Consider the following 227239-nt stretch of genomic DNA (forward strand, 5'->3'; position numbering starts at 1 on the left):
TATTTCCTTAAAATATTATTCATACGTAAAGTAAGATATCAACACAGTTCAGAAGATTATGGGAAGATTCAAAAGAATATTTTCAGATGTGAATGATATCACTGAAATGCTTTATTACTGTCAAAACACTATTATATAGCACTTGTAATACTTGGTTATAAGGGTTGCCATGCTCCAAAATATATTCCACTTTGATATATAGATCCAAAAGAAGAAATACATTATTAGCTATGCTTATTAAATCATGGTACTACATTTTATCCTCCAATTAAGTAAGGTTTTTTTTTTTTAATTTTATTTTATCCTTTAAATTCCTACCATACTGATGTCCATCGTCTATTGTTGCCTGATAATTGGAATATTTTGCCAATATTTGCAGTTGTACAGTTTGAAAAGTGACTTCAAATCCTGCAAAAATTGTACGTGAAAAAAAATTTTTTTTTGAGTATATATAGAGAGACTTACTTCGAGGAAATGGCTCATGCAATTGTGGGGGCTTGCAAGTCCCAAATCCATGGGTCTGGCAGCAGGCCGAAGATCTCTGCTGGCTCATGGAGTTGCAGGGGCTGGAGAATCCAAGATCTGCAGGCCAAGCAGCAGGGTGGAGGCTTCAGCAGGCTTATATCCCAAGAACCAGAGGTCGGGCATCAAGAAGAGAGCAGGGTCAAAAGAGAGTGAGCTTGCCAGTGCCTCCTTTAATATGCTGGAGACAGGCCATATCCTCAACAAAACTCCTTTTTCAACTGATTGGTTGCTCATATCAGACCACAAAATGGAAGGTGATTACATTATAGAAACACACATGACAAACCACTGAGAATCATAGCCTAGTCAAATTGACACATAATATTAATTATTACAATACCAATTCAAAGACAGAGATTATCAGAGTGGATTCAAAAGAACCAAAACAACAAACCCAACTACATACTGACTGCAAGAAGCCCATCCCAGACACAAAGACACTGATAGATTAAAAGTAAAGAGACGGAAAAAGATATACTATTCCAATGCTAATCAAAAGAAAGCTGGAATTGCTTATCAATTTCAGACAAATCAGATTTCAGAGCAAGGAAAATTATCAAAAATAAAGAAGGGCATGACGTAGCAACCAAGCCAGTCAATTCTCCAGGAAGATGTAACAATCCTGAATGTGCGTGCCCCCAACAACACAGCATCAGAACACATGAGGTGAAACTCCTATCTGATAAAGGATTTGTGGCCAAGTATACTCTGCAACACACAGGATCGCCATGAGTCGACATCAACTGGATGGCAGCTGCTGGTGGTGGTGGATCCAAGACATACAAAGAACTCCTAAAACTCAACAAAATCACAAGCAGTCCAGCCCAAAAGTGGGTGAATATCTGAACAGACATCTCAGCAATGAAGATACACAGACGATGTGTCTTAAAACAAAACAAAACAAAAATAACAATCACCAGTTGCTGTATGAGTAGAATGTGTTCATAGAGTTTATAACGGAAATAGGTCGCCAGTCCTTTCCTCTGAGGCACCTCTGAGTGGACCCAAACCACCAATCTTTCAGTTAGTAGCCAAACACTTAACCATTTGCACCTCCCAGGGAAGATAATTCTTGTTTTAAATTTAGAAAATGATGCTGACAGGTGCCAATTTACTTATGACATGACAAAACACAAAAACTGGAAACAGTTTCATTCGTCTATGTCAATAGTACAGAAAATGAATATATGCATTTCTCTGCTAGCTATTCTGTATTGTGTAACTGACCCAGATCCTTTAGGATTCTTTCATTTCCTGAAAGACAGAGGGAGCCAGGCTCAATCCCTCTATTACCTATTAGCAAAGCACTTCTTTCTTTTTTATGAGATTGAATGCTTTCATTTTTTTCCCTCCTTCACCTCAGTGGACTGCAATGAGTATCTTTCATGGTGGACACACTTCACTTTGTTGGCCACTAGTGTAGATGCAATTTGAGTCCTTTTGGTTTGGTAGTGGGATGCTGATAAAATGTATTGCATTTGGGTGTATAGTTGACGTTTAGGCTCAATTAACTGATTTCTTCTATTCAATCAATACCTCACTTCCCTCAATTCTACTCTGCAGCCTTGGTACATGGAAGTGCTAAAGTGGAAATGGTAAAAATATGTCTGTCGTTGTTGTTGTTAGGTGCCGTCAAGTCAGTTCTGGCTCATAGCCACCCTGTGTACCACAGAACAAAACACTCCCTGGTCCTTGCACCATCTTTACAATAGTTGTTATGCTTGAGCCCATTGTTGCAGCCACTGTGTCAATCCATCTTGTTGAGGGTCTTCCTCTTTTCTTCTGACCCTGTACTTTACCAAGCATGACGTCCTTCTCCAGAGACTGATCCCTCCTGACAACATGTCCAAAGTATGTAAGACGCAGCCTCGCCATTCCTTGCTTCTAAGGAGCATTCTAGATTGAGAATTTCTGGGCTAGCAGAGACTTCAGAAGACATTCGGCTTGGTTTCTCACCCAGTATACACATCGAGCTCCCTAACTTAGTCAATAAAAATACAGGACACCAGTTCAATTTGAATTTCAAATAAACCAGACATTAGTTTTAGTCTAAATATGATTCAAATACTTGCAAATACTTGGTGTCCTGTATTTTATCCAGAAACCCTATGAAGTGGCCTGTATGCAGGAATTCTAGGATGTTGGTAGCCAGTGTCTCCTGCCTCTGAATAGAAAGGAATATTTCTTGTTACACAGAGAAGTAACTGATTGCAGGTGGGCTATATGTACATGTAAACACTGCAATGGGCTAAGACAGCATTTTTACTTATTTTTGCTTGCTCTTTGTTATGGTATGTAAATTATCCAGTATCCTTACATGGTAAGTCCTCAGAAGCTTTGTGTGATGGGAACAAAAGTAATAAAACACACACACACACACACACACACACACACACACACAAACTGAATTTTAGATCTGGAAGATCCAGGCCTCATGTGTCACCAATGAGAAAGATACACTAAGCAACATTAAGTGAGTTGATTAACCAAAAAACCATATCCGTTGCCGTGGTGTTGATTCTAATTGCTAGTGACCCCATAGGACAGGAGAGAATTGCCTCATAGGGTTTTCAAGGCTGTAATCTTTATGGAAGCAGACTGCCACATCTTTCTTCCTCTTGATTAATAGCTGAGTGCCATGAGGGATCCTTTAGTGAGTTGTTTAAGGGCACAAAACAATGGTGGCCAAATAGGGGCAAAGAGCGTGTGTTTCTGGTCAGAGAAGGTCTTCTTTGAAGCAACTGACCACAGAATGTTCTCTAAGCTTCCTCCAAGGCAGGTACAGGCTCCTAAGGAAACACTAGCCTTGGAACACAGCTGCTTGCTTTCTAGGACTTTGGAGCCTATACTCATTTTCAAAGCAGCTCCCAAAATGCATTTGTCAGACTTGATGCACAGAGAAAACCTCACCTTTGAAAGGTGTTTTCAACCAGTCACAGAGAATATAGACTACCATTCTGCCCTAAACTTAAATATGAGTTGGGGGAAAGGAGAGGGGCTCCTTTAAACATAAATCCTCATTGAAGTACAGCTGTTTATTGCATTTGCCAGATTTGAAGACTAACACAAATGGGATGTGGATGCATGTTAAGAGTTATGACCCCAGTAAAAAGGTCCCTTAGTTATTGGCATAGTAAAGCTAGTACATGTAGGAAAACATTGTGGAAATCTGCTAGTCAAAAGAAACAAGACTACAGGTTAATTTTTATGAAGACTATATGTAGCATGCTCCAGGAATTACAGTAGCTACTCTCCCCTTGAAAGATGCCAGGCTGGGGCTGGGGGCAGGGCCAGATTCATGGTCTTAGTACATGGAAGTTGTAACAAGGCTTATGCTTAGAAGTTGAACAAGGCTTAGAGCTTAGAAGGAGTCCTTGCTTGATTTAATGCTCTGTTGTTATTGTCTTGAAATGCTCAATAATTTTGCACGAGGGGTCCCACATGTTCATTTTGCACTGGGTTCTGGAAATTATGTAGCTGTTCCTGGGTGGAGATAAGAATTTGGGTCAGGGCTGTGGTTTGTGGCCAAGGAGTAGAGCTTTCCCACACACTATATTGTCTTCAATGAGAGCTCTGTGCCCACAGGGTTTCACATCATTCACTGAGGAGTACCACATGCGTCCTGTCAGCCAAGTCAAAAGCAAGCTTTGAGTCTTCATTATCACTTCCTCCTATATCCAACTGGTCACCAAGATCTGTTGCTTTTACCTAGTAAACCAATTGCTGTAAAGTTGATTCCTACTCATGATGGTATCATGTGTGTCAGAGTAGACCTGTGCTCCATAAGGCTTGAGTGGCTGGTTTTTTTGGAAGTACATTGCTGGGCCTTTCTTCCAAGGTGCTTCTGAGTGGACTCAAATCTCCAGCTTTTCAGTTAGCAGCCAAGTGCAGTAACCATTTGCACTACCCAGGAACTCCTAACTCCTAGAAAACTATTTTCTCTTCTCAGTCTCCTCTGCTAATGGCTTCTTTCAAGTCTTCATTCTTCCCTGTGAATTATGCTAACTACCTAATTGGAATACATGACCCTGGTTCATTCTTATCCTCTACAGTTCATTCTCTGTAGCACGTATGGTTAGCAAACTATGGCTCACTGGTCAAATTCCGCCCATTACCGTTATCTGTTTTTATAGTTAAAATTTTATGGGAACACAGTCACACCCATTCATTTACATATCATCTATGCTTGCCTTTGCACTATAGCAACAGAGTTGAGTAGTTGCAACAGAGACCACATGACCTACAAAGGCTACAATACTACCTTCTGGCTCTTTACTGAAAAGGTGTGTTGACCCCTATTCTATATTGGGTTTATTCTATATCGATGCCAAAATCATCTTCTAAAATGCACGTTTAATCTTTTTACTTCCCTGTTTAATTCTGCAATGGCACACTTTTGTTGGCAACATGAATTCTAAGCTGTTCAGCACGGCATACTAGGTTCTTTATAGGCCTCCTGCCCACTTCTCCAGACTCTAATGCTTTTCCACATGAACCAATGTCTATGCCATTTGTTCCCATCAGAGTGGAGAGCGATGGACGGGCAAGAGAAAGGGGAAAAAATAAGGGGATATATGTAATTTGGGAAAATTCCTCCTGGTCTCTGTTTCCTTCTCCTAGTCCCCATCCCCTTGAGAATCACCTCTCTGGACATACCAAAATACTTCTGTTTCTCCACACAGGTCATGTTTTCTCTGGCCTCTGTAGCTTTCTGCTTGCTGCTCCTCACTTTGGAATACCCTTCTCTCAAGCTAATTTTTAGTTACCTTGCAAGACACCATTCAAACCCCCTTGAACTGGCCCCAGACCCTCAGACTGAGTTAGGTATCTCTTCTCTGCATTCTATCAGAACTGATTTTTACTGATTTCAGCACTTAATCACAGCATTTTAATTTTCTCTCTCTATTATCTATCTCTTTATTAGTCATCTTTGTACCATTAATTCTAAAGAAATTGCTGTTGTTGTTGCTGTCAAGTTGATTCCAACTCATAGCAACCCTATATGACATAGTACAACTGTCCCATAGCGCTTCCAAGGCTGTAATCTTTACGGAAGCAGACTGCTACATCTTTCCCTTGTAGAGGGGCTGGTGGGTTTGCACTGCCCTTTTGGTTAGCATCTGAGCGCTTAATCACTGTACCACCAGGGCTCCTTGTGCCCCATGATTAGCGCATAATAAACATTCAATAAATGCTTGTTGAATTGATTGATACAAGTGTCTGCCACTAGGCCAGTAAATGGCTGTTTGTGTATATAAACCACATCCAGGATACTGGATATTTTCATTCGGCTACTTCTTAATAAGCTGAGAAGTTTATTTTCCGATGAAGATTTTCCTTCAGCAGGAGAAGTCAAACTAACAGTCAAAATGAAGTTTCTCGTTAAAAATAACCTCTCTCATCATTTTATAAAGCTGAATCTATCCTCTGACCCTCTTCTTTTTTGTGATTATTTCTTATTTAAATATTCAGATGGTAGGAGGACAGTCTTTAACAATCGTTTATAAATAACAGTGAATTATCATAGCCCAAAGCCACACAGGCTGGGCTGAGATGTAAAGGTCAATAGCCACCCCATTAGCTTCTAGAACATCATGGAAGATGTACAGAAATCTTTTTGTCTGCTTCAAGTTTGGAAAACATATTTCATAGGATGGTTAAAACTAATTTATATTCAGGCTGTGAATATAACTTACCCAACTGAAATGATCAGAAAGGCAGAGGTATGAATTGATAAAAACGTGTTTTTCCCAAAATGCAGTTAGTTCCTATTAAGAATAACTGGCATTTATTGTTTTCTATGTCAGAGGTTATCCTAAGCATATTCATACATTGTTGTTGTTAGCTCCTGTCAAATGGATTCTGACTTATGGCGACCCCATATGTGCAGAGTAGAACTGTTTCATTGAGTTTTCAAAGCTGTGACCTTTTGGAAGCACATCTCCAGGCCTGTCTACAGTCATTCAATTAACAGCACTATCTTACAGACTGGAAAAAGGGGACTAAGAATGGTTAAACTGTGGTTAGTAGGCAGTGTCGCAGAATTCAAACTCAAGTAATCTGATTTCAGAACCTTCATACTCAACCAGTACACTGTGCTCTTCCTGAAGTAAAGCATTCTTTCTCTTGATGTGGAGTCAGATTTTCTGGAAAATATTATGGAATTAAATAGCTTTGGAATTTTATCCTTAAAATAAAACTGAGTTTTGTTTAAAGTGGCCTACATGAATCAGAAAGGGCCATGGTTGCTGCTGTGACTGAAGAGGCCTGATTAGCCAGTCCAGTGAACTATTTTAGCTATATGTGTTGGAAATTAAGGATGTCTGCAGGATTTTACACCCTGGTGGCTTAGTGGTTAAGAGCTACGGCTGCTAACCAAAAGGTCGGCAGTTCGAATCCACTAGGTGCTCCTTGGAAACCCTGTGGGGCAGTTCTACTCTGTCCCTTAGGGTCGCTATGAGTTGGAGTCAACTCGAAGGCACCGGGTTTGGTTTGGCTTTTGGTTTTTGAGCCCCCAAGGTACAGGTGGCTTGCCAGTTGACTCTGGGTTTTCTTGTTTACATATTTTCATCTACTGATGGGAACAGGAGATTTTGTTTTGGATTAAAAACATAACAACAAAAACAACTTGTCAAGCAGACTGCAGAGAGCTCCCCTTAAACCAAGGATGATATCTTCTCTGGAAGTGAAGATGCCAATCATTCAACCCACAAGAAAATCAGGTATATCATAAAAACATTTAATTTACACCACATTAGACCTGGATGCAACTTTACAATGGACACTGAAGCTCAGCAAAGCAAAGCACCTTATTCAAGGTCACATGACAGAACCTGAATTAGAACCGAAGGCCAGCTCTTTTTGTACTAGTTTTTTTTTTTTTTTTATACTTAATGACTAGGTCCCTCATTACATGGTTGTACATTCTGCTTGTCATTGCTTGTGGTTCTTGGCACCAAGATAATTACTGATTATAAGCTAACTACAACTTTGATGCTGTGTAGAATCTGTTGTCAGGTACATGAGGTTGCAATATTCTTTTCTTATCACTTTAAAGTCTGTGACAAATATGCATATAGCACATTCACCTATGTGGTAATATCAAACTGCTGATAATTCAAGTTGGTTCTCCTTACTGTTGTCATGTCGGCAATCTCAGACCAGTTATCTTCTCATTTTGTTCGTGACCTTGGTGATTATTTTAATGAAGAAACTGTAGCCATATGACATCAAAGTCCTCAACTTTTCTTCCTTTCAGCTCAAAATGCCTCTAGACTTCACTCTTTCTTTCTTCTTTCCAGCTCCCATAAAATATTTGGTATTTGGTCTTATCTAAGATCCATGCACTCTTCCTTGTTCTCTTTTACCTCTTTCAAAACGTGACTTTGAAAAAGTTCATTTTGTCTTTTTCATTTCCAATCATCTGCTCTTTACTAATTCCTTCCCTTTGTCCTGAAAACATGCTCAGATTGTCCCTAGCCTTGGAAATGCCCTCTTTGCCCTGCCACCACCTAGCATTACAGCCTTCTCATTCTTTTTCCATTTATACCTAAATTTCTTGAAAAAAATTGCCAAATTAATTATCTATACTTCCTTACCATTCATTCTTAGCCCCATATCACATGCTCTGTCTCCCCATCTCTCTGGTGAAATTGCTTGCTCAAAGGTAAACACAAGCTCAAATCTAATGGATCTTTCTTATATTGGAGCTTCTTTCACATGGCTGCAGTGTTCCATAATCTATATGTATATCTATCTATCTATATATTTTTTTCTTCAAAATATTTCCTCTTTTAGTTTGTGTGACCTGCCATTTCCTGGTTTCCTTCCACCTCTGTGTTACTTCTCAATTTTTTTTATCTGGTTCCTCTTCCATCTCTTGCCTCTTAAGCTCAAATATTCTCCTTAAGTTCTGTGCTGCTCTGTACTCATTTTTCTCCTCTGCTTCTGCTCTCTATCTTTGAATCATCTCATCCTCTCCCACAGCTTCTATTAACACAGAAATTCTTGACTTTCTGGTTCATGAAACTTTTTGAGCATCTGACCAAATCTATGACCCCCAAAATATTCACATAATAGTATAACAGGTAACATTTGTTGAGCACTCACTATGTGATCAATTAAATCCTCACAACAACCCTATGAAGTCAGATAAGGAAATTTGCCAAAGATCTACATCTTCTAAGTCCACGTGGCTGGAATTCAAACTCCAACAGTCTGACTACAAATATATTATGACATTCAAATTCTGCACGTATTGTTAGGGGAATCATGGCCCCCCAAGTTCCTTTTAAACTATCACCACGTAGACAATGGCTACAAAACCTCTCTCTCTGGGTTATGTAAGTCCCCCTTTTTAAAACAGATTTTATTGAGGTATAATTGACATACAATGAATTGCATATACTTAGTGTACAACTTAATAACTTTTGACACTCTCTCACACACGCACACGCATATACACCTATGAAATCATCACTGCAATCAAGGCAATAAACATATCCATTATCTCCAAATTTTCTTGGTTGCCTTTTAAAGAACTCCTCCTTCCTGTTCCTCCCCATCTCACTCTGCCCACAGGCAACCACTGATCTGACTTCTGTCACTATAAATGAGCTTGCATCTTCCAGAACTTTATATTAATGAAATTTTATAGAATTCATTCACTCAGCATTATTATTTTGAGATTTATTCATGCTATTTAGTGTCAGAGAAGTTCATTCCTATTTATGGTTGAGTAGTATTCCGTTGTAAAAATATACCCACAATTAATTTACTCATTCATTTAATAGACCTTGGATCATTTCCAGTTTGGAGCTATTACAAAAAAAAAGTTGCTAAGAACACTTTTTGTGTAAGTCTTTGTATGAACATAAGCTTTCATTTATCTTGGGTAAATACCTGGGAATGGAGTGGCTGGAACATTTAATATGTATACCTCTAATTTTTTAAAAATTAAGATACCTGACTGCTTTACGAAGTGGATGCACCATTTGGTATTCTAACCAGCAGTTTATGAGAATTCCAGTTGCTCCATATCCTTGCCAACACTTGATATGGCCAGTCTTTTTAGTTTTAGCAATTCTAATAGGAGTGTAGTGGTATCTTGGGGTTTTAAATTGCATTCCCTATTAACTAATGAAGCATCTGTTCATGTACTTCTTTGTCATCCACATATATACTTTAGTAAAGTGTCTCATGAAACATTTTGCCTATTTATAAAACTGGGTTGTTTTGTTATTATTGTATTTTGACAATTCTTAAAAAAAAATACTGCATATAAGTCCCTTATTATATAAATCATTTACAAATATTTTCTCCCAGTACGTAGCTTGTCTTGTCAGTTCTTATGTTGTTTTTATTATTTTCTCTTTATCACTGGTTTTGAGCAATTTGATTATGGTGTGTCTTGCTATAGTCTTGTTTATGTTTCTAGTACTTAGATTTCATTGTTTTTTTTTTTCTTCAACTTTTTTTTTTTTTTAAAACTTTATTGTGCTTTAGGTGAAAATTTACAGCTGAAGTTAGTCTCTCATTCAAAAATTTATACACATGTTGTTTCATGACATTTGGTTGCAATCCCTGCAATGTGACAGCACTCTATCCCTTTCCACCCCTGGTTCCCTGTGTCCATTCATTCAGTTCCTGTCCCTTCCTACTTTGCGTGTTGCTTTTGGACAAAAGTTGCCCATTTGGTCTTGTATATTTGATTGAACTAAGAAGCACATTCCTCATGTGTATTATTTACTGTCTAATATTTGTCTGAAAAGTGAGCTTTGGGAGTGGTCTCAGTTCTGAGTTAGCATACTGCCTGGGGGCCATAGTCTCGGGGGTTCCTCTAGTCTCTGTCAGACTAGTAAGTCTGGTGAATTTGAATTTTATTCTATACTTTTATCCCATTCTGTCCGAGATTCTCTGTTGTGATTCGGACGAAATGGGACCAATAGATGTATTTTAGATGGCTTCTCTCAAGTTTTTAAGACCCCAGATGCTACTCACCAAAGTAGAATGTACATAGAACATTTTCTTCATGAACTATGCCAGTTGACCAAGACATTCCCCAAGACAGTGGTCCCTAGTCCCCCGCCTCAACAATTCAGTCCCTCAGGGTGTATGGATGTGTCTAGAAATCTTCTATGCCTTTGCTTTGGTCAAATCATGCTGATTTCTCCTATATTGTGTCTTGCCTTTCCCTTTACCAAAGTTTACACTTGTTTACTATCTAGTTAGTGATTTCTCCATACCCTTCCCAGTCTCATAACCATCCAAGAATGTTTTTTTTCTGTGTGTATCTTTTCTTGAGTTCCTATAATAGTGATTCATACAATATTTGTCCTTTTGTGACTGATATATTTCACTCAGCATAATGCCCTCCAGATTCATCCATGTTGTGAGATGTTTTTCAGATTCATTGATAAAGATCACTGATCTTTATTGTTGCACAGTATTTCATTGTGTGTAATACCGTAATTTGTTTATCCATTCTTCTGTTGATGGGCATTTAGGTTATTTCCATCTTTTTGCTATTTTGAATACTGCTGCAGTGAACATGGTTGTGCATGTGTCTATTCGTGTGAAGGCTCTTATTTCTCTAGAGTATATTCCCAGGAGAGGGATTGATGGATAGTACGATATTCCTATTTCTAGCTTTTTAAGGAAGCGCCACATCATTTTCCAAAGTGGGTATACCATTTTAAATTCCTACCAGCAGTGAATAGGAGTTCCAATCTCCCTGCAACCCCTCCAACATTTGTTGTTTTCTATTATTTTTATTTTCTTTATTAGTGCCAGTGTTGTCAGGGCGAGATGGTATTTCATTGTAGTTTTGATTTGCACTTCTCTAATAGCTAATGATCACGAGCATTTCCTCATATGTCTATTAGCCCTCTGAATATCTTCTTTGGTGAAGTGTACGTTCATACCTTTTGCCCATTTTTAATTGTTTTATTTCTCTTTTTGTTGTTGAGATTTGAAGTATTTTGTAGATTTTAGAGATTGGACCCTCGCCAGATATGCAGAAGCCAGAAATTTCTTCCCAATGTGTAGGCTCTCTGATTACTCTTTTGGTGAAGTCTTTTGATAAGCAAAGTGTTTAATTTTTAGGAGCTCCCAGTTATCTAGTTTCTCCTCTGGTGTTTGTGCATTGTTAGTTATGGTTTGTATACTATTTATGCCATGTCTTAGGGCCCCTGGTATTGTCCTTATTTTTTCTCCCATGATCTTTATTGTTTTAGGTTTTATATTTAGGTCTTTGATCCATGTTGTTATTTTTTGTGTGTGGTGTGAGGTATGGTTCTTGTTTCATTTTTTTTATAGATAGATATCCAGTTATGCCAGCACCAATTGTTAAAGAGACTGTCTTTTCCCCATTAGATGGATTTTGGCCCTTTGTCAAATATCAGCTGTCTATAGATGTGTCCAGGTTCTCAATTCTGTTTGATTGGTCTATGTGTCATTGTACCAGTACCAGGTTGTTTTGACTACTGTCGCTGTATAATAGGTTCTAAGATCAGGCAACGTGAGGCCTCCCACTTTGTTCTTCTTCAACAATACTTTACTTATCTGGGAATTCTTCTTTTTCCATGTAAATTTGGTGATTTTTTTTTCTCTGTCTCATTAAAGAATGCTGTTGGAATTTGGATCGTGATTGCATTGTATCTTAGATCACTTTGAGTAGTATTGACATTTTCCATGTGTCTGGTATGTTTTTCCACTTACGTAGCTCTCTTTTGGTTTCTTGCGCTGTGTCTTGTAGTTTTCTTTGAATAGGTCTTTTATGTCTCTGGTTAGATTTATTCCTAAGTAAATAAAAAAATTTTTTTTTCTTTTTATTTTATCTTCTTAGGGGCTATAAATAGTATTGAATTGGTGATTTCCTCTTTGATGTTTCCTTTGTTGGTGTAGAGGAACCCAACTGATTTATGTATGTTTATCTTGTATCCTGATACTTTGCTGAAATCTATTAGTTCCAGTAGCTTTCTTGTGGATTCTTTGGGTTTTTCTGTTTATAAGATCATATCATCTGCAAAAGGGATAATTTTATGTCTTTCTTACCAATTTGGATGCCCTTTATTTCTTTTTCTTGCCTTACTGCTCTAGCTAGGACCTTCAGTACAATGTTGAATGAGAGTGGTGATAAAGGGCATCCCTTTCTGGTTCCTACTCTCAAATAGAATTCTTTCAGTCTCTCTCTGTTTAGAATGATGTTGACTGTTGGTTTTGTATGAATGCCCTTTATTACGTTGAGGAATTTCCTTTCTATTCCTATTTTGTTGAGAGTTTTTATCAGGACTTTGTCAAATGCCTTTTCTGTGTCAATTTATATGATCATGTGATTCTTTTGTTTTATTTACATGTTGGACTACGTCGATTGATTTTTTAATGTTGAACCATCCCTGTATATCTGGTATGAATCTTATTTGGTCATGATGTATTATTTTTTGATATGTTTTGAATTCTATTGGCTAGAATTTTGTTGACAATTTTTGCTTCTATGTTCATGAGGGATATTGGTCTGTAGTTTTCTTTTTTTTGTGGTATCTCTGCCTGGCTTTGGTATCAGGGTTATGCTGGCTTCATAGAATGAATTCTGAAGAATTCCTTTCTTTTCTATGTTCTGAAATAGTTTGAGTAGTATTGGTGTGAGCTCTTTTCTGAAAATTTTGTAGAATTCTCCAGTGAAGTTGTCTGAACCAGGGCTTTTTTCAGTTGGGAGTTTTTTTTTTTTTTTTAACCCTTCAATCTCGTCTTTTGTCTGTTTAGGTTTTCTACCTCAGTTTGTGTTAGCTTATGTAGGTAGTGTGTTTCTAGAAATTTGCCCATTTCCTCTAGGTGTTCAAATTTGTTGGAGTACAATTTTCCATAGCATTGTGTTATGAGTCTTTTTATTTTAGGTTTGTTTGTTGTGGTATCACCCATCTCATTTCTTTTTCAGGTTATTTGCATCCTCGCCTTTTTTTCTTTTGTCAGTTTGGCCAATGGTTTGTCGATTTTGTTGATCTTTTTGAAGAGCCAACTTTTGGTCTTATTGATACTTTGTCTTGTTTTTGTGTTCTCTATTTCATTTATTTCTGCTGTAATCTATTATTTCCTTTCTTCTGGTGCCTGTGGGCTTCTTTTGTTCCCTATTTCTTCAAGTTGTAGGGTGAGTGTTTTGATTTTGGCCCTTTCTTCTTTTCTGATGGGTGCATTTACTGCTATAAATAGACTCTTAAGCATTGCTTTTGCTGTGTCCCAAAGGTTTTGGTACACTGTGTTTTCATTCTCATTTGATTTTATGAATTTCTTATTTCATTCTTGATTTCTTCTATTACCCAGTAGTTTTTAAGCAAGATGTTCAGTTTCCACGTATTTGATTTTTTTTTCCCTTGCTATTTCTATTATTGATTTCTACCTTTATGGCATTGTGATCAGAGAACATGCTTTGTAGCATTTTGATGTTTTAGATTTTATTGAGACTTGCTTTGTGGCCTAAAGTGTGTTCTATTCTGGAGAATGTTCCATGTATATTGAAAGGAATATATACTTTGCTCCTGTTGGGTGGAGTTTTCTTTATATGTCTATAAAGTCAAGTTGGTTGGTTGTAACACTTAGATCTTCTGTATCTTTATTGAGTTTCTTTCTAGCTGTTCTGTCCTTCACCAAAAGTGGTGTGTGGAAATCTCCTACTATTTTCATGGAACTGTCTATTTCTCTTTTCAATGCCGTTAGTGTTTGTCGTATGTATTTTGGAGCCCTGTCATTTGCTGAGCATATATTTATTATGGTTACGTCCTCCTGGTGTATTGACTCTTTAATCATTGTGTAGTGTCCTTCTTTATCCTTTATGGTGGGTTTTGCATTAAAGTCTATTTTATCAGAGATTAATACTGCCACTCCTGCACTTTTTTGGTTATTGTTTGCTTGATGTATATTTTTTCCATCTTTTGAGTTCTAGTTTTTTGATGTCTTTATGTCTAAGGTGTGTTTTTTTATAGATGGTATATAGATGGATTGTGTTTTTTAATCCAATCTGCCACTCTCTGTCTCTTTACTGGTGTTTTTAGGTCATTTACCTTCAGTGTAATTATAGGTATGAGTTTACTGCTGTCATTTTGTTGTTGGTGCTGTTTTTTTGTGGTGTTGATAGTTTATTCTGCTTAATTTTCTATGCTGAGTTCTTTGTGTCTATGGACTTCCTTTTCATTTCTTTCTTTATTGTTGATTTTGTGTTTGCCGAGTCATATTTTTCTTTTTTATTTTGATGAGTGAGTTTGTTAGCTTCCTTTGTTGTTACCTTGAAATTTACCTTTAATTTTCAAAGTTTCAACCAGTCTTTTATTTCTTGATATCGCCTTGACTTCTCCATATGGAAGTTCTATGACTACACCATTTATTCCCTGTTTTTGTTTTGATGTTGTGTTCATTTATTTATTGCTGTCTCTGCTTCCCTATTTTCAGTTTTTTATTTTTGTTTTATTTTTGAGAATTTCTTATCTGGGTTGCTATCTGATTGATCTGTCCTGAGTCCTAGTCTTGGATTGTTGTTTGATGTTGTTGATTCTTTAATTGGAGGACTCTTGGATATTTTTTGTAATTTTGGTCTTGTTTTTACATAATCCCTTAGTTTCTATTTATCTGGGAATGACCTAATTTTGCCATAGTATTTGAAAGAAAATTTTGCTGGATATTTAGTTCTTGGCTGACATTTTTTTTCCTTCAAGGTTTTATGTATGGCGTCCCATTGCCTTCTTGTCTGCATGGTTTCTTCTGAGTAATCAGAGCTTAGTCTCATTGGTCCTCCTTTGTTGGTGACTTTGCATTTATCCCTTGCTGCTCTCCAGGATTTCTCATTGTCTTTAGTTTGGGCAAGTTTGATTATGATATGTCTCAGTGACTTCCTTTTGGAGTGTATCTTGTATAGGGTTCATTGAGCTTCTTGGGTAGACACCTTCTTGTCTTTCGTGGTATTAGGGAAGTTTTCTGCTAGCAAATATTCAACAATTCTCTCTGTGTTTTCCATTATCACATATCCCCTCCTCCCTTCTGGAACTCTGTTCACTCCCAGTTTTTCCTTTTGATAGTATCCCACATAATTCTTAGGCATTATTCATTTTTCTTCAATTTTTTAATTTTTTTCCTCAAACAAATTAGTGCCAAGGGATTTATCTTCAATCTCACTAATTTTGACTTCCATTGTCTCAATTCTGCTCTTATGACCTTCCATTTAAAAAAAAAAAAAACCCATTGCCGTCAGACGATTCCAACTCATGGCGACCCTATAGGTCAGAGTAGAACCGCCCCAAAGAGTTTCCAAGGAGCGCCTGGTGGATTTGAGCTGCCGACCTTTTGGTTAGTAGCTGTAGCACTTAACCACTACGTCACCAGGGTTTCCTGACCTTCTATAGAGTTGTCTAATCCTGAAATTTTATTTTTAATCTTTCAGATTTCTAGTTGCTGTTTTTTGTATGGTTTCTAGTAGCCTATTTATTCTGTCATTTTATTCTTATGTTGTTTTCCTGAATTTTTCAATTGCTTTGTCTGTGTGTTCCTTGGTTTTGTCTTCTTTGCTTTTGTTTTCCCTGATCACTTTCTTGATATCTTGGAGAGCTGTGTACATTAGTCTTTTGAATTCTTTCTCAGGTAGTTCCATTGCCTTATCTTTCTCTGGAAAGTTTTCTGGTTCTTTATTTTGGTTGTTTGTTGGAGGCCATCTTATCCTGCTTCTTTATATGGTTTGATATTGACCATTGTCTCTGGCATCAAGAAGTTACTACATTTATTTATTTATTTTATGTTTGTTTACTGCATCATGAATTTTTGTTTTGTTTTGATATATCCAAGTAGGCTGGGCCTGTGTGCTACCCTGGTTTTTAATCTGGCCATGCTGAAGCTCTCACTTCCTGTCTCCACGTGGATGGAGCAGCTACTAGGTGTATGAGCCTAGGACTCTGTTCACTGCTCTTGCAAGGCTGCTGAGGATGTAGGTGGCATTTCTGATGAGGTGATGTATCTCTTCTGCTTGTGACCTGGCCATGGGTGTATGGGATATTCTCCCTGTTGGGCTGAGTGTTGTGTGTATGCTCTGCTGCTTATCTGATATTTGGGACAAAGGTGCCTGGGTCACTGGTCACCAGGTGTGTGGTGCAGAGACTCTTGTTTACAGTCCTGGGCAGGCAGGGCTGCATGGTGGTGTTTGGAGCAGGCACAAGTCTCTGGTTGCAGTGGAGGACGATGCAGGGGGCAAGGCAAGGGGCTGTCGGCTGCCTACAGGTGTCCGGATGGAGCATGTGCCCCTGTCCACTACAGCACAGAGTGGGGGATGGGATAGTACAGCTGGTCCTTGGGTACCCATTGGATGGAGGGATTGGGGGGTGCCACTGGTTCTCAGACCCCTGTCCTGGGTAGCTACATGGAGTGGTATGTACCGCTGACCCAGGCCCCCAGTGTGGGTGGTTGACAACTCTTAAGGGGCAGGGCAGTGTTGAATGCCACAGATCTGCAGCTCCCACTCAGCTGCTGCAGGTGAAAATGGGCTTCAGCTGGGAGCCCTGCCAGCTTTGTCCTAATGAGGGCATGTTCTGCTGGGTCAGCCAGCAAGGCACAGATGTGGGTGACTAGCGGGGGTGAAGGGTGCTATAAGTCCATGGACTCCCTGAGCCAGAGGCTGGGTTAAGGGGCAGGCACCTGGGACCAGCCGAAAGCTACAGGCTTAGGGGGTGGGGCAATGTCAAATGTCACAGATCTGAAGCTACCACTTGGTTGCTGCCAGTGAAAGTGGGCTTCAGCTGGGAACTCCGTCTACCTTATCCCAATGTGTGCATGCTGTGCCGACTCAGCCAGCAAGGCACTGGTTCAGGTATTTGGAGGCAGTGGAGGGTGCTGCAATCCTATGGACCCCCTGTGCCAGTGGCTTGGCTAAGGGGACGGTGCCTCCTGGCTGGGCAGTGAGTTCCTGGCTTAGGGGTCATGGTGGTGTTGAATGCCACCACACAGGTGTTGGAATGGGGAGGTGAATAGCTGAGGGGGAGGGAGCGCTCCTTGGCCTGTGGAGCTCTTGTAGGGGGGCTGGGCTGTGGTAAATGTGGTGGGTTGGGAGCATTCACTTAGCTTTTGCAGGTCTGTTATCACTCCTGTTTGATTTTGGAGATGTGTGCAGAGCCATTCCTGCTTAGCTGCCCAGATGGAGTGGGTTTTGGCTTGCAATTCTGCACTTGCATCTGTATGTCTGCACTGTGCAGGTTTGGCTAGCAGGACACCGGCAGTCTGGTGATCCATAATTCCCTGTTTCTGCTGTTTTTGAGTTGCCTCTCCATCTACCTGTCACTCAATCCAGTTCTTCAGCTTTGTCTCTGATGATTTGGGTTCCTAGATTGTCATATATACCTGATTCACTTGTTTTTTTTTTGGTCTTTCTTGTAAGAAGGACGACAAGAAGCGTCTGACCATTCTGCCCTCTCGGCCTTCCCTCTCACTGAATTTCTTTAATCTGTGGGTTTATGGTTTCATCAAATTTGAACATTTTCCATCCATTATTTCTTCAAATATATCCCTCCCCTTCAGGGACTTCAATTAAATGTATATTAGCCACTTGAAATTGTTCCACAGATCTTTGATGCCACGCTTATATTTCAAAATGATTTTTCAATCAGTGTTTCATTTTGGACAGATTTTATTGCTATGTATTCAAGTTCACTAATGCTTAATATACTCTTAACCCCATTCAGTGTATTTTTTATCTCACACATTATAGTTTTCATCTCTAAACATTTGATTTGGGATTTATTTTATATTTTCCAGGTCTCTACTTAAATTTTTGAGCATATGAAATGCAGTTACAATAATTGTTTCTATGTCGGTGTTTGCTAATTCTATCATCTGCATAGGATCAGTTTCAATTGATTGACTTTTATTCTCAGTATGAGTCACATTTTTCCTGCTTTTCTTTTCTTTTTTTTTTTTTTTTTTTAACATTCCTGGTAATCTTTGATTGAATGAAAGACATTTTAAATTTTGCCTTGTTGGGTTCTGGATGGTTTTCATTTTTTTAATTTTTGCAACTGTTTTTGAGCTTTGCTCTGGAGTACTTAGAAAGTGTTTGATAACTTTGAGTCTTGCTTTTAAGATTTGTTAGTTGGGAGGAGAGCAGTGTTTAGCCTAGGGCTAATTTTTCTTCACTACTAAGCGAAGACCCATTTGAGTATTCCACTAATACCTTGTGAATTATAAGGTTATGCATTCTGGTTGGTGGGAGTGCCCACTGTTTCTTTCTTTGAGTGGGCACCAGATACTGCTCCCTCTAATCCTCTTGAATGTTCTTTTCCTGACCTTGGATAGTTGCCTTATATGCAAGTACTGATCTGCATTCTGATAAATACTCCAAGTGGCACTCTCCAGCTCTCCTGAGTTCTCTTCCTGTAGATCTTCCTTGTCTCTTACACCCTGTCCTGTACACTCTAGCCATGCTAGTCACTCTGAACTCTTGGTTTCATCTCCTTAACTCAATTCAGGTGGAATTCTCTATGCTTTACCTGGGTTTCTCCCCCTTGCTCCATGACTTGTAGTCTCTCTCAAGGCAGTGAGTCAGGGAAATTGTAGAGCTTACCTTGTTTATCTTCCATCTTTTAGGGATTATTGTTCTCTAAGGCCTAATGTCCAATATCTTGAAAACCATTGCTTTATATATGTTGTCCTTTGTTGTTGATTCAGGTAGGAGAGTAAATCTCATTTTTGTTTCTCCATCTTGGCCAGTACTGGAGGTCCCATATACTTTTAATTCTAAACTTATTACAGATAAATCTAACTCATCATTACTCTTATTGTACCTGTTTCTTTTTCTATGTATCTTGCCTCTGTTAGAGTAATTCAGATCCTGAAAATCATCATTGAATCCTCCTTCCCTATATACAACTATTGGAAAATTTAAGCCATTTATTCATTCAACAAACAGACACTGAGCGCCTAATATGTGCCAGGCACTTTTCTGGATGCTAAAGATACAGAAGGGACAGGACAGATGTACTATCTACCCTTATAGGACTTATGTTTTAATGCTAGGAGGAACAGACAATGAGTAAATAAATCTTTTAAAAAAAAGATATTTTACATTGTTATATCTGCTAAGAAACAAAGTGGATGATATGGTAGTGATTTGAGGACTACAGGGGGTTTCTTTTGGCATGAGATTTTGCAAAGACTTTTCTGATGATGGGTCCTTTGGGCTGTTGCTTGAAAGAATAGAGGAAGCCAGACACAGAAAACTGATGGTAGAAGTCATTCTTGGTGTAGGAAACAGAAAGTTAACTTGATTTGTGGGAAGAATAGGATATTTTCCAGGGTGCCAGGAGAGTATTGAGGGAGTGAGATCATGATTCCATAGACAGCCTGACAAGTTGGAAGGCATCAAACCTCGGGCTCTTATGGAGCTTACATTTTAAGGGGGAAGAAACAGACAACAAAAATTAGACAATATAATGTCTGATCGAGACAAATGATATGAAGAAAAAGAGAGCAGGGTAGGGGATAGAAAACAGTGTGGAATAGAGTAGCTATTTGGATAGGCTGCTCCAGGTGCTCTATGAGTAATTCATTTGAGGAGGCACTTGACAATACAGGGAGCAAGCTGTGAGCCTACTGTGGAGAACAGCATTTAAAGTAGAGAAAACATAAAATGTAAGAACAGTGGTGGGACCATACCTGGCTTTCCAAAAAACCCTGTGAAGATCAGTGTGCCTTGAGACAGTTGATGAGACTGAGAAGATGAGACTGAAGAGAGATTCAGATGCTCAAACGATACGACCCTTATAGGAAGAAAAGACTGGATTTCATTCTACATGTGATGAGACGCTATCGGAGGATTTTTAACAAGGGTATATGTGTGAAAGAAGTGATGTAATATTTTAAAGGATAATGCTAGATGCTGTGTAGAAATCGATGAATTAAGGAGTCAAGACTGGTAGCTGGCTTGGTCAAGGGTGGTATATTAGCAGTGATAATAAATGATCCAGTTCTATAATATTTAAAAAAAAGTGCTTGGTAATATTTGCTGAATTAGATATGGGATCTGAGAGAGAGGAATAAAGATTTATTCCAAGTTTTTAGCCTAAATAGTGGTATAATATGTTAACACGGGTAACAATGGAGAAGAGAGTTTTGGTGGGGGTAACTAAATTATATTAAGTTTGAGATGCCTATTAAATATGCAAGTGAGGATGTCAAGTGGGCAGTTAGATATTCAATTGTGTAGTTCAGACATGAGATTGGAATAGAAAGCAAATATTTCAGAGTTATTATTTCGTTTTTGTTAGCACACACATGCTGTTGCACAGAGACATGAAGTAAAATCAGCCATAAATCCTATTGTCGCGCTTGCGTTTTTACCTGAGATTATTTTTTTAATTTAAACACTAAAAAGAAATTTTAAAAGAAATATCTATTACGAAGTTAATGAATTTAGTCAATATTTTCTATGCATGATTTGAAATGTTGGTTTAATTTTAACTAGACAAATGCAGTTGCCTCACCCTGGCCTTTATATTCTTGTATCTGAGTTGACTAGCTTGCACATCACATCTGTGTCTACTTATCTACCTAGTTATCCAGCCATTTAGGGAGACTTAAACAATCTGTGAGTAATACAGTGTCTAAAAGAAGCAAAGCCTTTATTTATAAAGACTTGATGGTAGCCTAGGAGAAATGGTATTATGGAAGTTTGCAGGATTAGGAAGGGAATGGAAATAAGTGCTTGGTATAAGTGTATCACTCACCCCCAAGTGTCTAGGGTCCTTCTTGTGAAGCTCTTCACACACAAAAGCAGCTTGTGGGGGCAGGGCCAAGATGGAGAACTAGCCAGTGGCTTCTGCCGATCCATTTTACAATGAAGATCCCCAAAAATAAGTGAATCAATTATATACATGACAAGCTAGAATCCCTGAGCATCAAAGGCAAAATTAAGTAATCAATCTGAGTGACTGGGGAGGAAGAGATGGTACAGAAGCAGCAATGAATTGCTGAGCCTGCTCAGTGCCTCAGCTCCCATTCCTTGGTGCTGTTCTTTGGTGAGAGTGCTGTGGGGCTGATGATAGTCCCCTTAGACATGGCAGCTTCAGCAAAAGAAGGCAAGCAGAGTGGTGCACTCCTGACTCTGTGGTGGGTCTACAAGGGGGCTGGCTGCATTTAGGAAGTGGCTGCTTCAGTGAAAGAAGGCAAGCACAGGATGCACCCCTAACCCCCTCGGGCAATCTCAGCGGGGACCCAGCCAGGGCACACAGGCGCCACACGCCTCTGGAATCTGAGATAAAAAAGCATTCTCCACACAAGATAAGTGATTTTATCTAATTTACAGAGCAAATCTAACAGCTCCCTCTTTTGAAAGAACTCTCTCCTATCTATCAGATCCCTCCCCCCTCTGCACCAGCTAACTTCATTAACAGTTGATTTCCCTGGGCCTGAAATAGAACCGAATGTGTTCTCTGAGCCATATTCCTGGCCTGGGAGAAGGAATAAATTAACAAACGAGGGGAAAAATACTCTGCAGACTCCCCTAATCTGGAAGCTCAGAGCAGAAGTGGCTCCAATTCAGGCATAAGAGATCCACAGACTTTGTCTCTAACCCCTATGTGGATTTAGGTGGCTATTGTATTGCAAGGGCAAATCTGCCTGAAGTCTGACTGTATCTGTTTCAGCTGAGTGGGGAGAGGCAGGTTTTGGAGGTCTGATACCACTCTGCCTAGTAAACAGGGCCTTCACCTACCCACAGTAGGGGCCTGAGGACTGGAGGCTCTATCCACGCCACCTAGCCACCTGTGAAAGGATAGTGGTGCCTACCAGTCCTTACAGACATAAGCATTGGGTGCCAAAGGTAAAGCTGCAGAGACTATCCACCAGAGTGCTCTAAAGAACAGAGACACTCCTTCCTTACTGACACTTGGGGGAAGACTGTCAGCCCCTGCCTCCTCAGAGTGTGACCCACTGCCATTACCAGAAACCACTGCATACACCCATCACCATTGCTCCTCTAAGATACTGGGTGAGAGCCTACACCACACACTAGGTGACCAACTATCAGGACACCTGAGCTGAATCTATACAAGAATACTGAATGGACTCCTAGACTCATATACCTGGTAACAGCTCTAGCCATCTGGTAACAGGACATTAGTGCTTCAAGGCTCCAATAACCAAGTCAGCTCACTCTAGTAGCATATTTGCCTATATTGAAGCAAAACAAAGCAAGAAACTAGGACACAGTGAGCAAACATAAAATAAATTAATACAATAACTTATAGATGGCTCAGAGACAACAGTCGATATCGAATCACATAAAGAAGCAGACCGTGATTGCTTCAACAAACTCCCAAAACAGAGAATCGACTCTCCCAGGTGAAGATGTATTCCTAGAATTACCAGATGTAGAATACAAAAGATTAATATACAGAACTCTTCAAGACATCAGGAATGACATCAGGAATAACATCATGAAAGAGATCAGACAACAAACAGAAAAAGCCAAGGAACACACAGATAAAGCAGCTGAAGACATTAAAAAGATTATTCAAGAACATAATGAAAAATTTAACAAACTGCAAGAATCCATAGAGAGACAGCATTCAGAAATTCAGAAGATTAACAATAAAATTACAGAATTAGACAACCTAATAGAGAGTCAGAGGAGTAGAATTGAGGAAAAGGAATGCAGAATTTGTGAAATTGAAGATAAATCACTTGGCACCAATATATTTGAAGAAAAATCAGATAAAAGAATTCTAAAAAAATGAAGAAACCCTAAGAATCATGTGGGACTCTGTCAAGAAGAATAACTTGTGAGTGATTGGAATACCAGAACAGAGAGGGATAACAGAAAATACAGAGAGAATTGTTAAAGATTTGTTGGCAGAAAAGTTCCCTGATATTGTGAAAGATGCAAGGATATCTATCCAAGATGTTCACTGAACCCCATACAAGGTAGATCTCGAAAAAAAGTCACCAAGACATATTACCATCAAACTTGCCAAAACCAAAAATAAAGAGAAAATTCTAAGAGCAGCTAGGGATAAGCAAAAAGTTATCTACAAAGGGTAATCAATAAGAATAAGTTTGGACTACTCAGCAGAAGCCATGCAGGCAAGAAGGCAATGGGATGACATATATAAAGCACTGAAGGAGAAAAATTGCCAGCCAAAAATCATAGAGCCAGCAAAACTCTCAGATATGAAGGTGAAATTAAGACATTTACAGACAAACAGAAGCTTAGGGAATTTGCAAAAACCAAACCAAAACTACAAGAAATATTAAAGGGAATTCTCTGGATAGAAAGTCAATAATATCAGATATCAACCCCACACTAGGACACAGAACAGAGCAACCAGATATTGACTCAGATAGGGAAATCATAAAAATAAATCAAGATTAAAAACAAACAAAAAAATGCTCAAAACAGGGAATCAGTGATGTCCTTATGTAAAAGATGACAATAATCAATAAAGAGGGACTAAATAAAGCGGCATAGATCTTCCATATAGAGAGGAAATTAAGGCAATACAGGGAGATACAAGTTAGGTTTAAACTTAGCAAAATAGGAATAAATATCAAGGTAACCACAAAGACCAACAATCCTACACTTCAAAAGAAAAAACAAGATACTCAGCAAAACAAATTCAACCACAATGAAAAAGAGGAACACAATTTCACAAAGAAAAACTTCTCAACACAAAAAAGTAAGTGGAAAAATGAAACTCAACACACAAAAAAGGGCACCAAAACGGCAGCACTAAACTCATACCTATCGATAATCACACTGAATGTAAATAGACTCAATGCACCAATAAAGAGACAGAGAGTTGCAGAATGGATAAAAAACACGATCTGGCTATATGCTGCCCACAAGAGACACACCTTAGACTTAAAGACAAACTAAAATTCAAAGAATGGAAATAAATATATCAAGGAAACAACAAGAAAAAAAAAAGCAGAAGTGGCTATACTAATTTCTGACAAAACAGACTGCAAACTTAAATCTATCACAAAGGATAATAAAGGGCACTATATAACAATTAAAGGGACAACATACCAGGAGGATATTACCATTTAAAATATTTATGCACCCAACGAGGGGCTTCAAGATACATAAAACAAACTAGATAACTGGGAGCTCCTAAAAGTCAAACACCTATGCTCATCCAAAGACTTCACCAAAAGAGTAAAAAGATTACCCACAGATTGGGAAAAATTTTTAGCTATGACATCTCTGATCAGCGGCTCATCTCTAAAATCTACATTACTGCAAAAACTCAACTACAAAAAGATAAATAACCCAATTAAAAAATGGGCAAAGGATATTAACAGGCACTTCGGTAAAGAAGACATTTAGGTAGCTAACAGATACATGAGGCAATGCTCATGTCTATTAGCCATTAAAGAAATGCAAATCAAAACTACAATGAGATTCCATCTCACTCCAATGAGGCTGGCACTAATCCAAAAAACACAGAATAAATGTTGGAAAGGTTGTGGAGAGACTGGAACACTTATACACTGCTGATGGGAATGTAAAATGGTACAACCACTTTGGAAATCGATTTGGCGCTTCCTTAAAAAGCTAGAAGTAGAACTACCTTATGATCCAGCAATCCCATTCCTTGGAATACATCCTAGAGAAGTAAGAGCCGTCACACGAACAGATATATGCACACCCACGTTCATTGCAGCACTGTTTACAATAGCAAAAAGATGGAAGCAACCAAGGTGCCCATCAATGGATGAATGGATAAATAAATTATGGTATAGTCACACAATAGAATACTATGCATCAATAAAGAACTACAGTGAATCTGTGAAACATTTCATAACACGGAGGAACCTGGAAGGCACTATGCTGAGTGAAATTAGTCAGATGCAAAAAGACAAATATTATATAAGACTACTATCATAGGAACTCAAGAAATAGTCTGAACAGAGAAGAAAATATTCTTTGAAGGTTATGAGAGGGAAGAGGGAGAGAGAGGGGGAGACAAGAACTAATTTGGGTGAAGGGATGGTCAACACACAATACAGGAGAAGTCAGCACAACTGGACTCTACCAAAAGTAAAGAAGTTTCCTGAATAAACCAAATGCTTCGAAGGCCAGAGTACCAGAGGCCGGGGTTTGGGGACAATTTTCAGGGGACCTCTAGGTCAATTGGCATAATAGAAACTATTAAGAAAAAATTCTGCATCCCGTTCTTGAGAATGGTGTCTGGGGTCTTAAATGCTAGCAAGGGGCCATCTAAGATGCAACAATTGGTCTCAACCCACCTGGAGCAAAGGAGAATGAAGAACACCAAAGACACAAGGTAAGTATGAGCCCAAGAGTCAGAATGGGCCACATAAATCAAAGATTACATCAGCCTGAGACCAGAAGAACTAGCTGGTGCCGAGCTACAGCTGATGACTGGCATGACAGGGGGCACATCAGAAAATCCCTGAAGGAGCAGGAGAGCAGTGGGATGCAGATCCCAAATTCTAGTAAAAAGATCAAACTTAATGGTCTGACTGAGACCAGAGGGACCTCAGAGGCCATGGTCCCCAGATCTTCTGTTAGCCCAAGACAGGAACAATTCTTGAAGCCAACTCCAACAGACAGGGAATGGACTAGACTACAAGACAGAAAATGATACTGGTGAGGAGTGGGCTTCTTGGATAAAACAGACACAGTAGATGATGTGTGCAGCTCCTGTCTGGAGGGGAGATGTGAAGGCAAAGAGGGACAGAAGCTGGCTGAATGGACACAGAAACACAGGGTGGAGGGAGGGAATGTGCTGTCTCATAAGGAGAAGAGCAATTAGGAGTATATTGCAAGGTGTATGTAAGGTTTTGTATGAGAGACTGACTTGATGTATAAACTTTCACTTAAAAAAAAGAAAAGCAGCTAGTAAGGATCTAGCAGGCCCCCTTGATGGTCCTTTCTCCCAGTCTTACAAAGGAAACACTCTAATTATCTGACTGGCAAGTAGGTAAAGGAAGAAAATGGAGAAAAAAATTATGTTGCCTTTCCACCATATAACTTCCCATTAATGATGTCATGAGTACTGATGCACAATCTGAGGCAGCATTTTAATGGATAGGTAGCTATGTAGCTCCTCTCTGCCAAGAGTGAAGTGAATCAGTCAAGTAAGACTCTCCTACTCTGTTAGCACTCCGATTCTTAGCATCTTCTTACGCTACCTTCCATTTTGTCCTTGAACTTAATAAATTGAGCAGTGAGGCTAAACCATAATGCCTGCTGCTGGGTCTTAAAAAATTTGTTTTGTTTTTGGACATCTTGAATTTAATCAGGGACTCTTTACTGGGTACCTCTAGGACAGCTAGTTCTGATCTGGAGGCTTGAGTTTTTTAGTTTGGGCAGATGAGTTCCTTAAATGACAGTTTTTATTGGACAGACTAGGTAAGTTTAACCAAGTAGTAGAAGCCAACAACCCCAACACCTCAGAAACTTAACAGGACAAAAATTAATTTCTTGCAAATACTGCATGTCCAACATAGATTGGCAGAGATTCTTTCTCTCTCAGCCCATTGTAGTCACTCAGAGACCAGCTACTGGAGGCCCCAGCTGCCTCCAGGATCACTTGGCAGGGGGACAGTAATTTGGTGAATCATGCACTGGCTCTCAATGCCACTACCTAGAAGTAATGCATCCTTTGCACTTATATTTTATTGGTCTAAGCAACTAGGAAAATTGAAAATGGTCAAAAATGAAATGGAATGTGTAAACATCGATATCCTAGGCATTAGTGAGCTGAAATGGACTGGTATTGGCCAATTTGAATCAGACAATTATATAGTCTACTATGCTGGTAATGACAACTTGAAGAGGAATGGTGTTGCATTCATCGTCAAAAACAACGTTTCAAGATTTATCCTGAAGTACAATGCTGTCAGTGATATGATAATATCCATATGTCTACAAGGAAGACCAGTTTATACGACTATTATTTAAATTTACGCACCAAACACTAGGGCCAAAGATGAAGAAATAGAAGATTCTTATCAGCTGCTGCAGCCTGAAATTGATCAAACATGCAATCAAGATGCATTGATAATTACTGGCGATTGGAATGTGAAAGTTGGAAACAAAGAAGGATCAGTAGTTGGAAAATATGGCCTTGGTGATGGAAATAATGCCAAAGATCGAATGATAGAATTTTGCAAGACCAACGACTTCTTCATTGCAAATACCTTCTTTCAACAACATAAACGGTGACTATACACATGGACCTCACCAGATAGAACACAGAAATCAAATTGACTACATCTGTGGAAAGAGACAGTGGAAGAGCTCAAATCATCAGTCAGAACAAGGCCAGGGGCCGACTGTGGAACAGACCATCAATTGCTCATATGCAACTTCAAGCTGAAACTGAAGAAAATCAGAGCAAGTCCACGAGAGCCAAAATATGACCTTGAGTATATACCACCTGAATTTATAGACCATCTCAAGAATAGATTTGACGCATTGAACACTACTGACTGAAGACCAGATGAGTTGTGGAATGACATCAAGGACATCATCCATGAAGAAAGCAAGAGGTCACTGAAAAGGCAGGAAAGAAAGAAAAGATGTCAGAGGAGACTCTGAAACTTGCTCTTGAGTGTCAAGCAGCTAAAGCAAAAGGAAGAATTAATGAAGTAAAAGAACTGAACAGAAGATTTCAAAGGGTGGCTGGAGAAGACAAAGTAAAGTATTATAATGACATGTGCAAAGAGCTGGAGATGGAAAACCAAAAGGGATGAACACGCTCGGCTTTTCTCAAGCTGAAAGAATTGATAAAAAAATTCAAGCCTCGAGTTGCAATAGTGAAGGATTCCATGGGGTATACATTAAACGATGCAGGAAGCATCAAAAGAAGATGGAAGAAATACACAGAGTCATTATACCAAAAAGAATTAGTTGATGTTCAACCATTTCAAGAGGTGGCATATGATCAGGAACTGATGGTACTGAAGGAAGAAGTCCAAGCTGCTCTGAAGGCATTGGCAAAAAACAAGGCTCCAGGAATTGATGGACTATCAATTGAGATGTTTCAACAAACAGGTGCAGCGCTGGAGGTGCTCGCTCGTCTGCGCCAAGAAATATGGAAGAGAGCTTCCTGGCCAACTGACTGGAAAAGGTCCATATTTATGCCTATTCCCAAGAAAGGTGATCCAGCCGAATGTGGAAATTATAGAACAATATCATTAATATCACATGCAAGCAAAATTTTGCTGAAGATCATTCAAAAATGGCTGCAGCAGTATATCGACAGGGAATTGCCAGAAATTCAGGCCGGTTTCAGAAGAGGTCGTGGAACCAGGGATATCATTGCTGATGTCAGATGGATCCTGGCTGAAAGCAGAGAATACCAGAAGGATGTTTACCTGTGTTTTATTGACTATTCAAAGGCATTTGACTGTGTGGATCATAACAAACTATGGATAACATTGAGAAGAATGGGAATTCCAGAACACTTAATTGTGCTCATGAGGAACCTTTACACAGATCAAGAGGAGGTTGTTCAGACGGAACAAGGGGATACTGATTGGTTTAAAGTCAGGAAAGGTGTGCGTCAGGGTTGTATTCTTTCACCATACGTATTAAATCTGTATGCTGAGCAAATAATCCGAGAAGCTGGACTATATGAAGATAAATGGGGCATCAGTTTTGGAGGAAGACTCATTAACAACCTGCATTATGCAGATGACACAACCTTGCTTGCTGAAAGTGAAGAGGAGTTGAAGCACTTACTAATGAAGATCAAAGACCACAGCCTTAAGTATGGATTGCACCTCAACATAAAGAAAACAAAAATCCTCACAACTGGACCAATGAGCAACACCATGATAAATGAAGAAAAGATTGAAGTTGTCAAGGATTTCATTTTACTTTGATCCACAATCAACAGCCATGGAAGCAGCAGTCAAGAAATCAAAGGACGCATTGCACTGGGTAAATCTGCTGCAAAGGAACTCTTCAAAGTGTTAAAGAGCAAAGATGTCACCCTGAACACTAGGGTGTGCCTGGCCCAAGTCATTGTATTTTCAATGGCATCATATGCATGTGAAAGCTGGACAATGAATAAGGAAGACTGAAGAAGAGTTGACGCCTTTGAATTGTGGTGTTGGCGAAGAATATTGAGTATACCATAGACTGCTAAAAGGACCGACAAATCTGTCTTGGAAGAAGTGCGGCCAGAATGCTCCTTACAGGCAAGGATGGCGAGACTGCGTCTTACATACTTTGGACATGTTGTGAGGAGGGATCAGTCTCCGGGGAAGGAAATCATGCTTGGCAGAGTACGGGGTCAGCGGAAAAGAGGAAGGCCCTCAACGAGGTGGACTGACACAGTGGCTGCAACAATGAGCTCAAGCATAACAACGATTGTAAGGATGATGCAGGACTGGGCAGTGTTTCGTTCTGTTGTGCATGGGGTCGCTATGAGTCCAAACCGACTAGATGGCACCTAACAACAACAACAACAAGCAAGTACGATGGCAGGACTATTCAGTTTTGAGCAGAGAATAACCAAGCCACATTGTTAAACCAGATGTTGGGTCTTGGAGTTGTGGCTGCGTTATTAGGTCAAAATTAAAGCCACACCAGCCATTATCTGGGGTTATAGGAGCTGTGGGTCTCATGATACGAAGCCAGGAACACAGGTCAGGAAAGTATTCTAAGAATGGGAGAACCCAAGGAGAGACTTAGCTGAGCTAAGTTTAAACTTCTGGGCTGCAACAGAAGACTAGAGAGGCAGATAACAGAGCAAAGGATACATGTTGTCATTGTTGTCAGATGCTGTTGAATCACCCCAACCTCCGAAGACCTCAGGTGCAACAGGAGGAAACACTGCCCAAGCCTGCAGCACCCCAAGCCTGCAGCACCCCAAGCCTGCAGCACCCCAAGCCTGCAGCACCCCGTGGTAGGTCGCAGGTCTGACCACTGTGATTCATAAGGTTTTCACTGGATGATTTTCAGGAGTAGATCACCAGGCCCTTCTTCCCAGTCCCTCTTAGTCTGGAAGCTCCACTGAAACCTATTGAGCATCACAGTAACGCACATAGTGACACACCCCTGACAGGTGAGTGGTGGCATCACAGTAACGCACATAGTGACACACCCCTGACAGGTGAGTGGTGGCATCACAGTAACGCACATAGTGACACACCCCTGACAGGTGAGTGGTGGCATCACAGTAACGCACATAGTGACACACCCCTGACAGGTGAGTGGCGGCTGTGTGTAAGGTGCTTTGGCTGAGAGTCAAACCCAGCTCTCCTCCATGGAAGGTGATAATCTACTACAGAACCACCACTGTCCACTGAGAATATCTAGAAGCTTTCTATATTCATCTCCTGTTCCACCCAGTATTTATTCAAGTGTTAATTCTGAAGGACACAGAATATCTAGTTCTTTCTAGCCTCCTATGTTTAGGTGAAACTCTTGACCTCAAAGAACTTAAAATTAAGTAGATTCTGACGCTTTTCACATGATTTTAGAAAATTGTAATAATGGACATTTTAGTTAACTATATGCTTTATCTCTACCACATACTATGTATGAGAAGAATTAATTAAACATCTATTAACCTTTAATCCCATAATAAGTTATCCATGGTTATTGTTCTAGAAGTAGAACGATTAACATTTATTGAGAGCTAGGCATTTGATATATATCATATCATTTGATTTTCACATCAAGCCTTTGAATTCAACATGAGGAATTTGATGCTCAGAGACTGTTTTCCAATTTGCCATGGGAAGTGCTTACTATATTCCATGTCCTGTTTTCCATGCATTACGCATTTTACAGAGATTATCTCATTTATTTCTCACAAAAACCTTATGAGGTATCTAGATAATTATTTCACAAGCAAGGAAACAAAAGGTTAGATAACTTTACCAAAGTTCACAAAGTTAAATATGGAAGAGTGGATTTATAATTACATCCATCTGTTTGGCAAATCTGATTCCCTTACCCCAAGCTATCCCTGTTTATTGAGAAAAAATCTTAAACTAACAGTAATAAACCACCTATTTCCACAGCTCCATCTTCATCCATGACTTACTTTCTCTCCACTTATTTTCCTGCCTATATTGCCACTTGGATGTTCTGCCCTTTGTCAATAACAATGAATTTATAATAGAAAACCCTAACTGTATTTTCAAGCATGAAAGACGTTTATTGCTTTCTTAACAAGAAGTCTGGAGTTGGTGATTTCAGGGTTGATTCATCAAAATCCTGGGTCAATTTTTGTGTGTGTGTGTGTGTGATTCTCTGGGGCTTCTCCTCATGTTGGCAAGGTGGCTGCCACCGCTCAAGGCATCATGTCCTCACATATCAGAGCCCATGGACAGGAAGTAAGGAGGCACCAAGGTAGAAGGAGGGAAAGAGAAGAAAGAGAGAGAGGTGGAGAGGAAGAAGGAAAAGCAGAGGGAGAGGAAAAGGGGGGAGAGAGATCTTGGCTGCCTCTTTTCTTTATCAGATAAGAAATCTCTTTTCTAGAAGCCCATGCAATGGAAGCCATCACTCGCCTTTTACTGCTCATAACTGGTTCACATAACAATCTCTAGCTGCAAAGCAGTGTGAGAAAGAAGTATCTGACTTTTTCAAAATGTACTGTGGGTGGTGAAAAGGGAGGAGCAGTTAGGGAACTAAGGTTAGACAGCTTAACCCACTGTGTCTGCCACATGCCTCTCACGCAATATTAAGTGAGTCAAAAATAGTTCATAAGTTTAGCTCTAGAATTTACCCATTGCCCCGTTCCAATATCACAACCATTCTTCAATACAAAATTCAAAAAATTATGTCATCCAGTTTACCAACAAGTCCTAGTTTTCATGTTTTCTTTTGGTTCCTCTATGAAAGTGCCATAAAATTAACTTTCAATTTCAATACAAAAAGCCTTCCTACATTGAGCCTTTCCATCTTCAAATCTCATACTGCAGGAAGTATTCTCCCATGAATACAAATGATTATGTAAACACACATACTAACCTACATCATTAGAAGAATAATTCCTTTCATAACGATGAGCGCAGAACTGGGTCCTATGAGGTGGAGGTTAAAAATTTCCCAAATGTCCAACCTTTCCAAGCCTCTGTACCACTCCATCATCTCTAACATCAACTACTCCTTCTCCCGTAACATCACCTACTTTCCCTCTTGTCTTTGGGTTCCCTTATTAGCTGCAATGTCTCACAGAACTCAAACCATATAAAAGAAATGGCTCACACAGTCGTGGAGACTGGCAAGTCCCAAATTCGTGGGTCAGGCGTAGGCTTCTCCCTGGCCCTCAGTCTCAGTCCAAAGGCACGCAGCTTTCTCGCTCTGTGGGCTGAGAAAGTCCACTGTGCCTTCTCCTGGAGTCTCTCTAGCTGGTCTCTTGTTCCTTTGTGGTGGTGGGCTGTATTTCTGCTCTGGCCCTCTTTTAAGGCAAAACTGACCAATCCCCTTGGTGGGCCACAATTATCTTATTTTCACAGCCCCGCCCAGTCATCTGGGTGGGAGTTACAAGACCGTGGCAAGAAAGGCCATACTAAATAATTTATCACACCACGGTCGCCCACTTTCTTCCCGTTTATCATCAGTCTCACCAAATTATTTCTCTTTTTTGTCAAAATTAAGGACTGAGATCATCTATGAAGTCTTCTTAAAGGAGTGTGACCTAACTAAACACCTCGAGCACTCCAGGAATTCCTTTATCTGGTCTTTTTTTTTTGCCTCATTGTACTTTACTGAGAGCATTTAAGCTCTGTATCATATTTTTATGCAAATGACACACATATTCTACATTTGTTTGCCAACTGCGCCCTCTCCCCCATGAAGTATTTTTATAAGCACACCATGCTAATTTTTTTTTCTCAGCAACATGTAAAAAAAAAAAAGGCATAGTGGAACTTAAGAAAATATTTAATGGGGGGAGGGTGTGGTTGGCAAAAAAATGTAAAAGGTGAGCATTATTTTCATAAAAATATGATCCATTGTAATTGGGTTTATATTGTACAGTTAGTCCCTGGGTGACAAATGTTAGACTTATGGACAACTCGTACTTAAAAATGGACTGCCATAAAGCCTATTATATTAAAAAATTGAGTTAAATACAGTGATTGCTAACAGCTAATACAGGTACTACTTTGTGATGCTTATGAAAATATTGCACTGCTTGGAAGTGTTTCTTAAGTGTTTATATGCATAAAAAGGTAAAATATATACCATATACTAAGACAAATATTTGACTGAAGCTAGAGAAGAACCAAGTGTACTTGTTTTGACTTAGCTACAAATTTGACTTAAAGACAGACTTAGGAATCTCGTTGGAAGCCTGGGGACTGCCTGTAGTTCTGAACTTTTTTCCTATTAGTAGTTCATTCAACAAATATTTACTGAGTGCTCACTATATGTCAGCCATTCTCCCATGTGCTTGGGTGAATCATAGAATAAAATAGAGCAAATCCATATCCTTGTCAACATTTGTTGTTGTTGTTTTTTTTTAACCTTATTTATACTGATGGGGGTGAAGTGGCATCTTGTTATGGCTTTGATTTGCATCTCCTCAATGGCTAATGATGCTGAACATATTTGCATGTGCTTGTCAGTGATTCGTATATCTTCTTTAGTGAAATGTCTGTCATGGATTGAATTGTGTCCCCCCGAAATATGTGTCAACTTGGTTAGGCCACGATTTCCATTATTGTGTGGTTGTCCTCCATTTTGTGATTTTCCTTGGTGTTATAAATTATAATCTCTGCCTGTGGTTAAAGAGGATTAGGGTAGGATGTAACACCCTTGCTCAGGCCACATCCCTGATCCAATTTAAAGGGAGTTTCCCTGAGGAGTGCCCTGCACCACCTTTTAACTTACAAGAGATAAAAAGGAAATGGAAGCAAGCAAAGATTTGGGGACCTCATACCACCAAGACAGAAGCACCAGGAGCAGGTCGTGTCCTTTGGACCCAAGGTTCCTGCATGTAGAAGCTCCTAGACCAAGGGAAGATTGATAACAAGACCTTCCTCCAGAGCAGACAGAGAGAGAAAGCCTTCCGCTGGGTCTGAAGCCCTGAATTTGGACTTGTAGCCTACTGGACTGTGAGAGAATAAATTTCTCTTTGTTAAAGCCATCCACTTGTGGTATTTCTGTTATGGCAGCACTAGATGCCTAAGACCATGTCTATTTAAATCTATTGCCATTTTTTGGTTGAGTTACTTGTTCAGTTGTAGAAATTCTTTATTATATTCTGTATATTAATCCATTATCCCATATATGAAATTATAATACAATAGACAATTTTCAAGAAGTACTTAATTCTTTAATTTTGCTGAATCCTCCTATTTAGGCATCAAAATTTTGTCTGAAAATATTAATTGGATCCACAGGTTTCAGACAGATTTTAAAATGATATTTAACAGCTATTCTTTTAACATTCAACACATAAAGGTAATAAAAACAACTAGCTGGAAAGAAAGAAATCCCTACTCTGAAATATGTCTAGTTTACCAAATAGTTAACCTATGAAAAAGTACATATCTACTTATAAAAAATGGACTGCCACATTAAACACATATGAAATTTTAATGACAGTGTTTTCTATGTTAATTTCTATTTATTTTCACTCGATTATTAGTGGGAATCTTAGTCAGAAACAATTGGCAGTTTTTTCTTGTTCCTGGCCCTGTAAGATCTTCTTCTTTTTTGACATCTATTTGTTCATCTTTTGTGTCTCACTCTGATCTATTTCCCACGCTAAGCGAAAACAACTCACACAGATGGTAACTTAGGTCAGAATTGGTGCACTAATTGGGGACGATTCTATGTCTCTCCACACTTATTCTGAGGTCAGTCATTTAAAGCACAGCCTCCTAACTAACCTTGAACTCTACTGTTATAGTTCTGCTATTTCTGTTCGTGTTTGGAACCTCACAGATCCAGGCAATAAGATCCTTTCAATTGCACTTGCCAGTTACATCATGCCTGCAAGTCTGCTTTCCTGTTTAATCTGTGCAACGGGAAAGGTTTAAAAAAAACAGAGGCAAACATGTATTTCTGATGCTACCTAGAAGAATTTCCCCAGTATTACTCACAAGCCCTTCATCCTACCAAAAAACTATGCTCTATGTACCATCCCAGCTTCTAATAATAGCAATAATAATTGAAAACTGTTTGCTTATTGTTTACTAGAATCATACTATCCAATTTTTTATACTCCTTTGTAATAACAAAAGTGTCCTCTAAACTGCAAAGCTATTAGATACAAAATATCACTGTGTTTTTAAGTGTCTTTATTTCTTTTGCTTCTTCATTTCTCTAGTTTTCATAATTATTCCACTTGTTACACGTCAACATCTATGCCCTCCACCAGAGTTTTAATTATGGATTATGTAGCAAATGACCTTTATTTAAAGTTTGCATGTCAAAGATAATGCTTGTAAAGTGATATAACCAAAACCAAACCCACTGCCGTCCAGTCAATTTTGACTCACAGTGACCCTATAAGACAGTAGAACTGCCCATAGAGTTTCCAAGGCTGTAATCTAATGGAGGCAGACTGCCACATCTTTCTCCCATGGAGCAGCAGGTGAGTTCGAACTGCTGATCTTTCAGTTAGTGACCAAGTGCTTTAATCACTGCACCACCAGGGCTCTTGTAAAGTGACATAGTTAACCTTTGTTCAAGTTCCTTCACTTGAGTTAAATCACAAATTTCTCAGTTGCTTTGACACCTATGGGAACCCTGGTGGCATAGCAGTTAGGAGCTATGGCTGCTAACCAAAAGGTCAACAGTTCAAATCCACCAGGCGCTCTTTGGAAACTCTGTGGGGGCAGTTCTGTCCTTTAGGGTTGCTTTGAGTCGGAATTGACTTGATGGCAATGGGTTAAGTTTTGGTTGACACCTATACTATTTTATGAAATTAAAATGCATTTAGTTAAACATTAAAAATGAATGTGTTTCATGTACTAGTGATGTAAAGACCAAATCAGTCAGTTTAATTTTGAAGATTCTATTTGGTATCATTCATCAGTTTTTGTGTTGGTAATACTTCCTTACTGAAAAATTTCAAGACAGTTTGTTTCTTATTATTCAGTCACAAACAAATGAGCACCTATCTCATAGCCCAGCTTTCCCTCCGAGCACTCTGCCACACTGGCATCCTGGACCTGAACAGAGAAAAATGGGAGTGCCAAATGAAATGTGTGTGAGAATTGTCATATTTCTCCGGTATATGAAAAAAATCCACTTTCACTTAAACTACTCACACAATAAAATAAAATACTATGGCTTCCTACTGGAACAACTTCTTTGCATTTCATAGCTATCAAGTTTTTAGTCAAAACTAAAAAAAAAAAAAATTTAAGTCTACAGGGGGTTTCCTTTTGGGGAAAAAAAAAGCCATTTCTATTTAATTATGCATTCAATTGAATACGGCCAGCGTATTTATACTAGTTTTGAGCTCTGGTTTTGTGGCTATTATTTCTAGAAGAAGCCCTCGTGGTGCAAGTGGCTACATGGACGGCTGCTAACCAGGAGGTTGGCTGTTCGCACCCACCAGCCGTTCTGTGAGAGAAAGATGTGGCAGTCTGCTTCCATAAAGATTAACAGCCTTGGAGACCCCATGGAGCAGTTTTACTCTGTCCTGTAGGGTGGCTATGAGTCTGAGTTGACTGGACAAGCAATGGGTTTGATTTGGGTTTTGAATTTTTAGAGGTGTCCCTGAGTGGTGAAAATAGTTAAGTGCTTGACTACTGTTGGAAAAGTCGGCAGTTCAAATCCACCCAGAGGTCTCTTGGGAGATGGGCCTGGCGATCTGCTTCTGAAATGTCACAGCCTTGAAAAGCCTACGGAGCACAGTTCTACTCTGACACACGTGGGGTCGTCACGAGTCGGAATCCATTCAATGGCAACTAACAACAACATTGTTTTCAGTAGTAAATGTATAATAACCCTAAAGTATCAGCACATAAATCAAACGACAGGAATTTATTCTCATTAGATCAGTGAGCCTTAAGCAAGAGCAATTTCATCCCCAGGGAACATTTGGCGATGCCTGGAGACATTTTTGACTGTCAAAACTGGGGGAGGAGAGTGTTAGTGGCATCCTGTGGGGTGAGGCCAGAGATGCTACCAAACATCTTACAATGTGCACGACAGAATCCACAACAAAGACTTATCTACCCAAAAATGTCAATAATGAGAAGTGTTAGACTGAACAGAAGCTGCCATTCTAAGTTAGCAGAATGTGAAATTTCCAGGCCAAAAAGTTAACTCTATAAGTAATTATTTTCTTTTTCAAAAAAGGTATCTAAAATGTCCATTGTCAAAATCCATATTAAAAGGCACCCAGAGTAGCCAACTCTGATAAATAGAAAATCATTTGGTGGAGTGGGCGGGGTGGGCGGTGATTTGTGGTGACTTTGCTAGCACACCAACACAAAGCACCCCTGTGAGCTGCCTTTTGAAGAGGAGAAAAAAACCTTTATGAAGCCGAGAGCATGTAGCTCATTAGTTACCTAACTGGACTCTATGTTCTTTACAAGGTAAACTTGCTCTGGGGTTGGGGACAGGGGAAGGGGGGCGCTCAGGGAGAGAGAAGGGGGGTAGGCAGTTTGCAAGTCTGAGAAATACAAATCTTTGAGGTGACTAAATTAAAAACATGCTATGAAGCTATAAACTCACTACTGAATCTGTGGCCTCAGGTCAGAATCCCTGCAGGAGAGCACTTTCCTTAATGCTGGCGCTTGTTAACATTTTCTGTAAGGAGCAGAGCAGAGGAAAGTCAGCTCTGAGCAGGACTGTCCAAGCCCCACATCAAAAATGACAACAGGTGGGCCAGTGTGATCAGGCACCATGGGAGGCCCACCTGTGAGAGGGTTCTGTCACGGCACACCGGGACAGTAGGAAGGACAAATGAATATCGTTTTGGATTATAAAAGCCCGTTCTCTTTTACTCCAAAAGCTACCAGGTTCCGCATTCATATGCGTAAGAGATGGAGATTTCCTGTGGACTCCAGAACTACTCAGGGACAATTTTTGTGTGTGTTTTTTACACACATTTCGGACGGTGTGACAGACATAGCAGCACCCCCCCACCCCCCCACCCCCGCCACACACACACACACAACGCCCATCATCCTCCTTATGGCTACCCCTCCTAGCTATGAGAAAAGGGAAAAAATGCCATAAATATCCTACACGAATCAAAGCAGCACCTGGCAATGTTCTGTCTCTATTGTGTTTTGTTTATTTTTAAAAATTCCTATGTCCAATCCTGTGGTTTCAACTGGGGGCAATTTTAACCCTCCCACCAAGGGACAACTGGCAATATCTGGAGACATTTTGGGGGATTGCAACTGAGGCAATGCTACTGGCATTCAGTGGGTAGAGGCCAGAAAACCAAAAAATCAAACCCAGTGCCGTCGAGTCGATTCCGACTCATAGCGACCCTATAGCGGCCCTATAGGACAGAGTAGAACTGCCTCATAGAGTTTCCAAGGAGTGCCTGGTGGATTCGAACTGCCGACCCTTTGGTTAGCAGCCGTAGCTCCTAACTGCTACCCACCAGGGTTTCGGTAGAGGCCAGGGATGCTGCTAAATGTCTTACAATGCACGGAACAGATGCCCACAACAAAGACTTATGCAACCCAAAATGTCCAGAGGGCCCAGGGTGAGAATGAGAAACCCTGGCCTAATCCAACGTCAGCAACACAAGCAGTACTCAATGCTTATTATCTATCGAACTATTAATACGTCAAGTCAACATGGTACTGTTTATTTTTCAAAATCCTGTATTCTCTCTGTCCACTTAAGGAAACTCAGTAATAAGATTCAGAGGCAAAAGATTTTGCTTGAAGCTTTCTGGGCCTTTTCAGGATAATTATCTTGAATTTGTTGAGGGCATATTTTCAACACACAGGTACTATACACAGTCCTTCAAGAATACTTCTCTGTCCAAATCAAAAATTTAGTTTGATTATAATGAAGTTATTAGTCATAAACAAAGCCCTAGACTATCAACCTCAATTTGCAAACAAAATAATCACCCAACCCAAAACCCAGTGCCGTCGATTCCAACTCATAGCGACCCTATAGGACAGAATAGAGCTGCCCCGTAGAGTTTCCAAGGAGCGCCTGGTGGATTCGAACTGCTGACCCTTTGGTTAGCAGCCGTAGCACTTAACCACTATGCCACCAGGGTTTCCAAAATAATCACAGGGACTCGTAAATTAATAGATTATCTTATGTTAGCCAGATATGGAAACATTAGCAATGCTACATTTTAATTCCTTTATTTCATTAATTATTGGGTTAAACCTAGGAAACCCCTGGTGGCGTAGTGGTTAAGTGCTACGGCTGCTATCCAAAGGGTTGGCAGTTCATATCTGCCAGGCGCTTCTTGGAAACTCTATGGGACAGTTCTACTCTCTCCTATAGGGTCGCTATGAGTTGGAATCAACTGGACGGCACTGGGTTAGGTTTTTGGTTTTGGCTTGGGTTAAACTTAAAAGTCTCAAATGCTTCAATTAGAACCTACACTATTAAAATTTCAAGACACTTTGTTGGACCCCAAGAAAATGAATGCTGACCTAAAAATATAAGTGAATGACACCACAATACTTTTCTAGTTGTTTTGTTTTTTAAATATTGGAATGCATTTTCATACTGCCAAGATTCAGTGTAGAAAAGCAAAGGACTTAAGATGAATACAGCTTAGGAAAGTACTTATTCTAGATCATTTTGAGTCAAAGTTCCATTTTCAGACTTGAGTTACACTGAGACTCTTGAGCCTATAAAACATAAAACTCAGGCTGCACGAGTGAATTCATTATGAATCATGTAAGCGCCGTGTTGTTGCCATTGCTGAGGTGGTGAGCACTGGTTACATTACACACTGTTCAAAATATGTAGAGCATTGGAGAGAATTGTTTTAAATTTGGTAGAGCTACTGTCATTGTTGCTCTCATTATATATGTACAGGTCCCTGGGTGATGTAAGTGGTTTGTCATCAGCTGCTAACAGAAAGGTTGGAGATCAGAGCCTACCCAGCTGCTCTGCAGAAGGAAGTCCTGGTGACCTGCTTCTGTAAGGACGACAGCCAAGGACCCTTACAGGGAGTCGTAATCTGTCACACGCGGGGTGGCCATGAGCTGGAGTCAACGGGACAGCAATGGGTTTGGGTTGTGAACTTCCTGCCCTTCTTGCGTTTGTTATATATCTATGCACAAGCGAGGCATAAAAACTAATCCCAGCACTTAGACTCTTATAATGGCTAGATTTAAAAAATATTATTACTTTTTAAAATTTTAGGCTTCTGTCATAATCTTTAGAGATCAAGAAAATATTTTATATGCACCATGTAAACATTATTTGTGCTCATTTCTAAAAAGGAAAATTATGTTGATTTCTTTACTCATAAAATGAAAGCAATTAACTCATCAGTCTGGCATTTAAGCTTGAGTTGCCAAAAATAACTTAATAATAGAACGTGAATAAGTCAAACATCTCCTCTCATCTCTTGTGTTTTTAAACAAGAATAAGAATTCTTGTGATTATTATTTTATAACGTTGTTGTTATTGTTACGTGCCGCCTCATCAGTTCCAACTCGTAGTGACCCTATGAACAACAGAACAGAACTCTGCCCAGCCATGTGCCAACCTCACAGTTTTTGTTATGCTGGAGCCCGTTGTTGCAGCCACTGTGTCAATCCATCTCCTTGAGGGTCTTCCACTTTTTCACTACCCCTCTACTTTACCTAGCATGATGTCCTTCTCCAGAGACTGATCCTTCCTGATAACATGTCCAAAGTATGTGAGATGTAGTCTCACCATCCTTGCTTCTAAAGAGCATTCTGGTTATACTTCTTACAAGACAGATTTGTTCGTTCTTCTGGCAGTCCATGGTATACTCAATATTCTTCACCAACTCCACAATTCAAAGGCGTCAATTCTTCTTCGGTCTTCCTTATTCATTATCCAGCTTTCATATGCATATGAAGAAATTGAAAACACCATGGCTTGGGTCAGACACGACTTAGTCCTTAAGTGACATCTTTGCTTTTTAACACTTTAAAGAGGTCTTTTGTAGCAGATTTGCCCAATGCAATGCATCTTTTGATTTCTTGACTACTGCTTTCATGGGTGTTCATTGTGGATCCAAGTAAAATGAATCTCTTGACAACTCCCATCTTTTCTCCCTTTATCATGATGTTGCTTATTGTTCTAGTTGTAAGAATTTTTGCTTTCTTTATGTTGAGGAGTAATGCATACTGAACGCTGTGGTCTATAATTTTCATCAGTAAGTGCTTCAAGACCTCTTCACTTTCAGTAAACAAGGTTGTGTCATCTGCATAATGCAGGTTGTTAATGAATCTCCCTTCAATCCTGATACCGTGTTCTTCTTCTTCTTCATATAGTCCATCTTCTCATATTATTTACTCAGCATACAGATTATTTTATAGTAGTATTAATTAATGAACGAAGACTATCATTACCGATGTCAGATGTATCTTGGCTGAAAGCAGAGAAAACCAGAAGGGTGTTTACTTGTGTTCTATTGACTATGCAAAGGAATTCAACTGTGTGGATCAAAACAAATTACAGATAGCATGGTGAAAAATGGGAATTTCAGAACACTTAACCATGCCCATGTGGAGCCTGTACATAGACCAAGAGGTAGTCATTCAAACAGAACAAGGGGACAGTGTGGTTTAAAATAAGGCAAACGTCAGGGGTGTATCCTTTCACCATACTTATTCAATCTGTATGCTGAGCAAATAATCTGAGAAAATGGATTCTGTGAAGAAGAATAGGGCATCAGGATTAAAAAAAAAAAAAAAGATTAGAGGAAGACTAATTAACAACCTGCTATATGCAGAGGGGAGTCCTAGTGGAGCAGTGGTTAAGAGTTCAGGCTGCTAACCAAAAAGTCAGCAGCTCCCCAGTTCCTCCTTTGAAACCCTATGGACCGATTCTACCCTGCCCTGTAGGGTCGCTATGAGTCAGAATTAACTTTACAGCAACTTTTTTTTAAAATTCAGATGACACAACCTTGCTTGTTGAAAATGAAGAGGGCTTGAAGCACTTACTGATGAAGATCATAGACCACAGCCTTCAGTATGGATTACTCCTCAACATAAAATAAACAAAAATTCTTACAACTAGAACAATAAGCAACATCATGACAAAAAGAGAAAAAAAATTGAAGTTGTCAAGGATTTCTTTTTACTTGGATCCACAATCAATGTACATGGAAGCAACAGTCAAGAAATCAAGTGATGCATTGCACTGGGCAAATCTGCTGCAAAAGTTCTCTTTAAAGTGTTAAAAAGCAAAAAACGTCACTTTGAGGACTAAAGTGTGCCTGACCGAAGCCATGGTATTTTTTAATAGCCTCATATGCATGGGAAAACTGGACAATGAATAAAAAAGACCAAAGATTTGATGCCTTTGAATTATGACTTTGATGAAGAATATTGAGTATACCATGGACTGCCAGAAGAATGAACAAATTTGTCTTAGAAGAAGCATAGCCAGAATGCTCCTTAGAAGCGAGGATGGGGAGACTTCATTTCACATACTTGGGACATGTTATCAGGAGGGATCAGTCCCTGGAGAAGGATATCATGCTCGGTAAAGTAGAGGGTCAACAAAAAAGAGGAAGGCCCTAAAGGAGATGGATTGACACAGTGGCTGTACCAGTGGCTCAAATATAGCAATGATTGTGAGGAAGGCGCAAGGCCGGGCAGTGTTTTGTTCTGTTGTACATAAGGTTGCTATGAGTTGGAACTGACTTGACAGGACCTAACAACAACAACAATTAATAAAGAATTACCTGGCATCACTAAACAGCAATGTTTCTTGAGAATAACTATCACTGTATATTATTGTAGTGTAAAGATAGAGTCAAAAACCAAAACCAATAAAACAAAAAACATAGGGAGAGACCTTCAGAAGCTTTCAGTCTGGTTGGAAAGAGCTCTTATTCTTTTTATTTACAGGCAAAACCAAGCCCACCGCCGTCAACTCCATTCCGACTCATAGCAACCCTATAGGACAGAGTAGAAACTCCCCATTGGATTTCCAAAGCTATAAATCTTTACAATAGCAGACTACCACATCTTTCTCCAGAGGAGGGGTTGGTGGGTTCAAACTGCAAACCTTTCAGTTAGCAGCCTATCACTTAACTACTGTGCTACCAGGGCTCTTTTTTTTTTTTTTTTTACAAAAGGGCATATCAAATGAGAATACGTGTATAATGCATTTTTGCTCAGGCCCCTTTCCTCCTTTCCATAGCTACCCATCCCCTCCCCACTATACTTACCTAAAGGCATTATTAAGCTAACCTGAATTGGCCTCACTCTCTCTCTTGAACACATCATGTTCAGATGATGTCCTTGCTCCAGGAGACCAAACTGCCATCTTTTTTTGTGGGGTGCTAACTGTTATTACCACTCATTTCCTGACATTCCAGTTGGTGGACATGTGAGTGGGCCAAACTTCCTTCTCAGCTGGAGCCTGAAAAATAACAGAGTGGAAGAGAATTTCCTTCTACTTGTTACCTGGTCCTGTCAGCTTCTACATGGCATTTATTTATTTTATGAAGAGTAAGGGGAAATCTTGGAACCTTGGTGGCAGGCACAGTGGTTAAGAGTTCAGCTGATAACCAAAAGATCAGCAGTTTAAATCTACCAGCCGCTCCTTGGAAATCCTTGGGGCAGTTCTACTTTATCCTATAGGGTCACTATGAGCCAGATTCGGCTCAACTGCAATGGGTTTGGTTTTTTTGGTTTTAAGGGAATGGAGTTACAAAGAAGGACAAAGGTTGAACTTCTAGCCATCTTTGACAACCATGTAGGTCTCTTAAGGTAAGTCTTCTAAATAAGGCCTCCAGGAGGGGAGTAGACAGCTAGCCCGGATATACCCTCTCATTCATGTCGGTGCACTTGTTTTCCAGTGTGAGACTCCTACCTTGTAAAACCTTAGCCCTTTTCAAAGGAAGAGGTCTCCTTCCCAGTATCCTTCATGATTCTAACAGTCTTTAGGATTTCCTTTACGTTCCTTTTAATATTGGAGGTTTATGGGCATCATACACATTCTGAATTAGCTTTAAGTGACTTACTAACTGCTCTCTCTTTATATCCCCCAGCCTCAGACCCACTTCAGATGTACTTAATAAATGTTGGTGTTATTCAATTCAGTGTCTTTCAGAAATAAGGATACTTCTTGGAAGGGCTGCCATTTCCTTCTGCTACGTAGCCTAATATATTTATAATAACATGAACAAATTGCATGTGACTAGTGATTTGTGCATGTGTGCTGAAAATATCTGTACTGTGCTTTAATAATTTAAATAGTAAATTTCCCAAATTTGTCATTTTCAAAACCATTTCTTTTTCAAAAGTTCACCCACATGATTGTAATGATCACACTTTTTCTTTCAGCTCACATTATTTAAATGTATGAAATAAATTATGTGGAAGAAAAGGAGATATATTGGTGAAATATTTTCTAACAGGTTTTTTTGAGTTGGACGTCAAGAATTTAGGTCGTTTGAGCAACTGACTTCCCTATCACTTGGCAGGAATTTTAAAAAGTATTTTTTTCTTCAGAAATTGTAGTAACTATTTTTGGAAATTTTTTACTTACTTTCTTATAACAATCCTGTCTTTCAACCATGCATAAATTCAGTGTTATCCTCCCACCCTCTCTTGTTTCCTTGCTATTCGTCTTCTTCCTTTTATAGCAGGAGCCCAAAGCTTTTATGATTTGGTGAGCCAATTTTTTTTTATCTTTTAAGAAAGATCTTACTTTTTCAAGTTTTACTAAAACATAAGACCATGTAAATATCTTCCTATAGGTCTCTGCCTCAGTCCTTTGAATGGGCCTATATAAGCAGGGGCCTTCAAACTTCTGATTCAGTAGCTTCATGGTAACTTCACCTCTCCTTCATTTCTGGACTCTTGAATAGTGGAATTCAATACCTGCCTTTATTTCTTCATGTGAAGGAGTGCTCATGTACGGAATCCTTAGCTGGCTCCACACCAATGTTGTAGGAAGATAGAAAAAGAACAGGATTCTGATGTTAAGGAACTCTCTTCCTAGTGTCCAGGTTGGAGGATTGACTCTCCCCTTCTCCCATTTCCCCTTCCCAGCACAATCCAAGTTTTGCCAAGTGACTTTCTTATTTTGCTGGGGACAGACATTAAAGGAGTCTAACTGGGTAAGAAGGCTCTTTATCTTGGAATATGCTCTTGAGTCTCAGTGATTCAGTTATGGATTTGACCCTGATAGGTCAGAGATGAAAAATTTAGGTCAATGAGAAGATGTCATAACTCTCTTATGGATCAACTATATGTGAAGATCTGTCCTTGTCTAGATAGGATGTTGTTTATCTTAGATGTGTTTACACCAATTCTTGCCAAGTTAATTTATCTATTTCCCTATTTCTGATAATCTTTGTTTTTTCTTCATCCAGTGGCCAAACCAGAACAGCTCTGTAGCTATGAAAGAGAGGAATTAGAAAAATAAGGGTTACTGTCTGGCTGATGAAGATTTATATTTGTTTCTTACCCTTGCCAAAATTTGTGCCAACTGGAAAAGTCACTACTGTTACAGATGTCTTTCCCTACCTATCCCTATCCACTTGAGAAAAATATAAAACCCATTTTATTTTTGCAATGGTTGTAATTGGGCTCTCACTTTCAGTAATACAATGATCACTTGATCACCAAATTCATTGTTCTTTTCTTAAACCATGCTTTTAAATCTCTCTACAGCATTTAATATTACTGCTCATCATTTCATTTTTGAAGCTTTGCTGTTCAAGCAGAGACGAACTTTGGAAATAGTCTATGTTTTTTGGTTTACATGAGGAAACAGTGGCCTTGGAAGACAGAAGACTTGTCCAAGTTTACGTAGCTAGGAAGTATCTAGATACAATTCTCCTTGTTCTCCTCTCACTTCTCTGTCTTCTTGTCTTCTGCAGAAGCTTCCCTTTACTTGGCAAGAAATATGTGTCAGTCAAAGTCTATGTATTTTACTTTCACTTTGCTATTTTGTCTTTCTTGGGTATATCATCTACCACATGACTTATATGATCAACCCTAATTTTTTTTTATTGTATATGAGTAGGAAAGATCATAGACTTGGGAGTCAGGTAGATCTTGATTTAAATGTTTGATCCATTATCTCTTATTAACTTATAAATCCATCACTGGTATAGCCAATTTAATGGCTATCTAAACAATTTTTAAACCTAAATGCCTTCAGGGAAAAGATGGTAACATAAACAAGTTAAGCTGGTAGTATAAGATGATATTGAACACTGAAAATCATTGATCTGAACTTTCAACTCGAGAAACTAGAAAAAGAATAGCAAACCAAACCTAATTAAAGTACAAGAAAAGAAATAATATAGGCAAGATTAAAAAAAAAATCAATACAATAGAGTATATGTGAAAAAATTAACAGAAGATGAATAAATCTCTAGAAACATATATGAAGAAAAAGAGACAGAAAATATAAAATACCAGCATTCAGTTAAAAAGGAGTATCACTATGAGTATTATAAACTTTAAGAAGAAAGTAAAAGAATCTTATAAACAATTTTGTGCCAATAAAGTTAATTTAGATCAAATAAACTTCTTGAAAATACAATTTATCGAAACAATGCAAAAATATTAAATAAAATATTAGCAAATGAAACCAGTGAAATATAAAAATATACACCCTGACCAAATAGATTTTCTTCCGCGAATGCAAGGGAAAACTAGTGTTCAAAAAGGCAATCAATGTATTTTACCACATAATCAGAAAAAGAAAAAAAAATCTGCATCTTCTCAGGTGAAGAAAAAATACATTTGTAATACAAAAACAACTCTTTGCAAACTGGGAATAGAAAGGTACTTCTTTAACCTAATAAAAAGTTTCTATAAAAAAAAAATCTACAGCATAAAAAAAAAAAAACTTGTTAATGGTATATTATTAAAAGTTTTCCCCCTGAGAGTAAAACTGTTGTTTTTCAACAAAATTCAACTGGATGTCTAACCCCCAAGGGAAGAAAATAAGTAAAATAAGGATAAGAAGGGAGTAAGTAAATCTAAAATTATTTTTATATCATAAAACCCTGGTGGTGTAGTGGTTAAGAGTTCAGCTGCTAATCAAAAGGTCAGCAGTTAGAATCCACCAGGTGCTCCTTGGAAACCCTATAGGTCAGTTCTACACTGTCCTGTAGGGTTGCCATAAGTAGGAATCGACTGGACAGCAATGGGTTTTTTTGTTTTATAGTTATATATGTAGAAAATCTAAATGAATCTGCAAGTTACTAGAATTGTAAATGAATTTAGCAACACTGTAATTATATACCTTGAGCTGTAGACTTTCATCTAAAGCCCAATGAAAAAAAAAAAAAAAGATTACAGCCTAGAAAACCCTATAGGGCAGTTCTACTCTGTCACATGGGTCACTATGAGTCAGAATCAAGTAAATAGCCCCTAACAACACCACCTCCCAAAACAAAACAAAACAAATTATATTTGCTGGGCTTGAGGTAATTATGCTAAAGTCAATTGAATTTATGTATTCAGGAATAAACAGAAAATGAAAGTAAAAACACAATACAGTTTACTATAGTATCCATACCATCAAATATTTAGGAATAAATCTAATAAAACATGCCAGACGACTATAATAAAACCAACAAAAAATTGCTGATCAAAGTTATGGAGAACTTAAATAAATGGAGGCATATACCATATTCAGGGCTTGGGAGACAAATATTGTAAAAATATAAATTATTCCCAAACTGATCTATTAGCTAATGCAGTCTCAACCAAAATCCCAGCAGATATTTTGAGAAAATTGTCAAGGTGATTCTAAAGTTTATATGGAATGCAAAGGGGATTTTGAAGAAGAATAAAGTGGGAGGCCTTACAGTTTTTATTTATCAGCCCTTTTTATAAAGGCACAAGAAGGTGTAAGGAAGATGAACTGACCAAAGAACTAAATAGAGATTGAAATAGACCCAAACATAAATTGTTACACAGTTCATGGAGAAGGTCTCACTGCAGTTCTTTGGAGGACATTTGATCTTTTCAATAAACAGTGCTAGGTCAGTTGGATATCGACGTGGAAAAACATATCCTGACCCATACCTCGACACCGTGGACAAAGATCAATTCCAGAAGGATTGTAGATAAGATTGTGAAAGGTAAAATAGTAACGATTCAAGAGAAAACACACTATCTTCATAAGCTTGAGCTAGGCAATGATTTTGTAAATAGGACACAAAAATCATTATTCAAAGAGGAAAAGAAAAATGACACATTGGATTACATTTAGAGAACTTCTATTCATTAAAAATCACCATTAAGAGAAAGAGGTGAAAGTCAAGCTACATAATTGGCAAAAAAATTATTTGCAACACAGAGATCTAACAAAACCTCGTATTTAGAATATTTTAGAATTTCTACAAATCAGTAAGGAAAGGAAAGCCAACTCAAAAGAAAAAAAAAAGTGGGTAAAAGATATTAACAGGCGTTTCATAATAGATACCGACAGACTTATGAAAGGTGCTTAACTTCATTTGCCATCAGTGTTTTGCAAAATAAAACTACAGTGTGATACTGTTACACCCTGTTACTAGAATGGCTAAAACAATGACAAAACAAGGATAACAATGATAAAACTTGTCATGGATTGAATTGTGTCGCACCAAAAATATGTGTCAACTTACTTAGGCCATGATTTCTAGTAGTGTGTGGTTGTCCTCTGTTTTGTGATTGTAATTTTATGTTAAGAGGATTAGGGTGGGATCATAACACCACCATTACTCAGGTCACCTCCCTGATCCAAGGTAAAGGGAGTTTCCCTGAGGAGTGGCCTGCACCACCTTTTATCCCTCTAGAGATAAAAGGAAAGGGAAGCAAGCAGAGAGCTGGGGACCTCATGACACCAAGAAATTAGCACCAGGAGCAGAGCACGTCCTTTGGACCTGGGGTCCCTGCCCCCTGAGAAGCTCTTGACCAGGTGAAGATTGAGGACAAGGACCTTCTTCCAGACCTGACAGAGAGAAAAACCTTCTCCTGGAGCTGATGCCTTGAATTTGGGCTTTTGGATGGCTTTATTGTGAGGAAATATATTTCTCTTTGTTAAAGCCATCCACTTGTGGTATTTCCGTTATGGCAGCATTAGATGACCAAGACACTTGTAAGTGTTGGTGAGGATGTGAAGCAATTAGAATGCTCACGTATTTCTGGTGAGAGTGTAGATTTGGAAAGGTTTTTGGCAGTATGTACTAAAGCTGAATGTATGTATACCATCTGACCCAGCAATTCTACTCCTAGGCTAATTCTCATAGGAAATGGTATGTACATTCACCAAAAGATATATTCAAGGATGTTCTCATCTCAGCAGCCTTATTTTTAATAGCTCCAAACTGGAAGTAAGCCAGATGTCTATCTACAGTTAAATGAATAAATGAAATTGGTATATTCACGAGCGAAATTCTTTACCACGTCTAGAATGAACAAAACTACACCCAAATGACTCTCACAAACAACGCTGAGTGATTAAAAAAAAAAAATACAAAACAATACAAATAGTAAATTATATATTATTCCATTAATATAAAATGCAAAAACAGGCAAAAATAATCCATGGTGTTAGAACTCAGGTGAGCAATAACTGGAGTGGAGGTTGTAACTGGAAGTGAGCACAGGTGGCTCGGAAGGTGTTGATGAGGCTGTTTCTTGATTTGGGTGCTGGTTAACTTTGTGGAAATTAACTGTGTGTCAACTTTGTGAAAATTTATCAACCTGAACATGTATTTTTGTGAAGTTTTCTGTTGTTTTTGTTGTTCCTTTTCATTGAGTTGATTCTAATTCATGGCGACTTCGTGTGTGCAGAGTAGAACTGTGCTCCACAGGGTTTTCAAAGCTATGACCTTTCTGAAGCAGCTCTCCAGGCGTGTCTTCCCAGGCACCTCCGAGTGAGTTTGAACCTCCAACCTTTCAGCTAGTAATGGAGCGCTTAACCATTTGTGCCATCCAAGGACTCCTGAATTTTTCTATATCTATGTTATATATTAATAAAACGTTAAAAAAATTAGTGGAAATTGAATGACTTGTTAAAGGAGGTGTCCATTAGTGGATTGACACAGTGGTTGCAACAATGAGTATGACAACGATTGTAAGGCTGGCACAGGACCAAGTGGTGTTCCGTTCTGTTGTGCGTAGGGTCACTATGAGTTGGAACCGAATCCACGGCACCTAACAACAACAACAAGGATGTGGGCCTCAGTGTTACATAATCTCATAAAAAAAAAATAGATAAAAAAAAGGAAAATATGGATTTTTATGTAAATTCATATTTGTAAATGCTGGCAACTAATCAAGATTTTAAAAACAGAACAATGAGGACCAAAACAATAGCCAAGAGTTTGCAATCTTTCCTTTGAGATCTCAGTCTCGTCAGCCCAGTTATGGGGTTAATGCTATACTAAAAAAAAAAAAAATTTTTTTTTTTTACCATATATTTCAAAACTTAAATGAAGTAATATATGCAGGAGGCTTATAAAATTTTATCGTACATAGCAAGTAATTGTTTAATGATTGTTAGAGCTTTTAATACTGTTGTCTGGAGTCCTGATTTCAGTCTCAAGATCTATCTTAATTATCCTTAATTTTAATGGGCATTTCTCCTGAATCTCACACCATTACCATTCTAGCATCATCCTTGACTAATATGGATGGCGCTCAATACACGTTGTGCAGTAAATGTATGTGGATTAATTAATGATAACAGAGTTTCGGGGTATTTGGTGACATATTATTCCAATTGCATGTACTATAACATGGAATAATGTATTAACATTAGGATTCTGGAGGTTATAGAAAATTTAGAGGCTAGTTATAGAAAATTTAGAGGCTAATTATAGATGATTTAGACTAGTTTTAAATGATTTGCAGGCAGCTATATTTAAACGGGAAAAACCCCCTTGGCATAGTGGTTAAGTGCTATAGCTGCTAACCAAAAGATTGGCAGTTCGAATCCATCTTGGAAACCCTATGGGGCAGCTCTACTCTGTCCTATAGGGTAGCTATGGGTCAGAATTGAATCAACTGCAATGCATTTGGTTTTTGGTTATATTTAAATAACTGTGTAGTTAAAATACGTGTAAATTGTGTTTCCTATTGCATTCTATCCTGATGATAAGAAAAGGTTCACAACATCCCTCCTGCCATTTGTGAACTCTAGCCTTCCTCACATTGTTCACATACAGTTGTGAGAATCACCAAGGGGGCAAGAGGGGATAGTCTCATAGGTGCTGCGATTGACTCAACCTCTTAGGCCACCCATCAACATCTTTGGTTTTCCTTTTTTCAGTTGTGATGACGTCTCTCTTTCACTCCAATGCTTGCTGAAAGTGCCAATGCTACTTGTACCTGTCACTGCTGATGACATCCTTAGATATACACATCAAGGCAACTGACATCCACCATTGAGGATGTTGATGTTTATGTCAAAGAACATGCATCTTACCACGGCAGAAGCTATGGCGCCATATACTGTTGCTGCAGGATTTTCCAGAAACAATGCCCTGACATCTTGCACTGCAGCACGTTTAGATTTCATTTCCTGTTTCATTGTAATCCTCTTACCATTTACAGGAATCCAAAGAGTTAAGCTGGAGCCAGATCTGAGCAATGAGATATGTCATTATATAGGGAGTAGGGATATGGCCAGAGGGAGGTACAGAGGAAAAAATACAGGAGCCCAGAAACCAAAAATACAGGAAGGAAAACCTTCTAAGATGCTGAGAGGAAAAATGTCTTCAAATGGGAATTGGAGTCAAACCCTACTGTGCTGATTTTAAACAGGCTTCCTATTGTAACTGATACAAACAACCATGGAGAAGGAATCCTTGATTTGGGGGTTCAGGACTCAGTAGTTTTAATACTGGCATCAAGGAGGAGACCTGAGGGAATCAGAGCAAGGTGATGGCTTCACTAGAGAAGGAAAACACCTCCAGAACTTTGATCTGTTGACGTTGTCCTTGTCCATCTTGCTCCCCCACCCCTTTCCCAGAGATAATGTTTTCCATATTTGAATATTAGCACATAAGAACCTTGTTGTGTGCCACCAAGTTAATTCTAACTCATAGAGACCCTATAGGACAGAGAAGAAATGCCCCATAGGGTTTTCTAGGCTGTAATCCTTTTGGGAGCAAATTGCCAGTCTTTTTCCCAAGGAGCTCTCGGTGGGTTTGAACCACAGGTGAGGGCTTAACTATTGCATCACCAGGGCTCTTTATAGGAACCTTAGAGATCCCCAAGTAGAAATCATTTGTTTTGCCAATTGCAAAATGGAGACTTGCACAGATAAGTTAAATAATTTGCACAAAGCCACTAAGTTATTCAGTAGCAGAAATAAGTCTGGGCCCTAGATATTTGATTTTTTGTCAAGGACTCCATCCTCCACCTCATTATTAGTAACTTTTTCTGATCCGCATTTGAGAATGGGTTTCCTCAGAAGGATGAATGGAACAAAACAGAAAGAAAGTCACCAGTAATTGTGCCATTTCACTATTTTTCACATGTACTTCCCTGAGCGTGTTCGCATGAATAACACTGAATAAGTTCTAATCTGCTAAGAAAGAAAGTAGGGAAGGAAGGGTAGAGAAGGCTTTGGGACTGTACTGGAAAAGTTCTAGTCCGACTCTGTTCTTATTCTCCATTTCAAACAACAGCTCTGATGATATTCTGCCCATTGCAGGCTGCTCATTTTTAAAAATATTTAATTACACTACTTTGTAAATGGGGTTCAAGTATAGTCATGGTCATAGACTGATAAATATGGCTGTAGATGATAAAAATTAAGAAAAAATATTCTAACTCTTAATAAACTCGATGAGGAAGAGTATGAACTGTACAACTGATGTAACTGAATTTATTCCATATGGGACAGTTCTACCCTGTCCTATAGGGTTGCGATGAGTTGGAATTGACTTGATGGCAATGGGTTTGGTTTTTAGTATATGAAATACAGATCCTTGGTGGCTTAGCAGTTAAGCATTCGGCAGCTAACCAAATTGTTGGTGGTTCAAATCTACCAGTCGCTCCATGGAAATCCTATGGGGCAGTTCTACTCTGCCCTATAGATTGCTATGAGTGGGTATTGACTCAAGGGCAACAGGTTTGGTTTTGGTTTTTATATGAAATTCATACATATGCAATTCAATTGTAAGATGCTCCATGAAGTGGGAGTGAAAATCTCAAGTGCGTTTTCTCTGGTAATATATAGACTTGCCTTGCCAATGATACTTTAAAGGAGTAGATAGTTTTCTTTGAAAAGGTAGTAGTTTGACTTACTTCTCTTACAGCTTAGCCTGCCTACAGTATGTGAGTAATTCTTTCCTTAGATAGGGAGGAAAATACAGTGCTGGAAGAAGTTATTTCTTTAGAATTTCAAGTTCTTTGAAATAAAGACCACATTGTCAAATGCTATCCTAAGTGGAAAAGAAAAAGTCACAATCTAAAAATAGTTTAACACCATTGCATTTTTCTCAAGAAAGTCAGTATTAGTCATGTATACTGTGTACATAGAATATGTTTCAGGTCCATAGCATGTTTATGTAATTCTCAGATAAGACAGAGTTAAAGTCAATCTGTGATTTATTTGTTATATTATACTTTGTGTTTTAAAATCATATAACAGTCATTATAAAAAGCAAACAAGACTAAAATGTACAGAGAAGCGAACTATATCATGTGGCTCTCTAACACTCAGAGACGATTGCTGTTTCCCTTTTGGTGAACATACTTCTGGATTCTCTCTATGCATGTTTGTGTTCATTCATAGACACTCCCAGACAGACAGACACACGCACTCACAAACACACTTTTATAGAAATGGTACCTTACAAAATGTACTCTGCTAGAACCTATTTTCCATCCATCTACAAACTTGCCAATTTTACAAGATGGATAGACACATGTATGAATGTGCCTTTAAAAGTTTCTTTTCCTTAACTGAGCTTCAGTTGTATATGCAACAAAGTGAACAACACTGAGTAATAGAGTCAGTATTTCAAAGGATGAATATAAAACTTTTATGATAAGAAATCATTAACTGAAGGCCTGGCCTGTGAGGCGAATTTCCATGCTTGTTACAATTATTCTTTCTAAAATTTTTATTATGAAAATTTAAACTGAAATAAAAAATAAAAATAATTCTGTAAGTATCACTGTCTTAGTTATTTAGTGCTGCTATAACAGAAATAGCACAAGTGGATGGCTCTAACAAAGAGAAATTTATCCTCTCACTGCCTAGTAGGCTAGAAGTCCAAATTCAGAGTGTTAGCTCCAGGGGAACACTTTCTCTCTCTATCAACTCTGGAGGAAGGTCCTTGTCATCAACCTTCCCCTGGTCCAGGAGCTTCCCAGCGTAGGGACCCTGGGCCAAAAGAATGTGATATTCCCCTAGCTCTCGTTTCTTGGTGATATGAGGTCCCCATGTCTCTCTGCTTGCTTTTCTCTTTCATATCTCAAAAGAGATTGGCTCAAAATACAGCCCAATCTTGTAGATTGGGTCCTGCCTCATTGACGTAACCGCTGCTAATCCCTCTCATCAACATCTTAAAGATAGGATTTACAACACATAGGAAAATCACGTCAGATGACAGAATTGTAGACAGTCACACAGTACTGGAAATCATGGCTCAGCCAATTTGACAGATATTTTTGGGAGACATAATTCAATCCATGACAATCACCCACATAAAATTCATTAATTGTTAGCACTTTATTCTATATTCTTTGCCTGTCTATCAATCTCACAAATTAATCTCTATGGTATTTTTTCTGAATCACTCTGAAAACATTATGACATCTTGATCCTAAAGACTTCAGCCTGGATATCCAAAAAAATTACGAATCCTTACCATAAAAATTATCACAAATTCATTTATAAGAGGCACCACGAAGTGAGAGTGAAAGTCATGAGTCTGTTTTCTCTGTTAATATATAGACTTGCCTTGCTAATGATACTCTAAAAGAATAGAAAATTTTCACACCCGAATATTATTTAATATTGAAAATTGATTTGTGAAAGTTAACTTGCAAAAGCTAGGAAAAAAAAAATCCTTTTAACTACAGTGCGACAGCCCAATTCTTCTAATACAAATAGTTTTTTAAAAAGCTGACTTACAATTACTGATTCATGATTTTATGTTGTAAATATATAATTATGTAAATGTAAATACAAGTATAGTGACAGTGTCCATGTAAGCAGAGTGTTAAGATGAACTAAAAGAAATCACTTGTTTTGCTTCCTTATGAGACTTTTTCCAAGTGAATATTTGGGGTAAATTTTGCACGTAATACACTTTGCAATTCATTTTTTTGTGAATGTATACTATTTACAAGGATATCGGCATTTGTAAGTTTCAAGTAAAAGAGCTATTTTTATGCATGTACATGGAGGCACTGCATGTTTGTATAAGTGGCCCCTTTTCTATTCTACAAGCATGCACCCATTTGAAGTTATCACCCCAGACTATAGGACAATAATCACTGTTTTCAAATGCAGTAACACTTCGGCCTGGTTCTTGCACCTCAAAGAATCAAAGATTAAAGCAAGCAAACAAACAAAAAAAACTGACTTTGAGGGATTTTACTAATCTGGATTGGCAAGGATAATCCTAATAGAATGAATTGAGTTTCTTTAACCAGTTGCCACGGCATGGATTTTAACTCATAGCCTCACCCATGGTGTCAGAGCAGAACTGTGCCTCTGTAGGGTTGTCATTGGCTGATTTTCAGAAGTAGATTGCCAGACCTTTCTTCCAAGGTGCCCCTGGGTGGACTCAAACCTCCAACTTTTCAGTAAGCAGCCAGCGCTTTAACCTTTTGCACCACCCAGGGTGACTGAAGTTAAAATATGTACTTTCCTTCCTGACATACTACAGACAATAAGTTTTGTCATTGAGATGGTCCAGTCTTAACTTATTCATCTTTTTATTTTCTTCTCAATTATTTATCAATGTAGAGACAATTAGTGCCGTGGCAACAAGAGCTCTCTCTTCACTCATGTATTTCTGGGGATAGTAGGCATTTTCAACTCACTCCAGGTGTCCTCAAGCCATTCTTTGTTTGAATGAAGGATAATCCTGTCTAGGAGTTAGTAAGTATCTATTAGTCAAGGTCAGGTATGTGTATGGTGTAGAAGTGTGTCAGGGGAGGGGAGGAAGTCTCTTTCTGATTAGGAGGAGCTGCTGCCCTTAATGTGCATGTAATGAACCTTGATCTAGTGTCATGTGGCAGAAACAGCACTTCTGCTCCTCGCCTCTACTGCAATCACAGGAGGACTCTAACCTGGGCATTGAACTCAGCTCAGATGGTTTGGAGCACAGTCTCGTAATAGTGGAACAGCCTGTGTTGTGAACTCAATCTTCTGCTTCTTGCCCACACCCTCTCCTCCACCCAGCCACTGAAGAGACATCTCCCAGGAAGGCAGGGATAGCAAAGAGCACAGCCCAGCATCCGTATCCAACACATAGAAGTTAAAAAGGCAGTTAGAGAAGGCTAAACTGGGAGCAGTTCATTGACTTCCTGTGAGCACGTGTTTTTGTCTTACCCTCCATCTGCCGTGAGTGGATGCTGTTGAGTTCATCACGGAGGAAGTGCTCTTCAGTACCCCTGAAGGGGCTGCTCCAAGAGTTGTGAGTTTTGTGTGAAGAAGATATTCTGTAGTGGAACAAAAAAGGACTACGTTCTTATGGCTAAAGTCTCTATGTTTTTGGTTTTATATGTTCCTCAGTTATTGCTCCAATTAATGGCTCTACGTTTTTAAACGTTAGCACCCAAGGTTCACAGCACACGCCTGCAGCTGCACCACCCAGCTAGGATGGTGAAACCAGTCAAGCGTTTCAGGCCGAGCTCATTTCCGCCCACATCAGAAGTGACAGAGAAGTGTGTGGAGAGCTACATTTGAGCCTTTCATTGCTCTTTCACGCCCTATAGACCAAGATGCCACTTCCTACACATGGGTTGATGGAGGACCACAAGGACATATGCTGCAGAGGGACCTACCCCTAAAAGTGCAAAGCCTTTAAGTCTAAGAACTCTTTCCTTATTCATCCTCAGTTTCCAGTGTTACTCCTCAACACACTCCCTCTTCCCTTCCAGGATTTTATGTCACTAGACACATTCAGAGTGCATGACAGAAGGAAAAGAAAGAAAGAGCAAAAGACAGAAAGAAGGACTATCAACCAAAAGTTTGTTAAAGGGACCATGACATAAGGACGATGAAAGAAAAAAGCAAAATGGAGCTTTCCTTGTTGAGAGAAAATAGAATTGAATTGGAGCAGAGAGGAAGAAGGAAGGAGGTATTTCCAAGATACAGAGCAAGAAAACTTGGGAGTTGAGTGAGAATAGAAAATCTTAATTTTTATCCACATTGGTTGTTATACTTTACACATCTGCCTAATTTAAAGTACTGAAGTGAAATCTGAGAGGATTTTTTTTTCCCTCCATCCCCTCCTACTGACAGCTTTAAAGGTATTGATGATACATTTTTAATATTTCTGGTTCCTACTGTCAACTGCATTGCTTTTTCCTTCTTCCTGGCCCTCATCTATGTGCCATGATTGCTGTCTCCTCACCCAGTCAAATCCACCCTGAACAGTTGACAGAATAATTTACCAAAAATACATTTTATCATATTCCTACCCTGCTTAGAGTGCTTCATAGCACTCAGGCTAATCCAAACCCTGAGTGTCACATCCAAGCCCCTTCCTGGTCTGAGAGTAACCCATCTCTCCAAATTAGTCTTACGTCCTGTCTTAGGTCATCTAGTATTGCTATAACAGAAATGCCACAAGTAGATGGCTTTAACAAAAAGAAATTTATTTCTTCACAGTGAAGTAGGCTAACAGTCCAAATTCAGGGCGTCAGCTCCAGGGGAAGGCCTTCTCTCTCCGTCAGCCTTCTAATCAATCTTCCCCAGACTAGGAGCTTCGCCATGTAGGGGCCCTGGGTCCAAAGGACTTGCCCTGCTCCTGGCACTGCGTTCTTGGTGGTATGAGGTCCACCTGTCTCTCTGCTTGCTTCTCTCTTTTATAGTTCGAGAGATTGCCTCAAGACACGATCCAATCTCATAGATTGACTCCTGCCTCACTAACACAACCATGGCCCATCTTCCCTCATTAACATCATAGGGGCATGTTTTACAACATATAGGAAAATCACCCAATACCAGGAATCATGGCCCAGTCAAACTGATACACACATTTTTGGGGGAACATAATTCAATCCATGACATACCCACTATGATTCTGCTAAATTGAAATAGTTGCCGTTCCTCAAACAAGGTGTCTTGTTGGAAATCTCTGGGCGTGTGCACATGCTACCCCTCTGCTTGGAATATCATTTCTGCCCTCCCCCTCCCAAGTGCATTATCTTCTTCTCTGTGCACCTTCTACTACCCACTCAAGCATAGTTGATCACTTCCTTCTTTATGCCACAATGTTACTACACCTTCATCACACTGCATTTTAATTGTTTGTTTATATGTCTGTTTTCACTACTAGAAGATGAGCTTCTGGAAGGTGGGGATTTTGTTCATATTTATTCTTGTATTTCCAGTGTCTATCACCAGTGTTTGTCAAAGAATAAAAAAGTGAACATTTCAGGGTTAGAAAGTCTTTTCTTATGTGGAAACTCAGGGAACTTTCTGTTGCAATTGTCACAAAATTTGGCCCAATCTAGCTTAAGCACAGAGGTAGTTTATTGCATGATATAGGATTCAAAGTACATGGATATAACTAGACTGAACAAAGAAAAATGATCTTTCAGACTTGGTTTGTCTGCATCTTAGTTCTGACCCCGACAGTTGCATTTAAGCTGTTTGGGCTTTAGATTTAGAATTCTTACTGGAGCAAGAGCAGGCTTAAACTGCAGCCTTTTTATCTCTTCAGTTCTCAGTGCAGTAGAAAAAAAAAATGTGAAAGTCTCTTTTCCAGAAATACCAGTTAAAATCGCCTGGGTCACAGTGAGTCTGATGAGGCCATGTGCACAATGCGGAATCAATTCCTCTGACCAGGAAATGCTCTACTCTGATTGGCTTAGGCCTGGGTCATGTGCTCTACCTCTGGAATCAGCTTCCCTGGAACCATAAGAACTGAGAGTGGCAGAGGAGGACTTAAAGGGTTATTAGAAAGAGGATGAAAAAAGTTGGGTGACAGATATAATAGGGCAATTATACGGTAGATGACCGTTAAGGTTGTGTGTCAACTTGGCTGGGCCATGGTTCTCATTGGTTTGGCAGCTGTGATGTAGTTTGGCAGTTGTATGACGTTGTGATCGATTCCACGATGAGATTTGATATAATATGATCGCTTCCATGATAGGATCAGCTGTGAGTAGCCAATCAGTTGAAAGGGAGTTTCCTTGGGGGCATGGCCTGCAACCAAATATAGGTGGACTTTGTGGCAAGGCTCCCAGTCTTTTGCTCTGCTCTGGACCCTGCAGCTGGCTCCTGTTCATCTGACTTCTGGTTCTTGGGACTTGAGCTAACAGTTTGCCTGCAGTCTTGCCCGACGATCTTGGGATTTGTCAATCTTCAGAGCTGTGAAAAAGAGCCCTGCTGTCCGACTTGTCAATCTTGGGTCCGACAGCCCCTTTGGCTATGTGAATCAGGAGAAGTCTCCAGCCAGACCCATGGACTTAGGAAGTTCCAGCCTCTAGAACCATATGAGCCATTTCCTTGATATAAATCTATATGTATTTATTTATCCCCCACGCATCTGTCAGTTTGTCATACCGTGGGGGCTTGTGTCCTGGCGTGATGCTGGAAGCTGTGCCACTTGTACTGAAATACCAGCAGGGTCACCCATGGCAGACGGATTTCAGCTGAGCTTCCAGACTAAGACAGAGTAGGAAGAAGGACCCAGCAATCTACTTCTGAAAAGAATTAGCCAGTGAAAACTTTATGAATTGTAGCAGAACATTGTCTGATATAGTGCTGGAAGATGAGCCCCTCAGGTTGGAAGGCACTCAAAATACGACTGGGGAAGAGCTGCCTCCTCAAATTAGAGTCAACCTTAATGACGTGGATGGAGTAAAGTTTTTGGGACCTTCATTTGCTGATGTGGCACAACTCAAAATGAGAAGAAACAGCTGCAAACATCCATCAATAATCAGAACATGAAATGCACAAAGTATGAATCTAGAAAAATTGGAAATTGTCAAAAAATGAAATGGAATGGATAAAGATCGATATCCTAGGTGTTAGTGAGCTGAAACTGACTGGTATTTGCCATTCCAAATCAAACAATCCTATGGTCTACTATGTCGGGAATGACAACTTGAAAACGAGTGGCCTTGCATTCATTGTCAAAAAGAATATTTCAAGATCTATCCTGAAGTACAATGCTGTCAGGGATAGGTTAATATTTATACATTTACACGGAAGACCAGTTAATATGACAATTTTCAAATTTACACACCAACCACTAAGGCCAAAGGTGAAGAAATCGGAAATTTTTACCAACTTCTGCAGTCTGAAATTGATCAGTGCAATCAGGATGCACTGATAATTACTGGTGATTGGAATTTGAAAGTTGGAAACAAAGAAGGAAAATATGGCCTTGATGATAGAAACGATGCCAGATATCACACGACAGAATTTTGCAAGACTGATGACTTCTTCACTGCAAATACCTTTTTCCACCAGCATAAATGGCGACTATACACATGCACCTCACCAGATGGAATACACAGGAATCAAATGGACTACATCTGTAGAAAGAGATGATGGAAAAGCTCAAATCATCAGTCAGAACAAGGCCAGGGGCCGTCTGCGGAGCAGATCATCAATTGCTCATATGTAAGTTCAAGTTGAAACTCAAGAAAATTAGAACAAGTCAATGAGAGCCAAAGTACGACCTTGAGTATATCCCTTCTGAACTTAGAGACCATCTCAAGAATAGATTAGATGCGTTGAACACTGGTGACTGAAGATCGGACAAGTTGTGGAATGACATCAAGGACATCATACATGAAGAAAGCAAGGGCTTATTAAAAAGCCAGGAGAGAAAGAAGACCTAAATGGATGTCAAAACAGACTCTGAAACTTGCTCTTTAATGTTGAGTAGCTAAAAAATGGTGAAGTAAAAGAGCTGAACAGAAGATTTCAAAGGGTGGCTCGAGAAGCAAAGTATTACAATGACATGTGTGAAGACCTGAAGTTAGAAAACCAAAAGGTAAGAACATGCTCAGCATTTCTCAAGCTGAAAGAACTGAAGAAAAAATTCAAGCCTTGAGTTGCAATACTGAAGGATTCTATGGGGATAATGTTAAATGATGCAGGAAGCATCAAAAGAAGATGGAAGGAATACACAGAGTCACTATACCCAAAAGAATTGATTAACGTTCAACCATTTCATGAGGTAACATATGACCAGGTACTGATGGTACTGAAGGAAGAAGTCCAAGCTGCAATAAAGGCATTGGTAAAAAACAAGGCTGCAGGAAATGGAGGAATATCAATTGAGATGTTTCAACAAATGGATGCAGTACTGGAAGTGCTCACTCATCTATGCCAAGAAGTTTGGAAGACAGCTACCTGGCCAACTGACTAGAAGAAATCCATATTTTTGCCTATTCCCATGAAGGGTGATCCAACCAAATGCAGGAATTATCAAACAATATCATTAATATCACATGCAAGCAAAATTTTGCTGAAGATCATTCAAAAACGGCTGCAGCAGTATATTGACAGGGAACTGCCAGAAATTCAAGCTGGATTTAGAAGAGGACGTGGAAAGGGATATCATTGCTGATGTCAGATGGATCCTAGCTGAAAGCAGAGAATACCAGAAAGATATTTACCTGTGTTTTATTTACTATGCTAAGGCATTTGACTGTGTGGATCATAACAAATTATGGATAATATTGCGGAGCATGAGAATTCTGGAACACTTATTTGTGTCCATGAGGAGTCTGTATAGGGATTAAAAGATGTTCAGACAGAACAAGGGGATATTGTGTGGTTTAAAGTCAGGAAAGGTGTGAGTCAAGGTTGTAGTCTTTCATGATACCTATTCAATCTGTATGCTGAACAAATAATCAGAGAAACTGGACTATATGAAGAAGAATGGGGCATCAGAGTTGGAGGAAGACTCGTTAATAACCTGTGTTATGCAGATGACACCACCTTGCTTGCTGAAAGTGAAGAGGACTTGAAGTACTTACTGATGAAGATCAAAGACCGCAGCCTTCAGTATGGATTATACCTCAACTTAAAGAAAACAAACATTCTCACAGCTGGACCAATAAGCAATATCATGATAAACAGAGAAAAGATTGAGGTTGTCAAGGATTTTATTTTACTTAGATCCACAATCAACACCCATGGAAGCAGCAGTCAAGACATCAAAGGACACATTCCATTGGGCAAATCCAAGACATCAAAGGACACATTCCATTGGGCAAATCGGCTGCAAAATCTCTTTAAAGTGTTGAAAAGCAAAGATGTCACCTTGAGGACTAAGGTGCACCTGATCCAAGCCATGATGGCTTCATTTGCATCATATGCATTTGGCAGCTGTACAATGAATAAGGAAGAGCGAAGAAGAATTGATGTCTTTGAATTATGGTGTTGGCAAAGACTACTGAATATACAATGGACTGCCAGAAGAATGAACAAATCTGTCTTGTTAGAAGTACAAGCCAGGATGCTCCTTAGAAGTAAGGATGGTGAGAACTTCTTCTCACGTACTTTGGATTTGCTATCAGGAGGGACCAGTCCCTGGAGGAGGAGACCATACTCGGTAAAGTAGAGGGTCAGCAAAAAAGAGGAAGTCCTTCAAGGAGATGGATTGTCACAGTGGCTGCAACAATGAGCTCAAGGATAATAACAATTTTGAGGATGGCATAGGGTCAGGCAGTGTTTTGTGCTGTTGTACACAGGGTCACTATGAGTTGGAACAGAGTTGATGGCACCTAACACCACACACATACACACACACACACACTCACACACACTTGTGCTAAGAATAGATTTAAATTTTTTAATGATTAAAAAACAAAAGAATGATATTTTGTCATGTGAAAATTACATAAAATTCAAATTTTGAAGTCCATAAATAGAGGTTTATTGGAATACAAACTTGTCCATTTTTTAAAATATTGTGTAGCTCTTCAACTGTAGAGTTGAGCAGTTGCAACAGAGATCATATGGCCTGAAAAGCCTAAAATATTTACTATCTGGCCCTTGACAGAAAAAATGCGCTAACTCTAATCTACTTGATTTCTCCACTTTGTTACTTTAACCTTCCTTACGGCATGGCAGCCTCAGGGTACTGGAATTCTTATTTGGGGGACTGGGGCTTCAAATGTGAGAATTCCAAGAGACAGGAAGTGGAAGCTGCCATTTTCTTATGACCTCAGCCTGAAAACTGGCACAGCATCACTTCTGCCATGTTCTGCCAGATTTACAGAAGAAATATTTGGAGGGTAGAAGGGGCAAGTGTTGAATTATTTTCTCCCAAATTAATGAAGCTTTTCTTAATTACGGTTCAGTTATAAAAGCAATAACTTTTCTTTGCCTTGATTTCAAACCAGAAAACAATTTAATAGTTTTATCTAGCCTTCCAGGAAACTATGATCAAAGGTAGAAGTGAAGATTTTAGAATCTAATTGCTCTCAGTACTCTGACCTCACTTTTATAAATTTTTGGTTTTGATCTTACCATATAGTAGATTCATTATTAACATAAATGTCTCCAAAGTAGGAAATTGATTTCCTTTCTATGAAGAAGTTGCTTATTATTAAATAGCAATTCCATTGATCTTCTAGTTCATGGCTGCTATGGATTGAATTGTGTCCCCTCAGAATAGGTATTGGAATCCTAACCCCTATACTTATGGATGTGATCTAATCTATTGGAATATAATCACCATACCTAATGCAATCTAATGTAATATAACCAATCAATCAGGTGAGGTCATACCAGTGTAGGAAGGATTCTAAACCTAATCACTTCTTAGCTATAAAAACAACAGATCGGGAACAGACTCACATGCACGTATTGGGGAAGGCAGATGCCATGTGAGGATCATCAAAAACCACAGAACACTTGGGGCTACCAGTAAGGAAAGAATCATCATGGCGAGGACCCTGATTTGGAATTTCAGCTTCCAGAACTGTGAGAAAATAAATTTCTGTTCTTAAAAGCCAACCACTTGTTGTATTTGTGTTACCACTGCACTAGGTAACTAAGAAAATACCAAATCACAGTGACATGGAATTTAATTAGCTGGTTATCTTTTTATGTAGTCAGGCTGGAGAAGTCTCAGTGAGATTCTTAGTCTGTCTGTTGACTAGAAAGTAAAAGGGTTAGCTTTCTTTGACTATTTCCCCAAAACACAAAGCTGAAAATAACAAAGGTCTAATAACCCTAACAGAGTCCCTGGATGATACAAATGGTAAAGTGCTTGCCTAACCCATTCAAGCCATTGCCATCCAGTTGATTCTGACTCATAGTGACACTGTAAGACAGAGAAGAACTTCCCCATAGGGTTTCCAAGGCTGTAATCTTTACGGAAGCCAATTACCACATTTTTTTCCCACAGAGCAGCTGGTGAGTTTGAACCGCCAACCTTTCAGTAAGCAGCTGAAAGCTTCAAACTGACCAAGAGGTTTCTTGGAAGAAAGGCCTGGTTATCTGCTTCTAAAATTTAGTCACAGCCTTGAAAATCCTATAAAGCACAGCTCTGCTCCGCAACACTTGGGATCGCCATGAGTTGCAATCAACCCGATGACAACTGGCTTGTTTTTTGGAATAGCCTTAACTGTCAGTATGAGCCAACTTATTACATGCGAAGGCAAAGTCCACCTATCTCAAACACAAATGCCATCCACAGGCATGGCAGCAGACTCCTTTAGAGTGATGATTCTTAAGGTACTAAACTGTAGCGATGTATTGTTATCAAATTGTTAAATATGAGGTTTGAAAAGATGGACTTGCAAATCTCCGAACCTCACGCTTAGAATTGGTTGAATATAGATTCAAATATTTTTGAAACTGGACTGGATTCTTACATGAAAAAAGTAAGCATTTTGATTTTTGCCCTTCTTGCCAGTATTAAAGTTGAGTAAGAAACTATCTGCAACTTCTTCCATTTGAGACAATGATCTGTTTGTCCAAATCATCAGCTGAGGAAGCTAATGTATGAGAGTTCTCCTTAAATGAACTTAAGAATTCTCCTTAAAAAGAGCAGTAAGAAAAAGAGTAGTTAAATGGTCAGCGAACAATTCAGTGGCCAAAGCAAGAATAGAAACAAGGTCCTCTGGTTCCTGAATTAATGTGTAGATTGCAGGCTGCATTGCCTGGGGAGCTAACATTTCTTGAGATTCTTCCATGTGTAAGACACTGTGCTACAGCTTGACATGTCATTTCGTTTAACTTACTTTGCAATTGTGTAAATTATGGCCCACCATTTTATATTTGAGGAAGCGGAAAAGTTAAATAACTTAAGTTCTCAAAACTTAGAGGCAGTGGTTACATCTTTTTTTTTTTTTTTTCGAAAGAAAGCTGACCCAAGAGCATGAACTTTATACAGTACATTATGTATGCTATATATCTATCTGGAGCCCTGGTGGCATAGTGGTTAAGAGCTCAGCTGCTAACCAAAAGTTCGGCAGTTCAAATCCACCAGGTGCTCCTTGGAAAGCCTATGGGGCAGTTCTACTTTGTCCTACAGGTCATTATGAGTTGGAATTGACTCAACACCACGTAACAACAACAACGTCTCTATCTCACACAATTTTTTGTATGCCAGTTTCCCCACATAGAATAAAGAAATGCACTTCTTTTGTGCATTCATATATTTATGTATTTATTCATTTACGCCATCTTTCAATTCTTTTCCAACAGATATTTATTGGGCACATTCTAGAAGGCAGGCACTGTTCCTGGCATTAGCAATTAAAGGGTGGGACAGACAAGCAAGACCCTTGACCTTACGGATCTTACATTTGAGTGGGGAAGACAGAATAAAAGCCAATAAATAAATGGACAAATAAAAATATCACAATTACTGAAAAATATTATGAAGGAAACAATTAACAGAGTGAGATGAGATAGAGAACAAGACTTTGAAATTTTCTTTAGAAAGGATCATCAGGGAAGACCTGTCTGATCAGTTGCTACTTAAAAATGAGAAGAATTGAGTGATGGTAAATAGAAGGGAAACGTCATTGTTCAAGTAAACAGCATATGTAAGGGCCAAGGTGGGATCAAGACTAATATGGGTGAATCATAGAGTAAAAGGAATTCCTGGGTTGTACAAATGGGTAGCACTCTAAAGGTTGAAGGTTAATGTTCACCCTGAGGTGCCTTGAAAGAAAGTCCTGGCAATCTAGCTTTGAAGAATTAGACATTGAAAACTCTGTGGAGCACAGTTCTGCTCTGACACACATGGGATCACCACGACTCACCATCAACTCCCTGGTAGCCAACTTTTATTTTTTAAATGGAGTAAATAGAGAGTGTCCTACAAGGTAAAATGTGAGAGGCTGGCAGCAGCTGGAACTTACATGGTCTTATAGGCTCTGATAAGAGTTTTGGATTGTATTTGAATTGCAAATAGAACCTTTAAACATGTGTGCTGCAGTGGTATAACGTGGACTTTTTTTATATTTTAAGAAGCTCTCTCTTGCTGCTGTATGGAGAATAACAGAGCCGGGAGAGCAGAAGCCAAGAGACAGGTTAGGAGGCTGTGCCAGGACTCTGGAGAGAAGGGGTTTTGTGTAGATGTGGTGTTAGAGGAAATGGAGAGAAAGACGGGGATGGGATCAATATATATTTAAGACACAGAAGTGAGAGAATCTACTTCTGGTTTGGGTTTGGCAGCTGGAGGTGAGGGTGGGGGAATGAGAGACAGAGAGGAATCCAGGATGGCTGCATGATTTCTGACTTGAGTAGCTGGGTAGCTGGTGGTGTCCTATATTAGGACAAGGAAGCATGCTGGGGAAGGGGAGCAATAGTTCGGGTTCAGATGTGGTTGTCTGTGAAACATGCAAGTGGCCTTGTCATTTTAGGCAATAAGAAATGGGCACAATGGGCTGAGAATAGAAAATATGGGTGGATGTTCAAATTCATGGAAATCTATGATGTATCAGTTCACAGGAGTCAATAAAATTATCTAGAGAGAAAGTTAGAGAATGAAGGGCCCAGGTGGTATTTTTTGTAATTGGGTAGAAGAGATCAGATCTTAAAAACCTGAAAAAATAATTACTTTCCTTATTGTATGCTTTTGCACTGTTTATTAGCTACTAGAGGCAGGAATGCATGCTACTTCTGTATCATTTACATTTCCACTTGAGCTACATAGAACTATTTGTAAACGAAAACATTTTAATATAGAATTTCTTTAGGTTGGGTTCAAGTTCTTAAACCGAGGTCTTTAGTTCGAATTTAAGCTCTGTCTCTTATACTTGAACTAGGGAAAATTTCTTTACTAATCTGGACCAGTTGACTCATTTGATAAAATGATGACACTCATAGTACCTACCTGCTAATGGTACTATGACTAAATGAGAAAAGTCACGTTATATGCTTAGCACAGTATCTGGCATATAGTAAGTACTGAATATACTACTACTACTAGTCTTTGGAAACCCTGGTGGCATAGTGGTTAAGTGCTATGGCTGCTAACCAAAGGGTTGGCAGTTCGAATCTGCGACGAGCTCCTTAGAAACTCAATGGGGCAGTTCTACTCCATCCTATAGGGTCGCTATGAGTCGGAATCAACTCGAGGGCACTGGGTTTTTTACTAGTCTTTGAAAAAACTTGACTAATTAAAACAAACTTGTCTTTTAATGCTTTAAATGGCAGTTTTGTTTTGTTCTAGAGAACCGCACAGGTACAAGCTATTTTTCTGTTTCCATTCCAGTTCATGAATATAGCTTCATCTTTGCATTGCTTAGTTCACAATTATCTTTTGTTGCTATGATAAACTACTACTGTATACAGTTGCTTTGGCAGTTTTGTACAAAGGTAAACATGGGCCTATAATATGATCCAGCAATCACACTCCTAGATATTTACCCAAATGAGTAGAAAAGTATGTCCACATCAAAACATGCACATAAATAATCATAGCAGCTTTAATCATAACTGCCCCAAATTGGAAGCAACCAAAATGTCCTTCAATAGGTGAATGGGTAAATAAACCATATCACATCCATGTGATGGAGTATCATTCAGTGATAAAAAGAAATGAGTTATTGGGCTATAGAAATATGCAGGAAAAGCCTAAATGCATATTGCTAAGTGAAAGAAGCCAGTCTGAGACAGCTATGTACTATATGATTCCAACAGTATGACATTCTTGAAAAGACAAAACTGTAGAGTCATAAAAAGATCAGTGGCTGCCAGGGATTCAGAGGGAGGAGGGGATGAATAGGTGGAGTCTAGGGCATTTTATCCACACGTGTCTGTCACAACCAGACCAATAAGCAACATCATGATAAAGAGAAAAGATTGAAGTTGTCAAGGATTTCATTTTACTTGGATCCACAATCAACACCCATGGAAGCAGCAGTCAAGAAATCAAAAGACTCATTGCATTGGGCAAATCTGCTGCAAAGAATCTTTTTAAAGTGTTGAAAAGCAAAGATGTCACCTTGAAGACTAAGGTGTGCCTGACCCAAGCCATGGTATTTTCAATCGCATCATATGTGTGCAAAAGCTGAATAATGAACAAGGAAGGCCGAAGAAGAATTGACGCCTTTGAATTGTGATGTTGTTGAAGAACACTGAATACACCATGGGCTGCCAAAAAAAGGACAAACCTGTCTTGGAGGAAGTACAACCAGAATGCTCCTTAGAAGCAAGAATGGGAGACTGCATCTTACATACTTTGGTCATGTTGTCAGAAGGGATCAGTCCCTGGAGAAGGACATCATGCTTGGTAAAGTACAGTGTCAGCGGAAAAGAGGGAGACCTTCAAGGAGATCGATTGACACAGTGGCTGCCAACAATGAGCTCAAGAATAACAAGGATTGTGAGCATGGCACAGAACCGGGCAGTGTTTCGTTCTGTGGTACATAGGGTTGCTATGAGTCAGAACCGACTAGATGGCACCAAACAGCTTAACAGCAACAGGATATTTAGGGCAATGAAAGTATTCTGCATGATGCTGTAATGATGGACACATGCCATTAAGCATTTGTCAAAACCCTTAAGACTATACAACACAAAGTGTGAACCTGAGTGTGAACTATAGGCTTTAGTTAGTAACAGTGTTTCAATATTGGTTCATCATGTGTAACAAATGAACCACAGGAATGCAAAATGTTAATAATAGGAGAAAGAGTGTGCGGGGGGGGGGGTTATGTGGGCATTCTATGCTTTCTTAACAGTTTTCCGTAAACTTAAAACTGCTCTAAAAATAAGTCTACTATAAAAAATAAACATAAAGACAAACAGAAGCTTGAAAGTAGACAGCAAAAAAATTAGTTAAAATTACTACCCTAGACATTAAATATCTCAGCAATGCACAAAAAAATTAAAGCGTCAAAAGTATTCAACAGGTAATAAGATATCACAAATGCTTACTTCTATAAGAGAAGTAACTTTGTAAAGGTAATATTATTTTGGCACCAACAAAATCTATTGCTTGACAATTACCTGAAAGAAAACTAAGATAACTCCAAAGACCTTAGTCTGCAGATTTGAACAATATGATACCATCAAAAAGTTGAACATACACATATTACACAGCCACAAGTTACAATGTATTATGGTTAGTTGTACATTTGTCCATTTTTATCCTTAACTGAACTTCCTGAGAGCATGAATAGTTTACTTTTTTTTAACCTAACGTGCCTCATACAGAGTAAATGTTTCATCACCCTCTTGTTTCTACTCCCAAGTTCTCTTGGAATTTTTTTTTTTTCTTATCTAAAGCAATGATATTTTTGGCAGAAATGTCTATCTTCCACCCCAAATTTATGCCATCCCTTCCACAGTGTAGACTAGTTGGCTAGTAGATATCCAGGAGGAGACTGCATTTTCCTATCTACTCCCTTCCCCCATCTAAGGGTTGCATAAATGTCCTGGGGGCCTTAGTCCAGAAGCATCTAGTCATTCATTCATTTCAATAACTAATTATAGCAAACCTCTGCCAATGGGCTAAGGTCTCTCTTGTTCCAATGGACTGTATAGTTTGGTGGGAGGTATGGAAATTAATCAAATAATCACCCAAGCAATGTGACAGGTGTCATAAGGAAGAGGAAAATAATACTAGACCTTTTGGTTAGCAGCCAAGCTCTTAACCACTGGGCCACGAGGGTATTTAATCTAATCAGAGGAGAAAAAGAAGACATCTTATGAGACAATCGAGCTCATATCTGAAGATAGGAAAGAGATTGCTAGATTGAGAGGGTGGAGAGTATTTTAGGTAGAGAGGATGGCGTGTGTAAAAACTCTTTTGGTGAGAAGGTCATGGTAAACAGGGGGGACTTAAGGGATCCCAGGGCAGATGATGATGAAAGATGGAGCAGGAGAGGAAAGTAGACATCAGGCCATGCAGAGCCTTGGAGGCCCTCTTAAGGAATGTTTTTTTTTCAGTCCTAAATTTGGTGGTAGATACTGGCCAGATGGAGTTGGGTGCACAGGATATGATTTAATTTAGACCAGATCTCTCTGGATTAAGAATGGAGAACAGTTTGGTGGATGGAAAATAGTGCTAAGGAACTTACAGGCAAACCAGCTAGGAGATCATTTTTGTAATTATGGCAAGCAGTGCTAGTACCTTGGACTAAGACAGTGGTGGTGTAGATGGGAGAAAATGACAAACTTAAGATATATTTAGGAAGTAATATGGAGAGAAGTTAGTGACTGATTGGATATTGGGGGTTGGGAGAAGGCTCATATTGAGAATGATGTCCAGGTTTCTATTTTGTACAACAGGATAGGTGGTGGTACCACAAACTGAGTTAGGGACACTAGCCAGAATTGTATTTTGAGGGGAAAAGTCATGAGTTTTAATTTTATCTTCTGTTTTGCAGAACATTTTTAAGACTGTAAGTTACCTTGAATGCTATAATTACTCTGCTGTACTCTTGATACCTTGGGACATACTCCATTTGAACCACATTGGTCAAGGTAAAATACAGAAAAGTCAGAGTAAGAACTAACCATTGTAAAAACAGAGCATAGAGAAAGCTGAGCACGAGTCTGTTATATGTGTGGTTTGCAAAAGTCATAGACCCACATATCTCTCTCTATTCTCCAAAGGAGTTTGGCTTCTCAGAAAACATACATGTACTTGCTGTTGTTGTTGTTAGTTTCCATCAAGTTGACTTCAATTCATGGCATCCCCATATACAACAGAACAAAATGCTGCCCAGTCCCCTACCATGATTGCCAGTACGCTTGAGACCATTGTTGTCTTCCAACCCCGGTGCTCATCTTCCAGCACTACATCAGACTCTGTTCTGTTGTGATCCATAGGGTTTTCATTGGCTAATTTTCAGAAGTAAATCACCAGGCCTTTCTCCCTAATCTGTCCTTATCTGGAAGCTCCACTGACATTTGTCTATCGTGGGTAGCCCTGCTGGTATTTGAAATACCAGTAGCATAACTTCCAGCATCTCAGGAACACATAAGCTTCCACAGTAAGACAAACTGACAGACAGGGTATGTGTACAAAGTAGATTTTCCCAACTCAGTGACTCAAGCACCAGGTTATCTTACCTTTTTTACTCCTGAAAGCAGCAGCTAGGATGTTTGGAGTTAGGCAGTCTTACAGCTATTTAATCAATTTCATAAGATAACATGTGACCCTTGAGCATTGGAGGAACCACCCTTTCCCTGAAATCGTCCCTTACATTTTTTTTACAGGTAAATGTAACCTAGGGAATACTTGGCATAAAATACTTCATCCCAATGGCATAAGCATAATATGACAATTGTATTTCAAAAGAGGATGTAGGGAAGGTTTGGATGACATAGATTCCTCAAAGGAAGTGGTATTAGGTTTCTCCAGAAGTGGGCCATATTGAAACAACAAGCTTTATGAGAAATTGTTTTCCCAATTGTTGGTTTATTTTTGAATAACAGAATTTTTTTTTTTTTTTCCAGAAAATAGCATGTTATACCCCATTTTGTCAACCCGGAGATGGACTCAAGATTGTTCTAACTAAAACGAGAATAAAAAAAAAGAGCTTAAATGCTGAACACTTTAGCTACACCAGGGTAGAGAATAAGCATTCTTCGTGTACTTTAGTGATTAACCAAAGAATATATAATGTCCTTGAGATGCTAAGAGAATGACTGTTGAAATTTGTAACAGACTGAATAGGAACATATTTATATCAAATCTGTACCTTCTCACATATGTTTGATCCTTATTTTGTTTAATTTAGTTTTTTTTTTAACCCATAGTTTGTGACAGTATTATAACCATAAAACATCTGAACACTTATATTCTTTGAAAATTTGAGACGTGCCATTAACTTTCTTGAAAACAGTGTTTGTTCCTTAAAGTCCATTGCTGTTGTTAGGTGCAGTCCAGTCAGTTCTGACTCATAGCGACCCTATGCACAACAGAACGAAACACTACCCAGTCCTGTGCCATCTTCATAATCATTGTTATGCTTGAGTCCATTGTTGCAGTCACTGTGTCAATCCACCTTGTTGGAATCTTCCTCTTTTTCGCTGACCCTCTACTATCACCCATTGCTTATTCGAATTAATTTCAAACTGGATGCAGAATTTCTAACTTGAAACAGCATTCTTTGTTATGTTTATAATATTCTCCACTGATTAGTCATTGATATTATGCTATTGCCCTGCAGTGCTATTCAAACCACTGCTTGGTTCAAAGATGGGCTTCTAGGATTTTTTTTTTTTTTTATGAAATAGTATATAAAACATAGACTACAATTAAAAATTATTTTCCAGTAATTAGAGCTGTCAGGAAAGAAACCAGCAACACCACTGTTTCCATATCAAGTTGATGAAGACATGATACGAGAGTTGAACGGCCAGTGACCGAAAATTGCACAGAAGGGTAAACAAATTCATGCAGGTGGGTAGACAAGGTGTGAGGTAGGCATCAGTAACCACTGACATATAACAAAGTCTGAATTATCTTTTGTTTTTATTTTCTATCTTATTGGGAAAAAATAAGCAAATGGAGTCATGGCTTCCACTTTATAGTGTAGTTGTTTCTCACGTATATCTGATAATTCTATTCTGTTTCCAACATTATCTTTTTTCATAGACTTTGGGAGCTAACCCCTACTTGTGTGCTACACTTGCCACCTGCTATACGTCCGTATAGCTACTGGCACGGTCCAGAAAGGAAAGTCATCTATCAACAGGGGTTAGTACAGGAAGAGATGCAGAGAGAGTACAGCACCCTGTAGCCATCAAAGGAATCAACAGCAAATGCTAAACATGACTTCTAGTCAGCAATGAGGGGCCTGAAATAAAGCATACACATCTCAGCTTAGGCCTCATGGAACAAGAAATAATGTGGCATCCACAGAAAAACAAGCTAGAGTAGAATATTCAGTATTCCCTGTTTGTTAAATGTTGCAAGAGCTTCTTAGTAAGGTTGACCTGGAAACTGGTAAGAGAACTCATTGCCTAGCCTTCATAGTTCTTTGTATAAAATACTGGTTTATCATGCCATTTGAACTCAAAGAGCTATAAATATAAAATATTATTATCTGTGCTATGTTTCCTTGATCTTAAGATACACAGTTTATAAAACATATTTTAACATCACTGAAATCAGGATGCATCTTGCATTCATGGTGCCTTTGAGTCGATGAAATAAAGAATATTGGATTTCCCTTTTGCCTCTCTTAACAATACATAGAGTTGTTCCCATAACTTCTTGTCATTTTCAGGTAAAAAACTACAGTTCATTCTATCACAGTTAAATGCTTGAATCTCATATCCAATTTAACTCTCCTGTCTCCTCTCTTCCTTCCAGCATCCATCAGGCCTTTCTTTTTTTTTTTTTTTTGCATTTTACACAAAGGCAGGGGGGCAGATTTATGAAGTAACACAGATTCTTTGCTCAATATTTAAAATCTCAAAAGGCAAAAGGGCAGAGCCCAAGAATGAATTTTGAAATGACATCATAAAGATGTAAATGTCACCCTTCCTTTGTGTTCCTGTAATATTTTGTTCATTAATAAAGATTTTGTACAAATTTCATAATTGCTAGTATTAACTGATTAAGTCATTTCTTTAACTAGTAAATACTTCTACCACCATCATCCTTTGCCTGTACTACAAACAACACAAACTTCCTTACCACTCTGTCAGCTCCTACTTTTGCCAACCCCCAATATGTTGGCAACACTACATTCTTATGTGTAAGTCTTATCATTTTTCCATTCAACAAATTTCAGGTATGCCAGCAACTGTACTAAGCACTGCTTGGACCACATGATCTACCATCAAGAAGATGGGCTTATGTTCTAGTGGGAAAGGCAGATACAAATAAAGACATTTCTAGATTTTTTACTTGTTTTTAATAAATGCTATGAAGAAATCAAGCAAGGTTGTGAAATAGAAAATAATACAGAAAGACCTCCTTTAAATGGGGTGCGTCATTGAGGAAGTGACATTTAAACTGCCTACATAAAGGAAGTTATGTAAAGAGAGGATGGTGGGTATGGAGCAGGAAAAACATCTTGGGCAGAAAGAAGGGCAAAGGCTCTAAAATGGGAAAGAGCTTGGCATTTCAAGAAACAAAGAAGACTAACATGGCTAGAGCATAGTGTAAGCAAGGTGGAAAACGGTGATAATGAGTTGGAGAAATGCATACAGGGGTTGGATTTTATTTAAAGTACAAAGTGAGAAAATATTGAGAGATTTTAAGCAAGGACATATCATGACCTGATTTGTATTTTTAAAAGATCAGTTTGATAGCTCTGTGGAGGAAATATGGATGGGAGATAAGATAGAGGCTTGGAGACCAGTTAGAAGGCTGTTGCACCAGTGATGGTGGCTTGTTCCAAAGTGATATAATTGGGATACAGTTAAGATAAATGGTGGGATAGAATGAATGAGAGCTGTTAATGGATTGGATATAGGTGTGAGGACAGAGGAAAAATAAATAAATAAGACTTAGGGTTATGACCTAAATTACTGGGAGTATGTTGGTACATTTATAGATATGGGGAAGGTTGGAAGTTGGGGGCAGTTTTAGAGAAGGAATGAGTCAAGATTTTTAAGTTCTCGTTAAGTTGGCTGTGTTACCTGTTGAGAACACAGTGATAAATGCCGGTCCAAAAGTGATAAATGCCGGTCCAGAGACCTAAAATATAGACCTGACAGGACATACAAATTTGTGAGTCATCAGTATGAAAGAGAGTTGGGCCCAAGACTGAGATTTTATGCTATCACAGTACTTACAGGTCAGTTAAAAGGAAGAAGATCCAACATGTATCCTTTTCTTGCTGAGGAAACCCCAGCGAGAGTCAAGGAAAATAACTACATTAGTGTGTTTTGGAAGCTGAAAAAAAGATAATGATTCGAGAAGGAGAGTTGACTATATTTAATGCTGCCGAGAAGTCACATAAGATTAAAGGAGAGAAATAATTGATGGTATAAGGTTTGGGGAAACCCTGGTGGTGTAGTGGTTAAGTGCTACGGCTGTTAACCAAAGGGTTGGCAGTTTGAATCCGATAGGTGCTCCTTGGAAACTCTGTGGGGCAGTTCTACTCTGTCCTATAGGGTTGATATGAGTCGGAATCGACTCGACAGCACTAGGTTTTTTTTTTTTTTTCTTGGTATAAGATTTGGAAACATGGAGATCATCGGTAAGAAAATTTGAGAACAATGCTAACAGACAGAAAAGGACCAATATTGAACGATCTCATTTATATGAAATATCAAGAATAGACCAATGCATACAGACAGAAAGTGGATTAGTGACTACCATAGGCTGAGGTGGGGGCGGGGTGAAGCTAGGGTAGAATAAGAAGTTATTGAATAATTGGTACTGAGTTTCTGCTTGGAGATCCCTGGTGGTATAGTGGTTAAGAGCTCATCTGCTAACAAAAAAGTTGGCAGTTTGAATTTACTAGCCACTCCTTGGGAACCCTAGGGGGGCAGTTCCACTCTGTCCTATGGTTATAGGGTAGCTATGAGTCAGAATTTTATGAGTCAGAATTGACTCCATCGGGAAAAAAAAAAAAAAAAAAATTTTTTTTTTTTTTGGAAGGGTTTGGTTTTTTGTTTTTGGTTTATGTTTGGGGTGATAAAAAAGTTTTGGAAACAAATAGTGATGATGGGTGAACAACATTTTTAGTATGATTAATGCCACTGGATTGTACATTTGAAAATGATTAAAATGGCAATTTTATGTTGTGTCTACTTCACGATAATTAAAAAAAAAATGCTTAAAATGATTCAGTAGTTGCCTACTGCTCTTAGAATAGAGATAAATCTCTTAGAAACAGCAGGCCTGGTAGGGTTTTCTGTCTTTTTCCCCTGAAGCCTTACCTAATTGCAGTCTCTGATTCTCTGTATGCCAGCCACACATGATTCGTTCTCTTCCCTGAACACACTGTCTTCCTTTAAATATATTGTTCTTTCTGCCTGGAACATTCTTTCCTTCTCCCAGTGTTCATTTAACTTCTGTTGTTTCAGATATAGCTTCATTGTTTTTTATTCCAGGGAAACCTACTGATCTCCTAATTATGCAAAAACCATTATATTTGCCTTAATTATTGTATCTGTGTTTTTAAAGTCAGGAAAGGTGTGTGTCAGGGTTGTATCTTTTCACCATACCTACTCAATCTGTATGCTGAGAAAATAATCTGAGAAGCTGGACTATAGAAGAACAGAACATCAGGATTGGTGGAAGACTCATTAAAAACCTGTGCTGTGCAGATGACACAACCTTCCTTGCTGAAAGTGAAGAGGACTGAAAGCACTTACTGATGAATTTCAAAGGCCACAGCCTTCAGTATGGATTGCACCTCAATATAAAGAAAACAAAAATTCTCACAACTGGACCAATAAGCGACATCATGATAAACGGAGAAAAGATGGAGGTTGTCAAGGATTTCATTTTACTTGGATCTACAATCAACACCCATGGACGCAGCAGTCAGGAAATCAAAAGACATTGCATTGGGCAAATCGGCTGCAAAAGGCCACTTTCAATTGTTGAAACGCAAAGATGTCACCTTGAATACCAAGGTGTGCCTGACTCAAGCCATAGTATTTTCAACTGCCTCATACACATGTGAAAGCTGGACAATGAATAAGGAAGCCAGAAGAAGAACTGATACCTTTGAATTGTGGTATTGGCAAAGAATATTGAATATACTGTGTACTGCCAAAAGAATGAACAAATCTGTCTTAGAAAATGTACAACCAGAATGCTCTTTAGAATCACAGATGGGGAGGCTATGTCTTACATACTTTGGACATGTTGTTAGGAGAGATCAGTCCCTGGAGAAGGACATCATGCTTGGTAAAGTACAAGGTCAACGAAAAAGAGGAAGACCCTCAACGAGATGGATTGACGCAGTGGCTGCAACAATGGGCTCGTGCATAACAACAATTTTAGACAGGGTGCAGGACCGGGCAGCGTTTCATTCTGTTGTACGTAGGGTTGCTATGAATCAGAACCAACTTTATGGCACCTAAGAACAACAACAGTTTGCTCTGTGAAACTTTATGTAAAGTACAATTAAAAAAAAAAAGATATTGCACAGGAATAGAAGCGGAAAGGATGAGAAAGGGGAAAATAAGGTAAAGAAAGTAAGATGAAACTGGATTTCTTGGGTTCAAACCATAACGAATACACTTCCTAGCTGTGAGATCTTGAAAAAATCACCTAACCTCTCTCAACTTTCTAAAGTGGGGATAATCACATTAATTATCTCAAGGGTCGTTGTACTAAATTAGATAGTACATAAGAAGTGCTAAACATAGTTCCTACCCATGGTAAGAGCCCCAAAATAAGCTATGATAATAATAATAATCATAATTACGGCAACAATCTTAATATAAGGTTATTACCCAGATTATTTCCATTTTCAGAAAGGGTGTGTGCAAATTTGGCTCTGTAGTTTCTAGCAGCCAATCAGTCTATAAGATCCAAAAGATTTATTTACTTAAATACAAGAATCTTACAATAGTGGTTTCTAACCAGGAATTGCAGAGTTACTGCAAGGGATCTGTCTATAAGTCCAGCAAGCATTCTCAAATAAATATTGCATAGTATATGCATACAATTTATTATTATTATTGTGCTTTAGGTGAAAGTTAACAGAGCAAATTAGTTTCTCATTAAACAATTAATAAACATATTGTTTTGTGACATTGGTTGCCAACCCCATGACATGTCGGCACTTACTGACCTTGGGTTCCCCATTTCCATTCGTCCAGCTTTTCTGGCCTCTCCTGTCTTCTTGCCCTTGCCTCTGGGCTGATGTGTCCATTTAGTCTTGTATACACTGTTGAACTATGTGTATAATTGTTTGTTTTATGGGCCTGTCTAATCTTTGGCTGAAGTTTGAACCTCAGGAATGGCTTCATTTCTGAGCTATAAGGGTGTCCGGGGGCCATGCCCTCAGGATTTCTCCAGTCTCTGTCAAACCAGTAAGCCTGGTCTCTTTTTGTGAGTTTGAATTTTGTTCTTTGTTTTTCTCCTGCTCTGGCCGGGACCCTCTGTTGTGATCCCTGTCAGAGCAGTCAGTGGTGGCAACCAGGTACCACCTGGTTGTGCTGGACTAAGTCTGGTAAGGTTGTGATAGTTGTGGTTCATTATGCAGTGTTATTTTTTAAAAGCAGATAGAGACTACCATGATGATACAAATTCACGTAATTGCATTTCTGATTGCATAATAACTTTTTGCCAGTGAGTATTTTTTTCTTAATTGGTGGACTTACTAAGACTATCAACTGAATCATGAAGAATATTGTATATTAATTTGTTGTCTTATTTATCAAAACAGTTGGGAAAGTATTGCCCCCACTACAAAAAAAAAAAAAAAAGCTTAAATTTTGTAAAACACAGCTCTTCTTTCCCTCATCAACAGCACTAAGAATATCTTGAGCCACAGAAGTATTAATTTTTGAAGCAAGATTTGCTGTAGCAGAAGAGACAGTCTGATTCCATTCCTAGACCCACCAAGGACACCTATGAAAGATCTGGGGCAAACTTGTAAAGCTCTCTGAGAGTGCTTTTGCATAGGAAGTGGATTTGACTTCTAGAACGGTCGTATTGCTAGGTTTTGAATGCCCTAACGGTGAGTGATACTGGTTGCCAACAATAACCGGATAGGTAGTGGCTCATTCGTTCATTCTGACGTTCTCAATGGATCCCACAGAGTATTGCCTACTCGTTCAGTTACTGTATCATCTTTCCAGTCCCATGTAGTTACGTATCTGCTTCATCATCTATTAGGTAAAAATATTATTTAATTACTGTAGGGGGGATCTGATTTAAAAAAGAAAGTTGCAGTGAATATTGTAAAGTAGTATTATTTGGACAGTTTGAAAAACCTGTTTCTTGAGGGGAAAATCTTTTTAAAAGTCTACTAATTTAGTCTAATTACTTGAATTAAGGAAGTAGGAGGCCATTGCACTGCCTTTGAACAACTCTCTTGACTTCCTGCAAAGAGGACCCTTTACAGTATTTTTGGAGAAGTTGGTAAAACTGAATCTGACATCATCACCTCATACATGTAGCCAGCGAGTGGTTTGCTCGTAGGCTGACAGAGGAGGAAATTGCTCCCCGTCTGATAAGACAACAGTCAAGAGTATGCATTTAGTTCTTTTATTTTTGATTCGGTTTTACAGGGAAAAACTTTTACAGAGATAACCATTATTTTGCCTTCCAGAAGGACGCATGCTGTTTCATAAGGGTACGGCTGATTTCCAGATATGACCATGTATTTGTGGCTTAAACTTTTGGCATTTGGTTTTGCCTTTCTGGACATGGGAGTGCTTGTGACAGGTAAGGCGAAGGATATTAATATTTTCTTAATTATTATGATTTTTTTTCCTTTTTGGAGGAACACTGGTTGAAAATAGAAAATATTAAAAAAAAAAAAAAAGTCAGTGTTGGTGGCTGGAAGTGAGGAAGACCAGTTCTGCAAGACCTGGCTTGTTACGTGACAGAACATTTTTTTTCTGTTTTTTAAAAGCATGAATATTAGGGAAAATTGCTACTTAAAAGTAAAGCTTTTTCCCTATGTATATTTGTTTATAAACGGGTCAAAGATATTGCAAAAGCAGCATTAGTTACTTAAGCCCCCACATGACATGAATAGTTGGTTTATGCAACGCTGAGGAATTTTTTAATGACTAAGTAGGTACACTTTTATCTTTTCAACCCAAAATGCATAAGTTATAAAAAAATTTTAAAGTCATAAAATGGCTTTGCTTGCATGTAAACCACTCCCTTTCTTCGGACCAGGAGTTTGCTTCCTCAAAATTTGATTGCTAGTGAAAATATTTTATTGAATAGGTAATTATATGATTGTTCAAAATAATATACTTGGGGTTGTAATGAAATATTAACTTTCTGCAAAGTCTTTCCACAGAACATATTTTAAATCAAGTTTGTAGTTCCTTGTTAAAAACGTTAATAAATTTTTGCTTTAGTAATTCTCGTGGGGCCACCGCCCTTCCTGGGTGATGGGTAAATATCAGAGCTTGAGGAGAGAAAAATATTTAAACTTAAAGAATCATGCAAACATTGTGTTCTACAGGAAAATGTAGCTAGTTGGGCCTTGGGTACCTATGTAAGTTTGAGACCTTTGCACACTTATGGTCTATTTGATGGACATTTCTTGAACAATTTTTTGATTGGATCATGAGTTCAGTTCAGTTGATTATTAAATGGAAATAGTAAATTGATATTTAGTATTTCTCCTTATGACATATCTAAAAACCTTTGTTTTTAGTTGAAAGGATATTAAAAATGGTATTCTTTTAGAAATTCTACACCAGTCACCAGATGGGAAAGAAAAAAAAATGGAAATAGAAAAGAATGATTTTTTAAAATCTTGCTTAAGGGTATTAACTTTGAAATCATTTTTTATACTTCCCACTGCTCTCCGTTTCTCTGAAACACCTCCCGAGCATGTTACATCATCGATGATATTTTAGGTAGCCAAGGAGAGTGGAAAGAAAAGGAGTCTGAAAAATTTTTCCCCCCTGTAAAGGTGGATTAAAAAAAAAAAAACTACATAGAAACAGCCTTTTGTCTTAGTACAGAAAATGTTTATCAAATTGCCATGTAATTATCCTAATCAAAACCCAATTATAAAGAATACTAATTAAATACTAATTTAAATGAGGTCGTATATGTGTATTATCATAAATCAGGGTTGGTTTCCCTTAGAAATTCCCACTCAGGAACTGTTGCAAAACATTTCTACATGAGCATGAAGAAATACTGAAATCTTTTGTAGGCCACACAGCAAATCACCATAAAAAATTTCAACTCAGCGTATTAAAAGTGTTTTTGTCATGAGAAACATCTTTTAATTCATAATCAAAATACAAACATGATAGAATCTAGAAGTCCTTAAGTCAGCTCCCCTGAATAATTTATACAATAGAGAACTGGATACATATACGTAGATTTCTTTTGAAAGGTCGAATTTATCTTTGATTACTCTCATAGATATGGAGAGAAAACTTTCTAAAAGGCATTGAGAGTCTTCCTGAAATATGTCTATTTCTGGAGAACACATGTAAACATATGCACTTGAGTCTGCCATTATTGTTCATTATACTTTTAAGTTCTCAGAGACATGTTATGGTTCAATGCATAATTTGCGAGGTTATTGATGTTTTAAACTATACGTTTTTCTTTATTAGCAATACACGAATTGGATTGTATGTTTTATTTTAATGTGTTACAACTGAATTTAGTATCTACAGAATGTATCAAACTTTAGCATAGCAAAATTTTTGTTGTATACCTAAAGGCTAAAGAAATACAGTCTAAAATAGCGAGAGATAAACATGTGCGTGGTTCAGATGTTTTATTTAATATCTAAAATACAAGTATGTACAAGGTCAAAGTTAAGCTTTGCCATGGCAACAATGCTTGGTTCAGTTTTATGCAAAAATTCACAATCTTCTTACTCTCTGCCCCTTTGCCATGACAACTGGAAACCAAGACATTGTTTAAAATTTCTAAATAAGCCTACGGGACAATGGTGGTTTGGAAAATTCGGCTATGAGTGAGTGTTCCCTGTCTCTTACAAAGGTGTAATGTCAGGTAAATCTATCACTCCAACATAGCAGTTAAGATTCATTTCCTGGAAATAAGTCTTCATTTTTTCCAACTACCTTAAAAAGGAATATCTCGTGCAACAAACACGTACTCTGTCTTGCACATCACCGGCATTCAACAGAAATTATTAATTTGTTAAGTAATCCTCTTAATTTCTAACACTCTACTATTTGGAGATTTTGTGGAGGTGACTGATTATTTGCTGATTTTGGGGGGAAATCCTTTCCTAATTAAAAGCTACCTGTGACTATTATCATTGTTGGAATTTGAAATGCATTTTTGTTGGAAGAAAGGGAAGGTGGGGGTGGGGACTTGCTTGTCCTCTTCCTCTTTTGCTCTTTCTTTAATGATGCATAGGAGCAGAGTGGTTAGCTTAGCTAGGTCTCATCTCTGTTTGGGGCTATTTGATATCCCTTCACCAGTGACAATTAACTAGTAGAGGAATATATATATTTTACACTAGAGATCAAATATATACGTATGTACTCTTTCTCCAAAAAAGCTCTGGCGGTGCAGACGGTGAAGCATTCAGCTGCTAACCAAAAGGTCAGCAGTTCAAACCCACCAAGTGGTTCTTCAGGAGAAAGACCTGGCAATCTGCTTCCATAAAGATTACAGCCAAGAAGATCATATGTGGCAGTTGTACTCTGTCATATGGGGTTGCTATGAGTCAGAATGGACTTGATGGCATTCAACAACAACCTATTGGTTCTCCAAAGTCTGTCTAGCTTTAAGCACTGGAGCTCTATGAGCTTCAGTCCTTGGCCAGGTTTTTTCTTATTCTCTATATTCTGGGTTCCTATTACTACCAACACCTACTATGTATTGATAACCCGGATTCTATATTTCCAGGCTCATCCCTTGGAACTCATCTTCTTTTCTAAATCCAAACAATTTAATACTTCCAATTCCCTATACCTAAAATGTTTATCCCCTTTCTTTATCTCCATTGCTATCACCTTAATTCATGTACTTTTCATCTTTCATTTGGACTATTGTAATAGTTTCCTAATCAATATGAAGTCTCTTCCCTTTCTTTTTATGCTTTGTAGCTTTAAAAGAAATAAAAGGGGGGAAAAAAATCTGATATCTCATTATTGCCTTTGGTATAAGTTCTACAGTCTTGGCAAGAGCATTGGGCCCACCAAAGAGGCAGGCCTGAAGCCTGTGGGGAAAGTTTTTTTTTTTTTTTCTTTTATGATTGACTGAAAGAGAACAAACAAGCAAGAGAGAAACTCAGCACCTGGTTTCTCTACACTTCCTCAAGGCCTTCAAGGCTCTGCACACACCCTGTCTCCTCTCTGATGCCCTCTTCCATCACACTGACCCAAAATTTCCCTACTGAAATTGAACACTTTTTACCACCTTTCTTTGGCATTTTTCACATACTATTTCAATCATCTATTTTTTTGGTATTACTTTTTTTTTTTTTTATTATATTGTTATTATGAAGCTGTCAATGCATTTCCTGTCGTTCTAACCTACATGAAAGTAGAAACTATGTCTTATGCTTTTTTTGTGTGTCTCTTGTACCTAATTTATGACAAAGCACAGAATGAGTAATGAACGTTTTTTGATAAAACTTCAGCTTATGGTGATAGAGGAGAAGGAAGAGAAGGAGGAGAAAAATTCAGAGAGGGAGGCTAGAAAGATGGAAAAATACGAGACCAAAAAAGTAGCCAGACGCAAAGTGGGAGAATGGAAGCAGTAGGACAATTTTATCAAGATTAATTACATTTATTTTGGACCTAGATCTTCACAGGCGTCATCCTCTCGTTTTTAATCTCCTTTTTTCATCTCTTTATTTCACCTCTTGCCTACAATGGTTCTCCTGACTTCCAAAAAATGCATGCTGCAAGAATGTTTTCTCTAAATTTGCCTTGATCTGCTGTTTGCACATTCTTGCTAATGGCATTTGGTGGGTCAGTTTTGTCCTTGATACAGATGCTCACAGAAAGAAAATAAAGAATGGGGATAGCAGTAAAGGAGTCAGGTCCAGTTCTTTGCAAGTGCTGGTTCGGGCACTTATAGCAGTGTTGTGGGGACTGTTCAGCAAGCACATTGGCTGTATTACCATTATGAGCACACAGGAAGTTTGTAGAGAGTCTGGGAATTGTTTCTGACTAATAACGTGATGGAGCCGTGATAATGAATTTCAGTCTGAGTAGGTAAAGAGCCTTGATTTGTAGTCCAGTTGATTAATTCTGTTGGCAAAAACACAGTGTTAATGAGGGCAAGGTTTCATGCTCAGATCCTATGCAAAGTAAGCCAACTTTGCACAGAGTAAGAATTTATCATCACCACAGACCTTTGTTTTTTCCAGTCATCTTATAAATCTATGAGAGTATTTACACGGGGGAAAATAGGAATGGAAATTTAACTTAATCTCAGTTTAAGTTTAATTGCAGTTTAGTCTAAATCACTTTGTCGGTACTAGATACCCAACCCCATTAAAAAAAAACAAAAAACAAAAAACCCAAATTCATTCCTATCAAGTCGATTCCAACTCATTGCCACTCTATACCAGTTGCCTGTTATCAGAGGATTAGTGGTATGACTTTTACATACTCAAAGATAACTCTCTGTAGGGAATGATATAGGGTGAAAAGTAAATAAAATATTACAGGCCATTCATTTAGCACTGATGTAATATCCTTCTTTACGTAATCCACAAATATCTTAAAAATAAAAATTAGGGTAATCATTGGATTTTGTTTATATAGCCCTAACCAATATTTTTTTTTTAACCAATATTTAGATTAAAAAACATGTAATTTTTGTCTAACACCTTTACTTTTAATTGACATTCCTGTTTATGTTCCAATGTGCCACTTCCATTTCAGTCTATCAAAAGAGTCTGGGGAGTGGCTATTATAAGCAGAGCCCTGTGTATTCAGGAATCACAATGAAAACAGGAAAACAAAATGAAACAAAATAAAAACCTTCCTGTCCTTTCAGGCATGACAAGCATAATGCCTGGATTAGTCAAATAAGCAAGCATCTTCCATGACAATTCATGGGACCTTCAATGGATTCATTTCTGAAAAGATAACCAGAAGGGCTTTCAAAGTATTTATTAGATTCTTCACTGAAGACTCAATCTCAAACAAACGTTAATACATTTTATGGTGCTTAGCTATAAAGGGAGGTCCCTGGGTGGCACAGAAGGTTAAGCACTTAACTATTAACCTAAAAGGTTGGTGGTTAGAACCCAACCCAGAGACTCCTCGGAAGAAAGGCCTGGTGGTCTGCTTCGAAAAGGTCATGGCCTTGAAAACCCTTTGGAGCAGTCCTCCTCTGCACACGTGGGGTTGCCAGGAGTCCTAACTGACGTGACAGCAACCAACAACGACAACTAAACAGTGTTTAAAGTTTAAGCATTTTTTTTCCTGCTGAAAATGAGACAATAAATGTTGGAAGTGAAAAGTCGCTGTACTGAAATTTACTTTCTCCTAAATAAATTACATTTGTGATAAAGTTATAGCTGCATTTTAATTATACCCAGGTGAAAATGTTCACCACTGAGATATTGAGAAAGTTGCTTCCAACCCAAAGTATGAGCAACTGGAAGAAAATCATGGCCCCTCCAAAAAAGCAATCTGCTGATGCTGAGTAGAAGGCAGGAGCTGAGGGCGAGCCAGCACCCCACTCACATATATTAGCGCAGAAACAATGGGTAAAGCCAACTCAATAGAAATCACTGATAGTCAAGAAGAAACTCTATATTGTGTAATTAGAAAACATAATTCTCCTGATATTCAAGAAAATAGCTTAGAGAAAACCATATAAATTAACAATGATGCTAATAGATGATATCATGACAATACTGTGTGGCCACTACCTTTCAAGATAGCTCCACTTAAGGAAAAAACAAAGACAATAATTTGTTTATTGATATATGTATATCTGTGTATGCATATATATATATTTATAAATAAGTTAAGAATCCATAAGAAATGAGGCAGAAGCGGTTCTTAGTTGGGAAATACCACTGTTTGGGGTGAGAAATATTTTGGAAATGTTATCCTATGAATTATGCAATCTTGATCCAAGTCATTTTGCATGAGACACAGTTTCCTAATCAACAGAGTATTATTGTCAGTAATAAACATGAGAATGTGAAAGTGCTTTGAAACCTATGAGAAACTCCGCAAAGTTTTAAATTTCATTTATACCACTCCATGAAGTCACAGCCCATAGCTTCTTACCATTGAAATGTGATTCTCAACCACATCTCTTCCCTTCAGAGACTCTGTTAGGTGATACAGGGATTGATTAAGGTTTTATGGCAGAGAAGTATACCCTTATAGGCCTTTGAATCCATTTAACTCCGCATCCTCTACTTTAGGGATTTTCAGGCTACTCTGGATACCAACTTCAAAATCATTTGTAAATCCACCCCCTTCTGTAATTCCTGTCTAGAAGTTCTAATTAACAGCCTTCTCTTCCTACTGTGTCCATACCTACCAGCACCAGGATAATCTCTATAAAAGGCAAAACTCACCTTTGTACATCCCTCCTTTGATGGCTCCCTCTGCGGTAGAGAATATTCTGATCCCATGGTTTTGATTCCAAGGATATTTTGACTCAATTATTACAAAAACAAACTTTTAATTAGAATATACCAACATTTATGAATTTTCCTTGGGGATTAATGTAACAGGACAAACTACGTCAAGCCAATTTCATCCTCTGAGCATTTTTATTATATAGTCTAAATAAATCATTACCAACTTTTCCATTTTACTTTACTGAGCTAATCTTCAACAACATCCATTTTCATTTAAGTTTTGCAATTATTTTATTAGATTCATGAATCAATTTTTATTTACATCAGATTTTACTGCTTATAGCTTTCAGCTTTAAAAATTTCCCTTTGTGGTCTTTATTTTTCTGTTATTTCCCTTCTGAAGTAGTACAGATCTATCTTTTTCAAAAACTTTTTAATTCTTTTATCAAATTGTAACCAGAAGAAGCATATCCTGTATATAGTTTTGGACGTTGCCAGTATTATTTTCTTGCATTTCCATGTTACGTATAATGTAAGTCTTTAGTTGGTATTTAACTTATGTCAAATTTTATATTGGCAGCATTAGCTATTTTCAAATTTACATCATGTCAATAATTTCTATTAGTAACATTTATTCTGAAATTGAAAGCACTTTCAGCCACATTCATTTTGAGGTTTTTGAGACTGAGAATTTTAATTATATATTTCAGGTAGCCAATGGGAAATTTAAAAACAATTCTTGCATTGCTGGGTAGCCTAGAATTGCTATGCTTTAATTTCTTAGCCATTTGCGTGTTCTTCCAATTAGCTTACACACTTTGTGCCAATTTCCTATTCATTAGTACAGCAAAAAGTAAAGAGCGCATTAAGTATAAAATGTTCTCAATGTAAAATGATGGGTGGGGTCAAGATAAGGGGTCTAATTCTCTGACTTTGGTCTCTGCGCATTGAAGAAACATAAAAGCTACTGGAAAATAAAATTTACTAGCATGGCACACAATTTAATCCCTCCAGATTTCTCTAGCTGTATCTTCAGCCACATTGGGACACATACTATATATTCTTCTTGTAACTTGCATTTCCCTAAAAATATATTATTTTCCTATCTCCAAACTTTTGGCCATGCCGTTTTTTCTTCCTTCCACACCTTTTCTCAATTGGGAAAATGGCAATTGTTTTCAAATTTTAATTCAGAGGCTACTTCCTCTGGGCAGCCCACCTGCACATCACCTGCCCTCCCACCCCTTTTACACCTGGATGGGCGTTCTTCCTGGACAATCCTATGACTTCTCTTTGTCTGCTCTTCGTGGTAGTAGCTGAGCTCTTGGGGGTTACCACTGGGTCTCTACTTCTACATCAGTGCTTGCGAGTGCTCAGTAAATGTTTGCTGAATGAACAGATGGTCTGTTAGTGCAGCCTGACCCTGCATATAGAAAGCATTGGACTTAACTCATCAAAACAGTTTTTATTCTATCTTTTTTTATTCTTGTTATTTAAGTGAATTATTTATGGCAAAATGTTCTACATGATAGAAAATTTGGAAAATTCCAGTAAAGGGAAGAAAGAAGAAAATTGTTTAGGGTTCTTGCTATCCATTCTCTCTATCCCTCTCTCAATTAAATGCTGTCACAAAATTATACATCCTAATTTTTTTCAAAGTAAACCTGGATTATTCTAGGCAGTTTGTGAAATATAGAATTGACTAAAGGGGAAAACAAAAATTTCACAGATTTCCAGTACCCAAGACCTAGAGACTTCCTGTGTATTTCATCTCCCCAGGTCAGTCAAGTTTACTTATTTATTCGTTATTTATTAATTCCTTTGATGAACAAATATTTTACTAGTCTTTTAGTTTTTTTTGACCCTGTACTGTGGGCTGGGAATACCATATCCTGTGCCTGTCCTTATGAAGTCTATAATCTTACTGGGGCAGTAGCTGCTTAGAGATAGGGTTTTAGCTCTCCCCAAATATCTATCAGTACCCCAAAGCTTCACCCGCCAAAGTGATATGCCTGACTGCAGATAACTGTTGGTTTTTCTAAATCTTTTGTTCAGTATAAATTTAAAAGATCACTATTTTTAATCTATAACATATACACTTTTGAATGATGCAAAAAAAATTTTTTTGAATATACTGATTGATACTTATGTATGACTTAGAGATATATAACAACTAAGAAAAAATAAGTGAAGTGGATAAACCAGTTAGAGTTTTGGCTATGAGTATAGATGATGATATGAGGGAAGAAGATAAAAAAGAAAACGGTCAGAGAGGTAATAAAAGTAAAAACCATATTCTCACAAGACTGCCTGCAGTCCCTGATTCCAACCAGATTTCTTCCGTTCCACAAGGCTTCTCAGCTGTCAAGGTTCTGGAGCTATGACTGAATTGTATAGATTATTAAATAACTCCTAAAGGAAGGCTATAGACTAGAAGAGGGACTAGCCAATAGTCCTGATCCTTCTTTGCTTGTTTATTTTGTGATTTATTCTGGAAAAAAACAAGAAAACAAGATTTATTTGGTGAGAAATGTTAACACACACAGACATACATACCAAACAAGCGAACCCTTGACTTTTTATAGTGGCCTTTTAGACTAGAATACAGGCTGCTAGATTTTCTGTTTGCACGGAGTTTAAGAGATTTTTAAGCCATAAATGAAGTAAAAAAAAAGCAATTCAAAACCAGTGCCAAGCATTTGTAAATACTCATTGATTAATGATTGATTTATGTGATGCTTATACAACCCAACACAAAACACCCTGTGACTTTCACCAGTTATTACTGCATGCTGGCCTTCATGGTGCAGCTAAAAAAAAATCACTAAATTGGCTACTGGCACTCTATGTCTAAAATATTTACTTTAAATATTCCATAGTATTCAATTCATATCCAAAAGTAATGATAAACATTTAAATAAAGACCAACTCAGAACTTAATGCTGCAACATTTTCTCAAAATTCTTTCCTCTTATTCTAAGGTAATGTTTATGTACGCACATGAAGGAGAGACTGCATGCAATGTTCTTAACAACTTTTACCCTCCAAGGCCTTTCCTGTAAGATAATAATGAATCATTGATTTCTACTACATTAAATATTTCGCACTGTCTTATGTTACAACCTAATTTAAATTTTATACCAATAGAACATACAAACTGATACTGCCTTCCATTTTTATTAAAAAAAAAAAAATGAGAAAAATAAACATCGCTGCCTCAGGTTGTCTTGTAATTTTCCCAAAGCCATCATCTAATAAAGAATGAGGGGCTGAGGGTGAGAACTGAATTTCAACCTGTGTTTATTTCATTGTGGAGTTCCTGGGAAGTGTAAACAATTAATGTGCTGAGCTGCTAACTGTAAGGTTGGAGGTTTGAGTTCACCTAGAGGCACCTCAAAAGAAAGGTCTGGCAATCTACTTTAAAAAAATCTGACTTCAAAAACCCTGTAGAGCACAGTTCTATTCTGACACATCTGAGGTTGCTTAAGTTGAAATGGAGTTGATGGCAGCTTGTTTGCTTTCCTGATTTTAGGTCTGTTCTTTTTTCCACTGGGTTATTCAGCTTCCTTAGTGGTCAGTTTAATATCCTGATAACTGAGGACATAACTACATAATGGTGGACAAATATACCAGCACTGAAAGGTAGTTGGTAGTTTCTCAGAGGCCGTTTGTGTAGAATGTACATTTAAGCCTTATCCATCTGATTTAGCTACTTACATGAACTGTCGTACGCTGAGCCATTTTCATTGCTTAAAAAAACCCAAAAAAGAAACCTGTTGCTGTTGAGTTAATTCCAACTCATAGCGACCCTATAGGACAGAGTAGAACCGCCCCATAGAGTTTCCAAGGAGCACCTGGTGGGTTTGAAATGCCGACCTTTTGGTTAGCAGTCATACCACTTAACCACTATGCCGTCTTTAGCAAGATCCAATTCAGCTTATCAAAATCAAAATAAAAAATACATCTTTTATTAATTTGTCTTTACTATGAATGCTGATTAAAACTGATGTGTTGTAATTATCTTGAAAAGCAGATTAACGAAGTACGGGGCTTCATCTACCTTAGCTGAGTGATATGATGGAAAGGATGGATTTTCCCTCACCTAATTTGTTTTTTGATATTACATGAAGTGAAAGCCATTGAATAATTCACTAAAGTATCTAGATTTTTGTTTTTGAAGTACAAGGGAAGTAACTTGACCTTTGTTAAACACTTTGATCATGGAAAACACACAAGGTTCTCATTTTATTCCAGGAAGTATAGATACCAGATAGTCTTTTCATAGTCATTCTAGAGGGATGTTAAATGAATCAAGTAGGCTATTTTATGGTCTACCGTTCCACAGATAAATTGTCTATGATTTCAGGGAAATTAAAGAAAAATATGTTTATTGTTTGGTTAATATCATAAATGTGGACTGCCGATGAAATAACTTAGGCCAGATATTCCACTTTGACTTTTTTAGAGACATAGATTTCCAAGCATCCTTTTGGTTTTTAAAATAAGAACTTAGCTTATGTCTGAAAAATCCTAAGTATTTCTACACTTCAGTGATTCACATTTTTATTTTTTGAATTTACTTATTGATACCTTAGGTATGACCAGATACGTAATGGCTAAGGAAAAATAAGTGAAACAGAAGATGCTGATTTGGAGTTTGACTATGAGTGGGGATAAAAAACAAAAACAAAAACAAAGAGAGTCAGGGAGCTGATGAAAGTAATTTCAATATGTAAGCAATATTAGAAATTTTGGAACCAGCCAAGCTCTACTTTTAAAGTACTTAAGAAGTTAGTCTGAAATCTTGCCTTGATTCCATTATGAGCTTGTCAATCATGAAACATGAAGAAATGTTTCATAAACCTCCATTTTTCTCTTATGTAAAGGGGAATAGATAATAATAGTAGCTATGTTTGTTGTTTATGTGACAGGGTGCTTGTAAGGATTAAATGAGATAATTTACTCATCAATTCAATAATTATTTATGGAACACTTACTATGTGCCTATTCATGGGCTTAAAAAAAAAATTAGGTCTGAAGCTTATATACTAGTATGGAGAGTTAACAAAGAAGGAAACAAATAAATAAATGAGAAAATTTCCGATATCTATAAGTGCTTTTTTTTTTATAAGTGCTATGAAGAAAATTGAACAGTTTCATATAATAGAGACAGGTCAGACTCGGGGGTAGATGCCCCTTTAGACAGTGACTAAGAGAGGCCTCTTTGAAGAAGTGTCGTTGAGCTACTTACTGGTTGAAGAGAATGTGAAGAGTCATGTAAAGAGGGACAGGCCTTTGGCCCTTTGTAAAGGCTCTGTGGCAAAAACAGATTAGAGGGTTGGAGACACAGAAAGGAAACCAGATGCCCGCAGCATGGTGTGCAAGAGGCTGAGTGGTATGTAGTAAGGCTGGAGAGATAAGCAGGAGGCCTTAAAGGAAATTGAAGGAATTTGGATTTCACCCTAAATGCAATGTGAAGAAGCTACTTGGAATTTTAAAGTAAAGAATGGCTTAATCTTACCTACACTCTAAAGAGACTACTTTGGGCTGCCTTGAGAATAGATTAGAAGAGAGTAAAGCTTGGAGACCAGGTAGAAAGTGCTAGAATTGGTGGGAGGAGAAAGTAATGGTAATATGGACCAAGTGTTGGCAGTGGAGATGGAGAGAAAGAATAGATTTATATGGAATCAAGAAAAGTTGCCGTATGAAAGGGACAAAGAGGGTAGAGAGAAACACTTGTTTTTTTTTTTTTTTTTTTACCCGTGAGCACCTGGATGGGAAAGACCTAAGTTGGTACTACTCATTGGTTTTGGTGGATAACGATAACCTGTTTTGTCCATATTAAGGTCTGCATTCTAATTAGACATCCAAGTAGAGCTGTCAACAGATCAGTTGGAAGTAAGAGTCTGGAGCTCATTGGAAACATCTCAACTGGAGACAAACATTTGAGAATCACTGTGCAGAGATAGAATTTCACCTGAGGGACTGAATGTGATGCGTAAGGGGAATGTTTAGATGGAGAAAGTAGAAGACCTAAGTTTGAGCCCCGAGGCTCTCCCTATTTGGAGGTCTGTGGGGAGGAGGAACCAGAAAAAAGAAACTGAGAAGGGATGGCCAATGAGGAAAAATAGAAAAATATTTTTGCTTTGGGTGTTGACATAGAGAGTTGATGAAGGTAAAGAGGTTGGTGTAGTTGCTGGCACATGATGAGAATTCAACAAATTCCATATCAAAATCCAAATTAATGTCTCCTCTGAAAAGGTTGAACAGGATTGGGACCATCCTAACTTTTGTCATATATCTCTAGTAATTTAAATATTGTTACAAAAGTAATTGTGAAGGAATTTATAAGTATACTTGGAAGAAGTTAATATTATCACCTAACATATTCCTTGCTAAAAACCCCCAGCAAAAAAAATGCTAGCTTATTCCTTGCTAGCTTTGCTATTAAAACACGCAAGAATGGTGTAACGTAACAGTATTTGTTGTTCGTGGTTTTTAAACTGTGTAAAATACATAAAGAGACTAATGAATTAGAAATTTAAGTGGAAATGTTTTGGAAAAGTAATGCACTGTTGAATCAATTAGTGGCATATGTTTAGTTTTGATACATACTGACGAAAGTATTTAAAGATAATATTTAAGCCAATACCAGGCTAGGCTGGGAAGTTTGTTGAGAGCTAATTGCATACATGAAAAACTTACTTCTAAATCAAATTTTAGATCTTATATTTCTTTAAGAAATTTGAAAATGTGTGGGTTATTAGGCAGACACATTCAAGTTGGAACTTAATATCCTTGATATTTTTATAGCATACAAATGGAGATTTATCGTTTCGTGTGCCTATCTATTTAATATTTTATTTTCAGATTTGGCAGGACCTTATTTTTTTTTTTTGAGATAGATTTCTTTAGAGCAATTTTTTTTTTTTTTTTTTTTTTTAACTTACTGGTGGTTACTGACTTACTGCTTACCAGGTACCTGGCAGTATTCTCAATATTTCCCAAATGTTATTTCATTAAACTTAAATATACAGATCATTCTGAAGTCAGCTTCTACTTCCTTTTCTTCCCCAGAAGGAAATATCCTTATTAATGTTTCCAGATATTTATCACACACTTTACTGATGATCATGTCCTAAAAGGGAATACTTAAATTTGAATTTAATTTTCCTTGTTCTAATTTTAAGTATGAAAATTGAGAAAGAAGGGGCTCAGGAAAGGGAAGTCACATTTACTGAGCACCTCCTACTTGCTAAGCTCTCTACAAGATGCTTTCTGTACTCTGTGCCATTCGATCTTAGGTTTGTTTCTACATTTTGTTTCTAATTCTTCAGAGAATTACATTAACCTACAGACAGTCTTTGGACACTAGGCCTAATAGGAGAAAGCAATTATTACCTGTAAACTAAAAGAGCCATCTCTCTAAATATTATTGATGATTATTTTGTATGACAGTGTTTTGCTTAAGTTGAAAAGTGAGCACATCGCATGTTTTGGCAGTTTACTATTATATCAAAAACAAAATCATATTGAAAAGGTTCAGCACAGGAGGAAGTTGTGCAGCTTTCTCTTCCTGCCTGCTGAAGTTTCATATGAATAAAAGTAGCAACTGAAGCACATCTGTTTAAAAAGAATAAGCAAGAGAGACAGCGAGTGAGAGACAGAAGTGCGCGCCAATTTAATGCACACAGTGTATTATGTATTAGAGTGTGAGAAATAGACGAGAAAGCATGTAGCCACTATCATCTGTGAATCCGAAAGCAAAGTTTGCTGTAGTGCAGAAAAAATCTAGTTGTACATAAGTAGAAGGAGACAAAGGACTGGCAAACCTAACTAGTCCCTTCTGATAAGTGTTAACTCAATTATAAAGCTAATATGGCTTTTCTCCCCATTGTTTCAAGGATAAAAGGTTGACTGAAGGAAATAACCTTTCGTCTGAATGAAAAAGGAATCGGCACCATGTAAATTGAAAAGATGCAATGCTTTCTTAATGCTTTCTTCTCTCTCAAGGGCAACGTTAGAACAGATGGAACCCAGGAGGACCTCTAGAGTTCAAGAAAGGAGGGATTCCCACATGGAGAAAGAGTAAAGATATTTCCAGGGTGACCTACAACAGAAAATCACCAAAGCCTTTGACATAAAAGATTTTCCCTTTTCTAAGATTAGGCTGCGGTGTTATGCTGAGGGCAGCTAGAAGGCAAGGATGAAAGAACGGCTGGGGAATGGCTAGCGAGAGATCAAAGACAAATAGAACCTCAAAATCCTGGAAGTGGAACAAGTCAGATACAATATAAGGAGCACTTCAAAGACAGGGAAACAAGAACAATAAAAATACCGTTAGTTGTCAAATGTCAAATTTGTGCCAATTTTGTCACATTCTATCTTTCAGGTGCACGGCAAAACTAAAGACATTTTACATTAACATCAGTTTAGCTATACACATTTTCCCAATCTACTTTAGTTAGTCAATTTTGGAAAAAAAAAATGCATTATTCTCGAAGAATCCAAAATGAGTTTTTTGTTATTTTTCATTGAATGCATTTTCTTAAATTCTTTTTTATATTTGGATTTCCAAGTGTAGGGTGGTTATAGAAAACGAATGTGATGGTCCTTCATAAAGTGTAATGAGATGGAATAATATATGGGATTATTACATTGATTAAGCATTTGGAAAACCATAAAGGAGTACAGACATTTTATTATTACTATTATAATTAGCTTCTCTTTTGGGTTTTTACTTTATACTTGGAAATGTAAATTGAAATCTTGATTTAAAAAACAAAAGAAATGGTTCATATATTAATGTACAAATCAAAATGCAGACACATGGAATGTTCACTCGCAACATTCATTCTTATTTTGTAATTAATCTGTTTTATACACATCTGTACTTGCTAAAGAAAAATAGACTAAGGAAAAAAAAAAATCAGTGCACTCCACAAAGCCATGATTTGGTGGAATCTTTGCTCTGGGCTTATATTTTGTCAGGATATGAGTGAAAATTTTATTATGGATCTATCTTTTTGCTAAAAAATAACCTTAAATTTTAAATCAAAATATTTACATAGAGGTATTCCTTGAAAAAAAAAATAGTTTCCTGCTATTTTAATTCATCTATTATCTCATTCCATGTTTAACATAGGAAATACTAATCTAAAACAAAGTAAAACATAATTTATTTTTAAAAAATCCATTTTGGCTTTCCTTGTCTCAGAAGTAACATGTCTTAAGCATATCAGATACCACAACTTGACTTTCACTCCAGGCCTCCATTTTATGGACTAAACATCTGGATTTGATGGGCAAGAAAATATTTCCTTCTTTAGCTTTTCTAATAATCCCTTCTTAAAGATATGAATGCTTCATGTTTGTTAATAAAATGACACGACTTTCATAAAAAAAACAAAAAAACCCATATCTACTGTTTTACCACACAATGAATTATGGAATTTTCAATGGCTTTTTTAAAAAATTAATACACTTTAAATTCTTTATAACAGCTACTCTAAGAACTCTCTAAAAAAATTAATGCCACAGATGTTTTCCTTTCGAGTGTTAATTGATTGAAGGTTTATCAAAATGTTGTTAAAATGTCCAGAGGTTAACACTAATGAGACACATGGGTCAGATTAAAATTCTTTTTGTGTAAAATAAAATAAAATGAAAGCTTATTTTCCTCTGATTGTGAAGAAATTAGTTAATGGAGTGAAACAACCATCTGATGTCTAGATTTCATTCTCTCGCTTTATAATGAACGGGAATTTAAAATGAGGACCTAAGGATTATATGGTATTCGAAAGTTTATGCTCACAGGTTACAATGACTAGTTTTGCTTTTAGTGAAGGAAGGACAGCTATACCTTTCCTCTTTTTATCTGTCATCCTATTTTACAATTATAGCAATTAATCTGCTGAACTCCTCCATCTACAAAATATAACACATAACAGGAAATTTTGTTCTGTCCCTCCCCAACACACTTCAGTTGTTCCTTTCCCCATTTTAAGTGCCTCTCATTGTATGACCATAATATGCTTTGTAATTTGAAAAAGCGTGAAGGAAAGTTTCTTAAATTTCAGATGGGTATTTATGTAACAATTGTATCTTAAAAGAGAAGGTTTAAATAGTTTGCAGAAAAGAATGAGTATTACACTGAAAGTTTTAAACTCTGACAAAACTTTCTTGTCTACAGTTATTGAGGATGAATTACAGCTCTATGACTACTTGGAGAAACTTTTATCTCAGGGAATGCATCCCCAGGCTCTATCTGTGAAATCAATTCAATGAATTTAGTAACGATACTTCGCTGTTTACTTGGTTGATTTTTCTCTTCCTTTTAAAGTCTTGATATTGTATGGACACAGTCGAAATAAATATGTACAAGCTAGAAAAGAACCTGAATAACTCATTTTCCCATTGAAACAGTAGACAATGGGGACACTTTTTATTCATGTTATTTTATTTTTTTAAATGATATTTGAATTTTATTATGTTCTTCACTATATACTGAGAGCTGAGTATTGTTAAGATACTGAGGTGCTTTTTTTTTTTGGAATTAGCACTATTTTCTGCTTTTATTAGGGCCAGGATTTTTGGAGAAAATGTTTAAAAAAAAAAAGAGAGGAGGAAATTTGTAGACTACTACAATGTACGGCATCATTATTTACACAAAAATACAGTTTCAGAGAATAACAAAAACTGGAAAATAATCTATTTCAACTCATCTAGTTTACAAATGGAAAAAAAAAAACACAAAAACCATGAGACTTGTCCTGTGTTATACTAGGAGTACCTGAGTACGCAAACAGTTAATGTGTTTGGCTGCTAACCCAAAGGTTGGTGGTTCAAGCCCTCCGCGGCGTGCCTTGGAAGAAAGGCTTGGAAATCTACTTACGAATAATCAGCCACTGAAAACTCTTGGAGGACAGTTCTATTCTAACACAAATGGGGAAGCCAAGAGTCAGGATGGAATTGATGGCAACTGGTGTGTGAGGCTAAGAGTGAGGAGACTTGGTCCAGACTTGCTTCAATGTGTCACGGGGTATTTATCAATTTGCCCGGTGTAATGAAATGAGTACTGGATTAAGAATCAGGGACTAGGTTTGAATCTCAACTCTATTACAATTTTCTTTTTATTAGACTTAGGTTCTGATGTATGGTGTTAAGTAAGTTACTTAACTTTTTTAAGCCTCAGTTAGTTCCTTTTTCAGTGAAATGAAGCCCTTAGTCTAGGGTTTCTCAACCTCAGCATGACTGACATTTGTGGCTGGGTAACTGGGCTGTCCTGTGGCCTGTAGCAGCTCCTCCCCCAGCTCTTTGTGACAACTAAAATATCTGCTGGCATTGCCAAAGTTCCCCTTGGCTCAAGATTCTTCACTCCCACCTTTCTTTGAGAAAAATTGGTTTAGTAGAAATGATTTCTTCAGGGCGTCCTTAGCAGTAACATTGTGCTTTTCTAAACTACATGCTCGACTCTTAGATGGTGCATCAGAAAGCACACACAAAACAGTACTCACCACGAAGGTCTGTAGGGTGCTACATACAGTGACCGATGAGGTGTTTATTATTTTGAGAAACTTACATAAAAGATAAATATTCCCAGGGAGAAAATCTTATACAGTGAAACCTGTGACAGCTGGACCTCCATGGGACTGCCTCGTTTTTCCTGGTCACGTAAGTTTGCCACCTATGACAGGGTGCAGTCTTACCACTTTTCCATCGCTAGTTTAAAGAAAAATATCTGAGTTTTCCTTCTCTGACAGGATTCTGCTTTAGACAGGTTCCCACTTTCACAGATTTTATTGTAGTAACAATAATGAAGTATTAACTATTAGAAAATCCATTGTTGTTGAGTTGATTCTGACTCATAGTGACTCTATAGGATACAGTAGAACTGCCCCATAGGGTTTCCAAGGAGGGGCTGGTGGACTCGAACTGCCGACCTTTTGGTTGGCAGCCAGTAGCTCTTAACCACCAAATGGACAGAATTTTTTTTTTTTTTTTTTGATGTAAGAATTATTTATGTACTTACCAGTTATTCCAAAAGGTACAATGGCTACTTTGGTCATTGTTTCAGAAATTAATAAGAGCTTGTTTCAAATCATGTGAGCTCACTGTCATGTTTCTTTCCATGGCCATTTCAACTGTGAAGGGCACTTGTGTTCAGTAAAATTTACTAGGAATAGCATTAAATGTGTCATAGTGAAAAGGGTCACAGATATATTTTCATGTTTGCACATGGAAGGAATAGATATTTACCCATCCTACCCACTGCAGGCCAGTCTATTCCAACTCATAGAGACTCTATAGGACAGAGTAGAACTGCCTTACAGTTTCCAAGGGGCACCTGCTGGATTCAAACTGCCAACGTTTTGGTTAGCAGCCATAGCTCTTAACCATCTATTGTCCTCATTTCTCTCTTTTTTTTTTAAGCTAAAAAGTACTGGTTTAGTTTCTTTCCTGTTGCCACCCTATTCTCTTTCTTTGGATCCAGATACTTGCCCGTGGGCAATGAGGGCCTAATACAGGGACAGCACAGTGTGAAGGGTGTCCCTGGGAGGTGCAAATGGTTAGGCACTAAGCTGTTCATTGGCAGGCTGGTGGTTTCACTCCTAGGCACCTTGGAAGAAAGTCCTGATGATCTACTTCCGAAAACCCTATGCCGCTGAGCTCCACTCAAACACACATGGGGCCTCCACAAGCTGGAATAGTTTTGATGGCAACGGGTGTTTTTATACTATGCCTGAGCTCCTAGAGGACATTGGAGACATTTTCTGGCAACTGATGCCAGAGCTAGCGTAATGCAGTCCTGGCACACTGCAGGCTTACTTCACTTGTCATGTATTGCTGCAAGTTCCCTGTGGACCTTTACTGCCTTGTGGTTTTATGAGTGCACGTCAGGGGCATGGGGTGGGGTAGGGGACAGGGAAAATTTAGTGGCTATAAAATGGGAGCTGAGAGCCATAGCTGCTCAAATAGGTTGGTTATGTTTGGCCAGATGAAGATAAAAATTGAGGCAGCCACATCCTGTGACTAGCAATTGTTAAGTAGGCAGCCTTCTCTCAGGGAGTAATAGTAAAATATGTTAGTTAAGAAAATAAAGTGACTAAAGGGCTAAAAATAAATAAGTGGCTAAAAATCATTTTTGTATAAAATGGAAGATCTATTTCTTGATGTACAGAATATTTTAACTCTATCATATGATGGAATTAAGAACTTTTTACACATATTTTATATGTATGTATATGCATCTAGGTTAAATAGCCAGTTTTATCTTTTTCTGGTAAAGAAAAAGAGTTTTTTTGTTTATAAAGTTTATATCAAAATCCAAAAGCATTTGGCTAATAGAGCAGAGAAAATTAGCTGTGGGTTTTTGCTAATCACAATGTGAACAATCAATCTCTCAGAAAATTAGGTTTTTCTGAGTTTGCTAGTCGACAAGGTGTCCACGGAGAATAGAAGATTTTGTGACACTGAGTACTGTCACCAGATACCCGGGGCTTCAGGCTTTTTCAATTAAAGAAAGGCAATGTTTATAAACCACAATGTTTTCTCTATTTTGACTGGACTCAAATGGAGGTTTTATTTCTCCCTCAGCTAAGATAAAAGATGTTATGTGTTAAAATAAGCCATTTTTTTCATTTTAAATAAAAATAGATTCATGACAAATATTCACTAAAATCTCAAGCAAACCTGAATTCAACACACTCAGTTTTGTGGGTGAAAAGCAATTGTCGTTTTAAAAAAAGGTTTGTTTTTGTTTTTTTTAATTTTTTACTCTCTTGCTACTTCTGAGTTCTGACTGAGTCCGGAAGCAGAAGTTGCAAAATATTGTGAGAAAACTTTTGTGCACCCTCGCTCTCTTTCAGTCTCCACTCAAATGGAAATACCAGAAGCGTAGGAGGAAAGTCCATTCTTGCCAAATATCCAGCTCAGAGTTGCATCTCCATCGCAGGTCATTGCTTACCTTTTTGCAGGCAGCCTCCATCCATTCAGAATTGTGCTCAACTTTCAACACCCCTGCTCGCTTTCCGAATGAATACAATTTTTTAGGTATGTTGTTGCCATTAAAGTCTGCATTGGTAGCATCTCTTCCATAATTAAACACAGATAGTCTAATTATGATTAGATTCTCAGTAAATGTCTTAAACTGGATCAAAGTAGCCAGCTCTGTAGAACAGTATTTTTTCTTTTAACTTTTCCAGGGAAGAGGTGTAAGGAAGTACGGTAGATTACAGCCATCCCAGGTGCCCTCAGAGACAGACAGCCTCTGGGCCCTGTCCCGTTGGGGTGTCATTCATTATTTGCTTTTTATTTCTCCAAACAATACTCTAAACACTTCTAAGGTAGGCACTTTTCCTTATTTCCCTTTGTATCCGCAGTACCTGACATTACAGAGTAGCCTTGAAACATACATTCGTTGAATAAATCATTAAATGCATGAATGAAGAAATCCCTGTAACTTTTCGCGATAAGCCGGTACCATATGAAAGTGTCAGCTTTTTTTTTTTTTTTTTTTTGTATAGATAGGCTGATCCTGATGACTGATATTCTGATAGAAAGAATGGCCAGCTGCTAGGCTTGTGTCCAATTAAGTTACTTATGTAATGGGGGGATAAAATAAGGCAGTGTGTGCTGTGAATAATTGTACTCATGAAAGAATCACAGTATTTAAATACTTTATCTCTTGGAGACAGAATGACATGGACAGTTGAGAAAGTTTACATGACTTATCAGTCTGTACTACACGAGAAAAAGAGTTCCTTGGTGTGATGTGGTCCATTTCGTGAAGCATTTCGTTTGGCCTTTAACAGAAGAAGGTAATGGCTTTTCTACACCTCTCCCACATTTTCCTGTCCCTCTCACCCCTAAGAAGGTGGTTGACGCTTGGTCATATGTAACCTGGGTTAGGAAACTAAAAGGGACTATATATATATATATATATATATATATGAATAATAAGACTTGATGGAATTGTACTTATGATCTACTTTTATGCTATTTTCTAAAAAATGATGATAAATTCAGGCCCCCTTAGTAAACTTTGGGCAGAGTAGCCTAGCCTTCTGATTGCTCTTCAGACTAGCCAGCAAAGAAACCCATGTCTTCTCTCCCTTTGTAGTCAAAATCTTTAGCGGGGGCGGGGTGGAGGGGGGAAGTATTTTTTACCACAATCATTTGAGAATGTTAAATTGAATAAGTGATTTGGCAGTACATCACAGAAGTGCAGAAGTGTGTAGCAGATATCTGCACTGGACAGCAGAATCCTGCCTTTGTAGTGGTGAATAAGAACAATTTTCTTTCCAGACAAGATTTTTCAAAATACTGTTTAAAAAGAGTTTTAGTGGTGAACTTAATATTAGGCACCAAGTTATTTCAAGTGAAAAGAAAAGTTATGGAAATGTGAGATCACATTTCCTTAAGGTTAGAAACTCAGAGAATGAATATCATGGTCAGGTGGAGACACCTGGCCCTAAGACATGTCCAGGTGAGTCCTAAGTCTCTAAGAAGGAGGTACCAACTTCTTCATGTTTTGACCTCTGCCTCGTTCTCTTGCCTATCATCGCTAGACACCTACTATTTCATAGTAATTATCTGCTTATATGTCTGTGTTTCCTATAAATAGTCAACAAATATAAGCATTACTGTATGCTAAGGAACAGAAGACAGAGCAGTGAATAACAGGTCCCTTTGTGGAACTTCCTGTGCAGGCTCCTTGCACGGGACATGCTCCATCAGGGAGGAGCAGAAAGGGACACAAGGGAAGACACAGTAGGGAGGCGTCTGAGGAAAAGGACGATGTGTGTTTGATGGTCAAACCAGTTTGGCTCTGAAGAATATTTTACTTAATTTTTCCATAGTACCAGTTTATTAGTTTATGGTTAAAGAATAATGTTTTGGCAGTTGTTCCTTAAAATGTACATCATTATACAGAAAATCCTGTCCATATATATGTACAATCATTTCTTTAAGGTAGAGTCTTAGAAGTGGAATTTCTGGGTCAAAGACCAGGACCATTTTAGGTCTCTTCATACAAATGGCTTTTCAGAAGAGTCGTACTGTCTGTGCTCTTCCTAGGCAGTATATGAGAGTTTCCTTTTGCCATACTTTTGCCAGAGTTCAATTTCATCAATAAATGTGTGAATTTTATGAATAAAGCTGGTATTTCATTTTATTATTTTGCTTTTAGTTCCTGATTTTTAGTGCAGTTGAATTTTTTCATACGCTTATTGTCGTTTGCATTTCTTCTTTTGTGACTCGTGCTCCCATGGTTTGCTCATTTTTCTCTTGTGCAACTGTATTTAAATATTTGGTATGGGGTTGCATGGAAAAGAGAAAAGACTTAGTCTGAGTTGATACAAATGATAGAACCAGGACAATGAACAGAAGTTACAAGGATATGAGTTGTGACATATTCTAGAGGAGGGACCATATGTGTGTCTATCAGTTGCCATCTTTGACAACTGAAAGACTCCTAATCATTAATTTCAGGAATGTTCGGGGCAGACTTGTGAAGTCATCACGGAAACCACTCTCCAGCCTCACAGAAAGAGATCTCCTTATGAAATCTAAGTGACTTTGTCATTAAACCCTTGAGCCTCGTTTTTTTCTCCATCAGGACATTCAATAACACCCTACCCTAGGACTGGGGTTCTGCACCTTTTGTTTTACCCCAAAACCTCCACCCCAACCATATGCCTATCAGCTACCTTTCTCAGCAACCTTATGAGAACAATATTTTTAGCAAGCTCCCTTTTTCGATTCCTTTAGCAATGGAGTTGCACCATCTTTGAGTTGGAGAAACCTTAGAGATCACTAGGGTCAATGCATGTTTTCCCTTTATCACACTCCTGACAGATGATCCTGTAGCTACTGTTAGAATATTTTCTAAAGACTACTTTTTAAAAGATCAGTTCAGTGTTGAATAGCTCAAGTTATCTGCAGTTCATGGTTTAAAATCTACTATATATAAAAAAAAAAAAACCCAAAACAAACAAACTCATTGCCAGTGAACCTCTCAGACAGAGTAGAACTGTCCCATAGGGTTTCTGAGGAGTGGCTAGTGGATTTGAACTGCTGACCTTCTGGTTAACAGCCAAGCTCTTAATCACTGGGCTGCCAAGGCTCCAGCTGGACTAAAACCAGTGCTTCTCAAACGTTTTGGTCTCAGGATGACTCCTTTCCATTTATAAACAGAATCGTGAACATGGAAGAGTTTTTCTTTATTTGGACTATAAAAAACCAAACCAAACACTTTGAGTCGATTCTGACTCATAGCGGCCATACAGACCATATAGGACAGAGTAGAACTGCCCCATAGGGTTTCCAAAGAGCAGTAGGTGGATTTGAGCTGCTGACCTTTTGTTAGCAGCCAAGCTCTTAACAATTGTACATCTATCTAAATTTACCATATTGGAAATTAAGACTAAGACTTTAAAAATATTGATTTATTAATTTGTTTAATAATAACAATAATAAATTCATTGTATGTCAACATAAATAGCATCTTCTTACTAAAAAAAAAGCTACATAATCCAAAACAAAAAATATAATAGGAGTAGTAGCATTGTTTTACATTTTAAAAAAATCTCTTTAATGTCTGGATTTTAACATCTGTTTCTCCATTCTATCTGTGGCAATATCATATGTCATGTAGCCTTTGGAAAACTCTATTGTATGCTTATGAGAGAATGAGAGAGAAAAAGGGAAATAACAGCTTAGTATTATTAAGAAATACTTTTGACCTTGCAGATGCCTTGAAAGGGTCTCAGGTTCCCCCTTGGGTCCCTAGAACATACTTTGAGAACCATGAACTTAAACCAATTGGATCAAATTCTATCCCTGCAGCAGCATAAAATAGAGCTACACCTTTTTTTACATGTAGTAATGCCAAGTATTTGAATGTATTTCTGAACTACACTATTTGTTCTTAGGGCAAAAAATCCTCAAATTCCTTAAGTCTTTTATATTTCCTGTGCTTTCATGCCTCTCTAGTTGCCCTTCTTTAAATACTGGATTTCTATTTTATTCTCAATATATGATATCAAGGGGAGCCCTGGTGGTGTACTGGCTAAGCGCTTGGCTGCCAGCCAAAATGTCTGCAGTTCAAATCCACCAGACACTCTTTGGAAACCCTATGGGGCAGTTCTACTGTGTCCTATAGGGTCACTATGAATTGAAATCGACTTGAGGACACCTGACAACAACAACAAGACTTACCACAGAACTTCAGGGACCTGGTACCTTTATGCAGCAAACAGCCATCTAAAGGATGGTTATTGGAAACTGCCATGTTCAACTGATCAGCAAACTTTCATATGTATTCCACTTGGCAATCTCCGAGTCAACCTAACTCGATTTAGGCGATGCCTTTCCTCCATGCTCTATTGGTTATTAATAATAATGTAGATAAGACTAATCATTAAAATAACTGACATTTATTCAGCACTTACCATGTGCCAGACACTATGTTTAATACATGTATTCTTTAGTTCATCTAATTCTTACAATAATCCTATGATGTACATGTGTTTAAAGTCCCACTTTATAGATGAAAAATCTAAGGCACAAAGAGGTTAGGCAATTTGTTTGAGGTTGCATAGCAAATAAGAGGCAGAATCAAGATTTGTGTCCTCCTTCTTAATTCCCAATTTGATTCCAGAGTCATTCAGACTAGCAATGTTCTGGAAGCCGTAAATATAGATAGATACAAAAATATACAAAGGAACCCCTGATGGAGCAGTGGTTAAGCTCTCGGCTGCTAACTGAAAGGTTGGGGGTTCAAACCCACGAGCTGCTCCACAGGGGAGAGACATAGCAGTCTGCTTCCATAAAGAGTACAGCTTTGGAAGCCCTTATGAGGCAGTTCTGCTCCATCCTATAGGATCTCTGTGAGTTGAAATCAACTTGACAGCAATAGGTTTGTATAAATATGTAAACACAACCCTATAATAGTATAAATGTAATGTCAATATATATTTAAACTGGAATTTCAGTAAGCAAGAATGGTTTATTTGGTAGAAATGAGAGGAATGGAAAAGGAAGTAAAAAGAGAGGGAAGAGAGAAAAAGTAATTACGAATCCTGAAAAACTTAACAAAATAGTCCTCTCTTTATTTTGGGTATTCATGCCTTTTTTCAGGTTTAAATCTTTAGGTGACTTTCCACACACTGAGCAGCTTCACTCTCTCCTCTTTTTCAGATAGTCTTACAGATACAGATAGTTTAGATAGTCTTTTAGCTATTTAACAGTACTATTTCTCTTCTTTTAAAGTGGCTGCCGCCTTAGCTTTCCCCTCTAGATGTTTTCGTAGGAAGTATAAACATTATGGTTTCTCTGTAGACTTCCAGGACCTCATATCAGGCCTTCATTCTGGACTAAATGTCTCCTTTGTGCGGTGGGGCGACTCTGCCATATGTCCATTGTACAAATGTGGGAGGAAGGACTCGTCACCATTGTCCCAGTCCTAGCAGGAGCCACTTGCTGACCAACAAAGTACAACACAAGTAAAATAATATTTTTCTATATTAGTAATCATGATAAACACTTCCAATGTTTTTGAATGATGTCATTTTTTTCAAGGAGAAGTATTCCAAACAGCAAGGATTTATGGAGAACAGAAAGAGAAATAACATTATTTTAGGGGAAACTCTGGTGGTATAGTGGTTAAGAGCTGCAGCTGCTAACCCAAAATCAGCAGTCTGAATCCACCAGGTGCTCCTCGGAAACTCTATGGGACAGTTCTCTGTCTTATAGGTTGCTGTGAGTCAGAATCGACTCAATGGCAACTGGTTTGGTTTTTTAGGGTAGTGTGCACTATAGTTTTTCTGTATTCACATAAGCTAATACACTCTAAGAAAAGTGTTGTATGAATAATTGAGGCGAGAGTGTTGGTTCTCATTTTGTTTCCTGTAGACAGGGTCCATGGCCAGCTGTGAGAAAAAAAGAACAGACCATCTTCCCACATTTGAAAAGGAACTGTACTCAAACTGGAAAATATTTATTTGAGATGTTTCTTTGGTGTGAATTCTGCCATAATTGTGAAGTGTTTGGACAGCAAAATAAATTATTTGGGTAACAAGAAGAGATTTAAAAACGCAATTTGTAGAGAAAAACTAACAAGCTGCCAACTTTTCAGAAGACACAAAGTTTCCTGTAAGTGTGTAATTGTCTTGTTAGGAGCCAATGTTGAAACTGCTTCCCTGTAGAAAACAGAACTGGCCTTTTTTTTTTTTTTTTTCCTTATAAACAATTATTTTTACTAGTCAGGCTGCTTGGTGACAAAGTCAGGTATCAAGACTGAGTTGCCCTTAATGATATTTACTTAATGCTTTGTGAAAATTTGGATAATTGCCAAGAGTGGCTTCTAACTTCTTCTCAGTGTCTACTCCGGGCTCTTGTATATGAAGCTCTGGAACAGGTTGTTTGGGAAAAATACATCCCCTCTTATCTGGTGCTATTTATGATGCTGATAGTTGTAGGATTCTAAGTCAAGGATTTTGTTCTACACTTTTCTCCTGCTCTCTCCGGGATCCTCTATTGTGATCCAGGTCAGAGCAGTCAGAGGTGGTAGTCGGGCACTGTCTAGTTTTTCTGGACTCAGGCTAGCAGAGGCTGTGGTTTATGTGGTCTATCAGTCTTTAGGACTAATTGTGGAGCAGATATTTTGAAGCTAGATGGAACTGGAGTCAGCACAGGGGGACATTTGGGAACATTACTCAGGCTTTCATAGCAGAAGCATATTGGCATCAAATTTAACCAATCATTTGAATATCATATTTTATAACGGAATACAATTTATTTTCTTAATAATTTTGATGAATGTGCATTGACATCAAAACTAATGAAAGAAGTTGTTACTGAGATCCTGGGTGTAAGGAAATAAGGGGAGTAAGAGCAAGTTCAAGACCAAGACATAAACCAGGAGAAAGCTTTGTCCCCAAAATACACACAGCGATATTTTGTAATTGTAGACCCCTTGTGGTTGTCTGAGCCAGATTCCCTCCTCATGGTAGCTGGGATAACTTTAATGATATTTTCATCCTGATCTTCCCATGCACTTTAAAAAAATATATAAAAAATAAAAAAAAACTTTTAAGTTTTACAGCAGTTTTAGGTCACAGATATCTCAGATCCCAAAATATGTAGGTGGACATTTTAACCTTTCAGGATTGAGGGATCCATTTCTTCCTATGCAACTATGGAAGAATTAGAGCCCTTTGGTAAAAGGATATATAACCCACTGCCATCGTTGAAGGAAAATGAAGGGAGCTTCACAAAATCCCAATGCTTGCCATCTATTCATATGGCAAGACCACCTGAGGGCTGTGGTAAATTCAGCTAGAAAGTATTTTTGTAGGTACAGTAGGTGACATGTCACATATAGGTTGAAAATTATGAAATTGACAATATTTTGTCACTGCTGACCTATGGGGGGGGGAACTATCTTATATGGTTCAGCTTAATGGAGGTAGTTTCAAAACAGTGATTTCTGTGCAAATAACATGGTTGAAATAGTTACCTACAATAGCAGATTGGGTAAAAATTACAAAGAAGTGACTAAATGGTTAATAGTAACCACAAAAATGAACACACTTATTTTCAGAGTTCAAACCGTGGTATTCAGAAGATGTTTGGAAATGACTAATTCTTAGTGTTGTTTCCCCTGCCACCAAATTCCTGTTAGGGTTCTTTATCTTTGACTGGTCTTGCTCACATTGGTTCTCTGCCAGCATTTTCCTGTCCTCACACCGCACACCTGCACCCAACGTCCTCTTAGTATGTACTCGACTCTCCTTTCTTGCATGGTGTGGGCCACCCTACTGTCTAATCTGCTCTGTACCCATAAACTAGATGTTTTTTGAACACTGAGAATCTTCCTTCTTTACCTTAGTGAGTCTTCATATTGGTTTCACCACTTGTCGGTGAATTGCACTGTTTAGCAAATGGAGCCGATGTGTGCTTGTGGATGTGTGTGTTTGTGGAAAAAAGGCAGGCACACTTGTTTCTAACATAACTAACTAAGGGATTTGTCGGCACTGTGCTGTTGGGTGTGATCCAGTTGATTTTCACAGAGCAGCCCCATGTGACAGAAAAGAACTGCCCCATAGGGCTTTTGGCTCTAATCTTTATGGGAGCAGATTGCCAGGTCTTTCCTCTGAGGAGCTGCTAGATGGGTTTGAACCACCAACCTTTAGGTTAGCAGCCAAGCACTTAACCCTTGTACCACCAGCGCTCCCTTACTATATGCATAGAAGAAAAAACAAAAACCGCCTTTGATTTGCCAAGAAATAATTTGATGGGTTAGAAGATCTACCTATGGGCTTCATCCATGCTGAGATTTGAAGATAGTTGAATTATTTAATCAAGGATTTTTAAGATAACAAAGTCTGAGACATAATGTTACTCAACTTGTCAAAACAACTTAAATAGTTAGATTTAAAAATTAGATTTTTCTTTTACAATTATTTCCCTGCATTTTAAAAGTGTTCCCATTATTTTCATACTGTGTCGTCAACATTCACTAAATGCTGGGCGGCTGAGCCCTGAAGACAGGGAGACGCAGGCCGCGGAGCATCCTCGGCTTGCCTGTCCTGTCAGAAGCAGAGCTAGGGTCTGTTCCAGGAACCCTGCTGGACGGTCTAGAACCCTTTCTCTCCCAGAGGCAAATGTAGAATGTTTTTGCTTACAAAAGAGGTAAACCTGGGAATTAAAAAAAAAAAAAATCAGGTTCTATTTTAACTGAACGAATAGCCTGGTCTTTGAGCAGTAAAGTCCACTGAATGATGGAGTTGTATCCAAACTACATCTCTCTCTTTTTTTTTTTTTTCTCATTCTCATCAATTTTAAACACGGAATTCATAAAGGGAATGCATTCTAATCAGGTATTTCTTTGGCATCACTGACATGATCTTAATAAAAGAAAACGAGTACATGAGCCTCTTTTGCTTTTCTGTTGTGAGCACCTTAATTCAGAACTGTTAGAAGAAATGTTATCTTTTTTTTTTCACACTAAAGGATGGTTAAAGGTATCATTTGAATTCATTTTTATAATTATTTCAGGAGTGTTGATACTGATATAGACATTTTGTCATTTAGGTCGAGAGTGAAATACACTCCCGGTGTAGCACCGGTAAACCGTGGTGGCGGCCTGGTGGTTAAGAGCTACAACTGCTAACCAAAATGTCGGCAATTCAGATCCACCAGGTGCTCCTTGGAAACTCTAGGGGGCAGTTCTACTTTGTCCTAATAGGGTCGCTATGAGTCAGAATCGACTGGATGGCAATGGGTTTGGTTTTCGTTTTTGGTTTATAGCCCTGGTGGTGCAGTGGTTAAGAGCTATGGCTGCCAACCAAAAGTTCAGCAGTTTGAATCCGCCAGTGGCTCCTTGGAAACACTGTGGGGCAGTTCTACTCTGTCCTATAGGGTCGCTATGAGTTGGAATCAGCTCAACAGCAATTTTTTTTTTTTGTAGCTAGTCTGGATTCCCTACATGGTGCAAATGGTTACATGCACTGTACTACTAACCAAAAGTTGATGGTTCAAACCCACTCAGAGGCACCTCAGAAGAAAGACCTAGAGATGTACTTCCCAAAGGTCACAGCCTTAAAAGCCTGACAGAGCACAGTTCTCTTTTGTAACCCATGGGATCACCATAAGCCAGTGCTGAACCAATGGCAACTGGCTAGCTTGCTAGGGCTCACGTTACAGACCAAGCCTGAAATACGGAGTATGAATGGTCCCATTGTTGCTTCTCCTTAGCATTCGTAAAGGAGGCGTGAGAAGTCAAAATCTCTATAATGGAATTTTTATAATTTATTCTTAGTTTATGGTCCTATTAGATATAAAAACTATGTCCAAATTCCTAAATATGACACCTGATTAGTTTGGTGTTTAAAGATTAGCAATAAGAAGAAATACCATTGAAGAAATGCATAGGAAAAGGAGTACAAGATAGCTATGAACACAGTCAGTACTTAAAAATAAAAGCAGTCTTAAAAAAAAAATTAAAAAGAATTCTCCATAGAATTTGTAATGTAATATACCCCAGAAATATTTATATCTCTCAAGTCTAGAGCTTTTCTTCCATAGACTCCAAAACTATTTATAAACATGTCAATAAAGTACAGTTTTAAGAGAATTATAATGCTGGTATAAGTAATAATATCCTATCTCTACTCCAAGTCTCTATTTTTTTTTTTTTTATCTCTCCCTTCTCCTTCACAAACTTTAATTTTTTTATTTTTTCCTAGCTCTACAGTCCACACTTTCTCACTTCTCATTCACTTATCCACCTACTACTTTCTGGCTACTTCCCCCAACTTGTCACTGAAGCTTCTTGCATGCTGCCCCGATACCACTGCTCCGCCTCTGTTTCTAAAACATTAGAGCCAATGTACCAAGCTTGAACAATTACTTTACTTCACTTCTCAGAGGCATTTGGGATTACTGACAACCTTCTTTTTGAAATTCATTCCTTCCTTAGTTTCCATGGGAAACACTGGTGGCATAGTGGTTAAGAGCTATGGCTGCTAACCAAAAGGTCAGCAGTTTGAATCCACCAGGAGCTCCTTGGAAACCCTATGGGGCCATGCTACTCTGTTCTGTAGAGTCACTATGAGTCAGAATCAACTTGACAGCAACGGGTTTGATTTTGGTGTTTTTTAGCTTCCATGAAACATGGAACCATCTTCTCTTAGTTTTCTTCTTATATATCCCAGTCTTCTCTGGCTCCTCTCTCTCAGCTAGCTACTGAAATGTTGGTGTTGGTATGTATTCCATCCCTTCTCCCTCTACCCTGTCTTTCGGGGTGATATCCCATTGCTTACTTTGTCTTCTGTAAATTGGTGACTTTTACATTTATATCTCAAGCTCTGCTGTGTCTTTCGTGTTGGTCTCCAACCATGTACAAGAAACAGCCATCTGATATCCCACTGGCATCTGAGACTCAACATTACCAAAACGAAACTCAAAATCTTCCATCAACCTGGTTTGCTCCTATATTCTGCATATCATTGAATGATGTCAGCGTCCACACAGCTGCCTGAGCCAGAAATCAGGGCATACTCTCAATATTTCCTTTTATCGTAACTTAGCTTTATTATAAAGCACGGTTGAGGCTGCCTTCATATCTCTTGAAATATCCACCTGTGTCTTCTTTAATCACTACACTTTGATTTGGGTCACTCGAGTTTGTGCAGTAGACCCTGAGGTTGTCATCTCCCTCTTCTCTGCATTTTTCTTGTGAATGAGATCCTTTTTTTCTTTTCTTTCTTTTATTAGCTATTCATGCCTTTCCATGTGACTCAAAATTCAGTTGTGTCTTTCTGTCCCCATGTGACTTAAAGTTGGTTCCTGATTGGTCAAAGCAAATCACGGAGAATACCTTTGCCTTGACAGTGATGAAATTTAGGCCAGTGAAACATGAGGGGACTTGGGAAAACTTTCTCAGTCTTCAAAAGAGGCAAAAGGAAGGCAAGGCGACTTTCCTGTCTCTGGTTGATACTTTATGAGAATGTGACACCTGTTCGTTTTAACACCGTGAGGGTGGTTAGGCCTTACTCTGTGAATGGCAGAGCAAAAATGTGTAAGGTTCCTGGGCCCTTAATACCATTACTGAGTCACTGAATTCACCTGATCCAGATTAATACAATCTCTAGATTCCCTGTTGTGTGAGATAATGAATTCCTTCATGTTTAATCTGTGCCAGTTGAATTTTTCGCACAGTTACGGCTGAAAACATTTTAACAGATGCATGCTTTGAACCCGTATCTTTGTCTCCATTCTGCACACCACACATACTTGCTTAAAACTCTACAGTGTAAAACCTGTTGCCTAAGGATAATGTTTAATTTTAGTATAAAAGAAGAGACTCTTCATCTTCCGTCCCTTGCTTCCCTTGTAGAAGCTTCTCTAGACTCTTTCTACCTGACATTTAATATTGCAGCCATGCAGAACACTTACTTCCTGAAAAGTACTAGGTTCTCATCTCTGGACCTTTGCCTACACTGTTCTCTTTCTTTGAAAAACTTGGCTTCCCTTCCTGCATAACTCTTATAGGTCATTTTCAATTTAGACATTACTTTTTCAGAAAATTTTCCATTATTTCTCCACAAATGGGCTGGGCACTCTAGCTCCCTGCTTCCAGAGCACATTGTGCTCAACTGCAACACGGTATTTCCAGCTCTGCTGTCTTTCTGTACTGAGGACCTATTTCTCCAGCCATGTACAAGAAACTTCCAGCTGATATCCCATTGGTGTCTGAAACTCAACGTTACCAAGAAGAAACTCAAAGTCTTCTTCCATTAACCTGGCTTATATTCCCTGTATCAGTGAACAACGTCAGCGTTCACACAGTTGTCTGAGCCAGAAATCAGGACATATTCTCAATGTTTCCTTTTATCTTAACATATCTGAACAATATCATAGCACATTGTGATGTGATTATTGCCTAATGGTTAAAAGACGTGAGGATGAGTCATACTGCATGAATCGGAACCCTGTCTCTGCCACTCACAAGCTGAATGACCTTAGAAGCATTATTTACGGTGCTTTATTGTGCTTTCCTAATCTATAAAATAGGGATAGTAATTGTATGTACTTCGTAGAGCTGTTATAAGGATTGAGGAAGTATGTATGTGTGTATATATGTATACTTATGTATATGTATATATGCATATAAGTCCGTATATGCATAGAAGTATGTAAATGTGCACACATATATATGCATATATATGTATACACATGCATACACACACACACATATATATAATATACCTAGTATAGTGCTTGACACATAATAAGTGCTGTGTACCTGCTAGCTGGAAACCCTGGTGTCGTAGTGGTTAAGAGCTATGGCTGCTAACCAAAAGGTCAGCAGTTTGAATCCACCAGGCACTCCTTGGAAACTCTATGTGGCAGCTCTACTCTGTCCTATAGGATCACTATGAGTTGGAATTGACTCGATGGCAATGGATTCTTTTTTTTTAACCTGCTAGCTATTACTATAATTACTATACTATAATTATAACCATGTCTACATACTTTGCTTTATTAGGTTGTAAGTTGCTAAAGGTCAAGGATTTTGTGATTCTCAGCAACAAACATGGCATCTTATACATAATAGGCATTGAAAATATTTATTCAGTAAATAAATAGAAATATGATGGTTTTCAATAAATTAAAATACGTTGCTTTTGTTGTTTCCATTATTTCCGTCCCTGAGGGATAGCCCCACGCTCCCAACTCGGTTTGTGATTCAGACATGTGAGAGTCCTTTTTTACGATTCATTCGGTGATGCTAAGGGGAAAAAAACTTTCGGGAGAATAAACAAGATATGATGAAAGACTACAGAAGAATATATTCTCAGAATGAAACAGAATTTCCCCAGATATCCAGTGGGATCTGCCTTTTAGTTTGTGATGTTTTTCTTTACTGTGATGGTATTTTTTAAAAAAGCAAAACCAAACTTAAGAATCAGCAATTGTGAGGATTGTGTAATATACTTCTCCTAAAACAGCATTTTAATTACATGATTTTTGTCACGTGGGTGAATCATGTAAACATCTTCAAATGTATTCATGTATATATTCCAAAAACCTAAAAACAAGCTCCCTCAATTGATTAGTAGACTTTTGTGTGTTCATTTGATACATCATAAAGTAGAAATAAAAAGAAAAGATATGTATATACTTCTGACTTAGTACGGATTTATCCTCTAAACCAAAGACTTTTCTTTCTCTGCCTTTGTTCCTCACATGCGGTAGTAGTGGCACTGCCTCTGTGGCTCGGACACTGTGTCCTTTTTAATGTGCACCTGGAGCAGCATCTTGTGCACCCTGGTGGGACAATGGATGCGGAGGGCAGTGGCAGAAAGTTGTGGGTGAACTTTCAATAAAGGCATTAAAAAATAAACTCAGAACTCGTGAATAGGGATTTTCTAAATTCGTTTCAAGAATTAGGTAGATTAAAAAAAAAAAGCAATCTTTATTATGTTTTTCAACCCTGAAATTTTATGATTCCTTACATATGTCAGGATCTATAACGTCTTTTCAGTGCTGGTAGTTTACAACATCAGCACTATCATTGTATGGTGACGAGGGCCATGATCACAAACATTTATCAGTTGCGTTTTGAAAAGTCTGCAATCTCAAAAATCGTCAATTTAAAAACCATAGAAAAAATCTTGATTTATTTACCCAAGGCAAGAAAAGTTGCTTTAGCTTTCTCTGAACCATACAAACAAAAAATTTTTAAGAATCTTTCATTTTGGTAAAATTTTAGATTTACAGAAATTTGCAAAAATAGTGTACAGTGTTCTCATTTACTCTTTACCCAGCTTCCTCTAATGTTAACATCTTAAATAACTGTGGGACATTTGTCAAAACTAAGAAATAATGATTGGTATAGTAGATGGTGCAAATGGTTAATGTGTTCAGCTGCTAACCAAAAGGCTGGGAGTTCGAGTCCACCCAGAGGTACAGCTCAGAAGACAGGCTTGGCGATCCACTTGCAAAAAATTAGCCATTGAAAACCTATGGTGCACGACTGTGCACTGACACACAGGGGATGGCCATGATTTGGAGTCAACTCTCTGGCAACTGACATAGTGCAATTAAATAAACCATAGACTTTATTCAGAGCTCACCATTTTTTTTCATTAATGTCCATTTTCTGCTCCAGGATCCAATCCAGGACTCTCGATTACTTTTACACATCATGGTTCTTTAGCCTCCTCCTAGCTGCGATAGTTTTTCAGTCTTTCTTTGTTTTTCATGGCCTTGAAACTTTTGAGGTGTTACTGGTCAAGTATTTTATAGAGAATCTCCAAATTTGGATTTGTCTGATTTCTGATGCTCTTTCCTGAACATAGAGGCTAGTCATAAATAATTTTCAAGGAAATGTTATTATTAAAGCTAACTTTTTTTTTAGGACTGTGTAATTTACAGTATTTTCACAAATAGTATGTCATTGAATTTTCACAATGACTCTCAAGCTTGGAGATTCTGTGCTCCTAATAACATGCTTTCCACTCTGCAGTATTGTTAGCATAGTGGTTCTTTCCCTTCTATGTTGCTTGAATCATCCCTTTGTGAAATTCATGTAGTTTGAATATCTATCATAAATTTCCTTCCATGAATACTAGTGAATACAGAATTCCTTATAGAAACTTCCGACTGATATTTTTGTTAGTCTTTCTGTTGGTCATTTTCTATTTTAAATGTGCCTTCCTGGCAATGAAGACAGCTGCCATGTATTTTGAATGCTTACTATGTATCTGATGCCTCACATAACATATCTCTAATCGACACCACACCACTGGGAAATAGGTATTGTCCACTTAGTTTTTGGATAAGAAGGCAAAGCTCATTGGTAAGAGTCTAGTTCACATGGCATAAGAAGAATTGAACTTTGTCTTTGTGGTCCACAGGCCTACAGTTGCTTTGCTGCAGTGCCTGGCCTCTCCCAGAGCAGCTGCTTTCCTGCAGTGCCTGGCCTCTCCCAGAGCGATGGAGACCTTGAAGAGATACAGGATTAGGAACAATGGAGAAATCAGCAAATATAGTCAATGAACAGGCAGAGAGTGGTGTGAAGCTAACTGAAAGCAGAGGTTGTTTATCTGAGCACCTCAGCGTAAGACTAATATATAAAAAAATATATATATATATATAAAATATATATATAGTAAGGTATTAATACATATCAACTGCTGTCGTTATTATCAGTACTTTTATTTTCACTATTGGAGGGTAGCTCAAAGTATTTTAAGTATTTTCTAGTTTTCCTAATTCTGCGATTTTATAGTTTTCACTTAAAAAAAATGTTGCTAATCTTCACTATGGGTTCTAAGATACTCAGTGGGAGAACTGTTGTGATTTATTGCAAAGGTGTCAGCATAACGTTTAACCATCTGCAAATTGAGGATATTGTACGATGTAATCTTTACCTTCTAAAAACATAATCTAAGTTCCTTTTTATTTTTTTAATTCTTATTATCATGTATCTTGCATCAAAACCAGTTTGCAGAAAATAAAAAAAAAAAGATTAACATGGTTTTCAATAAATTTCTCTCTCCGATGCACAGAATTGATATTAATGATCTACTGACAAAATATGGACTCATAGCAATTTAAATAACAGAGAAATGTGTGAGTTAGAAGAGTAGTAATGTTAAGAGACTGATGTATATGCTTCCAGATTGCACACACCAAAGTGTATTTTATTTTACCCCCAATTTTTATCACACCATGTGCCTTAAAACTCTTCTGCTGGAATCTCATCGCACTTTTTTGACACTGATCATTGCTTCCATTCAGTTTGCATAATCTTTTTAAAAACTGAACATTCAAATAGTGTGGGGATTTTACCTACCTCAAATCTTTCTCTGATCCAAAGGCCTGATTTCAAGGTTTTGAAGTGAAGAATGGCTACAACAAATTTGCAGTCATCCTTGGAAAATGTTGAGTGTTCCTCATTTCTATTCATTTTATGAAAATAAGTGATTGCATCTTTTTAATACGTAATTCATTTGGGTGAGAAACAACCACCTAAATTTTAAAGGAGAGGTAATCTTGTTGGGGTAGGTGATGGACTATGAGAAAAGTGTTTATTATAAGAAAAAACCCAAAGCTTTCTATTATATGTACCTCATGTTTACCTTTATTTAGTTACCAACCTTTAGCTTTTTTTCTAAAAGTATATGCCATTGGTTATAGCCTATTCACAAAAGAATCTATCTAATTTTAGCTTCACCTTCCCCTGAATAGGCTCATTTTGAATGGATTATCGACAAGAGCAAAGTAATGCAAAAAAAGAAAACTACGAGCTTCTGATAAGATTTCCCTTAAGAATTTTCTCAGCCCCAATTGGCTTTCTTTTATGATGTGAAATGACAAGCTAAGCCAAGAACTGGAATTCCTGTCACACCATACACACACAAAAATGTTTTTCTATCTTTATGTCATGGCAGGAAAATTTGAAGTGAATAAACAAATGAAAACAATTATCTTTCCCGGAAGATAATCAGTATAAGAGAAAGGCAACCATCCCTTTCCTTCATGTCTGGCTTTATCAGACCACTGGCACATTTCTGGATCTGAAGTGAGTGTTCTAACTGCTGAATTCATTTGGAAGGGTATAGAGAAAGGATGGCAGAGATTATTCCAGAGCTGTGCCAATGACCAGACTATCATTCCTACCTTGGTCTATCCCTCAAAAAAGAGGCTACAGATGCTGTATGGAATCAAAACATGTGCTTTAGAATTTGTTGTTAGTTGCTGTCGTTGCCCCTGACTTTAGGGGTCCTCAGGCAGCAACTAACAACAAATTCTAAAGCACATGTTTTAGATCCGACCATATTGCAATCCACAGGGTTTTCATTGGCTGAGTTTTGAAAGTAGATCACCCGGCCTTTCTTCCTAGCTCACTTTAGTCTGGAAACTCTGCTGAAGCCTTTGTAGCATCACAGCAAACAAGTAAGGCTCCACTGACAGACACGTGGTGGTTGCATTTGAAGTTCATTGGTTGGAATGGTCTCCTGCATGAAAGGGGAAAATTCTGCCACTTTGGGAGTCAGTAAGAGAAATGGGTGAAAGGAAAAATGGACCAGGAATAAGTAAGTTTACTTAGACCACTAGATGCCAACCTTCTAAATGTTGCTAAAGGGTTTTAACATTTAAAAATTTTTTTTATAACTCAATTCAGTCAAATCAGTTTTGATTAAATTAAAGGAATGTTGATGTGCTATGTGGGTGTCCAGCTTGGTGCTGGATACTCTGAGGACCCAGGGCTAAAGAAGCTGTGCTTTTGAGATTTTCCAACAGAACACGTTTTAACATCAGTTTAACATAAACATGAGCTATACTTTTGACATTGGGGAATGCCTTAGCCAATCAACAAGGAGGAATACCAAATTCAATATGAAGCTGAAGAGGTCGTGTTTTTTTTCCATCCAGCTGTCAAAATTTTTTTTTTTTTTTGCAATTGTCAACTTGAAGGAACAGATGGTAGATCTGTATCAGTCATCGGGCAGGTTCTGAAGTAGTTTTCTGTATGATTGCCAGGAAACTGGGTCATGGTGCAGGCGTGGCACCGGTGTTGTTTTGAGCAGCTTTGTGAGAGAAGGGAGGCCTGGGATTCCGAGCCCAGGGGCCGAGAGCTGTTTCCATGACTCCGTACTCAGAATCACAGCTAACAGGTCATTGGCACAGTCAGCTGGTTTTGAGGGTTACTATCTTTATTATCACTCATCAGCCTTGCTTTTGATAAAGTTTTTTCAAAAGCCTTCCACAGAATGAGGGGAAGTGCACATGGAATATAATAAAATGCAGCACTGACCACGATAATCACATTCAAACCGAGAGGCACCCTGAATGCTATAATCTGGGAACATAACTAACTCATTTCTTGCTCTTCCTTGCTCAGCAGGAGTCACCTAATCATGGGAGAATTATGCAGAGATTCAGAATGCAAGACAATAAAAGGCACACTGAAATTCTTACTTTTTTCGCAATTAACAACAAAATGAGATTTTTGTGTGCCAATGAAAAGAATAGATCTCTCAGCTCTGATAGCCTTAAATAGTTTTAACTATCACTGGACTTTGGAATCATATTTGAAAAGTGTCGACATTGATGGGCACCGAGTGGAAAAGGCAGAGGAATAGATTAGTGCTAACTGTAATGAATGAACACTTATTCAACACCACCTGTGTGCCTGCCACCTATTTTGCAAAGACCTTGGCAAGATTTACATCATCTAATCCTCGTATCAACTCTTACGCTATATACACTACGTATTATGATCCTGGCTTGACAGACAAGGAGCCTAGAGCTCACAAATATTACCTAACCAGCACAAGATCCTAACGGACTAAGCTAGTAGTATTCAAAACCAGGTCAGTGTGAGTACAAAGCAAAAAGCAGCTTTTTCTTTTATACAGCTGTTTATATATTCGGGTATAGTTTTTCATTTTGTTCTTCATTGCAAGGATGTAAATATATGTGTACGAAAATTCTAAGACACATAAAAAGCCAAGAGGAAATGCAATACCATCTTATGAAATGAGAAATTACACATGCTGCAAAGAGTTTCAAAATTTTGTTGCTCAGTTTTGTTTCTGTGGGACCATAGGCACAAACTGTATTAAAATTAAATCAACAAATATTTATTAATTACCTTTCATAAGCTAACCACTGTGTGGAAACAAGGGCTGCTGGTTTCATCAGTGCTTTTAAGAATCACAAATAGAGTTAACAACAAAAAGCCTCCAGGTGATGTTGCAGCTGATAACAATAACACAAATGATTGCCACCATTTTATTGAGTTTCTAAACTGGTTACTAAGTGCTTCACAAACATCGCTTCACTTCGTTTCCACAACAGGTCTCTGAGTACAGATTATTTTCAGTTAACTGAAGAGAAGCTGATGGTAGAGAGCGTATGCCACTTGCCCAGGTTCACACAGCTAGAGAGTAGCAGTGCAGAGATTCAAACCTCTGCCTGCTCTTTTCAAAATCTATGCTCTTAACTGCAACTGAACATGTACAAAGATAACTGATTAGGTAGGTCAATTTATGAACTGAACCCTCACTAGTGGCATATGGGATTATCGTTCTAATTGTTAGAAAACTCCACTAGCTTGGGGAGGTCAGAAAAATAGTCAAGAACTTAGAGTTTGAACCAAGTCTTGAGAATGGATACGATTCAGAGTCATTAAAAGGAGAAAAGGCATTTTGGACCAAAGTGATGTTACACTCAAAGGGAGAGAGGAACGTGTCATGAAATCTATGTGGGTTCCATTAAGTTGTATTTAAACAGAATTTAGAAAAAAAATAAGTGTTTTTCTATTAGCATAATGGGAGTATTATTGTGAAAGGCTGAAGATGGATTATAAAGGGTTTTCAAATATTTTAACAGGAAAGAAACATATCAAGACACTTTAGAAATGGATTGATGTGGCAGTATCTAGCGTGCGTGGGTGGTAGTGGAGGAAGCTGTCTGTTTAGAAACCGAGTATAACGTTTGTGAAATAGGACATGATAAATACCTGCACTAGGGTAAAGGCAGTGGAGAGGAAAAGGAAGCGACAGACACCAGATATTAGGCATTCAGGGAATATGTTCCTAAATTCAGGAGAAGGATGTGAAGTGAAGGCTCTGAGTCCCTGTTCCCAGAAGGCGGCATTATGGAGTAGACCCGGGAATGAGCTTCTGCTCTGTTTCTTATGAGCTAGATCCTGAGCAATTTGTTTAAACTGTATCATCATGTCCTAATTTATAAAACAAGAGCATTAACACCTATCACATAAGGATATTATGAGGATTATGTAAGACCATGTATCCGTAAATGTTCCTTTTTTTCACTCAAGATAGATGAAATATTTTCTGATGTAAAAAGGCGTGAAGAACTGGTCCAAGAAGAATTTTTCTAGTGAGGCTAAATAAGACGGATCTGGTGATTCTTTCCAGGACTTATAATTTATGGATATTAATTTACTATTTTAATATTTGCTCTATCCTGATAAGATTGTCTCGAGTTGAAACATAAGACGATTGCTAGAAATACCCAGCATGGAAAATTGTTACCAGCCAGGGCCAAAGAGTGTCTGGTAATGTGGTAAAGCAGGAAAATGTTCCCACATTTTTTTTTTTTTTTCAGGCATTAACTTGGCCTGAGACTGTCAAGCGTGATTTTAAGGAAGTCACTCAACTTATTTTACCGCAGCATATCTTGCTTGCAAAGGGCGCAGTGTGGTGTTTCCAAGTGGCAGAGTAATATTTAAACTATCATTTTCATACGTGGTGCTAAAGAGTTCTGCAGAAATGTAGAATGTCCTTGCCTTCAGTATGGTCGGTCATTTCATAACCATGATCTTGGGGTAAAAGGAAATCTGAATTCTATTGATAAATAAGCTTATTTATCTTACTATTTTCTTCAAGTTTCCACTATCTAATGAACGCATGCAATTGAATCACCAGCCAAAGAGAGGGTGACTTTCTGTTATTAAAGATGTGAAGATAGACTTTAACTTTTTTTCTCTTTAAAATTTCACTAGCAAATGCTTTTCTAAATGAAATGTTCCCAAAGCAAAAAAATAGACAAGTCAAAAAAAAAAAAAAAAATCAACCTTATCTTGGAGATATATTTTTATTGACAGGAAAACAAATCAAACTAAAATTCAGTATTTTGTAGCAGTTGAATGTATAAGCAGGCGCTTCAACATCAACTAGAGAAGTTGTGGTTTTAACCCCGAGATAGGGCTGATTACGCTGGTGCTATGGCAACCCATTGCACCATTTGGAAGTGCTTGTGCGCTTAACCGCATGAGCTGCAGCTCTTCCTTTCCTATAAAGACTCAGAATAAGAAAAACAGAAGTACACCGAGAAGGAGAAACCACAAGAGCAGTAAAGGCACTGCTGCTAGCTTTTAGCTGGGCGAATAGCAGTCTTGTGAGAACAACACATGGAAAGCCTCTTCTGTTTGAAAGTGTAGCTTTTCCCATTATGCCTGGGCTACTTTCATGGTTTTGAAAGTAACCCAAGTGTTTTCTGTTCAGAGTTTTCATTAAGAGGAAATGAGAAGAAATTAGTAGTGCATTTATCAGCCTTTGCTTTTATTATCCTCAGCTGGAGGAGAGGAGGCTTTTGTGCAGCCAAAGCGACATTTGATCCTGTTTGTGACTAGTTACTGTGAAGTGGGCGCCTTAAAACTTAGCACTTACTTTCTGTTTTTTTTTTTTTTTTTAACTTTGATTTAGTTCCCTAAAAAAAAAAGTATAATTGAGATTTCACTCATGGTTAATTTAGGAAAGTTGCGGGACTCTGCTGCAAGGAGTTCATTACAGACTTAGTTTAAATGCATAGACCCACACCCTCCGTGCACTATTTTTTCTCTACAGGAAGTCTCGCTAACGCATTCGCTCACTTAACCCCACTTCTTCTCGAAGTTATAGGTTTAATCAGGAGAAGTGTTTTCTTTTTCTTTCTTTCTTTTCTTTTCTTTCTCTCATTCTTTTTTAAAACAAGTGTGGAATAATAAGAGCATAACATTTTCTAGTGTGTTCTATTTTTCCTTCCTTGAGGATTTGGGTCACAAAACTGAAGGACAAGTTCATGCTGTGGTTTTAACGTGTCATTGTCCTGTTCACATTTCCTCCTCCTTTTTTTGCTAAACAATATCAACCTACCTTTTTTATAGCCGTTGTCCAGCAGTTTTTCACTTAAATTTTTTTAAATGTGTGATTTCATGTGAATCCCATTTTGATGTCTCCTACATGATCTTTGACTCATCGTTGGGTCCCCAATAGCTCTCAGACCAACCACCGCATTTAGCATTATACATGTTTTCTTTACAGGAGAGCGCAGTTGAACAAGTGCAGGGCTCTTTGGAGTTAGATCTACGTTTAAATCCAAACTCTTTTTCCTATGAGTTCTTTAACCTTGCATAAATGTATTTTTTTTTTTGAGTCTTTGTAAAAAAGAGGGTACATATTTACTCTGTAGGGTTTCTGTAATGATTAGATGAAATAACATAAAATTATTTAGCACAATGGCTTAAACATCCAGTGAATATCATGGACAGCAGTAAAGGTGCTAAAAAACCCATTTGTTCATAACCCTGTTCTCCATCATAATCATCCTTAAAGTTTTAAGAAAATACCATTTGTAAACTTTCACTTAAAATGCAATTAAAAAAAAAAAGAAAATACCAGTACACAGATCTCACCTCAAATCTACTAAATCTGAATTCCCGAAGATGGACCCCAGGAATCTGTATTTTTAATTTGGTGGGCAGTTAAGGTTAAAAACTACGATTTTTACAAATTGGAAATTTATAAGTGGTTTTCTCAGAAACACTGGAGTTCCGTGGCACTCATATCTCATGAGAATTTCTACAATATGTGTATTTCCATGGGAAAAGAAATGAGTTTTTGGTCATTTTGGGAGACCCTGGGTTAAACAATTTACATATATTTCTCAATGTCTTTAACATGTTCTGTTAACTTTCTCTGATAAGCTATGTGTTGCTGTTGCTGTTAGTTGTTGAATCTTTTCTGGCTCATAGCGACTGCATGTATACAGAGAGGAACTGTGCAGGGTTTTCCAGGCTGTGACCTTTTGGAAGCAGATGGCCAAGTCTGTCTTCTGAGGCACCTCTGGATGAGTCTGAACTGCGAATCTTTCAGCTAGTAGTCAATTACCACTCAGGGGCTCCCTTCAATGCCTTTAATGTGTTAACGTAATTTGTAAATCTCTCCACGGGGCATGTAGCATGAAGTGTTTATGAAACAAGTTTGGCTATTGGACATTTTAAGACATGATACTCTAAAACAAAGACCTCAGGTTGAAATAGGTAAATATTTTAAGATAAGAAAATACAGCAAAGTAACCAATCTTTCATACATGGTCATTCAACCTTTATTATGTAATTTTTTAGTTGTTATTTGACTTTTTTTTTGGTTCCATATCACTTAGCTAGTTAACATGCCTGAGGTTGATGAAACTATGTTTTAAGGCAAATATAAACAATATGTAAAAAAATGCCTAGTTTTAGAGGTGTGTGTATGTATGTGCATATACACATATGTACTCACCTGTGAAGAAAAATATTTGTGATACTGCACATGATGATTCTTCGGGAGAGAAGTAGATATGACTGCTATATTAAAAAATAATGAGTTCCTTGGTTTTATTCAGCCCCAAACTCCTATTCATTTGTCCTTTTTATTCTCGACTCCGTTTTACATACCAATACCTTTCTTCATTTGTATTGTTATTCACATGTGTGTATGTATGTGTATAGTTTGAAGATTTAAATAATACTCTAAAGGCTTGTAGTAAATAAGACCTCTTACTTGCCACCAGTCTCCTCCCCATCCTTGATTCCTTCTTTCCAGAAGCAAACATTTTGTCATTTTTAATTGGCATTGATGTTATGGTGTTATTTCTTGATTTTTTTTTCTTTTTAGATTTTGGACACTGTCTATGGACTTGCTTGACCTTGGAATGTGGCCTTAAACAACCTCCTGCTCTTTGTTTATAGATGCAATGCCATCTCATTTCTGAGGACACAGATTACAGTTGGCTTTTAGGCTTTTTTCTCCTCCCCGCGTTGCCTGTGTTTCTGCCAGGTCCCGCTTCTAATTATCTTGGTCTCTGTGTTTCTTTTTAAAGGCTTTTTGTCTAATATTTCTTGGATGGCCATTGGTATCTAAGAGTGAGACTCAAAAAAAAGTTTGTCGAAGTTCTGTGGGCATAGGCGAGTTTGTAAATTTGTGAACCTTGCTAGAATAATTGGGCAGGAACACCATCCCACCTCCGTATCTGTAATGTTTTCTCTCAGGACGGTGAGTTTCCCCAGGGAATAATGCTTCAAGCTCCTACCTTGGGACTCTAAATCTGCATGTTAACATTTTGGGAGCTGAATAAGGGGAGGTGGCTATCTATGTCTGTTTGTAGGGGAGGAGGGCATGCTTACAGAGTTGTCTTACTGTTGAGTATGTAAACTTTTGCCTTTTACCCGTTGCTGTCTAGTTGATTCCGAGTCATGGTGGACCCCATGAACATCAGAGTAGAACTGTGCTCCGGAAGCTTTTCAGTGGTAGATCTCTATCTCTAGTCTTTTCTTCTGAGGCACCCCCAGGTGGATTTGAACATCCAAACTTTGGGTTAGCAAGCGAGCACGTTAACTATTTTGCATCATCCAGGGATTCCCAATTACTTTCACATGTACCTAATTCCTCCAACTCCTATGATTTTTCAGAATTCTGCACAGGGAATCTAGTTTGCTTTTCTGATTTCCTTGCACTTGCAGTCTTAGGCTACAGCATTCTAGTTCTCCTGTCTGATAAACTAGTTACCACTTGCTTGTCTGACTTTCTTTTTCACAAATTTTGTTGATGTCATCTTCTCTCTCATGATCTTTGTCCTTGAGGACTTATGCCTTTATTCTTTCACTGTCCTTGGTGAATTTTGCGAGAGTAAAGATAAGCTCATGTATGTGTTCAACTTGCCACATTTAACCCAATGTCCCGTTTCATATTTTTCTTCATCCCTGTCAAGCCTTCTGCTTCTCCTTTTCTCCACCTACTCTGCAGTTTATTTCCATTCAAAAACCTTCTCCTTCCTTCCTCTTCTCTCTCCCTTTCACACACACATACACACTTATATACACTGTACATGTGTATATGAAATCCTTGCTTTTGAAGTTTCTTTACTCTTTCCTTCCAGGAAGAAAATAAGCGGAACTAGGAAACACACGTGTATTTATTTGAGGTCATGGACAGCTTGTCAGTGTTTATCTATTGATATTGGCATTCAATGATATATAATATACATAAAAATATTGGTACATTGTTAAGCTCTAGGAGTTGGTTAGTAATTTTCATTGTTACGATACTGGAAACAAGGCTATAAAATTGCTGCCTTAAACTACCTTGGAAACCCTGGTGGCGTAGTGGTGTTATGACTGCTAACCAAAAGGACAGCAGTTTGAATCCACCAGGTGCTCCTTGGAAACTCTGTGGGTCAGTTCTACTCTGTCCTGTAGGGTCATGATGAGTCAGAATTGACTGGATGACAATGAGGGTTTTTTTGGTTTTTTTTAAATTACCTTAAAACACATTTTAAAAGACCCAATTAAAAGGGTGGCTGACATAATGGAAAATAGCCCAAAGAGCGTTAAACTGAGAATTGAAACATACGGGCTGCAGGAAACCTTCCTGAATGAAGTCAGAAAGGCATTTAAGCTTGCTGGGTCTTAATTTCCTCATCTATGAAACAAAGGACAAGTCCATAAAGACAACCGCAATCCTGTGTTTCTATACGAGCAGAAGCCTCTGCAGTTATTTTCGAATGGGAAGGGGCAACCGTTTCACTCAGGAGATTTCAGGTATGTTAACAGCAGTGCAGGCAGCGGAGAAACGCAGGGTCTAGGTGGAAAATAAGAAAGTGATTATGAGACAGACACTACTTCCAATCTAACGTTTCCTAGATGCGCGACCATGAGTAAATTGCTTTATGTCCTCTTTAAAACTCAGTTGTATTCCTTATAAAATAGGAAAAACAATTGTTAAATCCTTGTTTAGGTGGGATGAGTAAATGCAAAAATGTATGTAAAGAGGTTAGCTAAGAGTCTGATACATAACATTTCAGTGAACTGTTTTATTATTATATTTTTTGAAAAGCCAATGGAGGGCCAGAAGGTCTATTGCCCATGCTTCTCTGAAATCTTGATAGTGCCTTGTTTATCACTCACACAGTGCACATATCCAAAATAAATAGTTATTAATTTGATATGATTTATTGGATTTGCTGTCTGTGGATCACATACCAGGTTTACAGAGAAAGTAAAAGTAGAAATCTTTTATTTTATCCTGTGCGTTACTATTGTTTTACTAAGAAAGGAAAGCAAGGAGTATCTGTCTTCTTTAACTCTTACTTTTTATCTTCATTTTGTTTTTGCTATTTTTGTATGGACTTTCTGTTAATGGAGGTCAGGCATGCGTTCTCAATCTTCAAAACATGTCACTGTTCATTTTAGGGTAGATTCTGAGAATAAGTATTTATTTCATCCATTCGGTTTCACCCTCTGTCCTTGTACTTTATTTAGATTTGCAGAACTAGACAGGTTTAAATCTCTTTGGAAATGGCATTCCATTTCTTTCTCTTTTTTGTAGGGGGTATGGGGACAGCAGGTGGTATTTAAAGCCAAGTCTGTCTTTTGAAATGTCATTTTCACTCAAACTGATTTCTAGTTTTGCTGAAATCTCTGATCGGGAACTTAGTCGTATGGCTTCAAGGCCACTTTGATTTGCGATCACTTAAACATTTTGAGTTGTAAAAGAAACATTGGGAAAGGTAAATTCAGTAACGATACACGTGCTAGAATAACACAACTTTGAAGATCAAGTGCTCTGTTATCTACGTTTTCATCTGTTTAATGTACCTGGTCAATTCCATTGGTGATTCACAACAGGATTATAATGGGCAATAGAGTGACGGGGTAGATGATTTACAGATTTTTGGTGCTGTGGTGCCATCTACTGAAATGTTACTAAGTATTTTTTTTATTCCTTCGCTTAAATAATGAAAACACAGGGCCCTTACATTAAAAAAAAAATATATATATATAACATTTTGTTGCCAGAAGAGTTGTTAGTTAGGTTTTTAATTAGGCTATTTCTTGTAGGTGGCCTTTATATATGTCTTATTTCAGGCTTTATAGTACTAGTTTAAAAATGATAAACTTTTTTTTTTTTTTTAAATTTATGTAACCTAGTGGTTTTTTTTTTTTTTTAGTGGATATAGCGGAAACCCTGGTGGTGTAGTGGTTAAGTGCTATGGCTACGAACCAAAAGGTCAGCAGTTCGAATCCACCAGGCGCTCCTTGGAAACTCTATGAGGCAGTTCTACTCTGTCTTATAGGGTCGCTATGAGTCGGAATCGACCCGATGGCAACGGGTTTGGTAGTGGATATAGCTTATGAAAATTAAAGTGTTGTTATAAGATGCGTTGATTGCTGTAGTGCCTACGTATTTTCTTAAGGGTATTGGCTTAAATTTGGGGGTGCCTTGAAATTTTTCTTTTTTATTTTAGAGGATTTCTATGAGAATTTTTGAAGGCCTGATTTTCATGTCATCTATCATGTTTATTAAAATGTTGTGGACTCTGAAAATCTACTTATAGGGATTCTGTGACATACGAACAAGTAATTTTGACCTTGGTGTGTCAGTAATCGGTAGCCTTGCACTGAGTCTAAATCATGATGTTGTAAGCTTGGGTTTTTTTTAAAGATAAAATACTTCATGTGTGGGCGTGCATACATGGGTGTGTGTCTGTAAAATATCGCACCAAGAAAATAAAATAAAACATAAGACAAACTAAGTGTTATAGTCTAAAATTCACCCAGTGGAAGAATCAAGATTCAGACTTAAAGATTAAACCGGTTATAAAAGAAAACACATTCAATTCAAGAAACCTTTATAGTAAGTAAGCATAGACACAGAAGACAGAAAATGTGACAGAATTTTAGATGTTACATTATTTTCAAGGAGCCCTGATGGAGCAAAGGTTAAGAATTGGCTGTCAACCAAAAGGTCAGTGGTTCGAACCCACCAGTTACCTCCAGGGAGAAAGATGTGGCAGTCTGCTTCTGTAGATTACAGCCTGTTAGGAATCCTTTTGGGGCAGTTCTACTCTGTCCTACAGAGTCGCTAGGAGTCCGAATGGGCTTGATGGCATGGGTATGTTATTTTCCCGGAATGCTGAATTTGGTTGCATGAGATAGAACCATTAAAAGAGTTGCGGAAACGTTGAATATGGGGCAATGGTTAAAAAAAATAAAATGGTTAGACCAGAAATATATATATATACATATTAGCATTTTTATTCCTTTCCCGAGCTCCATATGGTATCTTCACAGCTAAATGGGAGGAGGCAGGAGGTGTGAGACCTATAATGCTTTAGTTTGATGTTATGGTATCTGGTTGACTTTCCTGTCAAAATAATATCCTGTAGTGAATGAAATCAACGAACCTCTGAATTTTCTCTAACGGTGGTCTGTACTTACAGAACGTTCACTCGGCAAACTCTGATTTGATATCAATATCCATTTTAGTATATTCATTTAGGATGAAGTTTATTTTAATGTTTGTAGCGTTATCAGTTTACTCTGCAGTCTAATCCTGATTAAGATGCTTTTTTCCTTCACCTACGGGCTTTTGATAAAAGCCAATCACTGTAGAACCCAAAACACTAGCCAAAAGAACTTCTATATTGGAAAGTTCAGGTGGAGAGCAAGGTCTTTAAGGACAGTTGATGAGGGAAGCGGGAGCCTCAGGCTGGGAGCCTGGCCTGATGATCGGACAAGCTCAGGTTCAAGCCTAAGCTAGCACGTACCAGCTCTACAAACTCGGCCCATGATCCGACAAGCTCAGGTTCAAGCCTAAGCTAGCACGTACCAGCTCTACAAACTCGGCCCATGATCGGACAAGCTCAGGTTCAAGCCTAAGCTAGCACGTACCAGCTCTACAAACTCGGCCCATGATCCGACAAGCTCAGGTTCAAGCCTAAGCTAGCACGTACCAGCTCTACAAACTCGGCCCATGATCGGACAAGCTCAGGTTCAAGCCTAAGCTAGCACATACCAGCTCTACAAACTCGGCCCATGATCGGACAAGCTCAGGTTCAAGCCTAAGCTAGCACGTACCAGCTCTACAAACTCGGCCCAGACACTTGACTTCTGTCAGCTTCATAGGGTTGTAGTGATGCTTAAGAGCAAAAATGAATGCAAAGAGCTTAGCATAGTGCCTGGCACCAGTGAACACTCAATAAATATTATCCATTAATAATAATAAATTTATGAAGTAGCCTTTAAAAATATAAAACTCTCAAAATTGTCTTCTCTATTTCGATAATTTACCTCTTGTCCTTTACAAAACTTAGATTGAAATACTAAACATTACTAATTTCTTAAAAAAAAAAAAATTGTTTCAGAAGGACTTCAGATTAATCTCTCTAAGACATTTAACTTGTATGTGGCCTGATGAATAGTCTATAGATTAGAAACTTTTTAAAAATATATATATACTCTAGTATTCATACTTCTTATTTTTAAAAAGAAATAAGTTCACATATTATCCCAGCATTCATTTTCTTATTTTCATAGTAAACATAAAAAACAAACAAAGAAACCTATTGCCATCAAGTTGATTCTGACTCACAGAGACCCTAGAGAACAGAGTAGAATTGCCCCATAGGTTCCAAGGGGCAACTGGTGAATTCAAACTGCTAACGTTTTGGTTAGCAGCCATAGCTCTTAACCACTACACTGCCAGGGTTTCTGGCAATAAACTAATAAGCCAGGTTTATAGAGTATTTTTTTTTTTTTTTATAGGGTATAGTGGTCTGTAGAAGTAATGGTGGAGCTGGTACAGGTAACACCAAGATTCCTCTTTTCCTTGTCATCAAACCTATTGTTTGATTTCTGCCCTGTATTCTTTCATCTGTCACTTCCATCACTCTCAGAAAAGCATTCAAACTCCCTGTTATGGCCTGTAAGGCTTGCTACTCAGCTCTTCTCGGAAAGCTGTTTTTATCAGATAAGCTTGATTTCTTTTTTGCATTCGTTCATGCTTAGACTCACCCAGCAATTACTTATCAATCACCTATTATGTGCAAAGGAGTCTGTAGGTGGTGCCAATTGGTAAGTACTCAAATACTAACTTAAAGTTTGGCATTTCAAACCTACCCAGAGGTGCCTCAGAAGAGAGGCTAGCAATCTGCTTCCCGAAAGGTCGCAGCTTTGAGAACCCTCTGGAGCACAGTTGTACTCTGGCAACAAATGGGATCTCCAACGAGTTGGAATCCACATCGGGTTTTACTGATATTATGTACAAGGCCCTTTGCTACAGATGACCCACCTTCTCCTCCACCTGTTTCTCCTCCTCATTCCTGTTCTGAGAATTTTGTGGATCTCTGAGGGAAAGAATTTTAATTACTAGTGTGAACGAGGTACGCTCACGACTTAAATATCTTTGCTTTTGCCAGGTAAAGACCACACATTTTTCATGTCTGAACTTCTAGGCATTTAATAGCATTACTGGAAAAATAATATTCCTTGAGCCTAATTGAACTGAATGAACTTGTTTGAAGTTCTAAATTTATATTGAGTTTGAAGCGCTAAGTTATATTGAAGTTCCAAGTTTATCAATTCTAGGTTTATATTGAGACCGGGGATATCAAAATAATTTTAGATTTTTAAAGGTCTGTGTGTTTTTTCAGATAAAGAAGAGAGGTGTATGATATGGAATTTGTTCATGCACTTAAAACAATGTGAATATTTTAAAATTGTCAATATGCCAATTTTTTTTTTTACAAACAATAACCATGAGGGTTATTTTTTCTTTCATTGAAAACGTGAGAGCTATTAGTTACTGCAATACTCATATTTTATTTTTCTTCTTACTTCTTTTACTAACAGCACAATTCTAAGGATTTAATTTAGAGGGAAAAAATATATAGCAAATGAGAGGAGAGGGAAAGTAAATAACAGGATAATAAAAATGACATTATTTTATGTGAGCTAGAAAGATAAAAGATGACTCAACAAGAGAAGAGACAAAAATACAAATAAGATAAATTAAAAATAATACTTAAGAATGAATGATTAAGGCAAAATCTAGAAAGATAATAGGAAAATAAGCACATATTTTAATAATGTTATAGCACCCATCATATAAAAATATATTTTCCTTCAAGGAATAAACCAGGGAATGTAATTTTAGAAAACTGGGACATATCCCTCTAATGGTGCCTCTGAGTGGAGAAATTATTTTTTTCAAATCAATGGTTGCAGGATATGTATGTGTGTATATACATATATGAAAATATGTCTATAGTGCTTTAGGTGAAACTTTACAGCTCAAGTTAATCTCTCATTCAAAAATTTACGCACACACAATGCTTTGTGACATTAGTTGTATACCCACAACGTGACAGCACACTCACCCTTTCTACCCCAAGTTCCATATGTCCATTCGACAAGTTCCTTTCACTTCTTGCCTTCTCATCCTGCTTTTGGGCAGGAGCTGACCATTTGGTCTCATATATCCAGTTGAACCAAGAAGCACATTCCTTGTGTGTATTTTTTTTTTTTAGAGTCTTGTCTATTCTTTGTCTGAAGAGCAGGCTTCGGGAACAGTTTCAATTCTGGGCTAACAGTGTGTCTGGGGTGCATAGTTTCCGTGGTTCTGCCAGTCCCTGTCAGACCATCAAGTCTGGTCTTTTTACATGAATTTGAGTTCTGTTCCACATTTTTCTCCTGCTCTGTCTGGTACTCTCTGTTGTGTTCCTTGGCAGGGCTTTCATCGGTGGTAGCTGGGCATCATCTAGTTCCTCTGGTCTCAAGCTGGAGTCTCTGGTTCATTTGATCCCTTAGTCCCTTGGGCTAATAGTTTCCTGTGTCTTTTGCCTTCTTCGTTCTCCCTTGCTCTACATGGGCTGGGACCAATTGTTTTATCTTAGGTGGCAGATTTTCAAAATCTTGATGACTCTACTTCCTAAGTGTCTTTTGAATCCATTCTTTTTTTTTGGTGTTATTTCCCTGATGTAGGACAGCATCCTCTTTCATGCTTAAAAAAAAAAAATTTTTCTTCAAGTCTCCTGATTTTTCTGGCCCAGGCTTTTCCTTCTGATAATACATTTTCCAGTTCACAGCAAGGTTGATCTAAAATGCAAATCTTTCTCCATCAAGCCCTGCTTAAAGACCTCCAATGACTATCCAAAGCCTTTTAGATGAATCCCCACTTCTTAAAAAGATTTAGAGGACTAAGGTAGCTGTAATCCTTTAGGTCACTGCTTATAGGAACCCTCTAAAACCTTCTCCACCAGCAGATCCCCAAACCTGAGGTTGCAATTTCATGATCATTGTGTGTGCTCCTGTAGCACTTTCTGGTTCACTCATCATCATAATATGGGTTTTTTTTTTTTTTTTTTTTTTGGTCTATATTTCACACAAGAGCTCTGGTGGTACAGTGGTTAAGGGCTTAGACTGCTAACCAAAAGGTCAGCAATTCGGATCCACTAGCTACCCCTTGGAAACCTTTTGAGGCAGTTCTACTCTGTCCTATAGGGTCACTATGAGTTGGAATCAACTCAACAGCAACAGCAACTAGATGGAGCAAATTGAAGGCAGGAAAATACACAATCTTGATTGTACTTTACCCCTGCATTCATTGCTGTTGAGTCAACTCCAACTCATAAAGACCCTATAGGACGACGTAGAACTGCCCGCTAGGGTTTCCCAGGCTGTAAATTATTACAAAAGCAGTTACCACATCTTTCTTCCTCAGAGCAGTTGGTGGGTTTAAATGACAGAACCTACTATTACCAGTCGAGAATTTAACCACTGTGCCACTAACAGGTAGAAGGTGCTCAATAAATAATCATGAGATAAATAATGCATTTGGGAAAGAACTTTTTAAGCGTCTTTCCAAGGACTTTTGCAGGCTTGAAATTAATCCTAACAGCTCTCCTTTACTTTATTATTTTTCTTATTTTGCCTGGGAATGAAAAAAGCAATAGTATAGTTTTGAGACACTTGGGCTTTGTAAACATGGCATTGAGAGAAGAAATATAGTTTAATTGGGTAAAAGGTACTGAAAATTGCAGCTTCCCTAAATGGTAATTTACATATAAAGAGCATATATATATGCATATATATACATCTAACATGTATTTACATATTTATGTATGAAATCTGAAACTTTCAACATTTCTAAAAGATATTTGTTTTCTTTTTTACAGGGCAGACTTCCATTGCTGGTAAGAATTATGTTTGCATTTTACTTATTTTATTTTCTTAGTGTAAAGTGTATGTATTTAATGGTAATAGAATTTTCTATTATTGTTCAGGGAATTTTTATAAGGACAAATTTTATAATCATGAATGGTTCTTGCTATTCACTTGTTTTGTAAATTCCTGCTTGTAAGATATAAAATTTGGTAACCTATCTGAACATATTATTACTTGTCCATGTATTATCGTGTAAAAATCACTTAGTTTTCTTAAAATTGTCAGTAGACAAAATGGCAGGATTCCAACTTCTCTTTAAAATATTAACACTACAAATAAGTTAAGTTAGATCACAAAACTTTACCATTCAAAATATGGGTTTAGGAATTCTCTGAGAAATTAGAGAGATTTCCAAACACAGTCTTATGCATTAAAAAATGTATTAGTTATCCTTAAGTAACCATTTTCTTCGTTCAAAGACATGCAAAAGCTTTGAGATTATTAAGATTTTTTTACTAAACATTTCCTGATTGTACTGCATACCTGGATTAAGAATCTTAACAACCATCCTTATCCTGAGAGAAATTTAAAAAGGAAGATGCCGAAAATCAACTCATAAGAATTAAATGCAAAATAAAAATAAAATAAAATTGCACGTAGCTAAAAATAAATCATATCCCTTAATTCTATTGCTATTGAAAATGTATTTTTATTTCTTGGTAAATCTTGTGATTGACAATAGGTATTAAGAAGGTAAGGAAAGCCATCGAGAAAATTCTGATTTGATAATTATAATGTGCAGCTCTAAATGAAGTACATTGGACATGTTCTGAGAATTTGTGTTATTGCAGGAATTCTCTTTGTCATTAGTTAAAAATTCACTTCAAACTATGGAAAACAAAGAGTTATGCAAATAGTAACAGAAAATGCTCCTGAATCTGCATAAGGGGCATATTCTCTTATTTTTTAAATATCAAAAGTTACAATTCTATAGTTTGGCATAAAGGTTTAATAAGTATGTGAAAGTCATTTATGCATAGCAGATTATGATAAATTTATGCTACCTGTTGTTGTTGTGGGCAGTACGGTGGAGCTACTTACATGCAATTTAAAGAGCCCTGGTGTTGCAAAGTTTAAGCGCTCAGCAGCTAACCTAACATTGGCAATTGGAACACCCCCAGCAACTCAGCAGGGGAAAACCTGCTGAGCTGCTTCCATAAAGATGACAGTCAAGAAAACCCTATGGGGCAGTTCTACTCTGTCACTAAAAAAAAAAAAAAAATAGGGGTTGAAAATTGACTTGAAGGTACCTAACAACAACGGTTCCCATGCGATTTGCCATTTCCATTTTTTTTTTTTTTAACAGATCAGTAAATTCATTTCAACATATAACTGGTTATTTTTGCAAGAGGGGAATGGGTGTGGGACGGAAAGAGGAGTTAATGGTGAAAATTGGTAGATGACTGATGTTACCTTACTGAGAGAGATCCTATGTCCTCTACCCTGGCTATTGTAACACACCCCTAAAGGATAAAACCAAGGTCATTTAAAAACATGAGTACAGGGGCAATGTGGAATCGTCCATTGAAGCTTGCTTTTCAATCCTAAATTATATTCTTATTTGCGAAGCTAAGGCATATGCCCTGACTTTAAGATGTGTGCAAGGATATTAAGGCTTCAAGGTAGGAGGGAGGTTCTCTGAACGCCCTATCATCATGTAATTGAGATGGATTTTCCCAGCCAGAATAGTCCTTAAGAATGTTTCTCTTTTCAAAATAGCATGGCACTATTACATGGGGGATTTGGAGTGGTTTTCCTTCTAGTTTCTGCAGTTCAAATCTAACTAAAAAAGGGGAGTAGGTGATAAAGGGAGCAACATTTCTGCCAAAACCAAAAGAGATCATTGGAATCTGGCCAACACCAAAGACAGTCTAACCTAAAAACAACAAATCTATGACTGTGATTTCTGGTGGTGCAGTGGTTAAGTGCTCGACTTCTAACCAAAACGTCAGCAGTTCAAATCCACCAGCCTATCCATGGGACAGAAATGTGGCAGTTTGCTTCTTTAAAGATTGCAGCCTTGGAAACCCTATGGGGGCAGTTCTACTCTGTCCTATAGTATAGGGTTGCTACAGGGTCACTATTAGTTGGAATCAACTCAACGGCAAAAATAAATGGTGACAGCGAATGCAAACTCATTAAAGTTCTAGAGCAGAATTTTAAGCTTGTGATTCCTCCCTCCATCTTTCCCTCTCTCTCCTTCCCTCCCTTTCTTCCATCCTTTTTTAACTTCTCTCTTTCCCTTCTTTTCTCTCAGTCTTTCTCGCTTTCTTTTTTTCCAACATACAGCAGATGACAGAATACTAAAGTTAGACTTTTTTTTATAATATTGAAAGCAGGAGGAACTAGCCTATTACTTGATTGGATAGGTCGGTATGTTATTATGAAAGTTTGTTACTAAATGGCTTTATTTGTGCGTTTTTTGGTCATGAATTCTAGAGATTGAAAATTATCATGGGCAAATGACAACTAACAACAACTACCTGTACTATCACTTTGGATTTGTAATCACAGAATAGTTCTGCAATATTTCATGAGCTTTGGCATTGGGGCAATTCAATATGGATTAGATTGTTTTTATTTCTATTTAGCAAAAAGTGATTTCGCTTTACCTTGAGCACTACCAATGTATTACTCTATAAAGCATTAATGAATGAAGGTAACATTTCTTTGTGTCATTTCTATTTCCATTTTCTTAATTCCCTATTGAGTAATCATTCAATTCCAGTTCTTAACTCTATCTTGTCCTTTCAGTTTTACTCTTCTAGTTTCTCCCATTCTCCAGCCCTTCTTTTCTTATTTGTACCATTTTCTCTTATCCATTACTTAAAATCAATTACATTAATTAAAATACTTGTGTAATATAATGCACTTTTGGGTTAATTGAATATTTTAAAAATATGTTCTGGTCTTTAAAGAAATCATGTTAAACATAGAAAGCTTGGGAAAAATACACATCTATAATCCCAATGTTCAGAGATCACAATGGATTTTTTTTTTTTTAGTTAGGTCATTTCCATATTCTGTTATAAATCAATGTCCTTTTTGAGTATGGGAGCACAGAGCTTTTGGTACTTGGTGCTAATCTGCCCTGCAAGAAGGAAGCTTTGACCATTTGTGCACTCATGGCAGCTGGTCATTTTTTCTTTTTTTTCCTCTCAAAAAAAAAATGAATGTGAACTCTGGAAAATGTTTTCTCAATAAATTTTGTTTCTTTTATTATTATGAAGTGGAAAATATTTTTGTATAGTTGGGTCATTTGTGTATCTCTTTGTAAATTTTGTTCTCCAGTCCTTTGCCTATATTCCTCTTGAATTGTTTGAATTTGACTTATTTGAAAAAAAAAAATCATTATGTAGATAGAGGCTTTGTCTTTCATTTTCTTCCTTCCTCTGGAACCCTAGCCCTCCTAATAATCTCTTTCCAACTTCACTGTCCTTCTTTTCTTCATCGAAATCTCTTTTGTAAGATTTCCTTTAATCATCTTTATCCATTGGCTCCATTCTTCTGAACCTAATTGCCTTCAATTTTTGAGAATCCCAGCAGATAATAGGAAGGGGGCAGGGGATGCCTGCTTTCAACTCCATTTCCCTATTTTTACCTTTAGCCACTGTTCTGTAGCTTGTTTTATATCTATAGCCATATCTTATATCTATATATGTACATGCATCTGTATTTATATATTACGCATGTCTTTATGCATGTGTATATATACATATGTATTTGTACATATAAATTAGAAACACACACATATATGTATATACAATATTGTAAACGTGAATGTTTTTAACAAGATAGTCGGTAAGTAAGGAGTACTTACACACACATACCCCATAGAGGATCAAGGTTTAACTCTGTTGAGTATATGTTTCAGAATATGATTTACTTATTTATTTTCTCCTCCTTCCAGCTCCCACTAATATAACAGGACCGACCGTAACAGACAAACCCAGTGCTCTGTCTCCAAGTGACCCCTTACCTGCTGGCACCACTGCATTCTCACCCACAAGCATCTCTGAACGAGAACATGACTCCTCAGAGACCACGCCTTCTCTGATTCCAGGGAATACTTCAACCCAAGTATTCCTGGGTACTTTCAATAATACTAGTGTTCCTGACACGACAGGTTGGCACAGAGATATTGTTAAGTGAAATGCAATTAGGAAAAACTTGTCTTGTTTTTGTTCTTTTGGAATTATAAAATTATTGGGACAGTTTTACATTAGCTAAATTAACTGGCCGTTTCCAAGTCTGTGATGTTTTTCAAGCATATAAAGTGAGGACATATTATGTGCTTATTAAACATTTGTTGACAGAAGTAATGCATGAACCTACGGAGGGAGGGAGGAGAGACCCCTAAATGACATGGTGTGGGGAAAGTCTTCCCTGTGTCCTCTGACCTCCACATCAGCATCTTTCTCCAGCTGCATTCACTTAGCTCTCCTGTAGCCCCAAACACTTAAAGCACCTTGTGTCTTTATCATTTATCATTCCTGCCTCCCTTGGCAGGCACCCCGGAGTAGAAACCGTACCATCTTTCTGCTCCATTCCAGGTTCTCACTACCATAAAATAATTGAAGATAGGACAATTTATTGAAAAAAAATTCACACTGGGGATTGGTAAACCAGTTTTTTTTTTTTTTTCCTTGTAGGAGCATTTGCACTGTTTGTAAGAAATGTTTTTTTTTATTTAACTTAATTAATCAGCACTGTGAAGTCCTAATGGTGGAATTAAAGGCAACGTCGCCATGTTCATAGAGAAATGCCAGGTTTGGGCCAGGAAAGACCACCCATGTTACTGAGAGAACTTGATATGCCAGTGACCCGTTTACCTTCTGTTTAGCGCTAGGTCTGTCAAGAGTATTCAGTTCATAAACAGGCCATAATGAGAGCTGTTCTTGCCTTTTCTGACGTAATGCTCTATGTTACATTTTCTTAGGGAAGGAGGTTTTTAGCAGTATGCTGGGAAAAAAAAAGAGGCCAATTTGAACTGCTGTATTGGAATAAGCACATATAAAACCAATGACAGAAATTTTATTTATGGTACATTGCAGTGTTTTAAGTACTATACTGATGAAGTTTATAAGCTACAGTAAGCAGTTAAATAAATGGTCAATGGTCAAGCAATTCTAAGATTGTGTACTTAATCTTGACATCATTTTTTTCTTTTTTTCCTTTGTTACCATCACCAGAGTAATGGGTAGAACCTATCTAAACGCTGTAAGCATTTGAGCTTATTGCCCTAAGTTTTTACAAAAGAAGGTGAGGGTGAAGTTGCTGAAGACTAGGTAGAACATTTGCACACTAAACTTTTTTGTTGACTGAGTCATGTCATCCAGAGTTTTCCATTTTAAATGTTCCACATCTCACATCAAGCACGCACACACACATACACACACACCCCATTCCTACACTTTAACTCACGCTTTTTTTTTCACTTGATAACATTAAAGCAATACAGATATAGCAAAATGTGAGAGAAAAAAAGGTTAAAATGAAATGGATTAGAAATGAGAATGCATAATTTTAAAATACTGACTTGCTCTGCTGAAATCGCACTGATGGTAAAAATACCTTGGTAAGTTTCTTAGGTGTGGTCTCAAGCAAAAGAGTAAGTTTTCTTTTTTAGAAAATAGTCTTTCTATCTGGTGATATTTCAGTTATCTACTGGAATAAATTCTCCATGTGCTATTTAATATATGTTTCTGATTGATTTGTATTGTAGAATCCAATCATAGTTTTCTTGCTCACAGATATGTGTAGGAGGAAAAAAAAACTCTTAATCCATTTTTCTAATGATATAACATACACCATTCAAAAATGTTCTTTTCTGAAAATAATTAAAATTAGCATCCACATGCATATCAATAATATCATTATGTAGTCTTATTTTTGTAAGAATAGTTCACATGTTGCAAAACATTATCAATGTAGAAGTATTTCTGTATACAGGTACAGGAAACCCTGGTGGCATAGTTCAAATCCACCTAGGAGGTCCTTGTAAACTCTATAGGGCAGTTCTACTCTGTCCTGCAGGGTCACTGTGAGTTCGAATCAACTGATGGCAATTTTTTTTTTTTTTTTAATGTGTGTGTGTGTGTGTGTATACACGAAATGAAAATCCATGCCACCAAATCCTGCTGCTAAAAGACACCACTCTAACCATTATTGTATATCTTCCAGACAACTCCATGGATATGATTCAGTGAGTGTGTGTGTGTGTCTGTGTTGGTTTCACCAAATCTTTTCCAGCACTAGATCTTCTAACACTTTGCCAGTGTGGTAGTCAAAAACATTTCATTTCTTCTTTTCTTTTTGATTTGTAATAGATCCTAGCATATTGAGGGCTTATTCTTATTTTGCCCACAGAGAGATACCTCAACTTTCAGTTTGTACAGTTGATGGAGAATTAAAAAATCTCATAGTGATTTTAAAGTAAAAAACCAACCTGGGAACATGAGTCCTCTATGACTGCACACAGCCCAGGGGACGTCCCAATCCCATGGGTGTGTAATCGGGTACACAGGTGCCACCTTCCAGCCAAATGACCCTAAGTACTAAATACTAGCCGACACATTTTAATAGATTGGGTCATTTCACAGTTGGGTACACTATAATAGCAATTTGCTGCTTATAACCTATTAGTATTTAAATCTTTCTTAAGAAGTGGGGGAAGATTGATGTAATGATCTTTTTCTTATCTTAGGTGTTACCTCAACACCGATGACTTACTTTCCCACGCACGCAAACTCGCAGGCGCCCTCTGCCGGATCTGACAATCACACACTCAGCAGCGAGGCTGCCCTTACTGCACTCACCCCTGCTCCTGGCACGAATGATACAGCAGGTTTGCCGGTCCTTTAGATTTGTGCATATAAAAAGGAAAAGTGCATGACAACTGCCTGTATTTAAGAATGATGTGAGGAGATCCAGTTTGTTCAAGGCATAGCACTTGCTAGTCGATGAATTTGAAATTTCATACTTTATTAGTTAGGATATGAAACCACATAACCCAGGTCCTTTCAATAGAGAGGAAATCACAAAGAACAAGGATAGTGAGAATACAGCAAATACGTGTTCAGGAGGAAACCGTGATACAGGGCACTCTAATATTGCTTTATATTTGAGGCAAGTACCCTTGCATAGTAAAAACTTGTTTTTGCTAGTATTAAGGAATAATACACCTCTTTCTTCTCTTAAAGACATACTACCAATAAACAAAACAATGATGATTATGTAACTGCTCTTGGCAATCAAGAGCCGTGAGAAATTATGACCATAATTAAAAGGTTATTTTAAGAATGAGAGCAAATTAAATAGATGGCTCATATTTCCCATTCAAACATCAAGATATCTTCAGCTGAGCATCTCTGTATTTATAAATATTCCCTCTCTTATGTTTCCAAAATCAATATCTAAATAACTTTATGGTACCCTTTTTTTAACGCCCAAAAAGCATGTATGTTCTTTCTCAGGTAACAAATTCATACAGCCACATATATAAGTTTAGGGACGTCAATGCTGAAAGTTAAAGGTATAAATGGAGGGGGCCAGTAAGGAGCCCTGGTGGTGCAGTGGTTAAAGTGCTTGGCTGCTAACCTAAAGGTTGGCGGTTCCAACCCACCAGCTGCTCGGCAGGAGAAAGATGCGGCAGTCTGCTTCTGTAAAGACCTACAGCCTTGGAAACCCTATGAGGCAGTTCTACTCTGTCCTATAGGGTCGCTTTCAGTCAGAATTGCCTCCATGGCAGTGAGTTTGGTTTTGGTTTACACGGCTGACACTATAGCGTCCTTGTTTTAGGTATGAAACAAATACGTACGTTAAACATACCAAATAGAATAACTGTTATTTTGAAGTATTAGAAGTATCCCCTTGGTATAAAAGTCACTGCAGCCACCCACCAACTTTAAACAATTGGGACAAGAGCTGCCCTCACCTCTCCACCTCACTGTGCCCACTCCAGCTGCCATAGGAACTGCAGTCAAAAGATTTCGGAGCTCTTAGCAAATCCAGACATTTAGAAGCTGTGGATGGGAAGAAGCTGTAAAAGAACTGATCCCCCAGGGGCTGATGGTCTCACAAACTGGTCTGCCTTGGCCCGCTCAGGGAATTCATCTTCTCGCAGTGGCTAATTCCATCCACGAATTAAAAATCTATTAGCATTACTAAACTTAATTAAAATAAAAATGTCGCCCCTATTCTCCATCACTGAGATGATCACAGAATGATTCTCCATCACTGACATGATCCACACAATGAGGGAAAAGGAGTTTTCATATGAAGAGGGAAGGGAGGGAATGTGGGAAGCTTCTTGGAGGGTGAGTAGGGGCCACGGAGCAGCGTGGGAACGTTGGGACAATGGCTGCTTGGGGATGCAGAGGCAAACTAGTCAGAGAGGAATAGAATAGAAGGTGAAAGAAGATTCAGAACAAACCCAGCTGATTCTGAGACTTTGCAGAGGGGTAGTTCTGTGTTTAAAATGGTTTAAAGAAGGGTAGGGGGGTGGTAAATAACTAGGCCTTCTCCTGTCCTACTTGTTCTGTTGGGGTCCTCATCTGAGGACCTAGAACTTAAATCTATGCTATTTATTCTAATCTGTAGGTATATGATTTTGTTATATTTTGGGGGTAAGTGGAGTTAAGTGAGCTGAGAACCAAAGTTTATCTTTTGTAAGACACATTCCCAATTTTAATGGAGTGTATGCATGACATTATAGACTACGCCCATGAGTAGTTGGGGGATGCCTACAGGCACACACCATCTGCAGAACGTGCGCGCACTCATCAGCCTGCTGAAACACTGAGAATCTCACCGAAAGCGAGAAACTCATCTCAAATCATTGGATTGATGTCCTCAGGGATCCTGGTCAGCAAAATAATCAAATGAGCTTGAATAGGGGCTGGGTTTTACTTATTTTACTTTTGAGGTGAAAACTAGCACAGTGCTTGTTACCTAGAAGGCACTCAATGCAGATAAGCTGACAGATTGATAGTGCTGCAATCCTGCGTGTGATGTCTGAGGAAAGACACCCCCTGCATTAGATGCACTGAAGCCTGACGAGTCCTGGAGGACTAAAATGTGCAGTTTCTCCTGTTGCAACTTTTCACTCTATAATAACACTGAGCTCATAAGTGACTGGAAAACAAGGCAATGATGTCAGTATATCGTGGAGGTTTGTTGATTCCAAAACCATTTGATTTTTCCTGGCAAGGGGAGCCTGAAGAGTGAAAGTAGAATTGTAACCTTGAGCTAGAAAAGAAAAACTACCCATCTCAGCTGCTGCACAACAGGAGCTCATTCAGCTCTATTTTAAGAAAATTAAAAACTAAGCACATGTACCCAGGGCCTCTCCCTGTAGATACCTACTCCCGAGGGAAGCTCTCAGCACATGTTAGGTGGCACTTCCTCCTGTGCCAACCTTCACTTGGCTTTAGAAACTCAGAGCTCCACTTCCATCTGCAAGGCCTCAGTGCTCAAGCCAGCATCAAGCTCCACTACTCTGGTGCATTTTTAATGTCCCCTAGGGCAGCAGCGCAGTGGTTAAGAGCAATGGCTGCTAACCAGGAGGTCGGCAGTTTGAATCCACCAGCTCCTCCTTGCAGACCCTATGGGGCAGTTCTACTCTGTCCTATAGGGTTGGTATGAGTTGGAATTCACTCGATGACAATGGGATTTGGTTTCAGGGTAGTTCTCAGAGTCCCTGGGTGGTGCAAATGGTTAAGTGTTCCATTACGAGCCAAAAGGTTGGCAGTTTGAACCCACCCAGAGGTGATTCGGAAGAAAGGCCCTGTGATCTCCTTCTGAAAGGTCCCAGGCTTGACTTGAAAACTCTACGGAGCAGATCTATTGTGCACACTTGGGGTCACCGTGAGTTGGAATCAACTCGACGGAAACACACAACCACCAGAACAGCCCTTGGCCAGGAGACTTGGCCTCCTGCACGGTCCAAGCTAGTCCGTTAGGTCCCAACTCTTTTTTTGAAACGTGTGCTCTGCTTACAAAGTTGCATACGTTTCCAGTGGTCAGCCTCTAAGCTCATCTTTCCCATGAGCCTTGATGTTTTTAGTGGAGTTCCTTGGAACAGGTGTATGGTGGCATAGCAGAAGTGCTTGTGTGTGGTTCTGCCCTAGCTTCAAGGGGTCATGTTTATGCTGGCTGTCTGACCGTTGTCCTTGTGTGGCAGGAACAAGTGACAGTGCTGATGGCCTTTCTGATTGCAGGTGTCCCAGAAGACAGCAGCACATTCACCACCTCTCCCGCAGACACGGCCTCCACGTCCGTAGCCCCCCTCAGCCCTGCACACAGCAGCCCCACGGCTGCTTTACCTTCACGCACCTCCAACACCACCACCGGCCATAACTCCTCAGGTTTGACTGTGTTGCTCTGGGTGTTTTAGGCCACGGGTGATGAAATGGAAACTCGCACTTCAACGCAGCTCTTTCACACCAAGCAGTATTTGCAGGCATACTGTTTTACAAATTTGTATATCTTGCTACTAAACTAGGCAGAAGAACCTTGCCGCTAAGCTTTTTCTAGGCATATTTTATTTTATTATTAATATTATGAAAGTTCATGGCAAAGTAGAAAGATAACAGATGTATAGGTCAGGGATCAACTCCAGCCTCTCCAACTTTCTAGCTGACCTTAGGACAAGTTACTAACACTTGCTCAGGGTGAGTTTTCTGTTCTGTAAAAATGGATATACTAATACCCGTTGTGTAAGGAGTGAATATGTCAAAAGCCCGGTATATAATGAATAGAGGTTCCCTGATGGCACAGTGGTTAAGCGCTTGGCTGCTAACTGAAAGGTCAGTAATTTGAACCCACCAGCTGCTCTGAGGGAGAAAGATATGGTGGTCTGCTCCAGTAAAGATGAGAGGCTTGGAAACTCTGTAGGGGTAGTTCTATAGGAATATTCCAAAAGAGCAACTGGATTCCTTATTAGAATCTAAAATAAAAGAGAAAGATTAGTTAGAGGAAGATTGCACGTCAGGTAAGAATTATACCAAGGAACGAATAGTTTCCCTTCAACTTAGACAATATTTATTTCAAATTACTTGAAATATTAGTTATCTTAAAGAGCGATTTGTAGATAAATCTTTGATTCACTTTATTACTTAAAGAAGAGAATAAAAGGAAGTGTCAATTCAAACAAGAACTCCTAGAACAAAGAATTCAGTTAGGAAATGATCTTTGCTGAAGAGTTTTTCCCTCACCCTTCAAAATGGTAAACTCATTAACTTTTATCCTTCTGTTCATTTCCTTGCAGATCCCCAACCGAGCACTGCACCATCCACTCTGAACACTTCTGCAACCACTGACCTTCCAACCACTTCCACAATAATAGGTGACAACCTTACCCTCAGTCACGCAGTCACAGCACCATGGGCCTTGGGGCATGCTCACAGAAGGGCCCCCTACTTGTTCTACCTTGGGGTCTTTTCTTCGAGTAGTTCAATTATGTGTTCTAATCCGGAGGGTGTGGAACAGCAGCTAGTCAAAAGCCTTCATTTATTTTAGCAGTGAGGCAGCTAATGGGATCAGGATATTATAACACCACTGTCATTACCCATCGCGTAGTAATGACAGCATAGCCCAAGAGTTGTTTGTTTTATGAATACACTGGAGAAATGACCAAATATGTTACAACTTCTGTCTCTAAGAATGGGTTCAGGTATTAGTCTGAAAAAGAACAATCATATCAACGGTGCTCTCTGTTCCAAGTGGTGAGTAGTAGAGGCCTGGTTGCAGAGTTCCAGGCAAGTGTGGGGGCTAGGAGGAAAGGAAGCTTAAAGGGAATGGACACAGCAATTATGGGATCTGTAAAGTGGAGTGTCTGGTGGTGCAAATGGTAAACCCACTTGGCTATTAACTGAAAGGTTGGAGGTTCAAGTTCACCCAGAGCTGCCTTGAAAGAAAGGCCGGTTGATCTACTTCCAAAAAATCATCCATTGAAAACCCTACGGTGCATGCTTCTACCCTGACACACATGGGGTCGGCATGAGTCAACTCCATGGCGACTGGTTAGTCTGTAAAGTCGATCAGCGATGGCAGAGCTTGCAAGCCTACTGTTCTCCCCCAGTCTTCCAACTAGAGACAAAATTAGCTGAGAAGTCAGCTTCCACAAGGCACAATTTCATCTAGTTCTTCAGCTGGATTCATATATTCACTCAGGATACTACTCAATTTGTTGAGAGAGCACTTATTAACCTGACTGTAGTATATGTGCAAAGAGCTTTTCAAAAGTTAAACCAGAATATGAAGCAACACATTTTTTCCCCCCTTAACCGATGTGTAAACTACACTGTCTAACAGTTGTATTAGACTCACCTGGACTTATTTGGAGATTAATCAAGGCAACGAGGGCCTTGAAAATACTTTTGGCTGCACGAACATTTAGCCACCACAGCATACCACAATCGGATGAGTCCTAGAAAAGTCTTGATTTTATTACCCTCACCCTCTGGTTCACTGGTTAAGTGTATGAACATGTTTTATTGAACAACTTCATTCGTTTGTAATATTTAAAGTCTTGAGATCAAAACATAGTACTAAGCATGGTAAACCCTGCATTATTTGTTAAATCAAACTAAACAGACATCATAGTTTGCAAAGTCAAAACATTTTAAACCACCTTTCTTTGAAATGACTATAGCAGAGATGCTAAAATAAAATTTTAATAATTTGCATCCCTTTTTTTTTTTTTTTTTTCTGTTCCAGCTGCTGCTCCATCTAAGCCAACATGTGGTAAGTTTATTTACTTTGGGGCAGCATGTATTATTTTGGAGGAGCTCTTTAAAGTTTCCTGTCTTTATTCCAACCTTCCAAGACCTAAACTCACTGACTCTAATTTCTCACCAATGATTAACTCCCGATCTTAAGAACCAATGTCCATCAGCGGCAAGAATCTTTGACTTCATCTTCAAACCTCGTTTGGGATACCATGATTAGCTATCGCTGAGAAACTTTGGTAAAGCTACTTCACTTCAGTTTGAGTATTTGGAAAATAGGGTAATAGCAAGTTTGTTCTGGAGTGGAGTCAAGGATTTAGTGCGATGATAAATGTAATATGGGGGTAATTCCTTCAAGGGTTATCAGGAAGAAAAACAGTTGGCGTCTTTCTCTCTTGCCCAGTCTATGGCCTGGCTCAAAGCAGCTACTTGAGAATAGTTTTTATCTATTCTTTTCCTGTTTCCTTCCTTTCTTCTCAGTGGAAGTAGAGTTCTTCCTCCTGGTCAGGGCTTATCCCTCTGTTTCTAAACCTCTTCCATTCCTCCTAACTTGTAATACTTGGTATATCAGACAAACTCTCTCCATCTCTTTGAACACTTTACTTAGTTATTAAAAAAAAATTTTTTTAAATATATATATTTTTATATACATACACATATATGGAAACCCTGGTGGCGTAGTGGTTAAGAGCTATGGCTGCTAAGCAATGGGTTGATAGTTCACATACACCAGGTGCTCCTTGGTAACTGTATAGGGCAGTTCTACTCTGTCCTGTAGGGTTGCTATGAGTTAGAATTGACTTGATGGCAATGGGTTTGGTTTTTTTTGTTTATATATATATATATATATATATATGCATCATTCAACAAGCAATTATTGATTTTTTACTAATGACAGGTATGATGCAAGGAGCTGGATCATGGTGATGATCATAATCGATTGGCCTTTGCCCTCATGGAATTTACAATCCAGTTAGGAAGACAGACATTAGCCCAATAATCATCCAAATATAAACTTGCAAACTGGGAACATTGATAAGGGAACCATGAAAAAATAGTATATAGAGGGACCTGATGTGTTTCTCCTATTTTTCATATTCCTGTGGATATTTTTTAGTGATTTCATATTTTTGAAACTATATGTTAAAGCATTTTTATTTTTACAGATATATTCACTCTGAAAATAATAGAAAATCATTTTTTTCTTTCAGATGAAAAGTATGCTGCAATCTCTGTGAATTACTCATATAATAGCATAACCAACTTATATACTGCAGAGCTAAATACTACAGACAAAGTGAAGTGTAACCCTCCATGTGCAAACCTATCTGAATGTAACTCTATCTCTGTTAATATATCCGATGATTCATGTGTTCCTCCTTTTAAGGTTTTAGAATTACATGTACCACCAGGTAAATATCAACGTACTTCTCTTACAAAAACAGTAAAATTTCATGTGTGGTGTATTGTAATGGTCACAGGAATAGGGTTGAGGGAAATGAAGTCAGCAATGTAAAAGCAGGAGAATTTTCTGCTCGCCTAACCCAATAAAAGTTGTGATATTAGCCTTCTGTTTTTATCCCTCAGCCCTCCCCTCATCTTTTACAGAGAGGTTCTTGCAGATTAAATATAATGTATCCTACTAAGTGATTATCCAGAGAGCTGGTGGTGCAGTGGCTCAGAGCTATAGCTGCTAACCAAAAGGTTAGCAGTTCGAACCCACCAGCTGCTTCTTGGAAACTCTATGGGAAGTTCTACTCTGTCCTATAAGGTCACTACGAGTCAGAATTGACTTGACGGCAATGGGTTTCAGTGATTATCCACTGGCTTTTTTTTCCCCTCCTTTATTTAATTCAAGTCATTAAATGCGTATGTACATATATTTATCCTTTTAAACACAAGTCTGGAATATTTGGGGGGGAATACAAAAAGTCAAGAATGTGATGTTTGTGGAAAGAAGCCAAATACTTTCACAAAAAGCAGAGTTTTAGTCACACTAAGGTAATCAAGATGGCCTGCCAACTAAACCACTACCGGGAAAAGAAAGGGTCTAAGGTGTCAGGTAGATTCCACTGAAGCATATCCCAGCAAAATTTTATCCTAGCAAAATGCATTTTGAAATACGAATTTAGGGGCTGTGCTACTTTTAATGTCTCGCATCATTAAATAATTCAAGATCCTTGATCAGTTAACATCTAAATAGGTTAGAATCTAACAGCTAAAAAAAAAAAAAAAAGCCTATTTAATTTATTCATTTCTCTAAATATGACAGAAATAAATGATCAGTTAAACAAATAAAATGACAATTTTTAAAAATCTCTTTATTTACCAAGAGAGAAACTCCCAATACTCTGTGTAATAATCATTCAATTAAAAAGAAAAGAGTAAGGGACAAAAATGAAGATATAAGTAAGAAAGCAAAATGGAATAAATATTTTCAAATGTGCAAAAATGGCAATTTTATCTAAACGCTGGCTCAGGTTCCATTTTTCCAGGTAACATAAATTCTGCATAAAGTGCTATCAAAATGGATGATGTTAAAAAAATAAACTAATCAAGAAACATCAAACTCTGAGATAAATGATAATTTTTCAAAAGCAATCTAAATGCTTGCATTCTATCTCATGGTATAATTTTAGTGACTGTAATTGATAATATGGCAAAATTATGAAATATTGATCATGTCATATTTCTATATCTCCTTGACAGATCGTAGGAATTTTCAGCTACATGATTGTACAAAGCCTGAAAAAGCAAATACTTCTATTTGTTTAGAATGGAAAAAAACCTCTGACTTGTCCTGTGTAGAAAACAATATTACCTACAAATTTCAATGTGGTAAGAATATAGCATTGATCAGATTACTTTTGGGGGTAGAAAATTGCTCCAGATATTGTCTAATTATCTTTTCTACCTTTCCCTCCCTCCCTCCATTTTTCCCTTCTTCCCTTCATTCTTTCTTTTATTTTTTCCCCCCACTTTTGGTCTGTGGTGTGTTTGGAGTCAAGTAATTATATTCTCTATTAGAAACCTTGGTGGCTTAGTGGTTAAGTGCTAGGCCGCTAACCAAAGGGTTAGCAGTTCAAATCTGCCAGGCGCTCCTCGGAAACTCTATGGGGGCAGTTCTACTCTCTCCTATAGGGTCGCTATGAGTCAGAATCGACTCGACGGCACTAGGTTTATTAGATACCACCGGCCTGAAATTTAACACTACCTAATTCACGAAGTGGAAACTCTGGTGGCGTAGTGGTTAAGTGCTATCGCTGCTAACCAAAAGTTCGGCAGTTCAAATCCACCAAGTGCTCCTTGGAAACCCTATGGAACAGTTTTACTCTGTCATATAGGGTCGCTATGAGCCGGAATCGACTTGATGGCAACGGGTTAGCTGGTTGGTTGAATTCACAAAATAGACAAATACTCCTCCTGACAAATTTTTAAAATGGTAAAAGTCAATTAATTTATAAGAATTTTCATGGCAGCTGTCATACACAAGGCATTGTTAAAGAGATTATGGGAAAAAGAGGTTATAAGGGAATGATGATACGCATACTCTGTTAGAATGAGAGGAAAACAAACATAAGATTAAATGGTTCAAGAATTTAGCTTGTCAACCCTCCAACAATAAATTCATAAATAAGTGCAAGCAAATTTGGATGATACTGAAGTGGAAAAATACAGGAAAAATATTTTTGGAGGGGCAATAATTGAAATATCATTTCTTAACACTTTTTGGGTGTATTTGAATTTAATGAGATGGAATCTCCCACCTCTTGGCATAAAACAATCTGCCAGACCATATTTGGCAAGTTACAGGCACAGGATGGGTATGGCAATGGTTGTAATCATTATATACCAGCTATGGTACAAGTAGTATGAGGAAAGCAAAAGCAAACCTATGCTAGATTGGTGATAAAACACTGATTTATATAGAAAATTTATTAAGTAAATGCTAACTGGGGCACAATCTCAGTTTTTGAACAGAGATTGCTGGTATTAATGCTTCATTCTTGGATCGGTTAGAGACAAACTTAGTTTAACTTATATCTGCTAAATATGTTCTTCAAAACTGAATGCAGCAAAACCATGCATTACTTATTTTTATTATCTTATTTTTTATCATTTTCCTAGGTTTTCAATCTAAATGTGATGTATTGTGTTAATATACTGAAATGTAATATTTATTTCAGGTAATACTTCATCTAATGCGAGCCAAATTACATCGGAAAATCTTGTACCCAGAAAAACTTACTATTGTGTTTCAGAAGTATTTTATAACGAACATAAATTTATCAGGGAAGAAAAATCTATCGAAACAGATTTTGGGAGTGAGTATATCTTATAATATATGTAAAATTGCTCCTCTATTTATGTTCTTATAATTTGTTGGGAATCACAGAAAATGATGGTAAAGATTTAGAGGATGGATTTCAGAAAGCAGATTTATATCAATTTGTAAGTTGGATTTAGAAATAAGTTGATAGGGTCCAAACCTCTGTCAAGTGTTTTGGAAAGAAAACTGTGAGATAAGTAAAATGTTCTGTTCATTCATTTCCCATTTCAAGTTCTCTTTCTTCCTGTAGCATCATTTACCTCTTGGTGCGCTCCTGTACCCTCTGCCCCTCTATCAGATCCTGCTTCTTATAGAGAGTTCTTCACTTAACTTTGATATAATTGTCTGTAGGGAGTTAGGTACGATCAGCCTGCAATTTAACATGATCCAAAGACTCAAACAGAAGAAGACTATACTCAATTGCAATTTCGGGCATACAGATCAGAATGCTTAGATTATCTGAACAGAGTATCGTTCTTGATACACTTAATATTAAATAAGTTATGGCACGGTTTCCTCACTTAAGAGAGTTAACCCAGCTTCCATAAATTTGCAAACAAACGCATCAGTATAAACCATGAATAGGATTTCCAATTCAAGAATGTGAACTGAATACTCAACAGAACATCTTTTCCCTACTTCAATCAGTGGTTAGCAACCAAGAAACAAGAATACAGGTTATCAAACAAGAAAACGAGTCTTAGAAAACATTTGCAAGTGATTATGGAAGAGAAACTACATAAAATATAGCACTGAAAGAAGTCAGTGGATGACTTAAATAGCATGCTGAATGTATCTCAGGAATGTGTTAATGAACAAAAAGATCAGAGGGCATCTCCCTAAATACAAAACCAAAAACCCATTGTTGACTTGATTCCAACTCGTAGTGACATATAGGACAGAGTAGAACTACACCATAGGGCTTCCGAAAAATTTTTTTTTGTACTCTTATTTTTTGTATTTATTGAGCCATCTTTCTCTCTTTTTTTGTGGGCTTAGGTGAAGGTTTACAGAGCAAAATCGCTTCTCATTAAATAATTAATGCACAAACTGTTTTGTGACATTGATTGTCAACCCCTCAACTTGTCAACACTCTCCCCTTCTCCACCCTGGTTTCCCTGTTTCTATTCATCCAGTTTTCCTGATGCTTCCTCCCTTCTTGTCTTGCTTTTGGGCTAGTGTGCCCCTTTAGTCTCATATACATGATTGAACTACAAAGCATGTTCCTCACAGGTGTTATTGTTTGTCCTATAGAGCTGTCTGGGGCCCTGGTGGCACAGTGGTTAAGAGCTCGGCTACTAACCTAAAGGTCAGCCATTCAAATCCACCAGATACTCACTCTTAGGAAACTCTCTGGGGCAGTTCTACTCTGTCCTATAGGGTTGCTATGAGTTGGGATCCACTCAATAGCAACAAGTTATAGACCTGTCTATTCTTTGGCTGAAGGGTGAACCTCGGGAGTGACTTCAGTACTAAGTTAAAAGTGTGTCTAGGGGCTAAACTGTTAGAGTTTCTTCAGTCTCTGTCAGAACAGCAATTCTGATCTTTTGTGTGTGTTAATTTGAGTTTCGTTCTACATTTTTCTCCAGCTCTGTCCAGAACCCTTTATCGTGCTCTGTGTCAGAGGAGTCGGTGGTGGTAACCAGGCACCATCTAGTAGTTTTGGGCTCAGCTGGGTGGAGGTTATGGTAATTGTGGTCCATTAGTCCTTTGGACTAATCTTTCCCTCGTGTCTTTGGTTTTCTTCATTCTTCTTTGCTCCAGCTGGGATGGGACCAGTAGATGTATCTTAGATGGCTGCTCACAGGCCTTTAAGACCCCAGATGCTACTCGCCACAGTCTGATGTAGAACAATTTCTTATTAAACTATGTTATTTATGCCATTTGAGCTAGATGTCCACCGATACCATGGTTCCAGCCCTCAGTCCTGTAACTCAGTGACTCAGTGAGTTTGGATGTGTCTGTGAAGCTTCTATAACTTTGTCCTGGTCAAGTTGTGCTGTGAACTGTCTTACCCTTCACCAAAGTTACCACTTCTCTGCTATCTAGCTAGTGTTTTTCTCTCCTTACCCCTCCTCTTCATCATAACCGTCGAAGATTGTTTCTTTCTGTGTGTAAACATTTTCATGAGTTTTTGTAATAGTGGTCTCACAGTATTTGCCCTTTTTTTGAATGACTTCTTTCACTCAGCGTGATGCCCTCCAGATTCATCCATGTTGTGAGATGTTTCACAGATTCATTGTTGTTCTTTATGTTTGCTTAGCATTCCACTGTGTGTACATACCGTAGTTTATCCATTCAGCTGTTGAGGGACACTCAGGTTGTTTTCATCTTTTTGCTATTGTGAATAATGCTGCAATGAACATGGGTGTGCGTATGTCTATTCCTGTGATGTCTCTTATTTTTCTAGGCTATATTACTAAGAGTGGGATAGCTGGATCATACGGTATTTTTATTTTTAGCTTTCTAAAGAAGCACCGTATCATTTTCCAAAATGGTTGTACCATTTTGCATTCCCACCAGCAATGCATAAGAGTTCTAATCTCCCCATAATCTCTCCAGCATTTGTTATTTTCTGTTTTTTTGATTAGTGCCAGTAATGTTGGGGTAAATGGTATCTCGTTGTGGTTTCGATTTGCAATTCTCTAATGGCTAGTGATCACGAGCATTTACTCACGTGTCTGTTGCCTGCCTGAATGTCTTCTTTGGTGAAGTTCTGTTCATATAATTTGCCCATTTTTTAATTGAATTATTCGTCTTTTTGTTGTAAAAGTGTTGGCTTTTCCTAAAAATTTTAGAGATTAGACTTTTGTTGGATATGTCCTAGCCAAAATTTTTTTCTCAGGCTGTAGGTTCTTTTTTTTACTTTTTTGGTGAAGTCTTTTGATGAGCATAAGTGTTTTATTTTTAGAAGATCCCAGTTATCTAGCTTATCTTCTGGTGTTTGTGTATTGTTAGTTTTGATTTGCATCCTATTTATCCCACATATTAGGGTTAGCATTGACCTTATTTTTTTCTTCCATGATCTTTGTTGCTTTCAGTTTTTTATTTAGTTCTTTGATCCATTTTAAATTAGTTTTTGCATATGATGTGAGATATGGGTCTGCTCTCTCTCTCTCTTTTTTTTTTTTAACAAATTGGCATCCAGTTTTGCCAGCATCATTTGTTAAAAAGACTGTCTTTTCCCCATTTAACGGACTTTGGGCCTTGTCAAAGATCAGGTGGCAGTAGATAGATGGATTTATATCTGGGTTTTCAATTCTTTTCCATTGGTCAATGTGTCTGCCATTGTACCAGTACCAGGTTGTTTTGACTACTGTAACTATATAGTTGGTTATGAGGTCAGGTAGTGTGAGGCCTCCTTCTTTATTCTTCTTCAGTAATACTTCTCCGGGGCCTCTTTCCTTTCCATATAAAGTTAATGATTCATTTTTCTATCTCATTATATAATGCTATTGGTATTTGGATGGGGATTACATTGTATCTGTAGATTGCTTTGGGTAGAATTGACATTTTCACAAAGTTGAGTTTATATATTCATGGGTATGGTATGTTTTTCCATTTATGTAGGTCTCTATTGGTTTCTTGCAACAGTGTTTTGTAGTTTTCTTTGTATAGGCCTTTTACGTCCCTGGTTAGATTTATGCCTAAATATTTCTTTTTCGTTATTTTAGGGGCTATTGTATATAGTATCATATCATCCACGAATAGGGATAGTTTTATTTCTTCCTTACCAATTTGGATCCCCTTTATTTTTTTTTCTTGACTTATTGCTCTAGCTAGGACTCCCAGCACAATGTTTAATAGAAGTGATGATAAAGTGCATCCTTGTCTTGTTTCCATTCTCAGGAGGAATGTTTTCAACCTCTCTCCATTGATGATGATGTTGGCTGTTGATTTTGTATAAGACCAAAAAACCAAACCCGTTGCTGTCGAGTTGATTCTGACTCGTAGTGACCGTATAGGACAGAGTATAACTGCCCAATGGGCTTTCCAAGGAGCCGCTGGTGAATTTGAACTGTTGACCTTTTGGTTAGCAGCCTAGCTCTTAACCACTATGCCACCAGGGCTCCAGATTTTGTATAAAGCCCTTTATTATGTTGAGGAATTTCCCTTCTGTTCCTGTTTTAGTGAATATTTTCATCAAGAATGTCTTTTCTGTGTTGGCTGAGATGATCATGTGATTCTTCTATTTATGTGGTGGATTACATTGATTGATTTTCTCATGTTGAGCCATCTTTGCGTACTTGGTATGAACACCACTTGGTTGGGATGTATTATGTATTTTCTTTTACATGATGCTGAATTCTATTGGCTAGAATTTTGTTGAGAATTTTTGCGTCTATATTTATGAGTAGTATTGGTTTGTAATTTTCTTTTTTTGTGATGTCTTTGCCTGGTTTTGGTATCAGGGTTATGTTGGCTTCAAAGAATGAATTTGAGAGCATCCTTTCCATTTCTATGTTCTAAAATAGTTTGAGTAGTACTGGAGTGAGCTCTTCTCAGAATGTTTGGTAGAGTTCTCCATTGATATGCTACCTGGGCCAGGATTTTTTTTTTTTTTTTACCTTTTCAATCTCTTCTCTTGTTATGGGTCTGTTCAGATTTTTAACCTCTGTTTGTGTTAGTTTAGGTAGGTAGTGAGTGCACTTTTAGAAGTTTGTCCATTTCCTCTAGGTTTTCAAATTTGTTGGAGTACAGTTTTTCATGGTACTCTGTTATGATCCCATGTTATTACTCATCTCATTTCTTATTTGGGTTATTTGCTTCCTTTTCTGTTTTTCTTTTGTCAATTTGGCCAACGATTTGTCGATTTGGTTGATCCTTTCAACGTCCCAATTTTTGGTTTTGTTGGCTCTTTCTATTGTTTTTCTATTCTCTATTTCATTTATTTCAGCTCTGATCCTTATTTTTTCCTTTCTTCTGGTGGCTGAGGACGTCTTTTCCTGTTCTTTTTCTATTTGTTTGAGTTGTAAAGCTCACGTTTTTATTTTGTCTCTTTCTTCTTTTTTGATGTGTGCATCTATTTCTATTAACTGACCTCTGAGCGCTGCCTTTGCTGTGTCCCAAGGGTTTTGGTAAGATGTTTTCATTCTCATTTGATTCTAGAAATTTTTTGATTCCATCTTTGATAACTTCTATTACCTAGTGGCTTTTTTAAGCAAGGTGTTATTCAGTTTCCATGAATTTGATTTTTTTTCCCTTGCTTTTCCTGTTATTAATTTCTACTTTTATGGTGTTGTGTTCAGAAAAGATGCTTTGTGTTATCTCAGAGTTTTGGATTTTGTTGAGGGTTGCTTTGTGCCTTAAGATGCGATCTATTCTGGAGTATGTTCCATGTGCATTGGAAAAGAATGTGTACTTTGCAGCTGTTTGGGTGGAGTATTCAATATATGTCTATGAGGTTAAGATGTTTGATTGTGGCCTTTAGATCTTCTGTATCTTTGTGGAGTTTCTTTCTAGATGTTCTGTCCTTTACTGAGAGTGCTGTATTAAAGTCTCTTACTATTACTGTGAAACTGTCAATTTATCTTTTCAGTGCTGTTAGTTTGTTTCATGTATTTTGGAGCCCTGTCATTGGGCACATAGATATTTTTTACAGTTATTTCATCATGGTGGATTGCCCCTTTAATCACTGTATAATGTCCTTCTTTGTCTTTCATGGTGGATTTTGCTTTAAAGTCTATTCTATCTGAGGTTAGTATTGCCACCCTGAACTTTTTTTGGTTGCTGTTTGCTTGATATATTATTTTTCATCCTTTAATTTCTAATATATTTATTTCTTTGTGTCTAAGGTGTGTCTTATAGACAGCATATTGATGGGTCATGTTTTTTATCCGTTCTGTCACTTTCTGTCTCTTTATGGGTGCATGTAAGCTATTTACATTTAGTGCGATTATCTGTGGTATAAGTTTATTGCTGTCATTTTGTTGTGCACTTTTTTGTGGGGCTGAGATTTTCTTTGTTCCTTTTACTTTCCTGTGCTGAGTTCCTTTTGTTTGTGGAATTTCTTTTCATTTCTCTCAGTATTGTATATTTTGTGTTTCCTGAGGCTTTCTGTTTTTCTTCTTTATATCGATGAGTAGGTTTGTTAACTTTCTCTGTGGTTTCTTTGAAGTTTTCCCTTATTTTCCTAAGTTTGAACCAGTCTTTTATTACTCAATATTACCCTGATTTCCTCTCCGTTGGAAAGTTCTGTACCTGCAACTAGTATTCCCCCTTTTATTGTCTTGATGTTGTTGGTATTTACAGATTGACATGTTTAGTTCCCTGTTTTACACCTTTTAGCTTTGTTTTGTCCTTGAGAATTCATTACCTAGGTTAGTATCTGGCTGAAAATGGCCTATGTCCTAGATTCAGGTTGTTGTCTGATGTTGTTGGTTCTCTAATCGAAGGACTCCCTTTGATAATTCTCGTAAGTTTGGTTTGGTTTTTACATATTCCCTTAATTTCCGTTTATCTGGAAATGTGCTAATTTCACCACCGTATTTGAGAGTTTTGCAGGATATATTTTTTTGGTTGACAGTTTTTTCCTTTCAAGGTATTATACATGTCATGCCATTGCCTTCTTTCCTGCATGCTTTTTGGCATGTCATCAGAACTTAGTGTTATTGTTTCTCCTTTGTATGTGACTTTTCGTTTTTCTTGAGCTGCTCTCGGGGTTCTTTCTTTGTCTTTGCTTTTAGCGAGTGTGATTCTGATATATCTTGGTGTCTTTCTTTTGGGGTGTATCCTATATGAGATTTGTTGAACTTCTTGGATGGTCAAATTTTCATCCTTCATGATATTAGGGAAGTTCTCTGTCAGCAAATAGTCAGTGATTCTCTCTATGTTTTCCATTTTCTCCCCCTGTTCTGGAACTCTAATTATCTGCAAATTTTTGCTCTTGATTGTATCCCACATAGTTCTTAGGTTTTCTTCATTTTTTTCTCTGAGTTTTCCTCAAACAAAGTGGCATCCATGGATTTATCTTCAACTTCGCTGATCTTGTCTTTCATTGTTTCAAATTTGCTCCTAAAACTTTCTATTGCATTGTCCATTTCTTAAATTTTGTTATCTTTTGGATTCCTAATTGCTGTTTTTGTATGATTTCTAATTCTTTATGTTTTTTGAAATTTTGTTCTTGTATTATTCTCCTGAACTCTTCTATTGCTTTATTTTTCCTTGATTTTGGTTATACTTGGTTGGTTTCGTCTGTGTTTTCCATGATTTTGTCTGCATTTTCCTTGATATCTTTCCTAATCTCTTGGAGAGTTCTGAGTATTAGACTTTTGAATTTTCTGTCAGGTAGTTCCTGTGCCTTTTTTTCTGCCAGAAGGTTATCTGCTGCTTTATTTTGGTCACTTACGGGAGCCATCTTGTCCTTTTTTTTTTTTTTTGGATATTGTCTGCTGTCTCCAAGACATTCAGGTATTATTTTCTTTCTCTATTGATTGTAGGTTTATTTGTTTCATCTTGCTTTTTTGTTTTGTTTGGTTAAGTCTGGGCAGGAGAGCTGGATGTGCTTTGTTGCTTGCTTGTTTATGGGCACGATAGTTCTCACCATCTTGTCCAAATGGGCAAGGCCAGTCACTCAGCTATGGCACAGCAGGTCAGGTTCAGCAGGGGGAGCAGTGGCAGAGATGGGCCATTTCTCCTCAGTGTGAATTGAGCCAGATCTGGGGACCGTAGTGGGGCCTGCTGTGGGGCAGGCCAGTTGCCCTTGGGGTTGAGTCGGCAGAGAAGGGTCTGGGATCTGGGCTGGTTTTTCCTGGGACTGCGGGGTGCAACAAAGTGGGGGCCAAGCTTGTGGGAAGAGACCTGGGCTCCAGCTGGCTGGGCTGAGGAGAGAGACAAGAGGGCATGTGAAGGCAGGGGCAGAGAAGGCTAGATGGAGAAGGGCAGTAGGGTAGGTTTTACTGTGGTTCCCAGCAATTGGGGCTGCCAGGATGTGGCAGTTTTTGCCACTGTTTACCAGAGGGGTGGGGGTTATAGGCATGTGCTCTAGTGGTTACCAGTGCATCTGGGCTCCTCCTTGAGTTGCAACCAGCAAACATGGTCTTACTTAGCCCTGTATGTCTGCACTGTATCGCTATTTCCTGTTGGGAATTCTGTAGAAGTGCCTTTCTGCATGTGGGGTTGTTGGCTTTATTCCAAGATGGCCATGCTGAGTCATGCTATTTGGTGGGGAACCTCCACACTGCATCTCTACTCCTTCACTATTTTCTATCAGTTTCTTCTTCTCAGTGGCTTCTGATCTAATACTTTATCCCTTCACTTAAGGTTCAGGGTTCCAGGATTGATGCCTGTATCTGTTTTACTTGTTTTTTTGTGGGGGGGGGGGGTCTTTTTTGCATCAGAATGGCTTACTGCATCTGACAAGTCTGCCATCTTGGCTCTGCCCTGAGCCTTCTCCCAAGGCTATAATCTTTACAGAAGCAGTCTGCCCCATATTTCTTCCATAGAGTAGCTGGTGGGTTTGAACCAATAACCTTTTGGTTAGTAGCCAAGCACTTAGCCACTGTGCCACGAGAACTCCTCCCTAAACAGAACAAAGTAAAAATAAGAAGATATGAAGAAAATGTTGGGAGTCATCAAGATTCAAATTTTCAACATAGATCTAATAAGCAATCCAAAAATAAGGAATGCAGATGTGATGGATCAGGAATGGAAATAAAAGTATATTAGTTAAAATGTCCCAGGGTTGAACACATACATGAGTCCTTTGACAGATCTCAACAAAATCAAACAAATCAGACAAACTATTAGTTTTTGGTTGCTGCATAACAAATTCTCACAAACTTAGCAGCTCAAAAACAATACGCCTTTATTAGCTCATAGTTCTATAGGTCAGACGTCTAGCATAGTATGGCTGGATTCTCTGCTAGGGGTGTCACCAGGCTGAAATCAAGGTGACAGTCAGGGCTGAGGTTCTCATCTGGAGCTCATTCCTGTTATTGGCTGTAGGACTTAGGTCCCTTTTTTCTTGCTCGCTGTCAGCCAGGGGCCACTCTCTATTCCTAGTGGCCACATTTCTTCTCATGTGGGCCCCCTCCATCTATAAGCTAGCAATGGTACACTGAGCCCTTCTTATGCTTCACATCTTCTGTCACCAGCCAGAGAAAACCCTTACTTTTAAAGGGGCCTCATGTACTTAGGTTAAGCTCATTTGGATAATCTGCCTATCTTAATTCAACTGTATCATGTAACATAACACAATCAGGGGAATGATATCTCATCATATTCACAGCTTCCAGGGCTTAGAGTATGAAATCTTGGGGACCATTTTTAGAAGTCTGCCTACCACAACAGACAAAACAAAAACAAAGAAAAACCAAATAACCTGATAAGGCACATCAGGAAAGGGCAATTGCTAGAAAAAGACATCATGGTTGGTAAAGAAGAAGGTTAGCGAAAATGACGGAAATCTCCTATGAGATGGATTGAGACCAAATCTGGAACAATGGCCTCAAACATACCAATGATCATGAAGATGGCACAGGATCAGGTGTTCTCTTTTGGTACACCTAGGTCACTAGGAGTCAGAACCAACTCAACAGCAACTAACAAAAACAGCAAAAACAAACTTCAGAATTTTAAGGGTAACAAGAAACTCTTCAAAGTTACCAGAGAACAAAAGTTAGATTACCCACAAAATAATGAATATTAGGCTATGTCAAATTTTCTTTTTCTTTATTATTGTAAAAATATAGATAGGACCACGTTTGCCAGTTCAACTTTTTTCATGTATACAATTCAATGAGGTCAATTGTATCAATCATGTTGTGCAACCATCACAATGACAGAAGACACGGATATGCCTTTAATCTCCAAAGTAGAAATAACTGTGTCCATAGGTTGCGAAATGAACAGCAAAGTTAAAAATCAAGCGTGCAAATGAAATGAAAGTGCTTTCAGAATATTAAGACTCAAAAGTTCACCTCTCACAGATCATTGTTAATGTAGGAATGATTAAACAGTTTTTCCCAAGCCAATAAATTAATCCTGAAAAAGTACTGGAATGCAAGAAGTAAAAGTGGGCAAAGACATTAGATTTACAGTGTTAAATCACAGTATTTATGGGAAAATCATCTTTATTATTACTGATATTATTACACTTTAGTTTTTAATAGTATATTACATTTTATATTTATGTTTATACTATATTAATACTATACTTACTTTTGCCATTATGTAATAATAGTTACCTTACTTACTTTAGCGATTACAAGTACTATTACTATTAGTATTACCAAAAAGAAACCCTGTGTCTCTTAGCAGTCACTTCCCATTTCCTCCCAAACCCCCTTTCCCTAGACAAAATGTTAGCAATAGAAATAGCAAGATAATAATAACAATAGGAAAACAATACCATTCGGGAGAATGGAGGCGAGATTGCTGAACTCATTTATTAATTCTAATGTAACAAAGTTTTTGACAGATCATACTAAAGTGACTCTAGGTTAATGTTGAAGGAATAGTTGAGGAGCAAGGGGCCGCCCAAATATATACCTCCCCATAACCCTCCAAAGCAATACAAAACCACAAACTATATAAAGACTGTGCCCTCAGCATAAGGAGAAAAATTTAATATGCTTTGAATGTTAAATACTAAAATTGTTTCAGTCTTTATACGTTAATGTAGTAAAATGGAAGTCCCAGGAAAACACATGTATTTATGCTTATTTTTATAAAGTAATTTAGTGGTGAAAAGGATAGTTTTTTAAACAAATGGTCTTGGGTATCCCTATAGAACAAAATAAATATCAACTCTTACCTCACATAGAACGCAAAAAGTAACTTGAAATGGGTTGCGAACATTAAAGCTAAAACTATAAAATTTCTAGATGAAGTCATAGGAGAAAACCTTTTTTGACTTTAGAATAGGCAATAATTTCTTAGGACATACAAAGCGAGAATCATAAAAGAAAATATTTGATAAATTGTACTTAATCAAATTTAAAAAGGTCTCCTCTTTGAACAGTCAATGAAGGAAATAAAAATGCAAGTCGTAAATTGTGAGAAAATATCCACAATTAATTTTCCAGCAAAAGATGTTTTTCTAGAATAGAGACCCCTTGCAGCTACATAATAAGTAATCAAACAAAGCACTTAAAACTAAGCAAAATATTTCGAGCATATGCTTCACAAAGGAAGATATACAAATGGTCCAATAAGCATAGGAAACGATGCTTAACATCATCAGTCATGTGGGAAATGCAAATTAAAAGCGCAATGAGATGATGACATTATACACCTACTGAGATGGCTAAAATTAAAAAGACTGACAATACTCTTTTTGTGGCTGTGAAGCAATGATCTAGCAATTTGACTTCAGGTATTTATCAAAGAAAAAGGAATATGCCCACACAAAAGTTTATGCACGTTTTTATAGCAGATTCACTCATGGTAGTAAAAATCTTGGAAACAAATGTCCATCAAATGATGAATGAATAGAAAAAATGTGGAATATTCTTACAGTGGAATATACTCAGAAATAAAAATGAACAAGCAAAAACATGAATTTATCTCTAAAACATTATCCTGGGCATAATATGCTAGTCATAAAAAAAGTACTTACTGTTTAATTTCATTTACCTGAAATGGAAGAAAAGACAAATTTACACTATAGGAACAGAAAGCAGATCTGAGGTTGTGTGGCGTTGGGCTTGGGGGATGAGTTGGCTGGGAAGTGGCAAAGACAAACATTTTGGGATGATAGAAATGTTCTATATCTCAATTGTGGTGGTAGTTACATGGATGTGTGTATTTATCACAGTGTTCATCTCAGGCTCTGATGACTAGTTACTGGCAGCATTGACAAGTGCACCCCAATTACTGAGGCTGCTAAACTTATCAGTGCTACAAATGTGAGACTTTCAGCACAGTGAAATCCAGAAATCCCAGGATATCTGGGTAATAATTTATGAAAAAAAAAAGAAGCAGAAGAAGAGGGAATTCTCAGATATCTTCAAGTTTGTGGACTCCTTAGGTTATACAATGCCACTCTGGAGTAACATTTATTCTGTGAAATGGTCTCTAAAGCAAATTCAGTAAGCTCAGGTGTCTTCCTTTTAGTCTGATTGTTAATTAATACTTCATCAAAATGTGGCTCTTCACAACACATACTTACGAAAGAATGTTTTCTTCCTGTTTTTTTGTTCACGTTCTATCTTCTGATTTTTTAAACAGCTCCAGGAAAGCCTACAAATCTTTCTTGTTCAAAGGAAGCAAACATAACTCAAGAAGAAATTTCCTGGGAACCCCCACAAAGTGTTGTTCATAATTTTCTTTTTTGTTATTGGAACGATTCAGGTAATATATATAATTTAATTTCATATCTGCAAAGAGAAATTAGGGAATTTGAGAGGATAGAAATGTGGACGGAGTCAGTGAACAAAGGTGCCCTCTACATGGCTGGTGGGATAGGAGGGTTTATATACTTTGATTTTAGAATTGCTTCCACTCACTAAGCGTTCTCTAACTCCTGAAATGGCTAACGCCCTGAATATCTACAATATCTGCTTGTCTTTCTTGTTCTATTTTTGTCCCAATCTTTGCATACTAAACTGTGAAGAAACAAAAACTCTGAAAGATAATCCTCATACTGTTTTCCTAGTTCAACCATAAAACCTCCCAGATGATAAGCTATTTAAGATGGCAAACATCTCCTGGACAACTTAAATATTTAAAATGTTTGTAGAAACTAGAGGGCATCAATGTGCATTTCAGAGCAGACTCAACACCTGGGATAGAACTCTCAGGATAGTCCTCTTATTAATCCTTCGTTGTTATTGTTAGCTGCCATCTAGTTGGCCCCTGACTCATGGGGACCCCATGCCCAACAGAACAAAATGCTGCTCGGTCCTGCACCATCCCCGTAATCAGGCTGTTATGATCCATAGCATTTTCATTGGCTGATTTAAGGAAATATATTGCCAGGCCTTTCTTCTTACTCCATCTTAGTCTGGAAGCTCCCCTGACATATGATCAGCATCATAACAACAGACAAGCCTCAGATGACAGACAATTGGTGTCTGTGCTTAATGTGCTCTGGTCAGAAATCGAACCCAGGTCTCTTGCATACCCATTGCCATCAAGTTGATTCTGACTCATAGCAACCTTATAGGAGAGAGTAGAACTGCCCCATAAGATTTTCAAGGAGCAACTGGTGGATTTGAACTGCTGATCTTTTGGTTAGTAACCAAGTTCTTAACCACTAACCACCAGAATTCTACCACTGACCCACCACTGTCCCCTCCACTAATCCTTTAGCTCTAGGTTAAGGCAGGAGTGAGCTGGACACCTCAGAAAATTCCATTTCTGTATTTGGTGAGAAAAAACCGGACATGAATTTCAAAAATTTTGAAAAGTGAAAAACCATTTGTCTTCAACGTGTTACTGTAAGCTATACAATATTTTGATAGCATATTATTTTTGCTAATTATTTAAATCTTAATAATCAAACTAAAGTAACTTTAATACACGTGCAGTTCCCAAGTTGGCATAAGAGGACTCAAATGCTATGAACGAGATCCCTGTACTATATCTGAAGTTAGGTAATTTCCAAAGTTATATCTAGGAGAAAGGAAAAATGGAAATTATAGAAAGAAAAAAGGGCAAGACAATTAGAGCTCTTGCCCCACTGGACGCTTCTTTTACAAATTCTTTTAGCTTGCCTTCTGTAATACCACATTGTTTTGGTTTTCTTTTCTCTCCATCTCTGACTCTCCTACTCCCAATCTCTTGCTGCATTCTCACTTTGTATACACTCTCCACTACGGAGTATTTCGTATGCCAGAGGATACGGTGGAAACTTACCAAAACCCCACACCAAACCCACTGCCGTTGAGTCAATTCTGATGACTCATAGCAACCCTATAGGACAGAGTAGAACTGCCCCATAGGGTTTCCTTGGCTGTAATCTTTACAGAAGCAAATTGCCACATCTTTCTCCTGTGAAGTAGCTGGTCAATTTGAACCACTGACCTTTCGGTTGGCAGCCAAGCGCTTAACCACTGTGCCACCAGGTTTTGTTTTGCTTTTACTCTTCTATTTAGTATAGTTTTAAAAACCTGTATTTGCATATTAGATTAAGTATAGTTTTAAAAACCTATATTTGCATATTAGGGGAAGAAGGACATAATGAGAAAATTAATTGTCATAGCCCCAAAAAGCATTTTTTGTTTTGTTTTGTTTTTCAACTAGTTTAAAGGCAAAACCAAACCCATTGCCTTCGAGTTGATTCAGACTCCTAGTGACCCTATAAGACAGAGTAGAGCTGCCCCATGGGGTTTCCAAGGCTGTAATCCCTTTGGAAGCAGATTGCCACAACTTTCTGGTGGGTCTGAACCACTGACCTTTTGGTTAGCAGCTGAGTGCTTTAACCAGTGTGCCACTAGGGCTCCTACACTAGTACAACCTGTTGCCACTGAGTCGATTCCGACTTACAGCAAACCGAAAGTACAAAGTAGAACTGCCTCATAGGATTTCCAAGGCTGTAATCTTTACAGAAGTAGACTGCCACATCTTTCTCCTGTGAAGTGGCTGGTGGGTTCAAACCACTGACCTTTTGGTTAGCAGCTGAATGCTTTAACCACTGTGCCACCAGGGCTCCGTGCCACTAGTATAGCTCCTTTTCATTGTGTATTACCCAGTTTATTGCTATCCAAATATAACACTTGGTGTTGGTGGTGGCCTTGGGGATGTTGGACAATGTCAGGCTGCCCATGTCCTTTTCTCCAAACACTATTGATTGGTAACTGCATCCAACTTCCACCCTGGAGCAGTACTAACTTGCTTAAAACGCTCTTTGGAATCCTCAGTACAAAATCATATGCATTCCCTTTTACAGCAACACAACCAGCTGCTGTGACAGAAAAGTTCTCTGCTTTTTTTAACTCCTGCATCCCAAACATGGGCTGCAAAGTCAAAGAGGGTTGGTAGCATTATAGAATTGTTAAAGCGATTCTTTTAACTACTCTCATTATTTCAAATAAAATCACAATTAAAAATACACAGAAGCAAAATCTATGAACTCTTATTGCAGTTTTCATTTCTTTTTATCAGATTTTCTAAATTATTTCATTGTCTGTGAAAGCTAGGAATTACATTCAGAAGCAAAGGAAAAAGGTAACTTACACTTTTTAGATTCCTTGGAGCCCTGGTGGTGCAGTGGTTAACAGCTACGGCTGCTAACCAAAAGGTCGGCAATTCAAATCCACCAGCTGCTTCTTGGAAACACTATGAAGCAGTTCTACTCTGTCCTATAGGGCCATGATGAGTCGGAATCAACTCCATGGCAATGGGTTTGGTCTGGTCTGGTTTTATGTATCAGATGTTTTTGTAATGCTTTCCTTAAATATTTCATAAAAATTTTTAATAATAACCCTGAGATGTCCATAAATATTTCCATAGCTCATATGATGAAACTAAGCCTCACAAAATTTAAGATAAATAAATACTCAAGTTTAGCAGCTTGAACTGTGCTTTTTCTGCTACTGAGTGAGTTGTCCATGTTCTAGCACAAGGTACCTGGGAGAATTGCAGTATTGTGTCATTTACTTAGCAACCTCAAGTGACACTGAAGCTTCCTTAACAATTGGGAGAGAGAGCTTCCAGTTTTTGTCACATTCAAAAAACCATTTTTCAAAAGTTATTAAAATCAATACGTACCCTTCAAGGTCAAAATGATAAAGCTGGAAATTATTTTGAGTAATGCCTTTTTCAGAGAAAAGCTACCTTTTTTTTTTTTTTTTAAAGGCAGCACAAAATTCTTTGGTGATCAACAGGTTTACACTATTTGAAAGAGTGTTCAAGATGCATTAGAGTGGTTCAAGTTAGGGGATTATTAAAGATTTCCTGAGGTACCTTCTTGAACACAAAAGGGAGACAAGTGGGAAAGTCTGTCTTTCCAGCTAGTTCTAGAGTAACACACCTGGCCTGAAGACTTGATGTCCTTGTTACCCTAAGGGGGAAAATATTTCAAGCATTTTGCAAACAAGAACTCAACTTGTGAAGCCAGAGTACTGAGAACAAGTGTTCAAACATATAGAGGAGGCAGGAGTATTTAAAGTATTTTCTCCTTTCAACCCAAGCTAGAAACTTTATTAATTGGAAGCGAACATTCCAATCCACCTTTCTAAGCGCTGCACACTTCCAATTAATTATTGGTTAAAAAAAAAAAAAAAAAAACTCCCAAACAACAGTATCTACAAAAGTAAAATGAACAAGTTGACTTTGAGTCAAATTGGCTACGATAAAAACTTCATACAGCTACTTAAATGAAGTATCATGTTTTTATTCTAATATAAAACTTCTGTGAGATTACATATAAAATTGTACAAAATTAGGTCACTGAAATGAAGACAGACTGATCTTGAGAACAGCGTCTTGACGCTTTGATTGGGTCCTACGAAGAATGTGAGCATTTTCCTAGAAGCTAGTCCTCATACAAGAAGCTGGCAGATGCCACCAGTCAGAGGGTACCGCCTGACCCTCTCTTGAGCTCACGCGTGTCTTGCCCTAGAAAAGAATTCTCACTAGAGAGAGGGCAGGACTATTTATCTCACTGTTTAAAATCCCATGGTGAGGTAAAGATATTACTATAGTTTCCATTTAATGGATAAGTAATTGAGGCGAGAAATTAGCAAGTGTTAGATCCTTCCTACTCTGCTCCTGCAAGCCCATAGGCTCATACAACTGGACCAGAGAAGTGAGATCTCCAAAACTAAGGTAATGAGGTAATGACTGGCCCCAATGCAGGCCTTGTTCCCTCTCCCAGGCTATAGCACGGATTCTCGAGACTCAGTGGGTTTCTACCTGCCTTCATTCCTCCTTTGCAGTGAAATCTTAGACAGATTGTTTACTCTGTCTGTGACTGTTTTTTTTTTTTTTCCATCTGTAAAATCAGATGATACTATGGAGCCCTGGTGGCACAGTGGTGTGCTACATCTGCTAACCAGAATATTGGCAGTTTGAATCCACCAGCCACTCCTTGGAAACCCTATGGACCAGTTCTACTCTGTCCTATAGGGTTGCTATGAGTCAAAATTGACTCGATGGCAACCAGTTTGATTGCTTTTTTGATAGGGTTGTGGTGATGGTTAAAATAATTAATTCGTGTACACCATGTAAAACAGTACTTGGCACATAGTTATTCATTTTTTTAATTGTTATTGGCATTATTATCATTCCTGTAACTGCTAAGCACCAACGTGCTGCCACTGTATCTTCCTTCAACACATCTTTTCCGATGCCACTTGTCTACTCAAAAATAGTCAATGACTAGTTATTTCTCAACTTTTAACTCTTCTTCCTGAATGTTGAAACGCACATAAACATGGTCCTACCTTTTGTATGCCTTCCCAGCCAGAATCTGCTCTCCCAGTCAGTCTTGTCCCCAAAATCAAAATGTTCCTTCATTCATATGTAATGTTGTCTCTTACTCCTTAAACCTATTCAACCTCACTCTTCATTCATTCAATGAACAACGTGGATTCCACTGTCAGCAAGAAGCTTTCCCTGATTCTTGCAGCCTTCGTGAATTACTGTTACGCTTAAATTAGTATGATAGACCAGGCTTAGTTAGGTGATCATATTTTAGATCTGCATCTAAAGCCTATAAAAAAAAAAAAAAAAAAGCCTATAGCAGTAGCTAATACTGATGATCAAAATTTGGAGGCTAAGTATCAGAAAACGTTGCTCTAAAAAATAAACATCCTGAAATGTCACAACTCAAGAATTTCATAATATCCACTAGGGGCTGTGTTTTCTCAGAAAGAAAAGAGACTATCTTCAAATGTGTCTGAAATGTATTAAATATTTTATCTACCAAATTAGAGATCTGAAAACCTAATTTTGAGCATTTGAGTTTATTTATAATAATTGCACTTGTTCAAGACATTTGTTGATAGTTGCATGCACTTCTGTGCATCAGGAATGTACTTATTTCTCAATCACTCATTAACGTGGTATCTGATTGGAATGATATCATGTCGAATGCAAAATTAAATATGTGAGACTCCTAAATTTTGCTGACTTAAATTTTTCCTTTTTTTCCCCCCCTTAGAAAATGCGTGCACGATTCTGGAACCAAATCGAACCAAATATACTTTGAAAAATTTGAAAGCTTATAGCAACTATTCTGTATCAGTACTTGCCTACACCTTTGGAAAAGTGCAACGCAATGGAACTGCCAGTCCATGTACACTTCAAACAGAAATAATAAGTAAGTTATATGCTCCAATACTTCGTTCTAGGAATGAAAAAGAGCAAAGTATGAACTTTTTAGGCTATAGTATATCTATGTTTATGCTTTACTTGGGAAATAAATTGACCTGTGGAAGTCCTGGTGATGTAGTGGTTAAGAACTACAGCTGCTAACCAAAAGTTGGTAGTTCGAATCCACCAGGTGCTCCTTGGAAACCCTACAGGGCAGTCCTACTCTGTCCTATAGGGTCACTATGAGTTGAACTTTGACTCGATGGCAACGGGTTTGGTTTTTTGGGGGGCATTTGTTAATATCTAAGGTTTGTCTTAATTTAAAATAAAAGAATTTAAAAATTGTTAGTTCACCTAGGTTTTCAGTATTCTTCAGATGAAGTCACACAATTGTAAGAACAAAGCACGATGGCAAATGAACTGGTACAATTTGTAGGCTTTCAGGCAATTGAGTACCTAACCAGCTTAGATAAAAATACACTGTCTGTTGTTTTCTTTGCTATCTAAAAATATTAACTGCAAGCGGACACCTAATAATCTCTTACAAGTATTACTAGTCTCTGCTCACCTGACAAAACACCTCACGAAACATATTATTAACATTTTCTTCTTATTCCTTTGAACTATTTACTATTTTATTTTATGTCACATCTTCCATTTGAGGTTTCCTTTCAACAGCATTTGGCTCTTGCCACCTGTATCATGTCTCCCTCAATTCTGACTCACTGTGACCCCACACGTTACAGAGTAGACATGACCTCCGTACAATTTTCTTGGCTGTAATCTTTACGGAAGCACGTCTTTATAAGACTTTCTTCTGTGGTGCCATTGGATGTGTTTGAATCACCAACTTTTGGCTAGCAGTCAAGCACGAACCATTTACACCAACCAGAGGCCCACCCCTAGCTTCTAGGCCTGAAGTTAAGTCTGGCTCTGAGGTAGCTCTGAGACTCATTAATGACAGGGAAGTGGCATCTAGAGTCCTTGGGTAGTGCAAACAGTTAAAGCTCTCATTGTGTTCTGCTGCTAACCAAAAGGTTGGAGGTTTGAGTCCACCCAGAGGCACCTTGGAAGGCCTAACACTCTGCTTCCAAAAAATCAGCCATTGAAAATGGTATGCAGCACAGTTTTACTGTCACATACTGTGTTGCCATGAGTCAGAGTTGATTCCATACCAACTTGTAATTGGTAAGGTGGCATCTATAGCTCCAGAGAACCTGAAGCTCACCAGGCTGAATTAGAAAACTTGTCCTATTCAGGGATGGATGTAAAAATCCTTAATGTCAGCTAGGTTTCGGTTTAAGAAGTCCAGGTTCCAGAGCTCTATACTTCTGCTATTTTCCTAAATTTCTGCGTTATCACAGACAGGCAAGATAATGTGTTGCTGTGCCTGAAGAATTCAGACAGTTGCCTACCAGGGTGATATAAGTGGAGAAAAGTCGGCTTTAGGAATGGACGCTAGATTTTATGGTAGCCTTTGGTTTTTTATTGTGTTTAACTCTTACAACCTGTGATTTCAAAGAAGGTATAGAGATATCCTAAGGGAAGTTAGAAATAATCCTGTTAAAATCTATACTGGATGTGAAAACAGGTGCAATATCATCTCCACAGACTTTCTGATTCAACCAAGTGCTTACTTTTAAATATTGCTGAAAGCATTTTTTTTTATTAACTTTTATTGAGCTTCAAGTGAACGTTTACAAATCAAGTCAGTCTGTCACATATAAGTTTACATACATCTTACTCCGTACTCCCACTTGCTCCCCCACTAATGAGTCAGCCCTTCCAGTCTCTCCTTTCGTGACAATTTCTCCAGCTTCCAACTCTCTCTATCCTCCCATCCTCCCTCCACACAGGAGATGCCAACACAATCTCAAGTGTCCACCTGATATAATTAGCTCACTCTTCATCAGCATCTCTCTCCCACCCACTGTCCAGTTTCTTTCATGTCTGATGAGTTGTCTTCGGGATGGTTCCTGTCCTGTGCCAACAGAAGGTCTGGGGACCATGGCCGCCAGGATTCCTCTAGTCTCAGTCAGACCATTAAGTGTGGTCTTTTTATGAGAATTTGGGGTCTGCATCCCACTGATCTCCTGCTCCCTCAGGGGTTCTCTGTTGTGCTCCCTGTCAGGGCAGTCATCAATTGTGGCCGGGCACCAACTGGTTCTTCTGGTCTCAGGATGATGTAGGTCTCTAGTTCATGTGGCCCTTTCTGTCTCTTGGGCTCTTAGTTGTCATGTGACCTTGGTGTTCTTCATTCTCCTTTGCTCCAGGTGCGTTGAGACCAATGGATGCATCTTAGATGGCCGCTTGTTAGCATTTAAGACCCCAGACGCCACATTTCAAAGTGGGATGCAGAATGTTTTCATAATAGAATTATTTTGCCAATTGACTTAGAAGTCCCCAAACCCCCGCCCTTGCTCCGCTGACCTTTGAAGCATTCATTTTATCCCGGAAACTTCTTTGCTTTTGGTCCAGTCCAATTGAGCTGACCTTCCATGTATTGAGTGTTGTCTCTCCCTTCACCTAAAGCAGTTCTTATCTACTAATTAATCAATAAAAAACCCTCTCCCTCCCTCCCTCCCTCCCTCCCCCCCTCGTAACCACAAAAGGATGTGTTCTTCACAGTTTTTACTATTTCTCAAGATCTTATAATAGTGGTCTTATACAATATTTGTCCTTTTGCCTCTGACTAATTTTGCTCAGCATAATGCCTTCCAGGTTCCTCCATGTTATGAAATATTTCAGAGATTCGTCACTGTTCTTTATCAATGCGTAGTATTCCATTGTGTGAATATAGCACAATTTATTTACCCATTCATCCGTTGATGGACACCTTGGTTGCTTCCAGCTTTTTGCTATTGTAAACAGAGCTGCAATAAACACGGGTGTGCATATATCTGTTTGTGTGAAGGCTCTTGTTTCTCTAGGGTATATTCCGAGGAGTGGGATTTCTGGGTTGAATGGTAGTTCAATTTCTAACTGTTTAAGATAACGCCAGATAGATTTCCAAAGTGGTTGTACCATTTTACGTTCCCACCAGCAGTGTATAAGAGTTCCAATCTCTCCACAGCCTCTCCAACATTTATTGCTTTGTGTTTTTTGGATTAATGCCAGCCTTGTTGGAGTGAGATGGAATCTCATCGTAGTTTTAATTTGCATTTCTCTAATGGCTAATGATCGAGAGCATTTTCTCATGTATCTGTTAGCTGCCTGAATATCTTCTTTAGTGAAGTGTGTGTTCATATCCTTTGCCCACTTCTTGATTGGGTTGTTTGTCTTTTTGTGGTTGAGTTTTGACAGAATCATGTAGATTTTAGAGATCAGGCGCTGGTCCGAGATGTCGTAGTTGAAAATTCTTTCCCAGTCTGTAGGTGGTCTTTTTACTCTTTTGGTGAAGTCTTTAGATGAGCATAGGTGTTTCATTTTTAGGAGCTCCCAGTTATCGGGTTTCTCTTCGTCATTTTTGGTAATGTTTTGTATTCTGTTTATGCCTTCTTTAGGGCTCCTAGAGTTGTCCCTATTTTTTTTTTCCATGATCTTTATCGTTTTAGTCTTTATGTTTAGGTCTTTAATCCACTTGGAGTTAGTTCTTGTGCATGGTGTGAGGTATGGGTCCTGTTTCATTTTTTTGCAAATGGATATCCAGTTATGCCAGCACCATTTGTTGAAAAGACTATCTTTTCCCCAATTAACTGGCACTGGTCCTTTGTCAAATATCAGCTGCTCATACGTGGATGGATTTATATCTGGGTTCTCAATTCTGTTCCATTGGTCTATGTGCCTGTTGTTGTACCACTACCAGGTTGTTTTGACTACTGTGTCTGTATAATAGCTTCTGAAATCAGGTAGAGTGAGGCCTCCCAGTTTCTTCTTCTTTTTCAGTAATGCTTTGCTTATCCGAGGCTTCTTTCCCTTCCATATGAAATTGGTGATTTGTTTCTCTATCACCTTAAGAAATGACATTGGAATTTGGATCGGAAGTGCATTGTATGTATAGATGGCTTTTGGCAGAATAGACATTTTTACTATGTTAAGTCTTGCTATCCATGAGCAAGGTATGTTTTTCCACTTAAGTATGTCCTTTATAATTTCTTGCAGTAGAGCTTTGTAGTTTTCTTTGTATAGGTCTTTTACATCCTTGGTAAGATTTATTCCTAAGTATTTTATCTTCTTGGGGGCTACTGTGAATGGTATTGATTTGGTTATTTCCTCTTCGGTGTTCTTTTTGTTGATGTAGAGGAATCCAAGTGATTTTTGTATGTTTATTTTATAACCTGAGACTCTGCCAAACTCTTCTATTAGTTTCAGTAGTTTTCTGGAGGATTCCTTAGGGTTTTCTGTGTATAAGATCATGTCATCTGCAAATAGAGATAATTTTACTTCCTCCTTGCCAATCCGGATGCCTTTTATTTCTTTGTCTAGCCTAATTGCCCGGGCTAGGACTTCTAGCATGATGTTGAATAAGAGCAGTGATAAAGGGCATCCTTGTCTGGTTCCCGTTCTCAAGGGAAATGCTTTCAGGTTCTCTCCATTTAGAGTGATATTGGCTGTTGGCTTTGCATAGATGCCCTTTATTATGTTGAGGAATTTTCCTTCAATTCCTATTTTGGTGAGAGTTTTTATCATAAATGGGTGTTGGACTTTGTCAAATGCCTTTTCTGCATCAATTGATAAGATCATGTGGTTTTTGTCTTTTGTTTTATTTATGTGATGGATTACATTAATGGTTTTTCTGATATTAAACCAGCCTTGCATACCTGGTATAAATCCCACTTGATTGTGGTGAATTATTTTTTTGATATGTTGTTGTATTGTATTGGCTAGAATTTTGTTGAGGATTTTTGCATCTATGTTCATGAGGGATATAGGTCTGTAATTTTCTGTTTTTGTAATGTCTTTACCTGGTTTTGGTATCAGGGAGATGGTGGCTTCATAAAATGAGTTGGGTAGTATTCTGTCATTTTCTATGCTTTGAAATACCTTCAGTAGTAGTGGTGTTAACTCTTCTCTGAAAGTTTGGTAGAACTCTGCAGTGAAGCCGTCCGGGCCAGGGCTTTTTTTTATTGGGAGTTTTTGGATTACCGTTTCAATCTCTTTTTTTGTTATGGGTCTATTTAGTTGTTCTACTTCTGAATGTGTTAGTTTAGGTAGGTAGTGTTTTTCCAGGAATTCATCCATTTCTTCTAGGTTTCCAAATTTGTTAGAGTACAATTTTTCATAATAATCTGAAATGATTCTTTTAATTTCAGTTGGTTCTGTTGTGATGTGGTCCTTCTCGTTTCTTATTCGGGTTGTTTGTTTCCTTTCACGTATTTCTTTAGTCAGCCTAGCCAATGGTTTATCAATTTTGTTAATTTTTTCAAAGAACCAGCTTTTGGCTTTGTTAATTCTTTCAATTGTTTTTCTGTTCTCTAATTCATTTAGTTCAGCTCTAATTTTTATTCTTTGTTTTCTTCTGGTGCCTGATGGATTCTTTTGTTGCTCACTTTCTATTTGTTCAAGTTGTAGGGACAGTTCTCTGATTTTGGCTCTTTCTTCTTTTTGTATGTGTGCATTTATCGATATAAATTGGCCTCTGAGCACTGCTTTTGCTGTGTCCCAGAGGTTTTGATAGGAAGTATTTTCATTCTCGTTGCATTCTATGAATTTCCTTATTCCCTCCTTGATGTCTTCTATAACCCAGTCTTTTTTCAGGAGGGTATTGTTCAGTTTCCAAGTATTTGATTTCTTTTCCCTAGTTTTTCGGTTATTGATTTCTAGTTTTATTGCCTTGTGGTCTGAGAAGATGCTTTGTAATATTTCGATGTTTTGGATTCTGCAAAGCTTTGTTTTATGACCTAATATGTGGTCTATTCTAGAGAATGTTCCATGTGCGCTAGAAAAAAAAGTATACTTTGCAGCAGTTGGGTGGAGAGTTCTGTATAAGTCAATGAGGTCAAGTTGGTTGATTGTTGTAATTAGGTCTTCCGTGTCTCTATTGAGCTTCTTACTGGATGTCCTGTCCTTCTCCGAAAGTGGTGTGTCGAAGTCTCCTACTATAATTGTGGAGGTGTCTATCTCACTTTTCAATTCTGTTAAAATTTGTTTTATGTATCTTGCAGCCCTGTCATTGGGTGCATAAATATTTAATATGGTTATGTCTTCCTGATCAATTGTCCCTTTTATCATTATATAGTGTCCTTCTTTATCCTTTGTGGTGGATTTAAGTCTAAAGTCTATTTTGTCAGAAATTAATATTGCTACTCCTCTTCTTTTTTGCTTATTGTTTGCTTGATATATTTTTTTCCATCCTTTGAGTTTTAGTTTGTTTGTGTCTCTAAGTCTAAGGTGTGTCTCTTGTAGGCAGCATATAGACAGATCGTGTTTCTTTATCCAGTCCGAGACTCTCTGTCTCTTAATTGGTGCATTTAGTCCATTTACATTCAGCGTAATTATAGATAAATAAGTGTTTAGTGTTGTCATTTTGGTGCCTTTTTATGTGTGTTGTTGACAATTTCATTTTTCCACATACTTTTTTGTGCTGAGACGTTTTTCTTATTAAATTGTGAGATCCTCATTTTCGTAGTATTTGACTTTATGTTTGTTGAGTCATTACGTTTTTCTTGGCTTTTATCTTGGGTTATGGAGTTGTCATACCTCTTTGTGGTTACCTTATTATTTACCCCTATTTTTCTAAGTAAAAACCTAATTTGTACTGTTCTATATCGCCTTGTATCCCTCTCCATATGGCAGTTCTACGCCTCCTGTATTTAGTCCCTCTTTTTGATTATTGTGATTTTTTTACATATTGACTTCCGTGATTCTGTGTTATGAGTTTTTTTTTTTTTTTAATAAATCTTAATTTGTTTTTGTGATTTCCCTATTTGAGTTGATATCAGGATGTTCTGTTTTGTGACCTTCTGTTGTGCTGGTATCTGATATTATTGGTTTTCTGACCAAACAATACCCTTTAGTATTTCTTGTAGCTTTGGTTTGGTTTCTGAAAATTCTCTAAACTTGTGTTTATCTGTAAATATCTTAATTTCACCTTCATATTTCAGAGAGAGTTTTGCTGGATATATGATCCTTGGCTGGCAGTTTTTCTCCTTCAGTGCTCTGTATATGTCGTCCCATTCCCTTCTTGCCTGCATGGTTTCTGCTGAGTAGTCTGAACTTATTCTTATTGATTCTTCCTTGAAGGAAACCTTTCTTTTCTCCCTGGCTGCTTTTAAAAGTTTCTGTTTATCTTTGGTTTTGGTGAGTTTGATGATAATATGTCTTGGTGTTTTTCTTTTTGGATCAATCTTAAATGGGGTTCGATGAGCATCTTGGATAGATATCCTTTCGTCTTTCATGATGTCAGGGAAGTTTTGTGTCAGGAGTTCTTCAACTATTTTCTCTGTGTTTTCTGTCCTCCCTCCCTGTTCTGGGACTCCAATCACACGCAAGTTATCCTTCTTGATAGACTCCCACATGATTCTTAGGGTTTCTTCATTTTTTTTAATTCTTTTATCTGATTTTTTTTCAGCTCTGTTGGTGTTGATTCCCTGGTCCTCCAGATGTCCCAGTCTGCATTCTAATTGCTCGAGTCTGCTCCTCTGACTTCCTATTGCATTGTCTAATTCTGTAATTTTATTGTTAATCTTTTGGATTTCTACATGCTGTCTCTCTATGGATTCTTGCAACTTATTATTTTTTCCAGAATGTTCTTGAATAATCTTTTTGAGTTCTTCAACAGTTTTATCAGTGTGTTCCTTGGCTTTTTCTGCAGTTTGCCTTATTTCGTTTGTGATGTCTTGACGCATTCTGTAAATTAGTTTTTTATATTCTGTATCTGATAATTCCAGGATTGTATCTTCATTTGGGAAAGATTTTGATTCTTTTGTTTGGGGGGTTGTAGAAGCTGTCATGGTCTGCTTCTTTATGTGGTTTGATATGGACTGCTGTCTCCGAGCCATCACTGGGAAACTAGTTTTTCCAGAAAATCCACTGACTGGGACGCTGGCTCCAGTCTCCGAAAACAATCGCTGCTTCCCCGTATTTGTTCGTTTTCCATCTCTAAATCTGTGTTTGTTGTTCAGGGTTCGTAGATTGTTATGTACTTGATCGATTCACTTGTTTTTCCTAGTCTTTGTTGCAAGAGGGATCCGAGGTAGCATCTCCCTAGTCCACCATCTTGGCCCCGCCTCCTGAAAGCATTTTTAATGATGGATTTTGAAGTTAACATGGAGCTGTGTAAAAAGTCAGATGGAGAATCTTGCAGGCATTTGGGAGGGCAATTGTAAAGGGTCACTGGCAGGAAAGGCATTTGGCATGTTCTAGAAGTGTGAGAGGGATCTTAGGTTTCATTTCAAGGTCTTTTCCTCTGAAATATCTTTCCATTCTCTTTCAAAGACCCCATTCCTTTGGGATTATGTGTTTAGGATTCAGTTTCTTAATATATGTCACACCCATTAGATTGTAAGCTGCATGAGGATAAGGGTACCTACCACTATATATTTAGAACATAGCACAGTGCCTGGTACACAGTAGGTACTTGATGACTGTGAGCCAAAGAGTGAGCGGGTGAAAGGTAGGACTACATCTACCTCCCAGAGAGACATAGATAGCTGGCTTTTTTTTTTTTCTTAAATCTCCTTCTTGTTACAATATGATTCCTATTTAAGAGTTGGTGGATGGTACAAATGGGTTAACAAGCTTGGCTGCTAACTGAAAGGTTGAAGGTTCAAGTTTACTCAGAGGCACCTCAGGAGAAAGGCCTGGGTATCTATTTCTGAAATATCAGCCGTTGAAAACCTTACAGAGCACAGTTCTACTCTGACGCATATGGGATCACCATGAGTCAAAATGGACTCAAAGGCAACTGGTTTTTTGGTTACCACTTCAGCCAGACTTCTAGTCTACACTCATTGTCTCTAACCTTGACCTCGCTTTCACTATATACACACTGCAGTTCACTCTATATCAGCCACTGAAGACTGCCCTCATCAGGACAATCAGTGATCTTTTAATTGCTAAGCACAACAAATACTTCTTAGTGCTCAGTTTACATGACCTCTCTGCTACATTCATAGTGCAAATAACTCGTTAGAATAACTCGCTACCCTCACGGTTTCACTTACACACTCTCTTCTACCTACCTGGTGTGGCTTCTCAGTCTCTTTTACGGGCTTTTCATCTACCCTTAGAGGTTTCCCAGCAATCATCCTTTCCCTTCCTTTCTCTTCTCTCCTCTCCCCTTCCACTCCCCTCCTCTTCCCTTTGATTCATTTCCCTTTTCTTTCTGTTCCTTTCCTTTTCTTTCTCTTCCATTCTGTTCCCTTCTGCCCTCTTTTACTCTTTTCTAATTTATACACTTCCCTTGGAAGATCACATAAACTCTCATCACTTCAACTACAATCTATATGCCATTACTTAACTGAATGAATAGGTGATTTGGTTTCCAATGTTTTCTTATAGCTTTTTTATCCATGCACTACCATAACTTCGTCCTCCATGACCCCACAACTTAAAGTATTTTATACTATACTCACATTGTTGAGTAAATAAAACACACATTTTGTAAATGAGTGAAATAACAAATTTTTCTTCATTTTGATAGAGCCAGGTAAGGTCAAGGGCCTGACTGTTACCCTGAAATCAGATAACAGTATGATGGTGCGTTGTGAGGAGCCGGATGACCCTAATGGCCCCAAGAAACGTTACAATTTGACAAGAAAAGGTGGAGATAAAGTATTTACAGATCAACGTGATAACTGCTCATTCTTCATGGATAATCTCCAATATTCAACAGAATATGTGTTTGAGGTAAGATTATGTTTTCTATAACCACTATAATACTGACATGCATTATAATAATTACACTTTTATAATATAATGTTCAAAAGAGTGTCATACGAGCTTGAGAACTTCTGATACCTACTGTAATCATGCTTTACGTCTTAAAAGTTTTGACTCCAAACTTTTCATCCCTACGAAAAACAGTGGTTTAAAGAAAAATTTTTATTGGAATATATTAGATTTTCAATATAATTTTGTTATAGCTATATTATTGTTCCTGTGGCAAGGAGCACAACACTTTATGCTCATCAGATTATTACTTTGCCAAGTATTTTCTTTACTTTTGTTTTTTATTCTTAATAACATGAATTTTTCATTTGCAAAATCTTTCGAGGTACTTTGATGTTAGAAAAAACACTACATAGCAATTTTAAAAATACCCATAATTTCACTGTCTACTGATCATATTTTGGTTATATGATTCCATAATGTAATTCACATTCGCACACACATACCTATCAAATATATTATCAGCATTCTGAATACTCAACTTTATTTTTCATCTATCACTATATCATGAACGTCTTTCCATGTTAAATATTCTGCTACTACTTAATTTTTAAAGTGTTACTCTTTAAAGTGTTAAAAAGCAAAGATATCACTTTGAGGACTAAGGTGTGCCTGAGCCAAGCTGTGGTATTTTCCATCGCCTCAAATGCACATGAAAGCTGGACAATGACTAAGGAGAACAAAGAAGAGTTGACGCACTTTGACTATGGTGTTGGTGAAGAATGTTGAGTATTCCACGGACTGCCAGGAGGAAAAACAAATCTGCCTTGGAAGAAGTACAGCCAGAATGCTCCTTAGAAGTAAGATGGCAAGGCTTTGCCTCATGTGCTTTGGACATGTAATCAGGAGGGGCCAGTCCCTGGAGAAGGACACCATACTCGCTAAAGTAGAGGGTCAAGGAAAAAGAGGAAGACTCTTAACAAGATGGATTGGCACAGTGGCTCCAATAATGGGCTCAAACATAGTAAGGATTGTGAGGATGGTTCAGGACCTCTCAGTGTTTTGTACTGTTGTACATAGGGTCAATATGAGTTGTAACTGACTCGGTGGCACCTAACAACAACAAGACTTAATTTTTTCGAGCTTGCATAGGATTCTGTCATATGACTTTACCATGTATTAACTATGTTGGTTTCTGTTATAAACAACATTCATTAAACACACTTCTACATTTGTAAGTCTTTAATAATTTCCATTTGATAAATTCCTGGGAATGAAATTCTTGGGTCAAAAGGAACTTACGTATGTTTTAAGATTTTTTGATTCATATTAATATTTTTTCTATAAAGGTAAGCAAATTACCATTCCCGTAACAGACTATAAAATGGCTACTTGAGAGTTTTACCAACATGAGTCAGAATCAACTCAATGGCAATGAGTTTGGTTTGGTTTTAGGTGAAATATGGTATCTTTTTGTTTTAATGGTGTATCTTTACTCATTGTTGAGGGTAAATATAGTTACTTTTTGGTCTTGTGATAATATCTTCTTTATTTCCTTGGTCTAATTTTCATCTGGGAAGTTCTTTGGAAATTGATAATTGTCATAATGTATAACTGTCATATGTGTTGTATACTTTGCTTTCAGTTTATAATTTGCTTTTTAATTTTCTTCATAGTACTTAGGAATCAGACACAATTTTTATTGGTTAAACATCGCTTTTATTCCTCTCTTAATGGGAACTCCCCTCATGTTTTACTGTTAAATATGATGTTGGCAATTGGCTTCTGATCAGTTTTGATTAAGGAAATGTCTTTCTATTTACAGACTTTTTAAATTTTTTTAATCAGAAAACATTTAGATTTTATATATAAAAAAAAAAGGCAGTATATTAGATGATGACATGCTTGTACAGGCAGTCCCCAGGCTATGAACATCCGACTTAGTGATGAACCAACACCCATTAAGCCTATTATATTAAAAACTAGAGGTACATACAATAGTTCATAATCACAAATGGGCGCTACTTTGGAATGCACATAAAAACATTATTATTATTACTGTATTATTACGTTAAAGATGTCTTAGAGTATCTAGGAGTATTTCTTTAATTTTTTACAGGTAAAAAAGTACACTACATACTATATACTAAGATAAACATTTGACTGACATTAGATAGGAACCATACCTAACTGTTCTGACTTGAGTGCAAATTCAACTTAAAGACAGGATTGGGAATGGAACTCATTAGTAATCCAGGGACTGTCTGTAATTACATGGTTTGATTTGTTTACATGGTGAGTTATAATGATAGGTTTTCTAATGCTAAGCCAGTCGCTTTCCTAAAATAAACCCTGCTCTGTCATTGTTTATTAGTCTTTAAAACATTATTAAACAGTATAATATTTTACTAATATTTCATGAATATGTATCCATAAGTGAGATCATTCCATAAGTGGGTGGGGTAGTGTTTGCATATATATGCAGGTGTCCATTATTCTTGTTACATTTGGTTATGAAGTTTGTGCTAACCTGATAGGACCCGCTGGAGATATTTTTTTTTCTCTATTTGTAATGTTAAATAATATAGGAATTATCCGTGCCCCCCAAAATGTGTTTTGATGCCTTTAAATTGAAATAACAAAAACAGAAATCCTGGTGGTGTAGTGGTTAACTGCTATGGCTGCTATTTGATGCCTTTAGCACAAAGGAATTATTTGGGAACCATTTACATAATTTTTCCCCAAATTATTGGTCTTTTCAGGTATTTTTACCCGTTCTGAGTGAGTTTGGGCATTTATGTTGTTCTGAAGAATAGCCCATGTAAAAGAAGTATTATGTTATTGCCATGTCATCTCTCTCTACTTCCCCACTGCCCACGTGGTTCCAGGCGCACTGACTCCTTTTCGGTTTCTCAAATATCTTCAGGTTTTTCTCTCTTTAGCCACTTTACTGCGTGCTCTTCTTTCTTCCTGTAATTCTCTTCTTCCACTCTTCAAGTTACCCTGAAAAAAATATAGGTGGATACCATATTAAAATACAATACCTTAAAATTCAAATTAGAAGATATTCTGTTATCCATTGTCTTCCCTGACTTTTCAAGACTGTCTTTTATTTAATTTATTACACTTACAATAATTTGTTTTATATTTCTTCCTATCTTCACTTCTATATTTATAGCTTTATGAGGAAGCAGTTTTTTTTTTCTTTTTTCCATACTATTCAGTATTGTGATCCCTAGTTAACAAATTATAAATTCTTTTTTTATGATTACTTTCTTACTTTTCCTTCTCCTGAGTTTATTTTGATATTTTTCTGGTAGCTTTGGATTGAAAGATTTTTTGTTTTATTTTTTTCCTCCATTGCTTTTCCTTTTTTTTTTTTTTCCCAGCTAAAAGCCAAGACAAGCTAAAAACAAACAAAACTCAAAAAACTTAAAGCTATGAATTGGCTTCTGGTAAAATTTTCCCTGTGTTCCATGATATTGTTTATCACTAATTTCTCAGTGCCTGCACATAAAAAAAAAAAAAAAAAAATTATATATTTATTTTTTAATAAATGGTTCTTTCAAGCAGGATTCTTTTTATTGGTAATTTCTAAAAAAAAAATTGGAAGTTTATATATATATTATTTTCAAAAGTGTTTTTACATTCTCATAATTGAATTTTTTATTGCCATTAGTTATCCATTTATAAAAAAAATTGGCTTTTACAATTTCTGCCTTTCACATTCATAGTGTATTTTTTTACAGCCCAATGTATGATGTTTGTGCATAGTCTTTGAGTACTGGGGAAGTTATATATTTTCCATAGGAGAAAAGCTTATATGTATGTCAGTTTTATTTTTCATGTTTATCATAAATCTCTTTCAATTATATTGTTCAGATCTATTTTATTCTTTAATTTGTTTTCTGCCAAAGACTGCCATTGCTCTTTTTGCCTTTTTCAGTTTCCTTGTACATATAAATTATTTTTGCTTTATATATTTGCATTAAATATTATGAGACACAGATGTTTGTGCTAGTTATATCTATACTGGAGCCCTGGTGGTACAGCCATTAGACGTTCAGTTGCTAACCAGCTGGTCAGCAGTTCGAATTCACCAGCTGCTCCTTAGAAACCCTATGGGATGGTTCTACTCTATCCTATAGGTTACCCTGTATCACTTTAAGGAATCAATCATTATCCTTTTAATTCCTTGTGAGCTAAATATTATGTTGATATAACTATTCCGATTCTTATTTTGTAATGTGTCCATTCAAAAGGTATACCTTTGCCTTTGAAAAAAAATTCGGTACATTTTATCTATAGCACTTATAAACAGCATATGGTTGAATTTTCTTTTTAAATCAAATGCGAAGCTACTTGTCTATTAATTGGGAATTTTAACTTCCAATTATGAACAATTCTTCTGTATTGGATTTTATTTATTCTTGCTGATTATCATTATTATTATTGTTGATAAAAGGATTAAAATTTCTTTATATCTCATGCAGTGTCAAAATACTTTTTAAAAAATATCTGACAACAAACTATTGATATAACCTTGAAATTTCAACTTTAAATTAGAGCAAACCAATTTAATATTTAATAAATTTTAAATAAAAATAAATAGCATTGAATGATGACTAATGTATGTTTTACATTATGATATATAAATTTACCTTAGAAAACTAATTTATTTTCTTTTTATTGCTGAAATTTAGGTCAGTTTTTACAATGGGAAATTTTATGGACTCGCAGATAGTAGGACTAAATCAACATCTTGTAAGTCACCACTGAGCTATTTATTTTATTATCTCTATAGTAACAGAGTAATTATCTCTATAGTATCTCTATAGAAACCCTGGTGGTGTAGTGGTTAAGTGCTACAGCTGCTAACCAAAAGGCTGGCAGTTTGAAGGTACTAGGTGCTCCTTGGGAACTCTATGGGGTGGTTCTACTCTGTCCTGTAGGGTCACTATGAGTTGGAATTGACTCAACAGCAATGGGTATGGGTATAGTAACATATCTTAGCACTTACACCACTGTATTATTTCATATTGAAACTCATATTTCATTTTAAAATATTTAAATAATAAGCTTTCAATGAACATAGTATTATAAATTGTTCTGTAAAAAATAGGTGAACATTATATTAAAATACAATATCTGCAATTCAGATAGTTGTTGTTGTTAGGTGCGACCCTGTGTGACAGAACAGAACTGCCCTATAGGGTTTTCTTAACTGTAACCCTTATGGAAGCAAATCTCCAGGTCTTTCTACCTGTGGAGCCATGGAGTGGGTGGGTATGAACTACCAGCCTTTAGGTCAGCAGACAAGCGCTTAACCATTTGCCCCAGTAGGGCTCCTAAATTTAGATGAGTAAATGATTTTTCATTTATTAAAGGATTGTTGACCTATAGAATAATACGCAAAAGGACTTACTGCACAGATGATTAAATTACGACTTTTTGGTGGCATTTCCTTCATGTTGGCAACTTTGTTTTGTGTAATATTCTGCAATTATTACCTATTTTATCTTATCTTGTCCTTCAACCATATACTTTGTAGAAGTGGATGTTAGGTACAGATATTTTTTTGATTTACCTAATTGAAGTTTATTTAAATATTTCATAACAGCAACAATATGGCTGTTCAGTTTTTTATGATTAACAACTTAAAAATAATTTCAATCAAAGTAAAGGTGCACACAGAAAAAATCCAGTAACTTAAAATTTCGTTATTTTAATGAAAATAACAGCTGTGTCACAACACTCCCCACTAATTGTTCAGCTCGTGGAAGCAACCATTTCTAACCATTTCTATTTTCAGTTCTCTTCAGAGCTTCCTATATATGTAGACAACACTTGTATGGTGCTCTTTCCAGAGTTATTAACATTGCCTGTGGATATGAGCCTACACAGAAAGAACACTTGGTACTCTGCTTTAAGCTTTCTCTGTTTGTTTACTCTGTAGGCAAAATTAAGTCATTTAAACTGCTGTATGCTGTATCATCAACCATAGGCTATTTCTGTTACTGTCGTTGCTACTCTTCAGTCCTTCTTTCCTACACACATAGGCACATAGACAATCACTGAAGCTTTATTTTCCAAAGTCAAGAGGAAGATACAAAAACAGCTTACTTTCCGAACTGCTAAGTTCTGTGAAGTTTTAGCCCTTTTGGTTAAGATTTGTAACATAATAGCTCTAGTATTAAATGCCATACAAATTTAGCCGTGCATCTGTGATTCTATTTCCATATTAGACTTTTCTTTTGTATCTCTTCACAATAAAAATGTTTTTTTTTATTATGTAAATCATTTTTAGCTGTATCATCCACTCTTGGGGTCTTAAACTCAAGTAGGCATTTCAAATTCACACACCTTAAAAGGACACAGAGAATCAGGCAGAAGAACACAGCAGTTCAGGGACTTCTCTCTGACCCTTCCAGAGGTGAATCTGATGAGAGACCACATTTGTGGTACAGGTGCCAACCAGGCTTAGAAGCTCCATATCCCAAATAAGAACCAGTTTCTGAAGTCCTGGTGATCTATTTCCAAAAAAATCAGCTTTTGAAGACCCTATAAAGCACAGTTCTACTTTAACACACATGGGATCACCATGAGTTAGAGTTGACTTGATAGTAACTGGTTTTTTTTTTTCCTCTACTAATATTTCCATGGGAATAGATTTCAGAGGTGTCAGCAGGGCTGTGCCCAGTTACCAGAGGGTGGTACCTCAGGGAGACCTGCAGCTATGGCTTCCCAACAGCTTGATCTGGTTTTTCCATAAACCTCTCTGTTCAGATGCAGTTTAACAACCAGGGATTCTTTTATCTCCAGCCCAATGCCTCTTCTGTAGATTTATGATTTAACAGCTAAAGGTTTGCATATCCCGTTTTCAACCTGGCATTTCCATTTAGATGTCTGATAATTATTTCAAACTCTCAAATCCAGAAAGGAACTCTTTCTCCCCTGAAGCCTGTTCTACCTACAGCCTTCCTGATTCCAGTTAATTACAACTCTGTTTAACTATTTCCCCCCACTTCAAAGTTACTACCCTGGTCTGAACCACTGTAACCTCTTGCCTGGATTATGGCATTCTCATTAAGTAGTCATACGAACCCTTGTAACACGCAAGTCAAAATTTATTACTCTACTCAAAACCCTATAAAGGCTACCTATTTCATGCAAAGTAAAAAAACAAAATATCCTTAAAATTGCTTAAAAGGCCCAAATAATCTGACCCTCTCACCCTTACTTCCTGCAACACTGGCTCTTAGGTCACATCTGCTGTTCTCCCCCTCATGCACTGGGTTCCAGCCTCACTGGCATTTTTGCTATTTCTTGGGCATGGCAGACATGCTCCTGCCTTTGAGTTCTTGCCCTGAGTATGCCCTCTGCCTAGAACACAAAATCCTAAATATTTGCTTGGCTAACTCCCTTTCCTTCTCAATGAGCCCCCCTAACATATCTGACAATGTACCTGATGTTGGGATATGGTACCTCCCACACTCCCAAATGCCCTTATCCTGCTTTTCCATTTTAATCTTTGCAGCCCTTGTCTTCTAAGCTGCTTTATTATTTGCTTATTTATTATATTTATTCTTTGTTGTCTGACTTCCTCAGTAGAAGATGATTTCTATGAGGACAGGGACCTTTGTCTGTTTGGTTCTTTGAAGTATCCTGAACACCTAGAACAGTGCTTGGTATACAGTAAGACTTAAAAAAAAAAATTTTTTTTAGCAGTGTATAGTTGGTACTTACTGTGTTTCAGGCATTGTGCCTAGTGTTTATTGTAAATCAACTCATTTAGCTTCATTTTAGGAATGAGGAAATTGAGACATAAAGATAGGAAGGGTTCTGGCCAGAGTCCCAACTAGAAAGGGGTAGAGCTAGCAAATGGCTCTGGGGTCAAGGGCCCTTAAGTGACTGCATTATTTTCCTGCACTTTCACTGTATATGAAAAGCTGAACATATTATTCATTATAAGGTATATTTCCAACACACTCTCTCCTCTGCCCTTTCCTTCAGGAAAGGGTATGATTTCACTTTAAATCTTAGGGAAAATTTAAGTCAGGGTAAGTCTCATCCTAAGTATAGAATGAAATATTTTTATCTCTTGGTTAATTAATTTTACCATCAATGAGCAGGTAAGAGGGTCTATCTTTGTGGACCAGAGGCCTTTTCTGATTCCCTGAGGAAAAGACCCACTTCCGCATATAAAGCTTAACTCTATGGGCTTCTCTTTGAGTCTTATAATAAGTAGATTACCTGTTTGATAATTTCAAAATGGAGTGATTGAAAGAAAGATATTAAATCTAAATGGCGTTATTTCATAAGGGGACATTATTTAATGGAAGGGAAGAAAACTGCTCTTCTATATCCTAATTAAAAAAAAAATTACTTTCTTTAAATATAAAATGTTTTTATTGGTCCTACATAGTTTATGTAAAATTTACAAAATCAGGAATTTATTGTATTTGTTCTTACCCTCAAACCTCAAATAAGTGAAAATATTAGAATGCAAATACTTTAAATGCGATTATTCAAAGAATTCAGAAAATATTTGCCATCATAAGCTCTTTTAATGTGTTCTTTTTCATTTTCTAGATAATTCTAAAGCTCTGATTATATTTCTGGTATTCCTGATTATTGTGACATCAATAGCCCTGCTATTTGTTCTCTACAAAATCTATGACCTGCATAAGAAAAGATCCAGGTAAGAGTTGCTTTCCAAATATAAAAACGGTAATACCAATGCAAGCACGTATTCATGGGGCAGGGATGGAACAAGTTAAGTGAAAAATATGAATTCAGACAGCACAGTGTGAAGTTCAGGTCACAACTGAACTTTTGATCAAAGACTTAGTATGGATTTTATTCCCCCACTGCTCTCGAGTCGATTCCGACTCATAGCACCCCTATAGGACAGAGTAGAAGTGCCCCATGGAATTTCCAAGGGGCACCTGGCAGATTTGAACTGCTGACCTCTTGGTTAGCACCCATAGCACTTAACCACTACACCACCAGGGTTTCCATGGGTTTTATTGGTTTGTGTTAAATCTTAATATTTTCTACAACCATGAATAATGTTATGGACTTCTTTTAATAATGACCAGTGAAAAGAGGGTGTGTCTGTTCCTTCAGTACGAAATGGGTTAGGTGGCTCTAGGAATGAGAAAAGGCAGAAGAAAGGGTTGGAGGGGTAGTATATATGGGGAAGCATATGTATTTCTTTGGCCAAGAACAGCCACGTTTTACGAAAAACAGGAGGTTTAAAATAGCTTACCTGAGTTTCACAGGTTGGTTATTTCCTCCTTTGCTCCCCTCTCCTTTCCCCTACCTCCTTGTCTTCTCTCGTTTTATCCTCCCTGTTTCCCTTCCCTCCTTCCTTTATCCCATTCATTAATGGAGAAATAAATCAATTCAATGCCAACCGAATTCTAGGTTTCTTAAAATATAGCAACTTGTGTTTTTTTGTTTCCACAGCAATTTGGATGAACAACAGGAACTTGTTGAAAGGGGTAAGTATGCAAATTTTTTTACTGATCAATAGTCATGCCCCTACATTTGCATCCATACAGTTTAAAAGAGAATTCAGTGCTTTGGATCTAACCCAGACTTTCTCTGTTGATGAAACTTAAATTCGTTTATTCAATCATCAAGCATCTATGAAGTGCTCAGTGTATGCCAAATATTGTGCCAGGTACTGAGAATACCATAGTGACAGACTCTGCCCTGAAAGGGTTTAGAATCTAATAGAGCAAAACAGAAGTACTGACAAATATTACCAAAACCAAACCAAACCCATTGCCATCAAGTCGATTCCAACTTATAGCAACCCTATAAGACAGAGTAGAACTTTCCCATAGACTTTCCAAGAAGCCCCTGATGGATCTGAACTGCCGACCTTTTCTGATTAGCACTTAACCACTATGCCACCAGCGTTTCCACAAATATTACAGTAATGCGATAAATGCCATAGCTATTGAATGTGTGTGGTTCTACAGAAAGATGCCCAAGCCGTCGAGTTGATTCTAACTCATTGCGACCCTGTAGGAAAGAGCAGAACTGCCCCATAGGATTTCCGAGGAGTGGCTGGTGGATTCAAACTACCAACCTTTTAGTTAGCAGCTGTAACTCTAAACCACTGAGCCACCAGGGCTCCTATAGAAAGATAGAAGGTAGAAAACTGCCTATAGGGAGCAGAAAGATCTGAGTCTTCTAGGATGGTGGGTAAAGGTTAGACTAAAAAATGAGGGAGAGGGAAGAGAGCACAGAAAGTCACAGAGATGAGAAGGTGGTAAATCTCCTCAAGTCCCTGCAAGCTTGGGTGGCCGCTCCCACTAAAAAGGCACATTTATGAGCACAACCAAGGACAGCAATTGGACTTATGAGAGGAAAGAAATTCCTTTACTTTTTAAAACTTTTATACAATTTCTTTTTAAAAATACGATTTTTATTTCATAAAGAAGACTAGAGTTAAAGAAACCACAATCAGTTTACAATAAAGGAAATAATTTGTTTTCTCATGCTCAGGAGAGGAAAATTTTCAGAACTCCTCCATCTTGTTTTAACTTGTCCTTGAAGGGCATCCCCTGGCAATACCAGGTACCACGTCTGTGTGCAGAAGCTTCAGGGCTAGCTCTTTGGGGCTTCTTTGATATACTTTATTTTCCTTTGCAGATTACTGCCTGACGTTCTTTTACACATTTATTCATTTGTTTCTTGACTAATCTCCCCTAACTAGAATGTAAGCTCTGTGATGGGAGGGATGTTTTCTTTTGTCATTCACTGTCTTATCTCCAGAACCTCTGCGATTATGTGGAACTCAATAATTATCAATGAATAAATAAATGAATGAGATAAAGAGTCTTGACTGGTTTTGATAGAGTGAGTTAAGAATGAAAAGCAGTAGGGCTATGGGTACCTGAGCAGAGAAGGTGGATCCATTTAAAAGAGTCAAGACTGACTGGACAGCATCAAAGAAATACTTTAGCTCAAGGGTAATCTGATTGTCCCTCGGAATGAATTCAATTTTACCCCGACTTCATTAGAATTTATCCCAATGCCCAAACCCAAAGCAAGATAAATGGAGAAAAAATTAAGGCTGTGAAGGATTTCATTTTACTTTGATCAACAATCAGCACTCATGGAAGAAGCAGTGGAGAAATCAGAAGACGCATTGCATTGGGCAAATCGGATGCAAAAGATCACTTTCAAGTGTCGAAAAGCAAAGATGTCACTTTGAGAGCTAAAGTGTGTCTGACCCAAGCCATGGTGTTTTCAATTGCCTCATATGCATGCGAAAGCTGGACAATGAATGAGGAAGAGCGAAGAAGAATTGATGCCTTTGAACTGTGGTGTTGGTGAAGAATATTGAATATACCATGGACTGCCAGAAGAACGAACAAATCTGTCTTGGAAGAAGTGCAACCAGAATGCTCCTTAGAAGCAAGGATGGGTCCTGTGTTCAGAATAAATACTAGGGATTCTCAACAACCTGAAGAAGAAATTGCAGATGGCAAGTTTGATAATTGCGATTGGAAAAGCAATTTCCACTGGCAGTAAGACATATGTACAAACTTCATGGAGAGCCACTTTCTTCATCTGATAAATAGAGGGAATTAACAAGAGCACTGAATACAAATACTATCAGCATCAGGTGGAAGAGTAGGAAAAATGTACTTTTTACATGTGTGACAGCTCAATTTTCTTATTTATCTAAAACTGTTGCTTTTCAGATCCACATACAGTTACAGCTCACTCTTCAATAAGTTATTTTACTCTTCAGGAGACATTTTGGATACTCAGAAATTTCAACCTTAAATTACTTTGTGAACAGTGATCCTGTTTTCTGAGATATGAAATTATAGATAAAAGGAAACATATTTAGCACATAATGTGTTTCGTATTTTGAAAGCATAAAGAATATAACTTGTTTTACAAACTAGTGTGAACAGATAATCAAATTAAGCTGAGTTTTGGGTACAGTGTACTAGTCACATTCTCTCCTTTCACTTGTATGTTTAAAATATTTTTTAAGTTAAAAATGGAAATAATAAAAAACATTAATTGTGATATAGATAAATAAGTACGGTAATCACTATAAAATGCATATAACCAAACAAATAAATGTGGAAGTCATTTCGCTGGTGATATTTGGTTTGGGACCTGAAAGGTGAGTACCTGTTCTGTAGGCAGAGAAAATGGGGAAGGACATTCTAGAAAGAGGGAACACTATGGACACAGACAAGGGGACATGAAATCATGTGATGCATTTTATAGAATATTTATGCATAAGGTATGAAAAAAGAGGGTGTGGAAATAGTGCAGACAAGATAAATCAGATGAGATTATGGAAGGACCCATATATCATGTTAAGCATTTAAACTTCAGATTTAATGCAATGGAGCATCAGCAAGTTTTTATTTTTTTTCCCACAAGAAGAGTTGCATGATCATATTTGTATTTCAGAAGATTAAATCGTGGCAATTTAGAAGTTAGAGCAGTATGAGGAGTGAATGGAGATGGGGGCAGGGACCAGGGAGATCCACAGATGATGAAAGCTGCTGAACCTGGTCACCGGCAGAAGAGAAGGGACCTAGTGGGTATAGGGAGAGAGGAGACATCTCAGATAACTTGGAAATTTCAACCATTAATTACTTTGTGAATGGTGATCCTGTTTACCGAGATAGGAAATTCTAGATAAAAGAGAGTGAGTTCTATTTTGAACACTTTGATTTTGAGAAACAGATGAGTTGGAATTGACTCGACGGCAATGGTTGTTGTTTTTGTTTTCAAATGCGTTAAGTGTGAGGAAAGTCTGAGAGTCCGTGGGAAAGATGAACATAAATCCCACAAGAAGGCTGCGGTATGAGACTTCTAAGCCATTGATTTATGGGTGAATGTTTATATGAGAGTGAGTTTTCCCAGGTGGACTGTGTCTGGGAAGGAAAGAAGACTAAGGAATGAATCCAGGATATAAATGTAATAAAATTTGTATGAACATTTTAAGGATAGACATAACACTAGTCCTGAATCTTTAATATGTTTAAAGACGATGAAAGACAACTGATGAACGTGGAGCCGATCCATGCAGATACTCTGTTGGAAACTTACAAGAGAAAGATTGCTGATGAAGGAAGACTCTTTCTGGCTGAATTTCAGGTATGTGCATTCTCATGCATTATGGTGAGGAATGCTATTTTAATTTTCAAGATAATTTCATTTTAAACACAAGTGTATAACCATTTTCCTTTATAATTTATCTCACACAATACTACAACAGAGTCAAAGCAGATCTTTACAGACCAGAAAAGAGACTCATAGAGGTTGACAAACTCTTAGTCATACAGCTAGTAAACATTTTCATACAATGCTTTATTGTATTTATAATTATCACACTTGACTGATTTGAACTTGTACTTTCGATAATCATCCAACTTTTTTTTTTTTTAATGAATTTTAAAGTGGCACAGCAACTAATTCTAAATTTACTCTCAGTTATGGGTTTTGTTCTCCATGTAATCCATCATTAATTTTTAAGGAAAACAAAGTTTTTATTTTTCATAATTCCTAACAATGTTAATTTTAATTACCATATGCAACTTGTGCATCAGTATAAAGGAAATATATTGCACAATGTTTCATTTGCTCGAATGGTAACTGGCAAGAAACTATTTTCCCTGAATTTGCTGTGACCAAAGGATCTTTGTGTGTTTCAGAGCATACCACGGGTGTTCAGCAAATTTTCTATCAAGGACGCTCGAAAGTCCTTTAACCAGAACAAAAACCGCTATGTCGACATTCTTCCTTGTAAGTACTTCCTGAGAATTGAGGTACCATATGTTGAGGCTACTCAGTTATTTAGTATTTCACTGATTTTTCTTTTCTTTAAACAGATGATTATAACCGTGTTGAACTCTCTGAGATAAATGGAGACGTAGGGTCAAACTATATAAATGCCAGCTACATTGATGTGAGTGAAAACGCATCGTTTCTTTCACTGATTTTCATTTTTCTTTTATCTATGCGTTCCATTCATTTCCATATTTGTCTTTGGAAAAGACTTGAAATATTATCAGAAATACTTTGAAGTAAGTCCATAATGTTAACATATATAAACCACAAAATCTCTAGCATTTACATGAATAGTTACATATCATTTGTCTACTGGTACTAAGTGTAATCTGGGATTTTCCTTTACTATCAAAATAATGCTAATAATTAACATATTCTGGTGTCCTATTGTATGCTGGATATTAGACTAGATGCTCTGTACATGTATTTATCACAAGAGCCCCACACTTGCCCCAGCCATCTGCGCTGTGCTCATTGTACAGGTCAGGACTGCAGGCTCTGGCTAATTATCTTTACTGTGATGTTCTTGGCTGACACAGATCATCTGTTCTTCGTATTTATCCAAAAGTGTATGTATCTGTACATGGCTGATTCATTCAAAATATTTTAAAATTTGTTATTTCTTAATTTTTAAATAAGTAATGCATCACGCGATTTAAAAAATTTAAACTAGTATTAAAAATATAGACCGAAAAAAAAATTCCTCCCGCCGAATCCTCCATTTTCTCAGTGTTTCCACTTACCGGAAGAGGCTTCTATGTTAGTTCTGGTTTATGCAGCAAGAATTTCTTCATACAATCCACAAGAAAGCACTAACATTTATAATTTCCCTTCCTCTTTGTACAAAAATAGCAACATAATCCCCACATTGTTCTATATTGTGCTTTATCCACTGAAAATATACATCTTAGAGATATATACTATCACTATTAAGAGCAGGGGCTGGCCCGCATTTTCTGGCAAGAGCTAGATAGCAAATACTTTTGGCTTTGCAGGTCACACCATCTCTGTTACAACTACTCATCCCTATAGTTGAACTGCCAAGCTTTCCTAGACAATTCAAAATGTGGCTGTGTTCCAAAAAAATATTTACAAAATCAGGTAACGTTGGATTTGGTCTTTAGGCCATAGTTTGCTGACTCTGAACATACAGCTTTTTCTACATCTTTCCTTTTCTTTATATTCTTATAGTACTTTGTCAGTAATTTGAATTTAACTAGTTCCTATATTAAAAAAAAAGAAAGAAAGAAAGAAAAAGAAACCCTTACCGTCGAGTTAATTCTGACTCATTGCACTCGTAGAGGTTCCAAGGAGTGGCTGGTAGATTCGAACTGCCGACCTTTTGTTAGCAGCTGAGCTCTTTATCTGCTGCCCAACCAGGGCTCCAGTTCCTATATTAGTGATCAGTAAATTAAGTGTGATTTCTAATTTTAGTATTAGAAAATATTGATGAAATGTATTACCATGGTACAAGAAATAATCACGATTCATATTTCACAATGGGTTTCAGTATATCTGGAGGATAAATTCCTAAAAGAGAAATTTGCAGGGTCAAAGGGCATTTGCATTTGTAATTTTAAAAGATGTTTCCAAATTGTCCTCCACAGGCATTGAACCAGTTTATATTCCATCAGCAACGCTTGAAGGAATTGCTTGGTGGTGCACACGGTTAAATAGGCTGCGAGCTGAAAGCTTGGCAGTTCGAACTCACCCAGAGGTGCCCCTGAAGGCAGGGCTGGCAGTCTGTTTCTGAAAGGTCACAGCCTTGAAAACCCTGTGGATCCGTTCTACTCCGCACACACAGGTTCGCCATGAGTTGGAGGCGACTTGATGGCAGTTAACAACAACTCATGAGTGTGCTTATTTCCATATAGCCTTGCCAAAAGATTGTTCTGTCAAAAACTTGTTTTAGACAACCAAACAGTTGACAAGATATATCGCATGCTACCATATATGCTGGTTTATGAAATAATTACCAAGTTTTTCTTGAAGAAAAAGCAATCGTAATTTAGTTGATTTTCATTAGTTTAGCCTACTGGAATACAGAAACTTTTAGCAGAGTGGATGAAATGGCCACATTTCAAATTATAATATTTTATTTGTTAACTTACACAGTTAACAGAAATTACAGAGTGATTCGGGAATTTTACTTGCATTAGTCATGGAGCATGCATCTTCGGTATCTGCGTCTTAAAAAAAACTGTTGCCATCGAGTCAATTCTGACTCATAGTGACCCTATAGGACAGGGTAAAACTGCCCACAGGGTTTCCAAGGGGCGACTCGTGGACTTGAACTGACCTTTTGGTTAGCAACCTGGGCTCTTAACCACTTCAGCACCAGGGCTCAATCTGTGTTTTAGTCATTAATAAATTCCTTTTTGAGATACCTAATGACTTTCCAGAGCAAAACTCTTGGCATCAATGATGCTGGTGGGTCTCATGACAATAATAATAAAATTTATTCTGTTCTTACTATGTATCAGTCACATTTTAAGTGCTTTATGTATATTAATTCAATTACATCTCACAACAACCCTAGGAGGTGCTCTGCATTTTGCTAGTATGAGCAGAGGCAGGATTTTTTCCCAAGCCTTCTCCCTCTGGAGACCACAACCTAAAGCCAGTGCTTCCCATCACCTTTGCTTGAAATTCAACAATTTCTTTATCACAGCTTAATGCTGTCCCTGGAAATTTTATTCCCAGCAACAAATTTCTCTTCCCTTAACACATATTCATGATACCCACAATGTAATCTCTTACTCTCTTCCGTTTTTACGTGACCTCAAAAGACGTGTTTACAATGACATCCAAAACTTGCAAATGTGAGGCCCCAGTCTTTGGAAATACAATTACTGTGTTATAATTTTACCTCTATTTTAATGGTTTCTGTCAGGTGACCCCAGCAAGCCTCCAAATTAGCATAAATCAAGTTCATTTTCATTTATTGTGTCTTTCCCAAATAATTTTTTTTCTTCAAAGTAATTGAGAGCAGACCTGGTTATGTGAGAGATTTTTTAAGAATTTAGATAATCTCTGGGGGGAAAAAAAACTTCATATTCTATTCAATATAGACTAATGATTTTGGTGTCTGGTTCCACTCGTGTTTCTCTGAGATAACAAGGAGCTTCAAGAATGCATTGTCCCCAGCCTTTAGATAGGTACTTGACATACTGTAACCACTCAACAAATACTTGTTGAATAAATGACTGTAGGAATGATACTGTATCATGAAGTTACTGACATTTATCTTACATTTTGTGGCCCATGTGACTAAATTTCATCTAATGGCAAGTTATTTCTCCCTGAAGAGCTTCTTTGATTGCTGAGGTGAATTTAAGGAGGATGAGGTAATTTGGGAAGAAATTAGCACACTCTTAGCTGCTTCTGTATTCCTTCTTTGCCTTGACTAATAGGAGTGGAGAAATCAGACATCTTGAGGAATGAAATGAGAGTCATTGTGTCTCTTATCTGGAATGGCAGCAAAAAGGGGCGGGGCTTGAGGGAATAGGCAGGATATTCCAGCAAGAGTTAAGAGGTGGAAATGTGGGGTAATCCCAGAGTGATTTATTGAAAGAAATTGAGTAAAAATTCCAAAAGTAACTACATGGTGGTGGGGAAGATTAAATTCTGGCAGATGGTGCTGTGAGCAGTGGCAGGAATAAAATACAGGAATGTCTGGGTTACTACAGTAAATTGTTGCACATCCCAGATGAAAACAAATTATAATTTTTAAAATTGTTTTGGGCATATAGGGAAGACACAAAAGTTAGGAATATTGTTTCCAAATGCTAACTTGTTGACACAGCTATGTGCCTGATCATACATTAACACCTGCTTATAATTTTAAAATGCCCTGGAAAATCCACAGCCGAGAAATGGCGGATCCAAAGCGACTGCACGGACACACAGTTTTGCACATTGATGAGTAACTGAGTGATCAGTAAATGACGTGCCTTTCTGTATGTGTTTTGAACAGGGTTTCAAAGAACCCAGAAAATACATTGCTGCACAAGGTAATTTATTTGACAGTCTGCTATTCCTTTTTTTTTTTTTTTAATTGCGTTATATCACTTGTAAGAAATATTTCTTATTAGCTTGCATGTGTTCACTTCCTAGGACCCAGGGATGAAACTGTTGATGATTTCTGGAGGATGATCTGGGAACAGAAAGCCACGGTTATTGTGATGGTCACTCGATGTGAAGAAGGAAACAGGGTAAGGACCCAGCAGATTCAAGGGGTAGATACACATTGTCAGGGTCCGGAAAACAAAGTGTTGAGTTGCATTTTAAAAAGCATGGATATGTGTTTGACAACTAAAACAGGTAGTTCTCTATTTTAGTCATTGTAACACTTGCTTTACATTTTTCGTAAATGTAGAAAAATGATATTTGTACCTATCTAAATACATATGTGCATGAAATCTCAACGCTTTTGCATAACTGCCAGACTTTACTATTTGACTCCTGTTTCTTTTCAGTATTGTTCTAAATTCAGTCTACATTTAGGTACTAACTTCACAAGTGCTTGTGAATGCTTGAAAGCAAAATAACCTCGGGCAGATAGATGGTTAACTCATGCAATGTGACTTTAGGAAGTTTGAAAGTCTCCCATTCTCCTTCCTGAAACGAATCACATGCAGTTTATCCCTTTTTGATAATCAGCGAGTACATGTTCTGTAACATGCAGCTAAGCCTGGGAATATAGCCCTTCTGCTAAGTAGGATGAAGGAATTCCTTCAGGAGACATGAATGGGAAATGGAATACATTTCAAGCATCATAGCTTAAGGTGTACATGTGAATAAAGGAGAATACATCAATGTTTTCAGAATTTCAAATAAATAAAGTTTTGTTTTTTAAAAAGAATATTTAATGAAACAACTTTGTTTAAATGAAAAATAAGAACCATTAATGATTTTTTAAAAATACAGAACAAGTGTGCAGAATACTGGCCATCAACGGAACAAGGTACCAAGACTTATGGAGATGTGGTTGTGAAGATCAACGAACACAAAAGATGCCCAGATTACATCATTCAGAAATTGAGCATTACAAATGTGAGTCTATTTTATGACATAATTTTGTTTTGCTATGTTTTTTTCTGAACATACTGTAATGGAATATGAAAGTGAGAAATTAAAAAGTATCAGGGAAACTATTTTTAATGACCTTCAGGAGAAACAGTTGAATTAGAATAACACAAGCCAACAGAGTCGTACTAAGTCATTGGTCAAAGAAGTGATTTTCCAAGTCAAATTGAAAGTATTTATTCTTCTCTGGCCCATGAAGTATAATGAAAATAGAGGAGTTCATTAAATGTGTTGAATAAATGATTACATTATTGAATTAATGAACAAATACTATTCTTAATGAGTTTAGTAGTATTATGGAAAGAATATGTATACAAGTGGCATAAGGTCCCTGTGTGGTACAAGTGGTTTGCACTTGATGACTAATAGAAATGCTGGTGAATCCAACCCACCCAGTGGCACTGCTGAAGAAAGGCCTGACATTTTTTGCTTCCATAAAGGTTACCTTATGGAGCTCAGTTTTATTTCTGTTACACTTGGGATCACCATGAGTTGGAATCAATTTGAGGGCAAAAGGTTTGGGGTTTTTTTGTGTGTGTGTTTTAAGAAGTATCCAGTTATAACTATACACCCCAGTTCTACTTTGTAACACATGTGGTTGCCATGAGTCTAATCAACATAAAAGCAACAGGTTTAGTTTTTTGGAGTTTTAAGAAGTAAAAAGTTGTAATATGTAGTAGAGATATGTTTAGCACAGAAAAGAAGGAGGTCAATGTGACCTTAAATAATAGTTAAAATGGAGGTCTCCACACATGTTGTCTGATTCCAATTATATAAAAAAAGTCCAGAATAGGCACATCTACAGAGACAGAAGGTTGATTAATGATTGCTTAGGACTGAGGTGGTGGGGCAGGAATGGGGATGATTGCCAATGGGTGTAAGTTTCTTCTTTAGGGTGATGAAAATGTTCTATAATTAGATAGTGGTGATGGTTCTACAACTGTGTAAATATAACGAAAAACTGTATACTTTACATGGGTTAATTTTACGGTATTTGAAACACATCTTAACAGAATTGTTAAAAAATGCCAGTGTTTATAAAGGAGGTTGAAAATTTCTCTAAATTCCAATTGTTGGAGGGCTTTCAGTAATCTAAATTTTATTTCTATATGGTCCAGGTAAATTCTCTATGCAAAAAAAAAAAAAAATTTGTATTTCTCCTAAGGGCTTCTAAGGCTTCTGTGGAATTAGTAACTACTATGCACATGGCAGAAACCCTCGTGGCATAGTGGTTAAGTGCTATGGCTGCTAACCAAAGGGTTGGCAGTTCGAATCCACCAGGCGCTCCTTGGAAACTCTATGGGGCAGTTCTACTCTGTCCTATAGGGTTGCTATGAGTCGGAATTGACTCGACGGCACTGGGTTTAGTTTTTTTTTTTTTTAATGCAGATGTTGTGTTGTACATAAGGTCACCCGTATGAGTTGGAACCAGCTCAACGGCACCTAACAATAAGAAATTGCCCATGGAGGGGCTGTGGAACAATCCCACCAAGTTCATGGCTAAATAGGTGTCTGACTTAGCCATGGGGGCTCCCAATCCATAGAAATGGGTGGATATGTAGAGGCTGATGCCATCAACATTACACTGATTAGTCTGGGGTTACTATTCTTAATGAACTCAGTTATTTCCTATCAGAAAATTACAACCAACCTTTTTTTCTTTTTTCTTTATTTTTAAAGTGTTTTGTTTCTCCTGTCATCTAGATGTAGGCACTTCTTCTTCATACCTGATCAGAGAATTACGACTTATGCATCGTCTGGTGGCTACTGTGAAACTGAGACAAACTTGAGCTGTAATTTGGGACTGACTAACCTCAGTTCTCTCTCTACATTTCTGAATTGATGATTCTAATATGAGAGAGCCTAAGAAATATAGCATTCATCAAATAACTAGACTTTCCTCACATGACCAACAGTCCTGTTTGCTGGCCTGCCAAGCAAGAGTATTTCAAACAGCTCTGAGAATGACCTTTTCCTTTATATCTTTACACACACACACACACACACACACACACTTGCACACCTTCCACTCCACTTTTTGGTTTGCTTGTAGGTTTTGCTTTTTGACTTGGCAGCATGGGAGTTTGTAAGAATTTCACCTAAACTTATCTATGTCTTACTGGTTAAAAAACCCAAACCCGTTGCCATGGAGTTGATTCTGACTCATAGCAGACCCTGTAGGACAGAGGAGAACTGTCTCAATAGAGTTTCCAAGGATTGGCTGGTAGATTTGAACTGCTGACCTTTTGGTTGGCAGCCTGATGTCTTAACCACTGTGCCAGCAGGTCTTATCTGGTTAGGGCATGCCAATCCTGCATGATATCTCAACTACTAATTATTAATTAGAAAGGAAAATACCATCAGAGTTGGAAAAAAAAATACAGGATGGCTGAAGAAATAAGAATTCTTTGGAGTGCTTTACCTCTGCAGCAGGCGTATTTTTGTACTGGTCCCCCTGCCACTTAGTTATGTCAGATAGTAGTTTGCTTTCGGGGAAAAAATATATATAGATATCTCAAAGGAAATATTGTATCTTGACTAGAAAAAAGAAAAAGCCACTGGCAGAGAGGTGACCCACATTCAGTTCATCAGCTGGCCCGACCATGGGGTTCCTGAAGATCCTCACCTGCTCCTCAAGCTGCGAAGGAGAGTGAACGCTTTCAGCAACTTCTTCAGTGGCCCCATCGTGGTGCACTGCAGGTAAAAAAAGAACGCCAGTGGCAAGCTGGGGCTATTCAAATCCTTCCGCCACCGGGTGCTAGGGACATCCTACTCTGTGGAAAGTGCTATTTGGATGAACAGTCTTTTCTCTACTTCTTCTTTGACTATTTTCTTGTTTCTCTTCCCTGTCACCGTCACGCCTTCACTGCTATTTTGGTTTTTGTCAGTGCTGGTGTCGGACGCACAGGCACCTACATCGGAATTGACGCCATGCTAGAGGGCCTGGAAGCGGAGAACAAAGTGGATATTTATGGTTATGTAGTTAAGCTCCGGCGACAGAGATGCCTGATGGTTCAAGTGGAGGTACCTTCTAACCTTTAGTGATTACTCTCACTTTTGTTTTCAGCAGGAAATCTGTTCATGGGTAATAGTGATCTTAAAAGTAACCCAAATTCTTCACAACTTCAAACAGTGGGTGACAATGGTTTCCTTTTCATTTCATGAAAACTAAACATGTGTAGGCCACCAATCATAATTAGGAGAATTTCACATTAGTGTCTAAAAGTACTGTGGCAGAAAGGTGAATATAAAACATACTTTTAAAATAATGGAATACCACAGTTTGACGGTTCCTCAAAAAGTTGAACATAGAACTACCATCTGACCAGCAATCTAGTCCTGCATATATACCCAAAATAATTGAAAACAGGAACATAAACAGAAACTTGCACACAGGGCTCACTGTAACATTATCCCTAATAGCCCAAAGGTGGAAACAGCCTAAATGTCCATTATCAAATGAATGGAGAAACAAAATGTGGTGCATACGTACAATGGATTATTACTCAGCCAGAAAGAGAAATGAAGTCCTGATTCGTGTCACGACATGGATGACCCTTGAAAACATTAAGTGAAATAAGTTAGTTACGAAAGGACAAATACTGTATGACCCCACTTAAACAAAACAGGCAAATGTATAAGAGACCAAAACTTATTAGTGGGTATCAGGGGCAAGAGTGAGGGGGAAAAAGGAAAGTTATTGCTTATTGATTAGTCTGGGAGTTATTTCCTCTCAGAAAATGTCAACCAACGTTTTCTTTTTTTGAGTTTCTGTTAACGGTGGTAGAATAACTGAGGAAAAGATAGTGATAATGGTTGTGCAACATTATGAATATATTCCATGTCACTGAATTATACATGTAAAAATTGTTGAATTTGCGAGCGTTTAGTGACATACATTTTTACCACAATTAAAAAGAATGAAATGCCATTTCCACACATCAGACAGGGAACATTTCTGAAAATATTAAATGTTGGTAGTAGATATGGGGAAATAACTATTCCCACACAGCGAATGGGGGTGTGAATCAGAATGCTTAATTTAGAAAGCAATTTGGGAGTATCTCATAAAATAATTTATCTTTCTGTGCCTCAGTTAAGTCTTCTGTAAAATGGAGATAATGATAGTACTTACCTCAGAGGATGGCCAAGACAAATAATGTAATACAAGGAAAGCACTTAGAAATTCCCTGGCACAGAGCATGTATTCAGTAATCGTAAGCGGTCATTATTACTGAAAATGCCCATACTCACCCCAGCCATTCCACATGTATGTATGTGCCCAAGCGAAAAACTAAAGCCATTGCTGTCGAGTCAATTCTGACTCCTAGTGACCATATAGGACAGAGTAGAACTGCCCCATAGAATTCCCAAGGAGTGCCTGCCGGATTTGAACTGCTGACCTTTTAGTTAGCAGCTGTAGCACTTAACCACCCTACCACCGGGTTTCCATACCCAAGAGAAGCCCTTTCAGATGTGCAGCTAGAAGCATGTGCAAGGATAGTCACCGGATTCTAGTACTGTTTGAATAAAAAACACTGGAAACAACCTAGATATATATCAGTAGGGGAATGGGTTAATAAAATGTAGGCTTTTTGGACAATGAATGCTATGCTAGAAAAAAAAAAGAAAAAGCAGCAGTTGAAAAAAGAATAAACTAGGTATATATCTATCCAGGTGGACAGATATGAAAACAATGAGTGAATAAAGTCACCACATGGAACATACAGGATACCATTTATGTCATTTTTTAGAAAACACATAAAACATGCAATGTTTATAGATACATAAATGTTAATGTAGAAATGTAAAAACAGATTGTTACCAGAGAAAAAAGAACTATTTCCACTGTGAAAAAATAAAACAGAGTTGAAGGATACAGCCAAATTGAGGGCAGTAGAAGTATTGGTTAAAGAAGTTTTAACTTTATCAGAAACATGCCATTTTAAAAAAAAAATGAATGCAACTATGATAAATAGTTAGGAATTATTCAGCCTGGGTTTGCTATACTCTCTTTTTTTAAATTTAAATAATTTCGTCTTAAAAATTTTCTAGAAAACTATTTTAGAAAGCATATTCTATGCCATGGCAGTTTGCTTTCTTAGATACACTGTGAAATGGCTGTATCAGTAAGTAATGTGATTTACTGACTCAGCAATAGTGAAAAGAAAATCAGATATAATTGTTAGGAATGAAATAAAAACTGCAATGCCTAATAGGTACCTAATTTATTTAGCAAGCTATTTTTTTCTGAAAGTTAATTTTTTTTTCATATTCCAGAGAACCGTGTGACAGCCAACTCCAGAATATTTAAATGTTCTAGGTGTCAATTTTCTTTAAGCATACATTATCCCAATATGAGAAAAACTATGAAAATAGATATTTTATTTAAATTTTGATTTATAGGACCATAAGTTATTTGTATTTTCCTTTGAAATTACAGGCACAGTACATCTTGATCCATCAGGCCTTGGTGGAATACAATCAGTTTGGGGAGACGGAAGTGAGCTTGTCTGAATTACATCCATATCTACATAACCTGAAGAAAAGAGATCCCCCCAGTGAGCCGTCTCCACTAGAGGCTGAATTCCAGGTAATAACAGCGTAAGAACAACAGTAATAAGAACAGCTAACTTTTGTTGAGTATCATCTGTTTTTCAGGTGCTGTGCTATGCACTTGACCTAGTTCTTGCATTTGGGCCTAACCATAATCCAGTGAGGCAGAGATGAGGAAACTAAGACACAGAGAGTTTCTAAGAAATGCCTGAAATGACCCAACCGTTCTAACGGAGACTCAACTCAGAAATTGATTCTACAGCTAGCATTTTAAACCATTCCTCATTAAGCTGGTGTAAAATAAAACGTCAAAATAATAGTATATAGCCACAAAATTGGCCCGCCAAAGGCAATGTAGTACCTCACCTTTAAAAACTGCAGCTGGTTTCAGTTTGTAAAGGAAATAATTAGAGAAGCTTATGACTGCTTAGGAAGTTGAACTAGCTGGAGCTGATAGACAGTGAAGAATAAGTGTGTCCCAACCTATTTATCAGGCAATTACTCTGCCAGTTAACTTAAGATGTTATTCGCTGTGACTTCAGACAGTTGGCATAGCTATTCCTAAATCTCTCTGTCATTTAAAAAAATTTGTAACTTTTGTCTTCCACCTATGATTTCCAGTTTACCGAGCCTTTGTGAAAACTACCAGACTGGTTGATTTAGAAGTTTCGAAACAAGACCACAGATGTGCTTTTAATCAGATGCTGAATCATTTATGTTTAGGATCTAAGCAGGACTAAGGTGGGGGCAGGGGGATGAAGCATGCGATCACCAAATATTACAATCCATCAGAGACCTTCACTATATTAGAACTGTGCTATATTGGGAGAAGGCACAGGGTAGCCTTGAGTAGCAAAGTGTTTTATTATTGTTTTGTTGTTCTTTTAACTGCTAGATTAACCCTACTTGATACACTAACCCAATTAAACCATATAAAAACATTCACCAGAGACACTTTTCATATTAAATTCACATATAGTCAGTATAAGAAATAGTAACTTCTTTAAGTTCTTCCACTGAACAGAAATGAATGAGTCCCTGCTCTGTGCCAAGTGTAATTCTCAGCACAAGAGTCAAAATGATTTGCAAGTGGACACAAAGAAGACGTGAGAGAAGGGGATCCAGGGCACAGGTAGTGGCCATAACCCTGATAGAAGCAGTGCACTTATTGCATCTAAGCAGAAAGGAAGACAGAAATTGAGGATAGAGGTGGAGGTAGGTTGGTAGATTTAGTGATGGGAAGTTGAAGCAGTTCTTAAATGATTGCCTTTTATTTCTCATGAAATAATGAGAAATAAATATTTTTCATCTGTTGAGAGTTGAAGGGGACAGGAGCGAGTAGGGCGAGAAGAGCTTAAGGTTTGATGAAGGGAAAGGGTATCTCAAAAGTTGGAAACCACGCTCCCTGGTCAGAGGTAGTAGAACTGTCAGAAATTGTTTGTTGTTTGATTATTTGAAGTTTATGATCATGACTATAAGGAAAGACCAGTTAGTTGGATGACTTGTTCTCTACAGTAGCATTAAACTCTTTGGGGTAGATGCTGTATATGGCTTTGAGTGGATTCTGACTCATAGCAACCCTATAGGACACAGTAGAACTATCCCATAGGGTTTCCGAGGAGAGGCTGGTGGATTTAAACTGATGACCTTTTGGTTAGCAGCCGAGCTCTTAACCACTGTGCCACCAGGGCTCTGTACATGCAGATATCAGGTTAAACCCATCCAGGATTTTGAAAAGTGACTGACTGAGAGTGTAGTCCAAAGGAGCTGAGGGTGTTTGCAAATGAATAATTATAGTGGTAGACAATAACATATGAATTGGTAATGGGAAGGACATGAAGCACATTGAGAAAGTAGTATGAGCAACCTGTGGGAATTTTGAAGATTGCTAGACTGAAGGTACTAGAGTATATGACTTGGAAAGCAAGGGGATACTTGTCAATGACAGTGATGGTTGCAATCATGACTTTAAAGGTGATGCAGATTTTTAGAACAAAACCTGCAGAGGTAAAATGATAACAGTGGAGGGTAGAATGGCTGAGTAGTGAAGGGAAAGGTTATAGGTGGTGATGAAGCTAAGGAATTAAGAGACTGGGGTGTTGAATAGATCATTCTTCCCAATGTTGAAGTAACCAACTGAAGAAGAGCACACAGTCAGCTAAGTCTAAAACTAAATGAGGTCGAGTGATACAGAGATTGGTGCCTGACACCTCCCAGTGGTAAGTCCCCAGAGTCACCTCAAAAGAAAGGCTTGGCAATCTACTTCTGAAAGATCACAGTCATTGAAATCGCTATGAAGCACGCACAGTTCTGCTCTGACATGTATGGCGTCACCAGGAGTTGGAATCAACTTAACAGCAACTGTTTCCCCTCCGTCCCTTTTTACACACACACACACACACGCGTGTGCGTGCGCACACGCATATGTTGTTACTGAATTGTATATATTGTATGTGATGAGCTCTTTCTGTTTATTCGTCCACTCGACAAATATTTATTTAGGGACAAGTGAGAAGGGAGGATTGCTGGCAGGGCGATCTCCCAGAAGAAAGTGAGACGTAAACTGATATCTAAAGGGTAAGCAGAAATTAGCAGAATGACAAAAGGAGAAAGAGTAGTCCAGGCAGAAAAACAATGACAACAACAACAACAACAAAAATCCTGGTGAGACATTCAAGAGTTAATGGACAGCGTGGCCCTTTCCAAGAATTGAGGGAATTGGTTTGGCTCGAGCTCGATATATAAAGAGGGGCCTAGAAGATGATAAAACCTGAGAGGTGGTTAGGGGTGTGTCCCCAAGGGCCTTTTATGCTATATTAAGGGGGTTGGCAGCTTCTTAACAGTGATGGGAAGTTGCTGAAGTAGACTGGGCTAAGCAGGAAGAGAGAAAAGTAAAAGAATTTGAGAGCTTCAACAGTAGAAATGGTAGATCTTGCTGACTGCATAGGTACTGGGAGTGAGAAGAAAACCTGTCTGGAAGGCATAAACCAGGTATCAACTATTGGAAGCCTAGCGTATCCCCTGTCTTCTGTGAGTGCCATGCCTGGAGAGTTTATATCTGATGATTTAAAATAATTTTCAATTGCTTTTTTGAAATATGGATAACATCATCAATAATTTTAAAATTATGTGACAAAAAATTACTTTGATATTCAGCAGCTCTTAAATAGGAAGTATATTGTTATTATATAATTGTATGTTTTTAGTCTAAAGTCATCATGTCAAAAGTACTAAAAGCCTGAGCGACTAAAAAGAAAAACTCAGAGGCAAACTTTAAAATGGTGGCCTATGAGAAGTATATGCAAATTTCATAAAACTTGACACAATATTTTATTAGGAGGGATGTTCTGTCACAATAAAATAGTCAATATTTAAATTGTTTATTACGGACTTTCCCATTCTTTTCGTTTTTCCTTTAGAGGCTTCCTTCATATAGGAGCTGGAGAACACAGCACACTGGAAATCATGCAGAAAATAAAAGCAAAAACAGGAATTCTAATGTCATTCCATGTATGTATTTTATTTTACTTGATTTTTACATCAGGTAAAGTTAAGCTCTCTTTTTCATTTGTTTAATATGAGGAAAATTATCTTTGAAGCAAGTTTTTAATCTTCGGTTGATAGCAAGGAAGAGGTTAACAGGCTATTTAAATTTTACCTGCAACATATGTTTTCAACCCAGTAACAAGGGAATTTAGAGTCACGGATAGACTATATTTGGTGTTTTTTTGGTTGGTTTGTTTTGTTTTTAGTTCTACCAATTATTTCAGACATGATTTGTCAGAAGATGTAATCTCTGCAGCTGGGAGAAAAAAGGCCACGTTCCCTTTCCATTTCTCTCTCCTCTTTCGTGTATTTCAGCTGTTTACTCCAGGATAATTTCCAAATACAAAACATGACATACTTTTGTTCTCTTTATGTTTTCTTCTTTCCTTTATATCTGGAAGTTTGAAAGTGGGTGTATTCTACAAACTCTCAGTTAATCATTGAAATTTTTTTATTCTTTTCTTTTTTTAATTTTCTTTTTGGTGAAAATATGCACAGCAAAATCCTCTCCATTCCACAGTTTCTAAACTTATCTATCAGTGACATTGGTTACGTTCTTCACGTTGTGTCAGCATTCTTGCTCTTTCTGTTCTAGTTTCACTTCCATTTACTTAATTTCCCGCCCGAAAGCCTTCTCATCTACGCTTTAAAATAACTGTTGATGCTTTGGGCTTATATAGATACTTTTTTAAAAGTAATCATTGAAATTTAACACATCAAAAGTTGCAGTTTTGAAGACTTGATTCTATTGTCGAAGCATATTGCTAGGACCACATTTGGTACAACTATAATTTATTTAGTGGCATACAGTAGAATTAGCATAAAGAAATATAACCCAAACTAATAAATTATATGATTGAATCAAATGAGATCAGCGTATGGCTGATCTCCTTAATTTCTGCAGAATTCCTTATGAATATGTTTTAAAATAAGAAGTTGATGATGGTGTAGTTATATCATCTGGCCAACAAAACCCAAACCCGTTGCCATCGAGTCGATTCTGATTCATAGTGATCCTATAGCCAGGTTATTATAATTAAAAAATTAAGAAACTGTAGTAAATTATGGACTAAATAATTTTCTGGACTAAACAGTAATTTATCTGAGATGTTTATATAATGAAAGTTATCAATTTAATGTTAATAGGATATACCTGATGAATGAAAACCTAAGCTAGTATTTTTTTTTTAGCTTTTATCAACCAGAATGGTGATATTTCATGGAAAGCTAATATGTTTGTATCAAAGAGGGGCCTGGCTCAGGCTTTTTTTTTTTTTTTTTTTAATGTATCAGAGATGGACTAATCATATGGAACATCATTGATATCTATTTGTTTTTTAACATAGAGTTATGTTTCGTGTTTTTCCTGCACCTTTTTAGGGACTTTTCTTCCTTAGATTTAAAACAATATTTTGTTAATCAGTGAGTACTGGATTTCATGTAAGGTGTCATTCTGCGTAGATCAATGAATCAATAGATCAACATAATGTAATCCATCACTTCTGAATTACTTTCTTCCCCCTAATTTTCATGTGACAATCAAGCAGAGCTTTGATTTTTTTCCAGTAAGACTTACTACTAATTTATTTCACATAGATGACTTTAACAGAGTGCCACTTAAACACGATCTGGAAATGAGCAAAGAGAGTGAACATGATTCAGATGACTCATCTGATGATGACAGTGACTCAGAGGAAACCAGCAAATACATTAATGCATCTTTTATAATGGTGGGTACTTACATTTCCAAAGTCTAGGATCTAACCCTTTAAAAAAATAGATGTATGTTATTATGGCTGCTCATTAAGGGATTCGTAACAGAATAATGTGCTTAGTCCTGACTATATGTTGATTGACTCTTGAAAGTTTTGCTAAATTTTTTTATGTTATGTTTTAACTTATTGAAAGACTGAAATATATTAGAACCTAATGAATTGATATAAAATAATACAATGCTACTAGTTATATTTTATGATACATATGACTTTAACCATATTAATTTAAAAAACAAAATTTGAGAAAATGCAAATATTTGAAAATGTTTGTACTTAGGCATCTAAATCTAAACTTGGATATTTGATGTTGTTTAGTTCAAAGCTTTTCATTCAGATTATCGGACTTATTAAGTGGCTCTGTCACATACTTTTTTATAAACTGGGACTTCAAACAATCAATAAACACTGCATGTACAGTACGTTGGATTTAATTTATCTAGAACACACAGTAATAGAATATTAGTTTAATTATTCATTGTTTAATTGTTCATTACGAAAGCTATCATAAGAATGTAAAGACAGAAATTAAACCGGAGACATGATGAAGATAATTTGAAATGCTTAAGCAATTCTTTTTTACAATTACACTAAATCTTTTTAAAGAAAACAATATATATGTATATTTTTTTTAGAAGGGAAATTTTTTAATTTTTCAAGGTAATATGTTCCAATCTTGATTGTAGCTTATTAGCTAGGGATTACCATTAACTGAAGAAGTGTTTTGTATGTAAATACCACATTGTTTCTTGGACCTAAGAATCTTAACATTTTTATGTACCAGCACTGGTATCAAATTAAGTGACTGTATTTCTAAATGGCTGTTTTAAGAATTCACTGCTGTCATTTCAGTTAGCAATAATAACAGAGAGTCTCATTATTATTATTATTTTAAGAGTTACTGGAAACCTGAAGTGATGATTGCTGCTCAGGGACCACTGAAAGAGACCATTGTTGACTTCTGGCAGATGATATTCCAAAGAAAAGTCAAAGTTATTGTTATGCTGACAGAGCTGAAGAATGGAGACCAGGTTGGTACTTTTGAGAATTTTTTCAAGAAAGCCTTTCTATCATACTATCATAAATATCATTCTCCTTTGTTGGATTACTTTCTTGATCTGTATGCCCATGTCTTTTCTCTCTCTCTGTCACACAACTCCATGTGTACATTCTTCCTGCGTCCATCTAAGTGTCAGCCTCCATCTTCTCTTGAATGGATTCTGGCAATCGCTCATGGTTTCCCCTCTCCAGTCCTTCACTCAGCTCACAGGTTATCTACACCGTTGCACTTCCATCCCTTACTAAAAAGGTACATTTCCCCTTTGTTTTATTCAAGATAAAAACCAAACTCCTTAGTCTGGTATTTAAGACCTTTACTAATCAGGCCCTCACATATCTTAGCACATTTCACCCATTTTTCTGGTTTACACACTCTCCACTATGGACAGATAGGCTTACTGACTGAGTCTTAACATGCCATTTGCATTCTCATCAGTACTCACTGAGGTATTTTGTGTCTTTCCATGTACTTAAATAGTTTTTCTCTTCCCATTTTGATCCTATTCTTCTTGCAAATCAAAGCTCCTGAACAGTTTTATCTAAAACAATCCTTTCTTCTTTATATTACCATTAAATTCTATAGTTGGAGGCGACCCAAAGATCTTATTTGATCCCCTACTTAGTGCCTGTGACATATATTTGGTTTCTTCCTTAATACCTTGAATTATTATTAAAATTTCCTTTACCTTAGATTTCACTTAGTTTCAGTGTCTAACGTAGTATCTAACATATGTCCAAGCTTATTCAGCAGATACCTTCATAAACATGCAATAAGATTCATGGTTTATTTTGCTTCTTTGTAACTGTCTCTCTTTTCCCTGGCTCTCTACCCATGTACACAACCAAAAACAAAACCTATTGCTGTCAAGTTCAGGTATTCTTCTTTTTTAAAAAAAGAAATACATACTCATTACCAGCACGGAATCCTAGCAATCTTTCTTTTCTTCTAAATTTGAGACCCAGGACACGGAGTGGAATTGGGAGCATGGATGCCTATCTGTGTCAACAAGTGTGGGTCCGTGGTTGGTGGAGAAGAGTTTGCAGAGAGTAGGGTTGCCTCTGTGGTTCACCTAGTCTTCGGTCTGACCCTTGGCTCAGAGATTCTGTGAATTTAAATAGATCTGCTCATGGTGCTGGCCATCAAGATACAGAGGCAAAACTCCAGAAGACGGAATCCCCTTCCTGTAGGACCACTGGAGTTACAGTGGGACCTGAGTCAGTGGAGGGGACATGGTAGTCACCAGCTCAAATTATCGATTTCGAAAGGGGTGATGATAAGGGTCTGGAAGGGAGGGACAATTCTCAAAGACCTACAGTAGGCAAGACAGAGTGTTCTTGCAGTTTCCTGGCCAATTTGGTCATCCCAGGTTCCCTTACTTGCAAAAGGAAACATCATGTACTTGTTAAATGATTCCCCAAAATACTTAAAATTGATTTGGGGCTTCAATTTTAGAATACAATTGATAATTTTCATTTAAGAAGAGAGAGAGAGAAGAATGAAGAGAAAGAGAGAAGAAGGAAAAAGTCCTCCAAATAATTTAAATACCAAGCAGAACACATGTAGAAGTTGTTGAGCCATGTTCTTTCTTATCTAGGAAACCTGTGCTCAGTACTGGGGAGAAGGAAAGCAAACGCATGGAGATACAGAAATTGAGATGAAAGACACAAACACATCTTCAGCTTATACCCTCCGTGAATTTGAACTGAGACATGGCAAGGTATATAACCAGTTTCGGGAGTGTATATCTGTGATGTAATCGATCTGGTAGCAAAACTAATACGAATAACTCCATGAAAGCAAACAACTGTCTAGATAATATTTCAGAATTAATTTCTTAAATGACTTAAATGAAAGTAGTTTTGAAGAAAACGTATCTGATTATGTAATGTACTGAATTTCACTTGAGTTAATTCTCCCTTCACTTCTGATTTTAGCGGAAAGATACCAGAACCGTGTATCAGTATCAGTATCATAACTGGAAAGCAGAACTTCCTGCAGAACCCAAAGAATTAATCTCTATGATTCAGAGCCTCAAACAAAAACTTCCCAAGAGGAAATCCACTGAAGGGAATAAGAATCACAGGAATGTGCCTCTCCTCATTCACTGCAGGTGGGTGGGGTTTGATAACGTATGCTCTAAAACTCATCCTAAAGTTGCTGTTCTGGGTCACACTTCCTCTTAAATTCTCTTTATGAATTTGACCACAGTGAAAGTCTCTTATGGAGTAATCATGCTTTCATTTATGCTTCCATTGGCATAAATGTTTTAGAAGCGTAATAGACATTGTATTACCGTGCAATAAATTTAGATTGTGAATTCCTTAATACTCAATATCATATCATCTTTGATTCTGCAGTACCTGAAATTGAGCCTGGAATGTAATGTGTTCTGAATGAATGAATGAAAGGATATATGGACTAATAGGTGCATGAATATTATACTTAATACATCCTTATTAATTCATCCACTCTATTAGATGTTACAGAGTCCAGAGGTGTTTTGCCTTCAATAAATATATCTTAAATTACATATTAACTGAAATCTCAATGGTTAGCAACTTTGATTTTTAACCTATCTTTTAATTTTCTAAACTGACCCAAAAGGCAAAGATTTGAATAATGTAAGTAATAATACTTGATTGATTAGTTTCTGTTATTCAGACTCTTAAACATCAACTGTAATATGCATACATACCACCTTCAATAAGAGATTAAAAGAAGGATGCATAATATAAAACATTTACAGGAAAAATATTAAAGTAAAATGAGAAAGGTAAATCTAGTAAAATGCTTTTAGAATTTTTGAGAAAGCCTCATTATTATTACTTTTGGGATTACATATATTAGAATCAAGTTCTTAGAGAAATACACCTTTTAGCATTTGTTTGAGGTCTCAAAGGTGAAATTTATGTAGGAAAAAAGTTGAAGAAGAGGAATTTAGGTTTTAAAACTACATGCATTTCTTAAGATACAGTGAATAAAATATCCAGTTCCTAACATATTCCTTAAATTGAATCTTTATTGTAACGTTTTGTACCTCTCATAGTTTGATAAATCACTTGGTTGACCTATTTCTAATTGCATCAGGTGGCACTTTCTTACTGAAGCAGAAGTGGAAGCATAAGCGGAAAGTGGCAGGGAGGTAGAAGAGTGAAGGAGAAACACATTTAGTCTAGAAATTTACGTAATATAAAGTCTAATATTTCTGGCTCCATCAGTTTCTAACCATGTCATTTTCTGCACTAAGTCTCAGTTTCTTCATTTATTAAATTGGAATTAAGATATTTGACCTAACAATTTCATTGTAAATAAAAATGCATTAAAATCCATACAGTACTAAAGAGAAGAAAGTATATTTTTAAAGCCAAAGACAAAGAATTTTTCAACTATAGGATTATTGTATTTCTAAATAGAAAAAGTTTGTCCAAAAGTGGATTTAGTAATTTGACTTTTAAAGATATTGGAATAAAATCAGTATTATAAATGTGTTTTGGAAAATATTCTCTATTTTAATTTTTAATCAAATACCACTTCCTCATCCAAAAGAAGAATTACGTTCCTTTTTTCCCCCTTTTCTTCCATTTGTAGGGATGGATCTCAGCAAACAGGAGTATTTTGTGCCTTATTAAATCTCTTGGAAAGTGCAGAAACAGAAGAGGTGATAGATGTTTTTCAAGTAGTAAAATCTCTGCGTAAAGCCAGACCAGGAATGGTCTCCTCCTTTGTAAGTATACATCACCACTGGTTGTAACGTGTTTTGCATTTTTATTTTGGCAGTTTTCTTCAATATTCTTTTCTATTCTTCTTTCTTGCTTTGATTTTTTACATGGTAATTTGTATTGAATTGTTGTCAATATTAATAAGAGAACTAACTAGAGTTTGCTTGAAATTTCTTGTTGTAGTTTATGAAAAATATTTTATCCGTTTCCTAAAATGCTCATGAATTTCCTAACCTTTAATCCCACATCTCATATAGGGTCTCTATGAGTGGGAATCAACTCGATGGTAGTGGGTTTGTTTTGTTTTGGGGAATCCCTCGTCAAGTAATATTGTTGAATAAGAGATGACCCCAAAACATTGTATTTCAATATTGATCAGTGGTATGGCTCTGCTGGTCTAATCAGGCTCAGCCAGTTTGCACCAAGGTCACTCATATGCCTGCCATCAGCTAATGGTTCCCCTGGGGTCTGGCTTGTGTAAATTGATCTCAGTTGCCTGTTGGCTGGCAATTGGCTTGCATTTAGCTATAGCAACAGCCATGCCTGGGCCATGTTCCTCCCTTCCATCCAGGATGCTGAGCTTATTCACATAAAGGTGGCCAAAGTTCAAGAGGGAGAATGGAAGTGTGTAAGATCTACCTCTTGAGGCCCTGGCTTGGAAGTGGCACAAGATTTCCTCTGCATTCTAGAAGCCAAACAAGTCACAAGGCCAGCCCAGATTCAACGCCATACTTGTTAAAGGGTCTAAAAGTCCCATTGCAAAGAGTGTAGATACAGAAAGGATATAAGTGTGGCATTTTTGTAATTATTCTACCATGTATTCTCTATGAGTGGTAGAAACCATTAGAGGATAGTCTGGAAATTAATAATTATTCACAATATAAATGTAATCACTCACTAAAATATATGCAGTTTTTAATTATGTATCACATTGGGCTTGCACATATTGATTTAAGAGATGTATGGAGTGCCTGCTATGTGCTCTTGCCATCAAGAGGCTCTAGATACTCACTACGTAATGTAGAAAGTGAAGTAACAGAAAAGGGCACTTAAATCGTCAGGTGATTCCTGTTCAGATTCTTAAATGACGTGTGGGTGTTAGCCAAGAGGATAAGCACTACAGCAAAAGTGGCATCATGGGTAAAGGTATGGCATTAGAAACCACATGACAGATGAGACAAATTGACACTAGTCTGGTGTTGCTAGAAGGTAAATTTTGAATAGTACCCTATGGTCATTCCTTTAGAGCTGTACGGAGACTAAGCCATTCAGAATGTGCTTTATATCAGAATATATCGGAGTAGCTTTATGTCATCTAGTAGTTTCACAGGTCAGTGATGAGTCTTGCTCATTTTATCTGACATAAAATTAATTATGTAAACTCTCTTCATATGATTTCTTTCCTTTACTAGGAGCAATACCAATTCCTGTATGATATCATTGCCAGCACTTACCCTGCCCAGAATGGACAAATAAAGAAAGGCAACAAACAAGAAGATAAAGTTGAATTTGATAATGAAGTGGACAAACCAAAGCAGGATGTGAATTCTATTAGTCCCCTTGGTGCCGCGGATAAGACCCAGGAAGGAAACAAAGAGGCTGAAGGTCCTGAACCCACGAGTGGCACCGAGGAACCAGAAAATTCTGCCAATGGCCCTACGAATTCAGCTTTAACCCAAAGTGCATAGGAAAAGACGCAAATGAGGCAACTGAAAGCCTCCCTCCCTCTTAGCTGTTATTTCTATTTTTCTAGAAGTAGGGAGAGGAAACTAGGTATACGGTGGAGTAACATAGTGTGTTGGACCAATGTTTGTGGGGAACTTCTATTTTTAATACTGTGGAAAAATATTTAAGGTGGTTTTCTGAAATGTTTTGTACAGTCTTTTTCTTATTTTAATTTTTTTTCTATCCAGCAAAAACAGCTTTGCAGTCTTTGCATGTATGTATGAGTGTGAGACAGAGAAAAAGAGAGAACTTTCTAGTGCTCTCTAAATGCTCTTGAGAAGCTTTGCCATTTTGTTTTCATGAAGGATAAAACACACAGTTCTTAATGGAAGCGTTAACTTAGGTTGAGAGATTTACATTCTAAATCATAAATAGCATGTGGGCTCTGTGTGAGAACAACATGTATATTTCTAGAATGACCTCAAGATGTCCTCATTGTCCTACTCATATATATCTTATAGTTTACTGCTTCACTTCTAGAGATGGCATGTAGAAGTGGTGTGTGAGTGCATAGTTACTACCAGAAGGTTAACTAAATTAACATTGGGAAACCCTAGACTCCGTGTATAGGCATTTAGTACAGTATCTCCTCCAGCTCACGTCGTCATCCAATTTAAAATTTCATGTGAGCGTATCTTCTTGTCTTCACATTGTGTTTACAATTTTGCAACATATATACTTCTCTGTATAATATGTGAAATGTATTCCTTAATGTTTTTGGCCAAAAAATTATGTTTGTGAAATTCAGTAAACTTAAATAAACATCTTTAAAACCAACAAATATTTTATATATGTATATATTAAAATTCATAGGATTAAAATAAAAGCATGCAAATTTATTTGTGCTAAATATTTGCCTAGGAAGCATAAAATGGCTATTTTCACAGAATTCAACATGGATATGAGAAATACAGTATGGCATGTGATTATTTTCCATGTGAAAGTTTGTCCTAGATTTTCACTGAAGTGTGTTTACTTTGAATTTCTAAAATGCCTAGACTGCTTTTTATAAGGAATGGCTATTAATCAACCTATCACGATATAATCCAGGCATCGTCTTTTATTGTACATAAGTCATTTCATGTGCTGTATGTTTATATACATAATATGGAAGCGCGCATTAAAATACAGTTTCCATTCAATTTAAAACATTGGTAGAGAGCTCTTTTATAGTTACCCATTTTTTGAAAAGCCTCATAGTCTTAAAAATTGTTTAGGAGCTAGAAGAAACCTCCAGAATAGTGGTATTTTCCAAAGAAATAATAAAAACAACTGCTTTTGGTGGATTCTGTATGAGCTTATTACATTTGTCACATACTACCTTTAGGTTTGATTTTCTACAACTCCACTCCCTTGACTGATTTTAAATATCTTGAGCTATACATCATCATTTCTTTCCATTCAACTCATTGACTTTGGGTTCACGCTCTTAATTCTTTTATTATTATGTTCACGCAATTAGCAATTAATCCTTATATTGTATAGAACCTTACCCTTATTAACTCATGAAGAGAAGTGACTATTAGAATGAAGCAACAGTTCTTAATTTATATGAAGGCTACTTATTAGCAAGAAAAGGGAATTGGGAACCATCAATTATGAGTGCCAGAAAGAAAGAAAGCTTGCTTTTACTTCTCTCATCAGTCACTTGAATGCTTGTGCCTCAGTTTCTCCTATTGAAACTTGGTCGGTGGTATTCATTAGAGAGCGTAGTTAAAATTTATAGTTCTCACATTCACTAGTCCCACATGATGGGTCTGTTTTACCTGTAAATTCCTTCAAAATACCAGCACAAAAAGTTTTCAATTTTAAACACCTACAAGTTTGCCTCAGATTGCAGCTGCATGTGGCAATTCCTACACGCGGGATGTTTTGTGTTTTAAATGTGTATTTTCTACCGGAATCTGTCCTTTCAATGTTACAAAATAAATACCTAGAAACTTGCTATTAGTTTAAGAAGGACGCTGGAAAAATTTTTTTTTTCCTGCAAATGGGTAGTTGTCATAAAAGAAGAGATAAAGTAGTGTCTCAGAAGGTCTATCACACTGTGAGAAATACATCAACTGGAAAGAGAGGTCCGCTGCACTGGAACATGGAATTCTTTTATACGTCTATGATTTTTATCTTAAAAAGAAAATAAGTGAAGCACACACCTAAGACTATGGATTGTATTCCTCAGGAATCTGTCATGAGATATAAAATATTTATTTTCTAGAATTTAGCACTGCCCTCAAAAATTCCAAGACCTAGTCAGAAAAATTAAGCAAAAAACTCCAACTTAATAAAATCTCATCCGTTTTTAGGGGAAAGGCCCTGGATCTCATTCTAAGTCTTTTGGGGGAAGAAAGAGACTGATACATTTCTTTTTTTAAGTTTATTTTATTTCTGTTACCAGAATTCACTGGGAACAAAAGATACATTCAGTCTTGTAAAACTTCAGCTCCCGTCATTAATTTTGTATGTAAGCAAAAAAGTAAAAATTTGCAGGAAAGAGATATATATTTTAATATCATCTTGTAGTGGTAAAACTGTGATTAACTGAAAGTCTTTGCACTGGTACTTTAAAAAACTGTAAGCCTACATTCAGAACTCTAATATTCACACATTGAAATTTTAATACCTGTTTTTGTCCTTTTCCCCCTAAAACATTGAATGTAAAGTTTATTCTTTCTTACAACTAACTGGGCCTGATCCTAATATTTAATTACATGAGAAATTTATTATAAAACATTTTCATTGCATCATATTAAAACCAAAAAACCAAACCCATTGCAGTCGAGTCAATTCTGACTCAGCGATCCTACAGGACACAGTAGAACTCCCTCATAGAATTTCCAAGGAGCACCTGGTAGATTCGAACTGCCGACCTTTTGGTCAACAGTTGTAGCTCTTAACCACTAGGCTATCAGGGTTTCCACCATATTAAAGCCAAAAAAGCTAAACCCACTGCTATTGAGTCGATTCCGACTCATAGCAATCTATAGGACAGAGTAGAACTGCCCGATAGAGTTTCCAAGGAGCGCCTGGCAGATTCAAACTGCTGACCTCTCGGTTGGCAGCCGTACCGCTTAACCGTTACGCCAGGGTTTCCTCCGCCATATTAGGTCTAAAAAGATGGGTGGTATTTGTTCCCCAGCTAATTATAAGCTGCTTCTTATAATGAAGAGCTTAAAACGAACAACTTCAAGGAAATGATTATCTGTTGAATAGAAAAGGGTTTGCTTTCATTCTTCTAGACATATTTTACAACTGGAAGGATCTAAAGATTCTTCAAAGAGACATATTCCAAAAAGGGCTTTTTTCTTTCCTGTTCCGAATAAAAAGATTTATTCTTCTAAGGGTCCATTTTCTGTAATCATTCTTTTGTAAACCTCTTTACATTTCCATCTTTCTGAACCAAAAATTATGGAGAATTTTTGATTAATATATGTAGGGCTTTTAAGAGTTTTCGGTCATTTACAGCAAATGAATTCTTATTTTTGCTGAGATCCCCTAAAGACAGGCTATTTTTTCCTAGTTACTCATTGTTACTTTCTCCCTGATGGCTTGAAGTTTGGTTGTCAGATAAGCTTGCCTCATGCAATATTTGGGACATGTTCATACTATAAAATTAGCCGTTAATTAGCCAAAATTCAAATTCAGCTGGGCATCCTGTATATTTATTTACCAAAGCAAACAACTCTAACATGGAGGAATTTGCAATGTATATTTCATTTAAAAGAGCATTTGATGCATGTGTTTTGATGGTTATTCTTGGTCAAAACTTCAGTATTTTCATCCAGCATGTGAAAATATAACCTCTCTTCCTAATAAGTGGGATCCTGGGAAGAAAAGGTTACATGAAATTATTTTGACTAATATACAAATAGGAGCTTAAAAGATCAACAGTAACTCAATCAAAAGGCATAGTTCCTGTATCCTCACTTAAAATAAAAATTATTCTTATTATTATAATATTTATTGGGAGACTCTAGGTGGTGCAAAGGGTTAATGTGCTCAGCTGCTAACCAAATGGTGGGAGGTTTAAGTCTATCATAGGCACCTCGGAAGAAAGGCCTGGTGATCTACTTCTGAAGAATCAGCCATTGAAAACCCTAAAGTAATGGAGAATTTTATCTTAATAAATAACGAAATGTTCTGGTTTGTAAACTTGTTTAATTTATTGCAAGGTAGTTGTCTTAGTTATCTAGTGCTGCTAACAGAAGTACCACAAGTGAATGGCTTTAATAAACAGAAATTTATTCTATCACAGTTTGTTGTTGTTGTTAGGTGCTGCTGAGTCGATTTCAACTCATAGCAACCCTATGCACAACAGAATGAAACACTGTCAGTCCTGCGCCATCCTCGTAGTTGTTGCTATGCTTGAGCCCAAACAATACATCTCGTTGAGGGTCTGCCTCTTTTTTGCTGACCCCGTACTTTGCCAAGCATGTTGTCTTTCTCTAGGGATTGATCCCTCCTGATAATGTGTCCAAATTCTGTGAGACATAGTCTCCCCATCCTGGCTTCTAAGGAGCGTTCTGTTTGTACTTCTTCCAAGACAGACTTACTCGTTCTTTTGGCAGTCCATGGTATATTCAGTGTTTTTCACCAACACCAAAATTCAAAGGGGTCAATTCTTCAGTCTTCCTTATTCATTGTCCAGCTTCTGCATGCATATGAGGCGAATGAAAACACCATGGGTTGGGTCAGGTGCACCTTAGTCCTCAAGGTGACATCTTTGCTTTTCAACACTTTAAAGAGGTGTTTTGCAGCCGATTTACCCAATGCAATGCGTATTTTAATTTCTTGACTGCTGCTTCCATGGGTGTTGATTGTGGATTCAAGTATAATGAAATCCTTGACAACCTTCATCTTTCCTCTGTTTATCATGATGTTGCTTATTGGTCCAGTTGTGAGGGTTTTTGATTTCTTTATGTTGAGGTGTAATCCATAAAGAAGGCTGTGGTCTTTGATCTTCATCAGGAAGTGCTTCAGGTCCTCTTCACTTTCAGCAAGCAAAGTTGTGTCATCTGCATAATGCAGGTAGTTAATGAGTCTTCCTCCAATCCTGATTCCCCGTTCTTCATATAGTCCAGTTTCTTAGATTATTTACTCAGCATACAGATTGAATAGATATGGTGAAAGGATACAATCCTGAGGCACACCTTTCCTGACTTTAAACCACTCAGTATCCCCTTGTTCTTTTTGAACAACTGCCTCTTAATCTCTGTAGAGTTTCTTCATGAGCACAATTAAGTGTTCTGGAATTCCCCTTCTTCACAATATTATCCATAATTTGTTATGATCCACACAGTCAAATGCCTTTGCATAGTCAATAAAACACAGGTAAACATCCTTCTGGTATTCTCTGCTTTCAGCCATGATCCATCTGACATCTGCAATGATTTCTCTGGTTCCACATCCTCTTCTGAATCCGGACTGAATTTCTGGCAGTTTCCTTTTAATATACTGCTGCAGCAACTTTTGAATGATCTTCAGCAAAATTTTGCTTGCATGTGATATTAATGATATTGTTTGATAATTTCTGCATTCGGTTTGATCACCTTTCTTGGGGATAGGCATAAATATGGATCTCTTCCAGTTGGTTGGCCAGGTAGCTGTCTTCCAGATTTCGTGGCATAGACAAGTAAGCACTTCCAATGCTAGATCCATTTGTTGAAATATCACCATTGATATTCCATCGATTCCTGGAGACTTGTTTTTTGCCAATGACTTCAGTACACCTTGAACTTCTTCCTTTGGTACCATCAGTTCCTGATCATATGCTACCTCAATATCATAGAAGTTAAGATTTCCAACACATAGGATAATTACATCAGATCACAAAATGAAGGACCACCATACCACACAATACCGGGAATCATGGCCTAGCCAAGTTGACACGTATTTTTTGGGGTGGTCACAACTCAATTTATAACAGTAGTCATGGCAAGGCACACATATAAGCCCTGAAGACATTCACTTAGCATTAGAGCATCAAAATGAACAATTATAATTTTAGTTTAAAAGTTAGAGCCCAAGTCTTCAGACTTCGGGCTTTTACCTTTAACTAGTGGCCTCGGGGAGGAGACTTGAGTGCCCCTCAAACTGAAAAGAGGTCCCGAGGAGCTAGGGTTCGAGGTCAGTTGTGATGAGCAGTAATCTCAGCAGGCTTCTCAGTCTTAAGACGGAGAGTCAGAAAGATTTTTTGCTTTTGTCTTCTTCTCCGAAAATGAGCAGAAACCCATGGGTTTATATACCCTGTGTGCTCTTGCGTTCAACTATAATTGGTATGTTTTATTGCCAATTAAAGAATTGTTGTATGACATATTTATGTCATGTTTATTGCCAATTAGGGAGTTGTTATGTGGCATATTTATATTCTTGTCTGCTACATGGCTTAAGGCCAAGTTAATTAATTAAAAATTATGGGCATTGTTTAGTGACATATTTATGTTTTGTTAACTTATAGAGATTTGATTAATGTTACATTCTATTATCACAGAGTGCAGGTGCACAGCCCAATTTCAGAAAGTTATTTAGGACCTCCTTCACATGTTTCTATTATCATATTTTCAAAGTTAAACAACTTTCTAGCAACTTATAGTTAATGGTTAGAGTGCCTTATAGAAATATGTATGTTTCTAATTCTTATTATTTAGAATTTCACACCACAAGTTACTTATATGTAGATGTTTAAAAGCATTATAAAAACATCATAAAAGTGTAAAAAGCATTATAGAAACATACATAATAGTGAGTTACACATTTGTTTTAAGAACATTGAAGAATCAGATGTGATTTGAGAGTATACAGAAAGCACACATACCACCTACGGAGCACAGTTCTATTCTGACACACATGGGGTCACCGTAAGTAGGAATCTACTTGATGACATCTTCTTCTTCTTCTTTTTTAACATTTATTGAGGCACAGTACATGCCAGATATTGTTTAAATTACTTTACCAGCGTTTGTTTCTCAAAATGACTTTTACGCAGCAGATTTTCTTACTGCCTCCATTTTGTAGATGCAGAAGCCGAGGCTTAGAAAAGTTTGGTACCTTGTGTATTACTACTAAGTGGCAAAATCAGGATTTGAACTGGCACCACAGGCTGTGTTCATAACCTGCTATTTTGCTTTCCTGAGCATCAACTTTGTTCATATATTTTAAAAATTACTTGAAAAACAACTTGAATTTATTTTCTGCTTTTCTTTTACTCCATGATTAAAACAAGAAGAAAAATAAAACTGTAATATACCCTCTCCATTATACTGCACAAGATAGTAAGCTTAGCTGAACTCATAGCATTGAAGTTATTATACAAAAATAAACACTTTTAAACTTTCATAGGAAAGGATCCTTTCCATAATGCATATAAACCAAGATTTCCTCATCATTACAGTGAGTGTCTGGAAGTAAAATAAAACAATACATCACAAATGTCATTGTTCCATTGTCTCTCAATTTGGTAATCAGAGCAAGTTCTCACTGTTTGGATCCCATTTCAGTGCGTTTGTCAGAGGACCCATCAATCAGTATCTTAAACAAGTTAACAGGGCAGTATAAAGTGCGAAGCATATTTATAGAGATTTAAAAAAAAAAAAAAAATCCCATTGCCATTGAGTCAATTCTGACTCATACGCACACTATAAGGCAGAGTAAAACTGCCCCATAGCGTTTCCAGGAAGCGCCTGGTGGATTTGAACTGCTGGTCTTTTGGTTAACAGTCCAACGCTTAACCACTACATGACTCACTTTACCTAGAGTGGCAAAGGGAGCCCCTGGAGCTCTATTCTTTGAATGAAGCTGCACCAAACTGAGAATGCCAGGGAACTGGGGAGACACTATAAAATAGTGCAGGTGTGTCCTTCTAGAAACTTAGTGCTTTCTTGATTCATTACACCATTTTCCCCAGGAGAAGTTGGACCTGTAGTAGAATTAAAAAAAAAAAAAAATTGTCTTCAACTCCATTCCGACTCATAGTGACCCTATAGGACAGAGTAGAATTTCCCCATAGGGTTTCCAAGGAGTGCCTGGAGGATTTGAACTGCTGACCTTTTGGTTAGCAGATGTATCTCTTAACCACTATGCCACCAGGGTTCCCAACCTCCAGTAGAATTATATTTAATTTTTCAGAGAAAAGGAACTTGTTGGATCAGATAATATCTCTCGTGTATAGCAGGCAAATCAGGGCCAGAGAGACTGGTGTTCTGACAAGCAATAAAAAGTATTATCTTAAAGTTTTTAGATTATGTGATCTTACATGTTCTTCATGCACATTCTGTGAAGTGGAAGAAGTTGTGGCATGAGGAAAAGCAGTAACCTGCCCACTGTTAACATATGAGCTAAAAGGTGGGCTAGAATCTGGTCATCCTCAGAAAGCATCAATCATTGGTTAACACAGGCTCAGGGTAAGGGTTCCCTTATGGCCCCCTTAGTACCTTCACGCTGAGAATGTTTATGCGCAATCAGTAATTCATATTTGTCATTAATTCAGACTCTACTACTGAACTACATTTCAGGGATTTTGTCATATGTGAACATCCTAAATTACAGAACAGAAAGGGAAGAAAGGGATCATTAGATTTCTAAGAAATTCGCAGGAAGCAAACCCCTCTTATAAAGGAGTTTCCATTTATGTTTAATTATTTGTTCTCATTACATTGACAACTTAACCTAAAGCCAGGGATGGAAACCAAGAAATATGAAGAAGGTTTAAAGCTAAAAGTTCAAGGATGTTTGTCAGAATTAGCAGGAGGGGAAAAAAAAAAAAAAAACAAAAAACCTTTCTCAAGGATATCTAGTACCTTCTTTGAGTTACTTTGAATTGACTTGGTCAATAAATCTCCCATCGTTTTTCACACACATGGTGGAACATTATAGACATTAGCAATCATTCTAGAACATTTTGGCATTATTATTTTGACACTGTTCTTTAAAAACATGCATTTTTGGCCCTACACTCTTCTTTTCCCTCTTGGATACGTTCTGATTAGCTTATTAACTCTTTAATAATCCTCCTGATCTTTGCCCTAGAAGCTGCAACTTGATTCTGACCCCTGACCGTTTTGGAACCCCTCATCCCAAAGAAAGCGAAGACTTTACAAAGGACCACACTTACTTCAACCTACCAGAAGCATTTTCTTTCCATTGATTGATAGTCACATAAATCTTGTGAGAAAATACACACCATGCTATAAACGCAGTCATTTTCAGTCTGGATTTTTCAGTATGTGTGCAAATGTGTGTGTGTTTCCTGAGATAGTCTGATGTTTCCCATCTGGACTCACAGTTGGTTTCAGTTTTTTAAAATGATTTCTTAAATGAAACAAGCTGTATTTTGTAAATAAAACACGCTTTGGTTGTTTTCTTTTTGTTTAAAGTAGCATTAAATCATGGAAGTCAAATGTCTCTTTGATGAGAGTCAGTGGGAAATAAACTCTATTTGTTCATTTCAAGAGGTAGAAAAATATTTGTTCACAATTTAAATGCAGGAAGTTAAAAAAGGTCGAAATCAGGCAAATCAATGTTTACTCAGATTACTCAAACCAACTAAGTTTCTCTCCAAAGACTTTTACAGCGTGGTCTAGTTCAATGTCCTGTAGTGATTCAGAAAGAAGATGAATTTCAGAAAGAATTTATAAATGAGTTTCAGAAATAAAACCAACCTTAGATGTATACAATGTTAAAGGAAGAAATTAATGTATTTAGCATTGCAAGGTGACTCACCTGGAAGGTTATTCCTTATCTAACATAATTATGTGAAGATTTATATATATGATGGTTTTCCAGGAATATGTATCTGAGATTTGTATTTTGTGATCTTATGTAGAAGTTGAAATTGCTACAAGTGTAAGACACATTTTGATGTTAATTTGCAAAAGAGAAAAAAAAAATGGGAAGAAATAAGAACTGGGTATGGTCTGGAAGGGAGCACTGGTGGCATAGCTGTTGAGTGCTCAGATGCTAACCGAACAGTTGGCAGCTGCTCCACAGGAGAAAGATGTGCCGGTCTGCTTCCCTAAACATTACAGCCTAGGAAACCCTATGGGGCAGTTCTACTCTGTATTACTAGGTCACTATGAGTCTGAATCAACTTGAGGGTAATGGTTTGGGTTTTTTTGTTGTTGATGGTTGTGGTATGGTCTAGAATTTGTAATTGCTCCGTGGAGAACTCTAGTCCTTCTTCTCATTTTTATTTATTTATTCATTTTTTTCTGAGCCCTCACTTCCACGACTTGTCCAACAGCATTGTCTATTCCTTCCACCACCTTGGGCTACCTGCACCCCTCCCCAGTTGAGGGTAAGTCTGTATCAGTCAGATTTCTCCTGCCCCTATCCTGTTTCCACCCCTGTTGCTGCTGTCTGGAACCAATTTAAAAATACTTTTTGAATTTTTTTTTTAAAGATTATAGTTTTTTTAAAGTACTTAACTTACCTATTGACATCATTACATATGGATGATGGCCAACTTGATCCAGGACCACAATGTAGTGAGTGAATTTTTCTTTCTTCTAAACTGATCTCCTTTACTATCTACTTTGGTGCTCTTCCAAATGTGAACCATCTCCATGGCTACTTCTTTCACCAAAAGCCATTGACTCTTTTACTAAAAATAAATAAAATAAAATAAACTCCACTGGTCAGAAGAATTCTTCCTCTGCATTTTAAGATATATTACTATCCTACCACAGAAGAGGCTTCCCTCCTTTCTATTAGGCCAAACTCTTCATCTGAGCTCTTTTTGTCTGCTTTTCCAGTAAGCATTGTGCTGTAAAATGGATACATCCTTATGTATAAAAGCAAGCAACATAGAAAAGCACAAATACAAAAGCTAAAACCATTTCAAATCCAAATGAAAAACTGGTCAAAGGAGAACAATAGAGAGTTCACAGAACAACAACTACAGAAAGCCCTCAACTCATGCATACAAGAGAAAGGCAAATTAAAAGTGCATTGAGATACCAGTTCCCAAAGGTAAATATCCATAAGATTGTCCACTCCCTTTGACAGGCCTATGGAGAAATACTCTCACAATTTTACCAGTACAAAATATACAACCCTTATGGAGTCACTATGAATCAGAATCGTCTCAACAGCAATGGGTTTGGTTTTTTGGGTTTTATGGAGGGTAAGGATCCCTGGTGGTGCAATGGTTAAGAGCTCAGCTGCCAATCAAAAAGTTGGCAGTTCGAGTCCACCAGGTACTCCTTGGAAACCCTATGGGGCAGTTCTACTT

At 37.6% G+C, this 227239-nt stretch overlaps 1 protein-coding gene and 1 long non-coding RNA gene across 12 annotated transcripts; both read left to right on the forward strand.

Moving 5' to 3' along the window:
- The first annotated feature begins 79892 nt into the window (after positions 1-79892).
- On the forward strand, positions 79893-217301 carry PTPRC (protein tyrosine phosphatase receptor type C). 11 transcript variants are annotated; one of them, XM_049857680.1, is made up of 33 exons: positions 79893-79961; positions 80398-80513; positions 134623-134640; positions 138582-138797; positions 141378-141518; positions 144892-145038; positions 145941-146018; positions 147392-147418; positions 148614-148814; positions 150112-150240; positions 151590-151727; positions 163904-164026; positions 169782-169940; positions 179517-179722; positions 184408-184468; positions 188297-188405; positions 189176-189210; positions 192747-192856; positions 193414-193504; positions 193591-193667; positions 197526-197562; positions 197666-197763; positions 198479-198604; positions 201180-201337; positions 201526-201661; positions 204081-204230; positions 207613-207703; positions 209336-209469; positions 210408-210542; positions 212166-212288; positions 212506-212681; positions 214160-214295; positions 215703-217301. In XM_049857680.1, exons 2-33 carry the CDS (start codon positions 80441-80443, stop codon positions 215976-215978), a joined length of 3915 nt encoding a protein of 1304 aa, XP_049713637.1. In that variant the 5' UTR covers positions 79893-79961; positions 80398-80440; the 3' UTR covers positions 215979-217301. The 11 variants fall into 11 exon arrangements, with proteins under 11 accessions (XP_049713637.1, XP_049713636.1, XP_049713638.1 ...); XM_049857679.1 differs by lacking the exon at positions 79893-79961 and adding an exon at positions 80206-80316; XM_049857681.1 differs by lacking the exon at positions 79893-79961 and adding an exon at positions 80206-80316 and having other exon boundaries at positions 138582-138761.
- On the forward strand, positions 101385-111536 carry LOC126061285 (uncharacterized). The gene is made up of 3 exons (XR_007513743.1): positions 101385-101663; positions 102015-102137; positions 103810-111536. It is a non-coding gene; the product is annotated as an uncharacterized LOC126061285 (long non-coding RNA).
- Positions 217302-227239: the final 9938 nt, after the last annotated feature.

Source organism: Elephas maximus, chromosome 18 (genome assembly GCF_024166365.1).
Source record: "Elephas maximus indicus isolate mEleMax1 chromosome 18, mEleMax1 primary haplotype, whole genome shotgun sequence".
Classification (NCBI taxonomy): Eukaryota; Metazoa; Chordata; class Mammalia; order Proboscidea; family Elephantidae; genus Elephas; species Elephas maximus.

Excerpts from the sequence above, each read along its gene's own strand:
- PTPRC (XM_049857680.1), top strand. The coding sequence starts at position 80,441 with ATGACCATGTATTTGTGGCTTAAACTTTTGGCATTTGGTTTTGCCTTT. Across the intron at positions 179,723-184,407 it reads CAACAGAATATGTGTTTGAG|GTCAGTTTTTACAATGGGAA; the intron begins GTAAGATTATGT and ends GCTGAAATTTAG. Across the intron at positions 201,338-201,525 it reads CCCATCGTGGTGCACTGCAG|TGCTGGTGTCGGACGCACAG; the intron begins GTAAAAAAAGAA and ends GGTTTTTGTCAG.